Source organism: Falco rusticolus, chromosome Z (genome assembly GCF_015220075.1).
Source record: "Falco rusticolus isolate bFalRus1 chromosome Z, bFalRus1.pri, whole genome shotgun sequence".
NCBI lineage: Eukaryota > Metazoa > Chordata > Aves > Falconiformes > Falconidae > Falco > Falco rusticolus.
In genome coordinates this window covers 44,401,819-44,617,649 of record NC_051210.1, presented here as the reverse complement: position 1 = coordinate 44,617,649, position 215,831 = coordinate 44,401,819, and the positions used below count along the sequence as shown (strand labels likewise).

At 39.2% G+C, this 215,831-nt stretch overlaps 2 protein-coding genes and 1 long non-coding RNA gene across 8 annotated transcripts in view; 2 read left to right on the top strand and 1 right to left on the bottom strand.

The window, feature by feature from the left end:
- Positions 1 to 6,644: 6,644 nt before the first annotated feature.
- On the top strand, positions 6,645 to 12,867 carry GCNT1 (glucosaminyl (N-acetyl) transferase 1). Its single transcript, XM_037374194.1, has 2 exons — positions 6,645 to 10,123; positions 10,509 to 12,867. Exon 2 carries the CDS (start codon positions 10,646 to 10,648, stop codon positions 11,924 to 11,926), a length of 1,281 nt encoding a protein of 426 aa, XP_037230091.1. The 5' UTR covers positions 6,645 to 10,123; positions 10,509 to 10,645; the 3' UTR covers positions 11,927 to 12,867.
- Positions 12,868 to 43,817: 30,950 nt separating this feature from the next.
- Positions 43,818 to 188,274, bottom strand: PRUNE2 (prune homolog 2 with BCH domain). 6 transcript variants are annotated; one of them, XM_037373799.1, is made up of 20 exons: positions 188,176 to 188,274; positions 154,926 to 155,030; positions 154,262 to 154,464; positions 152,803 to 152,966; positions 144,761 to 144,913; positions 142,342 to 142,436; positions 106,427 to 106,585; positions 98,936 to 105,431; positions 97,655 to 98,483; positions 69,951 to 70,030; positions 68,859 to 69,062; positions 63,282 to 63,455; positions 58,185 to 58,287; positions 56,614 to 56,745; positions 56,374 to 56,460; positions 53,021 to 53,119; positions 50,950 to 50,985; positions 50,389 to 50,427; positions 48,833 to 48,880; positions 43,818 to 46,687 (listed from the first exon to the last, which is right to left on the bottom strand). In XM_037373799.1, exons 1-20 carry the CDS (start codon positions 188,209 to 188,211, stop codon positions 46,666 to 46,668), a joined length of 9,264 nt encoding a protein of 3,087 aa, XP_037229696.1. In that variant the 5' UTR covers positions 188,212 to 188,274; the 3' UTR covers positions 43,818 to 46,665. The 6 variants fall into 6 exon arrangements, with proteins under 6 accessions (XP_037229696.1, XP_037229698.1, XP_037229697.1 ...); XM_037373801.1 differs by lacking the exon at positions 50,389 to 50,427; XM_037373800.1 differs by lacking the exon at positions 50,950 to 50,985.
- Positions 188,275 to 204,294: 16,020 nt separating this feature from the next.
- The window catches only part of LOC119141907, a 15,663-nt gene continuing 4,126 nt past the window's right edge, over positions 204,295 to 215,831 (top strand). The window contains exons 1-2 of the long non-coding RNA XR_005102082.1: positions 204,295 to 204,415; positions 206,354 to 206,356. This is a non-coding gene — a long non-coding RNA (uncharacterized LOC119141907). The remainder of the gene's footprint in view (positions 204,416 to 206,353; positions 206,357 to 215,831) is intronic.

The following is a 215,831-nucleotide window of genomic DNA, read 5'->3' as shown; positions in this document are numbered from 1 at the left end:
CTTCCCCTCTCTCTCCTCTTCCCCTCTCTCTCCTCTTCCCCTCTCTCTCCTCTTCCCCTCTCTCTCCTCTTCCCCTCTCTCTCCTCTTCCCCTCTCCCATTTCTTTGTCATCCCTTTCTTTCCTTCTCCCCTTTCTCCCTCTTCTTTTTCCTTTTCTCCCTTTCATTCTCTCTTCCCTTTCTTCCTTTGCCTTTTCCAGCAGCAGTGCGTGCAGAGCTATTGGCCTCAGCAGTACTGGGTTGATGTGAAATCTGTTAGCGAGCACAGTGTTCAGGGGGCACGCGATGCTCCTGAGGTGCTGCAGTCCTGCGATGTGGCCTTTTTCTCCCCCTTGCCCTTCTCTCTGTCTCTGTTGAACTTGTTAGAACTAGGAAAACCTTGAAGAAACCTTTTTTTTTCAGAACAGCAAAGCTGTTTAGAATGTTGTAAATAGTTTCCTGTGACCCAAGTTGGATGGGAGGACTCAGAAGCCTTACAGGAGGCTCAGTTGTGCTCTGGCACTTTGCCTTCTTTCAGCGTTGCTCAGAAAAGTAGGTTTCTTTGTGAGAAGGAGGAGGAGTGGCAGCAGGAGGGAATTGCTGTTTTGGAGTCTACAATTTTAAATTTCTTTTTTAATGGAATATGAGGTAGGTGACCTCAGAGCTGTTAAGAATGACAGTCAGAAATGGTAGTAAGAGGGGACAAATCTAGCATTTCAGTCTATAGACTTCAGCTTGAGAATGCTTGTGAAAAATAATGCAGTATTTGTAGCTCACGTTGAAGCTTTTGAAAGTAGATGTATACAAATGTATACTACTGTTTTCCCTTTTCAGTCATTCTTCATTCTGCCTATAGAAAACATTACCTACCAGCATCATCTCTTTCCTATGAATCTGAATTATCTGGGGTAGTACTTCTTTCCTGAAGCCAGAAGAGCCCAAAGTTGCTTAAAAAATCCGATGAATACCTTTTCCAAGTCTGTTCTCTTTTTTTTCTAACTTAAGCAAAATGCACTAGGGAATAGGCAAGCTGAAGATTTACAGTCTGCTGTGCAGAACATGGTGATTTACTGAGAAAAATCCTGCTCTCCACATTTGTTGTTACAATGGAAAACGCACTAGTCTTGTGAAAAGTTTTATTTCTTTTCTAATAATCTCCTCCTGGTTTTCCTTTGTATTCCAACATAATCCAGAAGTTCTCCACTTACCTTGTTTCATAAGCTACTGAAACTTGAAAACGCTTACCAACGTAGAATTTTGTCTTGGGAAAGGTGAAAAAAGGAAAGTAGCACGTCCAACTAGTACAACCAAAATAACTTGTGCTATTAGGTTTACTTTATAGCTGCAGGTAAACCACCTCTTGCACTGTGAAGAGTTGTTATACACAGGATAATCGTGGTGTTAGGCTTAATGAACAGAAACCTCATCACATCTTAGTAAACTGTGATAGGTTATCTCAGAAAGCTCTTTGCACCCAGCAGAGGAGAACATCTAAATCATAACAAAAACTTTGTGTTTGATAACTGTTACCAAATCTTCCTGTGTGTTGATTCTCCCATCCTAGTCATACATACTGTTCCCTATTAGATTTAAAAGCTTTCCTTTGTTGATCTTTCTCAAGGGTGGAAGGATTAGGCTGTTTTCCTACTGAAAAGTCCTGTAAGGAACGGAGTAAGAGGTGATAGCTCTCACCCAGTATAAAATTTCTGCAATGACCATGAAAGTTGCCTATTGCTGATGTTATATATACAGCACTGTAAACTATAATGTAGGGTGGGGGGTGGGGAGGTGTGTTTGTGGTTTTGTGTATTTTGCAGCGGAACCTACTTTCTGGGTAGGTTTCTTGTCTATTCCTAGACAATAAAAAGGAGCATTTTTGAACTGTATTCTTATGTCTTGTCTTGCAGGTCAGATTAAACTCATCTTGCCTGAAATGAACAGTGGAAAAAAAACCCCAAAAAATCATATAGTGCCTCTTAAACTGTAGATTGAAAGTAGTATTGTTTTATTGACTTGCACAATAGAGTTAAATCTATGCACTTAAGCATGATGGTGATCCTTGTTAGTCCTGTAACTGTAAGAGATACCTGTTCTTTTCAGAGATTATTGCTGCTGGTAGTAGTTGTCATTCAGCTCACTGATGAACTGTAACTGTAGGCATGGGTTTAAAACACTGGCGTCTGCATAGAGCTAAAGATAGTCTCCTTAGAATAATATTTTAAACATTGTGTTTGAAGAGGGATCCAAGTACTCAGGAATGTGATGATCCCCATGAGATTTAGTTGTGGTTTCATAGATACTACCTTTCCTGAAACAGTCTGCCAGCGTGTCCCATTCTGAAATACAGCATTGTCACAAGGTAGCAATTAGCAAAATTCTGAAGGTGGGCGCAAGGAGTACAGCAGCTGCTCTGTCCCTGGTGAAATTATAGTTCCTACTTTGGAATAATGTGAAAAAAATAGATAGGCATTTTACTTTGAAGTAGCCAATGTGTGCAAATTACCTTGACGAACACCAGGCAGTTGTACTGGGTGTTAAATGGGACAACTTTAAAGATTTTGTGGTTTTCTTGTTTTGGGATTTGTGAGTGTAGTTTCAGTGTTAGTTACCTAGAAATAAAGCATATCTTTTCTTCACTACTAAAAGTCATGGTCTTCTCAAGGTAGGAACTGGTCACTGAATGACTTTGCTGTAACAGCTTTACCCTCCTTAGTTGAAATCTCTTACTGTTACAGCTCTGCCTGTGGGAGCTCTAAGGCCAGACATGAACGCAAATGGCAGTCAGGCTTTGAACTGTTCAAAGGAAGATTTACTTGATCCAGTAGTACAAGAGGGTACTGGAAAGGCTACTAAAATTTACAGTTTTACAATGCTATTTTACACACCCAGTGTGTGCTCGTATGGGTGTTACTTGTTTTTTTAAAAGAGAAAGATTTTAGTATGTCAGGTTCCTGACATTGGAACGTAAGATCTCCAAATGACCCACAGCTTTGAATTTATTTTCAATCTTCCCCAGCTCCCCCCACCCCCCTTGAAAAACAGCTGTCTACTTTTAGCTGCTGTCACTGTTTAATCTCTATGCAGTGGTAGGTGTAGCAGTACTAGCTGTTTGTGGAGTTTTGTTTAAACCTGCCTTCTAAGCTAACAAGGCACTAGAAATATGTTATTTTTTCCTCTAAAAAGGAAATATCTTTTTTATTTTATTGGGGTTTTTAGCAGCTGTGAAGGAAGAGCCCTGCTCTTGCAGACTTGTCAATGAGTAGACTACTGCACCCATGTGGAACCCTGCCGCTGCCTCTGTCTGACTTTCAAAATTAAGGTCTTAGTCCTGTAAAGTCTAATGGTAACCCAAATACTCGGCTTATGACCAATTCTTATTTTCAGTAAGACTGAAGACTTACCTAATGGCACAAACATGAGTACTTTCATTCAGTTACAGGCGTATCTACTTTCGATGTTGTGCTGCTTGGTATCATGGAAATGCTGAGTAAATACAACTTTGTTCTATGTCTGGCAAATTTCTGCAGATAACCCTGCATCTGTGCAGTCTGTCTTTGTGCTTATGCATGTGTGTGTTTATGCAAGCTGCTTAGGGCTTTAAAAATAAGTCCTCATCAGAACGAATGTTCTGCATAACTGAACGTGAATGGAAACAGGTTTATTGTAATAAATGCTTGCAGGACATGTATACTTTGAAGCATCGTGGATATGCCCTGGTAAAACTCAAGGACTTTCCAGCAAATCCATCCTCAGTGGAGGGCCTCCTAAAGTGTTGGGGAAAAGCTTTCTATCTTGGGTAGAATTTGTTAATGGGAAGATAGAATAGTGAAGATCTGGTCAACACCTGCTTACTTACAATTCTCAGGGGTAGCTGAAGTTTTCTGTTGTGGTTTAACCCCGGCTGGTAATTAAGTATCACGCAGCCACTCATTCACTCCCCCCTTACCGAGGGGGATGGGGAGGAGAGTTGGAAAGGAAGGTAAAACTCAAGGCTTGAGATAAGAACAATTTAATAATTGAAATAGAATAAAAGTAAAAGAACAACAGTAACAATGCTGACAATAACAGTTATAATGAAAAGGGGAAGGGGAAGAATAAAATCCAGAGGGAAAGGAACAAGTGGTGCACAACACAGCTGCTCACTGCCCACCAACAGATGCCCGGCCAGTCCCTGACCAATGATCCACCTGCCCCAGCCAACCCCCTAGGTACATATACCCGGCATGGCGCCCCATGGTATGGAATACTGCTTCAGCTAGTTCAGGTCAGCCGTCCTGGCTGTGTCTCCTCACAATTCCTTGTGCCCCTCCAGCCTTCTCACTAACAAGGCCTGAGGAACTGAGAAGTCTCACATGAAAGCCAAAACACAGCACCCTGCTAGCTCCTAAGAAGATGATTAATTCCATCCCAGCTGAAACAAGGACATTTCCTTAGATTTTCCCTCCCTCTGAGGCAAGAAAAGGGAAAAATATGTCAGTTCTGACTCTCACTCCCCACCCATCAAAACTACTACTTGTCTCCTGGCCCATCCCAACTACCATTTCTGAGGTGGGTGTACTCAGCACTACATTTTCCACTTGGCTTTTCTTGGATACATTTCTGTAAAAACTCAGGCTGTCATGAATGGATGTAGGATATTAGTGCAGGTGCCAGGAAGTTTTCAAATATCTGTTTTAAAGCTTTCTTTAAAAGCTAATGTGTCTATGGGCATATAATAGACCCCAGTGTAATGTTCATGTTGCCAGGTCCTCTCCACAGTAGCTATATGCCAAAAGTCATCAAAGCAACTATGAGAGCAAACATGACCGTCTACTTTCTCTGGTATTTGTTAGAGGAAGCGGAACAGGAGGAAAATGAAGGGAAGTTGGGTAGTTGGGTGCATGTTAGTTCAGCAGCCCGCAAGGCTGAGAGAGACGTGACACCAGAAAGTTGCAGCTAAGCCCACAAGACCTTTCAGATCTTCCCTGCTCTTGTTATGACTGCTTTTGACCTCCTGACTGCTTTCGTGATGCTACCTAACTCTTAAGTTCTTTCCTGCCTTTCTGTCAGTCTTTCATAGGATTTAACAGGCTGCTGGAGTACCCCAGACCTCCCCCTTCTGAATTTCTGGTGCTGATACTGGTCTGTGGTGCATATTGGAGGCTACAGTGCTTCCTTTTGGATGCTGAATTGGTGTTTGACATCTTGCCTCAAGAGTTTTTCCATTGGTGTAAGAAAAGGCTGAAGTGCCAAAATCAAAAGACACATGATTTTTTTTTTCCTGTGCTACCAGACCCTAATGATTTTCATCTCCTCATGAGATGTGTCTGCGTACCATTTCAGCAGCAAGCCCTAGCTGCTTTTTCCAAGGGAAGAAAATATACTTAGTATAAAAATGTATGGTAATTGCTTAAATACAAAAATCATCTACTTCGTTTACGGTTTTACTCAGCTCTCTAAAATACTTCAGACAGGACAGAGGGGGGCAATGCGTTTTGTGTGAGCTGGCATGGGGGACGACCTGTGATGCCTGAGAACTGGGGATCCTGTTTGCCCAATACTGACACTGTGACTCAGGCAAATGGACAGCCCTGGGGAGTGGTGCCACCCTAGCCTGACGCTGGTGAGAGGCTGCCTGCCGTTGCTTTTAACCTCGTTTAGGGAAAGATGCCTCTCTCACTTTCAGCCGTATCAGCCCACACAAGAGCCTAAAAACTTGGTGTCAGGGTTGGCTGGGCTGTGGCGTGGTGAGCAGAGATTTGCAGGATGCCGCAGGGCTGGGGGCTCCCCATGGTGGCTCCGTCAGGGCAGGGGTGGCAGCCAGGCCTGTCCCACCACCGCGGCCAGGAGCAGGGCAGCCAAGGGGCATGGGGGCAGCCGTGACAGCAGGCACCTCCCTGGGGATGGGGACATGTCGAGGCTGAGCTGGGACTTGGGCACAGCTTGTCAGGGCCTACGGCCAGGCTGTGGGGACTGGAGACTGGCCCTGCTATGGCAGGGGCAGGGGCTGGCAGCCCTGGGAGGCTGAAATGGGGTGGTGGGGGAGCTTGGAGGGGGCCAGCTGGAGCTGTCAGGGCCCATTAGTGCCATTGGGGCCCTGCCAGCAGCCATGAGAGCTGACAGCAGAGAGTCACCCAGGAGGCCAGCTGGTTGTATCTGCTGTTGTGTCTGTCCAGGCTTGATGGGCGGCCAGCAGATATGGGAGCAGGGCTTCTGCCTCCACCAGCAGGGCACTGTAGTATTAAACCAGTTGCACCATGGAACTGCAGCCGAAGAGAACTGCTGTGCTGGCAGCCAAAGGATGGTTTCCATGTTGGCGGGCTGAGGCACGTGCCCTTCACTGGGGCTGGTGCGGCAGCACTCTGCCAGCTCTGTGCCCTCGCAGAGATCCTCTTTCTGAAGACCAGCCCTGTGGTGGGGATGTAATGTCCTGGCTAATAGCACTACCATTACATGCTGCCGCTCCAGTCCAGCCTGTCTATAAAACCTCCACGTAAACTTTGGTGTCCCTTAGAGCTGTTGTATAACCTTGTAAAAGTATTTTGTTTGATTTTTTTCTCTGAAGACCTAAGTTTCTTGTGGGATTTTCTGTTTGTTTTTAAGGATGGGTGAAGCCAAACTTATCTAAACTCACACGCTGGGCTGGGCTTAGAAGGTGCTGCTCCCTCCTGTCTGAGGCCACAGCCTTTCTCGGCATAAGTATCCGTATAGTCTTAGTGCTGACATGTTTCAGTCAGTACTATGGGTCAGATTAAGAAGTTAGCATGTAGGGTTAACGCAAGTTTATATAGTAACCAGGTGAAGGCATTGTTAATGAAATCAGCTGTTTAAAGTGGCATCTTGACAGGTTAACAGAAATTAAATCAGAACATGGCTTTTATCAAGATGTTTCCCAAACTGCTAGGTAAAGTGTACTGGTTTCACAGGTTAGTAAACTAAGAGGCAGATGATCCAAGGGATTTGCCCTTTGGCACAGAGGAGGTGCCAGAAATGGAGATTTAAACTAGGTAGAGTAATTCTTCTTTTCATAAGGTCTGTTTAAATGGAGAACACTAGTCTGTAGTAGAAATCATGTTTAAATCATCTTGGTTTTGTGTTTACTCGTAACATACAGTTTGTATACAGCAGTGAAGAATAATACTGTCAGGGAAGAGGGAAGTGGGCAGCCAACCTCAATCTTTGTACTAACTCCTCCAAAAACCAGCAGCTCCTATATTTTCCCCCCTTTAATGACTTAATGTCTACTGCATTGGAAATACAGGCTGTGACTGAAGGAGGAGGAGGTTGTAAAAGAAGGATGCATGTCAAGTACATAACTTATGCAGCTGAACTTCACTTGAGAGCAAGACTAAGGCTGCAGTGTAAACTCTTTGATCCGTGGCTGCACAAACCTCCCTCCCAGTGCAAAGTGCTGCCTCTGACAGTGCATTATCAAGTGTGCACACTAAAGCTATGCAGAGCTTGAGAAACAGATGTTAAAAGCTTTACTGAACGCAGTCTGAAGCTATGCTAATGAGTACTCTGGGCTCATAGAACTTTATAAAACAAAAAATGGCTATGTTTTTAGATTAAAGGTACCAAATCTTTGCTTATCCTGTGCAGGTTAGCTTTTGCAAAGAATGGGATATGATCAAGTTTTAGGAGTTTTTAGAAAAGGAATTGCAAGCATAAACAAATATTAACTTAGTGGGACAAATTTGACTGTAGGAGAAATTCCTCCTCTGACTGGAGGAAAACCTCCATCTAAAGATAAGAGCCATGTTAACATGTAAATGTTTGCAGATCTCTCATTTTGGTATAATGGCAATGCAGGGTCTGTTTATTCTGAGCTCAAAACAATACAGAAATTGCACCCAGCTGGGTATACAAGGCCTTTGTGAAAGAGATTCTTTATCCTGCTTTCAACTAAATTTTATTCTAAAACAGAAGCAGGAAAGACTTACTAGAAAGCTCTGTTCTTTGGAAACGTGGAAGATGAAGAGTGCAATAGTGGCTTTTGATTAAGACTTTTGTCGCCCTGCATTGTAATGATCAGGGAGGGGCTGGCAATCCTCTTGAAGTGTGTGTTACTCCACAATACTAGTACTCCTATAAAAACTAATAGGATAAAATAGTAGTGCTGTCATCCTAAAGAAAGCATTCCAGCTTCTGTCATCTAAAGCTTCACAAATGTAAGTGTACTTGAAGTACATTTTAAGTTCCAGAAAATTTCTCATTTCTAAGTTGATAGGCAGAAAACAGTAATTTAGGGTAACCAGTATCACAAGCTTCATCCTATGGTAATAGATACTTGATGGAGATTATGGAGACTATCACATAGCTAGTATCTTTCCTTCGATAATTTAATTTGTGATAGATACTATTTTTTTATTGGATCAGATCTGCTAGTCAAAACTAGCAGGACATCAAGTAAGCAACCAAGTGGTAAGTTTATTTAGCATAATAAAACATGCTAAAACTTGCTCTAAATAATATTGCTGTGATGCCACATTGCAAACTAAAAGTGGTAATTGTGAAATTTCCCTTTTTTAATTTTTTAAAAATTGAATTCAAAGTGTGAGACCTGATATTTTTAAAAGGTACCTCTCTATGCTTTCAGCAATAATTGCACACTAGTTCACTTGGCTTACTTACTTTAAGGGTTAGAATTTTAGTTCTTTCAATTTGACTTCACTGTACACCTAAAACAGACTTGGAACAAATGTCCACCTCCCTAAGGTAAATTAGAAATGCAGGTTAAAATAATTACAGGTGTAACTCTGAAAACAAAGTACACTTGACAGTAACTGAGATTTTTATATAATGCTGTTAGTCACAAACAGTTTGTGGTCTCTGCCTGCTTGTGGCTTGAATTCTAAAATATTTGGTTACCATACTTCCTTAAAATGCTGCTGGTTCTTAGACCTGTGCTAGACATTCAGTGCAGTGATCTGCACCTTCCTCCCCTCCTACTACATGTGGATCAATTCCCCTAGTCAGTTTGCAGTGCTGTGGACATAGGGATGGACCCAACGTGTAGTGCATCCCGGTGACAGCAAGACTATCAAAAAACGCTGTGATGCCAGGCGTCAAGTTTCTTACATGCACCTGTTTTGAACAAGCAGCAGGCTAAAAGCCACAGTTTGAGAATTAAAAGCTAAAATGAAAGAAGGGGGGAAAGAAAAACCTTACACTGAACAGCCTACAGCAACACTCAGAAGTGGACACAGTGCGCACTTCTTCTTAAACAGATTTTCTTACCAGTTTTTTGGGTAGCAGTTATTCTTACAGCTGTTCAGGAAGTTATTCAGGGACACAGAATGCTTTGTAAGTAGTAAAAAATTAAAGTACTTCAAATACTTCAGTATTTCCTTAACCTTTTAACTTAAAGATTAAAATTTTGGAAGGCATTCTTTACAGATTCTCTTGGCTTTTGCAATTAGAGGTTGGTTTGAAATTAAAACCCGCACTGAATTTTTAGACAATGAATTTTTGAGTACAAATAACATTTAAGTGATGATGTAAATTGCTTAAGGATATCCTGTTCATCAGTTTACCTGCACGAGGTAGTACTTACAAAAAAAGACACGTAGTTCTATAATCCAGTTCTATTATGCAATTTTCCCAACAGCTATAGCTGTAGCAGCTGCATAACTGCAGTGATCCCTTTGCAGAGTACTGAAACAGAAAAAAAGGGAGAAACAGGACTAACAGAGATTATGTAGTGCCTGTGAATTCATAAAATCTTATAAAGATGAAAACAAGATTGCTGTATTATAAATCTTGTTGCAGCTCAGCCTTGCAGCCTATTTCCACACAAAAGCAATTGCTGAATCATAAAAAGAAGTGTGTTTAAATATGGTAACACAATACTGCTGTGCTCTTAGACTGGTGCAATTGCAGTGACCTAACACAAAACAGCTTTAGAGACAGGCCATAAGGATCGCTTTCTACCTTAAAAAGGAACTTCAGCAATACAGTCACAGCTCTTCTCACAACTCTGAAAGTTGAGGCGCTATGGTGTACTGATTTGTTTCTCCTCTTCTCATCAGCTCTTTCCTGATTGTATTTCTAAGCTCATCTGCAGGATGTTGAACAACTGCACCTCACACAAAAATCTTGAAAGGCTTCAGGAACTGCTTTCCCCATGAGAAGATAAAGCGTAACTAGCATCCAGGAAGTGAGTGGTAAGTTATAATTATAATGAAATCTATGTTAGTATGGAAGTGAGTATAAAACATTGTCAGACTCTGCAGCATCAATGAACATCCAGTATGTGCTTCTCAGTAATTTATCTTGACTCACTGGATTTGATTTTGTTAGGTGCAGCTGAATCAGCTCTGTTTTCTTACTGAACTACAGTTTGTGGTGTTACTACTATAGAAATAGTGTCTCATGAAAACTACCTGTCTCTCCCAATCTTTTTCTAGAAAAATAAACTCATTTTATTCATTAATTTCAAATTTCAACAGAATATTTTTGGCTGAACCTCTCTACTGTCACTGAATAACAATGAATTTTATAAAGAAACCTTTTAATCTTTGGTGACAGTCATATTTCATTGTCTTTTAGGATTTTTCCTTCCATCTCCCTGATAAACTCACCAAATTCCTGAGAAACACACAGTGTTTTTTCTGAAGTTGTTGAAGCTGATATGAACAGATTGGAGGGCAGGTTTTTTAGCCCTGCAGAGCTACCTGGTATTTGAAATGCTGAAGAGGAAATTACGGTTTTGCCACAACTCACGCTTCAGGCTTTTCTTGGCTCTAACTGTTATTTTAGTAATCATTTCAGTTTTGAAAGTTAACCAGAAACAAGACTCCTTAAATCGGAAGCATCTGGAGCTGACAAAAGAAGATCCTATTGGCAATATTAACTGCACCAAGATTATAGAGGGGGATATACAAGAAATTCAAAAAGTAAAGCTTGAGACATTGTCGGTGTCATTTAAGAAACGCCCTAGACTAACAACAGATGATTATATTAACATGACAGCAGACTGTGCCTCTTTCACCAAGACTCGGAAGTACATTATGGAACCTCTCAGCAATGAAGAAGCAGAATTTCCAATTGCTTACTCAATAGTGGTTTATCACAAAATTGAGATGCTTGATAGACTTCTAAGATCAATCTATGCCCCTCAGAATTTTTACTGCATTCATGTTGACAAAAAGTCTCCAGAGTCTTTTTTTGCTGCTGTGAAGGGCATAGTCTCATGTTTTGAGAATGTCTTTATTTCCAGCCAGTTAGAGAGTGTTGTGTATGCTTCATGGAGCAGGGTGCAGGCAGACATTAACTGCATGAAAGATCTCTACAGGAAAAGTTCAAACTGGAAATACCTAATAAACCTTTGTGGTATGGACTTTCCTATAAAGACCAACCAGGAAATAGTAGAGAAATTAAAAGCCCTTAAAGGTGAAAACAGCTTGGAAACAGAAAAAATGCCTGTTTATAAAGAAGTAAGGTGGAAAAAACACCATGAGATTATTCATGGTAAAATAAAGAACACAGGCATAGACAAACAGCTGCCACCTCTCAGTACTCCAATTTTTTCTGGTAGTGCCTATTTTGTAGTTAGCAGAAGGTTTATAGAACATGTATTAAAAAGCAGCAAAATACTTAAGTTCATAGAGTGGGCAAAAGATACTTACAGCCCAGATGAGTACCTGTGGGCAACAATTCAGAGAATCCCTGAAGTCCCAGGTGCAGTTTCTTCTAGTGACAAGTATGATGTTTCTGACATGAATGCACTGGCCAGGTTTGTCAAGTGGCAGTACTTTGAAGGTGACATATCCAAAGGTGCACCTTACCCACCATGCAATGGAGTTCACGTTCGCTCTGTCTGTGTTTTTGGGGTAGGAGATCTGAACTGGGTGCTAAGAAACCACCACTTCTTTGCTAATAAGTTTGATACTGATGTTGACCCTTTTGCAGTGAAATGCTTGGAAGAGTACTTGCGACACAAAGCTTTGTATGTGCAAAAGAACTGAAATACTGCACGGTCCTTATACAAAACATAGGTACGAATAGCACACAACTGTGTATGTTAACATGTAACACTGATGGTGGTGATGCTGATGATGGGTATAATGGTTCTCACCATGTTGGTATGGTGGTAATGACACCCTTCCTGCCATCTGCATGGACTGGACAAGGGGGAGACAAGACATGTCTCATGTGAAGATGGGACATGGACCTTTAGGTGGAAAATCAAACACAGCAATTTTTAGAAGGCCAACTATTTGGATTATTTATTAACTAAAAGGTGTAATGAATGGACTTCCTTTGGCTAAACTATTTGTTTTAAGCTTAGAAAATATATGTTGTTCATGGTTATTCCTCAGTTTTTTCCCATGAATGTAATCCTAGCTGGAAGGAACAGATGGGGAGCAGGAAGAGAGAAGAGCAGCTGGACTGCACAGACTTCATACTGAGTACTGAAAGATCTCAGGAAAATAACATTAGAATTGATCTGAAAACTACACAAAAGGGAATATACCAAAACCAGATGTCATCGTTTAACTTGTATCTGATTGCTGTAGTTCTGTAATATGTAACTCTTAATCCTCCTGAAAATGTCGTCTTCACATGGAGTATTAAGGGCTTGTGTTTAAATTTTGTAGCCAAATCTTGCTTTCATACTCTTAAACCCCCTTGATAATGTGATATGAAGTTTGTAATTACATCTTCTCAGGGAAAATTCAGTTTGTGCCTAATGAGAGTCAGACTTTTAATTTTATACTTCTTACTGTACCAGGAGTCAAGTCATGCTTTTGGATCCAAAATGACTCAAGTTTCTCAAACTTAGAACTGCAGTAGTGTCTAAATGTCTTTGATGGAATTGCTGGTTTCTGCTTTCTGTCAAGCTCAACATGTGTTTCAGTAACTTGACACTGACTATGCAAAAATAAAGTTATTTTTCTAAATGATATTGCTTCTTCCTACAATTAAAGTAATTCTAAAAGCACCACAAAAAAATCCCAATGATGAAGACCTAAAATGTTTTTACTGTAGGTTGTTACACACAACTGAAGCTGACTTTCCTCCATATGCTAATTTGTTCATTCATGTGTCTATGCTTGTTTAGGTTTACAGCTACAGCTGTTCAGCTGTTCAAGTTCAGCTGATTTTTATTTACTTGCTGCTTTTGGTGAAAGGAAAAGGATGAGTTTTTTTCAGGTTAGGTCCCTGTGTAGTTTAGCTGCTGCAATGTGGCACGGAAGCATGGTGATGAGAGAACAGGGCACTGTGAGGGATGATACTATTTCTTCCTGTATCAATTCAGGTTTGTCATGCATGGTTACTGCCAGATATCTCATCTTACTCCTGAGATGACAGTGGAATTCATTAGACTCTAGCAAATGGCAAAACAGACTAAATTTTATTTTGTTTCCTGAACTGTTGCTGTGATGGCAGTATGTGTTTCTTACAAAGGTAGTTTGTCGTGAAGTTGCTCCTAAGGTGTGCCCTAATACTCAGACATTAACATAAAAACTGCTAACCGTTGATCATGCAAACAGCTAGGGAGGCAAGCAATTTAATCTGAAATTGGGCCTATTCTTGCCAACCCCTGCCTTCAAAACCACCTGAAAGCTGTTTAGGGAGTCTTGAGAGACTCTCACGTGATACATGAACAGGTAATTAAAGCCTGTGACTGAGACAGTGGAGGGAAATTACCCTGTCTTCCCCACCCTTTGGCTTTTCTACAAGAATGCTCTTAGAGACAGTTATGCTTTACTGCTTTTGCACAAGCTACAACAAGGTGTAACTTCACTGCATATTGTACTGGGAAATTCCAGAAAGTCATATTATACTTTTAGCAGAAAGGAACCTGTTTGTTGTTAAGAATTTCCACGTAAAGACAAGCTATATTAATAGCTTCTGTGAGACCAGGACTGCTAATTCACATAGATTGAAAAAATGGTAACATTGTCTGCACAGGGTGAACTGCTGACTTAGTTGCTCGAAATCTGCTAGACAGCTTACCTTGTACTTACTTATTTGTATAATACAATGAACACCTGTCTGTATCTCTGTTAATGACACTGCCACTGTAGATAGATAGTAAAGATGCTACTTGAGTAGGTGCTGCAAGTGTTACTGTTTGGATAGAGTCAGGAGAGATCTTCTTAACACTCACCGCAAAGTTCTGTTCTATGTAGAAGTTAAAAAGAGAACATTGCTGTTCAGCGTACGTTCTCCATAAGAAGGAATTTCTTTTTCTTCTAGGGAAAGTGAATCATAGAAAAACCCACCTCCCTAAAACTGACTGGTAGAAGAGACACCCTGATTTAGTAGATTTTTAAATGGTCTAAAAAAGCAATTTCGTGACAAGAACTCTTACTCTGTTGAACAAGTACCAAATGTGCTGAAGGAAATTGATGTTTTATTAAAGGTATTACAACTACATATAAAGAAAAGGCACCATAGCCAGCTATAATGGTTAGAGAAAGCAATCTAAATAACATTAGCATTTCACTGAATCTGCCAAGAAACTTAGCTAAAATAATCATCATCCAAGAATTGAGCAATTTTGTGGCATGAACAAAACTAAAATCTAGATTATATCACTTACTGATATCAGCAGTTGTTTTTTCATAACTTGTGTCAGTTTTCTACTACATGTTTAGAGGGCAGGAGTAAAAGTCTAACACTAACTTGAGTGAACATGAAAGAAAAATGTTTCACTGATACTGCATCAAGAAGCTAAGCTTGATGCTGTCCTGAAGATACTGGGCTCATGTCAGGAATAACTAAAAATTAAAAACTTAATGATTACGTCAACCCTTCAACCATTAATTCTGAATACAGTGGTGCTCTAATGCAAGAAAACTGCTGGTTTATACTGATGACCTTCAGGTTCCCTCTCAGGGGAGGTGGCAACACACAGACCTGCACCAGGATTGAATTTGGAAGCTGGGGAGAGGGTAGAGCAGTTAAAATTGAAGTGGTGATGGTGGGTTCAGCTATGGTGCTGCCCAGGGCATTCAGAGTACCTGCTTTTTCCAGTCCCTGCTGCATGCACCCAGCTTACACCAGCCCTTGCACTGTGACCTAATCATCCATTGGGCAGCCAGGGAGGAAACTGATTTGCATTCTGCTTACCAAATAACCTTCCTCCCCGCTCCCCCTTTCAATTTTTTAATGCTGGTTTAGTTTCTCAGTCCAGCTCACCGGTGCTGGGATGGAATTAGGAGCTAGTGAAACCATTGCTGAAGTAACATGTACACTATTCAAAATCCCCTGACTTGTCTTTTAATTTTCCATAGCAGAATTTTCCAAAAGAGGCTCTGCTGTAGTTCAGTCCTGACTCACACGTAAGCATTTTGAATGGCCCTAATAATTTGAATGGTTTACTGATGATAATTGTGGTAATCAAGTATCATGTATCACTAAAAGTCACCAAAATGAAAGCCTTTAGGCTCAATGGCTGATTTGATCCCAGAAACATAATACTTGTGCTTTCATCTCCTTTCTGCCTTAGGTTTGGTTTGACAGTAAGCATGTGTTTGGCTCTCTTGCTGCTTCCTATCTAGCACAACAGAAAAGGACAGGAAGCCTTCAAGATGAGAACCGCAATTATAATTAAGGTTGCCAGCCAGATCACCATTACTTGGTGCATTTTCAAGTGGCCTGATAATGAAAAATTGACCTGGGTTATAACATGAATGCATTAGAAGACAAAAATGGTAGAAGAGGCCATCTGCTCCAACATACTTGTACTGTGCTTATGAGGAGGATACAATGCCTCCAGATTCAGCGCTGTTGCTAGCTCTGAATGGCTGTTGCAGTCATTAGAAATCATAAATGTGATTTAAGTTCTGTTGCAATATTGCACTGATTTAATTTATAGCTTTTTTTGAAAATGTTAGTGGTTGACTTTTTAATCACATAGAATATATAAAAGAGTTAATATTATAGTGAACACCTCTTCAGTCAATTAAAACATAAGAAATTGTATTATGTAAAAAGGGTTTCCAATTCCAGTTAGCAATACCTCAGCTTAACATTTCAATAATCTAGTAGACCAGTTTCCATAGTTTTCAAATTCCCTTCTTCCCAATAGATCAGTTTCCTTAATTGTGCTTTTACTGTCCTAGACTGCAGTGTGGTAAATTAACAGTAAGCTGCTTTTGACAGGCAAGGAGCCTTCCAGGTGCCTTGGACAGCAGACATAAAAAAAGACAGTACCCTTGAGGTCATGTTCTTTATTCCAAATCATGTCATTCAGCTTTTTCCAGATACTTTTACTCAGTTTTCAAGAACTTTTATCAAGTTATTTTCCTCATATATCTCCTGATTTTTTCTGTTTTATAACGGAAATGAGTCAGTTTCATACTCTTCGCATACAAATAACAGTTTGGAGTTTCCCCTTCCCCTTCCCCTTCCCCTTCCCCTTCCCCTTCCCCTTCCCTAGCTTTGCTGTTGAAGTCTTATGTATGGTTGGATGCTTTTAGGATCTGCCAGTATTTATTTAGTCTGTCTTCTATAGCTGTAATAGAGCTTGACAAGAAAAATTGAAGAACACAACCAAATCCTTGCAGTCAAACCAACATATTTAAAAATACATTGTTTTCCACAAAACACCTAAATTGTATAGAAAAAAGAAAAAAAAAATGCATTTAAGAAAACATGTCAGGATGGGCCCTGAGCAGATATCACCTTTACAATCTATGTTGCAGATTCCAAGACAGCATGCTGGAACATTTTCTGACAGATACTGGTCTGGATTTGGGAATCTAGGTGTTCTGGGAGATCTAGTCATGTACAAGTAATGATCTTTTACTCTGTGCCATGAAATCATATTACTTGTACCTGTCCTCATTTTTTTATTATTTTTCACGGACTTTAATTTCATTCTCTCATTTAAACAATCAGTATTTCAGAAATCCTTTAGCAGGAAACATTGAGTTACTAAAGTCTCCACTAACATTAATGAAATTTGTTTGTCTCCATAAAAACCTTTTACCTTTCTTCCTTTCAAGAAACTTGCCTTTGCTATGCCTAAGGGTGGGGAGCAGAAATGGTTATATGGCTTCAAAGTATATTTTACTTACTGATGTGTAATAAGGAAAGTGAAAGTTGAGGCTTAGCATCGACAGTTACGGGTGAGTCTTTGATACATTTTGGCACCAGCTGCGTGAACTGCATTAGTGATGCTGGAAGAGGGATTCTGAAGAGTGCACATCACCTGTCCATCAGTAATGGTCATAAACCTGTTTAATAGCAGACATGTTAATTAAGCATATTGCTTGCACCAGGCAGTTAAACCTTAATTACTTCTTTGAACCCTAGATTATTAGGATGATGTTGTAATACCTTCTCTAGAAGCAGGAGTTTAAATGCTGTCACCCTTAACTTCGAGTTAATCCCAGCCACCCTTTGTGCCTTTTCAAGTTTAAGGCAGAGAGGTCCTTCTCCAAAAGTCAGCAAACCTGTTAACAACACCCCAACTCTTGCTGGCCAGGCCAGGTGCCCTCCTCCCTTCACAGGACTCTTGAGGCCAAATGAGCCCACTGGGTTAGTTTTTTCTGGACCAAGCAGTGCTGTTTTAGCTACTTGCATGGCATGTCTATGCTGGGCATGCAGAGCAAGGACACGCTCTGAAGAAATAATGTCACACACTTGTAAGCCTTGCATGCTGACACATTCAATTTCTATTTCTACAGGGGCCCCAACGGCACAGGGAATTTGCTTTTACACTGAAGCAAACCCAGGTGAACCTAGTTTGGGGCAGTGAAACCAAAAGCGTTTGATTATTTTTTCTGTACATGTACAGCTGAGGGCACAGAGAAAATAGTCTCTTCCTCAGTACCTCCAGTCTCATGGGTTTTCTCTTTCCTTAGCAAACAAGACTTTTCCCACCCTTGCCTCCTTGGTTAGTAGTCTTCTGCCTCCTTTTCTGCTCCTGCCAGGATCCGCTGGGAAGAGAGGGCACATCTGAAAGAAACATCACAGACCTTACCAAACGTTACTTCAGGTGGCCAAGATAAAAGGAGAAGTAAAGTTTCAATAATTCTGTTCTCAGAGAGGGTAACAGACCCTACTCAGGGCAAGGGTATTTAATTACTTTGGTCCTGAAGGCTGTCTTCACCTCTCACCCCAGCTTCCCATCCCCTAGGTCCAGCAGTATCTAGACTGAAAATACGGTGCGAGTCCCCTTTAATGATTTATATATGACGGAGAATCCTTTGGTGGATTGATTATCTGTCCAGCTTTATTCTGCAGTCTATGCTGAATCTCAAAATCTTTCTAATGATTATATACTCAGATAATGGGGAAAATAAAAGAGATTTCTCTCAGCCAAAATCTTTCTAGATACTTCCTAATCAGTAAAATTTGCAAACACACTTTTCCTTATTGAATTACAATTCAAAGTAAGAACTACTACATACCTCACATTTACAGTTTTGCTACTTTTACTTAAGTGTTAAGAATAATGGACTAACTTTAAGGATAAAATAGAAATTTGACTTAGGAATGTAGGTTACATTCCATGATTTATAGTTTTCACTGTTTTTAACACAACACTTAAAACATATTTCTTAGGTTCTATAGGACTTTTCATGAAAAACAATCAAAGAATGTTTAAAATTTAGTACAGTCACTTCTGCACTGTTGTATTACTGAGAAGCAAATTTATTTATTTATTTATTTGGGGTAAGGCTGAACAGTATTATTTTTTCCGTATTTCAGCATAGCTCTAGGCTTCAATACCACTGTGGAAAGGGAGCAACTAGTGAAGAGAGAGTTGGACCTAGAGAATGGATTAGATCTTCTACGTAAAGGGTGACACTACTTCTCAATTTGGTAACTATTTCTTAGCTTAATTTTTTAGTGAATTCAGAATCTCAAAGCCTCTTCAGAATAATTGCTTTTGCTTGGCTGCCATTTATTTGGCAGAGAATAATTAAAAAGATCCAGGGTTTTCTTTTAAATGAAACCCTCAGCTGCAACTGTCAAGTTCACTTTTCATCAGAATTCTTCTAATAAATACTCTGGGAAAGAGGAGTCACTCTGAAATGTTTCTGATCTGTTTTCCTGGGGATGTATTCCCCAAAACTTTGAAGCCCGCACAAGCTCAGTTGTTTTCAGATCTAACTAAACAGTATGGAACTATATATCAGGAGTGTTCTGTATGTATTTTTGAAGTCATACTTATTTTACCTGTGAATTCATAAAAATCTGCAGTCAATATAGCAGGCTTTCAGCCTTCTTAACCTTTGAAGGCTGAATTTTTACTATTAGCCTGAAGAACATTTAGAAAATATTAAATCTGCTAGACTGGCAGCTCAGCTGTGTAACTGGTGTACTTCAGTTAATTTGCATGAAACTATGAGAAATTTCCATCAACTAAGCATCCTGTTAGCATTAAAAACAGCCGCACGTGAAAATTTGTAAAATTAGAGGGAAAATCTTCCACGATTCAGAAAACAGTGGAAAGTGACAGTTGTGGTAGAACAGAATGACAGTCAACATATCAAAATATTTCACATAGCTCTGTCTGAGATGCTGTAGTTAGCAGTTCAGCAGTAGTCACCAGTTGCTTTCAGTCAGTGGAGGTTAAACAGCGTATTTCAACCAGCTGCTGGGTGGAGGGTGGTGATTTAATGGCAGAGGCTGAGGTACTGGGTGGCTTTCAAGTGGGGTCACAACATACCCATGCACCTGAGACCAGTTGGGCTGTACCCAAGGGTGCTGAGGGAGGTATCCGACATCCTGGCAAGGCCACTTTTCTTCAGTTCTGACAGGTCATGGAGACTGGAGGAGGCCCCCAATGACCAAACCAAAGCAAATGTTGCACCCATCTTCAGAGAAGGGCAGATGGAACAACCTGGGGAACTACAGGCTGGCTGGTCTCATTTTCGGTCCCTGGGAAAAGCGTGGGTGAAGCAAGAGCTCTGGGGCATGAACGAGCACACGAGTGAGAAGACAGGGACTGAGAATAGTCATCAAGGATTGACCAAGGCTAAATGATCCCTGACCCGCTGGATGGTTGTCTGTGATAAAATGTCTGGACTTGTGGACAAGGGGAGAGCAGTTGTGGCTGGCCTGGGTGTACATGAGCTAGGCTTCAACAGACACTGCGAGGAATGGCAGCAAGAGTTGGACAGAAGAGCAGCTTTCAGGTGCCCACTCTACCAATGAAGTGGTTACCAGAGGCCAGTTTTTTTGTCCGTGGTGGCCATAAATGGAAACAGGAGAGTTTTCAGCTAGGGAAAGCAGGGATGGGGAATTTCCATGGCAGGATAACCAAGGAGCAGGACAGGCTCCCTGGAGAGGCTGTGCCATTTCTGTCCGTGGAGGATTTCAAGCTCTGACCACATAAAACCCTGAGCAACTGTGTCTGACCTCATGGCTCAGACTGCCTTGGGCACAGTTTTGGACTGGAGACCTGCAGTCTACACCAGCCCATACGACTGTTTTTCCATATTCCTCCAGCAGCTATACAGTTACAAAACGACTCCAAAGGAATAAGGACTGATAAAAGATATTTCCAGAGCCAAAGAACCCATTTCTTATGAATGGAATGTTTTAAATATGTAGGCTTGCTGTAACTCATTTTCCCATATTGCTCACATCCACTGTGTCACCCACACATACCAGTCCCCGCAAAGCCCTAACATTCTTCCCCTTTTTCACCTGTTCTGTTATTTTTAATTTAGTATTCTTTTCACAAGAATATTGCCACATCTGTCTGGGATTAAATTTGGTCAAGTGTTTGCTTACATTAATGACAGAATTACACTCTGAGGTGGGGAAGATACTTACAGGTAATGTAAAAGTATCTTATTTGCTCAATACTAGCAGCTCTATTTCTGAGGATCAATTAGCCCAGATGAAGCTGAGAATAGTGATTAAAAAAAAAAAAAAGCTGCAAAATAGTGAAGACACCTAGCACTTTCTGGTGCTGTTGTGAGTACCATTTGGCTTTGCTCACATCCTTGAAGCCACAAACTAATGCATTTGTGTGATACAACAGCAGGATGGTAGATGGTTCCCCACTTTTTCTTGGAGTGCAGTCAGAAGGAAAATCAGCCTGCACTTGTACAAGTCCCTGTTTGGACACAAAAAGGAGTCAGGACAATCAGGTCAATCTTCTCCTGTGAGCTGTTCTAAGAAGGTATTTGTCTTTTTGGCCATTTAAAGATGTAAAAATTATGAACTATAGGAAAGCAAATCTGTCTTGCATGATTATGTTCATGTATGCTCCCTCTTGCCTAGGAAGGTCTGTATGTCTGGACTTGTACTTCTAAAAACTTTTGTAAAAAAGGATAGATGCATGTGTGTTTGTGTAGCTTGTCATCTCCTTGGACAGGAACAGGTACTTAGAACAGTTTAAACTGAGAAACCACATTATGCGGGCCTTTGATGGAAATTTGACACCTAATATATAGTCCAAGAATCCCATGCAAAAGTTTGAATTAGCATTGGTGCATCAGGATATACCCATGTAAGTATCAATCTTTATATATAGGCATTGGAGTTAGAGTAGCATAAACAATTTTTGGCAGAAAGCAGTATTTGGTTAATGTTTGTTAAGTGCTACTCTCCTTAGTTGCTGGAAAAAAGAAGGAAAAATAATTCCACCAAAATGATTTCACTTTCTGCTGAGTGCTCTGTGTCATTTGTTGGCAAAGGTAATGGAAGGAAAAATATCAGCAACAAAAAGTGACCATGAAATGTTTTTTTTTACATTGACAGCACTGGCTCCAATTTTCTTTCCCATATTTGGTATTGCCTAAATTGCAGTAATTGACTATGATACAATTTGTATTTCAAGCTGCTGCTAGCCTTGGCCAAGTTTCAGAAAGAAATGAAAGCACTTAATGTGGGAAATTAGATAGTTATGTCCAAAATTATGTCCCTGCCCCACTGCACATGAAATTAGAGGCATCTGCCTTCCGTCATATTCTTATCTTTGATCTTCCATGTTTTACCTAAGCATGTCAATCTATGTGTCTCCTTCCACCTGGCCTGGCCCATGCCGCATAGCTCAGCACCTAGTTAATTTTTAAGTCTACACGAAGACATACTGCGGTATGCGCACTCAGAAAGCTTTCCTTCCCTTCCCCTCCCCTGGATCTCAGAACAGCACATCCTCTGGTTTTCAGAAGAACAGGAAATACATATCACTGTCTACACAGAATTTGGTCTCTTCTCTAAAGAAGTCACCAGTTCTACAGAGACAAGGGGTTAGAAGACAAACACTTTTCCATACTATTGTCTTGGCCAGCCCCATGCAGCTGGTAACTCCTTGTGCTGGCTGTTCACGCTTTCTATGGAGCCTAGCACTTGAGCTCAGAATAGGGAATCAGGCACGTACTTCCAGTGTCCCTCCAGAAAAACATTTTAAGTGCTGTCTGTAAATGCAGCCCAATGTGTACATCTTCACTGATGTTTGCAGATCTCTGTGCAGACACTGCATGCTATGCGCACGTCCTAAGTCCAAAGGAGAAAGTATCCATCTATTTGTCTGATGTCAGGTTTGTTTCCTGTGTCTTTCTCTGAGGTTGTGGTACAAACCAATCAATACCAAAGGAACATCACCAGACTGGGAGTGTGGCTGAGACTGATGCTAAGTCTCAAGAACTGACATTTGAAAAAAGCAAGGCAGGAAAAGTCAGGAAAACAGAACAAAGCAATACAAGTTACAGTAGCCTGGACTCCTGCACTGTTTCAAAAAGAAAAGTTTATCAACCTCAAAATGCTTATGCAAATGATCTTTAGCTGGAGAAAAAAACCCCTCACTACCTTGCCATTTAAACATTGTGTCTATTGCCAGCAAAAGATTTTCTGCCTTTATAAAAAAAAAAATGGCAGGTAGAATAATATGTCAGCCTGGATATTAAATGGCAATCTCCAGAAAAGGATTAGGCTGTTGGAAAAAACACTGTCAAATAATTTTGAAGTATATTTCAAGAGGCCATTGGGATTTTATTCTCACTGAATCAATTCCAGTGGTGCAGTTCAACATGCAAATCCTGGCTTCAGAGCTGCTCAGCCCCTATTTGATCAGGTTATTTCTGCCATAAGGAGTCCAGCTGCTGGGCAGATCTGGGTCTCTGTGATGCAATTTCAGTGCTCTACAGTGCATTCTAAGAGGGTTCACACAGTACATTTTTTGTTAGACAAAGAACATCAGAAGAGTTTTAGAAAGCACAGGTAAATCAAAACTTTGACTTTTAGGCAAATTGAAATGGCCTCCATTAACTCGGAGCCTAAAAAAGGGGAAAAAAATTAAAATGAGCTGTGAAAAGCAGAACCAGTGATGAAACTCTGCTTAGCACAAGCACTTCCTTTTTTCACACAGCATGGAGATGGTAAGAAGGGACAGAGCATTCAGTGTTACATGTGAGGAAGTGAAGTGGCCAGGGAAGCCCATATAAACCTTGGGAATGCAGTAGTAAACAAAGGAAAATGGCATGGATCCATTAACTTTTTCTGGAGTCCTGGCCAGTAGACTCATATAGGTGGGCATGGGGTGGGGGGGTGTGATGACAAAAAAAAGAAAAAAGGAAAAAAAAATTAGCCACAGTATGGCTTTTACTAGAGTTAAATATTAACTCATCCAGAGGAAATGAAAGGCAGCAAAATATCACAGGGTTATTGATTTCATTGTAACTTTATCCAAATGCCCTACTGTGGCAAGCACTGTGTAAACAAACAGGAAGACAGACCACCTTCTTCAAAGAACCTGTATCACAAAAATCACAGGGCAATGCACTAAAAAGCAAGTGAGACAAAGAATATATTTTGTTACACTGACAAAAACAGAATGAGAAAATAACGTGGAAAAAATAGATTTGAACTAGAAAAATGGGGAAAAACCCCCAGGAAAACAGGAAGGGTGACGAAAGAAGAGCACAGAAAGGGAGGAACAGAAAAACTAGCAAAATGTAGTAATAGTAAAATAGCAGGGGACTGCGGCAAAAGCTAATGAATTTTTGACATGTTACAAAGTTGTCCATTCTGTCTGTGCGTATCTATCCATCCTGACCACCCCTGCTGTGCTGAAGTGACTTCAATCTTTAGTTGTAGAAAACAAGTTTCTGGCAACAGAAGCTGTAGTAAAGCTGACCAGGACAGGACAACACTGTACATTTAGGAGCCGGTGACCCACATTGCAGGTAACCTGTGCAGGTGCTGCATGCCCAGCATGGCCTTCAGGCTGTGCCATGCCATGTGCCATGCTGTGCCACATGCCTGCCTTGGCTGCAGCCTATGCATGGTGCCGGAGGAGCATGCGGCCAGCTCCGACTCGGCTCTGGTGATAAAGCCTTGTCTTTAACAGTGCAACAAGCAGCTCTCTGGAGAATGTCTTTCCTTTTTGACAATAGAAATTATGGACAGAGTTGTTTTCTTGCTAGGAAATCTGGTAACAGCTTGAATGACTGGCAGGGGTGATTTACTCGCTCTCTCTGCCATGAACAGGGTCTGCAAGGTGTCTTGTGAGTGGATGGGGGCTATGTTTGATGCATGGGGCTCCCAGCACCTAAAGAGACAGGATTATCTATGCTTTTCTTATTATGTTAGCTCTAATAAACAGCTTTGTAAGTGATACATTACAGGGTCTGAGCACTTTTTTTTTCTGGGATGCCAACAGACCAGTACCTCCCAGGGCAAACCAAGAAGACTAAATATCACTATAAGGAGCTAAAATGAGCACCTATAATACAATTAAAATATAATAAAGCTAAAACAATTATCCTAAGAACGATTGATATAATTTCCTCCCACCTGCAAGGTAGTACATACACATTCAGTATGAATGACATCAGGTACTGCCAGAACTTTTGACAGTAAATGGAAATAAAACTCTTTCACAGAGACTTCTTCCTCCCTGGAAAGTTAAATTTCTACCTTACCTAAAATGGAACAACTATTTGGGAAAATCTCTCCTTGTGGAAAAGTAGTTGAACACAACAATGTTTTTTTTTTCATCTAATTCTTGACTTAAATAGGAACAATGAAAATATCCTGAAACAAGGCCATTCACACCAACTTTTACTAAACAGAAAAGTCTGAGAGAACTCCACAAAGAGGACAGTGCAGGTCAGGATATTCATTTCCATTTGAAAGTTGAAAGAAAGGAAGTTAAGCATCACTCATCAATCATCTTAAAGAATAAGACATACCTCTTGTCCCTATATGCAGTCATATCCTAGTGTTTTCTTGCAATAGATCCACAAACCTGCCTACATTACAGCAGGAAGCCATACCCGCTACATAACATGTTTTCATCTAGTCTGTGCAGGCTGTTTTTTAGGCTTAAAAGTAAAACAAATTGAGTGTTTAGGTTTATTACTACCAGACAGCTAAAACTTGCTTTTCTTCCTTTGGGAGCACCCACCCTGCTTACTGTAGAGATTTATGAGATAATGTAACCCAGACATTTTTGTCTGTTAAGTAGCACAGTCACCACAATTAATATTAGAATATATTCCAGACACTCCATATGCACTAAACAGAGATCAAACTACATTATGTGGTTATACTGCAAGAAAACCATCTTATTCTGTGTATCTTCAGCATTGGGGTGATTTCAAGATGTCAGTACAAGGTTAATGAATTACAAGAGCACAAACCCAGTATCAGCGAAGACCTGACTCAATGTAAGAGGTCTGGGCCTCAAAACCCCTTTCTGTTGCATATCGATAAGAAAATGTACCCTGCACAGCAAAGCAGGACTGAGGGACTGAGGGAGTGGTGATGGGCAGCACTGCCCTAGCCTTCCTGCTACTGCCAGGTAGTCTCAGGTGGCTTTGGATGAGGGGGCTGCCCCCCAGCACAATGGTCTTCTGGCCCTGCACACAAGGTTGGCAGTGGCCCCTCAGGGCTGGTGACCGCTGGAGAAGCACACAGTGGCCTTGGCCCTGCAGCTGCCTGGAGGGCAGAGCCAACAGGTGACACATCATACGTCCTGCGGCTCGACTGAGGCACTGGGTTGGGTGAACAAGGAGCTTCACATTTTTTCTGCCTCAGTGCCGAGTTACCCTTGGTGTGACAGTTAAGATCAACCTCCCCCACCTCCATTCTAAAAAGGGCATGTACCTTGTTAGATTTAAAAATCAGAGAATCCTAGATGTCTTGAGAATTGGTGTGAGTGTTAAAACCATTTTTATTCACCAGAAATGGAACAGGTTGACAGTAGGGATTGGTTATAGCCAGCTACTGCTGGCAGGCTAAACCACCAAAGGAATATTTTATTTTACATATCAAAATGTTACCTTTGTTCAGCTAGGCTGCTCATCTTTTACAGTAGCATTGCCAGAAAGATAGCACAATATTTATTCTTAGTCCTGTCACCTCAATTAAGGAAATGCTAAAACCCGCAGAAGATTTCTTTAGAGGGGTGTTAACTGACTGACTGACTAACAGAGCCAAGTAAGGTGTGTGTCTCCCGGTGCCAATCTTCAAACACAAGCCTTTTAGCTAACAGTAACAGCTGCCCCCATCTTGCTGTCTTTCACCACTAAATGTTTCTTGAATTCCCCCATTTTATCTTTGTCCTAATCCTCCCAGGATCATGTAGCATCACATGTGGATGTGCACAATTTTTGCAATGCAAGCCGTTTATAAAAATTTAAAGTTAGGCATTTAGAATAGTACATTATTCTCACTAGATACTTAAAAATATTCAATATGGTGTTATGCCTTCATTCAGTGTAGAGTTTCACGCCATTAATTTCAAAATACCGTGCACTTTAAAACTTTTTATTTAGACTGTCATTACCAATTAAACCATTAGATAGCACTACTGTCTTCATGGCAGAGCAACGGAAGAGAAGTACAGCAGTGTATGTTTGTGTTTAGTGAGATGTGTATCTACGCAAACAAAATTTTTTTAAAGGGCACCATGTCTTTGCAATAGAGGTTCCATTACACAGTACAAGACCTAATTTTTCAAATGCCAGAGATGGTCACACTACTTGCGAAAAAAGACTGGGAAGAAGAATATAACAGGAAGAAGAGAAAACCTTTCCCCCATAGTCCCTGTACTACTTTTTATTTCACGTGCAATAACCAATTTCACATACAAGACCGACAGAAGAGCAGCCCTGTGCCTAAGCTTCTCCCAGTGGTGAAGGCACTTCCCAGGGGAAAGGACATATGAAGTTGAATGTTTGAAGCCTAGGAAGGACATTTGTAGGTGCATATCCTGTTCCAGACATTGAAGCTTTCATATTAAGCTGCATTAATGCAAAAGAAAAATCTCCTTTAGCTCCATCCCTATGAGTTTACTTGTTTCCCCTGTATCTGGATCCTCACTGGACTCAAGCAACGGATAGGTATTGAGCAGCTTGGGCTCAGGCAGTTTTAGGTGGCAACTGAGTAGCAGGTTTTATTTCTGAGACTGGGTTGATTGCAATTTGGGGGTCATCCAACAACAAAGTGCCTGAATCCTGCTTTACATGTGCACATCATTTAGTGGATCTAATTCAAGGTTAAACTGACAGTAGTCTGAAGAAACATGACCTCAAACCCACCAGCATCTCAAGTCCTTTTTTCTTAGTTTATTTTGAATCGACAAGTGCCATGTACTTCAGTCAAACGTTTTCCTTTCACATTTCCCCAGTTCTCTGTTTATTAACCTTGTTCTGAATGCAGGAACAAGCTGTCTGGAACAAACTGGTCTCGGACACCATCTCACCCTTCACCTCATCAGGAACATTGAGGCCACCTGAGGTGTCTTTTTGGCTCCAAAAGTCACAGTGCTTGGCTATAGTGCAGTGCACATGAGGACTCTACGCCAGCCTGTTCCTGTGGATGCTACTCTAGTGCTAATTTTAACTCGCTTTGCTTCAGCTAGTCTTCAGCTTTGCATCTTCCTGCTTGCCTTTCCAAGGACAGACTGGCAGCCTCAGAGAACACTACATGGCTTAATTTCACTTTTCACAGAGTTGTATATTTGCTTATTTCCAGCTCCCTTTCTCTCTCCATCTGGTAATAAACAATGGGAAGGCATGTCAGCAGTTGCAATACCTTTGGGAAGTTTGGTGCCTATAATTCGTGCCATGTATATTACCCACCTGTAATTTGTTATGATGACTGATCACTTATTCAAAGCCCTTCTAGGCTCAACGCTGAATCTCGCACTCACAGAAGCAGACTGAACAGTGTAAGGATTCACCTCATCTCCTGTGTATGTATATTAGGTAATCCCAATCTTGTTTATAAATCCTGGGTAAAGAAAGACACCTGCAGATGTATCCTACAGGGAATAAGATCAATACCTTGACTAGCTCCAGCTGGGTACCAGTAGTCTGTATTCTCCAGGGTTTGCTCTATCCATACACAGAGAAAATTACTCATACAGAAGAAAAAAAAAAAGGGGGGGGGGAGGTGGAGGGGGGGGGGAAAGACAGAAGTGAACATGATGGCAGGAAATAACTATGAATATTATGGAACTAAGTAAATTAAAAATAACAAAAAATAAAGGGCAATCATGATGTGGAACTTCATTAGCTGAACCAAATGAAAGATACATTCTTCTAGCTTTGTTCTTAATTTTTCCATGACTTTGGGTCTGGAATTTCATCATCAGTAGATCACAAAAATGTCTTTGTAACATAAAAAGGGTCTAGATAAAGCAGTGGTCAAAAAGAGCTCTATTTCACAAAAGGCAGCTTACTTCCCATCTACAGTAGTTTTCCTTGAGGTATCTGAGGTTTCATTTTAAATGGAAACTACCTCTGCAGCAAGCCCTGATGTACAACTACACTAGTGATTTACCCCTGTGCGGAAAAGGACCTGTCCAAACAAATTCCTGCTTTAACCTCATTAGTAAGAGCCATGATACAATTGTTTTTCTTGGGTGGACATTTGGTTACTAGTTTAGTCCACACAGCATATAGCATGTTTACTTAAGGCTTATAGAAAAGTAGAAGTCAGAAAAGAAAGCCAGGAATTCATTTTTATTAAAAAAATAATAAAGTCTAAAGGTTTAAAGTAATTGTTATGCCAGATAAAGTTTTGAAAAAGAAACAAAACCCATTTGGTAAGTTTCAGTTTGATACAAGAGGCACCAGGAAATTCCAGTTCCACAGATGTTCTACCACTACCGGAAGGTTCACTGTATGTGCTTTTAACTTCCCTGGCTTTGAAAGGGATGTTGTGACTTTTTGCATTTGTTCACCGACATTTACATTTAGCTTTCTTAAGAGTAATGGGGAAATGCTAAGGAAATGTGTATACAATCTTAAATATTTTATTGATCTGATGTCCTATGGTGGTCCCTGTCTTTCTAGGATAGTATTTTTAGTCTAAAATTACCTAGATATATATTTCTATGCACAATTAATTTGCTTTAATGATAAACACAATCTCAGTGCTGGCTAGCTGTAATAGGTCATTTCACTCCTTAGTGAGGCACTTCAGTCAGTGTGTCTGAATGCTGCTAAACATGCTGACTGCAGGATAACAACAAGATACTTGGATCTGGCCAGGTGTTAAACTTCAAACCACTCTACTGTCCTGATTACAAGCTGGCTCTTTTTCTGTACACAAAAGGGAAAAAAAACCCCAACAATTCCAACCTCAAACGGTCACCCAGCAGTAGCACTCTAAGCTGTCACATCAGCAAATGGCCACAAAACCATCAAATGACCCCATCAAATGGTTATCCAACACTCTCCAGTTGTCCAGAAAGCTACAGGGCTGTGGCACAAACCTGCCTGCTCTGAGGTTTGTCCTGATACTCCTGCTACCATAGTTGCTGGCCCTGCTACCATTGCCACGTTTCTTCCCATTCTGTCTTCGGCAGGGGCAGCAATGCCAGGCATGGTGGAGGTGTCGTGAGAGCAGCAGCAGCGGTGATGCTGGCAACAGCATGAAAATCATGGACGCCAGCAGAGCTGAGGATCAGAGCAGCAGCACAAGTGTCCAGAAAGGAATAAATCTGAACCTCAGTGTGAAATTAAGTGCTGTTCTGAGTCATCTTATAATCTGAATAAAGCAGGTACGATCCAGCAAGCTGGATGGCTTGAAAAAGGCTTGAAAACAAATTGCACATGACAGAACATATCACAACACTGGTTTTAAATACGCCTATTTACAGCAAATGGCAACTGCTCCTGTCACAACTATAGTAAAAAGGCAAGCATTGTGCGCTTCACTATTGTACAATTCTGTGATTCTGTGTCCTGCGGCCTCCTCCTGCCACGTTAGAAGCTGTTCAGGGCACTCTGCAGTGCAGAGAGCTTTGCAGCGGCTGTCTATGCCTCAGTTTCCCTTTGCACTGAAATGTGGTTTGGTGCTGGACTTGCCAGTGCTAGGTTAACAATTGGGCGTGATGATGATCTTAAAGGTCTTTTCCAACCTAAACGGTTCTATGATTCTGTGATTCCATGACCTGTCCCAGTTCTCTGGGTTACTGGCTGACACCCTGGAGTCACTGGAGATTTTTTGTATCTAGATCTGAAACTTTTTTCCCTAGATTTCTTAAAAATTGAACCTGTGTCTCTGCAGAGGTTTTCCTGGGTACCTTATTTTACTTTTAGGTCTAAGCCCTAGGCTGCCTGTTACTTTGTCAGGTCTATTCTCAGTGAACGGTAACTTCCCGGACAAAAAATATGCTTTTTTTTTTTGATTATTTCCTCTGCAAGGGGTTAGTCAAAGAAAGGATGTGTAGCAACAGTAACCTTTTTTAATTATTTTGGCATCCCATCAGAGTCATCCAGCTGTACTTATGTCTAGCTCAGTGTCATGCTAGGCCATTCAAACATTTGCCATGTGGTGTGATTGCGAACCCTTCAAGGAAACAGGTGAGCCAAAACGATAGGGACTACCATTTGGATGGAGGAAATACCATTTAGTCAACTTTCTTTTCTTCACTGTCTTTGGTGGAATACAAGCTTGTCCACGCCCCAATCCCTCAGGATGCAAAACAACCTTATCTTGGAAGCACCACACACTTCACAGCAAGCCCAGACATCAGAATTAGAGGGGATAACCCTCAGGAAATGCTTACCACATTGAGTAGGGAATTCTCATTACTGCTTCTCTGTTTTCATGGGCCTCTACATCCCTCCTTTTAAATATGTATAACATTTGTAAATACTCTTGTCTCTTCCAAGCCTGAGACTCTATCCCAGCCAGCTCACTCCTGTACCCATCCCAAGGGAATCCACTGAATGTAAAGGGTGTTCCAACTGGTCCTAAATTTGGTCCTAAAGTCACTTCTGTTCACTTCATTCTGGGAATGAGGATTCAAAGCAAAATAGTTATATAGGCCTGACTAAAATGACACAGACTTTCCTCCTCTCTAAATTAATGTGAACAGGAGTAAAACTGGAGAAAAATAACAGTTCTGTTGAAAAGTTCTGAGTGCATACCTGTGGAAACTTTTAAGAGGCTAATAAATAAAAAACCATTTGAGTGAATGAGGCTTTTATTCTCAGCTTGAGACTGCAGTGGCTGAAACTGATACACAGCCAAATTAATATTAGGCACTCTCAGCAAAACTGAACTCTCTTCAGTAAGTAGTTACTCCTGTTCTGAAGTAAAAGCTTTAGGTAGTCTGTGATAAATACTGTGTTGGTTTGGTGTGAGGACAACGAAAGGGGATTTCAAAAGTAATTACATCTGCCAATTTGAGAAAATACTTTCCAAATCTGATGAGCAGAACAGCAAACAGAAGACAGTAAGTCTCTGCAGAGAAAACTGGCTCACGTGTGGAAGTATATGCATACCAAGGATGCCTGGAGGCAGGTAATGAGATAAGTAAGCCAGCTGAGGCTGCCTTTATGCCAATGAGCGCTGCACTCAGTGGGCTCACCCTTGCTGCCACAGCCTCCAAGCCACTGCATGCACCTTTTAAAATATTGCTGATTTTTAAAAACAAATTTATCGTAAACCATAATACAAGGCTATTCATACGTTGCCAACACATGGCACCTTCCCTCAGAAAATCTGCGTGTGCTTTTTACAATGGTTAGTATTCACAAAAGAAATCCCTTATGACTGCAAAGAAACCCCAAACTGCATTGTGTAATTCTGTTTCTACACTACTGATGTTACCCCTTGGTTTATGCCAAAGAACAAAAGCACAGATATAACTTTCTGAAGCTTATACACCAAAATCCATACAGAAACATTTAAATTCTCACTTGTACTCACTGGTATTTAGGAACCTTCAAAAGGTGTTAGCTGACCATTTCATCACTATTGAAATTAAATTCATGACCAGTGTGCTCCCAATCAAATTTCATTCATTATTTGGTCAAAGTCATGAAAAAGAAAGCAGCAGAATCACAAGCATGATCAATGTATTACAGGAAGCACAGCTTCATCTTAGCATTCACACAGACAGCTTCTGCTTACCAATGTAAGTGTTCACATTTTAGGAAATGGGAGAGGCTAGCTGGTTGTTTATAGCTGCACACATTTGCATTGACTCATTCTGGAAAGTTTTTGTCAAGATGAGTATGCACACGCTAACGTTTACTACTTATCAGGGTACTCCCCACCTACCAGTAGTAGAAATACTAGCAAAATATTTTGGGGTATGTTAGCTCTGCTAATAATAATAGTTGGCTCACCCCCATCTTTGAAATGGGGGACTAATAATAACAATAATGAGTAAACTCTTAGGGGATTGCAGTGGGACTAGAAAGAACACAAAAATAACAGTATGATTCACCTTTTAGCTAAAGAAGCCTGAAAGCACTGTTCCAGTTAAGCCATTTCTTCTTTAAAATGCATCAAAATGAGTATTTAAATTAGAAAACAACTTGAAATACAGTATGTTTGTTTATCCCAACTACATTTAATCTGGTGCTAACCACAGGTGTTAAGCAAGAAGGGTAAGTACGTGTACAGGACTGGAACACAGTGTTGTGTTGGGGAGCACCAAAGGCAGAAACAGTCAGTATTGCTGCTTATAAAGTAAAGCATATGAATGATCATATTGCTAAGAAAAATTATAAGCTTTGTTTTAAATGCATCTTTCTGTTGCTTAGCTTTATTTTCTACCTGAACATTCTCTTCCATATTGTTAGTGTTACCTTAAGGAAAACAGGAGGATGAGTCCATCTTCCTGAAGGTCTGAGACCCAGTCAAGGGGACAGGTTTGCTGGCTCATATGGCCTTGGTTTTGTGAGGTCTTGGCTTAAGCTGTGCTATTCCATTTGCTATAGCACTATATTAAAAACACCTTTCATTTAGAATAGCTGTAGATCTACTTACCACACAAAGATCTGTTAAGAATAATGTTAATCAAACACAGTACTGCCAATGGGTTTGAAGTCTATTTCCCCAAACCTTCCTCTCCACAGAACAGAAGTAAAAAACCCATGAAAGGTCATTTAATAGGAAGGGTAAGAAAGCAAAAGTGAAGGTAATGCACAGAATAATTGGAAAACGATGTAGCTAGTATCAAGATTTGAAACTAAAGTTTCAAGTCTGAAACTAAAAAAGGTCTCACCGGGGAATGGCAGAAAAATTTGCAACCAGACTTCTCCTGGGGGACTTATATAGCTATAGAAGTTCAGCCAAATAAATAGTCTGAATTCAACAGTGTTGCCAATAGCTACCACAGATTTGTTACTTGCTGTATTTTTCCCACCTCATAATGACCTGCTTGTCCCAGACAGAAAAACAGTTTGGCAAAGCTGCAAGCTGAGAGGAACTTGATTAAGTTTTCTTAAAGCTATTCCCTGAGCTAAATACTAAAGTTGATAGATACTGGGTAATGTTTCAAGTGAAGGTGTGTGAGAATGCCTTATAATTAAGTATTGCAATCGTGATTTCATCAGGTAGTAGGCTAATCCTGTATCACCCAAACCAGCCCAGAACTAGCAATCTGGTAACAGTTTTCTCCTTAAGGAACATCACAATAATAGGTAAAATCAGTCTTTCCTAAATTTTGCTATCATTAGAGTGGTCTATTGCATTATTAATAGAATAGCTGGAGAATGTAGTTCTAAGTGTACCCACCCAACACCACTTTTTTTACCTATGCAAATAGTTAGAACGTATTACATACACACTTAGAAATGCAAGAACACAGGGGAAGAGAAGGGCAATTCAGAAGGCTAGAGGAGAGCTGTGTGGTGGGATAGCAGCTGCTGGACAGTTTACAGCCAGAGGCAAGAGTGGATCTGGCAGATGGTAAAGAAGGTGGTCAGATAAAATATTTATTCTCAGAAACAGCCTCTCCACAGGCTATTCTGGCAAGCAGAATAGCCCAACCCTGGCTTACACAGAGCAGTGGCAAGAGGAGGGAGTTGTTTCCTGCCTGTAAATTGTGATCAGAGTTAAGGAAGGTTTCAGGCTCTGGCCTACTGCAGGGTCTTGAGGGTCAATTCTTCTTAAGAACAGGAAAAAATTGACTTCTTTAGTACATGTATTTACTTTTAAACTGTGATCTGGCTTTACATGAAGAAGTTACCAGCAGATAGATGCGGTCAGGTTTTCATTTTTCTTCTTAATATACTCAGGGAAATCTCACCTTTGCAACCTGGATTACCAAATGACTAATTTATCTCTTGGATTCCCCACATAGCCCAGTTTCTAATTCTCAAGTGAGTCTGGAATACCTAACAGAGAAATCTCCGTAAGATGAATCCATCTGCTGATGACCACAGCTACACTACATTCAAAAACACTTGTGTTTCCCAAACAGAGGCACTGAACAGGCATCTGTAATTTCCGCATGTTCAAAGGAATGTGCAAATTCTGATCAACCTCTTGGACAGAACTTAATAAAAATTAAAAAGACCACTGGTGACTCACAGAAGTTCAAAGTTATTAATATTGAATATTGAACTTAGGAAGAATGGTTAAATAATCCAGGATTTGGTTTTCTAAATCCGTTAAAAATATTTCCTGGTTTACCCCTTCTTTATCAAGCAATTAAGACATGTTTACTCTCTTCTCTTTCCTCTCTACCACGTGTTGTCAGAGCTACTTCTGTTTACTTCCTTATTTGCACGTCTTTAATGGAGACAAAATGTCCAGGCACCCAAGAGACTCAGCAATTTATGAAAACAAAGTCCTAGGTAAAAGCAGCACAACATTACTTAAGATTTTCTCTCACACACACACATCTCTATTTGTCTTCAGCTGAGCAGTTATAACCTACTGGATGAAGAGCCATTCTGTTTGGTCATAAATCTTAGCAACCAGAAGCTCATAGGGATACTTGTCTACCAGATCAGTGACAACTATTCTAAACAAAGAGGAATAACTTCCAAACTTGATTTATTGATTGAAGCCCCAAGAAGAAAAAAAAAACCTTCAAAAAGTTGGGGGTTTTTTTCCTCTATGAACAGTATATAATGAAAGTGAAAGAACATATATGCTATTACTCATACTTTATTTTACCTATTTAAATATTCTTAATCCTCATGTATGCACAGAACATCCCTCACATACAGCTTAGGTCCTCCACATATTAAGTATATAATAATTATATACTTATATATAATTATATTAATTATAACATACCTGATTTTGGAAAGAGTGGCTGAGAACGAGTTTAGCTAAATTACGTGGTTTAATAAAATTCTGAAGGGATGGGAATTATAATGACAGCATGACGTTTCTGCTCAGGGTGACAGGCTGCAGCTCACCTTCTGGATTAGGAAGCCACCCGGTAGGGTTCAGGAGTGTGCAGGCACATGGAAGGGCAGAAGAGCTCAACGAAAATGTGAAGGAACATTCTCTCATTTCCCCTCACCAATAACTCTAAGTGGCGTATCTGCTCAATCCATCTATGCCATATGGATCAGTGGCACAAAAAGTCAAATTGGTTGAACCAGTTGCCTGTATATGAGGTTAAGTTCATTGTGGCCACCACAAGGAGTCCCCTGGAAATCATGGGGGCAGTTGTGAGTACTTGCAGAAGCTGGGTAGCCTCCATGCAGTGCCTCCCATGGGAAAAAGGAAGGTGCTGAGACCAACTGGTCCCACGGGGCACCTCATAGACATCAGATCTGGATGTGTGGAAGTACAAAGAAACTAAAACAGGCAGCCCCCTCCAGAGATTTTTTCACCCTTCATTTACAAACTCTGCCTACAATTCACACTAAGAAAGGGGAAAAAACAACAACAAAAAAAAGAGACAACAAGTAGCAGTGGGATGTCGTGTTTCTAGATGGTGAATTACCGCTGAAACAAAGTTACAACTAAAACCACATAATCTACATTTTTGTAGTGTACCTAAAGAAAATTAGTTTTATCCTCTTGGGCATAAGGATGGTCAAGAGTATGCTCTACTGGCAGACCTCCACCGAAGTAGTTCCGCTCAAGTGAGAGCAGCCACAGAGCAAATCTGTTTGCATTGCACTTTGCTGTTAAGAGGTATTTGGACTTCCTGTAATAAATCCCCAAATTATAAGCCCCATTGCACACAGAGGCAGACGCTGGGTCCTTTTCAAGGCATTCTGGAAGATGTCTGTCCTTTTGGACTGGAGGGAAAAGACTTGCAGGAAGACACTGGAGAATGCATGTCACAGCAGCTGTCATATCCTATGGCTGCACCTTGGAGCCATCCTATTATCAACTGGTAAGTTGTGCTGACCTAAGGTTTAACCAGCCCACTCTTGGGCCCCCTGTAGAGAGTGGTACCACAACTAAGGAGAAGATTGTGCATATGGATAGAAATCATTCTGGAATAACATAAAAGTTTAACACTTCAACTAATTTTGCAAAGAGGGCAAGCCCTGATAATTCACAGTAGGGGCCGAGTCAGAATTATATGCAAATCACATCTTTTTTTCAAGAAAATAAATACTGGAACACACTCGGGAAAATCTGAGTAATATTAAGATGTCAAAAGCTTGATGATAGCCATTTCCTCATGACATGATTTGACACTGTGACATCAAAGGATGAGCCTTTCAACTCACTGATGCTGTTTATACTAGACAACAATACATCTGTTGTACATGAAAGCAGTTTAGACCAGCTGATCCTTTAACTGTTTTATCTCTGGAACAGCTAACTTAAACAACCAGCACAGCATCAGGCAGTAGAGCAACAGCTTAGGTATTCCCTTAAAGCTTGAATGCAATACAATCTCCTTCAACAGCAGCTTTGCGCATATATTTATGCATCTATACGTGTGTGTGTGTGTATACATATATGCATAGATATGCATGATGCATCACATCATATCGGCCCACCTAGTTGACTTGTCACCACCCTCTGTTTCACAGCAAGCTAGTCCAGGAGCTTCAGATCAATCAAGGTCCCAAGGAACCTTCTTGTGCTCTCCTTGAGATTCCCATTGCACCATATTCCTACTTCAAGAGAAGGCAATTAACAGCACAGTGCTGTTTGAATTAGAAACATGAAAAGACTAAGTCTTTCATCAGTAGTGACTACCTGTTTGAAGTTGGAGTAAAGTTAGGAAGCTTATCAATGAAGATGTGCTAATGAATGGTAACACAGAAGTAACAACATCTAATACGAATAGACAGAATAAACAGAAAAAAAAAGAACTTATCAGGCTAAACAAACCAGAGAAAAAAATCAAGAGTAAGCAATTAGGGGTGAGAAACAGTGTCTCTTCTGGATTCTCTTCAGCATCCATAAAAAATATCCTATTCTTGATCTCATTCCTCTCTCCTGTGCGCACAGTTTCTGCTCACAAGAGAGGGAATGGAGTACCAGCTTTGTGGGAAGCACAGCAGCTGAAATCAGAGGAAAGGAAAACGAGAAGCGTGTTGAGACAGCCTCAGGAGGGTAACCTGGAGGGCACTTTACCCTGCTTTGTTCCTGTCTGATTTGGCTTGGTGGGGGGAGGGGGCGGGGAATGGAACACCTTGTTTTTCCCAGGACTTGTTAGAAGAGACCTGGCAAACGAGTTAACTGATTCTGTGACAATATTGTCTCTGTGGGCTCATGTCACTAGCCTCATCCATTTACACTCACTTCAGAATTTCAGCAATTGAGAAAGCACTCTGCAGCAGGTACTGAACCTGCCTGACAATCCCCCCACGAGCTGGAGATGTCTACCAACACCAAAAGCATTTAGACCAGTGTCTAGCTGACCCCTGAAATCAGGTTTCATAGGCCAAAATTATCCTTACTAACAGCAGCCTGGGTCTGATCTTCTGCTGTACTAGTATTGGCTGTATTTTTTCATCACAGCTTATATTGTGCTGTTTTTGATTTGTGGCCAACACAATGCTGATAGCACACCCATGTTTTAGCTATTGCCTGAGCAGTGCTTACACAGCATCAAGGCCTTTTCTGCTCCTCACACTGCCCTACCAGCAAGCAGGCTGTGGGTTCTCAAACAGTTAGGAGGGGACACTGCCAGGACAGCTGGCCCCAACTGACCAAAGTGATGTTCCATACCATACAACACCATGCTCAACAACAAAAGCTGGGGAGGAGGAAGAAGGCAGCACAGGTGTTCATGGTTATGGTGTTTGTGTTCCCAAGTTACATGTGATGGAGCCCTGCTTTCCTGGAGGAGATGGTGTGGGAACTACTCTGTAGATTATTTTCTTACTATTGTTGAAGCCTGCTTTGCTTGCTGTCTTATAAAATACATAACAGAGGCAAGAAAGTAAGGTTCTGACATTTCTGATTCGAATTTTCTCTTAACTCCTTCTATTACTGTATTCAGTTGTGACTTGGCTGAACAGGTAACAATGGAAAGTGACTTACGCTTTTTATTTCTTCACCTGAAATCAATTCTTTTGTACAGTGTGGCTTGACAATTCTAGAGTTCAACAGATTTTCTGACAGACCAGACCCTGTATGACAGACACAGTGCACCTTCTTTTCTGCAGCAGCCCACCACTGATGTCACAGTTGGTCATCTCAGTCAAAAGAAACCTCATTCTCCGATACTGTCATTTACTTCCAAGACTGTTCACAGGTTACATGTTACAGGTTCACAGGGACATGGGTCCATTGGTTTGCAGCCTCAAGACATTTAAAAATCGTTCAGGAATAGTGCTGTGCTGGATTCAAATTACTTGTTCATGATAAAGAAATATTGGCTTCAAATGTCCTTTCTTCTAACTTTACAATCCAAATATGATGCAAACCATAGTGATAACACAGTACAATCCATTTTCAAGCCTAACATAATCCTGGATTTAAGACCAAAATCTGAGTCCACTGAAGCCAACAAACACCTTGCTAACAATGCTAATGTATGCATGCATTAGCACATTGAATTAGGTTTTTGTAATATTATTTATGAAATGACTGTTTGAACTTCTTTCTTAAAAAAGAGATAATATCTGACAATAGTATTCCATTCTTAGAAAAAAATAATCATAATTTTGCCTTGTTATTCCTATCTTGCCTAAAAGACCAAGACACTGGATTTTCCATAGTGGAGACAAATGAGACTGCAAGTGGTCTTGTAGAATCAGTCATCTTTTTTTGTTTTTTGTTAACAACTATCATTGCTACAGGAACAGCCAGCAAAGATACAGCAAAAAGCCCGTATCAGTCCACACATTTAAATGTACTGTTATGTACTATAAGCCTTGAGAGGTGTTCTGCCTTACTTCCACAAAGCTGCATTTAATACCATTATCTTAAGTTTAGGAAAGCAAAGAGGAACAAAAAAAGAGGAGGTGACAGGCTCAGGTGCATTTCATTTCAGGTTCCTGAATTTGGCAGAGCTCAGTCCAGCCAACTCCACTGCTCCCGCCCAACGGACAGACCCAGTGCCACTTAAGGGACTGCTGACAGAAATCACTCTGTGCGTTTCTTCTTAAATGGGTGGATCTTTCCAGGAAAAATAGCTTTAAGAACCAAGCACATGATTTATAAAGAGACTTCAGCAGCTTTGAGAAATAATTTATTTAAGAGAGAGTTTGTATTCTTTAGTAGTTGAGCATTTGCCAAGGCAAAGATCACAAAACTAAACCAGAACATTGCAAACAGGAACAGCCAATATTTTAACTTTACTGTGCCATTCTTTGACCATCCTCTGAGCACAGGCAGCAAATCATACAGAACAGCACCTAGAAGTAAAATACTTACTAATTTGTTCTTCACTAGGTGTTGCCTTCTACTAAGAAGCAATTCTTAAATGAAAGTTAAATTATGCTGTAAGCCATGACTGCAAGTCCATGATTTTTTCTAATTGCAGAACTGGAAAATGAAATGCTTTCTTCAGTAAAGGATTTTTTTGATGGCCTTGGGGGGGGGGGGGGGGGGGGCGGGGGGCGCAGAATTTTGTGGGTTTTGGGGTTTTTTTTTTTGTTGTTTTGTTTTTCCTGTTGCACAAAGCTACTGGTTAAAATGAAAAGATGGTGCTATTTGGCACATGGCAAGACATGAAAATGAAATACAAACATAACAGGAACCAAGAAAGATCAACCAGCAAGCAGACTAGTAGCTGTTGTTCAGAAACAGCTCCAACAAAACACCTAAGTCATAAACTTGTACCTAGGCCTACTTCAAGCGCTGATGCACAGAAAGTAAGCCCACAGAGGGGGAAGCTGCGCTGAAGAATCAAAGAAAGAATTAGAAAAAAAGTAAATGCTTACAGTAACAACACAGAGTCTAAAAAAGCCCTCAGTAAGTTTCCCATACATTTCAGGGATTTATGAGCTCCCTCATGAACTTAGGGCCTCGTTTTAAAGCTTTGTAAACATTTAGTTAATTGTCACCATCTGCTGCAGGGTAGCTGTATTCTGCAATGGGAAACAGGATGCTAGAGGAGTTACAGGACTGGAGGAAACGGACAACGAATGAGCAGTAGAACAGCAACTTTCCTGACCCTTGCACTGCTGGATTAACCTGTGATAGGTACTATAGGGACACCACTCTTGCCTCTAGAAGTAAGCATATATGGCTACACAGCTGACACAACCTGAGACCTGTCTTTTATTCCCGCTAGTGGCACAAGCAGGAAATCAAGGGCACTTTAACATTCAAAATTTCAAAAGATTATACCACAAACATGAAAATCCGTGTTTACAGATTTTGTATTTCTAACAAAATACACTGCTGTCACCGTAACAAGCTTTCAACACTAACAAGTTTAAATGTTAGAGGATGCAATTTTACCAGCCCAAAAGCTTCGAAGGTCAGAACAGACAAACCAGAATCAGATGGCTCTAAAAAAAAAAAATCCATCCACCACACACTTATTTCAGAGAAAATGCTAAGGAATTCTTTGATTTACTTTCTTTAGAAGCATTTACATTTCACACCTTAAATGTTTGATCACTAAAGAGTACTAGAGAGGGGCTTGGGCTAGATGATCTGTACAGGTTCTTTCCAAACTAAACCATTCTAACTTCTCAAACCAATTCAAAAGATGAGATTTTCATTTAATCTAATAAATTCCAAACTGCCATGGGACTCATTCATAACAATATGGGAGCATTTCCCAATTCTGTACTTGTACTTACACTTGAAGAATCTTTAATCTTTTTCATTAAGAAAACTAGATTTTCCTTTATTTTTTCTGCAGTTATTCTAACACAGTGATGAGTCCCAACAGCTCTGCCAACAGCACTTTCCTGACTTACCAACTACAGCACAATTGAAGTTCTTTTTCCTGCAAAACTGTAGAAATTCATAACAGAACAAACAAGATCAGTACACATGCTGTATGAAAGGAAATATGCTTGTATGCGAACGCAGTAGGAAACACAGCAGCAGAAGGGTTAAAAGAAGAGCAGGGACTGATAACAAAGAGCTGTGTTTCCAGGACACTTCCCCAGACGAGGATACCAGCAGTAAAACCTAGGAATCTGGTTTTTGTCAGGACCATAAGACCTGAACTCTGGGAAGACCAGAGGACATTAGTGAAAGACCCTGCCACCTAAAACAGCAGCGTGGGCAAAAGGTTACAGGATAACGCATACAGGGTGATGCGTGTGGTAAGTCACCAAGAGAACAAATATATGCTTCAAACAAAGGAGAAAAACTGGCCTCAGGTTTATCAGACTGAAGGAAGCATGACCCTAAAGCAAAGGACCACACAATAACAGCTACCGACTCCTAAATGGTACAATGGACTCAAAATCTTCACACCCAAGAATTAGTTTGCTGTCTGCAGGAAAAAAGATGAGAAATATGAGGAGGACTTGGTAGTCAGCAGGTCTTGTTCTTTGTGCTATGGTCAGACCAACCCTGGTGTTTTTGAGCATGTGGGTGTGACAGCGTGAGCTAATGAAGCCTATGAAAGGAGTATGAGCAGGTGGGATCAACTTACTTTGAGATTTTGCAAATAAATATGGTGTCCTTTTATAACATTTGCATTCAAGCTTGTTAAACTAGCTCTCCCATACAGAAAACAATTGAGGTGATCAATTTCTGCTTTAGCTGTAAAGACCGAGCTAACAGGAATATAATATTGGTGAAGTGGGGCAGCAGAAAATTAAGACAGTTGGGAAATAAGTGATAATGTTAGCTTACTGCATGGCAATGGATTTCCATTTCAGGTCATATACTTTATGCTACTGAACTGTGCTGAAAATTTATTTGATGACAACCCTCCACTGAAAATCTGTGAAAAGAAAAAAATTTTTTCCTACTCCTGAAGAAGCAGCAAACGAGCAGAACAGTTTAGGTACTTTTACACCTTTTTTCTTGAGAAAAATGTTAACAAATCCCAAATGTTCACAACATGGGAGTGTTTAGAGACTATCAGAGAAAAGGAAAGTCAACAGCTAATATATTAGGATTTTCCTTTTTGAAAATAAGGGTTCTATGTTACTACTCACCTGCAGTTTTGTCTTCTCCTTGTATAAATAGTTGTGTTTACTGTACCAGTGTTCCCAGCTACAAAAGCCATTAATCAGCACTCTGAGAACATTAGTCAAATTACTGGAAGATGTAAATTGGCAGATAGTTAGGTACACAGAAGGTGAGAGCTCAGATACTTTCTCTTCCTTATTACAATAATGATGGTACTAGGATGACCTGCAGCTCTCCCAGCTACAGTATTATAGCTGGACATAAGTGTAGCCACTCCAACCTGAGATTTAGGGTATAAGTGACCCCATATTACTGCACACCAATCACCTGCTAACAAAACATTTAAACTGGAATGCAATTATACTGGAAGGGCCTGGAGAAAGATAATCAAAACCAAACCAATTTAAGATTCCTGAAATCTAGCAGCACTTCTTTTGTACGACACAGTCATAATTAAGTCTGCTTCTAAGGCTCAGTTTAAGCCTAAATTATCAACCCATAAGATCTGATGAATCTTCAAATCAGAAATCAAAGAGACTATTTTCAACAAGCATGAAAGGTTAGTTTAATCCACCTTCTTTGATTTTGCACTGAAAAGGTGTATGAGCATTCATAGAGTTGATTGCAGGGGGGGTGGCAATTAAGAAGCCATAGGTTATCTCCTTCTAGCTCTTAGTTGGTGCCTCACTGGTCAATGCTCCAGGTTAGCTGTCCAAAAGGCAGCCAGGTTTACTTAACATAGAGGCAGTATAAACTGACCCATCTGACGCAGACTGGGACAGGAGTAGGCACATGGTACCTGGTAGGAGAGAGGACTGAACATCCACCAGCTCCAACTCCTTCCATCAACATGTAGTCAACAAGGTTGTTTAACTGCTCAGGGTGGTTTCACAGTCGGTCTGTTTCTGCCCCATAGCTTCCGTTTTCTGCCTACCATATGAGATGGTGTGAGACTATGACTATCTATGCAGTTGATTTTTAGATAACAGCATAGACATGAATTAGAGAGCAATTTGAAGAGCCCCTCCTGCTTTCTTTCAGGAACACTATTGCTAGTAACAGCAAAGTAAGGATTTGAATACATGGAGGTGAAGAATAACATCACGAGATGCAGAATTAATTCAGTTTCAATTTTTGGGAAGGAAGAATGTTTATAACACCACAAAGAATTGTGATTTGAAACAGTCCAGTGTTCCCATGCACCCAGAGAATAAAGAAAAGAACTTCGAGCTGAAAGGAAATAACTTCCAGTGGTGAGTTGTAGTTCTTTATTTCGGATTCATAGGTATATATACACATACAACGATATTAGGTATCCTTGTATTGCTTAATCTATAAGTCAGCATAGGTTTTTTAACAACAAAAGAATTGCAACTATTAATTTGTATTTGATCTGAGCACTCTGATACACAGTATAAAAGATCCATATATAAAAGATTATATCTGTGCAAGTACATGTACTATATTACTCTTTCAACAAACTACTGATTTATTAATATTGATATATTATTGTTAGAATAATATAGAATTGCCGTATCATAACATTAAAAAACTTTCAAAATATATTAATATGCAAAGATAACCACACCTTAACCTTGCAATCGTTGTGCTGCCACACTGATGCCCCAATTTTGTTTTAATGTGACATTTGGCTTAAACAGGTTCCTTCTGTCACACTGCAATTAGTAGTCCACCGACATTAATAATATTAATTCACATGTTGTTTTGCTGTTTAGTAATTGCACACAAAGCCTTTAGAATTAAACTCACCTCTGAGTTGACAGCCAGCACTAAGACCACAAATCTTTTATACCCTACTTAGGTCTCAAACAGAGCATAGAAATGTGTGTTGAACTTTGCTTTGCGGTGAACTTCTCTTAGCAAACAATTCTCTCACTTATAGCGTAACACAAGTCACCTGGCTCACTCTAGTTGGCTTAAACTACAAGTCTACAGATGTGATTTCATGCTACTAAATGCTTTTAATAGTTTAAATCTAGGTAAAGCTTAATTAGCATCTAGAAGTTAATACAAATATTAATCTGTACATAAAACATTATCCCCAATATACTAAGTGACAGCACTTTCATAAGGCAGACAAGCCAAGAATCAGATATCTGAGGAAAGGTGGAAACTATCAGAACCTAATTTAGGGCAAGGTTATAGAGCAGCAACAATGGTCAGCAGGATTAAGTCCTTCCTCTGTGGAAATGAACAGGAACTGACAGAAAGATGTGATACTGCAGGCTAGCTAGTATGACAGAGATACAATGCACCACCTGTCAGTACAGCACAAGGACTGCAGAGGTGCTGATATTTCAGTTTTGATGCTGGAAGGTAAGAAAGCATTTGGCAAGTCCTTGCCTTTCTGACAATTTTTTCAACCTTCATTACAGTAGCTGAAAACTGTGCACATGATGGATGCTTGCTTCCTCGGCTGCAGGCTACCTTGCAAATAGAAAATACAAATTGACAGAGATGGTAATGTGCAAACCACAGAACAAAAATACCGATCTTAAATGAAGGATAAAATACACTTTTCACTCTCAGTTTAGATCCTACTGAAAAATCAAGGTTCATGCTATTTTGCTTTTTGCTTAAACTTTATTCCCCAAGAAAACTTTTGCTGGTCTTCTCTTATTAATAATTCTGGACTGGAAGCAGGACTAGACTTAATGTACATGTAAAAATAAGGTGCAGATTATCTTGACTTGTTACGTCTAATCACTTATTTATGAAGTAGAGAATCCACAGATGTAATTCTAGGGCATTATGAGAATGTTGTGAAGATAAGAATAGTATTTCAGAGAGTGTGTAACACTTACTTTTGTTAGGACATCCCACAAGCAGGCGAGTCAGCAGGTTTGGAAAGTGCATGCACGTGTTCATTAGAGGAAGAGAAAGCACTAGCCATATTCTTGACTCTTGCCTTTTTAAAGTATGCAAGTGGAATTCACTCAACAATGAATTTGCACTCTCTTGAAAAGAATGATCTGAGAGGCTTCAGTTAATTTCCTGTAAATATGAGGACTTAACTGCAGTGTCTTTTGTGCCAGTACATGGGACAGCAGCAAACAAGAAATGCTTATGGTTTTTACCTTTTCATGTTATTTTTTCACTGTTCTGTTCCATGACACAGACCATACACTTTTTATTAGTTATACTTAGGAATAAATGTCAAATTATTATTCAAACAAGTGAGTGTAACTCCCAGCTGTTGTAATCTTCAGTTGTTAGTAGGAAATACTAAGTATCTGTTTCATATTGATAGCATTAATAGCCTTTACAATCGGAGTTAGGATGCCATTTGAAGACTCATAACCCCAAAGTTCTGGAAAAACAGATTCAGAAAACAACAACAAATTAATTCTCCAAGGCTTTTAGAATATATGACAATCTTCTACCGGGTTAGCTGCTTCTATAAAAACTATCCCTAAAATGAATATATAAATTTAATTATTAAAATTTCAGTTACAGATCTGTCCTCTGGGAAATCCACTCGATAAGTAATTATTTTTTCAGTATATCAGTCTTTTCTGTGACCAAATTAAAAAGTAATTAGGGTTAAATGAACTTGGAAAGACTTTTCAGACAGCAGGAAACAGACAAATTCAAGAAAGTCCTGCATCACTTCCAGAATTATTTTTGAACATTAAAGTTACTGCTGCTCTGTGACACAACCAAGCTAACATTTATGGCAACAATTATTCTGTTCAGCTATGCATAAACATTAATATACTGAAGACAAATGAAACAAAAATCCCCATCCTCACCAACTTGTTCATGAGGCACACTGTTGGTAAAATGGTAACCTTTAAAACAGAAATCGCAGACACATAGAAACCGATGCTAGATGATACAGTTTTCCTAATTAAACCTGTTTTTCTCAATTCAAATAACTAGTCCAAAAATTCTTCTGTTTCCATAGCAATAGGATTGGCCCTTTTGGTTGTCTTGAATTGCTGAATGACACGGAAAAATCAAAACCCAATCAAATTAACCTAAATTGCCTATTGTACACCATGGTCATGGATGTCTGGGCGATGAAAATCCAAGTGAACCCTCTTCTTCAAATGCCTGGCAATGACGCTTTTTATTTCAGGGTCATGTCAATGCTACACATTAAAGACAAAATAAACACAAAGAACAAAAGAAAGAATAAATCAGTGCTACGAAACACATGACTAGTAATTTCCCCAATCCTGAGCTCCTGCAGTGCTGAACACCCTCATCTCTCATTTGTTTAAACGCATTGGTGTCAAATAATTTACACACATCCTATCTACTGTATATGGAAAACCCACAACTCTGTAAGATCTGTTTCTCTTTTTATTAATCAGTAACTACATTCCTGGCAATTTCAATCAGTAGACACCAGATGTGGAAAGATCCACTGGTGAAATGACACCACAGTGTGGCAAGATATAGGGTGCCTCTAAAAATGTTTCTAAGAGTACAGTTTTACCATTTAGTGCAAAGCACATGTCACCAAATACTTTAAAGCCTTCTTCAGAATAAGAAATCATAAACACTGCATCAAAATACAGTTTTCCTCACAGAATACATAACTATTTAAAACACCCTCAATATTTATGAACCGTTACAGAACACACACAGTTTTTTCACTGAATTATTTCATAATGATGTGGGGTTTTTAAGAAGTCATGAGGAAGCACAAGAAGTTGAACAAAACAGAACACAAAGGAGCATGATAATAGACAAAAACCTTTGGAATAGATATTACAAAGACAACAAAAGCAAACTAAGAGCTGGGCAGACTCAGGAGAGGTTTCAGCAGAAAGCATACAGAAGAAAAGTCTGTGTAAAACTGCCATTATCATTGTGGAGGCATTTACAAGGGAAATCCTATTTCCTAAAGAAACAACAACCAGAAACAAGTGATATAACCACAGGAAAATTATTACTACTCTGAAGAGAGATTCACATTTATGCGGAGAAAAGGCAGAATTAGCATTAATTTAGCCTCAACTATATTTAAGCTAAATATAAATTCTCCTCTCATATTGCTTTTGCACTGACCAGCTTCTCTTTTGAGAAAATCAAGAAAACTGTTCAAGCCACAAGAAGACCAAAATCATAAATAGTCTTTAATATATTATGTATTTTCTGTTCTCATACTTCAAGAAAATCATTCTTATATTGACTCACTACATAATAAATAATGTCTGAGAAAAAAAAAAGGTTTATGTTAACTGCTCTAGGAATGAGGAATTTAGCTTATGGTTCTAACATACGTAACAGGTACGATACTGTGATTGTTCACTAGAGTACAATTTTATTTCAAAAAAGTGAAAAGAAAAGCTCTATTTTATTTATGCATCTGTTTGCTGCATGTACTTATTATTTGCCTGTTTACTAATACTCATGTTATTGATGGAACCTTTTACTGAGGATTCAGGTTTACTATATGCTATTTTCTGAACTATATTCCAGTGTGAGACACCAGTGTATTTCTACATACCAGTCAGATGGTTAGGGCCAGCAAAGTCCCCAACCACTCCTCCCCTGGACACACTGGTCAGGAATATACACACTGCTGCAATGGCAAGTCCTCCTGTCATGCTGTTCTAGCAATGAACTGTTAGTGCTTGTGTGACACACAACTGCTACGAACACCCTCACTGATGCACAGTAAAAGTAGTGCAGGGTTTTCTATTTGCATGTTTCAGTTATAGTAGCAGACAGAAGAACAGCGCGCCAGAGGACTGACACGTTCCCATTTCCAGTCCAGCTTTGAAAGAAAGAGACATACAGATACTGGAGATGTAATCAGGGAAATAACTATGAAAGAAGCTGAGAAGCACAAAAAGCAAAGAGAAGGAAGACATCAAGAGCATGACCCAGAAATCAAAGGAAAATATAAGACTTTTTATCACTGAAGGAGAATGGCAAGGTTACCAATTTACTTTTAATTGAGGAGAATGCATGGGACCATCTTCACTCTGATCATGTTGCACTTTTTGTTTTTCACATAACTTAACATGAATATCCTCAGGCTAAGAATTCTATCTGTCTCTGCTTGGAAATAGTTTAAGACATTTTAAACACATCCGCAATGCAAATATAATAAATCCAAACTTCAGTGCTTTTTCTGCTTGCATTATGTTGAATAAAGTTTCTGAAAATAACTATAAAAGCATTTAGGTCTCCAAAAAGCTTTATGGAGTCTACTCAGCCTCAGTTGCTAAAAATGTGGTTGTAAAATAATGTTAAAACATAGATGACAGTATTAGGCTTACTTCTGCTCCCCTGAAGTAATTTCTGGATCATTTGAGAGACAGCTAGTCCTGAGCACAAGAAAAAAAGAGGTAGCAGTAAACATTTCTTCTGTGTTTATTTCTTTCTCTTTTTAAATATGACATCAAGTTTAGGGGATGTAATAACTAACTGTAGTGAGTATTCTTTGATAGCACAAACACGCAAACATTATTGATAGGAATGTAGTGATCTTAGTGCCTGCAACATGAATTAGTTTGAGTAATAAATTTTTAAGCTATTTCCTTAAGTTATGGAAGGGAAATGCACTACAGTAACTTCATACATCCAACAATAACAATAATCAGTGATGCCTCATATGAATATTTAGTTCCCCTTTCACTTGCTATGCTGCAGCCTTCATTCTTTTAAATCAAAGGAGTAATAAGAAAGCTTTCTTCCACAGAGTTTTTGTTGTCATATACTACAATGCCTTTGAAAATGTTTGAATAGAAGGGATAGAAGTTTCATTTCAAGGTTGGGTGAGCCTCTTTTTTTTAAGAAAATATTCAGGTGGTATCAGAAAACCACTTAAGCAAATCTATTACTTCTGAGGCAGTCTAGCTGCTAGAATCAAAAAGCAGTGGCCAGTGTTTTGGGTATTTCTGTGGCCATTTTAAAAGCTGTTCTCAGGAGAACCAGAGAAAGATATGTACCACCAAAAGAAACTTTAGAAAAAATACAACAGAGAAGTGGTAAGATTAAAATTCTGAAGTGCACAAACTAAAGGAAGGAGACTGAGAAGAAACTTCAAAAACTCAATACCTTTGGTTACAAAAAGTGCAGGAAAAATGTTATACTAAAACTAATAGACAGAGCTCCCTTCTCCAGAATTTTACGTGAAATATACATGTGAAAAAAGTGCACTGGATACCCTCTAAGCTCTGCTCAGTTAGTCAAGGATTATGTCCTTCCAGTTAAGGATTTCTATAGTACTTTACACCATACTGCCTCAGTATATTGAAGTCAGAGTCATGAGTTTAAAGTACCTATTCATCAGATGACACCGATTTATCAAGTGACCATAGGCAATACAATATGATCAAGTATTAATCCACTGACCTATCCAACCAACACTGGAAAGACAGGAAAAGTTACCAACCTACCTAAACTGAGAATGTGGTACAACAGCTATCCCTGATGTAGTAAATTTTTAAAAATTATTTTTTACAAGAACTACCTCCTAAAAACTTTATCAATCATCTGACATAATGAGTGAAGGGTACAAAATGTTTAATGAACCATTTTAATAGGGTAAGAAAGTAATTTCAGTCCTCCCCATGATTAAAGAAACAATCATAAAACCAGTAAAAATGTTTTTTGTAGTGTAAGTGTATGATTACTCCTTACCGAGACCTAATGGTACAAAATAAGGCTGCTTATAGTAAGAGGGGAAGTCAATTCACAAATGTGGCAACTTATACAGTTATTGAAACTATGAGCTGATTGCTGTACCAAACATAGAACATACTACTGCATTCAATCTATTCCTGTGAAACAAGTAAATATAATGCTAGCATCAAGCTGAAAGCTATCTTACTTAGCTGCTTCTGAAGTTTCCCTCAGCTCTTCATCCAGTCTGCATGAGTAAAAGTTATTGATATAAAGAAACAAAGAAGCAAGCAGAGCGTAAGAGAGAAGCAGAGCAATAGCAGAGCAAAGAAAAAATACAGTACATGCTTCTAAAATAGGCACCCAGTATTTTGCACTGACCCTAAAGCTCTTCAGCTGAGCATGATACCATTTATCCCTGTGCTTAACCCACCTTTAATTTGTAACTCCTTAGTTAGCTCATTTGGAGGCAGAAACATAAAAGCAGCCAGGGATCTGAGGCATGCCCAGTGGAGGATTGCTGAAAGCATTCAGTTGCTCTATCAGGTAGTATTAAACTAGCTGCAGCCTGTGCCAAGTCAAGGATCTTTAGAGTTCAGGTAAGTTATTTGCAAGGGAGGCTGATCTCAACAGCTTGAAGGGCAAAATGAGATTCCACATCATTGCAAGTCCTCTCTCACTGAGCTGTTGAGGTCACCTGCAGGTGAAAGGCTGTCACACAGATTCACTCCATTATGACCAGCAGCATAGGCTAGAAAGCAAGTTTTACCTCATTCTTCTCTTAATACACTTCTCTTCATCATACCTTACAAGATAAGAGTGGGTGAAGGAAAAGAAAAGGTGTACACGTTCATATGATACAATAGGCACACTGAATCCCACTTCAGTAAAAGCCAGCAAAGAACCACACAACCCAAATCCTGGCATAAGCTTGTGTACTTTGTACAGGTGGGATTCCTTGTGACCAGAGGTGGTATTTCTGTCCTTGTCAGTGGAGCAACTATGAAGCCAAAAGCTTAATTTTTGTTTTGTTTTGCTACAGGAACCTTTCTCAATTTGCAGCAGAAGGGAAGCTATCAGCTGAACACTGCTGTTCTCCCTGTGGCATGTGAATAACCACTCACAGTGCCTTGAATGCACACACCCACTAAACCTTCATATCACAACAGCCTGAAGATGCTTGCCACCAGTGGGAACACTTAGCAACTTTTGGTTATCTTCTTCAGCAAAATCATGCCTCATCTGGCTGCTGGTGACATGAAGCAGGCAGTTCTCTAGAATTTCTTTATCTGTAAGTCCTAAAGCTTCTTTGGTACTGATGTTGTGATCATTTCACCTTTGGTCTGAGAGGTGAATGGACTTTCCAAACAGTTTTCAGTCTACATGGAAGATGTGTGTAACAGATGTGTGCACTGCTACAGACAGTGTAATAGTCAAGAAACAGCAAGGAAGCAGAAAGAGAAACACATTGAAGTACCAGGTTAAGGTGTATAGCTAAAGGGAACTATAAGAAAATGTTTACAGGAACCAAGAGGAAGGAAGGGAAGGACAAGGCATGACAGGAGGATGAAAACATTTTATAACGTTAAAACATTCTGGACATCTCTCTGCCAAGTGACCAACTACCTCTGTACTTCACATTCTTAGTATCACTCCAGGCCTAAAGAAGTTACAGCAGCAAATAAATCTGAGTGGAAGTCCCTATGATCCCCGATTAACTGCAAGATCTGAGCTTCACGTTTGCTCCCTGGAATTACACCACAAGTATCTGAGCAAACACCAGCTCAAAGACAGAAATTATGCTGCTTTCATAACTAATGTGAGGCAGGTGTGAAAATTCCTGCCCAGGTTGAAGAGATCTATGACAGCTCCAGAACAAATGTTCTTCCTACCTAGTCACTGGCAAGCCCTAAGGAAAAGACAATCATACTTGCGTATTTACTCATCAAAATACTTTCTAGAACAGAATGTTCACCTGTTCAAAACGTAGGGCATTTGATAAAAAGAATAATTTAAAAAAGCATTCCTGAACAGCATACCCTTTTAATAATGACCCACATGAAAAATCACGACTGATTTCCAGCATTTTCAGTCTTGATATACCATTTCAGTTTGTTGTTTTCAGGTCTGAAAAAAAGCCAGCTGAGGTGAAAAATTCAACCCAACTTCCTACAATTTTTTTAAAAGATTTATTTCCTTTACAAAAACCTGCATTTAAAAAACCTTTACACATAGGAAGCAAAAACTGAGACACTGTCTTTCAGTGTTTTCTGGGTTAAACCATGAAAATCAACAAGATAAGGAACAGTAAACCTATGGACTTTCAGTGTTCTTCTATTGAACAAGCTATCTTTGAACTATTGTTTCAATTCAAAGCTTCATATGACTAAAACTTAAAAAACGTTTACTTAAATAGTGGTAAAAATTATGGAAAAATATAGCATAAGTGACACCTGTGGAAGGGTCAAACTTTCTCCTATTTTCTTTCTGGGTTTCAATTAGTGAACAGTCTGTTCCAATCCAGATTATATAATCATAGGGTTGATGGGACTCTGAGCCTTATTAAAATATCTTCATTTTACTAGCAGCATCGTTTGGTCCAGTACAAAAAACCTTCTTCCTATAAACAGTAGCTCCCCTAGGAGTATATCTTTATTATGTTTTGTGTTTCCATTACAGTGTTTTTCTGCTTCTGAATGTGACAGTGGAAAGTGCACAAGAGAATAGGAACACCATCAGAAACGGGCTTTCTGTTTTTCTTATGGACTCTGAAACACTATTATTAGATAGTGGAAATAGTTTGCACTAGAACAAGGACATGTTTACTGTACATTACTTACTTGACAATACTGTCTGGTATGTGCACATATTCCATTGGAATCATCTCACGAAGCTCTGCCAATGTGTTGACATACTGTATCTTACTGCTGAACTTAGAGCTGAAACAAAGAAACAACAGTTAATTGACTTTCACCCCCAAATCTTTTATTGTAATTTTTTTTAAAAAAAAAAGATGCTATGTACTTCATGCAGTAAATAATTAAGCACTTTGTTATTCTTATTTCAGTTACAGAGTTCAGCTAATCATGAACATACCTAAGATGCAGTAAGGCTGAAATCAAGTCCAGACCTTCTGCTGTTCCTTGCTTAGGCTGAATGACAGTATTTAGGACAACATTATAAATTGTAATGTCTACATACCCTAGCATGAAGTTTTATAGTTTGAAGGAGATATATGAAAATTCTGAAACTAATCAACCCCCCTACAGCATACTTAGGTGTAAAAAGAGATGGGAAGCATTCGCTCAATGTGGTCACGATGAATAAACATCAAGTGATTGTGATGAATTAGCATTTGTATTTGACACCAATTCTCGATCAAACATAATTAAACTGAACTTTCTCATTTGTTTAGATGATTACAGATCTGATTGTGCACGTGCATGTCCATTCTTACTGCAGAGCCTTCTTATGAGGAAATACTTCCCTTGTTTATCTCAGCTGTGCTATATGATCCTTTATTGTGTTTGAGAAATGATCACTTGGAAAATAGCTAAATTGTTCAGAAAATACACTTAAAATAACACTATTCATTTGTCTAACCTGAATTATTTGGTATGTATGAACTTGTGAGAGAGCTTTCTCATTTGGCTCATAAAGCAATTTTCCATATTTAACTCTGGTTGTATTTAGATAGCCTTCTAAAATCTGTAACAGCGACGAATGCACATTGACCATAACTGTTCTTAAGTTTAGACCATGAAAACCAACATATTCTTATTTGCTGCTGATTTAGGGGTATGACCAGACAATACAAAGCCTCTGAAACAGCTTTGGGCAGAAGGCTACTTCCCCTCCCTTTACCATACATATCTTCCTTATAAGGTAAAGTGAGGCAACAAACAGGAATACATGAAAATACTGTCAATAGTTGTTTAAGCTCATCCATTTCAATTTGTCCCTGTACCAGATTAGCATCACTAGGCACAGACACTGGAACAGGCCAACGATCATGTTTTAAGATGAATCACTTGCAATTATCCAGTCAAAGCCATGACAATATACAGACAATTCTTAGTATTTTATCCAAAAATGTTAATCAGTCTGCATTCTGAACTGCCAGCTAAACTAACTTGGCAAGCTGCAAGGCAATCAGAAGCTTCTAAAGACTGAGCGGGGCGGGGGGGGGGGGAAGACATAAAAACATCTTTCAAGGGTTAATTTTTCCACTTAAGGATTCTCCTGGGTCCACTAATTCCACCACAGTAATTGATTTCTGAGTAATCGCTTCATGTGGGAGTTTGTGTATGGACAACCCAAACACATGACCAAAATAAGAAGTTCTCATTCAGACTTCAGGGCAGGCATGCTGTCAATAGTGGTAAACTTCGTATTATTTAAGTATTTCCATCAAACACCAAATATCTTTCACAGACACTTCATTAGAAATCTAATTTCTCACCTAACACAGCTAAAGTGATCTCTAGTGTGATTATCTGGTCCATAAAGTGTATCTAGGATCTATCTTTGCAGCCATTAGTTCTTTCATCCTGTGTATTCAGACAACTGTTTAGTGTTCATCAATCAAGTCCCACACTCCACTGAATGACCTTGCCAGTTTTTGAGGTAGTATTGTAGCACATCCTCAGTGACTTCACTGTCCCTTGTCTTTCACTTTCTTGATGCCTACTGTTTTGTCCCACATCTCAGCTGAAACAGAATTAAAATTATGTTGCTAACATCTACCTCCTTGAAATCTCTGCTTGCTCGTGAACCAATTAATTTCTTACTCTAAAATTTCCATCATGGTTGTCAGTGGTTTGGTGAACAGCTCAGGGCTAGCAAACTAAGGTATAGCCATCAGCCTTCAATCTAATCAAGTCTTTCTCCTTACATTGCTTCTTACTGAATTGACTTTGTCTTTTCATGCCTCCCAGAGTTTTTTACTCAGCTTTCTCATAGTGCCCTTCTTTCTTTCTTCTTTCACCAAGTGTCCTTGGTGAGGGTTCAAAAATCTTACATTATCTTCTACAAAAGTCACATCAGCCATGCGTCCCACCCACCTTTCTTCAGCTACCATTTGCACTTCACTTTCATCTTGCACTGGGACTTCAACCTACTCAGCTGAAATGGAGAATTTTTCTGAATAAATGACTAATGACTTGAAACAGATGTGGCATATTTGTCTGGGGTTTTTTAATTTTACTGCCTACCTTTCCTCTGGGAGTAAATAGGATGCCAAAAGAAACACCTCAGATACCAAATGCAGCTCAGTGAATCCCCATCATTACTGTTAATAATTCCAAGTATTGTTTCTCTGTTACTCTGGTATTTTTATTCCTCAATTTCTATTTGGTGTTAAAATTACCACATATGAAAGAAGAAGCTCCATTATGACACCCTGCCTGTTGCACTTTGGCAGCAATGGAAAATTCATGTGCTTCCCCATCCCAATGTCACCCTGTCAGGACAAAGCACCCTGCAACAGACACCTCCAGTGTCCTGGGGGCAGACCTCTCTAAGGTCTGTCATGATGTGTGTTGTGTGGGGTAGGTTCTGCAGAAGATTCCTCTCCTGCCTGAAGCACTTTCTCACACACGTCAGCCTGCTCTCCCTGATCTCATGATTTCAGCTGCACACTTGCCCACCTCAAACAATTTTTGAGGTCTTCAAGATCTGTAAAATTCTTTTGCTTATTCACTAATCAAAGTGGTTTTTTGGTAGCTTTAAACCTTTTTTAGAACTGCAACTCCTATACATTCAAACAGCTCAGGGTGCTGGCAGTCCTCTTGCATAAGAAGCAACTAATTTTTTTAAAACACAGAATTGTAGCTTAATCTTGCCCTACAGCCTGGATTTTTTAGATTAGGTGATTATCCTTACAGGAAAAGCCCTCCTCTACACGCCTTTTAGCTGGGTTTGGAACAAAGACTATTTTAAGAGACTGAATTCCCAGTTCTGCATACACATACAGGTTTAGGATACCTACCCTATGATGTCTGCAACTAGATACTCATATAAGTAACTCTTCCCCTGCCCCCTCACACTTTAGGAAAGTCAACTCCATCTGTCAAAATCCCAACATAAACTGTAAACTAGTACTGTTCAGTGGAAGATTAACAGCCATGTCTGATTATTTAGGGTGCTTCTGTATTCTTAGGGACACAGGAAATCACTGGTATTCACTGCATACCTTATAAAAGGTCGTGTCACAGCCAGAATTGTCCGGATGAACCATGATGGATGAACAATTACAAATGATTTCAAATTTTTCCGTAATCTAAGTAAAAAAGAAATTGTTTCTTTAAAAAAAACAAACCTCAAAAAAACCCATACAGAAATATCATATACAGTAAACACTCACACAAGGGAGTAACAGAAGTGGACAGATTTAGAATAATAGCTGTGGATCAGAAAAGACAGTACTACTCACCGTCGGTCAATCATCTGGTAACATTTTTTCATCCAACCCAGTCCAGGCATCCTCCTTCTTGGTGTTGCTCCATTCAAGTAGACAATCATATAGTCTTCAGCTACCATCAGCTCTAAGGTACTGATTACATAGCTGATGAAAGCACAGAACTAAGTGAGCACGTACTTTACATTATCCACTTATGCCCACACTAAATCAGTCTGCTAGGCACAAATCAAGGCAAACTAAGCAATTTATGACATGACAGCGTATTCTTTTCCTTTAAACCAAAGCAAACATTTAGCACTGGTCACCATGCTACCTGCAGATGTATTAACTAGAAAACCACAATCTTACCTGCATCTTCAGAAACATGTGGACTCCTTATAAAGGTTAAATTTCATAGTGAGTTTTCAAATCTCATAGGTGACTTTGTTCTTTCTTTTTTTAAAAAAAGTGCACAAAGATTTTGCAAGGGAGAGCAAAAGCAAGAGAGATCATGTGAAGTTCCAGGAACTTCTGAAATTAACTCTTCAGAAACTTCACTATTAATCATCATGTTTGTTCAATGCAAAGGGTCAGGAGAAGGTACTTGTCTATAATTCCCATGATCCTTGCACTACTGCAACTAAGCCTGTGACTGCCAACTACAAACACTTTGAATCTCAAGGCTAATAAAACTTCTCCACCAACCTGCCAAATGACAGCAGTTGGTCTGACCTGGAACTAAAGCACTATCTCATTTTTCACACATAGACACAATGCTGAAGACACTGGCTGTCACCATGCGCCTTTCTAAGGACTGGAGTTTTAAGGAGACTAGGTCTGTGCTCTTGGTGCTTTGTAAACTGCAAATGTGAAGGCCAGGCCTCTGCTGGATTTAGAAATTACTTACTGGGGTTTAGTACACAAAATGCTGTAATGACTGATTTTTTTGGCTGCCAAACCAAGTTGCTACTAGGAGTAACTTTCTTGTGATAAATTCGAGCTCATGTAGCCAAATCCGTGTCCTACCCAACTTGCCCCTGCCACTTATAACTGAATCAAAAGCAGCTAGAGTCCGGAAAAATACTTAGAACTGTTTGTATCAGCAACTGTCATTTATGTTGTGTTTTTAAAACAACTGTCAGAAAATAGGCCTGCGATTCCTAAACACAACCACAGTATACATCAAAAATATGAAATATAGTGATACCTCATGGTAATATATAATAAACAATGAACTACCAAAAACATCTGGTGGTCTAAGTTCCTGCTGATTGTTCTCAGTAAGGGCTGGAAGTCATTAGTGAAACAGTGCAATGATTGTAGGCCCGAGAAGCTGAAGATACTGCATTCTTTGACATTTTGGGAGGTACTACAGTTAGATTTAGTCCTGACAAACACACCTTAATTTAGGATGGTGAGTAGGTAAAGAATACTGAAATAATACTCCACTGAGCAGTTTATCTAAAACTGCTGTTTCCTTTGTTATTCTAGTCACTCCCCCTCTAATGACCAAGTTTACCTCATAATTAAAGACAGGTTATGTCTCACTACATAATTGTGAGTACTAACTCAAAAGACTGTCACATTGCTCACATATCACTCACAGGAAAAGATTTTCCATGACATAGTTGTAATCAGTTCGACTGCTGTCTGGCAAGAAGCATGCTGCAAACACAATGATAGCATTCCGACCATCACCATAGTATCCTGTGGAAAAAAACAAAAAGGCATTTTTGCTTTTGCCAAAGGCTCTTAACAGGATAAATCAAAATCTCAAAATCCTGGAATGGAGCTACTATGTCTAGTGCTGAAGAAAACCAAAAATGCGTGAACTATTCACCAAGCAATAAGGAAGAATAGTCAGTTATGTTGAATTCCTAAAAAAAAACCCCCACACTTAGCACAACTATTAGTAAACTTTTTATAGAGACCAGCAAAAAAAACCCTTGTAAGTAATACAGTCTTACCTGAACTCCTGGTCCACTGCATCTCTATGGCAATGATATGCTGAATGTTCACCTTAGACTGAGGAATAAGGGGCTAAAGAAAATATCCTACATTCGTTATCCTGCATCTTTTGATTAACGTTCATGAAGTCTCTCAATCCAGTCTCAGTTGGCTTGTTCAGCTCTAATGGCCTCAGGATATTAAAACTATAAATGCATCACACTATACTTCTGGGGATTAGTTAAATCCTTCACTGCAAGTTTTGTATAAAATACTTTTTTTACCTTGGACGCTCCAGCTGCCCAATACTGGCATTCTCTGGGCTATGCCACTGCCTAACGATAGCTGCAAACCCTTAAAACTGCAGCACTGCTCTTGTGGGGTCCAGGACAGCTGCTTGTTACCCAAAGGAAAATATTTTCTTTCATGATAGATTAATGCTGGTCAATCTTTTCCAAAGTCCTTTGCAGCTGCTATCGATTTCTGTGTTATTAACAACAAATATAAAATACTCCTGCATCGTTAGAAGATACATGCAGTCAGGAAGCAATTTATAAAGATGCTACAGAAATTCTCGTAGGTAGATAGCACTAACAACGCACAGAGACAGAAGCTGGGTATACTTAAGAGAACAACTTGGAAGCCTTTCGAAAGAGGTCAGGAGAAACTAGCCATGAGGGAGATGCTAATGCTTGTGAAGGAAACCCTGAATATCCCTCAGATAGGAACACAATCCTGAAAAAAGAAAAGGATAATACCAGCACCTATACAACACTTTCATAAGGAGATTTTTTAAGACTTTAACAGTGCTTTTTGGACACTAGACAGCAGTATCCAAGCCTAACTCAAATGTCCATATAACTTCTTGCACTGTAGCCAGCCAAGCCACGCAAAATTCTCTATAGGAAGTCAGAGATAATACATGATCCCTGTGTGGTATTCAGGGAAGAGTGAGAGATTATTTTGTTTTCTTCTTTCTCACTCAACATCTGAGCTGAGTCTCAGCTAGCTGAAATAAGGAGATAATGTCTATGTCAAGGAAGTAATTTCTTACATGACTTTGTAAAGATCTTCAAAGAATCCAGAATCCCTGACAAAATGGGTGCTTCAAAGTACTTGTTCATGAAGTTTTCTATGCCAAGGAGAACCATAGCTGGTTAATCTCAACATTATTCCAGTCATAATGACATGCACTAAGGCACTCTCCATTTAGGGCTCTCAGCTGTTCCTTAAAGGACTGAAGAACACCACCGCTTCCCCAGTTACAATGGTGAGCAAAAGAAATAAGTTTCTGAAAGAAAAATGTGCATGTCAGAAGTAAGTCTCCTGTCTCAAGCCATGCTGTTTCAAATGAAGGTTTAGCAAAGCAACCTGTTGAAGGATTGATTACATTGGACCTTTTTCTTTCTGAATTTGATTTGGTAGATTTGACTAAATATAATGTATTGGATGAGATTATAATATATATTGTTGATGGTAATGCCAACATTGAGTTGAGAATGCTAGCTAGCCTAGACCTCATCCACTGAAGAATCATTGTGACACTGCAGGAACCTTTCTGTCCTTAGCCTTTACTCTATCCTCCCATGATCTTGGCATCTCCTGTCTTCGCAGCACTGTGAAGTAGCTTTTTTACTGGCTCTCAGAGGCCAAGGGCCAGCTAATCTATAGCTAGGCTTCCAGAGCTAGAGAAGCCACGTATAACAGTAGCCCAGCATATGTCCATTCTCTTCTCCACAGTACAGTGCTGTTCTCCATCCTATTGGAGGATGTGGACAAGCAAAAAAGACATGGGTGATAATTTTGGTGTCCCAATGAAGATGTCAACATCAAATTCAAAGAGGAACATTGCACTCTCTAGTAAAGATGTACACAGGGAGAGGGAAAACACTCCAGTCCTATTTTCAGCACCTTCACCTTTAAGGAGTTTGACATGAAGGAATGTATTGTTCTTCTCAAAAGAAACAAAGAGCAAAGAACTTCACCTCCTACCCTCATCACTTAATACTACTCTGTTACATTTCCATCTTCTCAATAGACTCACATACTTTCAAAGAGACAGTACTGGTTTCACATATCCCATCCTAGCTCATCCCTCGGCTAAATCATAATAGAACAAAGCAGTCTTTCCCCCTCAGCTTTATAAACAGGGAAGAGATTTCCTTCCTTCCATAAATTTAAAAATCCTTAAAAGACTTTCAGGACAATTTATATCACGCTGCCATAAAGTAGCCTGTCCAGCTGGCTCAGAAGTTTGGCAGCAAAAGCACATTGTGACAGGTGTGTCCAATATATTACACAGCACAGTCTGCAGTTCATGTAAAGCAAAGTGATTATATGCAGATGCCACCTAAGAGCACACACAAGAAAAACCCACAAGTAAAACTAGGCCCCTTTTTCTTACACATGCTTGTAGACAAAGAACGCCAACTCAAGGCAAAAGTGCTTTTTAGTTCATCACTAGAAGCCAGAAAAGGTGTTTCCCCAAATTGTCAGTCAGCCTATGCAAAGAAGCAGATCTCTTAGAAATTTCTCTATTAACATACATGGAAGGCAACATCACACCTAGACTGCCCAGTCTACTGTCCCCTTTCCTATTTTGTGGCTACCATCTAGATTCTGCATTTGGTGTCATCTGTCATTTGACAGGGAGGAATGTTCAGTAGATCACTGAATAATCAAGAGATGCTTGACCCGACTTCCAATTACCTAATTTTAGCCAGAATCTGTTCTTAATCCTGAGGTTAAAGGGAAGACTGCTGGCCCTCTAAAGCACTCTGAATATACTAAAGTATTGCCAAAGGGAACATCATACAGAATAGGTCTAGCCACCACAACGCAGAAGCTGTTCAAGCTGCCCAAAGTTTTCCCATAACCCATACACCAAAATGATTTCGTTTCCACATCCTCAGTCTGCCACTCCATAAACACAGAGTTTAATCCAGTCCTTAACTTGCTTTGGTATGGCCAGATTTCAGGCAAACTTCCAATTTAGCCTGTGGTGGGTTGAAACTTACCACTACACACCATTTGTTCTATAATGGGTAAGTTACTGACCAGCACCCATTCAAAAGCAAAGGAGATGTAACATTCTCTGTCTTAGATTTGAGCAATCTGACAAAACAATATGCCAGACACAAAATTTGAATCCCGATTATTTCATACTGGAAGTTGAGTTGAATGACCTAGACTCCCACTGGTAACTGTACATTATTATGTACTTCACAGCTGCCATCATAGATATCTGCCACTGAAACCAGTCCTTGTTCAACAGTTAAGCAGTGCTCAATTAAGAGCTACTTTTCCACTCATGTGACTAGTATTTATTTTTCATAAAAGCTGGTATAAACATATACATCAGCATCTAGTAGGAACTGTATGTGACAATTATCACCCACAAGTGTACCTAGACTAGTTTACAGCATACAAAAAAATATATAAACAAACACCATTAGCAAGGCCTCAAAATATTTTATGTTTGTTTCCTAAATTACGCCATCTGTGTCTGTTTGCTAAACTGTGTCTGAAGTGTCATCACATTCATAAATCTTTGATGGTGGTGTTATAGTGGGAAAACGCTTGGAGGTTTAAATGTCTATCAATTCCGACTAAACTTTCTGCACACTGGCCACTGTGAACACCTGTAGACTTGCATTTAGCTGCTTTTAATGTAGGTGAGCAATTTGAGGACCACATCCTCAGGTAATATGATTAGCCAAAATGAATTTATGTCACCTTTACCAGATAGAGATTCAACAGTGCAAATATACTGGAAACATTAACCTTTAAATGAAGTTACAGATCAGCAGCACTGTGACAGAAGCAACCTCATACAAACTCACAAATCTTACTTCTGAGATGCTAAGTTACCTGCCTCGTTTTTTTCCGGATAGAACAATTCATCCTTAATACCTTAAGAGCTGGCAAACACTGCCCCCAAACATACAGAATCCAAAGACAATCTAAACCTGAGACACCAAGGAAACTACACCTAGAAAGCTTTGCTTCATTTTCTTCCTTCAATATCTACAGTAATATTTATCCTTTTGAATTAATGTATACAGAATTGTGCTAGTAACACCAGAGCTACAAAATCTCTGAGGAGGTTAGGGAGCAGATGAGCAAAGGAAACAATACAGCAAGCACATTAGGTCATTTTTCTACTTTAAATATTTTCTTTTATATGCTATTTGATAATAATTCACAAATTATGTGAAAAAAACATAAAACAGTTGCTGGTGAAATGCTAGCTACTGACAACTATAAATGGCAGAAAAACAACATCAGGAGCTTAGCCAAACTAACAGAAGCCTGAGCGAAAACTGTTTTCCTTCTTTTGCCACTGTACTTGTTCAGATCTCTGCACACACATACGCCATTGAGAAAATCACACACTGTACTTCCTCATGCAAAAGTTTTTGCCAAAATCCACACAAAGTTTTGGGGGTTTTTTTCCCCCGTAGGACAAGTTTTTTCCTTGCTTTAAGACAGTTTTAGCCTACAATGATCAGATAGCTCCTGACAGACACATGTATATCAGTGTATTTATTGCTCCTGAAATTCCATTGTATTTAGAATACTCAGTAGTCACTGCCACACTGGATTGAAAGCTGGGTTGATTTCAGCCACGGCTGAAAAACAAACTCCCTCTCACATTGCCAGTGTGGTAACTGAACTAAAATAGAAAATAATCATGCCCAATAAAGCATGGGGTTTTTTTTACAATCTAAAAAATGCATTCAGGGTTTTCCTACCTCCATGTGAAATGACCTTTTTGTAAGGTTCAATGACTTTCATATCAATTCTTTGTTCTTGCTCTCCAATAACCACTGTTCTCCATAACCTGTTGTCCTCTCGCTCCTCTTCAGCGGTGTACTCTGGAATTGATTCAGACTCCTGTGATGCTTCCTTAGTAGCAGTCTGCTCTTCTGAAAAATAAAATTGTATATATTGCATCTTCCTGTAAAAGCTCTAAATATTTTTTCCTGTTACTTTTGAAATGGATGACTGAAACCAACTGGATTTTGACAGCACTGATATAAATAAGAGCAGAATTTAATCATCTAACAGTTAGTAAATGAGAACTTCTCATTTTTTACAATGAAATTTAAATTTTTTCAACATTATGACCATAAAAAGAACAGTAGGCAGAATACCACCAAAGGGGTTTTGCATCCAGTTACTAAAGCTGATTAGTTGCTCACCAGAAGTACCACACTGTAGGATTTTTAAAATCTTTGTGCTGCAGGTATGAGAACTATATTAAAAAGCAAAACATGGAATTAAAGTGAACACAGATGCTTTTTGTCTAGAGAGGAATTACCACAGAACTACATCTTATCAACTTTCTCCCAGTTTGTCTCCAATCTCTTCACATCTGGCACCAGCAAATATGAAGAACAGACATCTTCCTCTGCTTCAGTCATGAGATAATGCTGACCTCATATAAGCACAGTATTCACCTCCCCCAAGGCCTTTAGGTTGAGGTTAAATACCAGTTCCCTCCCAGACATTAAGTGCAGAGCAGCCAGGCAATCTGGCTATTCATACCAGCACCCGTTAGGGAACAGGTACACGTAGTCCACAGACACAATGATCACAATAAATAAACTGTACAGCTGACAAGAGGCTATGAAGTCTCATAGCCCAGCCTCTCTGCTGGATGCTCTTAGTTTCAGAAAAGCTGTGAAGTAATTAAAAAAAAATATGTTTCCATCGCACACTGATGCCACGGCTCTTAACAAATTCAACTGCATTCCAGTTTTTCAAACTTAATGGCTGGTTAGAGAGAAAGTGACATGAAAAGTGATTCTGTCCACAGCTGGAATTATTTCATTTCCTCGTTCAGTTAGCGTTACAACATACTGATTTTCCCTGGGGGGCTGGGGGGGGTGGGGTGTGCGCAGCAGGAAGAAATCCCTCTTTTGTGCTATTATTCTTACTGAAGCACCTTTGCCATATGGCTGTGAGCATATTAGTATATCTTCATAGTAAAGATTCCATACATTTTATGCACTATACATGTTTGAAGTAAACAAAATCAACTTTTTTAAAGTAGTATTCTGTCTCTGCAGTCATAACTAAGAGCAGAATTCAATCATAGAAGTCAGTGAGGTAATAGTAAACAAATACATAGTGAGATACAAAATGACATGTGTGTACATAGAAAGCTAATCAGACATCTTATTTGAAAATGCCAGAGATCTGAGAGTTAAACTAATTGACAAGAAGTAGTAAAGAACACAATGTTTCATAAAAGTCCTCAAACCTTGCTATACTGGTTTATCTTTGCATGCCTCTCTGATTAATGCTGCTTCTTGAACTACTCACACAAATGGAAGTACATGAGCCTTAAAACACACCAGTTTATCATAAGAATTAAATCAATTATCTTTATGAAATCCAGAATAAGACAGTACACTGTGTAGATACCACATATAGCTACACACACTGAACCTACAGGTATATACACATACATGTACTGACTTAATTTGTAAAACTGATTTCTGCATTAAAACCTATCAATAATTTTACTAACTGTTAGGAATATCAAGTTCCTCAAAACACACAAAAAAGCTCTGAACTTTAAAAAAATATATATTAGGTTGAGCACACATTTATTGTTATAGAAGAGCTAATTAAGTCTGAATTTCTGCTGCCACCTGTCTTATATTTTCTGTCCCTAATACAATGTATTATTAAGAAATAATATTGGCTGAAGGTCCCCTCTCTGAGGCAGATTCTCCCATGTGCAGAAAAGCTTAGTCTATCACCAATTTCCTTGCAAGATTCCAGCAGGCAGGAACTGGGTAAAGAAAGTAGTGATACTTCATCTCCTGCCACGCTGCCTAGCTAGCCAATGAGTTAAAACCTTATTCAAGTCAAACTCTGTTGATAATGGAAACAGGAATGGAAGATACACACATGTATATAAAACATAACTACATAAGTCTTTTTTCCTTAGGAAGAGCAAATAAAGGGAGTTTGAGGAGATCTAAGGTCAGGAAGAAGAACAGACTGCAAAAGGTTATATTTTTTCAAGCGTACTATTTCAAATCAGTTCAACAGTTGCTGCTCAGTAAATTATATATTGTGGACCTGAAGTATGTATTCATGCATTCTCAGGGTACAATGCTCACTACATTTAATAATATACTTAACATTCAGTTCTAAAATACCACATATTCCATGACACTGGAAATAAGCTTACAAAATGCATAACTCTGCTCCCTCCAAACCTAGATATCTTAATGCAATTTTGTATGATATTTTCTAAAGGTACCATGGGAAACAATATGAAAACTATATGCATGCAGTCAAGCTATGCAAACTTTGAGAGGTCACCACAAAGTGGTCCATTACTTTAAGGATGATCCCCATGGGATGCTATTACGCAGCTCAGGTGCTCTCAGAGTAGACAGAAGGGATTATCAGAACAGCCTAGGGAACTGCCTAGTCAGCTGGTTCCTCAGAGGGTAGAATGAGCATGGCTGAGGGGAAATGCCAGTATTAGCAGGTAGAACAACTTTAGTGAAAAGAGGCTGTGGGCTAGGTAACTGGCAGACTAATGCTGAAATTGTATTTGGGTTTTGATATCTTTTTTGGTGGTGAAACTGCAAATGATGAAAAGTAACTAAAAGAGAGCCTGATAAAACTTACAATGCTGAAATTGGCCAAATGAATTATTTTGACATAGAAATGGTATTAGATCATTTCTTCCTGAAAAAGTGGCTATGCTTTACTGCTTAGAGCAGGGGTCCTCAAACTTTTTAACCAGGGGGCTGGTGCATGGATGCAGTGGCAGGCAGCCATCTGCGGCTGCTTGGTTCCCCCCCCAACCCCCAGCAGGGGCGGGGGGGGTGCAGGGGGGTTCTGTAAATACCGGGGGCCGGACTGAGGACCCTGGGGGGCCGTATCTGGCCCGCGGGCCGTAGTTTGAGGTCCCCTGGCCTAGAGTATTCATTTTGCAGAGAAAGAGGCACCAGTGTGAAATTCAGAAAGGAAATAAACAGCTGCAGACAAAATAATAAACACTCTTACTTTACAAATAACCCTGCTTTGGGGAAGACCTTCATCTATACGCCCGTATGGTTTTCAGAAGTGCAATTTTTATGTCAACTTGTGGTCTGACCTCTGGAGGAAGGAGATACTGTCGGTTAGATTCTGTCTGTGTTGTAAAAGCCTCGTTGCAGCCTACTAGTTTGTTTGTGCTGCAACATCAACTAATATAATAATCATAAAAAGCTCATTTCTAAAAAAGTTCTGAAAGAGAATGTTTAAACATAAAGTATTAGTGACAAAAGTCTTCCTGTGAAACCGATGATGAACCAACCCTAAACAAGTCAGGTGCTAATTTAAGACAAGTACTTCAGTATTTCTGCTCTCATTTTCTTGCACGTTGCAGTTGTGATGATTCTTCATCATTTTAAGCAAATGGGTTTCAGTATTTCTTGTATTACAGAGCTATCAGTTTACCAATGATGAGGTGGACCCCTGAATCATGACAACAGTCTTGCCTTCTTTCCTCAGTTGCCTTTCACAGTACAAATGGACTGTCACCAGTCTGAGCATGACAAGCTAAAAATCACTGTTCTCTACAGTCTCAACAGCTACATGCTCTCAGGAATTCCTTCCCTGGGTTTGGCACCAGTTAGAAACACTGATCTGTGTGAGATCGTGAGTGCTGGTAACAGCAAAGTGCATAGTGGTTAACAGTAGAGTGACAGAAACACAAACGTAACAAAGGCTATTTACGATGCAATTAAACCATTCTGCCCTAGTTCTGTGACTACTCTTAGCTATGATTCATGTAATATACACAGCCACTAATTTTATTGCTGGCTTATTGTGATAAAATGATTTTTTTTTTTCCTTTTCTACCCTCTGTTCCTGGCTCATCTAAGTGGAGGGCATTTTGCCAATTAAGTATGTAAAAAAAAAAATCAAATGACACAACTGCAAAAACATCACCAAAACCACAGGCACCTTGAGTCCTTCACCTTGAGGAGCTTGGGGAAGCTTGTGCAGTTTTAGCAATTGAATGAATTATCACATTTAGAAAGCAGCAAAAAAAAGCTTAAGAGGAATGCTTGACAGAAATACAACTGCCACCAAAATCACTGGAGTTTAATGTATTTACTGTAGGGCTTAAATGCAAGTTCCACTCTGTTCCACTGTAGACAGATTTTTGCTCACACAGTGGTTACACAACAGTCTAAAACCGCAAGTGCACACTGCTCTAGTGTAAGCATGTGTGTGTTAGTTTTAAGCTTTGCTACAAAACATTCTAACCATCAAACAACACACCACTCTACTCTGCACCTATCCATAAGGCAATCTGCTTTCTAGTAAGAAGTGACATTAAAGACACTCATGCATGATTGAGTACACAGTGATGCCTCTTTGGCGGTATCACTTAAGCTGATGCAACTGTTCCTGTATGCTCAAAAGCGCATACAATTTTTAAATCATAGTGACCTCACTAGCAACAGAGAATTTAAATGCAAGGGGAAAATGCAGTTTAAATTGATGCATTTTAAAAGTTTCTGTTGTAAATTGTAAAACAGTCACACTCATTTTCCCCTCAATTATCTCATGATCTTTATGTATTTACATTAGTGAGTAAAGTTCTCACATGGCTCTTAAGGTACTAGCAAGGAGTAAGTGTTAGCATGTTATTCCATACACCGTGAGGGTAAGTAAATTGAGTAAGACAGTGTAAAACTTTTTACACCATGTGAAAGAAAATCATTAATATGCGAAGGAAGAGCGAAGTATCCATTGCACACTTCAGGGTGTATCTATACAACTGGCCCTGCTGAGAAAGCATATTTACATCAGTGAAATGAGGAATTCTGTTGTTCCATCACCCAGGCTAGCTTTATCATGCCACACTGATGTAACTGTAATCCAGAGCTGGACAGACCTGCATGAAGGTGCAGTTAGCTATAGTGCTCTCTACAACAAGCAACTGCTTTCCATTAGCTTTAGCGTTCTCTACAACAAGCAACTGCTTTCCCCTTCTTGATTACTTTTTTCAGACAAGTCCCATGGTACTGGACAATGACAGGACTTTGAATTTGATTCTCTCTAGGTAGCTATTCTTATTTTATTTGATCAGCTGTACCATGTCTTTCTGTACTCCACATTAGTAGAAATGTATTAGTTCACACAGGGGAAGAAAGGTTAAGAAAAAGCAGACAGTAAAAATATTGGGATGCTTAGCATTAACTCACATGCTTAAACTGTATTCATAGTCTGACAGACATGAGACTGATCATGTAAGCAGTAAAGAAACAGATGAACTCTACGTTTATAATCTACAACATTACCTTGCCCAGTGTATTCAAAAGAGTCTGCTTCATCAGGCGTGTCAAGGTCATCTACATTGATGTCAATTTCATCTGGTGTATCCAAATTATCATCAGAGAGAAAAACAGACCCGTCACTGTGGTCCAAAGAGAGATTGATATTTGGAGCAGCGAGCTTTATCCTTCTGGGACGGGAACGATTAAGATCAAGAGAATTGGGAGGTTCTGGAGAAAAAAAAAAAAAAAGAGGAAAAAACTTTATCTCCTCATCTCCCAGATACTTAAGAATCATACTCAAACACACTGGGACAGATCAATTTTAGTAACATCAAGCAGTTTAAGATTACCCAACATAAACCACAAGTATCAACATTAATGTTTAAAGAAATCAACATCAACAGGAATGGTAGATTTAGCTGGGAGCTCTTCAATAACAAGAAACCCAGATTCACTTTTTTGCCATCAAACAAGAATCGAGCCTTGGACATGCTCTGACCCACAATATTTAAGAATTTAAAGAGCAATATATAAAATGAGTTACGAACCAAGATGTTGCTGGATCCTGGAAAAACTCGTATGAATGAAAATCCCCTGTAAATACTTGTTTTCTTATGCACTTGGTGCTATTTGAATGGTGCCAATTTGCAAGGAGCTGTGTCTACAACAGCTTATTCAATACAGGGACGGGAAAAAAAAAACAACTCTGAGTTTCTTAATCAGTCTTAAATAAAAGAAGTCTTCAACAGGCAAAAGCTAGGCATGGCTTTGCCCCTTGCCACTGCATTGTGTAGCACATTTCAAGCTGTTCTGTCTGAAGTACTCTAACGCTAATTTAGTTCACTTAGATAGTAGTCAAGTATGAGATAAATAACAGACACTATTTAAACTTCATGAGGACTAAATGAGTGATGACAACAATGTACAAGAGAAAATGGCACACTACAATTATCCTTTCTCAAGTGAAGAAGAAAATAAACTAAATAAAGCGAACTTAGCACTCTTCTTATTAATGCTGAACGGATTTGTACCAACACGGAAACATCCTTCTCACTGCATAATTAAATGCCAAGGGGAAAAAGTATAATTAAGAAAATGAGTAACAGCTTTTCTCACCAGGTCTCATCTCTGCAGAACTGGGGCTTAGTATATCCTCAGCAAGTGGGCTGTCCATTCCTACATACTCTTGTGCCAACCTGAGAGGTAAAAGACAAAGCAAAATCTTGAAGAGATGCACGGGTTGACCTTGCTATCAATGCAGCTAATGTGATCTCACAGGGAACTGAAATCTTCCTCAACATAACCAGTTCAAAGGTCTGATCACAAATTTATGTGAGAAAGGAACACAGCTGTTGTAATTCTACTGTGCCATTCTTACCACTTATTTATGCCACATCTGTAGAGCCTTTGGAAACTATAGGTCACACAGTCACTTTTACTTGGATCACGACGTAGCACTGAATAACAACAGGCTGGAAAACAGCAATGTTTCTCATTTTATACAAATTAAGCTGGTCTTTAGTCATCTGGCAAAATAGACACGTCATTGCAGGGGGCTTCAGCTACTCTGCAAACTACATAGTTTAAGAGTTCCGTAATGTTATTTTCATTGCTGCACATACAGCTACTGTATAGCAAACTTATAGATCATGAGTGGGTTTTTTCATTCTTCTGATATTATTTCTGCTTTAGAGCAATTCTGACCCAAATCAGTCATTTTGTAATAATGAAACAGCTGACGTCCTGCATTGAAAGAGTACAAAAAGCGCAAGAGTGAGATCCAAAACCATGTTACAGATTTTTCAGGTAAAATGTTGCAAAATACCCTACCTAGACTATTTTTAGGCAGATATACAAAATTACATTTAACATACCTACATAAGACAAGTAAAAGGCATGAAATGGTGAAAATAACAAAGGTCATTGAGCATTTAAAGCAAATTAACTTGAACTGTTCTCATGTCTATTTACTAATGAAGCATTTTACAAAATGCTTGCTGGGAGGATGGTTCAGCTGCAGATAGGAAACATTTTACATTTTCAGGACACTCTTGACACCTTCCAAAGTATTTGCACTAAAATATGCATGTGTTACCCCAAAAATGCTTCATTTATTTTATCAAAATAATTATAAATTTTTTTTAATATTCCTGTTCTGATTTTTCTTACCCCCCACAAAAGCTGAAGAACAGAAAATTTTTATGGCTTTGATTAACAAAGTGGTGATGAGATCATAGAAGGCCCTTTTCCCTGCCACAGCATGAGCTAGCTCTGTTCTGAATGATTCAGCTAAATGTGCCTGAATAAGATTGGCTTGTTGCTCCTCCAGTCTCTTCCTACTCTCACCTTCCCCATAAGGGCTACCCTCATTATTTTACTGTGTGCTGAGAAAAGACTCCTCTGGCCAATCATTGCATCAGAGTATGAGTATAGCTTTTGTGACTTCTTGTTAATTTCGTATCCCTTTACATATAATCTCTACAGGTAGACCTGCCTGAAGCAAGCCAAAAGCTTCACTGTGCTTGAAGTTGCAAAAGATCTTTACCTCAAGCCCCATACCATCAGATTCCCAGAATTCTTAATACAGACAGGCAAACTAGTCTACTCCTGCTTCTCCAGTGAAGCCACAGAGAATACAGACAATATAAAGCTAGGGTCAAACATGTTTGTGCTGCTCAAGTCAGGAAAAGGCCTTGCATCTCAATAAAAACAGACACGTGCTAATCTTGCTAATTATACTAGATTAATCCCCACATACCGTAGAGTAAATCCTTCACAAATACATATTAACTACTTAATGATTTCTACAAAGCACACCAATTCTGGTATATATTTAAATAGTGTCAAATAAAGCTTGAAATATTCTTTCTCTTTGGAGACACAATAGAAGAGTAAAGAAATTTGGTCAAAGTATCCTGCTCATGAATAAAACTAATGGCACAAATTGTCTGTAATGTACCATTTAATTTTTTTCTGTTCTCTAGCGTCATCTCTGTTCAGAAGCTGTATAGAAAACTGATACACAGAATACTACCGCAATTTACTTAATAAGTCAAAGACTCTAGTGGCTTATTTACATTTTCTTTGGTGTCTGTTCAATTCATGGTAAAGTATGTGTAATAAAGTTAATTTATTAATCTGAATTTAGCAGAGACAAATCTGAATTCTAACAAAGCACTGTATCAGCCAAATAAGGTAAGAAATTGTAGTAGTGAATACAGTGTGGGGAAAGGATGAAAACTTCTAATCCATTTTAAATTCAGGTAAGATTTTATTTGGGGCTTTATTAACCTTTCCAAATGCAAAACTACAGAAAGTTCTCAGGTTAAAGTGGCTCTAATCAGATGATGACAGGTGTTCAAGGGCGTATAGTTTGGCTGGACAGAACACGGTTTTGATACTAACATAAACCATTCACTTATAAAATCTCTTACAGCCTTATCACACAAAATGGCATCAATTACTTACTCAACAAGCTTCAGAAATCACTGCAGGAAGTTATCTGAAAGGAAATGCTCTTCTTTCAAGTTGTGTCAAGAGTAAACTATAGGAGGACAGTGAATTTTAAGACTTTCTGTATTAAAAAGACAGTATTCTCTGCAGCAAGACTGTAAAAACCAGCAGAAAGAAGATCATCATCTCCTCTGTATAAGAGCGTAACAGAGTTTTGTATACTCTACGCCTACAGAAACAGTGACATTTATCATCTGAAAAAAAAGCAATTTTTCACAAGTAATTGATTCAGAAATTTTAGAGTTGCCTACAATTTTTGTTATGCCTAGGACAGAATTATCCAGAGTCATGATACCTCTAGGATTGCCTTGACTGCTTTTCCCCCTGTGGCATCTTTATCTTTGGTTTTTTTTTTTAAATGCATATGTACTTGGAGCTGGCATTGCTGCCTTCTCTAGAATCTCATGCTTTCATGACATAGATTTGAAATGTTTTTCTCCTTTCAGTAGGACCATTAGAGCTGTGTTATACCAGAATTTTGTATCACAGTTGTGTTTACAAGAATGGTACATTTCTAGGGGACTGAAAGACAAATGTGCTTCATTTCCTTTTGTTTGAATTTCTGGTGAAATACAGCTACTGCTACAGGCAATATACTCAAAAAATACCCCTCCCTTAGGGATTACAAGAAAACAGCATCAGAATTTTTCTGAGAATCTCTACCTTTATTTTGATGGCAGTGTTCTTAATGTCAATAAAGCATACTGTTCATATTGCAATATTCAGTTTAGGAAGCAAGAGTCTGTGGTCCTGAAAGATCTGGGACAGAGCAGGCAGTTATGAATCAGCTCAAGCCCAGTTCACAAAAGCATTGCTAACGCAAGGTTATCCATTGTACTGTCAACACATAAAAGATGGTATCACCTTTTGGAATTTTTTTAGCCAAGATTAGATTTCTTTTTTTTTAACTTCTATAACTTCTCTTTTTAATTGTGTCAGGTTCTCATTTACTGTCAAATAAACAGCCAACAGGCTTTTCAGGGAAGAGAGTCTAACTCTGGAGTTAAGTCATATTTTTCCAGATCCCTTAAGCTTCACCCAAACACATTAAAGATTCCTTGCCAGACATACCTACTTTGTTCAGTTAAAGTTCATATTTTTTAAAAGCTATAGTTAATATTTTTCCAGTCATCTATTAATAGGCAATACAGGCATCTTTCAAATCTGATGGGTTTAGAAAGACAATCACAGAGCACGGCTTCTGTGACATTGTACCTCAACATACGGCTCCAGACTCCTCATCAGTGTGAGAATGAGGGAGTTTTCTACAGACATAGCTCCACATTTTCTGACGAATTTTGAGAGCATGCTATGCCAAGCAGCTCAGCACCTTGCAGAGGTATTTTTGGCTGTGCACAAGCTCTCAAGAGATCTCAGCAGGAACACTAGTAAAGGAAGATGGACTCCAGAACTTAAGCAACTGAATTAAGCAATTTCCTGCTCTTCCTTTCCCACGGACTACTTCACACACTTCCAGAATTCTGGCTTACAAAATTCCTTGCCTTACATGCTGGTGCAACTGATGCCATGGACGATGTGGCCAAAAGTATTAGAAAAAGAAAACAACTTTTTTTTCCTCCCCTTTTAATGAATGCTCCTTATTGAAGAAGTAAATTAACTTACTTTAGAAAGCTCCATTCTAATCAGGTATGATTTACTGGAATAAAAGAAATATCTTTCACTCAAAACAGAGGTCAAAGTCAAACTTTTTGTGTCGTAAATGACTTCTTTTATGTGGTACACAGAGCAGTCATTTAAGGATCAGCTGCACTGGGAATCAAGTTACTGCATATTTGCTTTGATAATTCAGGTTTACATACTTGTTCAGAAGTAGCTAAAAAAACCAGTTTCTCCAAGGTAGATCAGAGACAGATACTGAACTCTTATAAAAGAGGAGAGAGTGGAGGCTGAAATCCTTTCCTTGCTCTTCTTGACTCAGACATACTTACAGCTCAATGAATTAATAATCTTAGTGCCCTCTCAAATCAGTGTTTCTCAGAATGAAAGTTATCCTTCCTGACTTTTCTAGGTACAGCAGCATTCTGCTATTTTGGCAAGAGCAGCTCTAAATATTCACAGCAATATGTCATTATCCCTATGGGCTGTGCTGCCTCACCCTTGTGTCATATCTGACATATCACCAGTTTCCCAAGCTGCTCTGCAGCTATTTATAAAGAAGTTAATTTCTTTAGTCTAAAGTAAATAATCTCTCCAATGGGTTGCTCTGAATGAACACCTATAACCTGCAAAAGAGAGTAACATTAACCCAACAGTGCCAGTCACTTTCTAAAGTGAATCCCTCCAACCCATCAGAACTTGCTCACTAGCCAGACTCTGAATTGTACACTTTCCAGGCTTCTGTACTCACCAACACAAAAGCTTTATCTGCACTGGATCCCACAACTGCCACTTTTCCCAGCTAAGTAAATCACATTTCTTCCATGCTGTTCCCTCTATGCACAGATACACTTTTACACTTAATTTTTCACAAGATGTTGAAGGTTTTTATAAAGTTTCAAAGCATCATTAGTAAAAGGAATGACATGGATAAAATCACCTCAGCTCATCCTAATACATGCTTGTTTTGGAAACTAAATGGGAGGAGAGGAGAAGAACTACAATGAAAAGGTTATTCAAAGACTAGACATCTGGCTTTTTTCATATTCTCAAATTCCACATGTTACGCAGGTACACTCTGGTCTTGGATGAAATGAAAGTCCTGCTTATAGCCCACTGTCTCACTGTTTTGCAGTGCAAAAGTGAGCTGTTTTGAGGAAGAACACATGAACCGTCAAATTCTAGATACAAAATCAAGGTAAGGGAACTTCAGTTCCTCCTTGAATCACTTTTGCAGAACACAGGCAGCACAGAGCGCTCTTCCTTTGAACCCTTTCCATCCCTGCCCCATAACACTGCCTTTATGCAAGGGGAGACCAGGAAAGGAGAAGTGAGAACTTGATGGATTGGACATGACAGTACTGTATTTTCCTTGAAAGGTATGAAAAAACCCTTGGTGTATATCCAGTAATACCTGTCCACTGACCTTCAGTGTAGCTGCATCTGAAAGTGCCCTTAGGACTAAGCAGGGTTAAGTGTTTTGCTAGGTCAACACCAGAGTACCCAGAACCTTCTGTAAGCCCATCCCTGGCCTTTTCGCTGCCAGAGGCAACCTACTGATGGCTCTCACACCACTTTGATTACTCCACGTAGAGACTGTCTAACGTTTTGGACAAAATGAGAATGCTGCTCTTTCATACTCAGAAGCAACAAAAAGCCTCTAAAGTGGAGTCTAAAGCAAATCTTCAAGCACTCCACAAATCAGAATTTACATCAAGGAAGAGTTGACACAAAGTGTTTTCTTAATTGCTATATTCCGCTTTAGTTTACAATTCCATGCTTCAGAAATGTATACAAATTTAAAGGCAAAATATCTCACCAAATAGCTGACTTATAAGGGGTGTTTTGCTATCATTCATCTCTGTAGGTACTCCAACATTCACCTCACCTGATACAAAAGAATAGCAAAACCCATTCTGTTATCATGATTAAACACTTGACATATTATTCCATTTTTAGAACAGAAACTGTTTTGCATTTATATCCAAATAAAACATCTTTCCCTTTCATTCATGTGTTATATATGTGTGCTCTGAGCTTGTGGCTTGTATTTCTGTTCAGATGCTACAACAGTATGTTCTGCCTACTTTCTGAAATCATTACTCTTTTTTTTGGAGGGTTTAGAAAAGACAGAATATAGTCATTCTGTCCTTTGTTTTAAATAGAGGATGGTTCTTCTGGTTATAGATGCAACTCCATAAACTATAACTGAGATGTGTTATTTCAGAGACCTTTAATGCTAATGGATTAATTACAAAGCCTAATTTAATGTGCATGTATTTGCGTTTTGATGTTTATCATCCATGTAAGATGGGTAGAAATGTTCTGCAAGCAAAGTCAGAAAACTGATGGACAGACTTCAGTATCAACTGTGTCTATAGTCAAAAGGAGATGCTATAGGAAATAAAGTGTTAGTATAAAGTTGAAATAAAACCTAACAAAATATGGGCTTTACTATGAAGAACATTTGATGAAAACACACAGAAAGAAACAGAGAGAGAAGCCAAGAACATTGATCCCCAAAACCCCAACTGGATTCTGCACTAAAAGAAGTCGTCCATTAGCAAATGCACACACTAAAAACAACCCCCAAAATTATTTCCTAGAACTAGTCTTTTGCTACAAAATTTCCAGACAATAAATAAAAATTTCTCCAGTTACCTATTCAGAGATAAAGGAGACTGCAATGTGAATTTTTTTGGTTCAGCAGAAGTAATGATCCCTAAACTGTAGCAGAGTATGCAACAAATCAAAGTGACATACACTGTGCAGGATTCAGTGAATATTAGTCAGAGACTATGCTTCAACTACATCCACAAGCCAAGTAAATAAGCATATTGGAAGGAATCCACTCCAGGGTATCTGAGACTGGAAAGAAGTCCTTGCTTTTACTTACAGCTGTGTAAAATAATCATAATGTATACAGGTGACTTGTAAAAATGGATTAGTTTTATAGCCTCCTGAAAGGTCTATTTAGCAACCATATGGTAGTATACTAAATTAACTGTGCTTCTTTTGCTATTTATTTGGTAGCTCTTAATCACAAATTAGTTCAGGAAAAAAGTCTATAGACCAATCACTGGAATTTATGCATAGCATGAGACATTCAATCCCACCTCTAGATGGAAACCAAAAAAACCCTCCCCAAAAACCTGTATGTGGTGCTTTGTTCGACCCAAAAGCTTTATTAATTAACCAAACATCTGTGCACATGTTAATGAATTGCTGCATACTGCTGTGCAGTAGACAAATACATGATGATATTCCTATTCTACAGAAAAACATGCCACTTTGACAGTCATGAAATAATCCATTGCTAAAATTTAGTAAAAGTCCTAACTTCCTAGTTTTTCCACATTTCACTGTTCAGATTTAAAGCTTCTTCTACTGATTATACAGTTACTTGTTTTCCATTTGCTGATTTTTTTACTCCATATTCAGCATCAAAGTTGGATGAAAAAGTTAGGCATGTCTGTAAAAGGTAATATTCTTTCTGTAGGAAAATCCTGTATTCTAGCCAGATCTAAATTATTTGCGTTTCAGTATGTTAACAGAAAACATGTTAAAACTCTCACTATGGATCACTGGTTAGTTTTTTAACCATTCTTTATGAGAATGTTTCCTAGTCTCCAATTCTCCAATCAAATTTGGTGTTTAGTATCTGTTAAGCTAGCCATCATTTTCCTTGTTCCTCTTCTTAAATCTATACTATAAGCCTAAATTTTATCCATGTAGCCACTCATTTTAGTAGGCTCTCCTGTCTGCTCTTACCAGTTTAAGACTGTTAAAATATAAAAGCTGCTATTCTTAAGCACAGGCTGCTGGCTTTCACTGCTGCTACGCAGTCACAGGCAGCCTGTCCTGACTCCCTGCCAGCTCCCTTCCTGTGTCCCAGCACAAGAGAAGTAGGCAAAGCCAGGGAAGGATGCAGAGAGCCATGGAAGGACAAATCTAAGTAAATAAAATGAGTGTTACTGGGATTTGCTAGGCTATTTCAGCAACCTTACGCATATGTCCATGGATGAGGAAGGCTTACGGAAGGAATCCAGGGCTCCAGGCTTTGATTTTCTGTGACTTCCAGCCATATGAGATAAAGGCGTCTCAATATAGAATGAGGGAAATTGGATTTAAGTCCCAAATCTAGATGTCTTCTTGCAATGGGGTTTTAGGAATGCAAGCCAGGCTGATCCTGCCTGCAGCAGATTCCAGAGTCCCCAGAAGTCTCTTCTTAGGGGGTTATTACCAGCAGGTCATAGGATGCGACAGTAAAGAGAGTGCAACCCCATAACAACTATTTAATACCTTATCTTGTCCTTTTTCTGCATCTTCAAACATTATTAACTGTGCATGATTCAAACACCACCCTAGCCACAGGACAACCAGTCCCTTCTGGTACTTTTCAGAGCTGTTAATCACCAGAGTATTTGGCATTTCCAAACATTTTTTGGTACACCAGACCTTGGAAAACAGTTTTATGAGTTAAAGACAAGGAATAAATTGACTTTGAGAGTATCCATTAATTGTGAGTTCCTGATACTTCGGGGGTTTTTTCTGAACATGTAGCATTTTATATTATCATCTCTAGGCCATTACTGATCTGATGACTAGCTGCCACTGAAAGACTGGCACAGTCAGACCCCTCTGGCTTCACTATGGCATCCAGAAAAAGAACAAATCAGACAGGGGTCAGAGGAGGAGGACACGTGCAATTCAAACAGCTGCTGGCTCCTAGTAACCCACCACATAGCAACTTCATGGCATGGACACAGAGAGAAAACACTTATGTGCGGCACTGTTATCTGACTGTACCCACAAAATAGCACCGTCTCCAAATATGCCACTTACAGTGGAGTGTAGAACCTGCTAGGCATTTCCTAGTATTACCATTTTAATAATATCCTCTTAACTCAGTATTTTGTGTGCAAAAGCAGGTAGAGAGTAAGAAGGTAGAAATAACATGCTACTTGGCATCTATTGCTCTGCTTTGCTGTTGTATTCACACATCTACCACAAGGTCTTCTCCCCAGAGCAGGGGCTCTCTTCTGTTATGTGCTTAACTTAATGCTCCTTAATCTTTACTGAGCCAGTGGAAAATTACCAGAATTCACAGAACTTGGGGAGCCTGTATGATTGGTGCTCTTCCATCAATGCTGGAAGATCACGAGGTCTGGAAGCAAGCTATGTAGGTTCGGAGCTTTACTAATATTTAGAAGGCTTGTTTAAATTTACCTGTTCTCTCTGCTCTTAATAAAGGTTGTTAATATGCTACAAATAACATCTAGATTACCTGTTAACAACCACTGTTCAACAAACTACAAATACAGTAAGGTAATGTAAACAGAGAAAGTAGGAGTTAATCAATCTGATGTAAAACATCCTTAAGTATAACCTGAAAATACATTTTGTTGGAAAATTGTATTTCTAAAAAATTATTAAGATGCCAGGCCTAATCATAGACCTGGGACCTGATTCCCACCTTCCACTTTCATTCAGAAATTACTTATTCCTTGAGAAAGCTCTGGCTTACTCTTCTTCACTTTAAAGCCAGCCTTCTTTCCAGCATGTGTGGTTCACAGTGACCATCTTCCTGGCATACTGTGCTGTCAAGTCCAGTCATCGGAATACCTGCAGCTCCAAATGATGCAATTGGCACATGAACAACACCTGAAAAAGCAGTGTGCACCTTATATCCAGTACAGCCATCTGTACTTTCAGAAAGTATGCTAATGTTCTGAGAGTAGTTAACAGGGTAGAAGTTGCAGGATGAGAAGCAGAAAATCTTTAGGAAGTTTTACATTTTGCACTTTACTGAGATTCTCTAGCAGAGTTGTGAGAACTCCCCTCTACACCTTATCAAGCACTTTTACTTCCAAATGAAGACATGGAAAATGCCTCAGACTGCTCTTAACCATTAGTAATAACCACTAGTTCTGCAATTGAGTTAACTTCTGAACTTCAGTGGCTATTTCTCATTTTCTACTTGGCTTTTTTTAATACGGTCAACTTTAGGCATTGCTTAATGGATTTGATTCTCTGTATGTGTGTGAATGCTGACATGTACAGTGATAATGATACTTATTACTACCCTAGCTGGAATCAAATGTTTTAAGAAAGCATCTTATAACAGGTGAATTCTGTCATGCTCACATGATAAAGTGTATTTAGGGATGATTTTCAGAGCTAGTAATCATAAAAATTTATTTAATACCAAAATTCATCAAATATTGATTCATAGCACTTCTGCTCTGTTCATTAAAGTAGTTGCACTTTTCTAGTACTCCTTTTATTTCAGGTTCACTCTTTGCACAACTTATATGCTGATAGACAGAACAAGATATATGGGAACACTTTTTTATACTGTATTACTTTATCTTTTTCTCTGCTCTTTAATATTTTTCCCCTGGTCCTATTTATGACTTCATTCCTTATTCTTCCCCAACAACTTCTGTTCCTTTAACACCTTAGATCTGGTGAATTTGTTCATTTTCTCTTTTCTTCTCACTTCTGCATCACTGTACTGCCAAATTTCCATCTTTCAGTCTTTTCCATATTGATGTAACTATGATTTCACAACTTACAAAGTTCAATGTTACTACAATTTAGATTCCTATCTTACCTAGTGCAGCAAACCTACAAATAACTAACAGCTACATTTTCTCTATACTCGCTATGGCTGAGCTAAATTAAAGGCTCTAAAAAGAGGTTAATGTTAAACTTCAGTCTCTCTTAAAGCTACAGTTGTCAGAGATGATCGCAGGGGAATGTTAAGTAGCAAGGCAGAATGTGGAGAGGGAATTTTACCTGTCAGATTAAAATGCAAATACCTTAATGGGTTAAATTTGTAACCAAGAAGTTCCCATCCATTCTAGGTGATTTGCTATTTGGGAAAAATACAAGAAAAGCACAACCATGAGCCAGAGGAGACACCTAAGCAAGGCACATAAGCTCAATACTTAACAGTAAAACTGACACCAAACAAGGCAGTTCTGCAGCCTGCTTGCACTGACAGGAGGTGTTTAAAGCAGGAAAGACTGTCAGACCCTGCAGTAGGCAGGTCTAAAAAGGCATGTGCAAAGGGAGACAGGAGATGCAGAAAGCCACCAGTTATCTTCAGAAGCAAAACTCCTGTCCCTGAGATGGAAGGGCCACTGAAGCCACAGGAAGATAAAAGCCAACGTAAGCATGGGAGAGAAGATAACTTCAGATGCAGCAAAAATGCTGTGAAAGAGCCAGAGAGACAGGAAATGCTAGACTGAAGTAGTAATGTTCAGGAACATGAGAAAAAAACATGGCTTCTCCTTCCCCGACATGGCACTCCTCACACATTGTAATTTGGGAAATACAAGGGCAAGGTTAGCTATACGCTCCACTGCTTCAGACAAGTGGCCAAAGGTATATCCTGCTGGGCTGCTGTCCATCAGACAGCTCTTCAGAGTTTGCTGCCAGTGCTTTCTGCTAAGGAGAATGCTCATGCTTTTGTAGGACACAAGTCAGCTTTCATCTGGTAGTGTAAAATAAGAAAGTTTATCTACTGCTGTCCTGAAGTGGCTACAGAGAAGACCGCAAGCTACAGGATATGCTAGGAACTAACTAGTAACATCTGAACCACAGAAGAATTACAGAAGTTGGAAAAGACCTTTTGTTGAGACAAAAGATCTCAAAGAAGTCCAACTGTTAAACCAGGACTGCCAAGTCCACCACTAAACCATGTCCCTAAGCACCACAGCTATGCGTTTTTTAAATGCCTCCAGGGATGGCGATTCCAGCACCTCCCCAGGCAGCCTGTTCCAATGCTTCAACACCCTTTCAGTGAAGAATTTCTTCCTAATACCCCATCTAAACCTCCCCTGGTGTAACAAGGCCATTTCTTCTTGTTCTGCTGCTTCTTATGTGGGAGAAGAGACCTAACCCTACCTGTCTATAACCTCCTTTCAAGTAGTTGTAGAGAGCAATAAGGTCCCCCAAATCTCCTTCTCTTGCTAAACTGCCCCAGTTCCCTCAGCCGCTCCTCATCAGACTTGTGCTCCAGACCCTGCACCAGCCTCGCTGCCCGCTCTGGCCACGCTGCAGCACCTCAGCGTCCCTCTTGCAGCGAGGGGCCCAAACCTGAACACAGCGTTCGAGGTGCGGCCTCACCAGTGCCCAGGACAGGGGGACCATCGCTGCCCTGGCCCTGCTGGCCACACTGTGTCTGGTACCAGCCAGGGTGCTGCTGGCCGCCTTGGCCACCTGGGCACACTGCTGGCTCACGCTCAGCCGGCTGTGGACCAGCACCCCCAGGCCCTTTCCCACCAGGCCCTTTCCAGCCGCTCTGCCCCAGCCTGTAGCGCTGTGTGGGGCTGCTGTGACCCAAGGGCAGGACCCGGCACTGAGCCCTGTTGAACCTCACAGGAATGGCCTCGGCCCATCGCTCCAGCCTGCCCAGGTCCCTCTGCACAGCCTGACTGCCCTCCAGCAGGTCAACGCTCCACGTCCCTACTCGGCGTCATCTGCAAACTTACTGAGGGTGCACCCAAAGCCCTCGTCCAGGTCATTGATAAAGACATTAAACAGGACTGGCCACAACACTGAGCCCTGGGGAACCCATTTGTGACCGGACACCAGCTGGGTGTAACTCCACCCACTACCACTCTTTGTGTTCAGCTGTCCAGCTTTTAACCCAGCATAGAGTACACCTGTCCAAGCCATGAGCAGCCAGTTTCTCCAGAAGAATGCTGTGGGAGACTGTGAAAGGTTTTACTAAGGTCCAGGTAGACAACATTCACCATGTTTCCTTCATCCACTAGGTGGGTCATCTTGTTGTAGGAGGAGATCAGGGTCATCAAGCAGGACTTGTCTTTTCATAAACCCAAGCTGGCTGGGCCAGATCCCCTGGTTGTCTTGCACATGCCCTGTGATAGCACTCAAGATGATCTGCTCCAGAACCTTTCACAGCACCAAGATCAGACAGACAGGCCTGCAGTTCCCCAGAAACTACATTTTATGAGTTAACTCATAAAATTCTGCAACAGCTAAGCCACTTCCTAATAAAAACATCCTTATCAATATTCACAGGTGCTGACAAAATCATATTCTCTCTATACATTATTTGTTGTTAAGTTTGAGAGCTGCATCTTTAGCCTGAACAAAGACTGTGGCTTAAAGATTGATTTTTTTTTCCCTCTGCCTTTAGCTACAGGCATATTACAAGCTGTTAAATAACACTGCTCTCCTATTACTGCCGAATACTACAGAGATGCCACAAAACCTCCATAGAGGCTGCTTGTAGAAGGATCTAAGTTTTTAAGGTAGTTACTTAATACGAAATCTAGATGTGTCTCAATACAATAATTTTCTGTAACAGTGTCCAGATTTATGCAGGGCCAAAAAACAGCCAGACTCACAGGAATAAAAAGGCTATTTTAGACCTTAGTACTTTTCTGCCCCAGAAGGGATAACATGGAGAGCATGGGTAAGAGTAGTGGGAGGAGCACAGCAGTCCTAGAAAAAAAAAAGTGTTATGGCAAGGTGAGGATTGGTGTGTGTTGTGCCCCTCTCCCACCCTCACAGCTGCCTTACTGCCTCTTAACAGTACTGCTAGGTCAGTGTGCATCCTTCCTTTCTCAACACAGCTCTGCTTCCTAAGAGTATTAATGAAGGTAAGTCCAGAAACAATCTCTCTGCCTGCCCTCTACTTACTGAGCACAACTGTGGTTAAATATACCTACCAAGCCTGCACAGGTTTCCTTTCAGTATTGCTCTAACTAATATTTAGACATCCTATCGATTTTCAATGCCTTCTGTACATAGCTATGATTTGTTTACTTACCACACTTAAAACTGAAGAGTATTTTCATTCCTGCATCAGACAGAAAAAGCAAACAACTGAGTGGAGCCAAATCAAGCTCCCGTAATTAAATTTAAACAGAAATACTGCCTGTCTTTTTACCTATCAAAATACCAACTTTTGCTGTAATTTTTCAGTCCTATTATCACTGAGATTATTGCTGCATCCTTGATCGTTTAACCTTCAAACATTACATATTCTGTTCACTGCAACATTTTAAGAGAACACTGGAAAAAATTCAAAAATCATATGCTTCAGTTGATAGTAAAAAAACCTGAAAACAATACCAATGTTGAATAGTCTACAGTGTGAGCTATCGCAATTGCTATGCCAGTAATTACACAGTCTTAAAAGCAAGTTATCTGCTGACAATACCACACATTCATGCCTTATTTTCCCACCATTGCCTTATTTTCCCACCATATCCTCAGAGCTAGGCAAACAAGCTGAAAATAATCTAACGTCTAACATGCTAGGTGACTGTGCAGTGAAGTTTTGTTTCCTAATTATAAATAACATGCCTGTGCTCAGACAAAAGAAACCCCATTGAACTGATGTAAGCTTCTCTCATAAAGAGCTGCAACAGAATTAAAATACAGCTGCCCTGTTTTCAGTAATGAGGTCCTGGGTGCTTTGCATCACGCTGACAAACATTTCCCCCTTTTCTGTATAAAGTAACTGCAACAACAGAGCTGTTAATCAGAAAACCTTCCGTTTATCAGCCTCTCGGAGTAAAGAGACTCTTACCTTCTGAAGACTTGAAGAGGCCTTTCTACTGAAAAAATGGTAAAGATGCTTTACTGCTGCACTTCAGTATCCCTCTTTCTGTAGCAGTTTACTAGGAATACAGCTCCTCCACCATTTTCTTGTCACGTGGCTAGTGGTACTGCTTAAATAAGGGTGATCACCTGCCTTCAGATAGCCAGCTGTATCACTAGCAGCTAACGGGCGTTGATTAAAGGAGCGCTTAAATGAATGCAGAGCTGCGCTTCAGCTGTGGAAATTTTTTTTTTTTTTTTTTTTTTTTTCCACATTCCCTGTGGAGTTTTGTCAAAGCATCACCAAACTTTGATATGGCAAGTCAGCTGGCAGTAGTGAAAAGCTCCCTACTGTTTCATTTCAGAGCCTGAGGAAAGCTTGTGATAAGAGACTGCATGACAAAACTTCTTATGGATTCAACCCCCCTCAGCCCTCATTTCTGTTTGTACCGATAGTTATAGAGCACATGCATATTCAAATATGTTTTACATAATTTATCTGATTTGCAATTCAGCTATGGGAATGCAGATGCAAATTTAAAAAAACAGAAACAGCAACCCACCAGTTTAGAAGGCAAGGTGAATTCTGGGAACAAAGCTGTGTGAGCACCAGGAAGCAACGCTCATGGCCTGTGCACCTGACTGTGTTTCTTAGGGGTGTGCTTGAGGGAAGGTCATTTCTTCCCATGCAGTGCAGTCCCCCTTTTATAAAAAGCTGTTGGGGGTTGGGTCCCTAGAAACTCCAGGTTTCTTTCTAAATGCAAAACAGTTTCAGTCCTATTCCTTTGCTGTCCTGTGGGGCTAAAACAGCAAGGCAATAGGCCCTAGGATGGCCTAACTTTCAGCTAGTTTCCCCCTTCACACTGCACAACTCCTCCTTGAAGACAAGTTACGTGAGAACTGGAGATGCTTTCACATCAAACTGCTAGGTCATAAGCTGTCAAAAACAAACAAAAAGCCTAACCCCACTTTAATTTTCAGTACAGCTCCACACACACCTACAGCACTAAAAATAAAAATTCTGTGGCTCCCACCTTGTTCTTCAAGGTATTAGTATTGCTACAGGAAAAGTTCTTGCCACTTTCTGCAGATGTCCTGAGAAATCAGTCTCCAGCTGCTATTTTGAAGAACAGACCAACACCAAGCACTTAAAAAAAAATTAAAAAACATCACTAATATGAAAATACATTTCTAAAGAGGACACTGCTGCAGATGTGATCTTTGATGCTTCTGTCAGCCAGCTCTACATAAAATTTGCACCAATGGCGATAATTTTTAGCACTTTTTCAACTGGACAACCTTGAATTCATTTGAACTCAAAAGTCTAGACATTCAAAAGCTGTATCCAGGAAGCAGGCCTATAAAATATTTATGTACAATAGAAGTCATTAGTAATGTGGCAGAATCAGTAAAGAAATTAGTAATGTGGCAGAAGCTATGGTCTTGATCCTCCATGCTCAGAATGACAGAGAACACCTTTGAGATTTTAGAATGCTCTGCTGGGATCCACTAAGCTCATTGGGGTTTACTGTCAAAGTACGTCTGTGTCAACAGGACTAAGTTTCAAAGATCATTATTGCTTTAGGCTGAAATCTCATGTCATTGATCAAATTGATTGGAATAAATTATATAGTGAATTAGCTCAGAAAACTGGGGGGTTTTGAATGATGGGGGAGTGTAGTGGAATGAAGCTGGGTTAATTAGCATTGATAATATAGAACTGTGGGTTGGCTTCAGGGGCGGTGGGTTGGCCGATGTAGATAAGGTGCAGCTGTGGCTGGTTAAGTGCAGTGGTTGAGAGCCAATGAAGAGAGGGCAGCTGAGGAAGAAGCAAGAGAAGAGAGAGTGGGTCCTGGATGAGGCAAGATGAGGAGAAGGCAGTAGAGTGACTGGCGTGAAGAGTGTGCTGGTATGAGATGGTAAAAGACCTTTTTGCATCTTGATAGTTTGTTTGTGCTGCAACAGGGGAGTTTTTCATGTTATTGCTAAACCATACTAACACAGTCTAGGCCTTCTTGCTTTAAGAAAGTGGCTCGATCAGCCCAATCTCACAAGTTATGTAAAATTTCAGGACCACAAGTGAATAATAATATATAGGATTTGTTTTCCTTTAAAATTTTTTTTCAGTCACTGCAGTGTTGTTCTCTTCTTGTTAAAAGGTTTTTATAAAGTACTTGGTATTTGGTATATAAATAATAATACCATTTTTGCAAAAATGGGATCATCACCATATTGGCTGCTGCTATTGTTTAACAGCTGGCTTTGCAATGGAAAACTAGGTTTTTATTTTTAATTAATTTTCAGTATCCAGATGGTGATGGAAAATACTGTATCACCCCAAAATTGGTAACAAAAAAGATGGCTGTCATGACTTCATAGGTCAAATCAAGCAGAGGGTGAGAAATGTTGTTACTAAAGTCCATGCATGAGCAGCATATATTGTTCATTCCATCAATAAAAAAGGCTAGCAGTGAGATTCACTGACATTAATACAGAATATTATGAAATTAACCACAACATTTAAAAAAGCTTTAATGAATGTACAGCTATGTTGCTGGAAAGTTCCCTGCTCTGAATCTATTCCAAGGATTCTTTTATTTTCACAGAAGCAACATCTTTGCAATGGCTAACATAAAACACAGAGCTTCTAATACATGATGTATATTACTATAATGATTATAATGATATAATAATGTATAATACTTCATAGTTTCCCATCCTAAATTCAAATGAACATTGAAATCTTCAGTTCTGAGCCAGCAGTCTTAAGGAGTTCTTGCTCATGTCAATCTAAATATTTTGTTAAAGGTTCAATTCACTTTTTTTATTTGTTACAAGGCATTAACTTTCATTTACATGGAGTTTCCTCCAATCAACCTTCTCCATTCCTTACATATTTGTTTTTAACATTTAAAGCACATTCTTTGTCTTTAGTCAATTGTCACACTTTGTGCCACCAAGTGGGAGACCTGAGTTCAATTCCTATTTCAAGTCCATAATCTTTTAGTTCAGCAGGAGCTGGAAGCACCACTGAAGCAGCATACCTGATCCCCAGAGTGCCTGGAATTGCTTTCTTGCAAATCTGGCCAATTAATAAACAATCTTGACAGGAGTGAAAGATGGCAGCCCCACAGGTATGCAAGGCAAAAAGGAAAGAGAGGCATCCAGAGGAAAGTAAATGTTACTTTGCAGAATGTGGCCTCTTAAACTTACAAAAGGTTTTCAATCCTTTAGGTTTCCTTCAGGCTTATATATATATATATCAGCCTGCTTTGCCCATTAAAGCAAGAGTCCTAGCTTTTGGGTGCTAGAACAGACATTTTGAGAAAACACTGGGTGAGAACCTTGGTCCTCTAGAGTCAATGAGAATTTTTCCCCTGGTTCCACTCTGTCAGTATTTCAGTTCAGTACTGGACATTGGTATTTGACTTGAGTCCTTAATGGTTTTGAGATATATGATGTGCATTTGGCTAAATCACAGACTCAGCAGAGTAGTCTCAGAACTCTTATTAGTCTTGAAATAGTCACAGATTTTTCTTTCATTATATCTAATTATCTTTATTCACTGCCAACCGTAGACAATGTGATAAAAACAGACTACTCCATTGAAAATTTACTGGATTGCTTATAGTATTGAGCAGTTTTAATAGCCAGCAGGACAACAATGGTCACATAGAGATATTTCGGACAGAGGCAGTGGAAGAACTACCTTTTCCAAAAAGTCACTATACAAGTGAGCAGAAAAGACTGATTCCTGCTTCTTTGAGAAGACACTATCAGAAAGATAAAAGAAGCTTTCTTTTGTGGAGGCCTCATTCTAGTGGGTTAAATAAATGTTGACAGTTGTTCAAAGGAAATTGATTTCTCCACTCAGCTTTGCCACCAGTTTTCCAAGCTCTCACCAAAACCTTCCAAACTTCTGTGTCATCTCTACTGCTCTCGCTACTTCTTATTCCTCAAGTCATACATCATTTCATAGTACTTCCCTCACTCTTTCTAACCCTTCCTAATAAGGAAAAGGATACTCCTTCCCTCAGCAAAGGTAACAGCAAGAATGATCTGGTATACATGACCACTAGCGCACCCCAAGGAGTGTGCTGGTAGGTAAAGTTAGCACAGTCATCTGCAGTATTCTCCCTCTGCCTCGTGACCACTGCATCACCACCAACTATCACCTTACAGCTCCGTTAAGGCAGGACAGTTTCTATCAGGAAGAATATTACCTCCAGACTTCATGAATTTTACTGCTGGCAACCTCCAGCCACAGCAGTAGCAGTGAAGTACGTTATCCTGCCTATCCAACATTCATACAGTACACTCAAAATTCTTCCTTTTTAAATGCAGTCACTCTTGGCTGTTCACATATGGAAAGCCATATAAAAAGCTGTTTTCTTTCTGGAAAGTCTGACATTAATAATGTGCTATCAAACTTTTTTTGTACTTTTCTATGAGGCCAAAGGAACCACTAGGGTTTATTATTTCTGGTGTTTGTATATTACTGAGACAGGTGTATATCTCTTCTTCAGTACCGTAATGATAGCAAGCATCCTCATACTTTTCTTCTTCTCCTGCTGCTGCTTTTTCATGCGGAAGAAAAGCAGGACAGCAGGGAAGAACTTTACCACCAGTCACAGACTTTCTTCAAATCCACCAGAGCAGCCTGGAGAGTTCTTAAGCTTGACACTGGGATGAAGGGGACAGAGACCAGCAGGCATCAAGATTTTAATCCACTTCTTCATTCCATTATGGTTTACACTTTCTGTTTCAAAACTTTTAAGTCCCTCTTCCACAAAACATCAATTTTTGTAGACAAAGTGACAGACACTTTCTGGATGACAGCAGAAAAAATGCAGACTACATCCTTTACTGACCCTTTTTCCATTACTAAAGGAACCTACTTCAGCACAGCATGCAAGCATGAACTTCACTTTTTTCTAAACAGGCACATGTGAATAAAGTGTAGACTCAGAAAGGGACTTACAAGGCAATTACTAAGTAAATGTCTCCATAAACTTTGGACTACTAATTCAATTGTCCATTGGTTGAGATGTCCCCATCATCTATTTTGAATAGAGGTTATTAGTTTCTTTATTGCTCAGAGATCATAGAATGGTTTCAGTTTGAAGGAGGGACCTTAAAGATCATCTGTTTCCAACCCCCCTGCCATGGACAGGGACACTTTCCACTAGACCAGGTTGTTCAAAGCCCTGTCCAACCTGACCTTCAACACTGCCAGGAATGCAGCATCCATAACTTCTCTGGAAAACCTCTTCCAGTGCCTCACTGCCCTCAAAGTAAAGAATTTCCTCCTAGTATCTAATCTAAAGCTTCCCTCTTCCAGTTTAAAGCCATTCCCCCTTGTCTTTTCACTATGCACCCTTGTAAAAAGTCCTCTCCAGCTTTCTGATAGGCCCCCTTTAGGTACTGCAGGGCTGCTGTAAGGTCTCCCCAGAGCCTTGTCTTCTCCAGGCTGAAACCCAGCTCTCAGACTGTCGTTGTAGGAGAGGTGCTCCATCCCTCTGATCATCTTCATGGCCCTCCTCTGGACTCACTCCATCAGGCCATGTCCTTCTTGTGTTGGGAGCCCCAGAGCTGAACACAGTACCCCAGCTGGGGTCTGACAAGAGTGGAGCAGAGGCACAGAATCATCTCCCTTGACGTGCTGGTCCTGCTTCTTTTGATACAGCCCAGGATATGGCTGGCTTTCTGGGATGCAAGCACATATTGCCAGGCCATATTGTTCTTCTCATCAACTAACACCCCCATGTTTTTCTCCTCAGGGCTGCTCTCAATACACTCTCCACCCAGCCTGTATCCGCATTTGGGATTGCCTCAAATCAGGTGCAGGACCTTATACTTGGCCTTGTTGAACTTTACGAGGTTCACACAGGCCCACCTCTGAAGCCTTCAAGCTCGCTCTGGATGGCATCCCTTCCCTCCAGCATATCAACGGCACCACACAGCTTGATGTTGGCAGCAAACTTGCTGAGGGTTCACTCAATCCCAGTGTCCATGTTGCCAGCAAAGATGGTAAACAGTGCCAGTCCCAATACCAACCCCTGAGGAACACCACTCATCACTGGTCTCCACTTGGACATCGAGCCATTGACCACAACTCTTTGCATGCAACCATCCAGCCAATTCTTTATCGACTGAGTGGTTCATACGTCAAGTCCATGTGCCTCCAATTTAGACAAGGATCTCATGCAGGACTGTGTCAAGTGCTTTACACAAGTCCAGGTAGATTGTATCAGTTGCTTTTCCCTTATTCACCAGAGCTGTACCGCCATCATAGAAGGCCACCAGATCTGTCAGACATGATTTGCCTTTAGTGAAGCCATGTTGGCTGTCACCAATCACCTCCTTATTTTCCATGTGCCTTACCATAGTTTCCAGGAGGATCTGCTCCATGATCTTGCCAGGTGCAGAGGTGAGACTGACCGGCCTGTAGTTTCCCAGGTCTTCTTTATTTCCTTTTTTAAAAATGGGGGTTATGTTTCCCCCTTTCCAGTCAGTGGGAACTTCACCAGACTGCTGAGACTTTTCAAATGTGATGTATAGGCAGCTTAGCCACTTCATCCGCCAGTTCTCTCAGGACCCGCCTATGCATCTTACCAGTTCCCATGGACTTGTGCACCTTCAGGTTCCTTAGATGGTCTCAAACCTGATCTGCTTCCACAGTGGGAAGTTCTTCATTCTCCCAGTTGTTGCCTTTGCCTTCTTCAACTTGGGTGGTGTGGCTGAAGCACTTGCCAGTGAAAACCGGGGCAAAAAAGCTGTTGAGTACCTCAGCCTTCTCCATGTCCCAGGCAACCAGGTCTCCCATTTCTTTCCAAACAGAGCCCATGTTTTCCCTGGTTTTCCTTTTATCACTGACATACCTATGGAAGCTTGTGTTTGTGCAATACATAAATATATGAAGGTGAAGTACATACCTGTAAAATAAGGAACCTAATTTCTATACCCTGCCAAGGGTATATGAAACAACAACCAGCAGGCCACAAGGAAAGCCTCCTTGCAGGAAGCAAAGGCTGCACTAGAGAAAGCCCATGATTCAGGAGCCACTTTCTAAAACCACTATCAAGAGATGGGTGTTACGGGTTCAGAACGGGTTCAGAAACTTAATTGCGTAAAGCAAAAGTATTTGATAAAACAAAAAAACGAGCGAAGAATGTAATCCATGCTCAGGGCACAGCTACCCAGCCAGACCTACAGATCAAATGTGCTTAATTTTCTGATACCAAGCAAACTTAAGTAAGCATAAGCTAGGAAATAGACTATTCAGTCAAGGCAAGAGTCACATTTAGTGAAGAATCCAATAAACTTTCCTGGGTCAAAATTATGGCCTTTCAGAAGTACAAGAATTCAGGCAGGACACTTCTGGGAACCAAGGCTGACTTAGACTTTGGTTCATTTCTACCAAAACCTACTTCGAAGATAAAAATCTTTGGCAGACTCAGAGGCTGATGACTAACTGATGCCATCAGGCCATCCAGAAACTCTACTGCAGTACCAAGAGAAGAGCCTCAGTTTCTTCTCTTACGTGATGACACACGTGTTTGTGTGCTAACCTCCCAGGGGCTGGCAGTTCTACTGTACCACATAGTTTTTAAAGTTTGTCAGCCAAAAAGGGCAATTAATTTCAGACTTAAAAGCTGCACACTGAGGTACACTTTAAGAAGGAACCTGTGTTTTTAAAACTATCAAAGAAATGCATTAGAAAGCATTTCTAATTACATAGTTCTACCATTATCAGTAGCTGTTTCTACAGCTGTTTATATAAGAGGTTTAATGAAATCGACATACAATCTAGAAATAATTATTCCCATGTGTGTTTTAGCCTTTCTACCATAAAGTTTTTTTGTGTTTTCTTTGGTTTCAAAGGAATCAAGGCCTCTGTAATCACGCTATGGGCATGCACAGATATATCTGCATGTCTCACTGCTATCTCCTACGAAGTCTGAAGTCCTTATCTAACTGACCAAAGACATAAGCTTATTACAAGTTTACTGAACATCAGATAACAAGCACAGGGTAAACTGAGGAGAAAAGAGCATCACAAAAGTAATCTCTATCAGATATGAAAGCCTCAGACAAGAGCAGTATGTTTACAAACATTAACACTGGAAAAAACTTCCATTAGGTTGCATATCTTATCAACAAAAAATGTCTAACCACAAAACATAATGGTTCCATGCTTCCAGAAATAATTGTTAATATGGATTCTTCCCTGCTTTTATTTACTTCTCTGGGCTCCAGCATCGCTAGTGTTAAGAACAGGAATAGCCACAGCTATGCACTGAAAAGGCATTTCGTATTAAACAAGTGCTAAGCAACTTCTGAGCCAGATAAGAAAAAAGCCTATAGTAGAAGCTATAGTGACCATATATATTCTGTACCAAGAACTACTGTATCCTTTCCTTGCGGGATGCACAACATTCCATCATGCATTTAATTTTTCACTTAAAACACTCTTAGGTTAACATGGTCCAATTTTGGACTTTAATGCAGGAATTAGTCTAAAAGAATATACTAAGTTCTAAGAATAATTAATGTACCATACCTGAAACACCAAGGCAAACTACTATTGTGTACAAGAATCAAGCTTTTACTTTGGAGACTTACAGAAATTCCTGAAGAACAGCAGAGTTCTTCTCAAAGTGGATCTAACAATACATAGCAGCAAGATGTTAAAACCCCGTACAAAACCCCTATAAATCCATGGCCATTAGAATGATTTTTCTAGTGCCAGTGTAAGTTCAAAAATCAGATTATTTTTCTTGAGGTATCTAACAAAGCATCTTACTACTTCAAAGTTATCCCAACTTCATTGTGCTGATTTATACAAATAATTTAAAATCAGATACCTAGACCAGGTTTTTTTTTCCCCTTTCTAAGAACTTCATGGGCATGTAAGCATGGCAAGTCAAACCCTAGGATGCTGCCTGCATGTAATTAATCAGCGTGACTTAAGCAGGGTCAGCATCTGGCTGCTTTTAATTTAAAATGCTTTATGGGAGACAGAGGATTTGACAGCCAATTTGTTCATGTCAGATTTGCAAGCCTGCAACTAGCCAGCACCTCTAAACAACCCTTCCTTTTTCCCATCCCATTCACCATCTATTGGGAGCAGAGGTGGTAAGCATTTTTTGATTCAAGGATTTTCACTAAGAATTACTCATTTGTCAAAAAAAAAGCTTTATTCATTGAAATTAGTTGGTTTTGATGGACTCCCAGGGAAAACCTGCAAGAGATAATGGAGGAAGATGACTTCCAGGGAGTGGACTAGTTCTAACAGACAAACCACCTCGAAGTCAAAGGACATCCAGGTCTCCTATATCCACAAATCCCAAGCCGCCCTTCCACAGAAATGTGCAGGCAGAACCAAGCAGCTGTTGGTGATTTGCTTGTTTTGCTTCTTCCAGATTTTGCAGACAATTTCACTGTAGAAGAATGAAGCTGGGTTAAGCAGCATTGATAATATAGAACTGTGGGTTGGCTTCAGGGGTGGTGGGTTGGCTGATGTAGATAAGGTGCAGCTGTGGCTGGTTAAGTGGTTGAAAGCCAATGAAGAAAGAGCAGCTGAGGAAGAGAAGGTGAGAGAGAACACAAGCCCCAGATGAGGAGAAGGCAGCAGAGGGACTGGTATGAGATAGTAAAAGACCTTGTTGCAGCTTGACAGTTTGGAGAGTGCTGTCACAATTGGTGCCCTGTGTGAGGCCCTGCAGATTATGAGACTGAGTGTAATGAGTGGCGACAGCGGCAATGGCTGTGCCAGGGGATGTTTGAAGTTTTGAGTGGTAGTGGCAGCACCCGATGAAGCAAAGACAGGCGGGGATAGCCTGCGATTCAGATCACATTGAGATAGGCGGGAAGAGCCTGGGGATCTCGATCAGCCACCAGTAAAGGTGAGCCGTTGGGATCAAAGAGAAGGAAGCCTGACTGCCGTGGAGTTAAGAGACTGAGGGTAACAGGCGATAGTGGCAGAGTACACAGCCAGATGTGGCAGCAGCCCACAGCGGCGGGTCCAGAGCGGGTCCGGCCAGACAGCAGTGATGGCTGTGCCGAGGGAAGGTGTGGGAGCAGCGCGGTGCCATGGGTGGCTCCCGCCATTGCTGCTGCTGCTTGGCTTGCCGGTATTCTTGCTGGTGTTTATGTGCTCGTTGAAGGTGTCTGCAGTTGAAGAAGAAATGGGCGACCACAAAGATGTTAAGAAGTTTTTCAGGACACAGAATGATGTGTTAGTGCTGTATTCTAGATCTGCTGCTGCTGCAAGCTCATTCAGGTTACTGTCCGGTATGATCCAAGAGGCGAAAGGACAAGGCACTATAACAGGGGTCCTCAAACTACGGCCCCCCAGGGTCCTCAATCTGGCCCCCCGTATTTACAGACACTCCCCCCCGCTGGGCGCTGGGGGGGGAAACCAAGCAGCCGCAGATGGCTGCCTGCCACTGCATCCGCGCACCGGCCCCTTGGTTAAAAACTTTGAGGACCCCTGCACTATAAGTTCATCACAAGCCCCCTCTGAAGAAAACAAAATCCCAGATGCTAAGAAAGCAGATAAGAAAGGTGATCAACCTGTAGAAGCTGAAAAGCCCAAGATAAAAGTGAAGAAGGAATTCAGGGACAAGTCGTCTGGACTGTATGAAAAGTTTATTTGTAAAAAGTTTGTGATGGTTGGTAAAAACATGAGGTACGAAATGTTAAAAAGGAAAAAAAAAAGGGGGGGGGGAACTGTAGAGGGATTATAGAGGACTGTATGAAAAGTTTATTTGTAAAAAGGACATGATGGTTGGCAAAAACATGAGGTATGAAATGTTAAGAAAAAAAGGGGGAATTGTAGAAGAATGAAGCTGGGTTAATTAGCATTATTAATATAGAACTGTGGGTTGGCTTCAGGGGTGGTGGGTTGGCTGATGTAGATAAGGTGCAGCTGTGGCTGGTTAAGTGCAGTGGTTGAGAGCCAATGAAGAGAGGGCAGCTGAGGAAGAGAAGGTGAGAGAGGAAGAAGCAGAGAGAACACAAGCCCCAGATGAGGAGAAGGCAGCAGAGGGACTGGTATGAGATAGTAGAAGACCTTGTTGCAGCTTGACAGTTTGGAGAGTGCTGCATTTCCGAATTTCTACTTTTCCTTCTGGAATGCAAGACAGAAGCTTGGAGGACTGGGTGCAACAGAAATGTTGTGCTAAGCAGCTCTACTTCTAAAAAGTTTCAAGGTCAAACTCTTCGCATTTGGTTTACTTCAGACCATACAGAACTGGGGAGTGCTCATTTTCTGCTAACCCTTCTGAAGATTTGCCCGTTTCTTGAGGACTGTAAATGCTAACCTGCATCAATAAAAGCTGTCACTCCCCTACCAAAACAGAGCCCCTCTCATGTCATATTCTCCTCAGTGCTGTCTGTCCGGTTAGATTGAACAGATTTCAGTCCGGGGCAGTGTATGAGGGCAATTATGCTATATATACTACTACTCAAAATCTTGTTTGTCAAGAAAACCTTAACTCCTATACAGGTGCTTAAGTTTAAGCCTGCAAGTAACATTATTATATTTCAGAATTTCTGAGACTGGGGGTTCTGTTCAGGATGAAGCCTGCACTTAGTATATATTAAAAACAACTAAGCTATAACAGTGTCTAATCTTGTGGTAGTGATACACTCTCTGAAAATTGTGAAAATGTTTGGAGGGAAGGTATTTTAACATCTGTGGGAAGATAAAACACAGCTACTGAACTGCTCATTCCTGAAATCTTAATAAAATGTGAGCTGTTTGGGGTGGGGACAAAGCTAGCAAAAAGCTGTGGTTTTCCATCACAGATTATTTGTACATGCTGTTATCAGACTTATACTATCATACACAGCCATGCCACTTGTAAGGGGAAAAAAGCTTACTGCTAAAATTGCAAAATTGTTAGTGAAAATTTCAAAAAGTAAAGTCTAAAATTTAAGATACTTAAAACCTGATAAATAGAAGTTGTGTATGTGTTGTGTATTCTACACTGAACTGACAAGTGCTTGGGAGAAACTTGAAAAAAAGCAAAAATCAGTCTTGCATTTCACAAAAACAGTACGTTTCCAAGTGTTTCATACCACATATGCTCTTTTGACTAAGTGCAGTTTGAAAGGAGTAACAAGTACAAAGCAGTTACACTCCCTAGTTTTATTTGTACAGGGAAGTTTCTTTTACTGCTCATATGAATTTCACTGTATAAATATAATGCCAGGTTCCTCTTGATAAAACTGCAGCATGTCAGCTGCAGATGTCCAGGAGAAATGAGGTCAGACTTCCACATTTGCTTCTCTGAGGTTACCCTACAAGTCCACTGTAGCAGTTACATCTCCTGGTTGTAAAAGAAGAGAAGGCAACAGCTGAAGCACCCTCTCCAAAACATTACAGTAAATGGAGTCAAGAAGGTCATCTCTGTCTCCATCTGGTGACACAACAGAGAGACAGCAGGCATAGTAATTCTGACAGCATGGAGGATGCACTTCCACCCAAAGGCAGGTGCAAAATACACTCAAACTTCCTCAACTGCCAGTCCAGTCAAAGCAGACAGAACTGCTGCTCTGATCTGACTACAGCTTAAAAATAGTCACAAAGACCGTAATTTCCTATCACACTTTTCTCTATGAACAGCACCTTCTTCTGACTCTAAACCTTGATTCCCTCCTATCTTCCTTCCCAGCTTTGCATTAGGCAGAGATAGTACTTCACTTCCATCCCTCCCATAATCTCATCATTGGCATTGTATCTGGACTGGTAATACCATCAGTACCTGGCTTTGGCCTGCGTTCCCTGGCCATATGTGTTTCAGATTTAAAGGTAGGTTATGAAGCCTATGGAACTTCACAGAAGGAAGATGGACTTCTGAAGTGGCCTTACAAGCTTCTGCATTGTGAAACAATCCTAATTTAGCTCATATCAAGCAATGAAGAAGCAAGACTCTGTTTTTAGAAAGGAAGGAATACAATGTTACTTAAGTCATAAAAATATAATTAGTACTTCAGACTTGAAAGTCCTGCTATCTATTCATATAATGTCATACACCTCAGTAACATTGATAACAAGTCAACAGAAGACTAAAGGAAATGGGTTGGGTTTTCCTTACCCTGATTTTTGACTCAGTTCTCTTTCACTGCTGAGAAGCACCGTTTCCTCCTTCATTTCTTGTCCTGTTGTTATGTTATTACCAAGTCTCTGTTGAGAACTTGATTCCCATGAACCATCACCACCAACCACGGGCAGCACATGAGCTCCTGCAGTGCCCGAACTCCCATCCTCACTTGTCAGGCTATCTGAAGGGTAACAGCCCTCATGTTCAAATGATTTCTGAAGGAGAGTTTCTACCTGAAATTCTGCCTGAGTGTCAAGAATCAATTCCTGTGCTACGACAGCTGCCAGTTTACCACCAGAATGTCCAGACCCCAATTCTGGCATCTCTAAGTCAGCAGAAATGTCTTCAGGTGATACATCACTGACCTCATTTTGACCCAATATAATCCAGCCCTCATCTTGCCCACAGCTTCCTCGTGAACTTGTTTCATCATCCAGTTTCTGCGGTACAACAGAACTTTTCAATTCTAAGTGAACAGCATCCCATTCAGTCCCGCAAACAAAGCGATCTTCCCTTTCATTTGTAATGGAGATTGGCTGAAAGGCATCTGAGGGGCCTGGTGAAAAGCCTTCATGAGATGCTGTTTGTTCAGCTACATGAGCTTCTTGAAATGCAAAATCGCTTTCCTTTCTTTCAAGGGAATCCTTCGCTGAAGGTGTATTTTCTTCCTCAGTAACAAGGATGTAATCCATCTCCAGTGAAGCTGGATCCTGGTGCACCTGCATCCTCACATCTTCCTCACCCTCTGTACTTTTCAGCTCAGGGCTCTCAGAGGAATTTCTCAGCTTATTCCCCCTGCAAAGCAGGGAGTCAGTGCCAGCTTCTAAAAGAACAGGCAAACAGAAACTCCTTTTAGTTTTCAAATTACTATTGCAGTCACCATGATTGCTTTAAATCAGTAGAGTGAGGTAAAGCTCTTCTCAGTTCACTTTGTTCTGTTAATGTGTACTTGAATTTTACAACACCATCATCGTCATTATTGTTAGAGATTACACATTAACACCGCAACCCTTCCTAAGGGACAGATGGTTCCGTGTCCCATACGCTAGGCCCCGTACGCACCACAGAAATGTTCCTACTTCAACGTTTAAAAGCTTTAGCTCTGCCCAGAAGGGCGATGCTAGAGGCCTTCCCATGCACAGAGGATGCAACGTACATCACGGGACACTCCCAGACCCCGCACTTCACGCAAGGGCTCGCCACCCGGCAGCACACCCCAGCCGCTGCCCCTCCCCCGCCCCCGGCCCCCGCCCCCCGCCCCGGGGGCCGCCTTACCATCGGGCGGTCGCCCGTCGCCACCTGGCGGTGAGCCCAGGCCACGCGCCTCTGCCGCGGGTTTTGCAGCCGGAACCGCCGGGGCTCCCGCCGTCCCCGGTACCGACGCGTCATCTCCCCGAAGGCGCTCTGCGCGCGCCTCAGGCACCTGATCGGTAACGCTGCTGTCTGCGGTCGTTCGGATGCCTTCTGCACCCTCCGTAGGAGCTGGCCGTGGCGAAGGTTTTTCCAAAGAAACACTGTCACAAAATGGCTGCTGCAACAGGAGCTCGTTCTCTGCACACTCTCCGCTGCCAGAGTGTTCCGCGTCAGAAGATAGGCGGGATGGTGGACTAGGTACCACTCGCGACTGGTCACTGGGCATTCCCCTAAATACACCAACAGCATGTTCAATTACATCTTCAGGTTCTTTTCCCATGTCATCAACCAGCTGATCATTTGAATCAGATTCGTGGCCTTCACCACCACCAGGCAGAAAGGATTTGGGAAAAAATACTTCCTTATCCCTTGATTCCCCTCCTGCGGCTTCGCTGCCTACTACTGGCAGCATACTTGTGCCACCACCTATGCCTGCCAGGACATCAGCCACTGATGCGTTCCTGGTGTTATGCTCTGCTCCTGTCTCAGATTCATCCACACATTCTTCTGACATGTATCGCTCACCAGCAGTTACTGCTGTATGGTCAGTATCGGAATATTTCCCAACTTCAGCCAAGGCACTAACTTCTTTCAAGCTTTCTTCTGCCCTGTCAAGTAGAGTGAAATCCATCGGAACCAAATGCGTTCGGGAGGTTGCTATCCAAACTGTATCAGCTGGTGTTCCTTGATGGCTTGCAGGAGTAAAACTTTCATGGAACGTGTCTTTCAGATCTAAGGACGTCACTTGTAAAACTTCATTGTTAAGTTCAGCCAACTGGATCGGGTCAGTAAAAAGTTTATTTTCTGGACCATATTCTTCCAGAATTGCAAATTCAGGAGGCTCATGATCATTAGAAGAGATTAGCTGACAGGATTCATTGGTCTTTCCCTGTTCATAGGCCTGGAGACTACCACTTTGATACTGCCTCTCTAACTTCTGCGTTACTAACTGCCTCTTTGAATCTTCCTCTTTACCCATATTTGACCACACATGAACTGGCTGACTATCTTTGTCTCCAGGCTCCACCCCAATCTGAGAAAATGGGATAGAAGCATGCTTAGCTTCATACTCCTGGCACACGTCAGGACTGCTTGATGCTTGTGAACTATTGCCTTGGTCACAGTGACTTAATATATCAGGATTTTCACCATCTGATTTCAAAGTGACAGTCTGCTCAGCATTTGTCCACAGGTCAGGGTCCACTGAAAACAGCCGATTACTTTCTTGTGTGTTATCCTGTAAAATATCTGGGCTAAGTGTAGTTTGGGGAACTAATATACTCCACCCTGGGCTTGACTTCTGTGTCATTTCAAAAGATAAGTCTTCTACAGTGAAAGCATCTGGCAAGGAGTTGTGCACTTCTGATCTTTCACAGGTTTCCCACTGTTGTTCTTGAGGAATGAGACTTGCATTTCCCCCATTGTCTTTTGGTAGATCCACTACTGGGATTTCTTGAACTGATGTATTTGGCATACCTCGTTCCTCATCTGAAAAAGGATTCTGTGCAGTCAGTCGATTTTCCTCATCTGTAGGAAACAACTGCTCTTTCAAGCCCCTTTCTTCTTTATCCAGTATGAAAGGATCAAATTGTTTGAACTGCTCCGTGTCTTGATTTATCTGACTATCAGGAATATTCATAGGATGTACTAGACTTTCATTTTCTTCTTCATCACAGTACAGGGCGGGAGGCTCATTTCCACCATTATTGGCCTTAATGAAATGTGCTTCCGTTAGTTCTTCATCTTGTGAAGGTGAACCCCAGGAGTCCTCCTTACTAGTTGTTAACTGGTTTGTTGCAGAGTGACTTGAAGCAGAATACTGATCTTCCAATTGCTTTTTTTCACAAGGTTGTGAATTCCACCATTCTGAACTGTCATCTGGAAAACCAAATGTTCCTACTGTGGATTTTGCATCAGTTCTGAAATCAGCTTCTAATGACATACTCCACATATCTACAGCTTTTGAAGAATACTCTTCTTTATCATCAACAGCTAAAGTCGGTGTAGTATCTTCACGCCTTTCATAAAAACATGAGTCTTCTCCGCTGCTTGTTTCTTTACTAAAAATACTCACCTGGGCTTTTTTCTGAAGTGTTTCCCAGTGACCTAAATATTCATTATACACCGTTCCAGTCAAGTCCTCCTGCAACAGTTTCCTAGCTTTAATTGTTTCAGGATTTTCATTGAAGATGCCTACCTGGACCTCCTCTCCCACCTTGGTTTTTGCATCTAAATTGTCTTCAAGACTTGTTGCATTGGATTGAGCATAGTCCTCTCCAACTTCAGACACTATATGCTGTTTGTTTTCATACATGGAATCTTCACAAATTGCTTCTGGACATGCCTCTGAATTCTCTGAATCCTCATTTATGTCAGGACTTGATAACGAAGAAACAGTATCATCATCTACATGGGCATTCCAAAAATGTAAGCTTTTAGGAACGTTGTTCTGGTCGGTGCTTGTTTCAAATCCTTCTTCACATTCATTCCCAAATTCATTCCTTTTACAGGCACCTTCAAGATATTTACTATCTTTAATATCCCAAATATCCCTACTTCCTTTGTCATGACTGGCAACTGGAAGGTCTCCCCACACATTCACAGATGCATCACTTAAATCAGGACTTGTTCCACTTGAGTGTGCGTAATCATTTATTGAATCACTCCACACATTATCTTCTTCCAAATAGCTTTTGATTTGTATATCCTTTGAAAGGCTACTTATGGTGTTTGCCATTTCAAGGACTTCACTTGCCTCAGGACTTGTTTCAGGAGATTGCAAATCTTCACATGGCTGTGAATTCCAAGCAGTTTGGGGAAAACTGTCATTCAGCATTACACATGGCCCTCTGCAAAGATTATTAGCAGGTTCTACATTTTCAGAGTTTTCATTTCTCCCAGAACCTATTTCATGTGAAAATGAATTTTCCACCACAGACATATCTGTAATGTCAGGAACACTGACATATCCAGGAGAGGGACTCTTCTTAAACTCATCTATGAAAGACTTTTCGTAAGACATGTTCAGTTCAGAGCTATTTTTGAAAGACACTAACTCAGAATCAGAAATGCCCAGATGGCCAGGAATCACTTCATGTAAGCTCTCTTTCACTTCTCCCAGAGCTTCTTGTGGTTCAGTCATCAAAGGAATTGACATGGCTAGGCGACAACCCCTCTTTCCAGAGTCATTCCAGATGCCAGAGCTTCCAGGCATTTTAGAAGAATTATTTTCAGGGTTATCACTACCCTTATCAGAACCTTCCGAGATACTTTCCATCTCGGGACTTGTTGCATCCTCCATCACTGTAGTCTCCTTTTCCACTTTCTTGGAAAGCAGCTGTGATGTTTCACTGTAATTGTAGGTGTGTGGTCTGGGGTCATCAAAAGATTCGTAATTTCTGCCTTCCTCAGAAGCACTTGAAGAAGATTCTGCATTACTCTGTGACAAGTCTTTCCTCTCCTCCTGACTACCTGGATTAGTTTGATTGGGAAATGACTCATTCTCTGTGACCAACACTTCCAAATTAACACTATTCCTCATTTTTTCTGGGGAGCTGGGAACTTCAGTTGTTGACCTGTTTTCTTCCGAATCAGCATTACATGAAGATTCACTGTCCTCTTGCACTGGTTTATTACAAACGTCACTAATCATTTCCTGTCCACTTGTCTCATCTGTTCTTTTATATACCTCTTTTCCTTTCTGAGAGATGACAATGGCATTGTCCCAGCCTTCCTCACAACCCTGTTCACTGTGTAAACTCCATGAGTTCAGCTGCTGTGCTGAATCCTGACTATCCAGCTTTTCATCAACATCAGCAGTGTTTTGTGCTGCCTTCTTACCAAGTATCTCACTCCCTAAGTCACATATCTTCAAATCCAAACCATTCCCAGTGTCTGAAGTTGGTGTAGATGTGTCTGTGTCTTCTACAGAAACACTGATCACTGCTGCTGCATTTTCAGCTGCCACCTGTCTAGTATTTAATTCATTCTGTGGCAGCAATAAGTCATTCACTGTTTGATCGTACACTGGTGGTGGTGGGTTGTTTTCAGATATAGAAAAAATATTTTCACTGGTATGTATTTCAGTTGAAAAACACTGATTACCTGTTTGTTCTGAATTAAGGAAAGGTTTAGCAGAGGCAGGAAGAGCAGTAATTTCAGAAATTCTTTCTTGTAACTGGGTGACATTATTTAGGGGAGTGTTCCAGATGTCTGTGTTTCCGCCACTTGAAAAAGCAATGTTTCTAGGAGATAATGCTTCCTTACTTGCTTTCTCAAGTACTTTTGGCTCAGCCAAACCTGGGTTCATCAATTTATCAGTAACCGTTTCTTCGTCAAAATCTTTGTCCTCATTTTCTCCTTCATCTTCCACATATGTAGGAGATGTATATGAATCAGATGTTGAATAATTGGTGTCTGGTGGAGAAACAACTAAATCTTCACCTACGTTTGATGAACCAAGATCTGAGTGTTTATATAAGAAGGTATGCTCCCATGGCACTACTACTTTTGTTACTTCTTTCCTGATGTTTTTATCATACATATTCCAGGTCTCTATATTTTCAAATTGTTTTGGTCTATGTTTAGGGTCACCAGTTACAGTTTTTTCCTCTATTTGCAACTTGGAATTATTTTGCATATTGTTGAAACCAGAATTTGTATTTTCAGATTTTCCATATTCTTCTACTGAATAATATCTTTCTTTATCCCAGGCTTCTGGAGAAACCTGGATAGGTGGACTTTCGGTCCCATTGTCCACTGTGATTTCTGAAGACTCTGATAAACTAGTTTTTGGTATGGCCCATTTCTCAGGAATATTCACTGATTTTTTTTCTTTATCCAGTTTGGGCATGTTCCATACATTTTCTGAGGCTCTAGCAGTATCTCCTGCATCAAACTTGGACCAGACTTTGTAAGAGTCTGCAGCTAGCTGATTACCTTTCCCTTCACTACTACGCCATGCATCTGACATCATAGGTGTTGGCTGTCTGACCTTCCACAGGTCATTAAAGCTCTCTGGTTCTTGCTTTGTCTCTTCTAAAGAAGCAGTTTGCAACCGTGAATGTTCACTGTTTTTCTCTTTCTTCTCATGGCTCCAATTATCTTGTTTAAACTGATTATCCCACAGACCTGCTCTCATGTATTCCATTTGCTTTGGCTGGTTTTGGAGGAATACAGAATCTGAGGCTCTTCTATCAATATGTTGTCGTAGCAAGGGACTTTCTTTACAATCTTTCCATAAGACAGGGCTCTGAAATACAGATTCCTGCTCACTTGAACTCCATGTATCAGCATTTCTGGACTCTAGGTCAAAGCCATCCCACCAGCTCCCATACCTAACACGAGACTGAGAATAATTTGTGCCATCTATTTCATTCATTTTTTTAATGACATCTTGTGGGAAAAATAAAGGCTGCCCATTATCTAATGGTGAAATTTCTACAAGACTGTTGACAGGAGTTGGTGGAATTCTCGAATCAGCAGTTTTCAACATTTCTGGTGAAGAAGAATCACCTTCAGCTAAATCGATCAAACTTGTTTTCTCACACATTTCTCCTGGATTCTCATCAAATTCAGCTGAATTGTCTTCCTCGTTTGTTGTCATAAGTAAGTCAGTTGAATAATTTGTTTTATTATTTTCTAGCAGGTTTGCTTCGTCAAGTTCTTTCTGCACAGTGAGTTGTCCTTCTGATGAATCACTATTAAGGAAATAGTCGTCTGCTGGGGAGCAATCGACAGAACGAGAAGATGACTCGGATGGAGCTGCAACCACAGGTGCTAGATCAAAATTGAAAAGATCAAAGTTATCGCTATTGTCTCTAGACTGAGGTTTTTGTTCTTCAGCTATTGCTCCTTCAGGAATAGGGCTATAGGAGTCAAAGCCAGGCAGAAGACTGTGATGGGAAGCAGCACCTTCTGCAACAGGGCTATCATCACTAAGAAAAACAGAACTCTCCTTGGAAGACCGGCTGCTTCTAATGGTAGCCAATCCACTGTCTGGACTCACAAGGTCTACATTAACATCAATGTGGGCTTGCATAGATCCATTTAGATCTTGAGGATTTTCTATAAAATTTGCAGAACTGGGCTGTGGTTCTACATCAGAACCATATAACTCCGTAATACCAGAAGAGCCTTGTGAAAGTGGAGCACTTCCAGCAACAGCTTCAGTAGAAGAAGTTCTACTGTTTGATACCATTTCTGGTTGTCTTCTATTTATAACTTCCTTAACTAGAAGAAAAATTTGATCACAGGTCACCAAAGAGTTTTGTTGATAAATGAGTATTTGGTCACATCCACATTCTAGAGGATCCAGCTCCAAACAAGGATTCTGACATTCTTCTAATTCACAGCAGATCTGTTGAAAAAGAGGATGTTTCAAAATCCATTTCAATCATGGGCATAAGGGCATATATTGACTACTTCACTGTGTAACACAGCCGTACCTATCTATTCCTATTAATCTACTTCTTGCCCATTTCACTGTAACAGCCTTATTATGATCCCTAAACAGATGAAGTATTAAAATAGATCAATAGAAAATATGTATTATATAGTTAGTCAGAATATTTACTTGAAGTTATACCACTTGACTTTTAAGTTCACTTTTCATTAGTGAAAAAAAATCCAACAGAATGTTTAGTTGGTGCCTTAAGAAATCTGACTGAAATATGTAAGAGTACATGAGAAAAGTATTTCTACAATAGTATAATTGGATTCATTAAATACATCTATATTGACCTTGAAAGTACGAGTCATTTAGCCACCTGTGCCTAAGATCAGATTAAGACAGAAAAAAGTTAGAAAAGTTGCTGCTGAGATGATTTCTTCCATCTGAGGACAAATACAGTAAAAAAAAAAAAAAAAAAAAGGACAACAACCTGGCTTTGGACAAATTAACATTCTAGTAATAATTTGGCTTCATTTCAGAGCTTAAATTATTTAGTGATAACATATACATAGATGAGTTCAGGTCATTACCATTTACAATGTGTTTGCTCATCCCTCACTGTCAAAGACTCATTTGTGTAGACCACAATACAAAAACAAGGCAAAACTAGTTAAAAAAAAAAAATCATTCTGTTTTAGCTAAATTGAAAAATCTTATCTCTTTCTTTATTTCCTGTAACTGTACAGTTTTTCTGTTAGGCTGGTCTGAAACAATCATAAATATCACAATCTTTCATTTTGCATCATATAAGTAATGCAGCCATTTCAAATAGCTATGCAATTGCCAGACAAGAGCAGCTACTTTTTGACCCCACTTAATTATTCAACATTTTAGCGTATTCTACTTTTAAAAATTATTTTTTTCAGGAAGGACGTTATTTAATTCTTTTTCCAGGTACTTACTTGATTGCCTAGCTCTAGGTTTTCTGAGCATACCGCTATTTGTCGTTTTGTTTGCTTCTCATCTGACAAACAGTTGGCCAAAATGACAAGTACATCAAACCCATATTTATCTATGAATGCTTTCAGATCATCAACGAGACTCCTGTGTAATACGCAGTCCTGAAATATGGTAAGAAATTAAAAGAAATGTCAGCATCTTTTCCATGCTCCTTCCATCCAAATCTGTGGTGAAAATAGTCTGAAACATTAATAATCATCAGTGTCTCTAACTGGCAACAGAATTCAATTCCATTTTTCAAAACAGCGATGTGCTTTAAAAAAAAATTAAGAACCAGTCTCACAGCACAGTAACGGACTTTTACTGCTGAAAAATGCTAAAATACTCAGTGCAGGTTTTGCCTTCTTGAAACTGCTGCTGAAACAGAATTCTTTCTTGTTCCTGCTACTTGCATTCACAAGGTTGCTTAAAAGTATTGGATTACTGCCATTTCTTGAATAAAACCCCTTTTTTTCTAGAAAATACAAATGATTTATGAAATTGGAGACGTCAATATTTTATTTAAAATAACAGATGTTAAAATAATAGTATCAGGGTGCAAAATCAAGTACTCAAAAGGAAACTGAATGTGCTAACTTGATTTTGCAGCCCTTTATATGTACCTATGATGACGTTGCATGTTTGTCTACAATTTTACCATGAATTATTCCTTTAGATTCCTTTATTTCTGCTCTTTGAATTCTTTGAATGTGCAAGTCTCCCAAACAATAACCCCTCAAAATAAGGACAGAGTAAGGTCAAATAGTTTTAAAATCTCTTTGCATTAAAAAATGCTTATTTTCATACACAGCCCACATGAAATACACAGGAGGTGAACACTGCATTTGTCATTCCTATTCTCACTTATACTTGGACTCACCCTATGTTGAATTATCTAGATTCTGCAACATAAACCATACATCCCCCTTTCTCACATGGGGACATAATGCACAAAGTATAAATGTCTCCTTTCAGTCCTCAGTTCTGATAGCTGCCAGTGAACAGTCTTAGAAATGTTACTTTCTCCTTTATGTTTCTACTATTTGTATTTGAGAAAATTTTTGTCATCTTCCAACTAATAGTTCTTCTAATGCTGCCAAGCTACACTGGCCCTGAATAAACAGCAGTTCATCATGAACACAACACAACTGTATAGGCAGATTGGCATGTTATTCCCCTGCATCTGTCTCCTACCTAATAGATTACTGTTTTGGTTACATATATATAAATACTATTTATTATTCTACTCAAATGTGTCCATAAAATGCATCTCCCTCCCTGTAAATTAAACTTAAACCAAAAAAATCTGCTTGTCAAATGCTTTGGAAGTAGATTCCAAGATATGAGATTAAATTCTACTTTGATATTCACATAGGACCTAAAATAGAGTTTTATGTGAAATTCATGCACAGCAATGCACAAACAGAAGTCAGCTGTCAGTTTAGTGGGGGACATTCAGATATGAAATCTAAATAGGAGATTATGGTAAGGAACTATGGTAAGTTCAAAACCAAGGTTTGAACATCCAAACCAGTAACATTTTTCTGAAGACTCAAGTGTTGGGTATATTAGAAAAAAGTACCAAAATGTGCTTGTGCTTAAGCATCAAAAAATTACTTCAGTTATCACATTCCTAAATGCAGCTGGAATAATTAAAATCTATTTGAATAAAAAATTTGAACCACAGCAGATTCAAAACCATCCTGGTAACTCTTTATCTCAGTTACCCACTCACAGTCAATTCAAAAAGATTGGGAGGTCACAGGGAAGGGCATGGAGCAAGCACAGATCTAATTCTGCAAGAAGGTTCATAGGTGTACATAAGGTAACTAAAAAAATAATAATTCTAAAAAATGTCCAGCCTTCATGCCTCATGATGCTTTATCCTCTATATTGCTTGTATCAGCTTGAAAATGCAAGGAATTAGAAAATTTCTGTTAAAACCACACGACTGAACTGGAAGCCTCATGAAAGTGACATTGACTAAGGTAGAATCTGCCACCATCTCAGACCACAGCTGGAACTCACAAAGTGGTAGGCTGGGGAGTGCCAAAAATCCCTGCTTTCTGCAGTAGAGGGAGGAAGCTCTTAACCTGCCTACATGTCAAGGCAGAACTCCCCACTCACAACCATGGCCAACTGGAGAGCCAACACCTGCACGCAGGGCGATCAGAGGTATGTTTCTAGGTTTTAAGGCCAAGGACCACTAGGGCATCACGGAGCAAGAAGATACAACATCCAAATGCTTAGCAGCCACTTGTTGATGGGAATGGTCACCACAGCAAGGGTGTGGCCGTACAATGAAAGGTCAATTCTATCAGTCAGAGCGGGAACTAAAGATGCATATGGTCATGGTAAACCCCCTGAAGGCGTTAAAATCTGAATTTGCCTCGTGCCCTGTTTGTTGCTAACTTCTGTCACGCGATCAAAAGCAACACTGAGGAACTGACACAGCAGCTGGTGATCCAGTAGCCTTGCTGCTCTAAGTGGGGAAGTTGACAAGTACGTATTCCTGGTGAAGCAATCGGATGAGACAGCTTCACATTGGGCCACATTAATATAAACAATAACAAACGGATCTGTACTGCCTATGTAATTACCTGATCCAGCTACTTGAGGTTCTCTCAGCTTCCTCTATGCTCTCAAACTTCCTATTATGCAGAGTATGTATTTCTCCTGCTTGAGGTTCTCAGCATGTTGATGACCGAGAGAACCACAAAGGTTAACTCTAAACAGGTTACCTGTCCCTCTCCATTGGGCACAAGCTGCAGAAGGAGATCAGTTATGTATACATGTTTTTTCCTCTGTGCTTCACGTCCAGCTTGGCCTTTGGGCTATGTTGTGCTAAACATATTCTTTGGGCGCAGAGCAAACTAGATCAGCTAACTGCACCCGAGAAGCCTGCAGGCAGCACCCACTTGGTACTAGCAATTACATCACCTGTGCATCCCTGCCTTTAGCTAACAGCGCAGCAACAAGTTCTCATATGGACATCCTTTCTGTTTGACAGCAGAAATGAGGAATGGAGCTGTTTCCTTGTAAGAAAATCTTCTAATAGCTAAAATGACCAAAAGGTGGAAATCTCTTGTATGAACAGGGTGTCTCCCAAATGCTGTGCATGGATCGTAGGCTTATACAATGAATGCTACACCCTCCAGGACTCCCACCACCTAAAGGGACGTAGGATTATCTATAGTGTTTTCTCCTTATAATGTTCGTTCTAATAAACAGTGTTTTAAAAGATACCTCACAGAGTCTGCATGCTCTTTTTACCGGGCTCATAATGGACCAGTGCTGCCTGGTGCAAAACGCTATCAGCTGATGAGAGACTGCTCAGAGCAGCATGGGAATGGGTTTAGATGTGCCAGCACCACTCACCACACACCACACTTAAAAACAACATCTTTAAAGAAAACACACAAATTATTTGAGGATTTAGAAGTGCAAGAGGGCAAGAGATGTTTTAGAGTGACATCCAACCAACAACACCGAGGAAGTCATTAAGGCATGTAGAACACAGTCCAAGTTAAGCAAAATGATGCTTATTAACATCCCACTTATTACTGTACCCCACAGCCTGACAATGAGAAAACTTTCTGACAAAGAAGTCATTATTCAGCAAAGCTATAAAAGCTAAGACCCTATTTTTTCTGTGGCATATAGAAATAAGACACAAGCTTCACACATTACTATTACTAAGCAAAAATAATATTTGAATAATATCTGACAATGTAAGTTACTCAATTTTCCCATAAACAGTCATTTTCATAATCAACAATAAATGTTTCTCATAAGATGTTACTTCGCTAAGTGCATCCAGAAATGAAACACATGGCAAACAGACCTTGTTAAAAGCATAAGTCAAAGAGTAAATTCGCTGGAAAACACTGTTGACTAAACTAATGAATAAAAGAAAGATGAGATTACATGTTTTACAACATCATGACTCTACCTCATCAAATTTTTTGGGTGACTGGTCTATTAATAAAAAGATTAATTACTAATTTTAAAATAAGCAAAGGTAATTTTATTAATATAATAAATACTAAGTAATATTTTTTCTAAACCTTTTTTTAATTCCATCCCTCCCCCAAACATCCATAAAGTTTACTCTTTTAAACTAGTACCAACACAATTCAAATACTCCCTTCACAAGCATTCAAACATTCAAATAAATACAGACAGCTGCAAAGAAGAAACTCTTATAAATTACCAAAGACTATATATTGAAAGACATAGTAGACATATGGACTATTCCACAAATTTGCTAACCTAAGTAAATAACCAGAATGTTGCATGTATTGTAAATGCTAACAGAAAATAAAACATTTCCTTTAAAAATGAAAAAATGCTAATCATTTCAACAGTTAAGCTTCTACATCCCAAATTAATTACAAGCACTGTAAAAAACACTGTTGATGAACTGTTATAGTAGGAAATACACTGACATGCAGTGAAACCATGAGAAAGGTCAGTTAGCTATTTATTCTTTCACTACTTTTCCTTACTTTATTGGCATGTGCTGGCTTAAATACTAATTTTTGCATAGTGCACAGCAGGTAAACAGCATATGTAAACATTGTTATTAGTTGTAATGCCCTCTAAGTAACCTGCAACAACCACAAAAAAAAATAATTACTGTAAATATACCTGAAATAAAAAGAATCTAGCAGTAAGTACATTTTGCAAATGCTAAAATGCAGTTAACAGCAATATGGATACTGGAGAAATTTAGTGTCTTAGCATTTGTAATGGAATTGTGCATTTGTTTTGTCTAATGCATATAAATATTTTATACAATGCTACAACATAACAATGTGGTGAACATTCTAAAATGCCAAATATTTTTTACCATCCAGGAAAACAGAATGAAAAAGTTTAAGAAATCCACAGACTTTTGAAGGATTTCTAACATGACCTGTTCAGTTATTATGTATTTCTCTTGAGAAATAACATTTTATGTAGACTGTATATTGCTGTGAAACTTCATTCTCTGAAACTCAATTTTCTTATAGGAATCTCTTCTTTTAACTGCATGGTTAACATGACTACAAACATGGATGCTTCTTTAAAAGAAGTAAGATCTCAAAAAAATATCCAAACAGAATTTGTAACTGTCTCTACCAACACCTTCCGATTCATGAAGCCAAGAGCCAATTACCCAAGTGATCACTGTAATGTTCATTACACACAGTTCTGATTCTTCGAAGCTAACTGTGTCAATATTAACCTGACCAAATTAAGAACAAACTGTCTCTTTTGTTCTTCACACTCTTCACATGGAGCGCACAATATGGCTTTTGTCAGAGGTGCTCCATCATTTTGGCTCAAGGAAACTGTCAGTACAGTTTGGGATTCGTTATTCATGGGCAGATACCCTGATGGGTCTAATGAAGCCTTTCTGCTGACAACTCATTTGCTAAAAATACCCAACCATCACAAAATATAAATGAGGAATATCACTGTATCACATTATAATTTGCACAACCAAAGCAATTACCACAATATAGAAGTTAATACATACTGCTTCACACTGTATTCTCTTAATATTTCATGGTCAGTACTTCTGCATGCCAGTTCATTTCTGTGTGATCACTGATAAAACTTTATGACATACTTAAATTGCAATATAATAGGGTAAACACCAATGTTATAGCACACATGCAGAGCTAACAGTCTGTGTGCCATTTGTTGTAAATCCAGCTAATTACTAGAAGCCCCCCTCCTCTAAAAAAAAAAAAAAGAAAAGAAAAGAAAAAAAGGGAAAAAAAAGCAGAAAAAGACTCTTAAGTTTTTATAAAAGTTTTCAGGTAATATCACTAAAAATGGAAAAAAATAGTATAAACAGTAAGCTATTTAAAAGACTCCAGAAACATGGACAAGTATATTCACTATTTTACTACTTTTGTTGTTGTTGTTGTTTTGTTGTTGTTTTTAATCGACACCACTGTTGAAAATGCTCTATACAAAATTCACTGTCTTTTCTGTAAGGAAAGATTACATTTTTCTGTTGTGCATTTCAATCTACCAAATAGCAGCTCTGCTGTACAGGTATTAATCAGTCTTCTGAAACAGCAGCCACTTCTGCTTTCCTGTTGCTGTCTGAAGTTTCCAGTGAGAACCAGGTATTAGGTCCTAAACCAAAGAGCAGGAGAATGGGCACCTGCAAGCTTGTGCTACCCTGCTCTATGAAGATCCCAGTCACTTATGTTTATGTTTAAACTTTAGGCCTCCTGAGCTTAACTTAGAAAAATTAGAAGGAAATTTAAACAGGATATTCTACAACACTACATATAGAATAAAACGATGAATGCCTATTTACCACTGATCTCACACCCCTTACTATAGGTGATGGCTGTGTTTTTAGTCTATTATTTTCATTAAATGCAGAATAACAAAAAAAAAAAAAAGCCTAGAAGGAAGAAAGATTATAATAAAAGAAATTATCAAGCTTTGTTCAATGAAAGTATGTTCAGCCAATTTCACACTGGAACAGTGCCTCTTCTACAGCACTGGTACATTTTATGATAGTGTCTTAACAATGATCTGCTCTTTATGAATTGAGATTACAGCTAACCAAGTCTTACCTGCACTTGACACAACTACAAATTCTGTGTATTCAAATTCAGGATTGTCCATTTTAATCTGTTTTTAACTAGAATTTATAAAAATTTCCATGTTTTGTATGTATTTAGCACAGCACACAATTTCTAGGGAAGACTGGAAAGTCTTGATTCATTCACAAAATTAAAAAAAAAAAAAAAAAAAAAAGTTGCTCAGGTAGACAGCCAGACTTCAGTTCCATTATTCCACATTTCAGAGCTAGCTGAGACAGCTCTGAATTCCTCAGCTGTGGTACAGTGTCTCCATGTATCTGAAGAGACATTATGTCATCCATGTAACATAAGAATGGTCCATTTGGCTTCAAGCATCCTTCCTCCGGCTAGAGTACCTGCCTGCAGCGGCCATCACTGCCACCCACTGGAAGGAACACAAATTCTTATCCATAAGCAAGGCAGCCTCCCCTGACTACTGAGGTGTACAACTGCCTGAAATATAACAGCCAGACGCGCTCCCTGGCGTCGGTGGGGTCTGTGCACATGCACTAGATCGGAAGGGCTGGAGGTAAAGTCCTGTAGGCGCTGCTGCTACTGCATGAGATAAACTAAGCGCATAGCCTGGACACATGAACGCACACAGGTAATGGTGTGCACACTGTTGTGACGTGCACTGGAACAACACAGTAATATTAGATGGCTGTGACCACAAATTCTAGAACTAAAAAGGTTTCACAGCAGCACAGGAATCACGGAAGGGATATACACCATCTAGTCCAGTGAGATAAAGGTGAGAGCACTTATCTATATCCACTTACAAGGGAAGCAATTCAACGCACTTGTAAATTGTATCATTGTTAACAAATGTTTTCTGTAATAAGAAAAGAATGATTAATAAAGATAAAGCTGCCGGGTTTTTTGCATTTTTGGCAGTTGATGGGAAAGTAGTTTGAAGTTGTCAAAAATACAATACACAGCAAAACATATAGCTGTGTTCTGTAATAGCCACCTCCTTTTTCAAGTGTGTCTTTAAAACTCTGCCTCTGTAAAATGATTAGAGGGCCACACTAGAAAACCTGCAATCCTAACAGTACAACTTTTGCTGCAAGCAGGAAACTACAGAGAAATGTACTTGCACTATGTTAAAATGTACTCTATCCAGATAATTTTAAAGGCTGAAATAAGTACATACATGTTTTTCTGGAGCTAACTGTACGGAAAGTAAAGTCTCTTATTCTGAAACCACAGGTATGAGTATCCAAAGCCTAAAACTAAAGGATTCCAGGGACCAGCTTATGCACGACTTCTATAAGTATCACCTGTACAAAATATGCACAAAATATTTACAAAATGAAAAGGAAAAATCTCCATACTAAAGTACAGTATAGTTAAACAATCTAATACATTATTTTCCTCAGAAACTTAGAGAAGAAACACTGGGTTTGTGTCTTACTCATTAATAGCCCACGTGGACATTGCGTATGATACATCTTTTTATTCTCCTTTATATTATTCTGCTTTCTGATCCTAGGTTAAGAACTTCCATTTGATTTTTTCCATAGCTTGCAAATTGATTAAAAAATACTAAAAAAAGACACAACCTACCACTTCAGTTACAACATTAATTTAATCACACACATTTGATTTCACTGTAGACTGACTAGCAAATGGTAACAAGCAAAAGGCTGACTTGCCATAGTGATGAATTGGAACATAAGAAACATCACAACCATATATATACTGACCAGGAGCTGTCTAGTTAAGCCAGCTAAGTCTCAGGTGTAAGTTTATATGAAATAATTCATACCTTACAAAATAATTCCCATGCAAACATGGTAACGCAAAAACACATTTCTGGCTGTCAAGAAAATTTCGGGCAAAATTAATCAACCATTCATCCATTCAGGCTCTTTGCATACCCTTTTGTCAAAGAGGGAATACGAAGAGATTTTTTTTCTCTTCCATGCACTCATTGCAATGGTTTGTAGAATCCATCAAGCCCAAGTTGATTTATAGAACTGTCTCTTAGCTCAGCAGTATAACTATAGCAAATGAACTGGTAACTTCTCAAAAAACAGCAGTGATTCAACAATATCTGGTTTATTTAATTCCTTCTAACTTCAGATTAGCAATTTCTTAAAGACACAGACTTGCATTCTTTAGAAGTTGTATCTGCAATTTTATGCCAGCATGTTTTGTTTCCATTTATATATACATATATATACACACATACACATTGGACAAAGGCATTTTTGGTTTACAACTGATGCTAGAATCTAATCAAATCTTCACATCTTCGTGCTAGCTACTATGCTTCTCTTGCTAGCCAATAAAGCTTTCAAATTTAAAAGCAATAGTGCCATGTACTTTTGTGAGCCATCTTTTTATTATGCTATTAATAGTAAAAATAATTACCCACTTAAAGTCTCCACCTATTTATTTAATTACACAGACAACTTTGCATGCATATTCAACTATTTATTTTATTTATCTAATTCCATCACTAGTAACAAGAACTGTTATAAAAAGTAGTTAAGGCACAAAACCCAGAGATACGCCAAGCCATTTGAAACACTGTTTAAACATGGATTTTATCACTAAGCATCGTCCATTGAACCCCATGGAGCACATTTATCACTCACCAGCTTTGCATTTTTCTTCATAAAGATATACGACCTTTGCCTATTAGATTTCATTAGCAGGGCACCATACAAGGCTCCTCTGCAGATGACAGGATAGAAAGCTAAACAACCTCGCCTGAAGGATTTGTGAGAACAAGCCCATCTTCAATCTTTGTCCCTGGGAGGCACTTCTAACACCTGCCAACCACAGCACTATCATCAGAAAAACATTTAGAGATTTATCTTCAGGCTGGTGATTATAAGAGATAATTTGTTTGGAGTATGGATAAAGTTGGTCTAGCATAAACAAACTACAAGCTCAAATTACACAACGAACCTCATTAACTATTGATTTAACCACTGCAAATCCATGAACAAATGTTGTATCAAAATGTTAATTCTTCCTGAAGATATAATCAAGGAAAAAAACAAAATGCTAAGGCAGGATGGTGAGCTATTCTAATGTGCACTTTTAATGCTTGCAGCTTGAATTGGAAATAGAGACCTGCTTCATCATAACAATGACAACATATACTACTGCCATTTTCCCATAAACATGTAGTTTTGTCTGGCAAAAAGTTCCATGTCCCTTTAGTTGCTAACACCATAGAGGGTTAAAACAGTGCTTTTTCCCCTACTATCAGGAACACTTTCTTTGTTTGGAGACAGCAAGACTAGATGTACCATTAAAAACACTTTCAATAGCAAGAAGTTGGCAATATTGTAAATGGATACCATCACAGGCAGATAGTCTGAGAAATTATAGATATATTTATACCTTCTGCACTATACATATCACACATATCCTCTGTGACTGTAACAGGAAATAACATTCCCCTAATCTTAGAAAATTACTTTCAAAGTATTTTTTTTTCCAAAAAATTCAAGCTAATCGATTATCAGTCTTCAACCAAAAGCGTATTTAGAAATAATGTAGCTGAATTAGTCCCGAGGCTGCCTTTTTTTTTTTTTTTTTTTATAGAATGGAAGCCAACCCTGTCCCCTTTTTTGTATAGGAGAGAAAAATGCTGCCAGACTTCCTATTGCAGCCCAAAGACAGCATCCAGCAAACATCTCCACCTGACGTTGTTGTTACACGGTCTAGCAGAGATCTATTGCACAGATGTCTCCACAGGCGGATACCCCCATTCCTTAGCACCGCTATGCTGAGGGGGAAACCCAATTCGTGTACTGGAAGTAGAGGGTAACCTGCAGTTCTTCCTCCAGTGTGGCACTGAACAAATCATTGAGTGTGACTTGCACTTAATAACAAAATACCGACATTTCTAAAGCAAATATAGACTACAAAAACTGCAAAAATCTTCTGGATGGAACTCTAAAACTTGCAGCTACAGCAGTCAAAAGAAGGAGAAGAAACTTGGAAAATATTTTGTGGGACAGCATTATCTCTCAGCATTAATTCCTTCTAAAATGGAATGGTATTTGATGTAAAATGATTAGATCATTAGTAAAAAGCAAACCAAACCAACCAAACAAAATCTGCTAGGGAATACTGCTTTTCAATCCGAGTGTTCCTCACACAAAAATGAAGCCATGCAGATGCACTCATGCTTTTCTGTTTCCTGTTTCAGTTACCAAAATTCTTAGTAATTTGTAATCCCTTAAATCTCTTCAGGTTGTTTAAAGGTTAAACGACAATTTTAAATCCCAAGTTGCTGATGTTTTTCACTTTTATCTTTTTTCCCCATTACATTTACTTTGCTAATCTATGTAAGCATCTCACAGTCTCACTAATTACTTGATTGTTAAAGCTATTTCACTCTGTTTACACAGAGGAGCAAATTATTTTGCAAGATAATTGATCTAGAATAAAATAAAATGGCCCACTTATCGATACAGGCCCATCAGGCATCCAGACTTGTGCAGGATCCCAACCTATTTTCTCCATTAAAAAAACTACTTTGAAAAGGATACTAAATAAAAAGAACCATTTGGCCTTTCTAAAGGAGCTGTTTAACATTTCTTCTCTTGGCGTTCTGATTGCAAACCATTCTTCTCAAAAACCATACTTCTTCCATTCATTCTCTTGACTCCAAAATACTCTTTTCTCCTACAAGTTTTCCTCCTCTGGTGCTGCAAATCTTGACTTAGACTGTTTTTCACTTTCCCTATTACCTGTCATGAACTCTCTGTTCCCTTTTCCAATTTCTCATTCTCCTGCCTATTGCAACTGAATTCTCAGCAAGAACCACTAATGCCACTTTAAGAATTTAGTTTTAGCTTTTTATAGTTTTTTCCTATTGTCCCAGATCTTTCTAACTGCAAATACAGTTTCCTGCTGAGGCAAAAAGCCCTTCGATTGTACTTCAGCCTTTATTATATTTTTATCCTTTGGTTCACAATAAATGTTTTCCTTTCAGCAGCACAGACCAATGGCTTTGAAATGCCCTACTCTAACCAGATTCTCTGCACATTAAAACACACAAATACTGACGATTACTTTTAGGTGTTCATTCTGCAAGCCTGAATGAATAGGCCAATTCAGAATCACATCAAACCTGAAGTCAATGGAAAGCTTCTCACTGACATAAAAGGATTTGGCAGATGCCACTAATGTACATGGAAGTATTTTCCCAATCAGCTCCCTACAGACAATGTTCATGCTATATCTCAGGCACTCATTTAGCAAAATGCCCTTTAAGGAAGTAAAAGTTCTCTACTAAGTATGTGAAAATTCTAGAAATGCACTTTGAACTACTTTAAGTCAGTTTAGCACTGTATGCTAAATCACTGGCATTTTGCTTGGCCACCCATACTGCCTTGTTGATATGGAGTAACCCTCATCTGGAATACAAATTGAGACAAAAAAGTAATTAATTTTCCATTCATTTAGTTCAACCCTCTGCTAAGGAAGCTGAACATCTTCCTCCAATACACACAAACAAAGAGAGATCAATGTGTTTTAAGTGGAACTGGCTTTAGTCTCATCTGCACTGGCAGTTTCTAAACAGGAACCAGGAAATGGACAGAGATGATGAAATACTGTACACTGAATGTTGCCACCAAAAAAAAATCCCAGTCTTTTTATAAATAAGAGTAACAATTCAGTTTCTTGTAATTCACATAAGTTTTCCTAAGGATTCTTCTAATAAACACTTACAGTTATGCAAGCAAAATGCCTTCAGCAACTCATTTGTTAAACAGTCAGAAGAGATAAAAGAAACCATTACCAACACACACAAAAACAGGATAAACCAAAGTTCTTTGCAGATGTCTGTCAAGGGACACAGACTTGGTTACACTGGGCAGAAGTTCAGCTGGCACCCTTGTCTCTGTTTTACATTTACAGCAGCTAAGACAGCAGCTTTTACCATTGAGCTGGTTCATGTTTCTGACAATAAAATACCAGCTCTGTGTAAGGCAAATTCTAGATGACAACTGGCAGGATCAAATCCTCCAGCATAATTTTTCTTATTCAGGTTGTATGCATCAGAAAGTTGCGCTTTGCTCTCCCTCTAGACAAGTAAAAGTGAAAAACTGAGATGCAAAGCAAGGCAGTACCCTGAATCCAACTTGGAGTTAACCACTCTGAGGCACAGGACCACTGCTCTGTTGACACTGGCATGTAAATCTAGCTTAACAACCACTGGCCCTCAGGGCCCAAAGCAGCTGGAATACATTTAATATTACTCTAATTTTACTTGATACTTACACAGAATGCTCAATGTTTAAAAGAAATTATGACTAGGAGTGTGTAAATAGAAAAAATATATTTTTTTTTTGGCTAAAGAACAATAATACAGCTATTTTGTTGGGATTGATAAACAACAAAGTGCTCTAAATTTCAACATTATAGGAAGAGTTGCATGCACAATCATTATTTTCCAGTATGTTCAGCAGTCAGGCCAATTAGTTTCCAAAAATGTTTGTTGGTGGTAGTCACATTAGATTGGTACTCCCTCTGCAGCTTAAGCTGCAAGGTTTTTTAAGCAAGTTTAAAATGGACTCTACCAACTGTTGCAAATTCCAGCCTGTGCACTAGTGATTCCAGCTAGCAGAAGTCACTCTCCTCACACCACTACAGCTTTCTTCTGATACTTACATCTTGATCCAAGCCCAATCTGTCAGGTAGATTCTATAGTAAGACTGTTAATAATGTAAATAAATATATTTAAAAATAAATTCAGTAACAAATTATAAAATTAACTAAAAAAAAAATACATAGCAAGTTAACAGCACATATTTGAGTTTGCATAGCTGTAATGCCTTAAAAAAATTATCTACCCTCTGCCTAATGAATGCAGTCATGCATTGTCACTAAAGCATCTTTCTAACACAGTAAGAAACAAGTACTTCTCAGCAATGTCAAAGCAAAATTTCATTGAACAAAGCAAGCCACTTATTTACTAGATTTTGTACTGCTACCCATTAACTTCACTGTAGCCTGTTGATAATCTAACGTTTCAGAACTAAGGTTTTGAATACAGTTCTTTAAATGTTGAATTTGTATTGTCTGAACATTGGAGTAAACGAAGCAAAGATAGGGTGGTAGGGTGGTCAAACTTCTAATACACTTACAAATAAAATGTACTTAAAATATATCCACTTCCTACCAACATTATGGAACTCAAGTAATTAACGGAGGTAAAAAATATGCGCATGAGCACCTTATTAATTAGGCCCATAGTTAAGGCTTTCTGTCCTGCTGGCTCATTTTTAGAATGCTCTCACTTCAGCCTCTGTGAATTTGATGCCTTTAAATTCAGGGCCTCATTTAGTTTCTGAAAATGTTATTTAAAAGGTTAACATGTAAATGAGAAAGCTGGGCTCCAAATAGCATCCAGCCTTCTTTCAATCCATGAAAAAAAAATCCGTACAGAATGACACAAGGGCTTTACCTCCGCTACACTGTGTATTGCAAATCCATCTACTGCTGAGTGCTAGAGAGAGGCATATAGTGGAATGCATAATGTATTACCACAACCATGCAGTAGCTGGTAAGCAGTAAAGGGTCTTTTAACCACTTGCATGTTAAATAGTGCAACTACTGTATTACTCTAGTTTTAGCCTCTTGCAACTTTGTTAAAACAACATCAGAATAAACAGCAGTATCATAGATCTACTGCTCTTGTGATGAAGATACTTGTATAATAATCCTTAACAAAAAGAAAATTTTAAACCCCAAATCTGCAAAAAAAATTAAGACAGAACGGTCCAGACCTGGAAGAACATAAAGGCACTAACTTGCCTCTCTGTACACACTAAAGCACAAACCTTTCTATTCCTCTCTCTTACAAAAGGAACTGACTATGGCTCTGCTGTATTCTTCAGCGGAATAACATTCATACATACAAGGTGTGGTTTACTTCCACCACTGTACTGCCACTAGGAAGGAGAGGAGTGAGGAAAGGAAATAGTAGAAGACACGGAGTCCCTTGCCAGTCCTTTAGCAAAATGCTGTTTTGCAGATACCAGAGAGGAGAAAGAGGATATGGCAAAGAAACTCAAAGTAGGTAGAAGGAGAGGAAAGAAGGTATCCATAAAATTGGTATATGAGTTTATACCAGAATAATACTTAACACAGAACTCTGTTATATCAAGTTCATTGAATAAAACATTCAAAAACATAAGGCACAGGAAGAAATAGAAAACAAGATATATACAATAACAAGCAGTACATCACCTGAGTACAGGCTTTACAAAAAAAGGGAGCAGACAAGAAGTCTCGATTAAAAGACATTTAAATCTCACCACTCTACCAAGGTTTAGTCTTTTACTCTGGTTCACCCACCAGATGGTGCCCTTGCAGCACCCACCAACAAGCGGAGTGCCGCCCCGCCACCGCCTATGGGCACACACATCCCACTGCCTGCGTTTTCATACCTGTGTCTGGAGGGTCAGTTCAGATGAAACACTGACACTTGAACTTTCTTACAAGAGGAGAGTTTTCGGATAGTTCTTAGCATACAGATTTTTCAAAATCTCATTATAGGTATGATAATGAAGCTACCGTGGTGGCTACCCCTATGGCAGCCCGTATCTGGATCTGTGATGTGAGCAGGAGGAGAATGACAGTTTGGCATCAATTAGGAAAGCACACAAACTCTTAGAAAACACTATTTTTTTTTTTTTCCTGACACATGGGTGGTTTAACCTGGAAATACTTCATCTCTGCAGAGCTGTGTAATTCTCCCACAGTGATGGAGAAAGCTTTGCAGCTGTTCAGGTTAATGTGTTCCTCTTCATCCACTGACATTCAAATGGGAGGATACACAGCATTCTTCAAAGCTTGATTGGCACACAGAAGGAAAATGTGTAATCAGTGTTAATTTCCTAGTCTATTACTACTGTCTTTCATAATCTACATATATTGTACAAAATTCTTTAGAAAGAAATGCTGTCAGAGCAAATGATGCATCAAATTCAAACAGGCCATCAAGATTGCTAATGGATTTTAATAGCAGCTATTACAGCATAATGGTATTTTCCCAACAGCTGTTTGTTTATAAAATTTTCAGTTTACAAGACCTTTATGTCCAATCCCAGGAGACATCCCTCAATTCATTTATAATCATTTGGTTCAACCTACACATAAATGCTGTCTTATTCACATTGGGTGTGTTTGTATATGTGTACAAGACATGAGCAACTACAATAATGAAAAAGATGGGGAACCTTACAAGCTAAACTAATTAGTGTGTATCTTTTGACTTTAACAGCAAGTTAAGTGTTTTGTATGTTTCTTCTCTCTTCCTGCTCCTCAACAGTTTAGTGCAACTAAGAAACAGCTGCCTGGATTATAGCCTATTTTATGTGTCAAACTAATGTATGATAATTTGTATAGTTCCATATAGCTACACCTGTCTGAGGCTTTGAAACATAGTGCTAGGTGTCCTAAGGGCGTAACTGGGGCAACTCGCCAGCAGACAATGGCACTATGTGACCTGCAGAAGTGGTATTGAAGCATTAGAGGAAAAAGATCTTGACAAGCTTCCAAAGTTTGATCTGAGCTGCAAGACCTGCCAGAGATAAAAACAAAAAAGCATGACTTTTCCCAGGGTTTTGGTTTGTTTTTTTTTTTAAAATGTACGATCAAGTATTTTTTGATATCTATTAGTTCTGAAATCAGGAAGAAATAGGAAATCAGGACCCTGGCACATTTCTTCCATTGAGTTATGTTCAGAATTAAACTGAACTTTACCAAATGAGATATTTTTTTAAAAAAGTACTGTGAAGATAACTAGCAATGGAAGCTAACTATGAACTGAGCAAAAAAATTGTTCATTTTATCGGATGGGGTTTTTTAGACATTGCATACTTGCAGATGGCTGTTTGTCCAGGTTTTTTAATGATTTTGAAGCTGCCTATGCAGTATAAATTTAACAAATAAGTTATTGCTGAAGTTATTATCTGGAAAATGCCTTCTAATATAGGTACTAATGGATAAGTTTTTTTCCAGAAATATCTAGACCCTAATTAATTTCCACGTTGTTCGCAAATACCCCACTAACAACAAACACTGGAGAATTTTTGAGGATATAGGACAAGTCAGAAAAATCACACTTCACTTTAAACGATGCTCTCTTTGGACAGTAGATGGCTTCAGTTTTCCACAGAAGGAAGCTACCACTAAAATTCTCAGCCAAGACTGCCATTTCCACTGCACAGGAACAGGGGAGCTGGTATGCAGTAAGCACAACATGAACAAACAGTTAATTGGGTACTGTTTGTGAGTAGTCTTAGGTACCCACCTTACAAAAAGGCAACTTTCACCCATACCATAAGTGCTCTCCTGGGTAATTAACTTACAGTAAATACCAAGTACAGTCAGGCTCTGTAGATTCACATTCTACCTCTGTGCTTGCTAATCTCTGTGGTCTGATAAGCACTTGGCTGTCTCAAGTACTGAGGAAACTTACTAAAAGAAGAATCTTTACATTTATTTCATGAAATGCCTTGGCATTCATGGAGTTTTACACGGAGAGACACCACTTTCTCTTCCTTGTCCTTTTAATACTGTACCATCACTTACCACTTCTCTTTGGTTTACTCTGCTTTTTCACATCCATTCTGAAAAGCACAGTTTTCATGTCAGAAGAAGTATTAAAAAGTTAACAAAAAGACACAAGGTCTCCCAAGACACATGCTCTAAGGTCAAAGGCCTTTTGCCTTCCCCCATGTTTGCCACAAGAGTGATGGTCAGATCTAGTTCTGGCTTTGCAGCTGGTAAGAGGAAAGCAATTAGAAAGCACAATCTAAATGTGACCAAGTAAAATATAAATACTTATAGCTCTAACCAACTACAGAAAAGTTGGGCTTAAAAATAATCCACCAATGAGATTAAACTGCAAAACCCACAACTCCTATGTATAAACCCGCTGGCATAAAAAAATACACAAAATGACCTCAAGCATGAACCTTACTGGTCACTAGTAACTCACTAGCGTCATATGGGAAAGACCCTATTTTGTTGACGGGAGAGCTCCTCTTTGAGAACAAGTAGTGATACTTTAGAGCGGTCTACCCAGCAAGTTGTAACAAAAAAATACTAATTCCAAACTGATATTTTTGCTGTTTACAGTTGGACTCTCCTATGTTACACTAGGACCTCATGCCTATGGATATGCCACATAGTATCTTCGATTTGGTTTAACTGAGAAATTCACAAATATATAGAAGAAAGATGATTTCTATTAGTTTTCGAAATCTGAGAAACTGCTTGGATTTGAGCTTCAAGAAATTACCTGTATGTCACAGCATTACTTAATTTTGTTGGATGTCATAAAAAAGAACATTGCCTCAACTTGTTTGAAAAGTACACAGTGTATGTGTAGGTACCTTCATGTTCATATGCAAAAATTCCTCCTTCAACTCATCTATGACCTTTCCAGAAGGTTATACATACTCTTGAGATATTGTAACTGGTCTCTACATTAGAGTTCAGAAAGACTACAGTCTTCTGGCTTACTTGTCTGTCACAGTTTAACCCCAAACTAAGCCCCACACAGATGCTCACTCACTCCCCCGCAGTGGGATGAGGGAGATGATCAGACGAGAAAAAGTGAAAAAACTCATGGGTAAAGCAAAAGCTGTGCACCCAAGCAAAGCAAAGCAAGGAATTCATTCACCACTTCCCATGGGCAGGCAGGTGCTCAGCCACCCCCAGGAAAGCTGGGCTCCATCACATGTAACAGTTACTTGGGAAGACAAATGCCATCATGCTGAACATCCAGCCCCTTCCTTCTTCTTCCTCCAGCTTTATATACCAAGCATAACGTCCCACAGTATGGAATATCCCTTTGGCCAGGTTGAGTCACCTGTCCTGGCTGTGTCCCATCACAACTTTCTGTGTCCCTCCAGCCCTCTGGCTGGCAGGGCCCGAGAAACTGAAAAGTCCCTTAGTATAAACATCACCCAGCAACAACTAAAAATGTCAGTGTGCCATCAGCGTTGGTCTCATACCTAATTCAAAACACAGCACTGCAACAGCTACTAGGAAGACAACTGACTCCATCCCAGCTGTAACCAGGGAATTGTCTTGGGCTGCCATGACACCGCAACATTTGGCGCACTTTCCACCTTTGGCCAAAAGGAAATGTCAAACTCAGCTAAAAACATGGCAAAGAAAGCTTTAAAAATCTAGAAGCCAGCTGTGATGAGAGATGAGAGATAACCAGCCTTTCCCATGAAGCTTTCTTTTAAAACTCTAATAGCTTTTCAAAGAACAATGAGAAACTGAAAGCGAAGTATTTAAAGAAAACACCTAAAAAATAGTAACTGACACTAAGAATTGAGGTCTAAACTGTAAGAGCTGCTTGCGGAAATAAACTTGTTTAAACAAATCTAATGTATATGTATGTTGTACTGCATATGTACTGAGTATTTTATATATACTTCATATAACTTGTATATATACTATTTCATATTTCAGCAGTGTCCATGAGCGTATATATAATGCATGCAAAGAATGTATTTGTAAGTATATAAATACACATATATACTAATGCTTACACATTTCAGTTCAAGTTGATCCAGTACAGCCAATCAGTAAGTAGTCAAGAAATGAAGACTTTACAAATACTGTAATTCAGAACACTGTTTATCCAAATAGTACAAATAAGCTGTGGGTCAGCAAGTTCATTTACATTAGAGATGTTACAGCAAAATATTCTAAAAGAAAAAATAAGCAACAGAATATATTAATTTATTTGTGGTCATTTTCAATTTAAAAAGTTATGGTAAAGGATGATCTCTTACATACTTTAGAGTTTAATGCTTCAAATTCTCCTAACTGATACCACTGTTACAGGAAAGCACAGCAACAGACACAGAAGTAAAAGTTATGTTGACATCCTGAGAAATTCAAAGGCAGTTAAATAAGAGACTCTTTAAATAAATAAAATTTAGGAGTTATCAATTTTTTCCAGTGCTTTCCTCACAATTTTACAGTAACTTTGTAGTTGCATTCTCCGTTCTGGCAGGGTTGTGCTCAACACAGCACTTGCAGCTGTCTTTAAAATAAGTATTCTGGCTGATGTGCTTCACCCAGCACTAGGTTCCCACAATTCCAGTTCTAAAGCACAGTCATGCTCTGAAACCAAGTAGTTTCTGCAATTAAAGCTGTTCTAAAGCCTGGGTTTGGGATATATGTAATACTCAGCCATCTCAATTACTCCAAGAAGGTCAGAAGACTTTTTTGATTCAAAGAAAGCCTTTAAAGAAGCAAAATTAAAGAAAACTTAAAGGAGACTAATTTAAATTGCTATTTAAAAAAACTCTGAGTACTGAATTTAATTCTTGCTGCTGTTCTGTGTTTCCCCTAGGATCTGCAACATATCCTCCAGCCTGTGTACCATCCTGATCCATGGAACTTTCAGTTGAATGATAAAACTAGAAAGAATCCAAAAGGAAACTGAAGATATGAAGTATGTGATAGATACCTACTCAAAAGCAATTTTCAGCACTTGTATATGTATACCATGTAAGCTTACTCTCTGAATAGTTTTCTGTACAATAAATGAAGGGGGGGGAACAACAACACTCTTTCTTCTTTCAGTGTAGTACAGAATAGTATGCAAATATGCCACACTATATACATATGGGAATGTCATCTCTTCCATATAGAAAACATATTATTATTAAACTCTTTTTCTGAACAATGCATTATATTTCCTTGTACTACTGAACAAATACTGCATCTCTTGCTGACACTGATGAGTGAAGCAAAAATTATGTGCATCAGATACTCATAGAGGTGGAGGCTTAAGGGAGTAGTGAGGGGTTTTACCTCAATTCATAAATCATTATGTGATCTTTCAGGATCCATAATAATAAAATTTCACAGAACTAGCATGAAAACTACGTAAAATGTGGTACTTTCTCAGAGTTTATATGCCATTAATATATATCTGTTCAAATGTTTTGCCTCAATAGTAAGAAATCTGTCTATTCCACAGTGGGAAATCTATGTAAAATAAAATATAATACAAAATTTCTAACAATGCCAAATGGATGCAAAACCAGAGCAGAAAATATAATGTATCACTTGCTATGGCCATGATAAACTCATAACCTTTAAAGGAGCATCTTCAACATTATTTAACACAAACCAAATATACACTGTTTCCACCAATCACATGAATGTAAAATTATTTTGTCTCACTAACAAGAAAGCTTGCACAAATTTGTGTCTTGGTTCCTGTTAAGTGCTCCTCAGTTATTTTCACTGAACAAATTATGCACTATTTATTTTATTATTAGGAACTTTTAAACTGCTCATAGAACTGTAATGAATGAGAGGTAAATACATCACTGCTATCATCAAGTTAATGCATTTAGCTGTAGTTTTACTGGTACTGAGCATTATTCTAAGACAGACACAAGTACAGTGAACTGTAACAATGTCTGATAACACTTAATCCCAATCTTCATGAAACTTTTAGTACTGAGTAAACATGTTCTGCATTGTCTGTCAAACGAGTCTACATCCTGTTTTCTCACCAAAAAATACCCTCTTATATGTATAAATGGAACTAACAACATTGAATAATTGGTTTTCTACTTACTAGGTAAGATTCTGATTTCAATTGTATCTCGTACGATGAAAAATGGCTTCAAATGAGTTAACAGAAGTCACTGGAGACAATTTACACTGGAGAAATACCAATACCAACGCACTGAAGAGATACCAATACCACTAATAAAACATCTTTCCAGATAGGATAGGTTTCAATGTCTTTCATGTTTCTGCCTTTTTTATTCTGTATCATTTGGAGAATTGCTTAGGGCCTTACAAATTTTTACATAAATTAACAGAGAAAGTATTTCTATATAGCAATATATTTCATCAGAGAATGCAAAACAATGTCCAGGATCCTAATAAATACCGTTATGTCTGAAATGAGTTATCTCAGTAGTGACTTGGGCTCAGATTTATTGTACAGTTCATCAACTTCTCAGCATGCTGGATAATGAATGTTTCATTTACATTGCTAATTGCCAAGCCATGGTTCCTTCAACCTTTAACCCTTACGCTTTATCACATTATCACCATATGTCAATATAATTGCATTTAACATTCCAAATAACTAACTTTTTCATGAGGTCAAGAGACCTTTTTTAAAGCTTTAGTAGTGGGGTACCTTTAAAACTACCAAGAAACGCAACACTACACAGATACTGCAAAACTAATGCTATTTTTTCTTCAGGAAAACAAAGCTTCTATCTTCTGACCCAAAATAAGCTCTTTTCTGTTAAAATCTGCATTTGCCCATTGTAACTAAGTTGCTTATACTCCTGTATTCACATGAGAATTTTTGTCTCTAGTTTTCTTTATCTGTGGAATTATGCAGTTATTTCCACATATTGTATCATCTTGATGTTTATTCTGCTTTGCTCAAATAGTAAAATATTTTACTGCAGGTACCATCCAAGATGCTCTTAGGCTATGTCTCTGGTATAACGGCATTGCTGCTCATCTGCTTACAATCATACTTTCCCTCAATGGGAACTGGATGATGTCTTACCTCTAGCATATCTTATGGGCAATGTTCATTCACTCTGCACCTGAAACCCCCATTCTTTCGGTTGACTTTCCCAACAAATACTTCTTCCAGCTCTGAAGCCTGCATTGTCAATAGCAAAGGACGATAGCAAAGTACAATAGTTTGAGCAAATGGCCTCAAGTTATGCCAGGGGAGATTTAGATTAGATATTAGGAAAAATTTCTTCACTGAAAGGGTGGTCAAGCATTGGAACAGGCTGCCCAGAGAGGAGGTGCTTAGGGACATGGTTTAGTGATGGATTTGGCAGTCCTGCATCAGTGGTTGGACTTGAAGATCTCAAAGGTCTCTTCCAGCCTAACAGACTCTATGGTTCTATGATTCTAAAGTTTAAACCAAGTCACACACAGAATAAGCTGTTCTGGAAAAAGCTTTTATACCAAGTGTAACTGAGTCAGTTTTACTGCTTATGCATGGTGAAACTTAAGAAACAAATGGCACTCCTGGTTGGTAACAGTTATGTCAGCACAGACTCTGGTCTCTCCCCATTTCTTTGAAACATGAAACTTGTTGGCAAGGTGCTTTCTCAGAACAAGTCTGAATTTCAGATAGTTTATTTCTCAGGATCTGAGCAAGAAAACTAGATGCACCCTCACAGACAGAAATTAGAAATCAGAATAAAGAATATGGGTAATTAAAGATACAATGGAGTAAGCCTAATAAATTTTCCATGTAGCACAAATTTCATGTTACACAGCAAGTAGGCAGCTCATATTTCTATTCTTCACATATATGTGGTGCACATATATACATACACACATAAATGTATGGCACACTTTTATGTGCCATGCAGTGCCAAAAATGAGTTGCTTCACCTCTGAGAACAATGCTATGGCAAAGTCTTGAAGCCCACAAGGTGGTGAAGCTTCGAGTTGGTTTATATCACATCTCATACTGGTTTTTGCCTTTATGTTCCGTACCATAGTAGCTCATGCTCCTCTTCCACCATCATTTTGTACCTCTCCTCTGACTCTTGGAACATCCTTTCTGACCAGACATCAAATCCCTGAAAGCTCCTTTCTTTCAGTTGCTTCCACCACCTACTTCTACTGCAGAAACTTCATCTGACTCTTACACAGAGTACACAACATAATAACCATACTTTAAAATTTTAAACATACTGCTGTTAGCATGGCCCTCTTGCCAAGCTGCAGACAATCTCTTTTCAAACCACCTGCAGTATCCACCCAGTAAACAGCCATTTGTCATTGCCCAACTGATCATCTTCCTGAATGTCACAGAGGACTGTTTCTGCTCCCTGCTAGCTTGGACAAGACATAGCCTTCTGATTTACCTATACATAAAACATGAGAAAAGGCTGGAATCAGAACCACAAAACTTCTCTGAATTAGATTAGAACCAGAAATATATGGTTTGGGTTTTTTTTCTTCAAAGTGTTTCAATCCATTAAATATATATAAAAAGGTAAAAAAAATCAAATTCCCTGTTACCACTGGGCAATGAATATTCCTTCATGCACACCAGCTGAGACTCAGCACAAGTATTTCACTTAAAAGAATTCCTAAATATGAGGAACTTCTAGCAGCATATGTCAAACAATGCACTCCTAAGAGATTTAAGCATATTACGGCTATCCATTTCCAGCTGCTGTGGAATCAAACTTTGTTTTCATGTTAACACATAACATTATTGTCACATTTTATGAAGAACAGTGGCATCAAGCACAGGTAGATCACTGACTGTGCAGAACACCATTTGAAAATATGCTTGTTTTTTGAGTCTTTAATAATTGATCAAAAATACAGCCAAATTTAAACATGTTCATAATATGAGTTCACAATGGCTGAGTGCACAGTACACAAAGCATCCCTCATCATCACTTAATTTACTTTAACCTCCCAACCATTTCCAGTTGACAGAAGACACTGTAAATCAACACTTTTCTAAAATGATTAAAGCATAAAATTCAGAGTCCAAAATAGTCACTAGTGGCACCTGAGTTCAGCTGGCTGTTATTCACAGAAATTTAAATGCATAAATAGCAATTAGTAAAATGACTGCTTTCATGGTTCTGTCCACTCAGGCATCATGGAAATTTCACTGTGGATCTTACTGCTACACTGTTAGTACTGGAAGTCCACAGGAAGTGAGGCTGAGGTTTGACTTCTCAGTAAATATTGGTTTGTACTACAAAACACAACTCCATTACCTCAGAGGATCTGTGTAAGTGTAACTGACTGGAACACTGTAAACAATTAGGCTAATTATGTACATGAAGGAAGAATTCATACTAGATGATAAAACAACCAATATATTCTATTTATTCATCTCCAAGTATTTACAGATTAGTTCATGAAGAAGATCAAGATGCAGCACACTACAGGAGTATAAAACACCCAATAATAAGCAGAGAAAAAAACCTGACCATTCCAATTAATCCCTGTTTAAAAGACTAAAGAAGGGGAAATTGAACGCAACTACAAATATAACACATAAGCTAAACACACAGCCTGTGGACCTTAATGCCAACCTGTGGAGATCATGCTGAGACAAACATTTAGCAGGATCAAAAGAAAGAGTTTCACATTTATTTGAACTAAATACCTGCAGGTGTTGTAAATTAAGTATTTCCTCTTGAATACTTAGAAAATACGTTGCCTAAAGGAAATTATACCATGATTGTTCAATGCAGGACTATTGCATTTTATTTTAAATCTGAACCATGCACAGTTCTCAATTATTTGGCTGAATACTCAGATTTGGAATGGGAATGTGCAGGTTTCTTGCTGGCACAGAAAGTATCCAGACAGAAAGTATGCGCATTACCAAGGTCTACTGTACGACCATAAGGCAGAGGGCAGGACACAAACCATGGCTTTTTAAAGACATCTTCTTTTGTAGCTATTTCCTGTTCGAAATTACAATATCAAGTGTGCAATGGCAGGAGTTTCTGTTTTCAGAACACCACATCTGTTTATGCAATGTAGTTTCTTTTGCTCAGAAATGCCTGCCCCTAACTGTAAAACAGATATATTTTTTTATTTAAATATAACAATGCAGACACTCCTGTGAAAAAAACTCATTCCCTTGAGCTGGAAGCACTGATTAAAGAGTGCTTACTTGGGTTGCTGATACACGCTTAGTACTTTGTGTTGCTCTCCAGTGATCTGCCACACAGGCATGCTAAGGAGTGGGGCTGACCAAGTTCTAGAGTCCCTAAAGGATGATTATTGGCAGCAAAGTGCCGCAACCCAAAGAGAGAAAGAAAGCACACGCACAACAGTTAAAAGAAAGCCCCAGGAACTCGTGGGAGACAGGAGGTTTTCAAAGCACTGATGCTGTGGATTTCCATGGCTGTGAGTCTCAAGAAAAATCCATAACCATTATCTATTTTATCTCTCTCTCTTTGCCCGTTCCAAACCCTAGCTGACATTCAGTCGGTTGCTGATCCTTCTGTGGAGGCCCAGGAAAAAGCTGAAGCACCCCACGCCACAGCACGAGCAGCAATCTTTTCACCAACGGCCCTTCATGGAGAGAGCACAGCCCTGGGGGGGCTGGCAGCATGCCAGACTGGAGCAGGGAAGGTATAATTTACACATTGCCATGTAAGCTCCCGCAAATCAGTCTCACGGCAAGAAAAGTGCAGCATTTCAGTCTTCACAAACTCCCAGCAGAGTGGCAAATACATGCATACTCAACTAAATGCCACAACTATATGGGCTGAACCAGAGTATGTTTAGTTCAGTTTAAAAGAACTGGGGTGAGAGGAGAATATTAATATTTTCATTGTCTTTTTTTTCCTGTTCACTCACTGTGTGTTTACCATAAATTAGACCTCCTGAGAGTGTGATGCTGAGCAACCCATATGGCAAATACTCAACTGAGAAATGTGAAAGGAAAATCACTTTTTTGTTTCTAAATTATCTCTAGTCCCTTTATTTAGAAAGTCTTCTTTAATAGCAAATGCTGAGAAACAGCCCTGCTAATGTTATTTATACAAAGAAGAAGAGGTGACAAACTTGTTAAACCAAAACAATACATTTTCGGAAGAATATAATTCAGTCCGTAATAAAATCTGACAAAAAACAGCACTTAGGTCAGTGCTCAGTTCAGATTTTTGGTTTTAAAACAGTTGAAGGAGTTCTTGGTTGTACAGTTGCCATTTATTCAAACTCATCCCAAATCCTTCTGCAGCTAAAAAAACCCACAGCTAGGGTAACCTCATGCTGTTCTACCAGCTGAAGACTTGATCTACAGTTCCTGCTTCAGGACAAAATTCATCTATTCCAACCTTTTTCTTTTCTAGTCTGTGACAAACACTCGGAATGAACCACCATACACAGATGTCTGGCATTCATCATACCTCAAAAAACCAAATCCTGAGCGTGGAATCCAGGCACAGATTGCTTACTGTATCTCTCCGGCATCTTGCAGCAGGTTAAAAAAGGAGATTGGACTGCAAGAAGACTGCCCTGCAGACTCTGTTCACTCTTACCTTTGTGTTGCTGTAAGGCTACATCTTTCTGAGTTTTTTTGTTTGGGATTGGGTTTTTTCCTTCCCTGGGAGAGGGAGGAGGGAGGGAGAGTCATGTTTTATGAAAATTCATTGGACACACAATTAAGAAAAAGGCAAGAACAACAGCAAGACTGAAACGCTGAAATGCAGTCAGAATGTCTAGTAGTGAGATTTGTCCTTCTGTAAAAAGGACAAGAACTGGCAATGCATAGAGACCAACTAATAGCTTTTGTTGGTAAAAGCAGAATCCAAGGTAGGAGAGATTTTCTTCAACTGGTTTAACTGTCCATGCAAAGGAAGAAGCAAAATCATCTGCCACTGAAAGCAGATAATTCTGCCAGGTTCTCTCTTTGATTTTACTACTAAATCTATAGTCCTGTTTGACCTGAGCCGAAGAACCAAGCAACCTGTATTCAGATTCATTATTCCTTCAGAACTGACAACACCATTCTCCCAAGTGTGAAAAGGTTGTATATACACCTGAATTCCCCATCTCTACAATGCAAATACTGTGATTTTTTCTTATTTGGGGAAGATGAAATAATCAGCTGCCATAGTTTGCATTTGGCAGAAATTTAGTGGCCTCAGTAAACTTTTTAATGTTTTATGTCAGCTGAAGTGCTGTGTTTATCTCATGTTCAGAAGGAAAGGGGACTGTAAGAGTTCTGGAAGACAGCTGTCCAATATGCATAAGAAATTCTGAAGCATTGGCAGCTATCAATGCTGATTAAAACTGTATCCTGCTTTGCTTTTTTTACCTAAACAGCAATGAGAGCTCTGTGGCTTTGTATGAAACCACAAGAATTATGCTAGCATGAGAAAGGAAAATCTCTCCATAGCTAAGTTTTCAGTCAAAGCATGATCTTGTTACTAATCATGCATGACAAATAGGGAGAAAGTTATGAAACTCAAATTACTGAGATTTACTCTTCAGATAAAACAACTAAATAAAAATAAAAAGCAGATAGCAAAAAAAGAAATGCTAAAAACCTACCTAACCCCTGAACACTTCCTACTCTTTTACCATAATCAATATATTTAACCTGTACTTAGAAACTTTGGTTAAAGACATTGTAATTATTTCAGAAACGGAACAATGTCAGGACAAAAAATAACATATTTGTACATAGATTTTCTATGGAGAAAAATAGTACATCGATCCCCAAAGCAATGCAAAATTGCCTTGAAGGAACTTTAATCTGATACTTTATCAAGTCTATACAGAAAAGGGCAAAATGGTCAAAAAGATGTTGGAATACTTGCAATATACACAGAAGTTCTGAATGTAGGTTTTTTAGGGGTCAAAGAGCTTGCAGGCTAGACTTAACCTGTATTCACTTAAATACAAAAAATAAAATTTACACAAGCAATCTAGCTATGGAGTTGCAGAAGAAATCATATTTTTTGGCAAGTAACATTCATGCAGCAGCTTTATGATGAAAACTACATTTTGTTAGAGAGGCACAGAAGCTGTGAATAATTCACAATACAAAAGCATGATCTTTCTAAGAGAAAACTTTATCCGTCTCCTAGGAAGAGAGAAAGAAAAATTTTATTCTTTGGTAGAATTACAGCTGGTGTTCTTAGCTACTCTGAATTGGAGTCTCAAATAGGGGTTGAAGGGTTTCAACTTGAATAATTCTGGGCGTTTTTTTATCCCTGTATTATAAATGAAATATATTAAAATGTATACAAAATTAAATAAACCTGAAATTTTCAGTCAGACAAAAGACTTGACTTGAAGTAAGCCTGGCAGCGTACACAACTACACAGTCAGAAGAAGGCTCTTCTCTGTCATCATCTAACCAGATGCTGACAGTTTCAGATAAATGCTGAAAAATCTCACAGAACATTTGATCTGACTAATTCAAAATTTCAAAATGTTCCTACATTTAAAAATAACCAATAGCTTCAGGACTAGCTCCTGATATGTACCGGAAGGTGTAAAATTCAATGGTGCGTGCTAAAAACAAAGGCTATTGTAATGTTTACAAGTGTTAAGCATTCACTTACATTCCAGTTCAGAAGGTGTTTTAGGCATGTGCTTTGCCAAACAGAAGGAATAAAATTAGTATCTCAAGACAGAGTGTACATATTTTGTTGGTTTTCTGCATTAAAATATCACTACTCTAAATAAATACTGCATGAACTTAAATGTGAGGGTTATTTTTTAATTTCTACATGATACCTACAAAAGCAGTTTGTTTAGAAATACCCTGCACCTCTCTGTCACTTGCTGCGGACACAACTGCTGTCTTCTGTGGTAAGGCAACACTAACACTAGCAGACCCAAAGGCAGATGTTTTATTACACAGCTGGAATTATATTGTAATGTTGGACCAACAGTTTAATGTTCCAGTTAAGTTCTCTCCCACACAATAGCAAAGAAAAAACATAAACTAAATAGCAGAAAATAAAATTTAACTTTTCTGTAGTATTCATATTGTTGTTATCCCTAGCTATTATCCGTTCCTCTATTCTCACATGTTATGGACAGATCTTAAAATATTAAATGTCCAAGTTAGGTTTTACATTGAAATTTAAAAAAAGTGTATTGCATTTCATAGAAAAAACTCTTCTTATGCTGAACATTTCTCAAAACAGCACCTCCCGCTGTCAATGTCTATGCCCCATAAGCAGCTGAGCTGAGATGCTACTGACAAGAACTAGAAGAATACACAAATGATAAATTAGTCAGCTTTGTAGAAGTCAGGAATGCAGTCCAATAATGATACTGTAGATGATAGCATTTTATTTAGCTGACAGACAGTGCATATTATACAGCTGTATTTCATAAAGAAACTATCTTAATTTATTTAAACACATTTCATAAACAATACAAAAGAAAATACAGTTTATCTTCTTGAACAATGTACTTGTAAACACAGGCACATTTTTACTGTAATGTTAGTTAATTAATCTGATGTCTATGCTTATTCCTTTAATAATTCTCAGTTATTTTACTTTGTTTAGTAATTTTTGGACCAAGATTGAACAAAACCAGTAAAGGCAAAATTATAAACAATGGGTCAAATTATAAGCATGGGTCAAATTTAGACCAGACATCACACACATTACAGCAGATGAAATCTACCCAATTTCTTCAGACACCAAAATCCTGACTGCAACCGTACATACATACCGTTGCAGACCTGGTATCACTGTATACCTCGTGCATTCCTAAAGAGATATTGCAAGTACATAATCTCTGGTGCTTCTGGTTTGCAGAGTTATGACAGCAGTATAGAACAGAATAATCAAATACACCTTGCAAAAATGACAGTTGAATAAATGATTATTTAATAATTTAAGCACAGACTGAATTGGACCGATTGATAAATATGGTAGTCTTGGCCAGTTTTACCAGCTTACATATCTATCTGCTTCGCAAGGGACCATAGTGAACACCTTGCTTGACATCCTACATGACCTCATGCAGAAACACCTCACTGAGAGGGGAACTTTAGCTCATATCACCCTGACATCATCTTTTGGAAGGGATCTGGTCTTGATTTTAAAACTATAAGCAATCTTCATGATCACTGTCATCAATGTCAGTTTTGCTGCCGTTTGATTTCACATTGCTAATTAGGAAGCAGTTAAAACAGTCTAGGATTCTCCTCACCAGCTTCCTTTCATACCTGTAGAGACGAGTAATTAACTACAGCAGAGAATTCAGCAGGTCTGCCTCAGCTTTCCACACCTTGGATTGTACTCATTACAACTGGGGTACTTCAGCTGACCTGAGGCATCAACAAAACTGCTACCGTCCTCCAAAACACAGCAGTCTGATGTTTAAACATGTGTAGGGGTATTTACATTAATGCATGTTTGGCTGCATTACTCAGCCCTATAAGGTGATGACTTAACCTTTCTAACGCTTCTAAAAAAGCAGACGAAAGCATGTTCCAGCTTTGTCTGCTATATATGTTGCACATTTTCCTACAGGCAGATCTCACACACTGACATTTTAAGACCTTAATTAAGGCTGATTTATTTAAAAATGGTATGTTTTCAACTCTCAGAAATGATGTATTTAATGTTTTATTTTTAAACACAATTAAAAAATAATATATAAATATATACATACTGCAAATGTAATACAGATAACAAATTCATTTAAGCCCATTTATGCACATTAGTGACACACCATGTGGCAGAAAGACTAGGACTACAAGAAGACCCCTTGGCGATTTATTTTATATTAAATCCCTAATGGCCTCTTCTCATCTTTGCAAAAATATGCACAAAAGTCCAGACTATGCAGCCATTGAAATGAATGGTTATTTATTTGCTAAACGAGAACCCTATGTTTAATGTTCCTTAGACATAAGGTAGTCTGCAAAAGTCGCATTCCTACAGCTCCATACATCATTTATTTTACATACCCTAACTTCTCACAACAGGCATCAGAAAAACACTTCTGAACAGCATCGCTATTGTAAGTTGCTGAGAATTTTGTTTCCAATTCCATTACTGGAAGATTAAATGTTAACATGTTTACTTGGGGTTTTCTTCTTGTTTTGTTTTTAGCATTAAAAACAAATTCATGGACCAATCTGATGCCATTTAAAATATGTTTATATTTATACTGCAAGACAAAAGTTCCCAAATACCTAACTATGGTCCAATCATTACAGAGAGACAACAAACGTTCAAACCTTCACAAACAAGCATGTTGTCATCTCACTTAACTGCATGCAACAGTCTACCTAGCACTTGTCTGACATGCTCCAGCTGAGACACAGATCCCTGATTTGCTTTACAGAAGTATTAAAGGCATCACTTTTCATTATACACAAATAGTATTGTCCAAGTTAGTCACATAGTTGTACACCATACTACTACTGCAAAACGGCCTGAAAATGAAACCATCTCTCTGAGATCTGACCTTAGGAAGCAGATCCACCATGCACCCAAACATTTCTAAATTTCCTGTTTTAGTGTTGCTGGAACAGCTACTCTTGAGTTTCTCTGAGACTCAGAGCCACAAAGAGGAAAGTTGTTGCAAGAGCAAGAACTTTCCCTTGGTAGCATCCTCAACTCATTTGGACTACCAGGTGCTACCCAAGGACAGTCAAGCTCACTGTGCCGGCATGAACTTACAGGTCACTTTCTTGGGGCAACAACACTGGCAACAGCAGCCCCCATGAGGCTCTGACATTTCCTCTGAATCTCTTGTTGGCACCCACAAAGAGGTGGCTCCAACCTTACAATACTAAAAGATTACACAACCTCTACAGCCTGGAAACTGTCTTGATGAACTTTTTTCAGATGACACAGCCAGAAACATGAGCAAGAACCTCAGCAAATCAGTCAGCCTTCAGAATTCAAATATTCCCTTGTCTGCAACAGTCAATAGCAGAAAATCATGGACTCTTTGCCTTGTTTACAGCTGATCACCCTTCCTCTCTCTGGAGAAACCTGATTTACTGTGATTTACTGTCTTCCTAAGTTACTGCAACTTCTGTGAGCAGTTAGAATAAATTTTCATGAAGCAAAAGATTAAGGATTTAGTCGAACAAACACACTATTAAATTCCAATATCATAAGCCATTTCAACTAAACTGAACACTTATGAAACCTTGTCCTTCTGGTGCACTAGACTTTAAGAAACCAGAGAACAGAGTTCAGTTTACAAAGGAAGCATTTCTTTCCCAGGCAAAAAATTACTTTCACACAAAGTCACATTGAGAAGACATTTCTCATTTCCAAGAGAATTCCAGCAGAGAACAAGCAAAATACACTCTCAGGGTATAACATAATGTAACAGAAATTAACTGTAATGCATGCACTGGATTTTGCTACAATATCCTAGGAGTAATCATTATTATGACTTGGGGAAACTTCCCTGCACAGGCAACAGAGGTAACTGTGATCTGGGTGCTGTCACTTTTCTGTTGTCCTTCTCTTGAAAAAATGCTGCCATGCATGTGAAATTCAAGTAGCATATGCTCTGGCAGCCAGTCACTGGAGACACGGGTCTGATTTCAACTTAACAGCTTCAATGCTACCCAAATCCAGGAAGCCCAGATCCAAAGGTAGTTATCTCAAGAAATGCAAAGCTGCATACAGCCCCTTACAGAAACCTAAACACATCCACATTAAATGTCTTCCCTGCCTTTATTAATAATGACAACACTGTCCATTTCTTTAATATGTGAATCACTTTTATCAAGAGACTCAAAAATCAGTCAGTTGTCAACTAATAAGCCAACAGAAAATGAAAGTAAATCATATACTGTTGATTGATATCAGTATGTACACACAAATAAAAAGCGCTGAGAACAACTACACTGATATTTTTGTTTTCGTGTCTTCATGAAAAACTGGAGAGCAAGTATGTACTTGCATGTGTCCTACATGTCTGTAGGACATGTACTGCTATGCAAGAGGACTAGAAGTAATTATGAGTATTAACTTAAAACTGATGACTTACTAGTTACCATAATTTCCTCCCTTACAAAGTACAGAACTTAGATAACATTCCCACAGATACTAAGAAATCTGCATCTAATAAATACTAATAAAATAGGTTTATAGCAACATATCTAACACAAGCTTTAATTAATTTAAATTCACAACACATTTATGAAATAGAAGATTACTATCCTCATTTACAGAAGGGAAACTGAAGAAACAATTTATTTAACATAGGAAATCAGCAGTAGAAGACAGAAAGGAACTTTGCTCCAGGTCAACACTTTGCTAGAAAAAGCATCCAGCCTCTCAAGAATAGATATTTTTCAGAATCTACTTTCAACAAAGATCTGTAGAACTTTTCAAAAAAACAGAAATGACATCTTAGAATAATTTGAGTACGTGTTACTGAGATGTGACATTTGTTAGAATATCAGATTTACTGATCTCTGTTCTGCTGTTGTGAAAGTCTGACTGGAATCAGAGCTTGAGTGTTGGGCTGCAACATCTTCACTCCTCACAATACATATCCAGTGCAGCAGGGGATGCATGCTTGTGAACAGCTTACTCTACCCAACTATAATCATATAAACATAATCGTTGTTCTTAGCAGTATCACCTACATGGTAGACCACTGAACCAAAGCAAATAATCAAGCCTATAGAAAGGACTTTAATGAAAGATGCTTCTGCATATCAGTTGACTTAAAAAAAAAAAAAAACAAATTGACCTTGTGAGATTTCTGAAGCAGCAAACACATCAGAGATTCAATACCTGCAGCAAAACCAAGCCTGTCCTTCATGTTCCTGTAATGTTTAATCAGGTACTGTCTATAGATCACTTTGTGGAAGAATCTTAAAAGTCATTAAAGTTTGTGTATTCTGAGTTCATAAGAGAATTCTAAACTGAATAGACAGGTCTGGAAAGTTTTGTCTGGAATTCCCTTACATGTGTTATTTTTCTGATACTGAGGAAAGTAACTAGGGCAGAATGTTTTTACAAGCCATCTGCTTTACCATGGTGCAGACCATATCATCCCTTTTGCTCTAATAAGACCAAGTAAAAAAGGCCTTGTGTTGGTCAAGCACTGTAAATGAGTGAGTTCAGAAAATACTTGAACAGAGGGCAGTAATGCAGCAAACACAGAATAGACTTCCATCCCAACTACGAAATTAAGATCACTTTTAGTACAAAGTGTGACTTTGTAAACATTGTAACTAGAAAAAAAAAGTTACATCTCTGAAAAATTAGCTCTTTCAGAAACAAACTATTCACAGCAGAAAAAAAGAGAGCAAAAAGTGAAGAGAGATACATGTAACTTCCAGAGAAATAACATCAAAAATGCTAGCAACAAAATTACACAACAGATCGGGATTAAAAAACATGTAACACCAGTAAAACACTGACCAGTTTCTTCTATTTACATGTAACTGAATCTCCTTCTCTTCCACAATGGCCACTAGATATATCCTAAGAAAAACAATTACAAAACACCTATTGCTTGACCACCAGATCTTGACACTCCTTGAACAAAGTACGTCACCATCAAATGTTAATTATCACTGAAAGACGCTTGAAAATTTGCCAGCTTTTAGGACTATGAAAAACTTACTGTTGCCAAATTCAATTTGTGAGTTGCACCCAAAACAAGTTTTAGGTTATCGATTTGATATAATTTGACTATGTAGAGTAGTAACAATGAGTTCAGTCACATTTAACTGGAGCTTTGATCTGTGGAGTACAAGGCCTGAATTCTACATAGTCTATTAAAAAAAAAAAAAAGGAAAATAAATAAAGTAGAAGATGACAACCTCCTTTGCATGTCAAACACTTTAGCACAGGTGACCTTGAGCCAAATGGTGAGATTGCAAATTGCAAATATATACCATGTAGAAGTGTTTGTTGTTGAGATTTTCTTCAATCTAGTTAGTTTAGTTATTAATCTGTATATCACTATGCAAACTTCCATCAGATTTAATACTGCCATGTCACACCTGTTCAGTGATCTGAACATTAATAGTTTTAATTAATATTTTTTACATAATAGCAAATAACATTTATATCTACTTCAGGTCAAGGTAAATAGCTACTGATATGAGTAACACAAATCACCTTGAAATAATACAAAATATACCACACAAAAGTTTTCCCCAAGCAATTACAAAATGTTTGGGACTGGTCAAGGAAGACAATCCAAGCAGCCACTTTCAGGCTGTCTCAGGGATGCTCATAAAGACAAATGTATAATTTTGATCCAAAAGATCAAAATTCTAGGAATTTCTGTCCCATCAAGGTCCTTTTGTTTCTACCAACATTTTCATTTAGGCAATGTGGCAATGGACACACTTCATTAGGCAATTTCAAGATAGGTTTATAGAAGGCATAAAAAAATATCCCCTCTCAAAAAGCTGAGTAAGTATTAGAGTGGCTTTATAAATTGTATGCCACACTGTAAGTGTGTAAGTAGGACAAAGTCTTAGTAACTACCTCCTGAAGTATGACAGAAAGCTCACATCTTCGGTTTACCCAAAGGCCGGAATCTGCTGACGTCACTGTCTTTACCCACCACGGTACAGACAAACATGAAGGAATAATCATATAATCATAACCATATAAGTCAGACTAGAAAAAGCTACTGCTTCTCTCAGAGTTAATTAAATCACTTAAAATTCTGCTTATATAAAATCTTGAGAAAATAAATGGCTCAAAACTTTTGTTAAACAACCATCTCCATATGCAACAGGGCTGCTTACCAACTATGCTGTTTAGATTTCCTCTTACCTCCAGTGTCATGCACACTGTGCTAATTGCTACTTTGATTTCTCCATCTGAAATCTCCTTGAGATCCTTCAGCATAATTTCCTCAATACTTACACCTGTTTGAGAAGAGAGTAGAATTTCAATATATACAAGCATCTACAGCTGACAGATGCAGCAACATAAATTAAAAACACAGCTTAGACTTTAATGTTGAGCCTTTTATATTTTAGGACATGCTATGAGAAAACCATAACAATATTTCAAAGCTTAATGTTTCTAGAGGGATTCTTAAAGTAAGGAAGAGATTTAAGGGGGGGGGGGGCGGAAAGCAAAGGATGAAGAACTAAGTCTCCTGCAATGAAGTTGTGTGAACACTCACATTTTTTAAGCAAACAGAATTCCAGTTGATGATAATGTATAGACAAACCATTCCTATAGTCTAACATGAAATCACTAACACAAAACGTCTCTGGAATGAGTAAGATATTGAAAACCTCATATGGAATACTATGGTATTTATAAAATATTCAGAAGCAAAAGGCTTAAGATATTCTGTAAAGGAAGTCATTCAACCTTTCTCACAAACTGATACCAACACCAATGGGTGTTGCTTATACACATCAAACAGTGAATGAACCAACTAGATGTTTAGTACCATAGAAATAAAAGCAGATATTTTCATCAGAAACTATGGTGTAAAATTGGAATTGCTTCACGCTGCAAAGAGGCATGTTGATATATTTAGGTATGATGTATTGAAAATCCACCTATCTCTCTCTCTGAGAGAGATGTCTGTCTAAAATGCTGTAAAGATTCTAAAAATAAATATATATCATGTACAGGGCCATGGTCATGTCACACAATCAAAAATAGACATGATAGCCAAACGTCTGTATAAAGAAAGCTGCAAGCCACTTGGTTCAATGTAGGGCGGCAACTAAAATGTCCAAAGACTTGTAAAGCGTAGTAGCAGAGCATCCAAAATGTGTTTGCGTGACTGACTTTTAAGAGGCAGCCAAATATCAACTTAAGCCAGTGAAATTAATCCTCTCATTACTGTTCCTGTATAGAGTCCAGCTACTGCATTCAATCTAACAAAAAGATGAACTGGTTAATGTTCACATATTTATTACATTTATGTATCTGTTCTTTTAAAAATATTTATAGATCACTTGTAGACTTTCTGGTGGACTACAGCCCACTGTGCCTCAGACAAATGAATTCATTAATTCAGGCCAATAAACCATTATTTCTTTTATTAAAATTACTGGCAACCAATGCCACGCATACTGAATCCGTTGGACCTACTTGTCCAAGCTTTGGCTTGGATAATAGGGTGAACTTCATAGTCCAACTACATGGCAAACATTACTAAACCAACTTCCCAGGCAACTGGCAGAACTAAGAACTGAGCTCCATAAAAGCCACTGGGTCTTTCCAATCCAGGCTGAAATCAATTCATTTCTGAACTATGATTCCTTGACTAATGTCTGGAGGAACTTCAGGGAACTATGTTAAGATTTATAGCCCTGAATTAATTTAGCTTGCAACCTCACTGAAAGAAAGAGCAAGTGAAGCAGCACCTCAGGTTCTGTCCTTAACTACCAGCTAGGGCAGCTGCCTCAGGCTGATGGTCTGAATTCACATGGGAGAATTCTGCAGATGAGCGGATAAAGAATGGTAAACGAAGACTATGAGTCTGTATGGACTCTGTGCATACCTGATATATCAAACCAAGAAATATCTCAGAAATTCAATACTCACTCTTTGGTAGTAACTTGATAGCAAATGCCATATAACAAAGACAGTAAAACGTGAGTTATTGCAACGATTTTCTTCAGGCTTTCAGAGCATCCCTTCAAAAGCCTGCTGCCAAATTTGGGGTTCAAACATTCCCACTTTTGATCACTGGAAAAATGACAACTATGTTCATCTACTTCCAGCAGAAGAAAATAAAGAACTGCAATTTTCCCACTGCTTCTTTAATCTTGGTCTGAAGCCAAATTCACTTCACCTGTACACAGCACTTGATAAATCTGGGAAGGTTCAGAAGATAAAATCCAATCCCACACCACATAGGCAACTGCAGTCCTATGTCTGCACATGGGCTGACACATTGATTAAGCACCTGTACCTCATCAGCACAATTTTTTTACTAGAATACACTTGTAAAATCAATATATGAAATAAATTAATGTTTACTTTATCTGTAAAAGCAATACAAGATTATTTAGGAGTTCAGTAGTTCCTCAACAGAAATTACAATTCCATGATTCAGAACGTAGGCCACTTCATTTAAAATTAAATATAATACATGTAACTGTCAATGAAGGTAGCATGCTCCAACTATTTTCACCTAACACAATAAGCTGATATATTCTGATACCATTACCTAACTAAATTTTTAAAGAGTCTGAAACATGGAAGCAAGTTGCATTACCTTGTGGGTTAAATGAAGTCTCCTGGAGAACAGAGATAATTTCCTCTCGTGGGGGAAGATCTGGAAACTTTTCCTCTAGGATTGACAGTATTTTCTCCTGTTGGTCTGTAATTCTGTCAGCTTCCAAAGACATGCACTTGAAGAGAATGCTTCCTGAAACATTGAAAGACAAAAATTAATGCCTCCTGTAAACAGCAAAGAGAAACAAGACTGTTTATTGTATCGCCATCCAAGCCCCTTCCTTCTCGGAGGCTGTATCCACTGACAAGTTCACTGAATTAGATATGGAATGCTTTTCACAGACACATCCTCCTAACATGATGGCAGTTTCTAAAATCTGAACTGGGTGGCTTGTCAGGGCCTATGCTACAGCTAACTGGCTGGTCCCAGTGCTGCCATGCTGTGCAGCACACTTCTACACATCTAACGCATCGCTGCTGCATGGCCACTAGCGAGCAGTGGGACATCAGGGCTTGTTCCTCTCTCCAGCCATGAGACCAAGTGTTGGTATGTTTGCAAACAGTAATTCCATACTGCCAGCCTTCCATCTAGAAATGTGTAAATGAACTGCTACAATGGATATTAAGGAAGAAATCCTTTACAATGAGATTGGTAAGACACTGCAACAGGCTGCCCGGAGAAACTGTGGATGCCCCATCACTGGAAGTGGTGAAGGTTAGCTTGGACGGGGCTTCAAGCAACCTGGTAAGTAAAAGACGTCCCTGTATGTGGCAGAGGGGTTGGACTAGATGATCTTAAAGTCATTAGTCATTTTGATGTAACTGACTTCAGATGATTCCTCATCAATGAATATAACAAAAAAGCACAGCACATTCAACCAAACAAAATGATGCATTCAATTTTAAAATCTGAGAGAAACATAGTCCATTAACTTCACCATAATCGGTATGCTCTTACAATATAGAGGTGAGTTTGGTATCTTTTCAGACAACTATGTGCTGCATATATTCCATCCTGGATGTGAAATGTTCCTGATGGTTCAAGGTTTAAAGTCACCCTTTCATTCCCTGGAGACTGGGATCCCATTTACTAATATATCCAAAGATAGTCTTCACTTCCAATTACTCACACAAAATCAAGGATAATAAAATCTTATACTTCAGCACTGAAATTATTTATTTCTGTACTGTGCACAGTGATTTCAAACAAGCACATGATTGCATTGCATCATGCTAGATCAATAAGCAGATCAGGACAATACTATAAAATGGTCAATGTAAGCCAAAATGTTTAGGCTTCGGCACAGAGCCAAAAGAAGAAGAGATAAACTCGCACATAGCCATCCTCAATCTCACTAGACCGACTAGGACCCAACATCTAGTACGTATCCATTTTTCTCTTACGTGGTCATCACATAAAACAATGAAAACCATTTCTTCAAAATTCATAAAGCACTTGCAACACAAAAGTTTTGTCATGCTAAGTGCAGAACTCCTTACTAGACAAATCCTGTGTGGATCAAATAATGAGTAATGCTTAACAAGACAAAAGCTGTTCCCCATCAGATCTTAATTTCTGGAAATTCACATACATGAAATTCTATTCTGTGTTTCTGTTACAGATACTGTAACTGCCAATATTCTTCTAATTCTCAGAATTCCTTCCTTTATGTCAGTCTTATCATCACTTTGGGACAACGCTCCTGCCCTACTCCATAGCATTAAAAATATTAAAGATATATAGACTGCACGAAAATCATGCATACTGACCCAGACTAACATTTGTAAATTTAAGTACAGAAAACATGGCTCCACAGCAAGCAGATTTCAGATGTCTTCAGGTAAATAACTGATATATCAAAGTACCCAAGATACTTATATATATTTGCAAGGCCTGTTTTTCAGTTCCTTTTATAAGAAGCAAGTTTCTCAATCAGCAGCCTCAAGGATGATTCATCTAAAAATATCCCTTGTTGTATCTCCTCTAAAAGTATCTCTCGTTGTTCCCACTCTAACCAGATCACAGTGCCGGTGCTACATATTCTTGTTCACACCTTGGGAAGGCAGTGACCAGAATGAGTTAGGCAGCCCACAACACACTCCCAGTCAGCACAAAGCTGCACCTGGATAAACGGCAGCTCAGGGACCAGGTTACATGAATTATTTTAGCAACAGCAATCTTCTGCTTTTTCAGCACCCTTTTTTTCTTCCAGAGAAATTGCTCATGCACACACAAAGAAAACAGGGACTCCAGCAGAAAGTACTGAACCTACAACACATGCTCTAAACGCATCACACAGGTACCTACTGGAGGGAGGCTGTAGCACGCCCCGCGCAGCCCTCCAGCAGCACCAGGATGAGCTAGGCAGCCTGTCCGTCTGCACAGGTCCTCACACATACCACCTGTCCAACTTCTACCACAGCCATGTGGCTTTGTGGGGGTGGTGGGGGCAGTATTTGAGGAAGACCAAGGAGATAAAATCTTAAACTGAACATACTGGAAAATGCAGTGTGAGTTGCGTATCCAATCAGTCTCATCAGTTTTGAAGTCAACATGATGTGAGCTTCATCGTCTGTCTGATTATACACACTGTACTACTGTGTAGGGGAGGGCTGCTGTCAGCTCAGCAACTTTTGATTCATTTTAGCTCCATATGCCACAAAACATTCCAGCTTGGTTACAGGGTTGATTGTGAACTGAACAATAACTACACCACGGTTTTTATCCAGTCAGTCCTGAATTTCGACTAAGTTCTAAGACAAATGCAGAACTATGTCCTTCCTAAAACATTGTAAAAGCTCAACCATATAGAAACAGTCAAGACAATTTCTGTGTCCCAGAACTTAAGGAAAAGTATTTTTTCCTGTTTCTCACAGAAACAATTCCCAAGCTATTACAAAAAAACTAAATAGATTAATTAACTTTTTTTTCTATGTATGTACTTCAAATAGGTGGTGTTCCGACCCAGCACAGGCAGTTTCTGCTGTCAAGTTCTGGGCTGGGACATCAAATTAAACTGACTAGCTCCGGGCCCCATGTAGCTCAGCTTTTCTAGAGCCAAGCAAAGAGGACTGGGAAGCAAGACAGGAAGGCAGCTGGATGAAGAAGAGGAAGTGTCTCACATTTCTCCTACTGCAGGAAAAACCAGAACTGTCAGCAGAAAGCTGTGGTTACACCCAGAGAATCCTAGCAACCAGGTCAGTGCCTGGCTGAGACTTTATCAAGTGCCTGAACCATAACAGCTATGCAGCATCAAAAACCATAAGAAGTATTCATTTGCTAAAATAATACATGGACTTCTTTCACAGCAAAGTGGTTCTACTATGGTGTTGCAGCAGCATTGCTCACATCAATAAAACTGGCTTAATTCTCCTAAACACATGGATTGGTGGAAGGAAACTTAGACATTCTTTATCTATTCCTCAATTAAAAGGGATGGAATGATTGCCTAGGACACACTATTGTAGCCCACTGTGAATTTTAACAGGTACTAGTGTGCATTTGCCTCTTGCTTTGCATATGTGTGTCCAGTTCTCAGTTTATTCAATGGCAAGATTGTCTTGGATTTGATCTCACCTTTGGCAGGACACAGACATTACAGTAAAGTTGTAAAAACAGAACGTGTTTTGATATGCACTGTGCTGCAGCATCTAACTGGAAGCCTTTGCCTTTTACTGCTCAGTTCACGTCAGGGTCAATCCCTTTGCATATCGTGATCCAAAGCAAACTTAGAAATTTTGGGATTTATCACTTAATACAAGAATGAAATGCAGTAAGCCTGAAACAATGCCTCATCATAGGCAGATGTCTTAGAAAGGTTTTTAAAAAGCTTTTTTTCCCCACTTGTCACCACGATACCGCAGTGCTTACAATTGCTAACTTTTCTACTAGGATGAAAGCAAGAAAAGGATCCTTCTCAAATTAACAGGGTGTCAGCAAGCCCTGAGATCAACGTTTATTCTTCCTTCATTCTTTAATACTATGCTTATCAGCAAGAAAGAAAGGCACACGTCTTCTCTCCCAAGCATCCTCAGCACCCTTATGAGGGTTAAGATTCCAGGTAATTCAGAAAAACAGTTCACACAAGGTAGTTCTGCTTGGCCAAAGGTCCGTAGTCCCATTTAGTCACGTGCTCTCTTCTAAGTACCTGCTGTAAAAGAGATACACAGGCTCAGAAATCTCCTGCAGTTTTTACTGACTGCTGGTGTAACTCCCCCAGGGTTTCTGAAAGCATAATGGAAGCTGCTCTGTCTGCTGACAAGAACAGAGAAAAGAAATAGGTAATACAAGATTCAATATTATTTCTTGTGTACATCACACTACATTATAGATATTTTTCTCCAAAGGAGAGGTCACTAGAAAACAGGCTAGGACTCAAAAAAAATGTGCTTTTTATTGTTTTTTTGCAAAGCAGTTTGGAAGTGGAGCACTAGTTTTGCCAAAAGCAATTGCTGTGCATTAATATTAAACATGATCTAATGAAGGCAGAAGTCGTTTTGGGAAAACATTAAGAACAGCACAAGCATCTCCTGAATCACAAGTTTATGGCTGCAAAAAACACTACAATGAAAAGACAGGCATTTCTCCTGTCAAGGTTTTGTTCCATGACCTGGAAAAATAGAGGACAGGGAGAAGTGGAAAACCAACAGTCCCTCATGGAAAGTATACCTCAACACTCCAGACCCCCAAAAAAACCCACAAACCAAAAATGTAAAATGGACCCAAGCAAGCAGTCTTTATTGCAATTAACAGTGAAGTCACAAAGCTAGAACAATATTTAACTGGGGGGGGGGGGGGGGCGTGGCAGGGGCAGCACTGCCTCCAAGAAATCTGTTTCCATACATAAACACAAAAGTAGCAGTCCAAGTAAGTGCAGTGTTTGGTGAAGTTCAAAATGCTTCTTTCTTTCTGGTATTTATATTAGGGAGGCATCAAAACAGGGAACATGTGAATCATCTGATCAATGTACAAGACGGGGAAAAAAAAAATGGCATCATTCCTAAAGTCCTTAAAAGGGCATTTCTTAACATTTGTCTGGGTGGCTAGAATAACAACATAATTTTCTCTACTGAAAGTCAGCCTGCCCCAACAGGGCACAAAAAGACCTCAGCCACGCAGCTCACAACTAGCAAAAGCAGATTCACCTCCAAAAAAAAATAATGCTGATGCTCTTGCTGTAAATCTGTCTCTATTTACATGTTGCAGTCTGCACCTTGTGGCATCCTTCAAGGCCTTATACAAATAAACATAAGGAGGCATTTTTGAGAGTGCACTGACCCAAGGTACCTGACAGCGAGTGCTTGGAATCACATCCTTGCCAGCTGGCTGCAACAGAAAATGTAATGATTCAGCAGTTTAATGGATCTTGAGTTTGGCAACAGTCCCCTTGTAAACATCTCTGGGGAAATAAAATAATACAGGCCCAAGACTCTGGCAGGTTCTATAATTGTTTGCTTCTGGCACAAATCCAGGGACAGCACAAGCTCTAACTTAAGGCAAATATGGCTGTAAACACTGACTCTCAATGCAGGCTCTGTTCAAAGACCAAGGGTAGAAATAACTTATAGCATGTCTGATGGGAAGACAAAGATGCCAGGAAAGCATTCAGCTGAAAAAAAGTCCTTAAATATTAACCTGCCTAAATCAATAATGTACAGTTTCACAGGAAAAGTCTTTTCTCTTGACTTTTTTTTTTTTTTTTTTTTTTAATACAGACAAGCAGGTGAAGTTTGTTCAAAGTTGAAATACTGCAGGTTATAAACACCTGCCTTTGTTATTAAATAAAAAGATTGCTAACAGACTGTAAGAAAAAGGTTTGAAAAAGAGGCAACAAATGAAGCTGTCACAGCCACTATGCAATAATTATTAAAACATGAGATACTTGTATTATCTTTCAAGTCTTCTAGCAAAATACTCACTGGAAAGCCAGAAAATGAGAGACTAGTTCCCAGCACACAGACTCAATTTTAGGATTTCTCAGCTATTTTATGAAAATAAAATCCTAATTCTCATCACTTTGAGATCGACTTTGGCCTTCTGTTCTGAACTTCACCCAAAATTTATACAAACTAACAATATACAGATTCTAATATACATTGGAAGTAACATAACAAGTCTCGAAGACCCAGCAGGGCCTTTTCACCGGCTCTATGCCCACAAGTGCTGCCAGAGAGAGGGGCCATCCTGTGAGCCCCTACGCACGCAGCCACGGGTAGTGAGGATGAAGCAGCCATCTCTACTTCCAGGACATGGTATGCGGTCCCTTTATCTCCTGTGCTCACAGCTGAGATACATTTCAAAAGCTATACTTTATGGGCAAGGACTTTGACAGCAGGCCATGGTATATATACAGAGAAACACAAAAGCTAGACTTGGTAGGTTGTATTTGATCTTTTATTTTCAGACTGCTTATAGATCAGCCATCTACATACATTTATATCTAGGAATTACTTTTTTTTTGTCTTACCAAAACCAGTAATGGGACTTACTGACTCTTGTGAATTTGCAATGGAAGGTTCTTCAATACCAAAAACCTTTTCTGCTTCCAGAGACCCACAACAGGACTTACTGTATTGCTTAGCCCTCTATACGTACAAACTGTGTTGCTGGGAGAAGTTGAAAAGCACAAAGCCACAAGTGCAGCTCTCTTTTTTTTTTTGTTTAGGCTTTGTCAATCACTTCTCATACCATGTAGGAGAAGGTACGCAGGGACTCCTATTTCCACTAAATTCCTCAAACATGCAATACCAAATGCAGCAATTAAAATGAAATTACTAATTTAGGAAAAAAAAAAAGCTACTATCTCCCTCAAAACTAGAAGTGCTGTATCTAATGCAAATACTTCCAATATTTCTCTAATAAAAGCATTTTATTTTAATTTGGACACAGACTAGACAGCCAAAATATGCAGACACTTACAACCATGTGTAGTACTTGAACACGTTCTTGTTCGTTACTCAGAGCACTGCATCCTCTTTTCCACCATCAGACAGGTATCCTGTGAGATCCCCAAAAGCCTTTTTTTTGATTCTGCCTCCAAAATCTATTATTATGCTTGGTCATTTACCTACATTCCTGGATAGCTACTTAATAGAAATTTGGAGCTTACAAAAATGTATCATGGCATGTTTATTAGAGCTTATTAGCATGGAAATGTACTAAAAGAGTAGGCTAAATGCTGCATTACTGTTAATGCTTCTTCTATGGAAATATAAAAAAAAATTAAATTTTGTAATTTCTCATAACATGCTCATTACGTTAGTTACCACAGTTATAAGTACAATGACAAGCCAAGACTCCAGTAGCTTCTGAAGTCTAAGTGTAAGCAAGTTTTCATAATTTTCATTAAACATGCCCACATTAATTTCTTAAAAGAGCATTTACCAGTTGCACATCACTTAAGATATAAAACCTTCAAAATTCATTTAGCACTATTAAAATTCAGTAAATAACTTAAAGCCAGCAATCAGTTCTTCTCAACCCCAGTTTTATTTCCAATTGAAGAGTTCTGCTGCAGCAAATAAACTGAGTAAATCAATACAAATGACTATGAAGACAGAAATGAAAATACTTCTGACTGCTGAAGCCCCATCCTTTGTACTCTACCAGGCATACTATATAAAAAAGGAGAGTGCAATGAAGATTTGGTTACAGTGTTTTTAAACCATAAAAGTTTCACATCACACCATTAAAACATCATTTATAAAAAGGTACCATCATTGCGACAAGCTTTAACATGTAAATATTAGATTCCAATCCATATTGTTGTCCACAGTGCCCCTGGAATCGACGAACTGCACAGCTTTTCCAGCTACCCAGCTGGTATGTCGACAGCTCCATTTAATATTCTTGTCTAGTGATACAGCAAAGACCTCTCATGCCTATTTTTAAATGCACATTTTTAATATTCAATATAATGTTACTCTTTAACAAACTCTTTACTCCCTGCTTCTTTTATGAAGCTTCCCGTGGTCTTTAAAGGGATTGTTAACCAAAGAATGGATCACACTCTTTCTGCATGAGCAGATTCAGAAACACTCCATTAAACCTTTCAGTATTTAATATAAAGAGTAATCTCTCACCTCTGAGGAGATAAGCCAGTTGCTGAGTGATTAACTCTGGTGCCTCTTGAAGAATCTCTTTTACTACTAAAGAGGAAGACGATGCTTGTAACTCCAGGCTGCCATCACACTGCTCATCTGGATTGATGACTTTGACAACAGCTGATTCCAAACTTTTATCCTCACTATCAAGCAAATTCAAAAGTTATATATATATTTCTTTCTAGCTGCTTAGACAATGCAGTAAAACAGTGCAAAAATTTTTGTAAAGATTCCAGACTAAAACACTAGGGTTACTGCTCCTTGAAGTCTACTATAAAGCCAAAGAATGTCATGGTAATATCTTAAAATCTATTTTTTTAAAATGAGGTGTTCATGGTGTTTTATTGCTTACTACATCACCAAGTACTAAGATTTAAATGTTTACATTTCTATTATCAAAATCTTTAAAAACTAACAATTTGAAAAAATATTTCTACATGTATTGGAAGTATCACTCTTAATATAGGGGAGGATTTGGGATTTTCCCTATTGAGTATTTTGAAAACTTACAGATCTTTATTTTGCATTTAGACACTATGTTCCTGCTTATAAATATAATAGCAACAGCAAAGATAAACTATATTTAATAAATAATATGTTAATCATAATTCTTTAGAAGGAAGAAATACAGGAAAGGACACTAATAAAAAGCAAAATTTACAGATAATTTTTACTCTGAAAAAGAGAATGATGTTCTGAGCTGACTAAAACTAAAGAATCAATACCTATGAGATTTACGTATGTTTCTCGTATTAGGTGTTTCTAATCTGCAGACCCCTCGGAGTATGACGGGGCGACAGCACAACAGGATATTATTCATCTGAAATGAAGTTCTAAAGGGAGCTGGAAGTAAACAGCATCCTTCACTCTGGGCCAGAGAAGCAGGCCATGCAAAGAGGCTCCCTACAGATGTTTCACTATTAGCTTGTAGATACTCCCTCTTAAGGATGAGTATATGGACTATGGTCTTCCACTGAGCAACTCCAAGCCTCTAGCATTGACAACAATTTGAGAAAAATCCTGTAGTTCGTAAGGACTGCAATAATCTAGCAGCCATCTTAACACATGCAAAAGTGGTATCCACCTCCAAACCACTAGGAGAGTCTTAATGCCTTTAGTGAAAGCCAACTAAAAGGCAGGAAGAAAACTAGTCACAGGAAACTTCCAGACTATTTGAACTAAACTGCAATATCTAATCTAAACTGTGTGAGAATACAAGGTCCTTAAAACAGGGACATCCATTAGAAGTGACAGAAAGGTGACTATTTAGGTTGTTACATTTACTGGACATAATGGGAGTTAAAACATACTTTGATTTCCTCTCTTTGGTCTGTGTTAACATTGCAATACCAGTATTAATGCAGAAAAAATGTAAAAGAAAATTTTTAAAGCAGCTCAAACCCACATAAGCCATCTTGCTGTACATACGATGCAATACCTTGTCAGCATGTTGCTGTTTACAAGTGTTAAAGACAATTTCCCTTCAGCGTTCAGCTGGTGCAAATTGATTTCATCGCGGAAGATATGGAATGACTCCGGGATATTCAGTTCCTCCAATATACATCTTGTCTCTGTGAAGTAGCTAAAATCTTGTCTTGGTATGTTCAACACCGGTAAGCAAAGAACGTCAGGAGGACTGACCTGTAACACAGGTGTGCATTTGTCAGAGTTGCAGAAAACAAAAATTGGTTTTTCTTAGGAAAATGTTTTAACACAGTGAGCAATTAGAAAGAGCCTGATTTTTCTGTTTGTTTTTTTCCCCCCCTTCTACTTCTTTATTAAGAAAATGTGGTTTGCTTTTTCTCTTGTTATTCTGTCTCTGTTTGCTTCCCACAGAATCACTGGGAAACCAGGAAGGAGGAAGAATGATGTACAGGGGTGAACTTCTGCTGCTATTGAATAAGCCATCTAATACTCACTCATTAATTTTAGTATGGAATGAAATGTAATTGTTTCTACATAAAAATCTCACCCCTGATGGTAACAAAATCATTGTCCAGAATAACGTTTCTACTGTATGTTGTAGTTAACTTAACAATGAGATGTCTGTAACAACATGGAACCAATGAGTTAAGACCACTCAGTCCCATTCTCCCCATTACCTTGTCTAGAAAGTAGGCATAGGCCAGGGTAGAAATAAGAGAATCCAAATCACAGGACTTATTCCCAAGAACAACATGGACTTTCTCCAAGCATTTGCTCCTGTTCTGTAACAGTAGTAGAAGACAATTGCAATGAGTGACAATGACGACAAAAAACAAAGGCCTATCACCATGGCACTTTGAAAGACAAGTTAAATATCATGCACCGTCCACACTGTGGGATCAGACATGTTTCCTTGGCTTCACAGCTCCCAGGAAAGCCAAGAAACCTGGTTTTCATAAGAGACCCCGGTTTAGAACCCAAACTAGATCTCGCCCTTTAGCAGCCAAACATCAGATAAGCAGCTTCATGTGTATGTGGGAAAAGCTTTTGAAAACACTTCGCAGGTCTAATCAGAAAAAGAGTTCAAAAGAGCATGGAAATACACACAGCAAACTATACACAGCAAGATGCAGTTTTAATTTTCCCTTTTTCCTTTGCTTGCTGAAATCAGTAACCAGACAAAGTTTTTGACTGACTCCTCAGAAGCTGAACGCCCCCAGTGAAGCACTTGAAGTTGTTCTCACTTGAAAAGGGAACCAAGTCTCTTCTGCATTTAATAAACTTGAGAGCCTTCCAAACACAAGGAAAAGAACACAGACCAATTATGTGAAAGGAAAATATTCCAGGGAAGTGTCTACCTTCTTCATAATTGCACACACAAAATGTAAGATGATGTTTTTCTCTTGTGCACATCATTAATGTCAAGCTAGCTGCACAGAAACATTGCAGTTTGTTTTCTTCTAATGAGCTATGCCTCTTAATTTGAGAAACATCTGACTGATGGTAAGGTAGATGTTTCAGAACCAAATATATGCAATTAAACATTTTTGTTGCAGTACACAGGCTGATGTACTTGCTTGATATTCTGAATTAGGATTTTGGGTATCAAATAAAATGTTAACCAAATATATGCAATTAAACATTTTTGTTGTAGTACACAGGCTGATGTACTTGCTTGATATTCTGAATTAGGATTTTGGGTATCAAATAAAATGTTAACCAAATATATGCAATTAAACATTTTTGTTGTAGTACACAGGCTGATGTACTTGCTTGATATTCTGAATTAGGATTTTGGGTATCAAATAAAATGTTAATCTTTCAACAGAAGTATAGAATTAGTATCCTCAATAATTATAAATGTGCATTTTTTTAAAAACTAACCTTTTTTCTCTGTGTCTAATTTCACCTGTATCTGGTTATAAGGAAGAAACTCAATTCTTTGTACCTTATATGGAACCCAGCCATCAAAATACCTTCGGGTAATAAAACCAGGACACCTATTCTCCATTCCCTATGTACAGGGAAAGACAGCCAGCATTCTGAAGAGTACAGTGTCTGGAACAGATACATTCATTTCAGCTGTAGGTCTTCAGCAGCAATAAACTGTCTCAGTTTTCCTCTTTCCAATGTATCTGTTGCTATATTGTTCTGCAGCATATATTTCTGATTAATCTGTCACCCTAAAGAATGAAAATAAAGTTCATGAGCTCATCCTTTGTCAGTATTATTCAGTGTATAGAAGTCTTTTTCTTTAGGTTCATCATAACTGCAAAAAAATGAATGAACTGACAAATTGATTATTAAATCTACAAAGTCACCCACGTCTAGGAGCTCAGTGCAAACAATATAAAAAATTTCAAGCCATCTGATGCTGTTCTGTATCTACATGTTCTGTACCTATAGAAAAACTGCTTCTTATTGCTTACATTAAACAAAACACTATCCCATACAGAACTAGCAACAGTCATCTGAGTTTCAGTGATGAATGGCAGACCTATTTGTGTCATCAGGTACGTAAGTGTTCTCTTTTGAAAAATCAAGACATTTTTTGTGTTGTCTTTAGAATCCATTCTCCCAAGCACTAAAATCTGCACAGTTGTTTTTACAACTCACTTGATAGCTGTAGCTTTGTTAAACTCACATGTTAGCTCTAGCACTGTTACACAGGTATACTGCAACTCTAAAATCTGTAGAAAATCATGTGGGAGGAGAACCGCGAAAGATGGGAAACCATCTTTGTCTTAAAAACTGTTTAAAAGGAAAAGATGAATTCACATTTCTAAAAAAAAAAAAAACAACCAAAAAACCAACAAACAACCCATCATCTTTCACTCATTTGCATGTGCCCCCATGCTGCCACCCCCCCCCCCCCCCCGGCTTTATTAACTCTTCAGGAATGGAGACAGAATAATGACACAAAACATGAAAAAATTCAAGACTAAAAGTTTCTGAACCCTACACTTGACTTCTGAAGAAATGAGAAAAGCATGGCTGTACAAAGCAGAATGCAAAGAGAACACAGTGGGACAAGAAAGCTCTGGAGACCATCTCTTTGTAACGCAAACAGGCCAACTAGCCATTTAGGGACTGACTTTTTAAGTCCACCACACCAGAATTTCATCAACACATACAAACCATAACAGACCGTGGAAGGACAGGCCACCTCTTTGGACTATTCTCAAGAGCTTAACAAGAGCTCTGAGATAGAACTTAATAAGCTGATTTTTTCACATGACAGTAAGCAGGCTAACGGTGAGAGGGTGTATTTCTTCATCAGCCTGCCAACATACTATTCCTCTAAACAACTACTCATTTCCTCCAAAATATTTCTGCCCGAGACAGACATCTGGTTGAGGTAACCTGCTAGCTACTGCCAACTCTTTCCCAAAGCAAAGGAAATGAAAAACAAATTTCTGAAGACGTTCACGGGTTTCTGTTGCACACTGCCTTTCCCTGGTCACTTCAGAGAGGGCATATTTTTGTTTCATCCACTACAATTGGATATTTTAATGACTGTACTCTACCTGAGTAAGAATCTGTTCATTTGTATACAACTACCCCACTTCATTCCCTAATCTCTCATCTGCGACTTTTCGCAAAGTGTTTTTCGATGGAGTTTTTCTAAGAAAATGACAGCTGTTCTACTAATGTTAAAATACGAAGTCAACCTGTAAGCTGTCTTCATTAGTAATTCAAGTTTCTGTTTCACAGATTTCAAGGCCAAAATCGGCTAGAACAGCAAAGAAAGTCTGTACTTCATATTCTGGTGATGTAAGACATACCGATGAGAGAGAAGTGACAATTCACATCTTGTTTCACCAGTCTGAAGAATCTTCTTCACTAAATACAAGTGTGAAAGCGTGATTTTTGAAGAGGCACCTTCCAATACCAAATCATGTCTTACCAAACTAATTATTATAAATAAATTTATATTAATAAAGTTGTAGAATATGTTTGGACAGTTAATTCTTCCCGTAGTTCTGCAAATTCATAAAAGGAGTAAAACATAAAAAAACCAACCTAAAATTTCACTCTAATTACTACTACAAAGCACACGAAAATGTTTGCTATTATTTTCCTAAATTAAATCATGCTTTTTCTTAACAAATACTCTTATCCACATAAGTAATCTGTTCTCTCAAAGGCAAGTTGGATTCAATGATTCTTATGGGTCCCTTCCACTTGAGATATTCTACGATTCTATGATACATTTCTAAAAAAGAGCATAAATTTGATATAGGTGGAAATAGATCAGACTTGCAGACAATCTGTACCAGCCACTGTTAAGAAGTCCCACCCTAGTATCCGCATTCACATAGTTTGTGCCGTCCCATTAGAGGCAAAGTTAACAGGAAGATTAGAACCACTGGGCTAAACAGTAACTCCCCTGAGGACATGGATATAACTCCAAACCACAGACCATGAGCTACAGTCTGACAGCTGTCACATGCAAAACTGAGCAGCCAAGGACATTTACAGGGAAGTACATAAACAGGTACATGCTAGCCCTGACACAGCTCAGTACACTAAGAAGGAATTATTTATCTTCCCATTCCCCACTGATAACCACTAAAATAACTCAGTGACACATTAAAGATCACACATGCATAACCTACTCACATGGACAACACTTTCTACTGCAAGCTTCTTTATTATTTGAACTGAGTATTCATCTGATGCCAGAACCACAGACGATGTATTTATTACTCAAGACAGCTAGGTTTTCTCTCCCCCATTCTATTTTAACAGAGGAAACCCTGTACCAACAATGCAGATACTTTAGCTAAAGCTTAGCAATGACCACAGTGTTATACATGTGAGAGAGCAGGTGAAATATTGTTTCATCCCCCTGCTGGACAGACAATTTGAGATTTGTGCATTGGGTAACAGATCAACTCTGCTAAACTGCAGTGATAAAAACCTGAATGCTACTGCAGACATTCACCTTAGTACAAATAGGTGCTGTCTACCAATTCTACCACGGGACTATGAAAGCAACATTTTAAACCCTCAATCTGATTTGCAGCATCTTGTAAGCTGTAGAAGTCAGTACTTTCAGCATGATGTCACTGCCTCAGATAATCATTACTGGCAAAAAGACACCACCATCCATGGATAAAAATCATGAGATACTCCTTCAGGACCAACCAGGTCCCATAGTCTACTACCAAAACATTGCTTAATGCAACTTTTAAAGCAATCAGAAGCTAGCATGAAGGAGGGTGCTGACAGATCTGAAGTTACACTAAGAAGAATAACTGAATAAATTGTTATTAAAATGATGGAACCCTCAAAACAACCTTTGTTTTCATCTTCCAGGGCTCAAACCTGAACTTACCTACAATAATATAAGCAGAATCCTGCACAAAGCAAGTGTTCCCTGCGACAGGCTGTGGTTCTTCTGTATTTGGAACCATGGTGTGCTATCCCCCAATTCTCACATCAGGTAATGGTTCTCAGATCTTTCATAAGAAGTAGCATCCTCTCGCTCAGGTGACATCTTAGCTCTGACAGACTTATGCATAAAGTTTCCTCCGTTAAGTTGGCACCACCTCTTCTGAGGCTGAGGGAACTGTCTCCTCAGCTTCTACGTCTGCTTACGGTTCAGAAACCAACATGAAACCAGCATGAGCTGTTGTTGTGACCCGATCTCTTATCTATTTTTTTCTAAATATCAAGGCACTAGGTAGACCTTCCACTGACTGTTCTCACATACTGCTTTAATGATCAGTGATACTTTTTTTCACCTTTTGTGATCTCAGCTCTTCTGCTCAACTAAGCATAATTGTATTCTCTTTTCCTTCCTCTCTTGCAGGTCCAAGACAATTTCACCAGCATTTCCTCTCCCCATGTACAGCTCCCTGAATGACTTTTTAGTATCTTACCACTACTTATTAATAATAGCCTTCCAAAAAGTATACTCTCCATAAAAGCAACCCTGGAGTCTGCCATCCCAGGGCCACCCAAGCTTACTGTTTTCCTGATGGGTCTGAGACTGCTACCTCTTTCATCCTCTCAGGCAGTTAGTTTGCATAGTCTCCTGCTTGCTCATCAGCCAGCTATGAGAAAAGCAGGCATGTGGATGCGAGGCTTCCTCTTCCAGGTCTTTCCAAGCAAATACCCCAGCATAGAAGCCCACAATCATGAAGAAGATTTAGCTGCATAAACTCTGTGATACTTAGATGCAGTAAGACTAAAACATATTAACTCCTGCAGCTACCACAGCTAAATCTGAGAGGAATTATGAATTCTCAATAGCTCTAAGAATTAAAAAAATTAAGAGACTGATGATGAAAACTGGAACTCATAACGATCTTGCAAGACAAGAAATACTGGAGACCTCTTCTAGTATAAACGGGAACCCCTATAAAACACGGTCTCAACTACATGAGACCACTGATCTCTGTCAGTGCTGATAGGTTTTTGTTTAGCTAGATTAAAGACAAGTTGTAAAATGTATAAACACTGGATGCTTGGGATAAAATGACTTAAAGAAATGATGTGTCATTCTCAGATGGTATCAGTCAGGATAATTCAATTCAGATCAGGCTGGACAGATCAGCAGTCACTTACCATGCTAAAAAAAGAGATTTATAAACATTAAGCTACTTCTGCAATCTAGTAAGAGATCTCTTCCAATACTCTGATACTTACAGCAAAGAAACTCTTATTGGCCCAGTTTTGGTTTTATTCACCTAAAAGCATTAGCAGGGCAACTGTATCTTTAGGCAACTGTATCTTTATGCAACTGCAGTCAAAAATAACTTTCTACTGTTTCTTACCTGCCTCAAACAGCTGATTCATTCAATCATACTGCATATACTAGCAATCAGGTTTGTAAATCTTTGACTAGGATGTATTACTACAGCGATTCATGAAATAACCACATGCCAGTCAAAAAAGACAGTGTCTCTTCTTTTTTTCTTCTGTTAATACAGAAGCTGAAACGATCTTGCAAGACAAGAAATACTGGAGACCTCTTCCAGTATAAACAGGAACTCCTACAAAACACGGTCTCACTGTCTCAAGGCAAAAATTTTTGTTCTTCTCGCCCTCCTTCGTACACACACAGAGGCAGCCACACACACAGCTTTGCTTTCTCAGCCAGTTTATTTTTTGCCTCAACTACCACTGGATCTTCTGTCCTTCAACTGCAGCAAAATCACTGCATTTTGCTGCTGGCGATGAGACAGTACCTCTCAAGGATAGCAATTCTTTAAAGGAAGGAGCTATATAGCTCAATAGAAGCATATTAATGTAAGAGGAAGATGCAGAGATGCATAATAACGCAGCGTCAGACACAATTCTCAAAGTTTTATTCAACCTGGTGGCTGAAGCACTAACAGGGGAGCATGGCTGCACAGACATACTTAGCTTTCCTGGAAATGTATGGGGAAAAAGCCTGCCTGGACCAAGGACAAGCTGGTGACAAACACCGCAAGTGAGATTTTATATCACTTACTTACATGAGAGAGGATTTTCATACCTACTCATTACCTTTGCAATCCCTCTCCAACCCAGAGGCAGAACTTATTGAGTAGTCATTTTGGAGTATGTCTTGCATTTGCCTTATAGTATCAGGCATTATTATACTTCTATCAGCCTAAGGGCTTTTAAGTTGCTCATCTTTCTCCATTGTCGAAGAAATGGCTTTAAGCCAAGGCAAAGTTAATTGAGTATTTTATGCAAAATTCAAGTTAGTTTAATATTTCATAAGTCTTTTCACAAGAAAGCTTTTTTCTGGCCTGGAAAAAAAAATGGTCTCTCATCCTGGTAAGTCTTTGTTTTCCTTTATTTTTGAGGACAGAAGAAAAAACTATGATATTTCTCTGCCCCTGCAGTATCATTTATCATATACAGTATATAATATATTTTGTACTTTACTGTAACAGTTGTAAAAAAACATGTTACATAGTGGGTTCTTCCCTAAGGAACATAATTTAATAGAGAGAATCTTGAGTGTGCCATATTTTAATCACTACCTGTTGGATCTATATTGTACAATGTTGCTTTCCTTATGGATCAAAAAAACCCCACCTTTTACAGCCAACATCAATCCTACTAGCAGAATAAAGTATAATAAAACAAAAGGGCAATCTTCTAAATGCACACCATCTGCTTTTGTATGGGAGGCATAGTCTTACAAAAAAGACAAATGAAAGCGGAAGGGTTAAAAATTCAGTACCTTGGAAATGGCTAGACATGCATAAAATATCACCTGGTATTTTGTGTTGAGTAAGATCTATGACAATAGACTATGACTAGTCTATAACAAAGAGTAGGAAAAGGTCTTCACACCTTAGTTGTCATGCATATAGAGCTCACCTGGGGCCTAAATGATGCACATATTTCACCCAGCCTCACCTGCACTCCTCTCTCTGATGGTGACTGCACTTCCCACAGGAGGTTGAACATAGCCTTGTTGGACGAGCATTATTGGTTTTCTGAAGTTAATACCTTAAAAGCCATACTTTAGAGCCAAGAGCTTGCTAAAGAGAGTTTTATTTAGAAATGCCATTTCCCAAAATCACACTGCTCCACAGAAGCATGCTGATCCTTCAAAAGTAATAATGGAAATGAGGCAGGTTAACTATCTGGCATGCCAGCCAGGCAAGGAAGTCTTGTCCCTAGATCGTTCCTGTAATTTCCACAAAACAAAAGCTCTCTTTTCCAGTCATCTCTAATCAAGAATTGGCACGGTCAGCTATTGCTGCTGAGAACTCAGTTCAGTATTCCTGTATTACCAACAGGCTCCGATTTGGCATTCTGCAGACAAACTTCACACTGTTCAAGAAAGAATTCCTACCGACTGCAAACATCTACTCTCTCTTCACTTTCAATTAACTTTACAGAATGTAACTGCATGCAAGTCTGCTCTGCCTGTCCTTTAAACATCTTCTCTCTAAGCTATGACATACATTTATTCACACTGAGAAAAATAAAAACTATCAATGGTTTCCTATGTGCAATTTTCATCCAAAAAAGAATAGTTGGAGTAACTAAATAATGCAGAGATGCCACTTAAATATCAAAAGCACCACCACAGAATTAAAAACATCAATCAAAACCTTGTTGGCTCCTTTTAAAATTAATTTGTCCCATTGATTGGTTTGGCATTGATTTTCCACCACTTTGCATAAGCTTTACATGTTCACACTCTCTTGCTTCTCCAACTTTTTGCCTTTAGGGCCAGCTTTTGAGACACCACTTGTGCTGGATCATGGGGTTTAAGTACGCAGTACACCCAACAGTATCTAGTTTTCGAAATGGGTTACACATGGGGTACACGTACATGCCCACGTTCACACACATTTTGGAAGCATGACTCCGGCACCACACGTTTTGATCCGAATTTTGCTCTTAACAGTAGAGATAAAATTCCCATTAAGTCAGACAGGTATTAAATATGCTTTGCCTTAGGGAATTAAAGAGACCTACTTTTTTATGATAAAAGATTAACAAAATGAGGAGGGGAAAATCTGACTTAAATGACCTTAGGCTCAGTAAAGGTATTGCAGTGCTCTTCCTGCCAAGACAAAATAGGATATACCCTTGCATGGCTGAAAAAAGAAAATGCAGCAGAACGATTATTTAACCTTGAATCAGCAGTAGTTCAACAGCCTGTCAATAGGATTCTCTAACATAGAAGTGATTGAAGTAAAAATCAAAGTTCCCCTCTTCCTTTTATGCTGCATTAACTCATTTGTTAATCAAACTGATGTGTTCTATGCAGGACTAGAACTCTCACTATACTAATAACTGAGTGTTAGCAATACAGCATAAGCAATTCAGCTCTGCAAGAGAACAAGTTATATTCCTATTCCAGGTCATCTTTAGTGTCTGAAGCCAGTCACAGCAGGTATTTGAATTTTCAGCTCAAGTTACATGACTCCTCTACCCCACTTGCCACTAAACATGCAAAGGTGAGACTGGGATGCCTATCAGTTTACAGGACTTGATAGTATTCATCTCCTTTGGGAATTGTTCGCCTTACTATAGGATCAAGGTGTCCCCTGAGATATTAAAAACAAATTAGTTAAAAGTAGGGAGCACGTTTACCTGAGGAGCAGAGTGCCCCTGCCACATTAAGTGTATCAGTTCTGTAGGTGCATCAGGAGATGACTGGTGACTGGTAGCAATAATCCCCTACATCATACACTGCAGAAGCTGAATGAATTACAGAAAGCAAAGAGAAAGTGCACTGGAGAAAAAAGGATATTTTTTTTTTTTTTTGGTGAAGGCAAGAGAATTCAACTCAAATAATACTCATTTACCTGACTCTGTCACAGACCGACCGTCTAACCTCACAGTGTTTAAGCTTAGCTTCTTCTCGGAAATGGTGGAAGCAACTTTGCAACTGAGAATAAATCTGCCAAGAGTTAGGCGTCACTTGGACGCTGTGCTGTACAGGGGCCTTTGGAGCTGAGCTTCATGTTTCTTAAGTCAGTGTAGCCCTTAAGTGATATGCATCAACTGGAGACCATACCCTGAAGGGAGCCAGCAGCCCAGCAGGAATACCATTAGTGATCATATAATGAGACTGAATTTTCTATGTTTATATATGCACAATATATAAACAGGTTCTACTCTGTTCTTTATTTTAATTGTACCATCTTGCAATCTCAATGTTTCTTCTAGATCAGGGGTCCTCAAACTACGGCCCACGGGCCAGATACGGCCCCCCAGGGTCCTCAATCCGGCCCCTGGTATTTACAGACCCCCCCCACCCACCCCCCTGCCGGGGGTTGGGGGGGGAAACCAAGCAGCCGCAGATGGCTGCCTGCCGCTGCATCCGCGCGCCCGCCCCCCGGTTAAAAAGTTTGAGGACCCCTGTTCTAGATTTTTATCTATGTGCTATAGGTATTTCTGAGCATTGCACTTCAATACAAACATGTATAGCTCCATTTTCACATTTGCATTTTGTTTCAGATCGTCTGTGTAAACTTCTCCTATTCATCATGAACTGTATTTTAAGTGATTCAAGACAAAGCAAGTAGTCCATGCTAACAATAAAACATACACCATCTTCCCGTCAGTGACTTATCCTGAAATGTATTACACACATTCTGTTGAGAATGATAAAATCATAGCTGGAAGAAAGATCAGGAGGCCAAAGTCACTTTCAATTTTGCCTTTGTTCAACAGGTTTTTGCCATACTGTAATTATAAAATATCTTCGGCTTTTTAACCACTCTCTGTGAAGACTGCCTCAAGAAAAATGCAAGTTTGGTTTGATTTATTTTTTTTTTTACTTTAGTATTATTTTAGTCACAATTCTTTTTCCACACAGAAAATGAGAAACCAATTAAAAAGTACTCCTCTGCTGTCCTTTATGCCTGCTGCAAACACCATTCCCCAAAAGAATTTTTCCCAAAGCCCTTTCTTATTATTGGCAGCTTTTTTGCCATGAGGGAAATCTATTATTGTAACGTGTTTAGGTCCAAGTGTTTTTGTGAGGGATAGATGGGCTGACTTACTGCAGAAACTCAGCACAGATTAAAAATTACCTTGCAACACCATGCTTCTTAGAGAAATGACAGTACACCAAGAAATAAACATTCAGCATGAAACAACTTTGCAAAAACAATCTACTTTTTTTATTTGAGGTGTTATGAGAATAGAAGCATATGCTCCATTACGAGAAAGCACTGCCTTTTTACTCGTATACTAATTGGTTATGTCTATACTGTTTAGATCCTGAATTGCTCTCGACATAATACTAATACCAGGGTATTACATATGAACAAGAGAAAACGCATAATCACATTCTTGTATTACTTTTAACATGCATACGCTTTTAAGCATATGCCTAGTTACTAATAAACTTTGAACTTGCTGCCTTAATGTCTAATACTCTTTTTTATATTGGTGACATTAAAACGGCAGAAATTTGGAATTTATTTAGTAAGTTAGGCTGGGTTCATGCTAGGGTCAGGAGAGATATGGTACTTCTTGAATCCACACACAAAGGATGCAATCCATACATCAGAAGTCTCCATGTACTGAGTAACCCTCGTTCTCTCATCATTTAGGCTGCATCCAAGTTTCCAGTCTGCTCATGAAATCCAAACAGGTTCTTAATTACTATGACCCACTAAACACTTCCTGGACCCGTGTGAAACCACCTCTGTTAATTTGTCTCAGCAAGAAATCTAGTTCAGCTGTTATCCACCATGACACACCCTCCCCTCCAGCCCCATCAAAATCCCAACATCTGCATCAACGTAGCTGAGCTCCATCCTTCACCCACACTGAGATGACTGGAGACTTCCCAGACAATCGTTTTCTCTTTTGGACTGGCTGTCTTCTGCCAGAGCAGAATCAGGGTAACAATGCAGTGCTGACACCTCCAAAGTCAGACACATGAGATTCAGGGGTTGATCCTGCATTCAGCTAATCAGCTGATTATTATTATGATGAAACATCAGCTAATGACAGTGCATTTCTTCAAAAATCAATAATCTTCGACTATCATGTATTTTGCCTTTTCTGCACTCCATGTTCCTACGCGCATTCCCCTCTTGTGATGTCAAACATTCTCCACAGACTTTTCCAGATTGCTCTTAGGTGACTAAAGTATGTTTCAGGATAAACATTACCCAAAATGTTTTCTGAATCAGACTTCCCCATCTATCCTTGAGGCATTAAGAAGGCAGTCAAACATATTTCCTTGATACAATTTAGCTCACTGCAGATTTTTGCTGTGTTTTAAGCACACTATTGACTGCATTAAGTAACCTCATAATCACATTTAAAGGCTTAGTGATCTAGTGCCACCAATGTACTAAAATATATGATAACAAATGCAGTCAGCATTTTCCATACCATATGCTTGTAAATGTTATTCTGCAGGGAACCAATTAAAACTATGGAAAATTTGGAGCACAGACATATGGAACAAAACAAAGCAACTTATCTTGTCACCATGGTGCTTGCTCAGTACATCGATTAGGGAATGGTGATATTATAGGACAAACAAATGCCACTTTAATTAAAGTGTGCTGAAAGGCAATATACAGTGGTGGTGTAAAACATTTATTTTTGCTGTGTTGGTGTTAGTTTCCCTTCTAATGAGATAGAACAGGTAAAATACACTCCAATAAAAAGAAAAAAATCCACAAATGTTGTTATTTGAAGAAATGCAATACTAGTCCTAACGTACCGAAACATTTCTTTTAACGTTCAATGAGAAAAGGGCAGAAACTGAAATGGATTGATTTGGTCTCAGGGAAAACATTTTAAATACTGCTAAGGACATAAGATTTTCCAGGAAAAAAGTAAGTTTGAGCAGGACTTCTTTCTTAAATGTCTTTCTATGAAAATGTAGTGCATCAAGCAAAACACTGAATCTAATCCTTGTATTTGTCCAGCACCAATGACAATGGAAAAATAGAGGAAGAACTGTAAGAAATCACAATCACTTTGAAAAATGTCCTCCAAAGGAAGCAAAAAGTTACCAGAAGCTAGAATCATGATTATCTGCTACAACTGGAACAAGCTGGGAAAGATCTATAGGAGAGAATATGCTCAAATCGGCATTTCCCATTTCTTCTTGCACTTCAGAATTCAACACTGCAATAGTTAACTGTCTCACAGAGCACCACAGTGCCCATTACAAAGATTCCCAAAAAACTAAGAACCTAGAGGTTATATACTGTGGGTAAGACTTCTGCCTTATTCATGTACAGTGCCAATGACACCTTGAACTGACATACAGATGATGACACTGCAAACAATATTTACAGTGATTATTATTATTGCCCCTCTGAATCACTGCTCCATTTCACGTTATTTTGTCTTGACGTAGAACATATGCACAACTGAGACATGTTTTAAATTTAATGCACTAGGACAATTGGTACGGGAAAAAAAAAGAACAAATTATCTTCCTTCTGCTTGTCATCACAGTAATGTTCCAGCACAGCCAAGATCTGTCAAGAACCGCAACATAATAAACACATATTCCTCATACAGAGCTATAGTCGGATTGTCACTGCAGCTACCAAAAAACTCCACCTTGAACAGAGGTGAGAGCTTCTGAGACTTTACCTGGCACAGTAGTTAGTTTCATCTCATAAAAGATAGGTTATACAGAGAAGAACTACAGAGTATACAGTATTAAAGATTATCTCGATGGCGAGCATATCAACTACTGCTTTAGAAGTATGAAAAATAACAGACAAAATCACTTGAAGTGTAATTACAAAGTAAATCAAAGCACTGTTTATATTACAAAGCTATAAAACAATTCCTTTAAAGATATGTTATGCCATTTGTTTCTTTTGAAAAATTTGTCAAGCATTAACAGAGTATGAGAACAAGGAACACAGCTAAAAGGGCTTTTTTTGTTTAAGGTTTGGCTGAATTTCTTCCATTTTAATTAAGGTTTTCACAACACATTATTTCAAAATTTATTAAGAGGAGAAGACAGTAGATACAAATTGACAAATTCACATATAAAGAGACATCAATGACTGATTAAGTAAGGCATCCTCTTCAATAATAGTTTTGCTGAATCCCCTCAGTTAACACCAAAATGGGCAATTCATTACCCCGGCAAATCTGTTACCCTAGCTAATTCAAAAGACAACAAATATTTTAGAAAAAAACATGGTTATGACAGAAAAATTACATTAATATTTCAACTTTACCTTTCAACTGGCAGATCAACAATATCTTCTAGTTTATATTTAACCCACTACGATATCTTTATAATCTATGGAAAGCACTAATAGATGTGTCCTCCTCCACAGAGGGGCTTGCTTGATTTTGCTCAAGAGTCAAGCTCTTGGTTTTCAATGGAAGAGCATGCTGTCAGGAACAGCAGCATCCATTGATTTCTGTGCCTGCTGTAGTTAAGAACAAAGGGGTCCAAAGATAAGGAGTCATATTTAAGCTAGCGAAGAACAGGCTTCCTCTCAGGCTAATACCTTATTCCACCAAATCACAGAGCTCTAAACTTGCTTGCAGTGATTCTGAAGGTAAAAAAAAAAAAATAAAATTGAGAGCACACTGACAGAAGTCCTTAAATCTTGGGGAGGGGCACGCATGGACCCAACAGAACAACAACAACCACCAAAAAACAACAAACAACAACCAAACCTAAGTACACAAAAGGGACTTATTGCAAGCCAAAATACCTGATGCACAAGACTCATCACAGCAGCCAGACCCACTGTTTTCTACTGTTCAAGTCTGCAAACACTGGTAGGGCATTTAGAATTTGCTTGTAATTAAACCCTACGTTAGTGACCAGCAACACAACATACTCCATCACATGGACATTTATTATGTACCAATAATGCAATTCCCGTGTTTCCAAGCTACAGGAATGCTGCAACACATGAACTAAATTTCCTCGGTATTCACAAGGTGTTCAAGGTGTTAGGAAAAGGAATTCATCACAATTGGAGATACTGACAAGCATCTAGTTAAACACTTGTCAGAACAAGAACAGTGGTAAGATTAGAAACCGGTGATGATTTTATGGCTTTGCAGTGTCAGGTCACCCTCTGTTCTCAATCTGACATTTCTTTAGCTTATTATTTCTGCTTAGTTAATTGCATAAATCTCAACAGACCAGAGGACTATTACACAGCATTTTATGTAATAGAAGCATTTTGCACTGGAAGAACAAGAGAAGTAACTATGTGTAGCTTGCTTTCCCTCACATAGGAAGCATGTGCTGGCCTTGTACAGCTGTTGAAAGGGTATCTGTTCAGCATAAACAGAATTAGGGAAGTCTGTTAAAAACAAACAGGGCATAATTCTTTCTTTTCTTCTACCAGCTAAGTAAAACAGTATTTTTTCTCAGGATCAAGGAGGATAAGGTATGATGGCCACATATTTATATGCAGTTGTATTTGAATATTTAATCTCCGGCTCTAGATGGAGTTCATATGTATAAATACCAAAATATACTTGGCACTCCTGAATAAAAGAAGCACATCAGGCCTTGAAAGAACATACTGACTTGAAAGACATTTGAGATATTCCGCTACATAATTACTCAACAGATAAGCACACTGTTTAATTTTATACAAGGACTAACCCACAGAGGCTTTGTGACTTGAGTCATGTATTACAGGCACAGCAATATATGAGAAGCAAATTTTGGGAATGAGATCTACTGATAAAAATAGTCTGTAATGGCTATCAGAGGAGATCCATGTCCACTTGCTGAAGCTGTATGATTATTGCATTCCTGTGATTTTAAAACAAGTCTTAGAAATACATTGTATATGATTTCTATCAATTTGGGAAACGAGGATGCTAATAATTATGGTAGTTAAGTGTCACAACTAGCATCAAAATAGAAAGTTTAACGTGTATTTAATTTTTTTCTTTAAAAAAGTATACAAGATACAGAGATAGCAACATAAATACATTTCAACAACAGCATGACATAAAATACCTGTTTTGTTATGAACAGTGTACTGTGAACCACTTAGGCTGTGCAACATGCTTATGTTAATATTAGCATGAAAAACTGCAGTTTTTACTCTGCTGACATTTAGTATGTGAAATTAATTAACGTGATGCAAAGTGATAGCTGTGCTTAACAGTAAGAGAAAACAACTCAAAACACCAGGTAAAATGCGTGACATGGGGAAAGTTTGTAACACAGTTTAATAAAATCTATACCCAACTGCTCCTCATGAATGCAACTGTTTTCAGGAATGCTTCAGCATAAAAATTAACATTCAGAGAATGTAGTAGAAAATATCTAAATGACAAAATATCTTCATTAATACATAACCCCCTCAGAAAAAAATTACAATCAGATTTGGAAATCTGAGTGCTTTGCAAACAGCAGGACACAGAAGACAGATATCCCTGTCTAAGCACCTCCTTCATCCATCACGGCTAATGATACCAAAAACATGGCAGTCAGTACCCAAAAATGAAACTAGCAGAGACCCAGCATAAATATTTGAAATGGAAAGGAGGGGGGGGGGGAGCAGGGAGGGAAAGGCAAGACATTTCAAAAATTCTGTCCAAAGCAAACCTAGCAGCATAGTATTGTTCCCAGGTACGAAATATTATTGCTCCCAGATACAAAAGTGCCTTTTTTAAACATTATCCAAGTGCAACTGATTCTCCAAATACCACAGATCTGACATTAACACCAATTAGAGTGCAAACTGAACCTCAAATTAAAGTTGCAGAAAGAGCATGAAGCTTGGCAGCTCTCTGGAACAGTATTGGTAAGTTTCTCCTGTTTCCTCCAGAGTATCTTTGGTCTTGCCGCAAAGTGCTGAGCTGTGCTACTGTTACTGACTCAATGTCTTATTATTGATCTCAGTAAAGATACTTTGCCCTTTCTTCAAAGTATACTGTACAAATTACAACTTAGCCAAGCTCCCATCTCCCAAATTACCAAAAGTACAGACTTAACTTTTCACTCCTAAATGTCTTTTACCATTTAAAATATTCCCTACATTTTATGGTTTTCTAGATTTACACATTTCTATGAAGAAAAAACCCTAAATTTAAATGTCTGTGATGGGACAAGGTTACAGTAACCTCTATGGGCACAGTTTTATTTTAACTTGAATTACAGATAACAGAAGTGCCCACAGGTATGAACTTTGGACACTTTGCATGTCAGGAACTGGTGTGTGCACATACATGCTTATGTAGGCATGGTGGCTACATTCAGTAGGACAGAGTATCTGCATATCCTCCTGTTTAATAACCTGGAATATAAGACAACTATTTCTATATAAGTTTATAAGACTTCAAATGTGAGGAATACCTGCTTAGGAATTAACACTTCATGTAGAAGTTGTGTACAAACGGAGGAGGGATCCTGTTTTCCATCCCCACCTAAAAGACTGTATGGTCAGTCCTCTGCACGTTTGCTCCATTCTCCTCACTACCAGCACATGCAGAACTAGAACTAAATACACCCAGCTCCACTCCCACCCTTCTACTGGTTTCCTGGCACAGCAGCTATGTGGGCCTGAGGACAGGGACAAAAAAAAAGTATCCCACCTGACTTACTGAGCACATTTACCTTACAGACTATCATTAACTAAAAAGAACACATTGACTGATACTCTGTGTCTTCCTTTTTCTCCCCACTGATGCCAAGTCCAATTCAAGGATATGGTGCTAATGTCTGTAATTAAAAAGCAGATGATAAAGAGCTAAAACCAGACTTGTGGATTCTTTCCTCCCCCCCAGACCAACTATCAAATCTGTATCGGCATCTTTATAAGGGCTTACCAGGAAAAAGACCCAGTTACTACAGCTCAGTGGGTCTGAGCTATTTTAAAGTTTATATATGTTGATTTACATTAAATGCCCTCAGAAACATTTGCAATTATGTAAAACTGAGCCCCTGAAATTAATACCTTCCAACAACAGTAACTAAAGATTGCAAACAAAGAATGTAAGTGTAAGGAAGGGAGGAAGTTTTCAAGTTATTTAGATCTGTGTCAGAACCAGGAACCAAATTTCACACTTCTGCATTCAATAAATAATGTCTTTCATATTATCACTCTACTTCTCACTTTTTTTTTTTTTTTTTTTTTTTTTTTGGGGGGGGGGGGGGGCGGTTTCCACTGCCTGGTCTTGACCCTGTCTCACTCTGCAATCATTTCAAATAAAGTTCCATGATTTCCAGCAAGCTATGCCTAACTTAAAAGTGTCAGACCACAAAATTGTTCAAAACAGTACTCAGTGTTAATGCACACCGACAGAACAGGGCTTGCAAGTACCCAAGTATTCTGTAAAGACACATGAAGCACAACAGAATTTCCTTGCCCTGCCTGTTACCTATTCTTAACACACTTTTGGTTATTTTTCTTATTACAGCACTGGTTTCTTACTCTCAGTGCATACAACACTCTTCTGTCTGATATCTATCAATCTAACTCACATCAAATTATCACAAAAATGGGTAATGTGTTAAGGGGTCCTCAAAACAAATACAATAGCATAATACTCTTCAAAAAAAGGAATATTTGAATTAGGAAGCATGCCACTCCTTAGCTTCTCTGGACTGTCATAGATGAATAGCCCATTGTGAGGCCTAAATCTTTTTAACTTTAAATAAACGATCTTTCATCTATAGCTGTGTACAGTGTCGGTGACATCCAGCCACCTGTTCTGTTTACTGGAGCTGTGGATTCTACTGGGATCTCTGGGGGAGGGAGCTTACCTCTCTTTCCTGTTAAAAGTGACAGTCAGTTGACTTGAAATGCTTTCTCAAGAACCTATGATGCTCTAAATGTACCTGTTAATGACATACTAATATCCAGCCTTGAAAATACACATAAATACATGTAAAATTATGACTACATAGAAGAACAGATCTATTTTAGATTTTGTACAAAAGCTTGCAAAAAATGTGTTAACTATATTTCTTTTAGTTTCCAAGGAAAAACTAAAAGCTCCTCCGATTTCACAGAATCCTAGATTATCTTAAGTTGGAAGGGACCCATAAGGATCATCAAGTCCAACTCCCTGCTCCTCACAGGACCACCTATAACTACACCATATGACTCAGAGCACCATCCAGACACTCCCTGAGCTCTGACAGGCTTGGTGCCATGACCGCTTCCCCGGGGAGCCTGTTCCAGTGACCCACCACCCTCTCAGTGAGGAACCTTTTCCCAAGATCCAGTCTGAACTCCCCTGCTGTAGCTTCACTTCATTTCCTCGTGTCCTATCGCTGGTCAGCAGAGCGAGGAGACCAGAACCTCCCTGTCTGCTGCCCCCCCTGAGGAAGCTGTAGACTGCCATGAGGTCACGCTTCAGCCCTCTCTTCTCCAAGCTGAACAAACCAAGTGACCTCAGCTGCTCCTCCAAAGTCTTGCCCTCAAGGCGTTCAAATTCTTCTTTCAAATCGAAATAGAGCATTAAGAGTACTTTGGTTCTTGAACAGTTTTTGTCAGAAAGGCAAAAGCTATAGTATACAATAGAGGCACAGGGAAAGTCTAGTTTTCCCTTTCTTTACAGGTGTAAACTTACCTAAGAGGACAGTATTTCTCATACCTATGAAAGACACCAGCCAGACCAGCCTTATTCAGCAAGGTCTCCACCCCTGTCACCTCAGGAATTTTCTTCACATCTCAACAATTTCTAGAAGAAGCCTCCCTAGAGATTACTGGGGAATACACCACACTGCATCCCCTTGCATCCCCCAAGCTTGACACCAGTTATACTTGTTGGGAGATGCACTACAGCATGCATACAAGTGCACGTACGTGCATGTGCATGCACCAAACACAGACACCGTGCTGCAGCTGGTTCAGAGCAATTTCAGAAATGGCCCTCAGCCGCACACTGTGCTCAGGTTTAGGCACTTAAGGCAGACAGCTCTGCCCAAGGGCTCCCTAGTCCATTAACCCACTTGCAGAGAGAGAGGGTTTGTGTTTCTCTCTGTGCATGCGAGCGACAGATAGAGTGAGTGTGCAAAGAAGTGAACTAGATGAAAGTGGTACTTTAATAACATGAGCTAAGTGAAAACTGGTAAGGCTGGGATGTCAAGCTGGACAACTACATTCAGTGTTTACACCTTCCTTCAGATTTTCCCTATCTTGGCTTCTTTTCTTTTGCTAACATATATGCTCTCTACCTAAAGGATCTATGCAGTCACTTTGGAAACATTAAAATCCAAACCGCTACCTTAAAGTGAGTCTCATGTTTTCACAATGTAATAAATCTGTAAAAAACATTTTCATGCATCTGACAGAGATGTCTTCACCTTCCAATGCCTGGAGTGCAATCTGTTAGATCACCTTTTAAGCTTTCAAATTGGACAGAACAGGTCAGATTACTACTCCAGCTGTAACTTTTGCTACTGTACCACAGGGTTGCTGTGTCAGTTCAGAACAATGCTACGGAAATGCTGCGTTTTTCCTGCTTTCTGCCATAAGCCTAGCAATCCTTAAGCAGAATTCCTTGTCTCTTAATTACCCATAAGGTTTATTTGTATAACCACTTCTGATTTATGGAAGCAAAGAGTAGATTCTGCTCTTACAGACTGACGTTAATTCAGCATCAGTAATTATTATCTGGTTGAGAAAGAAGCAGCTAGATTTTAATCACTACTTAATACGGCAACTAACCAGGCTGCTTTTTCTACAACAGCACCAAAGAGCACTAATCTAAGATCAGAAAAACTGAAACATGCAAAAAATTAAAATGAGTATCTAACTAGCTTAAAAGGTAAGTGATTAAGCACTCAGTTAACAATGGAGGATACATAAGGATAATTAAGTGGGGCTAGAAAGATTCAGAAGTCATTTCACATCTTGTCTGGCATCCTCACTTACTTTCCAGTGGAGCAAAATGCAAACAGAAATAACTCAGAGGCAGACAGGACGAACTGTCTGGTCATCTACCAATGGACAGCATGTCGTAGGGTAGAACAGTGAATGGCAGTTCATAAACAATCATATGTCAAAAGTCTAACGTATCATAAGCACTGTAAGACACTCAAAAGAACCAATCTGTACCTCATTGCTTGACTCAAAAGGAAATGACAAACTGCAACATAACAAGCACCTGTGGAGAACCACGAAGTACTTACACTACAGCATGCTGAAACTGTTGAAATTAATCAGAGACTCTACTAGTTTTACACGCATTGGTACGTATGCCCCCACTCCTGTGGCACAGCAATATCGTGGCTCTGACTACTGAATATCCTACTGGCAGGAAAGGAGAGAGAGCAGACAGAAAACAAGAGAAAAAAAAGGAAAAAAGGGAAGAAATTAAATATATCTTCGGAAGCTACAAAGCTGAGAAGAAACGGAAGCAAGAAGGTAAGTACACCTGCTTATTGCTGCCTGCATTAAAACAGTGCGTATTTATATTTAGTGCTCCATTTTAACCCACTGAAACCAGTCTTTTCTGTTTTCCTCAGGATAAACATGAACTAACGCTACCAGAACTGAGATTACTCTGTGTTTTCACCACTGTAATACAGAGCAGGACTTGAATTTCTAACCTAATAGGAAAGTTGCAAGGCATTTGACAGCAAGAATAAAATCTCAAGTTCTACAAGACAGTTGGAAGGGGGGCCAGGCAGGGGGTGGAGGGGGGCCAGGAAGGGGTGGAACTGGGGGAATCGACAGAAAGCCTGAAAGTTTTCTCAAGCAATGGTTTCTGCCTCCATAGACAACCTGGTAAAAAAACACATTCAAATTATTTTATGTGGGGACAGATACAGAACACAGAAAGGGCATACAAACTGTTTCCGTAACAAGTAAGCCACATACTTTAACTTGTTCCATTTCCAAGAAACAAGATCTCAGCATTTTTAGTCAAACAGATTTCACAGCCTTCATACTTACCTAAACTTCATTTTCTCTATCATTTGTGTCTTATTTAGAACCTGTAAATAATTTATCTTTTCAGACACGAGATTGTAACGAACCCAATTCTCACACAGTGAGGGGGAGGGCTTAAGTTGATGGCTGGTTTGCTTTGGTTTGTTGTTTTCTTTTTAATGAAGGCTCAACACTTTGATATTGAGACAGGCTCATGCCAACAACTACAGCACGATGGAAAAATGATCAACCAAAGACTTCAGACCCAGCCTCAGAAATCCCTCTTTCACAGTGCAAAAGCTGCCAGTTGAAAACTGCAACGATTTTGAGAGGTGAACAAATAGCTGCTAAGATTAGATCACTTAACTCATTTTCACATGTGATCTAAACCAGAATATGAGCCCATGTCTCTGAAGATGAAAGACTAGAATTCTAGTCTGCACCACTCTCATCCCTGGAGAAAATGCTTTAACTCACAGTTATGCCACCCTTCCAAAGAATATGAAGTCACTGCCTTTGCTTGCTCTTCCTGAAACAACCAGTGCTGAATTTCTAGCGTGCATGAAATTCTCAAGGGAGGGAAAAAATTCCACATAGTATCACGGAACTGGTTTTATAAGGGTTTCTGTATCTAGCCTCTTGGAATATGCAGAAAGCAAAGCCACCCCATACCTCTTCCTCTCATATACAAAACAACATTTATGTAACAAATATTCAAGGTGCATTATTGTAAAGCTGTTGCAGCAGCTGCACAGTTTATCTATCATTAGCCTCTACATTTCCACAATTTCACAAAGAGATAAATGCACACATTTCCCTGAGGGGTGGTAGAAGGAAGGTATTAATCTCTTACTGCAGACTATGCCTTACTGATACAATTCAGCCTATAAACCCCTCACAGACTGAACAAGTCAGTCATTCTGAAGAAAAACAATCTGTAATCAGGTAAACTTGAATTAAGTATTTTTTCTAGTGAAAAAAGTACCACAGCTACTATCTCAATTAACTCAAGAGAAAGGACACAGCTACGTGCGTGTTTTCAAAAAGAGGAAATTTTCTTTTCTGCACTGACATGATTTCAATTTAATGAGTAATTTCTATTTTTATGCTTGCTGAATTAAAAGACCAAAACCTCACAGAAACACGGAAACAAAACCAACAACAGAGAGAGGCCTATAGCGAATAGTGGTTTTAAATTTTTAGCTGGTCTTTTAGCTTGATAAGGCTATCCACTTCAAACACATATTAAAAAACATGCAGGAACCTAGCAGGCTAACCTTTCGAAGATTTCATACAGACCCGAACCTCTCAAACGCACAATACAGAGGTACATCACATAAAGCCACATGCTCTTCTAAGTTACGTCCATGCTCAGGATACAGTCTCAATCTGTAAGAAAACTAGGTAAACATACATGAAGCTTCTGTGGACTGCATACATGCACAGTCAAACACCACGAGCACACTTTTCCAGCAAGTTAACCTATCACTGCACTCTGCCTGACTCAGCTGTAATCCAGCCAGCCCAGGAAAAGACACTGAGTGTTAAAAGCCTTGTTAAGTAAAAGAAAGGCTGCTGACTCAGTCAACTGATCATTTGCCAGCTGTCTATATTTAGGAGAGGCTGTCCCTCCAAGTGTTTAAAAGTTTACCATTTATCCTCACTTCACAAAGAGTCAAACGTATTCCAAATGGAGCAATTCTGCTTCTCACTTAAAAAAGGATAGCAAACTCAGAAGAAAAGTTCCTTTATTTCCTCCTATCCCACTGATAGCAGAACTGCATACAACGTTCACCAAGCAGAATATGCCTTCCTCTGACAGCACACCAGGTAGACTCTATGTCTCCACTGAGTCCCATGACCTATAAAAAGCACAGCAGTGTCTGAAGAAACAATTCAGAGGTTTCTTTTTTCCTACCAACTCAGCTTGGCTCAGGATTTTTTAATCACTATCGTACAAAAGCAAGAAAGTATTTCTTAAGTATAATTCTTACGCTCTTACCACAGTGTAGCACAATAAGATTAACTACTAGAGAAAAGGTCACTTCAGCATCATGGTCTGTCACTGAATCAAAGGCTGATTCAGCAGCAAACTCAGCGTCAGGTGCTGTATGAAGAGCTGCTTCTGTTATAGATTTGCTAATAAGTTAAGATTGATTGACTTTATTTGATTGATTATTTGATTTTATAAAATTATTTTATAGAATAGAAATATAGAAGGATAAGAAATATATTTTAATGAAACTTATAGTTGCACAGTAAAAGCTGCTATGAGATCCTCTGTACATCCCATACCAAGGCCAGAAGAATGGGCTAGAATCATTGTTAAAACTTAGGTAATAAGTTTAGGGTTTGAAACGTTTCTTTGTATTTGACCAGTCTTCTGTATGTAGAAGGTGTATTGAAATGTCAGAATATAAGATTAATGGAAACCGGGGAGAGTCGACTGGAACAGCTTGTAGTTACCTGCCAAGAAACCGTGAACTTTAGTAAAAGGTAATTCTGGCAGGGGGAGATCGCGACCACCGACTCATATACCACCTACCCAAATCGTACCCCAGACCCATTTCTAGACCTTTCTAAGCTCTACTGCGCAGAATCGGATATAGGAGGAGAATATGTTAATGATTTACAGGAAATATTATGATTATGTATGAAAATTTAATGAATATGTATGAATAAGTTCTATATATGGTGTCTGATTTTGAGACTTGGTGTGCGTTGATCGTGAGAGGACTCGCTCATGCACCCGGCCGTCAATAAAGAAGTGTCTGCTTATCTACATCACATTGGTGTCAATAAGTTCTTCATTCCGAGATTTCGGTAACACTTCCACACAGAAAACTAAACCAAAATCAAAACTGGGTCAATGTAGTGTGTCAATTACCAAAAGACATAAACACAATTATTGCTATCGAAGTACTGCAAAATGAAAATTTCTGAGATGGTACAAAACAGGTAAATCACATCACGTATACTGCAGAACCTCACGGTGCTCTAGAAAAAATTTGATGTGAGGAGGCTTAGCAATAATAAATTGGGGCTAGAGGAGAATGTACAAAAGCAGGTTATGACTGTGCAAGATGGAACTGGGCCAGTGCATTAGGTCTTTTAGGTCTATTACACATTATTCAGTTACTATTAAATGATACAGTAAACAAGGAAAGAGAACTGTCTGACATCATGCAGACGTCATCATTTTTCTGAAATGTTCCTAACCTTTTCACCGTCCGTCCTCTGTCCTCACCACTGCAAAAATGTATTCCTGTCTCATCAGGACAAGTAATATCATCCCACTTGTTAAGGACCTGTCCAACTGTTGCTGGCACCTGGCCCTCTTGTTCAGAAAAAAAGGACAGAACAGGAACATAATCAAGTCATTTAAACCCTGAGCCTGATCTTCCTCGGGACTCCTGGCAAACGGGACTTTGGTGCTGCTCCAGTCCTGCCCCTTTCACAGCAAAACCCCCCACCTTCTCCCCACCGCCCTGGCACACTCCCACCACACACTCCGACAGCACAGCTAAAGCTGAGCTTTTGCTCCCTCTCCTTTTACTGCGCCTGTCTCTCACAGGGAGACACGTAACACATATTGTAGGGATTAACAAAACCATCCCACCCAGCCCTCCAGCCCATAATCTTGGCATGTTCAGTTTAGACACACACATCCTGGCCATTGCAAAGTCCCACAGCTTTTTTTTTCTCATCAACCTCTCTGATCTACCCTCACAGACAACACTTCAGCTATCATTACCTGATGGTTTAATCACATAAATGTTATTTGGCTTCAGCAGAGGCAGGCTGGCAGTTTCCAGAAAGATGCCGTGGAAAACCTTCCCCTAGTCTGTGGCTCTGACCCTCCCATATTGGCTTTGTCCACAAGCCTCTCTCCCCTGGCTCTCCTTCCTCCAACACATCAAACAGAATCCCTTAACTACACTTTGAAACCTTTTCAAACCTTCCTCCACTTCATCTACCATCTCCTATTCAATAACAAAATGCTAACGTTTAGCTCCAGCCAGTCAATGGCAGAGGAATGGGAAGAGTAATCACATCTTCTCATTTCCTCCTGTGTAGTCCCTAGGCTTAAAGACGTGCTTCCAAACTTCCCCATCTTCCTTTTTCTAACTCCTACTCAAAGCTACCCTTCACCAAATAGGTTAGGATACATAAAAGTTACCAAACCTACCAACTACCATCCTACTGCTACTCTGGATTCATCTGCTTCCTCCGACATGTTTTCCAACTTACAGCAGACTCATTAAGACAGGGATTTAACGGATATTTTTTCAAGTATTTGCATAGCACCCAGCACCACAGGATGCTGGTCAATACTACAGTACCACACTTAATAGGGTAGCGTGATACCCTAGTAAACTGACATACACTGCACTTAAATGCCTTTGGAACTCATTTCTGGGTAGACAAATGTACAAAGCATATCAACTATGCATGCAATAATTCAACACCCAAAAAGTTCTTCAGGATAGAATTTGGCTTAATCTTGATTAATCTGATGTACTTCACCTCTTCCAATGGAAAATTCACCAAGACGTGCTTTATTCTTCCATTTCCTCTCTCTCTCTCTCTCTTTTGGGGTTGTTGGTTTTTTGGGGGTTTGGGGTTTTTTTTTTTGTTTGTTTGTTTGTTTTTGTTTAAAGGGAGAAAGTATCACTGCACCAGAGACTGATGAAAGGCAAGGTATGTAAGCTACCATCTAAAAATGTTATTTCTGTCCTCCAAACACAAGAAAATCCATGGGGCGCAAACATTTTTAATTCTCAGCTTCTGCTACATGTTTGTAGTCTGTCTGGCTTTAGTGGAACTGTAAAAGACTATCGAATCACCCAATATATTTTCCTTACAGCTGTAGGTTGTTTTTCTACATAGTTTACAAACATTTGTCCAATTCAGGGTTTTATTTCGGTTTGCTTTTATGCAGGGGCATCCTCTCCTTCCTCTGGGAGACTTCTGTCCTAGCTAAGAGACCTCATTTTCAGGAATATACTCCTGTTATTAAGCCTCTGCTGACCATTTTGCAATTTCTTATTTATACCTACGTATATGAATGAATGATTCCTTCTCTGCATTGCTTTTAGTACCCCATAGATCCAGACTGCTCTCATGCCTCAGCTCAGCAGTAATTTAATCAAGCTTCATGTTTTGTTCATTTTTATTTCCCTTGGAAGTCAATTCTTTAAATCATTTAGTTATGACTCTCTGAAATCTTCCTGCAGTTAAAAAATATTTGTGTTTATACAGTACCCAAAACAGAAGGAAGCATGGCACTTGAAATTGCATAATGATGATGAAAAAGAGACAGCGTAAGTCTACAGGAAGGACATCACACTACCTAATAAAGATGTGTATGTACAAGCATACAAAGGCCTATTACTACTTTACTATGGGATATGAAGACTGTATCCCAAATTTGCAGGTTTTAACATTTGTATCACCCTACAAGCATGTCTTACATGCATTACAGTGACACTCCCATCTCCACCTTCCTACATTCGTGCTCTCAGATTTTTCTCCTCATGTTGAATGTATATTTGGAATTACCCCTCAAAAGAATTTCCTAAAGTATTTTTCTAATCACTCATCTCTGCAAGCCCTTTAGCGTTACTTTATCTGCTCAGCACAGCTCACACCTATTCTTTGTTTAAATAATTACCTCATATTATGTTAGAGCATAATATGTTTGCTCTTTTTTCCACATTACTGATAACCCTGACTCAGAAGTTCCTGCTGCAGAGTACATGGTTTCTTCTGACTGATCTAAGGAACAAAAGGTTAATCAACTGTTAAAACTCTGATTCTGCAACATTTTTAGACATAGGTACAACTTACACATGCCAGTTTTCCGACTGAAGTCAATATCATTACTCATACTCTTAATTCCGTACATACTGTAAGTGCTCTGCTAAATGGAGTCAAGTCCCCTGTGTGCTCCTGGATTAATGCAAAGAAGATACAAGAGAGCCTAAGACTTGACTATTTGTTTTAATGCTTGAAAGCTCTTTTACCCCTCTGCCTGGAGAAGTTCAGCTATTTCTGGGAAAGTAACTTCTGCTTCACTTCTGTAATGTCTTTCACCTCCCATAAAGCCACCACTTTATTCCCGCTAAATCAAATATTATTTTCAAAGTAACCACTGCTTATCATTGGTAACAAAAGTCCAGAGAGCCAAATAAAAGGCAATACAAATGTAAGTGACTCAGCTTCTTTTTAAACTGCAGTCACATCAATCTGCTCAAGCCATGCCATCATCACTAACTGTTCTTTGAACTTCCTTGCCTCAGAAGCAAGCGCAACATTAATTTTCCATATCTATCAAAGCAACGCCTTGGAAGCCTTTTTTATTATTCTCGAGGGCATCTCCCAGGTCATGGGCCTGGCCCTCACTTTGGAAAATGTCCGGTCACACAGTCCAATATTTCTCTGGGCACGTCTGCCTGAGGACATAATTCCCCATTTGCCCAGTGTATTATTCTGCCAGGTGTAGTGCTGGTCTAGCATTATAGTCTCTTTTCTTATGGCAGCAAGGGATTAAGAGAACTTTTAAGTTTTAAGGGGGTTGGGTTTTTTTTTTTTCCAAATGCTGTTAATGTCTGAAGATGACACAGCATTTAGAAAGATTATTTCCCCAGCTAATCTGCTGTTCTCTGCAGAGAGAGAGCCATCTTTCAATTGCTAGTTTGAAACAATTTGCTGCAGTATGTGGATATCTCAGTATTATCTGCACATCAAGCCCTTTCCAGGGCTCTTTCTGTTCTCTGACTTCCCTGAAGCCAGCATATGAAGCCTTGGGCTCTCCATTAGGCACAGACTTAAGGCCAGGGAAAAGGTACTGGCTGGCAGCCTTTGTCTCAGCATCTCTCGTGAGGAATTCTGTCAAATTGTATTTATTTCTTTATTTACTAAATTCTTGCAGCTTCGTTTTTGACAGAATGCCTTGATTTAACTTCTCACAGCCATTCAGCTTCACTGCAAACAGTCTGAAGCACATGAGATTACTTGAAAAACACTACCTCATGCAGCACACAGTACTTCACATCAGAGAATAACAACAGAAATTTCTGAATTTTTACTTCCCTATTTAACTGCCTTTAACATTGTGCTAATCATTCTGATAATCATTCTGAAATTACGCCACTGAAGCCTTAAACTTTTGATTTATTTTTCTAATGAAATTACACAAAATTATGTATTGACTGATCAGTCACTGTTCTCCCACTTGAGAGAGTCTAACCCAGAGAGAGGCAGACTGAATTACCACCAAACATATCAATAATGTAACATACTGGAGAAGAGACAGCAAGGTTTTGTGAATTATGGCATTTTTGTACAAAATCTTCTAAAGTTCTTTGAATAATTCAACAAGCATGCAGAGAAGGACATGCTAATCAATGCATGGGTCTCCAAAAATATTATTGAAAAGTTTCTTGGAGGCTAGTAAAGAAACTAAATCACAGAAGAAAAAGGGGGCGTACTCCTCTCATGGCACTGTAAAGAACAAAAGGTCAGGAAACAAGGGAGGGGAACAAATGATCCATTTTCACAATGAAGGAAAAGTATCTGTGAGGATTCTCCACAAGGATATGTGCTGTTCTTCATATCCATAAATAATAAATCATATTACTTCCAGTAGGACAGGCAGGCAAATAATGAGGTGACAAAAGCTGCAGACATTACTACTTTATTCAGGAGAGCCAAATCTGAAACTGGCTACAACAGCTGTAGAAAGGACTCAGACACTGAGGGACTGGGTAATAAAATTGTAAATGGAAATGAGGGCCATGAAGCGCAGACTAAAGAAAACGTGAGGAAACAACTTCACCTCCATTTTTAACTATATTTAGGTACCGTTCACAGTCAGACGGGCTTTAAAATGGGTATTACAAAGCAGAAAAAACCACCATGTATTCCTTTTAAATGACACTCTGAAAGCATCAGAAAAATGTTTTCTGACAGTAAAACAGAATAAGCAATAATAGAATAAGTAAGCAGAATACCAAGAACCCTCGAGAAAATGGAAAAAACTGAAATGTTGTTATACTGCTGTCTAAGTCTGTTACGTACTCATGGCTTAAATACAGCAGGCAGTTCTGGGCTCCACAACTTTCAAATTATTAATAGAATTATATAATCTTCAGAGAGAGGCCACCAGTATGAGCAGAGTGATAGAACAGTGCTCACGTAAGAAGGAGCAACAGAAACCCTTAAGCTTAGAAATTCTGGGGAGAAGAGAAGGGGGATATGGTAATACTTAACTAAACACAATAGAAAAAGTGAACAAAAAATACTCATTCAAGGAATAAGAACCATGGAACACCCATTAAAATTTTTGGGCAGATGTTTGAAAGCAAACAGGGATATTGCCTCACTCAACAGAACAATGATAAAATTTTAAAACTCACCATCTCAGGGATTCTGTGGAAGCCAAAGCTTAAGCTGATTTTTACAAAATCCAACAAAACAAACCCAAAACATAGCCAAATGTGTGGAAGATGGCTTTAGCTGTGGCTAACATAGTAGTTCAGATATATATTATGATCTAAGCTTTCAACATCCGATCAGCAGACCTATATATTCTACTGCTTATAATTCTCCCTTAGACAAGACAGAACGCTTGTTTCAAAGGACCTTTGGTCTCACCTAGTCTCACCTACTCTCACATTATTACTAGACTTGGGAAAAACTTGAGAAAAACTTGCAGGACTTAACTGTAAATGCCCAAAAATGTCAGTATAGCATCTCTTATACTCTGCCATGTTTTGCCTTCTAAAATTGATCCCCCTCGATTTTACATAGAATATATTTAACAATGTTAAAAATCAGTACTGAAAATTATTGAGAATGTTCTATGACTACAAGAAAAGTCAAAAAAGCAAAATTCCTTCTTCTTAAAAGAAAGAATAGCCTAATGGAGACTTTGTTTTTAATAGATAACATGCACAGGATTTTCCCCTCTAACAGTCAATGAAGATACACCAGAGACTTAGAAAACAAAAAATGCACAAGCCCTTTGTGTGGTACTCTGAGACTAAAATTTGCTCCATGTGGAAAAACAGTCTGTTTAATGTTGTGGCTGGAGCCAGACCCAAATGAATGATGAAGCATTTGCAGTAATAGGTTCTCCTGCGCACTCTGGATCAATTGTTCTTCCAGAGCTATTGTTCATGAGTAAAGAAAATGCTCCTTTACTCACACTGAGTAGTACTCATGTAGCCAGTGCACCACACTCAGTTTCACCTAGTAAGATTACCTATGGCATGAAATACTAGCACTGTAAAACTGGCATCATCAGCCCTCTGAGGCACAACTGTAGGGCTTTAGCATCTTCCACAGATACGGCTGCAGTAGCACAGCAACACACAGCAGCTCGTTAGTTATGAGCCATTCACCCACTTATCCAGGCTGCTTTATCCTAACAGTGTCAAACCAAACACAGCTCCTTGTTTGCCCTCAACTCAGCCTTGTATGCGCCAAGAAAGTTTCCCCCAAAAAAGCTTGACCAAGCAGGAAGGAAAACGCATCATCGGCCTCCTGTGTTGCAGAATGCAAATATTCAGTTACTCTGGATTACTTTTTTCGGACTACTGTGGTGCAAAGTAAATTGGCAAACAGAAGTCAACCTGTAAGATTTTTTTTTATAAAAATCTGTTCTGAACTGAACACGCTGGTGCTCAGATGCTTCTTTCCCAGTCATGCTCAGCTGACATGGCCATACAATGAAACACTGTGGTCAGAGTGACACTTTCCCCGCAATATTCCTCCTGCTCCAAAACACGTTTTTCTCCCACAGTTCAGAAGGTACAAAGAAAAGTCTGCATTTCTTTTGAAAAGCCACACAGAAATAAAAAGGGCTACTGTTCAGTTGCTGTGCTCACCTAAATTACACAATATTATCTATTATCCATGGGACTCTTCAGATTATAGCTTTCCAGACAACTCCTTTCTGATTATCAACAGCTATTCAGAAAGAGTAACGCAATATTTGCTTTTAGTAGTAAAATCAAGTTGCTCTTACTGCCTACCATTTAGTAATGATGCAAGGGGACCGCTATCTTAGCATAATTGTCTATGAAGTAAGACCACTTTTGATGTAGTTGAGCAGGAACCTGGTCAAAACCAAACCTCCAGTTCAGATGCTGCAATATATGAAATGCTGATGTGAAAATGTATTGTTTCTAACTGCGCCATGTAGTATCTTTAACAGGGCTATCAAACTTTAGACTCTTTACATGAAAACGTTAGGGAAACACTAAAAACTCCTAAAAAATACATAGCAAAATAAGTTAGCTGGCATGTGACCAAGATGACGTGCCTTGTGTTTACCCTTAACATTTGTCATTGCAGTTAAAACACAAAGGGATTCATTTTCTCCTCTATTTTGCCAGTCCTCTCAAAAATGCCTTAATTACCTGATTTTCAACATACACATGAAAACAAAAGATGGTATAACAAACCATCCTTTAGCAATCACTGCATACAGAGAATGATGGCCACTGGCGAAAGAGGATCTTTCCTCTTTTTTTGACTTTTATGTTCTATGTGAGAGTTCTATGACTGCTCATGCTCCAGAGATTCCCAACAGGTCTATGAAACTGGGAAGGCCCTACACTTCTATTTATCAAAAATGAAGTTTTACTTTCATTTAGTTACCTACAGCAACTCTCTAAAGGGTGGGGAGGGGCCCCTGCAAGCACATAGGTCCCAAGCGCCGAAAAATACAGGGCAAAACTAGTAGCCACAGCATTTTTTTTTCTTCCCCCACAAACCCATTATTAGTTCTATAACCGAATATACTTCTTAGAGCTGGGATAGCTAGCAGAAGCGCAGGCTGCCCACCAAAGGTAACAACTGTAAAACCAGTTTTGCACAGAAAACCAGCCTTCACAATTGGAAACGTGCTGGCCTAAGACCATCTTGGTCTTAAAAGCATCCTACTTTTGCACTGCACATTAAGTGAAAAGAAAAGCACACACTCTCTGGGGCCAGATTATCAGTAAGCAAAATTAATGCTACCGGCAGGGTCACTGGTGAACGAGATCTCTATATGCCTGGGATTCCTAACAAAGTACTAACTACTTACGCCAGGCAAGACACAATTACGGAGCTGGTCCTTCATCACCTTTATGTATTCCTCAGTCATTTTAAGTCTTGCTTGTGCAAACTTATCCCCTACTCCTCGTAAGATTTAGACCACAGAAATTAGTTTTCAGTGACCTCCGATAAAATTTTTCCCCATTCTGCTATGCAACTTGATGCGTCTGAAAGTCAAAGCAAATGCGCAAGTAACGCCAAAATGGCACGCTGCCACCCCCCACATGCCGCTCAAATACGAGTTCGCATGCAGGCGAAGCACAGCATTATTCAGCAATAACTAGAGGGCAGGCAGGTGCGAGAACAAAACGCACCCCCAAAACGCGCCCCGGCCGATGTGGAGGTCACCGGCCCCATTCCCTCCCCGCCGCCCGCCCCGCCGAGCAGCGCCGAGGACGGCAGCGCTGCTGAAACACTCCCGAGAAGTTTTCGGGAGCGCCCGGGGTGCTGCGCCCGGGGCCACGGCGACAGAGGCCGGCGCCTGCCGCTGCCGGCAAGTCGGGCGAAGCCGGCGCCCGCCGTGACTCACCAGCCCGGCGCGGGCGCGCCGCAGGAACTCCTCCATGGCCGCCCCGCAGCCGCCGGCCCCGCGCTGTGCCCGCGCCGCCCGCTACGCAGCGCGGCCCCGCCGCGCGCCCCGCCCCGCCCCGCCCCGCCCCGCCCCGCCCTGCCCGCCGCGGGCGGTGACGTCAGGCCGTGCCGCAAGGGCCGGCGCGGAGCCCCGCGGAGGGGCGAGCTGGGGGGGCGGCACCCCGAGCGACGGGGCCGCGGCTCCTGCCGGTGTGCGCAGCCGGCCGGGCCCTTCGCGTGTTTGCGGGAGCCGGGCGGCCCCGGTGAAGGCGCCCCGAGACCCGCCGCAGGGTCTCAAAGCAACAGGTGCGGGTCGGTGGCCGCGGTGGGCCCGCGGGCGGGGGTCGCGCCGTTTCCCGTTGTACAGGTGGCAAAACTCAACAGCGGGAAGCTGGAGGGCGCCGGGGTCAGGCGCAGCCACCGTGCCGGGGTCCCCTTACGGCGGTGGCACAGGGTCCGGGGAGCCCTGGCGGGCACAGCCGAGGCTCCGGCGACGCTGACCTCTGCTTCGGAGCCGGGACCCTCAGTAACCGCCGGTGCCCACGGCCACGTGTGTGGCTCACCAAGGCGCCTGCCGGGGCAGCCCGCCATATGGGGGGGCCGAGCGCCATGTCGCAGCGCGGGGGTCCCCGTCCCGGGTGGGCGATGTCAACGGAGGGTCGCGCCGTGAGCGTGGGGTGGACCGGCCTGCCCGGCGCGCCCGGCGCTCGCCCCGCACCCGTGCGTTTCCTTTGCCCGCTACGAACGGCTCCATTCGAGCTGTGCCTCGCGGTGGGGTTTGCGGTGGCTGAGTATTAATAAGTTCAGTGCTGTGAGATCTGGGATTTTTTTTCTCTTCTCTATTATTTTACAGCTCATCGAAGGTGTTACTGTAAAAGCTGAAGTTTTTCATTATTGCTTCCTTATTAACAAGCTTTCTTATAAGTGTAATTCACTCATTGGATTTGTTAATTCTTTCACGATACCTTGGAGATCCTGTTACTGAGTCGCCTGTCGTGCTCCATCTACTCTGCCTAGTCTGTGTTCCAGTTCCAAAGTCTTCTGGGGAACAGAAAAAAAAACCCAAACCCGAATCCATATCACAACCGTTTAAAACTGAAAGGTAAATCTTCATCAAAATATTTGAGTGGACTGAAGCACCATACAAATGACATGAAGCAAAGTATTGTGAATGACAGTGTTCTGCAGGAAAAATTGAATTCTGCTACATTTACTGGAACATTTCTTCTTCTCAAACACATTAGTGTGTTTCAGAACTCTATCTGGATTTGGGTTTTCTTGTTATTCTGTACAAAACTAGGTCTTTTGAAAGATTACAGGTTTTGCACAGCATATTCTTATACCTGTAACTGAAGATTGAAACTGAAGTATTGCAATAAGAATTGCTGTGTAATTTGAGATACAGAGTTGAGGTCTACTCAAAACACTTTGCCAAGTAAGAAATCAATATAACCTTACAAAAAAGGGAGTAAAGTATATGTCTCTTTTCAGCAAAGTCTGCAAAAAAGATAAAAAAGAAATAAAATCCAGCTTGCTACAGCAGCTGAACTGAAGTTTAGGAAACAGATGCCTAAAGGGGTCACTTTTGCTGTGTACGTATTAAAAGTAAATGACGTCAGAAGGCAGACTCTGAACAGCAAATGGAGAAGAGAAAGCTGAATTTGCTAAAGCAGTAAAGTTGTGTTCTATGCCTCATGCCAATAAGCACGCTTACTCCCATGTACTGTAAACAAAGCGTTTTGACTAATTACTTCTTCATGCATCCAATTAGTAGGTCTCTGCATGTGACTATGGGCAGAGTCAGTGAAGATACCTTTATGCTGTAATACCCGAGTGGTCTTCTGCCGGGCTTAGAAGAAGCTGGTGGATTCTTTGTGATTTACATGCTGGCAATCCAGAGACGGCCCCAGTAATGCTGTGTTGAAAGCAAAGCAGAATGCACCTGAGCTCACTGAAAATCTTTGTAAGAGATATCTATTGAAACTGTATTTTAAACAACTTTTTTGCCTCCATAATTATTGTATGAGTTAGATATAATTAATTATTCATATACTATTGTGCAAAACCATGAACAGAAAGCTAGTCTGTGTGTCTGCTTAATATTTTATAGAAATTCCTTACCCTGATTCTCCTCTTTTCTACCTGACTTCCAGCCACTAAATTACTTCCACTTTACTGAAGCTTAAATTATAAATGAATTGGGACCCAGATTATTTTTTTTTATTCATCTTTCTGAAGTAGCTAAACAAAACCAATTCACAGTCACCCAGGAACTCTTCCTAAGGGGTGTTCTTCCCTTCATGTGTGTAACATAATTCCTGATGAAATCAGTGGGAATCATGTATGTGTCCCAAAGTGAGAGTTTAATCCATATCTCATTCACAGAATTGAATTATTAAAAAATAGACTTGTTCAATAATACTGAATTTCTGCTTGTTCATAAGCACATTTGCAATACCTCTTGTCACACTGAAGAGATTTAGCTTGTGAACTATGAGTCTGGCTTTCTATGTTTTTGTCGTTTTGATAATGCAAATGCAAATAATGTCGTACTTCTGAGAGAGTATGTTTTGGAAGTGCATGTTTCTCTATTCATGTGGGACAGTTCATTTTTTAATTTCAGCCATTATCAAAGCACTCAGGAGTATATAATAACTTTGTGTATCATTCTTCTGTGTCCTAAAAAACCTGTAGCTCTGGTGATTATGAAGAAAGAGAATGCCTCACACTACAAGACCTTTTAAAACTCTCCTTTCATCTTCCTCGTGACCATCCAGGGAAAAGTAATTTGCATCATATACAAAGTATCCTAGTAAAACCTTATATCCTCATGCGTACTATGCGATACCAAACAGTGCAGGCTTTTGTGATCTTCCATGGTTTCTGTTTCATATCCATTGTATTTATTCTTCAGGCATACGGTTGAGACTGGTTTTATTCCATGTGATGGAGAAGCAAAACCAGAGAATACCCGTGCCTCAGGAAAATTCAGATCTGAACCTGTAGCTCAACTTTACAATTTAGCGAGGAATTTGAAGAGCTGTCATATACAGCTATCCAGTGGTTTAGTATTTGTATCATAAGTAGTGTTAAAATAATGTGGTAGTTTGACCCTGGCTGAATGCCAGGTTCCCACCAAAGCCACTCCATCACTCCCCTCCTCTGCTGGACAGGGGAGAGGAAATACAACAAAAGACTCATGGGTTGAGATACGAACGGGGAGATCACCCGGCAATTGCCATCACAGGAGAAACAGGCTCAGCTCGGGGAAATTAGTTTAATTTATTACCATTCAAATCAGAAAAATGCCTTCCACCCCACCCCTCCTTCTTCCCAGGCTTAACTTAACTTAACTCCCAGTTTCTCTGTGTCCTCCCCACAAGTGGCTCAGGGGTACGGGGAATGGGGGCTGCTGTCAGTTCATCACACGCTGCCTCTGCCTCCCCTTCCTCCTCATACTCTTCTTCCTGCTCCAGCGTGGGGTTCCTCCCACGGGAGACAGGTTTGCACAAACTTCTCCAACATGAGCCCTTCCCATGGGCTACAGTTCTTCACGAACCGCCCCAGCGTGGGTCCCTCCCATGGGTGCCGTCCTTCAGGCCCAGCGTGGGTCCCCCGTGGGGTCACAAGCCCGGCCAGCAAACCTGCTCCAGCGCGGGCTCCTCTCCACATGGGGCCACAGGCCCTGCCAGGAGCTGCTCCAGCCTGGGCCGTCCCCAGGGTCACAGCCTCCTTTGGGCACCCACCTGCTCTGGCGTGGGGACCTGCATGGGCTGCAGGTGGGGATCTGCTCCACCATGGACCTCCACGTGCTGCAGGGGCACAGCCTGCCTCGCCGTGGGCTGCACCACGGGCTGCAGGGGGATCTGCTCTGGCACCTGGAGCCCCTCCTGACCCTCCGTCTGCACTGACCTCGGTGTCTGCAGTTGCTTCTCTTGTATAGCTTGACTTGTCTCTCTCACTGGCACAGATAGATATTTTTTTCCTCTTAATATGCTGCCCAGAGGCATTGCCGCTGTCGCTGATCAATTTGGCCTTGGCCAGCAGTGGGTCCATCTTGCAGCCTCTGGCACTGGCTCTGTTGGACATGGGGGAAGCTTCTGGTATCTAGAAGCCACCTCTGTAGCCCCGCCACTATCAAAGCCTTGCCATGCAAACCTGCTATAGATAAACACTTTAACCGCATATTAACAATCACTTTAATGATAAACAAGGCTGAACTTCCCATTGCAGGAGTTGCTATACTACCACAGTAGGAATAACTATTTTCTGCACCGTGGAATCAAAACGTTACATGATCATTTCAATAAAAGAAGAAAAGAAAACCCCAGTACACAGCCATTAGCTATTGTAAGAGAACATTATTAAAGTATTTGAAAGGAAAAAGGTTATTTCACAAATTACTGAAGGAATAATTCTCTAGACAACTACCCAAAGAAACAAGAAAGACCAAAACAGCATGTAGCAGCAGCAGACTGACAGGCATTGACGCTGGCTCTCAAGCATTTTTATTTTCAGAGTCTCTCTATGGTTTCTGCATAAACCCATGAAAGCTGATACTTCTTTATTACAAGTTTTACCAACAGGACATGTACTTAAAGTCACAATTTATCTAGTCTTCTGGATCAAGCATCTTCACTTTCTATGAGGAGCAATGCATTTCCATGTTACTTACACTTCACAGTTTTACATTTTTCAATTACACTGGTCAACCTATAAAGATGGGCAGAAAGAAACCATTTCAAATATCAGAACACTCTTCTCCTCCAAACATGAAGACTGTTCATCAACAATGTGTAAAACCTTTACACTGTCAAAGCCTCCTGTCTTTCTTTAGAGCAAGTGGGCATGAAAATGGAGCCAATGCACTCAGTGTCCCTGTTGGACTCCTGGTTTGCCCAGTGTAAACCAAGTACTAGTAAGAAATTATGTTCTCCAAGGGATCATGGTTGTTTATTGAAGTACTTCATTCCCAACCATAAATTTCAAGGTGAACACTTTGTAACATTCCCTGTTGCTTTTATGAGATACTAGGTATGGTAAAAATGAAATTGCTGTTGCTTTCTCCTGAGAGACAGAGAAAGAGAAAGAAGCCCTGATTGGCTAGGAGATAACTCTGATACAAATATCTGCTGAGGTTTTCAAAGACCGAATGCATTAATCTCATTTTAGCTGTGAATAGCACGTAATTCTTCTGTTACAATAATTGTCTGTTATGTTCTTCCATGCAAAACTGAGTAGATACGAGAGTGCAGGTTTTTGAACCAAGGCTGGCTACTAACTCAAAGCAAAAAAGCACCACTGAATCAATACCAACAGTACTTTTCCCCCTAGGGGGGTTGAAACTAGATGGTCTTTAAGGTCCCTTCCAACACAGCCCACTCTATGATTCTATTCTGTGATTCTACTTGGAGGTATCCCAAACAATGGCTGATTGAATGGCTTGCTTAGTGGGAATGTACGGGCCAATAGGCACAGACAATAGAACTGCAGGTTTAGTCCCCTCCCAAACTCCAGTTTGTACCAACAAACCATGAAATAAAGTGTGAGAAGCCAGAATCCAGATTCGTCTCCCATTAGAACTAAGTCCATGGAAACCAAGTTCCCCGGTTGTTCATCAAATTTCAATAAAACTGAGCACTAAGACAGCTTGTTACAGAAGTCAACCTGCTGTGCTGCTGCCTCCTTCTTACGCCACTTACACGGAGAAATTGGACAAATTACGTGCCCCATGTGAATATATCCCTAACTGTTTAAATGATCAGTCTGCTAAGAGACAGAGTATTTTACTTCATTTGCAAAGCCTGAATATGTGGTATTTGTATTAAACTAGTCCCAGGTCAAAGAAGCAATTCTGACTGATGTGCTCAGCTTTGCAGGTTAAAGCTATTACCAAACCTCCCGCCCACCTACTCCTCACTTGGAAGTTAATTGAAGGAAATTTATTCCCATTACACTGCCATTCACTAGTGCTATTTAAACTAGGCAGAAAGTATGCTTCTAAGAGACAGTAATCCCTTTCAAAATAGGAGGAAAGGACATAAGCAATTTGACTTAAATCATTAACAGTCTTTGCTTCCCATGCACATGGTCAAAGTCCTTGAAGACAGATCTCCTTTCCCAGCAACTCCAGTCTCATGCCTTGGACAATAAGGTTTTATGCTGCAGTGAGCACAAAGTATTTCCAAATTAACTGTAAGAAAATTAAACCAGATAAGACCTTTGCTGCTTTATAGCTTACCATTAATCAATTGCATATAGTATGTTTTTTATTATTGACTTCTGAGTTGTTTAGCAAAAGTACACAAGGGAACATTCTTACTAATATTAGTTTGAATGCAGATAAAAAGAAAATAAGAATGTTCCTCAAATTTCGAATTAGAGAATATAATGTTAACAGAATATTGACTCTCTGACCATAAACCTAATTCTGAAACATATTACATTGAATATTATATTGGTTACTATCTGAAATCCAAAGAGTAATAGAAGTACTACTCATTTTGCAAGCTGACCAAAGTATGCAACTGTTCATCACAGATCAGCTATAAGTAATTTTTAAGTTAGAAACTACTTAATTAGTAGAGTATCATTATAATTTTAGTCAAATCTTCTCATTCCACAGACAAGTATCATAGCTACCTACAATTACTCTCCTAAAAAGAATAGTATAAAGCCAGTACAATTCTTACATTGAACTTTGAAATTCATACATAGTCAACAAATTCATAGGACCTCTGCCTCGAGGGAAATAGTGAACGTTTAGTAGATACGCTGGAGAGAGAGAGAGAGAGATATTATATATATATATTATATATATAAAGAGAGAGAGAGAAAGAGAGAGATGATAGTAGATAGATATGTGAGGAAGATGAAGAGTTTCTTTATCTCAAAGTAGAGGAGCATTTACTGTGAAGGTTCCAAATACTAGTAAAAATATTCTATATGATTAATAAAGTACAATAAAGAGCAGTCAATAGTTGAAAATCTCATGTTCTAAAGGGAGAAGGTTATCTGGGGGGAGGGGAGGAATTTACCTCTGACTTTTTTTTAAAAAAGGAAATCTGGTTCTTTTAATGAAGCATATAAATACAGCAGTAGCATTACAAAAGCCATAGTGATCTGAATATGCAAGTGAGCATAGTTCATGAATAGCTAATCTTGTTTCAGACAAAAAAAAGATTATGCCAGGAAAGACTGTAGAACTTGCAGTACACACAGTCATTCCTTTAAGTCTGAATGAATCTTGATGATTCTGTATACCTCAAAAAATTTCTGATATACATGCCCCATATTTTACAGGCTGGCATTCCAGAACACTTACCCCTACCTTTGCTGCGTTATGGTTACTCTGTGTACAGCTTCAGAACAAATATCAAAATAGCAAACATTGGTATTTAGACAACTCTTTTACTGCAGGTACACAATGACAAAATATAACCCAAACAAAGCTAGAAAAGTGAAACTGGGTAAAGTTTATCAGCTATTAGAAAAAGTAATTAAATATTTCGAAAAGCAGCTAAAAACTTCCATGTCTGCAAAGCAAATATTCTTGACAGATTAGCAGAGGACTGGACTGTTTACATCGACAGGCTATAACAGTATACAGTGATACTAAGATAACTCATTTGAAAGGTGGAAATTTTACTAATCATAGTAGGATGTAAAATTTGTAATTTGCTCCTCTCTGCAGAGCCAACTAATGCAGCAGAAGACTGTTTTTCTTAAGACTGTGGCTTTTAACTCTTCTATTAACTGTTTTCTAAACCACTGCAGCACATTTCCACTTTCATATATAGAATGAAATAGTAACTCAGCTGTTTCTATGTGACTAAACTGGGTAAAATTAAAATGTCAGCTTGGAAGAATTTAAGGAAATAGCTATTGTGTGGCATGCAAAGATACTAAGTTTTATTTAGCCTTAAACTTGGGGCTAAATTTCATCATAGGATCATGGGTTGGAAGGGACCTTAAAGTCATCTAGCTCCAATCCCCCTGCCATGGGCAGGGACACCTTACACTAGCCCAGGTTGCTCAAAGCCCTGTCCAGACTCACCTTGAGCACTTCCAGAGATGGGGCATCCACAGCTTCTCTGGGCAACCTGTTCAGTCATCCATCCATCATCCATCATGTCAATTGCAAGTTTTGCTAAGAATACCAGGAGCATCAGTATCATCAGATAAACCAGGAGTAAAGAGAAGACATTGGCAACACCTAACTACAATGTGTTTTATTCACTATACACATGGTTGTTAGCTGGAAAAAAGAGTAACAAATTGAAGCACATACAGATTATATGCAGAATATTCAAAAAGCTTGGTCATCATCTTCTGAAGATAATACTAAAGGAGACTTTTGGATCCATAGATTCCCGTTCTAAATGGATTGTGTTCTGTATGGCTGTAACTCAGTGTAGATGTTGAAAACTATTACTATCATTACTGAAGGACAGAGTTCTTGGACAGATTTCAAGTCACCATGAAATTCAGTTAACTTCTGAAGAGTTTCAACTGTTTACAAAGAGAAATGGTCTCAGATACATCCCATCACCTTTTTATCCTTTCCTGTGGAAAGATTTATTAATGTATTCCTGCAAGTATTTCAAATTATAACCAAGATTAAGTTCACACATAATTTCAAATGTAAGCTGACAGAAGGTGTTTTATACGATAGAGCTGGAGATCTCCATTCAGATTTATTGTAGCCCTTTCACTCATGGACTGATAAGATGACAAAGGATAACAAACCTGGCAATAGTGATGTTTCTTCCTGTGAGTATGTGATTCTCTGTCATGAGGTATGAGAGATAGCAATGTGTTCTGGCAAAGATGCAAGAAAGCTTCTACAGGTTCTACAGAACTTGATGCATTATGGATACTTCTTGCAAAATGCACAGCCAATGTCATATAACACCACCAGTGTGCTGTAAGTCCCCGTTCCTACAAGACAGTTCAGGTATGATTCCAAAACTCCACAGCTGGATGGTTTTTTTGATGAGGAAAGGCCAGAAAGCACATTGTTCTATGTTTTCATAAAGTGTCTGTAAAACATTATCCAAAGAGAAGCTTTGGTAATAACACTTTCTTTGTGGAATGCTGTTTATTTAATGACATTAAAGCATTTTCATTATCAGAATGTCTTTTGATATTCAAGGGGGGGGAATACGGCAAAAAGTGAATAGCTCCATGAGCAGCACAGAAAGCCAGATCAACGAAGTGTTTTCTGAGACTGGGTATATTTCCTTTGGAGGACTTCCTGGTGTTTCAATTCTACAGTCTGAGGACCTGATGGTTGACATAATCTGACATTTGATAAAGGCAAGTTCATCTTTGGCCTTAATTCCTCTCCCCAAGTTAAATATGTGGAAAATTCAAACGTTGTTGAAACTGATCAACGTTTTAAAAGTTATTACTGGAAAACAGTAACAGGCATGCAAGTTAACATTTCCAAAGGAAAGCTAGCTAAAATAGACCTTGTTTTGCCAAAAGTGTGTTAAGGCCTGCAAGTGCTTCAATCAGTAGTACACAATGGGGAAAAAACATTTGTCTACCATCGTTGTAACTTTAAATGCCCAGCCTCAAGGAACACATGCCTCTCCATGTGACTCATCTAACTAAAAGCAGCATTTAGTACAAGTCCCCTGCAATACTCTCTCTTTTACTTGCACTGCCTCAAGTTTGTATTATCAACGCTGAATAACATACTTTTTGGACAGTGTGAAACCTCTTCTGGTAGTTGCCGGGTGTGCTTTAGTCCTGAGAAAGGTGGAGCACAAAGGTAGCTAGGCTGTATACAATGTGTAAATATGGTTGTATGGAATCCAGCTGTGCCCGTGTGGCTTCTTGTTATTTTTACGTGAAAACCAAAGGAAACAAAAGGTTTGGAGTCTTTTCTGTTATTTTTGTTTTATATTTTTGAGCTTATCATAAACCCATGAGATTAATGCCAAGAGTTTTCCTTTATTTTCTGTTTCAGTAACAGTGTATCTTGTATTCAAGACTTAGATGTTTCAGCTAAGAATTCATACTGTAAAAATAACAGGCTTGGCCATTAATGATCATTAGTGTCACTACTAAGAAAAGATTCATGTTGGTGTTATTTATTAAAGCAATCAAAATGTGCTATTATGTTCCTAATTACAATATTTATTCAAACTCCCCTACTTACCCACAGTACAAATACAGTGCAAGCAGCTGTTGTAGAAGCTTCCCTGTGCAGCTTTGGGAATTACTTTTTCTTTCAACTGAGGACACTCCTTTTCTCAAAGGGAAAGAATAGAATAAATTGCACTGCAAAGCAAACACTCTGGTTTTGGATGCATGAAGTTGTATTAAGGATAAGACCTGCAGAAGCAGAGAAGTGACTAAAAATGGTGGTAGATCAAAAAACAGTCTGTTCAAGCTTCTGCCTTCAAACTCGCATATCATTATAAAAATAAGACATTAAAAATAAACAAACAAGCAAACAAAACTTTATCACTTGTAATGGAAATCACCCACAAGAGAAAATGACATTTCAAAACACTACAGAGTATCTTATTTAGTCAGGGCTACTTCCTTTTAGGAGATAAAGAACACCAGTATCATAATCTACCGAGATTTGGTATCATAAAGTCCTCCCCTAAGAGCTGAAATGAAAGGCTTATTTCACTATTATACAACACAGCAGCAGAAACAGATAAATACAAACTATCACACAAAATATCAAGACACAAACATGAATGTTTGATAGTTTCTTTTAAGAACACCAACTTAGAATATTAAAAAAAAATCTTCAATTCAGTGTCTATCAACTGTGCAATTTTCACTGAAGTATGAGCAATGTGTTTATTAAGTCGATATTATCATTTTCAAGCATTGTTAAGCAGAGACCACCAAGACAGGTAAGAAGGTATCATTCTTCCCTCCTCCGATGAAGCTCACCTTTCCAAAACCAAGAATGATCTTTTCCAGCAACTAAAGCCTAATATGGATTATCAGTTTCATCTGTCCTTTTGGTTTTAGGAAACACAATTTGATCATGTGCTTTTTCCAAAGCAAAAGACACAGTTGAAACACATCAGTAATGTCTTGATACATCATCTAAATTATTATTTGTTTGAAAAGACTAATGTTTTAAATATCTCAAAACACTTTAAAAATATAAAATGTCTAGGTCACTTGCCTGAGGGGAATTTGTAGCTGTGAGCAGAATTTCATTTAGTGATACTTTCCTATGGACAGAATACATTTTGTTAGCTACATCAGTATGTGCTTCTATGTGCATGCTCCTACTCAGATCTTTTGCTCTGAATTCAGCCTGTTCCTAAGTGACTGATGGATGATCTCTCTGTTTGGGTGTTTACTCGCTTCAGGAGAGAGGGAGAGAGTCCAGGATGCTTTTATGACAGTCCATCTTCCATTCTAAACCATAAAACTCAGATATAGTGAAATATATGTATTAGTTATTGGAATATTATTTTAGAAATAGAAAAAAAGGAGTAAAATTTACTTAGCAAACCAGTACAAATCTGTGGTGGGGTAGGGTTGCTCTACTTTCTTGGAGCAGACCTTTTTCATGGAAGTAAGAAAAAAGAGGTTATATAGTTAAGGAGATTATGAAGGAGTAAAACAGTATCCTCTATACCCTCACTTCCAGTATGTGTAACAAAACAAGAGAAAGATCAGATCTGAGGTTGTGCCCTTCTCATCCACTAACTGTATATAAACAGTGACTTCATAGTCACAAGATAATTGTAATCATAATGCTAACATGCAGGACAATTAAATATGCCTCAACAGGCATATTTATTTTCTGAGTACTGAGCTCAGTCTATTTACTTACACAGTGAGCAGTTCCATTCACTTTAGCAGGAATGTTTTTTGTGAGAAAGATTTACAGCCTGGAGAGAACTTTAAAATGCAAGTAAAGCACATTTAAAAAAGTGGTAATACTTACAATGACTAGTGGAACCAACATGGAGCCTAAAAAGAATCTTGTTGGCAAATCGCACTGTCATAGAAGAAATAACCACTGAGAATGAAATGTATGGGAGTCAGTTACAATCAGTGAATGAGGATGTCAGAACTCTGGAATCTTTAATCTTTGGAATAAGAAGCTTAAGCAGAATAAGCACATGTACTTCTATCATGACCCCCTGAATATCATAGTCAATTCACTTTTGCATAGATATTCCTTCTGCTCTAAAAAGGATAAATTATTTTTTATATTATATTTCTTTTCTTGTCTGAACAGGGGGGAATTTTTTTGTATCACGTGAAGGTGAATTAATTCACTGTCCCCGAATGGCAGTATTTTCTCAATGACGATTTTTTCTTTTTTTTTAAATAAAAGATGAAAGACTGAATCTAATAACGTCAACAAAAAGGTTCTCCACCACAATCAGCAGGGTCAAGACGTCCTCCTTCTTACTTACCTGCATTTCCTCTTCAACCTTAAAAAACTTCTAATCCACAAGCATTGCATTTGTGTAGACCAACAAGGAAGAGAATACAGGAATAACCAAATACGCATTTTCCCACAGAGTTCACATATATCATAGTGTTTCATGACAATTCCTGTATTTGGAATTAAACTAAAACTTAGTATTAGGTGTTTGTTGTACCTTTCTCATACTGTCACAAAATTTACAGTTATTCATACTGATTTCCTTTGTTGTATTCTATCATTTTATGTTTATGTGCTTATATTTCTATGACACTATTTAGGTAGTACTAAAAGTTGCCTCCTTTATTGTGATTATAGCTCTTGGTAAGCAATTCCTATGCTACCCATTGGAATCCTGTCTTTTGGCAGTATATAGCTATCTAGTTGTACAGGGATATAATCGCTTAAATTCTTAAAGAGCTCATATCTATCCAGAACATATGGAATCATTGAGGAGCAGAGATATTTTAACTGTGTTGTTACAGGCAGAAAAATGGGATTTTGTTCTATGGCCCAAAGCTTCTGTAAGCAGAATTGCAGACAAATAATTCCTGGAAGACAGCTTTCAGGCAGTTGAATGTTTACAGACTCACCTTCATGCCTCTGATTGCTTACAGTCCAGAAACTTCTTATAGAAAAGCAATTGTTTGTAATCTGAACAACAGTCAACTGTTAGTCAAATTAATCATTTTATGAAGGGCAGAACTTATCTGAAGCTGTTCAACTTTGCAACAATCTCATCAATTGTTTTTCTCAAGAGCAATTACTGAATTAGCATTATTCGCTTCAAATAGGACATAGCATAGAACAAAGAATACATTACTGATTTTTATAGCAAATTCTCAAGACACCCAGGAATTATTTGCTTGGTGGGCAACTGACCTATCCACTTTTCTGGTTAGACTGTACTTTTACTTCTCCTCTACCTCTCCTTCAGAAAGGTAAGTCCAAGGTAGGGATGAAGGATAATATGTTAAGGGATCTGTCTATATAGAATTCTTTCCTACCTTGGAGAGCTAATTAAACATAAACTGCCTAGGGCTTTTAAGTGTCTTCAGAACCCGAAAGCTAATGTCTTATTCCATATCTTAATTCAGCTTTTTAATACTTAACAAAAATATTTTAGTTTATATGGAACAGGTGTTATTTCTGTAAACTGTAGCTATTCAGAATTTTTTTTGATTTAACTATAGTAATCAACCCTAACATATCGTAATTTGCCTCTCTTCCTAGTATCACAGATGACAGTAGTTCAAAAAAATTACTAAAAAAATATGGCTAACAGATGTTACCCTTTTTTCTCTTCCCTGCACTGAGCTCTGAGAAAAGTTTATCTCCCTTTTTTCCATTGATTTTAATACATAAGCACCAATACTATCTCAAGCCCTTTCTAAGACCCAGATCTCACAAGCATACCAACACTAATATTTATTGAGTAAGTCTGCTCACTATGCATATTAAGTCGAGCATATGCTTGTAAGTTATTTATACAAGGGTCTCAATTTCCAATATTCTGTTTCCTCTTTTATTTAGAAAGACTCACCCAGTTTGGGAAATTATGTCAGAACACCCAGCTAATGTGATTTTCTCTTCCTTTTGATACAATAAAAAAACAACAGTAGTAACAGTGATAATTATAATTTCCACCATATACAAATCATATCATACTTATCTAAGTCTGGCATGCCATTTGGCTGTAATCCTCCTTCCTTTCAAATACAAGAAAAATAACAATGTTGGTATTTCAAAATGACTCATACTATATTCATATTATTGTCTCAAGATTTCCAAAAGCTGTAGAAATAGCAATGCCATACACGATGCAAGATCACATAAAATAAGTGAGAAGTGTATTTATTTCAGATATCTGTCAACTGATAACACTAAAATAATTTTTCAGTGGATGAACTGGGAGTAGTAGACTGAAGGAACTGTTGTCTCCTCAACTGAAGGCCATGCTGCTTCTCTATAGCTTCCCACTCTAGTGGCACATATTGTAAGCATTTGAGATATACAGACTGTTTCATAGGATTCTGCTGTAGCCACCAGTGGATTAATTAAAAAAAGTGATGATAGTTAAGTTCTGCTCCAAGGCTTAAAAGAAGGACTGAGATTGTGATGGAGAGATAAAAAAAAAATTGTTCCACATATTAATTTCAATTTTCAGGATGAATTTGCTTTGACTTCTCTGCTGAAAGTTTCACCTAGTAACCTCTGATAGAATACAATCAATTCCTCATTTGACTCCCAGCAACTATTGCAAATAAATCATGATAGAAAGCCTTCTTCATGAGTAACCAAAGTAACACTAGATAAAATGAGAAACTAAAGTATTTAAGTAAAATTAACTGAAAGAATCTGAGAAAACCACAGTCAGTATATGTATATTTATAGACAGAAGACTACAATATGAATATGTATGTGATTACAGAATGCCCTTCTTTGTGTTCCAGTTCTGTCTCTCAGTAATCACATTAGTAGGATGCTGGAGATTCATCTGCAATTTACAGTTGGGCACTAACAGAAACAATACCACTGATTTCTGCTAGAATGTCTTTCAGCCTGTACTAGGTTTGTGTGGCAAGGTTTTGGTAGCAGGGAGGCTATAGGGGTGGCTTCTGTGAGAGGATCCCAGAAACTTCCCCTATGTCCTACACAGTCAGTGTTAGCCAGCTCCGAGGTGGATCTGCCGCTGGCCAAGGCTGAGTGCCCTGGTTTCAGCTGGAGTAGAGTTAATTTTCTTCTTAGCAGCTGGTACAGTGCTGTGCTTTTGATTTAGTATGAGAATAATTCTGATTGATAGCACACTGATGTGTCTAGTTTTTGCTAAGTACTGTTTATACTAAGTCAAGGACTTTTCAGTTTCTCGGGCCCTGCCAGCATGAGGGCTGGAGGGGCACAGGACATTGGGAGGGGACACAGCCAGGACAGGTGACCCAAACTGGCCAAAGGGATATTCCATACCATGGGACGTCATGCTTGGTATATAAGCTGAGAGAAGTTGGCCGGGGCCTGTGGATCACTGCTCAGTGACTGGCTGGGCATCAGTCAGCAGGTGGTGAGCAACTGCATCGTGCATCACTTTTGTTTTTGTTTTTCCCTTTGGGTTTTATTCCTCTCTCTTGCACTCTTTTTTTTATTACTATTGTTGTTCTTGTTGTTGTTGTTATAAATTTTTCTTATCCCAACCCTCAAGTTTCACCTTTTTCCTGATTCTCTTGCCAGGAGGGGGAGTGAGTGAGCAGCTGCATGGTACTGAGATACCAGCTGGGGTTAAACCATGGTAGTCCATGTTGGGTGTCAAAAAAGACTTTGTGCTTTAACCCCAACCAGCAACTAGGCCCCACACAGCTGCTTGCTCACGCCCCACAGTGGGATGGGGGAGAGAATCAGAAGAGTACAAATGAGGAAACTCGTGGGTTGAAATAAAGATTAGTAGGGGAAGCAAAAGCCACACACGCAAGCAAAGCAAAGCAAGGAATTCATTCACCACTTCCCATGGGCAGGCAGGTGCTCAGCCACCTCCAGGAAACCAGGGCTCCGTCACGTGTAATGGTTACTTGGGAAGGCAAATGCTATCTCTCCAAATGCCTCCCTCTTCCTTCTTCTTCCCCCAGATTTATAGTCCCATGGTCTGGAATATCCCTCTGCTCAGTTGGGACCAACTGTCCCAGCTGTGTCCCCTCCCACCTCCTTGTGCAACCCCAGCCTGCTCGCTGGTGGGGTGAAGTGAGGAGAAGAAGAGACCTTGGCTCTGGGTAAGCCCTGCTTAGTGACAGCTAAAACATCCCTGAATTATCAACACTGTTTTTATCACAAATCCAAAACAAGCTACTGTGAAGAAAACCAGCTCTGTCCCAGATAAAACCAGCACACTGAGCCAATAAGTGATGGTGGTATCACCTCTGTGATAACATATTAAGAATAGGGGAAAGAACTGCTGCACAACAGAAGCTGGATGAGAGGAGTGAGACCATGTGAGAGAGGCAACTGTGCAGACACCGAGGTCAGTGCAGACGGAGGGTCAGGAGGGGCTCCAGGTGCCAGAGCAGATCCCCCTGCAGCCCATGGTGCAGCCCACGGCGAGGCAGGCTGTGCCCCTGCAGCACGTGGAGGTCCATGGTGGAGCAGATCCCCACCTGCAGCCCATGCAGGTCCCCACGCCAGAGCAGGTGGGTGCCCAAAGGAGGCTGTGACCCTGGGGACGGCCCAGGCTGGAGCAGCTCCTGGCAGGGCCTGTGGCCCCATGTGGAGAGGAGCCCGCGCTGGAGCAGGTTTGCTGGCCGGGCTTGTGACCCCACGGGGGACCCACGCTGGGCCTGAAGGACGGCACCCATGGGAGGGACCCACGCTGGGGCGGTTCGTGAAGAACTGTAGCCCATGGGAAGGGCTCATGTTGGAGAAGTTTGTGCAAACCTGTCTCCCGTGGGAGGAACCCCACGCTGGAGCAGGAAGAAGAGTATGAGGAGGAAGGGGAGGCAGAGGCAGCGTGTGATGAACTGACAGCAGCTCCCATTCCCCGTCCCCCTGAGCCACTTGGGAGGAGCACATAGAGAAACTGGGGGTGAAGCTGAGCCCGGGAAGAAGGAGGGATGGAGGAAGGTGTTTTTAAGATCTGGTTTTATTTCTCATTACCTGCTCTGATTGGACTTGCAATAAATTTAATCAATTTCCCCAAGCTGAGCCCGTTTTGCCGTGACAGTAGTTGGTGATCTCCCTGTCCTTACTCGACCCATGACCCTTTAATCATCAGCTGAGAAGGGGAGTGAGTGAGCAGCTTGGTGGGTACATGACATCCAGCCCAGGTCAACCCACCACACAGCCATAACCATTAACGTAATAGGAAATGATCAGCCCAATTATTTAAACCACATTGGCTGTTCTACAGTCAGAGCATCTTTCTTCCCATGTACTTCCAATTATTTAAACCACATTGGCTGTTCTACAGTCAGAGCATCTTTCTTCCCATGTACTTAGTTCCATCTGTATTTCATTAGAAGGAACTGAAAGGAGGTAACAAATTTAAAGCTCTTTCTGCTCATAGGTACCACACAAAAAGAAGAGGGACGAATACCACCTGTTTAGCTCCTGCAGACTTTACACAGTTTTTACAGCAGCCTGTACTAGCAGTTCCTGTGTGTCTTAAGCTAACCCAATTGCAGCATGAAAATATGAAAAATCTCTCCTCTGCATCTGTTGAGATCCCATCATAAGTAGTGTAAATTTCCAGTAAGTGCTAGTCATACATAATGAATAGCAAATTGAGAAAGGTGCAGGCACTGACTGCTTTGAGTGGAAAAGAACAGCACAAAGCTCTGCACTTAAGTCACTGGCTTTAATATAGCAGACTCAAGGCTATGTTTGAAGGACTTGTAAAATAACAGTGGAGTTCAGTGAGGTATTAAGCGACAGAAAAAGTAGTGCTCTAATAGCAAAAAAGAACAGCTTGTTCTCAGGGCTATTTCATGCAGGATGTTCACGAAGGGAAACACTCTAGCATCGTCCTGCTATGCTGATCAATGTTTTTAGTGTCCCATTGGCTTCAAAAAGTTAACAGTTTAAAAGATGACTTTTTGTTCATTTTGAGGGATCATTTAAGAGGGTGTTGGGAAAGGAGGAGGGTATGTGTCTCTGCTTGACACAAAGGGAGAAGAGTCCAAAGTTAAGACTAGATGAAACCTAGTCCAGCAGGTTTTTAGAAGCTCAAAAGGCAGTGGGAAGAAAAATGCTTATAACCCACAGGAACATGTTTTGGCACTAGGAAAAAGGAAGTTATATGCTCACCGTAAGCAAAAAAAACAGTGAATGTAACAGTTGTCCTTGGACTGGAATTCAGTGGTGGGATAGATCTTTCCCACCTTGGCAGTAGAAAACAATCTATACAGGGAATGGGGAAACCCAGGCTGCATTAAGTCCCACATTTCATCTTAGATGATGAAAAGCAACAGGTGCATGAGTGGAAGCTGTGAAAACCAGCACTGCTGACACAAAGAATCATTCTACATATGAAATTTATTCCTACCCCTTCAATTTCACAATTTAAAAGTCAAATAAAAACAACACCAGGAATTCCTTATTTTCTCAACGTGTCTTATGAACTGTGAGTTTATGAGGGAAAAAGAACTGTTCTTACATGTTAAGACCTTTGTGTCAGCCTTCACCTGCTAAAGTACTTCACTCCTGAAACCACAGATTCCTGGAATGATGCCACACGGACACATTGTCATGCAACCCAACCAGATGACCTTTGCCCAGAAAAAGACTGTTTCAAATTTTGTCCCACCTCATAAACTCATTTTCTCCTTATTAAACATCTAACTCTTTCACAAGTGCTCATCTTAGCCTCAAAGATAGTTAAAGGTAAGGCATTTCCATATTAATTGTGTCAAACGAAAGAAATTTCTACTTACAAATGTGATCTCATTTACATTTATAGCTTTCCAGAGGCAGAACCTCCTGGTCCTTTGCCAGGTGGAGAAGGGTCTGTATTTTGGAAAGAGTCTTACAAAACTATAATACAAATTTGCCTGCCAGTATCAGCAAAAGGAGTCTGCAATAACATCTTGAAGAAATACTTCCTTAAAAGAATACACTCCCATTCGTGAAAAGCTACAGCTACACAATTTGCTGTTCTGCTTTTCTGTAACATTCATCCCCTTGATGTTAGAGGTAAGTCATGTCACTTACAAGTTAGTGCATTAATTTCCTTTTAATGAACCTTTAAAGATTTAAATGTTATATGCTTCAACCATTTCCCCAAAATAAGTTGTTTTTTTTAAAAAAAAAATCTCAGGCCCTCCATTTATTCAAAGTATTATTTGGATTTAATAACGTGCCTTCTGGGAGCTGCAGTTTCACTTTATAACCTTATCCTTTCCTTTCCTTGCAACCGATATTCTGTCTGCTGAACTCTTTGTGCTACCCTTACATTTGCACAGAAACAAATGGAGATATTTCTGTGTTAATTGGCTTATTAAAAATGTATGGTGCACTTTGATGTTTAATATTTAAACACAATGTTTAATGTTTGCTACTGCTGGTTTTTTTCTGAAAAAAATGCATATATACAATAGAGAGTGCAGCACTTTTCAGGACACTCATGGATTTTATTGTGGGTTAACATTCAGGATAGATAGCATCATTACTTCAGCATCAGTACATATTTTTTAGAAGTTTAAGATCATGCTACCTTTTGAATCCCAAGACAGCCAGCCTTGATATACTACAGTACTGTAATGCAATCTGCTTTTTTTTCTCTTCCATTTGTGCTCAGAACTGCTGATGTCATAAAAAGCATTACCAATCAGCTGTATACACCATTAACATTAGGCTTGAGAGTATTTTATTCAGATAGCTTTCCATTTCCTAGTTAATCATTAAATACTTTCCACCCAAAGCTTTGAGTCTACAGGGTGCTAAGATCACCAGTGAAGCAACCAAAAAAAAATGCACAGTCAAGTTTTCAATCTTCTTACTTTAAAGGAAAAAGCAGTATGTTCACAACTGAAACTGAAGCAGACCTGTGTTCAAAGCAGAACATGCCGAACCTGGGACACTTGCATTAAATTATCTTTCCACCCCGGACTTCATTTCTGGTTTTAAGCAAATTGACTGCAGTCTTTCGCAGACCAATCTTCAAACTCTTCTATCTGTGCACAAATCAAAAAATACAAGTACTAAGAAATCCCATTAAATTATTGCTCAATTTCCTAGGAACCCATGAGAGTTTCACCGGGAAAACTGCCTACAGTACTGTTTTCATTCACGTACAGAACTGCCAGTTCTGAGCAGAGGTATCAGAACTTGCCAAGACCCATAATGTTGCATTTCTTCATCTAGTTCACCTGTAGCTCACCAAATCCAGTAGCTGGCCTAGAGACTTTTCTATGCACCTACAGTTTTTCCTGCTTTATTACCTGGGATAGAAACCATAGGACGGAGCCTACCAATCCATATTCCAGAAGATTAGCCAGGTGAGCCACCTCATAGCTCTCACTTTACAGAGAGATCCTGCTTTCTCGTCTCACCAATACTCCTTGCTTTGCACTCCTTTCACCAAGAGTGCTTATTGGCTCTTCATTGAACTGATTCTAAGCATAACTCCCCTTCCCCAGTAAAAAAGGGTTTGTTTGGTGTCTTTTTTTCAGGTAATTTTCCACAGCAAGGCCTTTTTTATCTCAAGTCTGCGAGCCTTCTCCACAAATGCTAGTTTTCCGTTGGGAATAACTTAGGTTCCCATTACTTTATTGTGACACTAAGATGGCCCTTCTCTGATACTCTTTTTGCAAGCTCATTCATAATCAAAGAAAAAACACAGGGCAGATATTCCAGCTAAGCAACAGACAATTAAAGTTCCAGCCTAAAAACCATCTTTGCAATTCCACAGCTACAGACAGCTGTGGTATCTACTTTTCAAGATTATTTTATTCTTTTAAGCATAGTCAGAGTCTCGATGTGCCCAAATTTACCTGTCTTCCACTCATAGTCATCCTCAAAAATAATAAGTGTTATTTTGCAGAGCCAGATTCCTGAATGTTTAAACATCATGCAAGCAAAAGCTGTTTATTTAAAATCAAAATAGCCAGGAAATAGTATGTGAATCAGTAGTCCAGTGACATGGAGTTTTATTTGCAGATATTATCTTAAAGTAACTATTTTGAAGGTTCGTAATACCAGAAGTACTATTAGCCAGCTAAAGAGGCACTACCTGATGGGCTCTCCCTTTTCCAGGGAACAGAAGCTTTTTCTCTCATTCATAACTGATTGCTATTTTATATCAATTAAACACTAATGCTTAAAAAAACCAAAAAAAACCCAAAAAAACCACAACCAACAAATATCAACAGTAAAGCTTCTTTTACCAAGTTGGAAAATTCCTGAAATAGAGATCAAAATCTTTGCTCTAAGAAGCGTCTGACGGGAGTATTCTAAAAAACCAAAACAACTGGTTTGTTTCTGAAACAAAATTGGTGCAAAATTAAAACAATAACACCAGATATCAAATGAATTCACATATCGCAAGCAGAGTAGTGGTTTGTCAGATCACATTCTATCATTTTTCTCTTAAGGTATCCTTCATTTCTCAGTTATAACTTTGCCATGGTGTTTCTTTTTAATATATGCTGAGGTTGTAACATTTGTGGATAACCAAGCAACATCAGGGAAAATTTGTAAAATAGCAGATGTGAATCAGTAGGTCAATGCCATGGAAAGGAGTTTTATTTTCACATGTTCAAATGCAACACCACAAATACAATTGCAATATGCACCCTCAAATTTATAATGTAAATATTAAAATTATAATTTACATGATAATGTAAACAATTTAATAAAATCTGATATCAGATCTTTTTGTTTTCCTGATGTTATTAAGGTGCATATTTACAGAAAAATTTTGTTGTCTGTGCTGTTTCACACCTCACCTGTGATTCTGCACAACCTAGTGACACAGAAGGTGCTAGACTCACAAAGACAACCATCTTCTGAATTAAATCTGGAATATAATGGATCTGCCCATGCCTAATACCCACATTTAGAAGCCAATTAGTCACCTTGGTTTCACTTCAAGTTAAAAAGAAAAAAATCTCAATCTCCTTGCAACAAAGCAATATTTCAAAACATACTCTCAAAATACCCAGCATGTAGTAATTTCTTTGGTAAGGGGACAGCAACATTCAACAGCATTGGATAATCCACAGCCACTGCTAATTAACCTTTTGCTCAGGGGGTGCTCTCCAATATGGAGCTCTGACTGTACAGTAGCTGGACAACTGAATGAAGGAGGGAAGTTCCCAACTTTGGAAGGGAGGGGTCTAGCCCCCAGTGCCCATTTTCCCCAAATGAGAAAGCATTTTCCAAGTGAGAGAGGAAGACACCACATTCCAACCATTCCACTGTTTGGAATTTTAACAGGGTCCCCAACAACCCCATTTGGACATGCTCTCAAAATACCTACCAGGTGCTGCTGTCAACGACAGCAGTTTGCTGTAACTACCACTGAAAACGCTTTTGTTAGGATTATTGACTGATCATAGCCAACTGAAATAGCTCAGGTTTTGAGAGAACTAAATTTACCCAAAAAATGCTGCAAAGTGAATTTATATAAAATACCTCATTTATCAAAATATACTCTATGAAATAATTATAAATATGTACAATTTTGGTAACTATTTACTCAGCCCTAAGGAGTATATTGCACAAATGAGGTAAGAATGTATGCCCTTATTCTGTCTCCAGTATCTACATGTGAATGGGCTACAAAGACAAAAAGCATCCAAGAACACCAACCTGCTAAATAAAACACTAGTCTTTTAAAGAAACTAGTGCCATCTCCTAAAGAAAGAATGCCCTCTACTGCTTGGTCACAGAGCTGCACTCATAGCAAAAGAACTGCTTGAAACCAGGTTTCACATGGCCTAAAACATTTGAAAAATAAATTAATAAATAATTTCAAAATAATAATAACAACAACCATTTTTGTGGATTATCTCTCAGAACCGTTAGGAGATATGAAATGCATGTATAAAAACAAATGTTCTTTAAAAACAGCATTTCTATCTGCTCTAGCGTTCATCTTTTGTGATATACCTGCACAGCATGACCCCAAACATCTCACTCTAAACAAATACATAAAATCAAGCTGAATATTTTCTCCATAATACTCGAATGCATAACACTTTGATTTTAAAATGGCTGATGTTGTTACTTTCAGAAATTGTTTTGGCATGCATTTTCCTTGAACTTTATTTATTTGATGCCTGTCCCTAAACTTAATACTCTCCCTTCCCGTTATTACTGCATAGAGTCTCCTCCAGAGACATATGTATATCATTTGTCCACAGTGGTTTGCCTTTGAAAAACAACCAGCCGAAATTCTTACATCTCTAACATTTACAGCATGCAATTTTGCAGCATGTTACCACACAGAAGTGCTCTAAACTATTGTGAAAAAACAACAGAGACATGCATGCTAATATATTTTACATCAGCAGAGAAGGGACTCAATGCTATTCTAGAAAGCTTACCTCAGATCTGATTCTGTTTTGTATTAGATTTGCTCATAAGAAAAACCCATATTTTCTGAAAGTAAAAAAGAAATTCCTGAAGTGAGTTTTAAACAGTCACCAATTAGTACCTCCAGAAGCAGATACCCATCTTTTCCTGCCATTTTTTTCCCTTACTTACTTGGCTGTCCAAGTAAGTAGACAGAGAGTCTAGGGATATTCATAGCAGGCTACTTTTGTTTCTGTAATAACAGCTTCTTTGGTTATACAGCACCTAAAAATACAAACTCAGAGACAGTTTAGCTTAAACTGAAAGGCCGTTTAAAAGTACGTAAATTATGAACTTCTGGAACACACAGTCCCTTCTGTTTTGTTCTGACAGTACTTAGCATTGTCCTGTTTAGTAGTGTGAGCTCTTAGGCACTGCGGGAATGCAGAAAGTTAATGCTTTAAAAAAAAAGTGATTGTCCCCCCAGCAAATATTTCTGAGACTAAAGTTTTGCCTCACCTGGCCCCAGCTATGGAAAAGCAAACAGATTTCTTACCTTGAAATAATTCTTTTTCTGCCAGATATTAATTTGAATTTTCTTCCTTTCCCAATGTCACATTTACAATATCTAGAGAAACATACGGTCTGGAGGGAAGATACTATTTTTTCATGAGGAGAAACATACAGATAGTCAAGTTAAAACCCAAAATACTAAGTCAAGTAGATCTACATTAGCTGAGAGAAACTAACAACATATACTGTAACAGAAAAAATGGAAAAGAGGATTTTACTGTATCAAATATGTCACGAGCCAGCATTCTCCAAACACTTTCAGATCTTTACAAATGAGGCCACAATTTCTAGGAAAAGAAAATACATATTTAAACAATTAAAAAATAAAACAGAAACTTTTTTCTTCTAAGAAAGAATGGCAGATATGCACAATCTGATACACAGAAATTTATTCTATTTCACGTAAAGACAGGAAAGTCCACAGTTTTATGCCAAACACATGGAGAATGTCAAGAAAGACCAACCTATACAGAGTGATCTCAGGAATTTCCCAGCCTCCTCCCTGGTTAGAAAATTACTTTCTTTTGAGAAGGAAGGAATCACGAACTACATAAACCCTCCACAATATGTTTGATCAAGGCTGTTAATAGTGCATATATAAAAGCCTCAGTGCTTGATTTCAGACTAATTCCACATTATCCTTAATTTTCAACGAGCAATGGCATATGGTGCTAGCACAAGGGCTATTCATGGATGCTCATAAATATTTTCTGCAATTGTTCTGATATTCTGGCCATGAACTGACCTGATGATTTCAAGGAAACTTCTCTGAGCCTGCATAACAGAAACCATCACAATAAGAATGACTACAAGAGTGGCCAAAGCTTTCTTCTTGCTCTTCAGCTTTTCCCATTACATATAGACATGCAGAACAGGGCTGGATAGAAGTTTCACATAGCCTTTGTAGTAGTAATAATAATGTATGTGCCATGGTTTGCAAATTCTCAAAACAAGAAACATTCTTAAGATTTTACAACACTATTTGTTGCATTTTCATCTTTCAGTGAAGGAAAGTGTAAAATTCAGCAGTAATAAACAAAAAACTCATAAAAATACTGTCCCAAATGAAATACAGCATCTCCCAAATAGAATACGGTATCAAATACGTTTTGTTTTCTGAGAATATATGAGAGTTATGTGCATTTCCCCACAACTACCTACAAATATATGCCTGCATATCTATATATACATACATATGCATATGTATGACTTTTCCATATTACGAATGAGGGATTTAGCAAAGTATGTTGATGTAGCACTGAAATTTAAAACAAAATCCCAATGACAACAGTACTATTATTCATTGCTGCCAGGACCAAATCTATGGGAATAACGATTGCAATCCAACCTCTGTTTCCTCTGCTGGATGTATCAAGAATATCAGCTGTCCCAGAAAGGACTGTAACCCTAATCACACACCTCAAAGAGGCAAGATTCTTCTGTCTTCATACAAAATACTGGATCATTGAAAGCATTTTGTATGAAATTGGTAATAATATTTTTATTAAATAATATTTTAAATGTCTTCTTAAAAAAAAATCTAATTTTTACCTAAAGTTTCTTTTTAAGCACAGCCTCCAGTACAGATGAATTGCTGCATTTCCACAAAAACCATGTCAGCAGTAATGACAAGTTAGTCTCTCCTAAACCTGTTCTCAACCAAAGGCAGTAAGAGTGATTCAGGGTGATGAAATAGAAACTAATATGAACCATAAAGATGGAAGATTCCCACCATAAAAAAAGAGAAATTATTTTCCTGAAACCACACAGATATGTAACGTTTAGTCAATTCTTTATTAGCAGAATTACAATAAAAAAAAAAAAAAGAGAGAGAGAGAAAGACTGGCAGTCAAACTAGTTAGCAGCATAATGGACATGTACACTTTGCTATCCCAGCTGAGAGAATGGGACATAATAAACATCTCCAAATATTTGAAGGCCATAAACCCAGAAATTAAAACAATTACTTAGTATTACACATAAAGTATATGTGTATAGTGGGATTACCCTAAGCGAAGTGGGAAAAGCATCTTGACCATGAAATTTATACAAAACTGAAACAGCTTTCTTAACAGGGAGATCTGTTGCTCAAGTCATTAAATTAGAATGCAGAGAGCACACAGAAATGCCCTATAGGGAATACTCTGCATTGGTTTGGCAATAAACCTAGTGTGTCTTTCTGGATATAATTTGTATGATTTCCTGGGTTTGGACACAAAACACCTGGGAGCTCAAGTCAGGAGTTCATGTAACCATTGTTTTTGACTGAACTGAGAACCATATGGTGCGATACAGGCAAGCTGATGAACTGATGTAAAGTTAATGCTAAGTTATGGAGAGGTATGTATTCCTGTCAATATTTTGGCTAAAAAAAACAATATAATACAGAATCACTCGATAGAAGATAAATTTAAGATTCAATACACTAGCAGAATCAAGGATTTTTGCAAGATGGCGCATGACTTCCAAACTTTCTTAGTGTATTAATCACTTCAAAACCTTCTTCATGTTTCCACTACTGTTGGAACCAGCTTTTGAACTACCTGCAGGCAGCCCTGGGGAGGCACACTAGAAAAAACAGGTGAGGCTTCCCACCCAGAGGTTACATCCATGTCCCTCGTATTAGAATACTGACTGTGCTGTGTTTTTAACCAAAAGCAGCTTTCCAGACCTCCACAGCATCACAGACTCAGCTATGACAATATCACCTATGGACTACTGCTTATTTCAGTATGTCTTCTAAAGTAAGAAGGTAAAGTCAGCCTTCTCTAGTTTTGTATTTCACAGCCTCCCCTCTGTCCTTATTAATAAAAGCAGGATGCACAACTACAACTGGGCAACAACTGAGTTTCCTAAATTAGTGACTTACAGCAGGCCAAGGTCTCCTTCCTTTCTGATCCTGCAATCAATTGTATGTGAAAAAAATCAAAGCTATATGCACAAAAACTTAGGTACGTATATGTTAGGAAATGTCACTGAGTAACAGTACCTAGAGCAAAAAAGATACAGTCAGAATTTTTCCGTCTTCTGCAATAACAATGTCGTGCAAAAGCGCCACGCGCTATCAACATGCACAAGTGTAATATTCTCTAGTGATCAGCAGAGAGCCCATCCTAAAAGTAGGCAATTTTTCCAAACACATCTGTTTGTTACAAAAATCTCCATCATCTTGTTTCATTTTTAGACATGTCTGAAGTTTCATTGCAGGGTAAAATAACATGAGAGGGAAAAGAATTTGTTCTAAAAACCAATTAGTTAAATTATTTTTAAAACTGCCCTCACCACTAAATATAAAAACCCTATTATGAATATGTTAATATTTGGTGCAAAACTCTGGAAAGAATTAAGCCCCCAAGCTTTTACAGTTTCATAAAGACTTTCTATATATAGGAAATTAAACTGAAATTTATGTCAGTTTGATAATGGCATCACTTAAAACCATAACAGTTAATTAACTAATTAACAACTTAATTAACTCAGCACTTAATTTACTTACTTGAGTTCATTTAAATTCCCCAGAAGAGATTTAATGAACTTCTAGAGTAATTTCTGACTAACCATGTGATGTATGTTTTTCTTATCTAAGAGATATTTCATGAAACTAAATGATTTAAGACAGGGCC

Coding starts and splice junctions, on each gene's coding strand:
- PRUNE2 (XM_037373799.1), bottom strand. CDS start 188,211: ATGGAGGAGTTCCTGCGGCGCGCCCGCGCCGGGCTG. Junction 69,063..69,950: donor TTCTGCAGAGATGAGACCTG/GTGAGAAAAGCT, acceptor TTTTTTCTCCAG/AACCTCCCAATTCTCTTGAT. Junction 56,461..56,613: donor TACCAGATGATTGACCGACG/GTGAGTAGTACT, acceptor TTTTTTACTTAG/ATTACGGAAAAATTTGAAAT.
- GCNT1 (XM_037374194.1), top strand. CDS start 10,646: ATGCTGAAGAGGAAATTACGGTTTTGCCACAACTCACGCTTCAGGCTT.